The sequence below is a fragment of the Perca fluviatilis genome, chromosome 3, assembly GCF_010015445.1.
Source record: "Perca fluviatilis chromosome 3, GENO_Pfluv_1.0, whole genome shotgun sequence".
In the NCBI taxonomy this organism is placed as follows: domain Eukaryota; kingdom Metazoa; phylum Chordata; class Actinopteri; order Perciformes; family Percidae; genus Perca; species Perca fluviatilis.
In genome coordinates this window covers 7,895,675-8,184,032 of record NC_053114.1, presented here as the reverse complement: position 1 = coordinate 8,184,032, position 288,358 = coordinate 7,895,675, and the positions used below count along the sequence as shown (strand labels likewise).

Here is a 288,358-nt window from a genome sequence, read left to right as displayed (position 1 = left end):
CAGCCCTGAGCCATAACCTTAAACAAACCTTCACCAAAGGAATGTTCACACGTTTCTGCATTGGCAGAACAGCCAATAGGAACACACTTTCTCTATCTCTCTCTCTCTCTCTGAAATGACCTGTGATTGGCCAAAGTCTCCCGGCTAGATTTACTTATGCCTGAAAACAGAGCCAAGGAGGAGATGCAGACGTGTAGGTTTTTTCTCAGACCACTTAACAGTCCTTCCACAAAAAATGAGTTTTTTTGTGATTGTCGCGGGCAAAAACCCTTGATTATGCGGCACATTTTCTTAAAAAATGCAATGAAATTGCGTGAACTTGCAAAAATTGCAGTTTGATGAAAAAGACAAAAAAAGTGATTCCCCCCAACACCCTGCTTTTCGATGATGTTCACGTCGCGTAATTACGTCACTTCATAACGTTCCCATGGCAACAGGGGAAAATGGCTGCTCTTGTGTGAAGTAAATGCAACATTTTTCAACTTTCTGCTAAGATATATGGGACTTTTTTGCAACGAAAATGCGGGGATTATGAAATAATGCAAGCCACGCATATTTTGCGGAAAATGCGGCCCCCGCATAAATATGCAGACTTTGGCTGATTATGCATTGAATTATGCGATCGCATAATCACGTTTTTCTGGAGGGACTGACTTAAATTACAATATGCTAAGAGATTATTATGCATTTTTTGCCCAATGATGCCAAAAGTAAACTGCCTACTGCAGCTTTAACCCGTTATATGTTCCACTCTCTTCACCAGCTAGTCTGTAACTGTGTCTGCCCGCTGTTTGGTGCTGAGCAGGTAGTGTAGAGCGGGGGTATCAGAGCTTTGTCATTGAAAACAGCTGCCAGCTGCTGCTGGAAACACGGTTGATTAGAGCGGGGAGACCGAACCAAAACAGTAAAGCTGAGGGCAGTAAAACTAACATAATGAGCTGAAAGACACTTGAAAGCCGCGTAGAGCTAAGAGGAGCAGCAGAGTGGGTGATTCGCTGTTGGTTTGTCACAGGCGCGGAGCGAGGGGGTGGCTTCTGGTGCTCCAGCCCCAAAGGTTTTCTCAAAAGTCCCGAATCTTTTTAGGGTTAGGGTTTAAAATGACTTTTTGTCATTTCCCCTCAGTCTCTCAAATCAAAGGAGCAAAAGTTTTATAACTGGGGAAATACAGCCATTCATTCTGTGAACCCTACTAAAAATAGGTTTCATGAGTAGTAATTCTGTTTACACCAAATTCCTACCCTACCTATGTTATGTAAAAAAAAAATCCTTAACTTTTGTTGTGTTCTGGTTTCAGAATGATGAAGACAGTTGGAGAACAACTAAATATAAAATAGGATGTCGGCTCTACAGAATGATTGTTTTCCTGGGCCACTATCATGTTTTTCCCAAATGATGTACATATTTCTAAGCATTCTGTTATCAAATGGCTTGATAAATAGTGCATATAGCTGCGTAAATGAAGCATGCCCCCGGACCCCTACTAGGTTTGGACTGAGCACCGAATGTTTACAACCTTTGTCACCCCTTTCACATTACACAGTCATTTGAGACAAAAAGCACAAAAACTCAAAAAAACACAAACATTTCACCATTTTAGGATTTGCTTTTTCAACGTCACAAAATGATGGCAGCAAAAAGTGTGAGTGGGTGGTTAAAGTAGGTCTCTGAAATAATCCCTCAGAAATGTTGGGCCTTTAAACGGTTCGAGCGGTCCGGCTCCACATATAATGCACAGGGCCTCCCTCTTCAACACAATACTGTACCTGCTGACGTCGAGCGAGAGAGAGAGAAACCCTGTGGCCCTGAGCACAGAAACAAAACATCTCAGAGCACACACACTCGGAAAGAAACACACAACGATAATTACCGATCCAAAGACTTACGACGCCTACTTAATTGCGCTCCCTGCTTAAAAATCCCAGGGCAAGAGGAGACAAAAGGAGTGCATATGAAAAATGCATCAGGGAGACCCTCTTATCTTTCATTAGGATTGCTTTGTCTTGCTCTGCGAGCCACCCCTGTTATTACGTTTCCTCTCCTCGACACAGCCACACGCTAATGACTCATTCTGCTCTTTCATAAAGTACGCTCTGAAACAACAGACAGACATCCTACACACATAAAATACCGTTGTGTGTAATCATGAGATGATGTCGCTGAATCATTTCTGGAGCTTATCAGTGAGAAAGAGATGTTTCGCACAGAAAACAACACACTAGCCAGTATCGGCTGAGATTTTAGAGACACTGTGACAAAAGCCATTATAATATAGGCTAGGATGTAAACATGTACTGTCTGCCATGCATTGTTTACATGTAGTTTAAAAAAACCCGATTATATTCGGGTTAAGGCAATACCTCAGTTTGTCAAACGCAATGTAAACAGCTTACCCCGGAGTTCAGACCTAGATTACTCATTTAGTAACCAGGGTATTCGTGCATGCAGGGTGTGATTAGGTGTGGGGATGCATGGGATTTCCCCCTTTCTGGTTTACATATCCCTGCCTCTGTTGAATTATTTGTATCCCCGGTGGGGACAAAATGTATCCTCCCCCTCAAAGTGATCAATGCTACTTCCCCGATAGACCATTACCTACCTTAAATAGAAGTATTTTAAATTAAGTAAAGTGCTGTTAGTTATCACATAGTGCCAAAGAACAATAAAATCTGTGCGGCAGTTGCTGGTTGTATTTAGCCGCTACAGAGCTCCGGGACGCCGGCTACCAGCGGCAGTTGTTTAGCCGCCAATAGGTGACTGTGAGCCGGCTACAGGCACCACCAGATGACGGTTCTTTGAGGGGCCATGGTAGTGGAGTTTAGCCCGAAAAAGTGAGCGTAAGGTGGCAATGACAGTTACATTTAGGCACCAAAAAATCAGATTTGGATTAAAGTGGCCATATTATGCTCATTTTCAGGTTCATAATTGTAATTTGAGATTGTATCAGAATAGGTTTACATGGTTTAATTTTCAAAAAACACCATGGGCCCTATTTTAACGATCTGAAACGCAAGTATGAAACGCAAAATGCAAGTAGCTTTGTGGGCGGATCTTGGGCGCTGTTGCTATTTTACCGGCGGGATAAATGACACTTGCGCCCGACGCAAATCTAAAATGGGTTGATCTGAAGTAGCTAGGTGTGGTTTGGGCGTAACGTGCAATAAACCAATCAGAGCGTCATCTCACATTCCCTTTAAGAGCAGGGCGCTTATTCCATGGCGGATTGCTATTATGACGGCGGATTTGCCTGGCGCACGCCAGCGGGAGCTGCCGATGCGAGATGCGGCAAAGTAATAAATGCCCGTCTTGGCCGAGTGGCAATGTTGCTGCGGCCACTCGGGCGCATCTCCTCAAGTCTGGAGAGGATTGCTGCAGCCATGGAGCGTGGGCCTCCAAACGCACCACCTGCTCCTGTTGTGCCCCTTCCTCTTCCCCCCCACTCCATCTCCGTCCACCCGCTCCATCAGGAGCACATCGCGCATTACTCCCGGACCAGATCCCGCCGTAGTTCAACATCACGTCTCCTTAAGTCCTCTAATATTTCCTCATTTATGTCATCAACACATCCATGATTCATGGAAATCAAGTCACAAAGAATGCTGCGACGTTTTGAAGACTGTACTGTAGCTTCCTGACCTATCCAAACACCTGAAGCGCATTTTCAGTAATATTTTCCTTTGTAATTATGTATGGTTTGCAAAAATGGGAACTGCTGCATCCATTTAGATGAGAGAAGTGTATGCGCGTTGTGCACACGCTACATTATGGCCAAGCATGCGCCCCTAAAATAGCATCTGAATAACGCTACTGACTTTAGACTAGCGCCACTCGACTTTAGACCAGGTTTTTCCTGGTCAATGGCGGAATTGTTTTCTGAAACTGCAGAATAGCACAAAGTAACGTTTGCGCCGGAACACGCCTCCTCTTTTCGCTGAACCGCCCCCAGGAGCGCAAATACATTCCCTAATTTACCGACGTGCGTCTGTGGAGGGAAAAGTCCGCTGTGCGTCGGGTGCAAAATAGGAATGATACATGCGTCGGTGTACAAAGGCAATTGCGCCGAGTGCAAGATAGGGCCCCATATGTTTGTTGTACTGCACATTGCTGCAACTCCTCTTTTCACCCTGCGAAGTGAACTCTGCTCTTCGGCTTAAAAGCGCTGCGTTTCATGTTGACACCACGTTGTGCTATTGCATTTTGAGATTATTTTCCATTCAATATTGAAGTTCATAAATAAGTGTTTTGGCATGGCACTATATCCATGGTATTGGAAGGGGGATTTCATTATTGCAGGTTTTGTTTTGTTGTGCATGATCAATCAACATCCCCCCCCCCTCTGCTTTTTTCACAAATCGCACCCTGCATGCATGTATACACCTTCACCGGAGTATGATCGGTTTAAGCATCTGTGTCATGGTTGTGGTTTTAATTGTAGTTTTTCCTGCTTTATTGTGTTAAATGTTTCCTCTTTCCTTGTTGTTTACTGTCTCCTGTATTCTCTGTTGTATTCCCTTTTTCATCCATGTGTTTGTTCAGTTTCCTGTTTTACTTTGTAGTGTCTGTTTCTCTCTAGCTGTGTCTCATTCCGCCTACTTCCATCAGTACACTGCTAATGTGCACTGACCACTTACTGCCGTAGTGCCCACTTTCGATGGTCAGTATTGTCCCAAAATGAACACTTATGTTAAAACACTTAACAGAAATTACAAGCGGGATGAACGTGACAAACGCAACACATGTGAACGCGATTTTCCAGCCCACTTTCCTGTATGCAAACGAGCAGCGGCAGAGGAAGATAGATTCAGACACGTTATGGCCTATTTCTCGCTTAAAATATTTTCAGAAACACGTTTCAGTGAACTATTTTCGTAAAATACAAGTGTTTGAAGTGTGCAAGTAGGCGAGTTTTGAGACACAGCGTGTTGTGTCTTGTTTTCTTCTTCATCTGTGTATTTTATCGGCGGTTTGCATCCATTGCGTTGCGCTACCGCCAACTACTGGTGTCACATTTCACCTACAGTTGCCAGCTAGTTACTCTACAACTCAGCTACCTGTGTCTTGTTTTACTGCCTGCCTTGTGTTTTCCGGCCTTGGTGATCGTCTGCCCTGCCCTGATGTGTTCCACCTGTTCATCAGCCCTCATGTCACTGTCACCTGTCCCTCGTTTTACCCTTGTTACCTTGTGTATTTAGTCTTTGTGCTTTCTATGTCTTTTGTTGGTTCATTGTCTTCCCTCCCTGTCATTCCCTGCGTTGTTTCTTCCTGGTGGATTTTTCCCCTTTCCTGTCTTCTGGTTTTTTCTAGTGGTTTTTTGATTTTGGTTTATCTTAGTTGTCTCTGCCTGCCTGCTTTCCTCAGGACACCTTAAGTTTTAAGTCTTTTGTTAATGAAATCCTCTACTCTGCTTGCATGCTCCGCAGGTTATAACTGCCCCTCCCCACTCCGCTGGAGTGGTTTTTGACTGGGAAATAATTATACAACAAAACAGCGTTGCTCGGATCAGCGGTAGCCTACTCTCCATCCGTTTTACTCCCCGTCGAGGCAGCGGCAAACACCGGAAGATGAGTAGACATATTGTCCACCTCCGGGGCTGTCAACGCTATGTCTCGGCCAAGAAGTGGAGGGAATGAGCAGTCTGCTGCTGGCTAACATTAACGTTAGTTAGCTTGAAAATTCCACCATACACGCCTTCATGCGACACTGGTTACAGAAAATTTGCCAAGATGTCAGTCATCTGGCGAGAGCGCTGTGCTTTCCTACGCTGTGACTAGAGTGTGTGAATGAAACATTAATTTGTTTAAATTTTACTCATCTATTGGCTGGCCGGTCGGCTAGTTAGCTAGCTTGCCCCGCTAGAGGGCTCATTGGCTTGTTCTCGTTTTTTTCTCACTAGTTGTATGTTGCAGAGCACCACCTACTGTACCGGAGGTCGAGTTACTTTTGTCATTCTTCACCCTCTTGTATACGGGGAGAACTGGCATAACCTAGTTATTCACTGTTACGTTAAAAAAGGAAATGGGAGAGTGGAAATTGAAATCAAAACAAAAGTAATTTTTTACTTTGACATGAAACTATGTTATTTCACAAACCATAACCAAACAATCTTATCTAAATAATTATCTACCGGAAGCTTACCTTCAGGGTGAATGTAGGCCAAAAACAGAACAGAAAACAACCTTTTTTACCGAGTTCTCTTTAAACCTAATCCAAAAGAAACCAAACAAAAAAAATACAATTTCTGAACCTAACTCCCTAAACTAAAGACAAACAGGTGAAAACATGATCACACAAAATACAGTTTCTAAATATATACAGCAGGTAGAGTAAAGTTAGCAAATAGCCGCCAAGCTAACAGGCTAACACAGAAGTCAAAACAAAGAAACACTTAGCACTCTAGCCATAGCTATAAAACACTAACCACCAAATTGACTACAGAATGTAACTCAGCACAGTAATCCCAAAGCACAGGTTAATAAACGTTTGTAGGAACGAGGAGGAACAAGATGCTGCTAGTCTCACATTGCCAGAGCTTCCTCCATGGAGCTGCAGAGGAAGGTCTGGCTAGTCCACACAGCATTCTGGGATGGGAGAAAAAAGTGCTCTGGTTTATTGGCATTTCTTTAAACCAATCACAATCGTCTTGGGCGGCGCTAAGCTCTAGACTGAGCCGCGGCACCTCTGCAAAATAGCCTCGGGATGGAACTCGTTTTGGTAGAACGTGTGTAGTTTTAGTCATGTAACAGAAAACTCAGATTGGACAGATAGTCTAGCTCTATTTACCCTGCAGAGATCTGAGGAGCAGTTAACCATAGTCCTCATAAATTCACCGGCGTTTAGAATTACAACACAAAGAAAGCGACCGGTAACGAGACATCCGGTCGAGTGACATCTGGCAGAATTTCCGCAATCCCGGAAGTGGAACGTCGTGGATATAATTTATTTTGTAATTATTTCTGAAATATATATACACACACACACATGCTCAGGTCCTTTTAACATGCACAAATGGAGAGATGTCAGAGTGAGTGGTCTGCGACTGCTGGACAGGCACCCTGAGCGGTTGGGGGGGCGGGTTCGGTGACTTGCTCAAGAGCACCTTGGCAGTGCCCAGGAGGTGAACTGGCATCTCTCCAGCTACCAGTCCACAGTCCACACTCCGTACTTCAGTCCGTACGGTTCCTAACCCAACTTCCTACAGACTGAGCTAATGCCACCCCCTGGACTAAACAGCTGCAAACATCAAGCCTCTGTGTGGACACTGGAAATAGGAAGTTATATAGCCAGCCTCCCAATCAGCCAATCTGCAACAGTTTCGTTGGAACAAAGATCTTAAAGGAAAAGAGAGCTCTCACTCTCACATTATTCAGGCCCATACAAATCTATGAAAAGGTACAATTCAGAATACGGCGAGGGCCGTAACATTCACTTAACCGGCTGCTGTGTACGTAAACACACTGACTGTGCGCAGCAGGTGGCGCATTATTTCAAAATGGCTGAAATGGAATTTAGCAGGAAACGCTTTCATGCCACCGAGAACAATATGAGCACATGGTGGCTTCACGCTGCGTAGGTGTCATGATGCGATATGCATACCTCCATTCTTTCTAGCCTGTGAAGCCATGTGGCTGAGTGATAACATTTTACCCAGTGAGATCTGTGTTGAATCTCTCTGACAGCTCCGCCACTGCCTGCAGGTTGCCTGTTCTGGGGAATGAAAGAGGGGCTGCATCCTCCTCATGAGATCTCTCGTTCAGCAACCCGAGCCAATTTACTGACTAATCTGTGCCACTGTAGGCCCTTTGCTGTCTTTGCGTGGCGTTAGAGAGAGGGCTTTGTCTGGGAAATGCCTGCTGTATTTGAACCCTGTGCGCTGTTGCGTTGGCTTCCTCTGAATTTCTGCCAGCGGCCAAACATTGGTAATGCAAAGTGTCCTCAGCCATGCTTGTAGAAACATTAGAAAAATCTCTTCTGCAGTGGATTCAGGAAAAGAAAAATAATCTCTCTCTCTCTCTCTCTCTCTCTCTGTATCATCATGTTTTTTTTATGCTCCTATTTATTTTTGTACAAGCAAAAAATCCTGTCAGGATTTAATTCATGTCTTACGTGAACTGGTTTGAACTAAAAATACAATATTCACACCCACTTCACGCTGTGTTTGGCCAACTGTGCACAGGTGAGAAAGTAAGCAGGGTTTGAACTATTTTACACTAGTAAAAATAAGCAACTGTGGCTCAAAAGGTAGAGCAGTTTGTCCACTCATCACAGGGTTGGAAGTTCAATCCTCAGCTCCTCCTGCACACGTGTCCAACTGACCACTGAACCCCAAATTGCTCCTGATAGTCAGGCCAGCACCTAGCATGGCAACACTGAGGTCCCCAGGGACCCGAACCCACAAAAATGTTGTTCTTACTGTTCTTGTGTTCATAAGGCAGAAAATTAGCATTTACTGTCAATGTACGTGTCCCCACCAGGGCTGGACTGGGACAAAAAATTGGCCCTGGCATTTTTGGCCCAGGCGGCCCACACCCACCGTGATTGGTCAGACACATTCCCTGCAGACAGTCCTCTTAAAATATGCGTGCATTCTATGATATAAGTTACCTAGTGTTCTGCGTTCATGTGATCGTTTTGGATCCTTCAAGAGGGGTCTCAAGACTTATCTGTTGCTCTTACATTTAAATAATGATTTCATTCTTAGAGTTATGATTTGTATATTTATGGTATTTTTATTTTTATTATTGATATTTTATATTGTATTGACATTATTGTTATTATTACTATTTTGCTTAATATTGGCTTAGTAACTTTAAAACAGTTTACTGTTAATTTTTAACTAATTTACAGATTCATATTTTGTCGCTTCGACACAAGTATCGGTCGCTAAATGCAATAACCATAACTAACCCCTCAAAAGCTACAATAAAGCTGAGAGTAGTATATGCCCTGGAAAAAAGCACCAATACAAGAGAAGCTAATTAAGCCATTCAAGGAACAATGATGCCCGATTTTATAGATCACACAGACCTTTAGCTACCCAACAGGCTAACCGCTAGCATTTTCAATGTAAGCTTAAGCAGTTAGGTTACCTGACAGCCGTAACTTCTAACTTAGTTACAGCCAAACGGATTGTTATCGTTATACGTGCGCGCGTACACACACACACACACACAAACACACACACACACACACACACACACACACACACACACACACACACACACACACACACACACACAACACATTGTCCTCACTCGCTCCCATGGGCCGCACGCCTACTCTCCTCCACCTCGGCTTCTGGTAATGCTGATGTTGAAGCAGCTACAGCCCCACAACGCTCCAAATATTGGCACATTTTGAGGAATCCGCTCTAGATTCTTAATATTTTTCTCCTGTAATTTCTCTGCACCTCCCTTGGCGTTGTTGGTGGTCGTTTGTCCATTTTAACATGAATGCTAAACTTCCAGCATAACTATTACAGCTCGTGTCTCAGGGCCGGGAGGCGCGCCATAGTGGGATTCGCAGAATTTGCGGCCCGGGGTTCCTTGATTTGATTGGGTCAAGCCAGTGCCAATAAAGAAAATTAACCAATGGGCCGCTGTGAGTTCTTTATGGGCCGGCCCGGCCAAAAAAATAAAAAATGCCTATTTATATCGGCGATTCGGCCCAAAAGTGCTTCGGCCCACCGGGAAAATGCCCGGTATGCCAGATGGCCAGTCCAGCCCTGGTCCCCACGTATCCCTACGTGTAGCTAGCTGTCTGGATTTACCCTGCAGAGATCTGAGGAGCAGTTAACCATAGTCCTCATAAATCCACCGGAGTTTAGAACGCCAACACAAAGAAAGCGTAAGGTGATGGACATCCGGCCGAAAAGTGTTACATCCGGTGGAATTTCCTGCGCGGAAACAATCGCGAAAGTGGAACGTCATGGATATAGACTTCATTGCGGTGAACTATTTTCATAAAATAAGCTTAAGTTTGCAAACGAGTCGCCACGTTGGTCGGGTTTGAAATCGGAGCAGACAGCCCACGAGTGAATCGTTCGTCCAATCAGCTGCAGCCATCGCGGTTGCGACAGGGGGCGGAGCCAGTTTTCTTTGCTTCAGTCAGTGGTCATTGAAGAGAAATTGATAACAGATAGTGGCGAGCCCATCAAATGTCCAATGCTGGGAAGCGGGGCGACCAACAAGGACCGCAACCTGTGGGCGGGCCAGTGGTTGGACAGTACTTCCCCCTCGTTTTGAATTGGACTTTTTATGCTGGACTTTTTTATTTAGCATCCTGCTTTTTAAATCTAACTTTAATGGTACCTTCTTAGTGTAAATAAACATTTCAACTGCTCTTGGTTTATTGTCTTGGCGACTCTCGCTGCTCTTCCCCGATTTTAAAGAACCTGAACACTATTTAAAGCTATAGTGCGTAGTTTTGGTCTCCCCCATGAGGAATTCTAAGTAATAACAACAAAACTGTCGAAGCATCCACATAATACAAACCTTCCGTGATCTGGCACCACCCCCACCCCTCCTCCACACAGTTGCTAGTAGCCAAGGAGGACACGTAGGATTAAAAAAACATGATGGACTCTTCAGAAGAGGTAATTATCCTCACTCGATTTTCTGCGCATGAAAGTCGCCGGACGACACAATCTTCTGAACATAGCCATACTGAGAAATACAGAGAGAATGTTGTGGAGTTGTTAGTCTTAATTAGCTTTGATAAACTCATTTGGCAATGGCTTGAAAGTAACGGACGTTAATTAATATCAAAACGTTACGCACTAAAGCTTTACAGGGCTCCAGACTGCGACCAAATGGTCGCAAATTTGGCCAAATTTGTCCCCTTCAGTTTTATACATTAAACGTGGAAATTTCGGTACCTGAGAGCTCGTAAGCGCAAGCTTATCTGTCCTCTCTGCATATGGCAGAGAGTGGAGCTCCGACACACACACACGCAGAGGTCCGGATGAAGCAAACTACTCTGCAGTTTTGTTGAAGTCACAGTTAGTCATGGAAATGCCAAAGTGGTTACAGTTTTTCAAAACTTCACACAGACAGCGTTTGCATATGATTAACGGCGAGGCGAAAGCAGTCGCGGTGCTGTTGACGTACACTTCCTGACAAGCAGGGACAACGGTGGTTTATCTGCCCTGGGGACTGACTGAAAGACTGAGGCTGTAAGGCAAGGCAGCTTGATTTCTACAGCACCTTCAGGCAACAAGGCAATTCAAAGTGCTTTACATGAAACAGTAAAGAGCAATTAAAAACGGTCATGATGAAAATAAATAATATACAAATACAAGAATAAAAGAATAAAAAACACAAGTTACAGTGAGTAAGAAATTAATAATTATTCAACTCAAGCTTGTAGGGATGGGTTTGGGAGGAGAGAGGGAGGGGTTTAGTAGCCTAAACAATGCATTTTTAATTTTAAGTTGAATTCATTGTAACTGGAGACTGGAGACTAGATCTAGTAGGCCTATATTTTTTAAATTTGTACTGTCATGACAGCGACAGTTTACCTTTTATGTTGCATCTTCAAAATTGCACAATAACGTGAAACTAAATTTGAAACAGCACATTGTGATTTCTAATTGTTTATTAGTAATATATTGGAAATTAGTAGAAATGTGAATATTTGGTTAGCATGTTAATTTACGGTGTGTGCCCTTAAATTTTCTGGTTGCGCACCTAACATTTTCAGTTGGGGGCCACTGTGCCCCTAGTGAAAAAAGGAGCCCTGCTTTAACCTAGGTGGCGTTGTTGGTTGTTTTTTTTTTCTTCATATTTATTCCTTTGGATTTTAACTTGTTAAATTATTTGTAGAAGGATAAAGAAGTTTTTAAAAGTCCTTAAAATCTTTCCTGCTCTGTTCTCCGCGACTTTCCCAAACACCCAGTCAGCAGTGAGCGCAGCTCTATTCGCATTGTGTCTTAAAGGGCCATTATGATTACAGAATGATGAAGACACTGACTTTTCTTCCCAAATATCATGTTTTTCCAAAGTGATGTACAGATTTCTAGGCATTCTATTATCTCAAGTGGCTTGACAAATGTAGTGCATATAGCTGCTGTAAATGGAAAGAAATCTCTCCTTCATACAAACAGATAACCTATAAACTGTAAAGCACCAGGTCAATAGCTTGTCACGTTACCAGAGATCACGTTTAATTCTCCTGTAAATCACTTTGTTTTATTTTAGAGGGACTAACATGGCGACAAAACCTTTCTGCTACCTAACCAGGGAGTACGGCCTCAGTATAATGACAGGCTGGAGACGTAGCCTTTGGGTTTACACCGTACATATTAAAGTGCTGAAAGGACTGTGCAAGCATCTGCCACTGAACAAGCCGCAACTTATGTTCCACTGCGAATTTATGAACCATGTAGTGGCCAACCATCTCGGTCTTGAAAGAACTAACAGAGGCTGCCTGCAGGCACACATCGCTTTGGCATGCAAAGGATGTTTTGGAAATGACGACGAAATGAAGCGTCTAAAAATATGTCTGCCTCTATCTGCCCTGTGAGGGCAACAAGATATCTGTTTCAGAGGAAATACAGAGGACAAATTAACAGACTGAGCTGCAGAAAAGAAAGTGAAGGCAAGAAGGACAAATGAAGGAGAGACATGCATATCAGTTTTTTTACAGAACTAAATATTTAAGTATGAAAGTTTATTCCTGATCTTTGGAACACTAGGTTGACAAAAAAATAAGGGACATTCTGAAACGCTTAACGTGAAAAAGCTTAACGTGATTTAATGTAATGTGATGTATATCATTTTTTTAACAATCCGTGAACAGGGGAATAGTTATTGTTTGGTTTCAGACTATAACTATTTAACTGTGTGTAAAGTGTAATTCATGAGCTTCACCTGATTTGAGAGTCAGGCTAGCTGTTCCCCCCTGCTTTTAGGGAGTCGGACAACGATCTAGAGATTTTCCGCAGGGTCGTTCCGATGGTGGGATTGTCAATGAAACAGCCCATTTGTGTGAAGTCCTGTTGTGTTATTTAACCCCCTAATGCACAGCATTAGACTTTATATTTCACAACTACTGTTTTCCATCAGATCGTTTATAGATCTTGACGTTTTCCGACTGCACTGCACGGAGAAAGAGCCGAGCGAGACAGATCGACTGTTGCTTTGAAACAAACTCCAGTTTGTGTTTGTTTCGCGTTTTAAAACTGACTTGTGGCAGTGATAGAGGCAGTGATGTTTCCTGTTTTTCTGTACGGGACTCTCACACCGCCTCAAAACACTCTGATAAGTCTGATCCACTCTTACATGATGGCCACCGCAGCGTAACGCAGAGTTGTGTTTCTCCAAAAGTTGAGTCGGTCTCAATTTTTCGCTGTAGGCCCACTGCGTTTTTAGCCTAAACACACTACCCCCGTTCAAAATAAATGGAAAGACCTTTTGCCGCACCGTCTGACTGTGAATGCCCACTTAGTCTTTTATTCTAGCTACCCATGATGCAGCCTGCCCCTTACATGAGGACACCATGAAGCTGTTATGAAGCTCCTCTTCAGGCATTCTAAATATGTGTTCAAAACTGGAGACTCAAAGCCAGGTTAGAAGAATAGAAATGGCTGTGCCCCAAAAGACTGTTCCACTCCATCAGTCTAATTTCACCTAATCTAATTCCATCCATCAGAGGTGTGAACGCAGCAGCAGAGGGACAGACTGGATCTTTTTATATTCCGCTTTCTGCCATGTTGTGAGTCAGTGTTGACTGGCCAGACGGAAGAGAAATGAACCGCTTGCCGTTCGCACATTTGCATAAATCCCTTCTACCAGGATGGAGTCCAGCTCACATCTTGCAAGCGTGGGCAACAATCTTCCTTTACTCAGCCACAACACAAGCAACATTTGGTGGGAAGTGCAAATCACTGTGGCATTTAAGCGTATATGAGGAGGGGTAAATATAGAAGTAATAAATAGAAAAAGCACACAGCCTGTAATGGCTTGCTTCCATTTGGTGGCTCTCAGAGGAGTGCACCTTTCTTCCCACATATAGAGAGTATAATCAGAGTTGGTGTATACATGTGTGAGTGTAGGTTTATGCCTTTTTATAGAGCTCAACAATGTGGTTCCGGAAGTAAAAATCCCATTCATTTTCTTCATAAGGATGTTAAATTATTAGCCATAATGTCTAAACCATTCAAGGTAGACTTAACAGGAGGCTTTATGCCCCCTAAGCTTGTACGAAATCATTGAATTGTTTTAGGAAAACAAGTTTTATTTGCGATGTCATGGAGAAGTACCAACCTGACTCCGCCAGATAGATTGCTTCGCATTTGCTCGGCATAGCCATCTGGGAACTTTCCGTTGGAGAACTTTTGGGAAGGGGCGAAAATACTGGTTAGCTGATTGGATAAAACATCTGTCTATCACCACCTATGTTGGTGATAGACGGGCCAAATCAACCAATCAGATCAAACTCTTGCCGGGAGAAGAGCAAAAACATCTTTTCCTCCGAGAAAATCTTCCAGTGCCGTTTTTTGCTCTTCTTTCAATGAAGGAATACTTTCTAATTTGGATAAAACTTGCGCGATCGCTACGCTCATCTCATCCGTGGAAGCTGCCATGTTGTTTAGACTGAACAGTCGCTTCTCGTTCTCGTTTCGTCACACCTAAACCGAGAGATCAGGACGGTCTCACGAGGCTAGAGAAGTACTACACTACCACCAATCCTAAGCGTAACAGTGACGTCTCTGATTGGTGGAGCTCGCTGTTACCATGGAAATGTTTACCGCACCCGCGATTCCACGAACAGCTATAGCCAGTCTACGATCGTTTTTGTACACAGTCTTGTAGCTCTGTCTTATTTTCTGTTTTCAAAATGTTATTTTGCGACGAATCAAGCTGGTTGGCCCGGTTCTAGGTTTTATACTCTTATATATGCATTTCATGGAGATATTCAATGGGAAAAATCCCTTCCGGAACCAGAGCCGTTTAAAAATTGGGCGCTCACAGTTGTTGAGAGCTCTATTCACAGGAAAAACCACAAGGAACAGTGTCCGCCATGAGCTTTAGGCCCCGTCCACACGTACCAAAACGATCTTTTTTACCCGTCTTCCCTGGATTCGTTTCAAGAAAAGTTGCGTCCAAACAAATCCACTTGTAAATGACTCAACACGCTACTTCATATTCCAGGCCTATAGGCGGCGCTGTTTCTGCTACAGAAATTCACCAAAAACGGAGAAGAACAGCATAGTCACTTCCACTTCCCATCATAACATGACTAGATTATAACGTTCTCTTAATACATCCGTGGACTATAATACCTTTCACCACTGCTCATTTTATAAAGGCTGCCGCAAGAAAACGTCTTTGTTTACATTGTATAATGTGCTGTTGGATTGCTTTTTATTTTGCATGATTGTAGCGGTAGTAGCGAAGCTAACGTGCATTAACGTTAGCTAGCTCTAACATCGGCAGTCAAACAAACATCAATGATCCATGAATGATGTCTTTTTAATAATCTATACGTTTCTTTTCGCAGTAGCCTTTCTACGATAAGCCGTGGTAAAAGTTACTATAATCCGTTCACAAGGATTTTATAAGCAGACAGATTAGCTAGCTAGTTGATAAATTGTCTACTTCCACTTTATAAACAGATAGCCATAGCCGCTAACGTTAACTTTACTCGCGCTGGAGTGGTCAGCTACTTTAGCGATGTTTAACGTTAGCTACATAACGTAGTGCAATATATCTTGTGTAGAATCCAGAGGGAAGGGTCAGGGAGCAGAGACACAGTATTTAGATGAAGTGAGCTGGTTTGACCATGGAGATGGGATGTGCTCGCTTAGCTTCAACGCGGTTGTGGCGCTCAGTTGTGTGGGAGAGGGTGAAAAAGAGGTGTGTGGCGATGACATCATCGATACGGATCCGTATTCACCATCCATACGAAGCCAAACGAGAGCCGTTTTCGGATTTTTTCACCCTGAGACCTGGTTTCAAAAAAGTGCGTTTTCAGGCAGTGCGTTTGCAGGATTCGTCTGGACGGTCGGCCCAAACGATGCAAAACATGTGCGTTTGCACAAAAAAACGTTTCCGTGTGGATGGCCCCTTAGACTGCAGGACGCGTAGGCAAACAGGGAGGTGAGAGGTGAAAGTGGCAGGGAGGCAGAGGTCGCAGCTGTGTGTGTGTGTGTGTGTGTTCTTGTTTAACTATATTTGTGGGGTCCAAAAACTGGGAATACAGTATTGTAGGGTCCCGACAGCTTTGTGGGGCCAAAATGCTGGACCCCACAACTTTAAAGGGCTGTTTGGGTTAAGACTTGGTTGTAGGATTAGGGGTAGAATTAGGTTATGGTTAGGCATTTAGTTGTGATGGTTAAGGTTAGGGTAAGGGGCTAAAGAATGCATTATGTCAATGACGGGTCCCCACAAAGATAGTGCCACTCACTGTGTGTGTGTGTGGTAGAGACAGAGGGCAGACGTTGGCCTGGTATGTCTCCGCTGATACACTCTCCGTCTGGCATAATAAAGACCATGTGGAGTCAGACAAACTGTGACCGCTGTGCTCTGCGAAGGATAAAAATCCATTATGCACATAAAGGTACACACACACACACAAACACACACACACACACACTCCCATACAAACACACGTATAGACAGAGAGAAGAGAGACATAGTGAGAAAGAAACAGAGAGAGAGAGAGAGAGAGAGAGAGAGAGAGAGAGAAGAAGAGATGTGCCTCAAAACCCTGCTTATTTATAATGCATATGCCGAGCTTAGGCTTTGAACAACAAACCCAGTTCCCTTCCTCCTCCCCCTCTTCTCAACCCTCCCTCGGCAGAGGAGGGGAAAACCCACAGGCTGCTCTGCTTCCTACAGGCAGGGACACGCTGGAGGAGAAGGTCAGAACAGCTAAAACACCTTTTTACTTTGTACAAAAAAAAACATCCTTTAGTACAGACAGACATCATTACCCAACCAGGCAAGGCAAGGCAAGGCAGCTTTATTTGTATAGCACATTTCAGCAACAGGGCAATTCAAAGTGCTTTACATAAAACATTAAAGAGCAGTTAAAAACAATTAAAAACAATTTAAAAACAATTTAAAAACATTAATAAACAAATTAAAAACATTAAAAGACAAGAATAAAATTGATAGTGCAGTATAAGAATAAAAGTTACAGTGCAGTATAAGAAATTAAAGTTAATAGATTATTTAAAGAAAAGCAACATCAAAAAGATAGGTCTTTAGCTTAGATTTAAAAGAACTGAGAGTTGCAGCAGACCTACAGTTTTCTGGGAGTTTGTTCCAAATATGTGGAGCATAAAAACTGAACGCTGCTTCCCCTGTTTAGTTCTGACTCTGGGGACGGGCAAGTAGACCTGTCCCAAACGACCTGAGAGGTCTGGGTGGGTCATAATGTAGTAGCAGATCAGAAATGTATTTTGGCCCTAAACCGTTTAGTGATTTATAAACCAGTAAAAGTATTTTGAAATCAATTCTTTGAGGCACTGGAAGCCAGTGTAGAGACTTCAGTACTGGAGTGATGTGAGCGTTCTGAATCAGCTGCAGCTGTCTGATTGATTTTTTGGGGAGACCTGTAAAGACACCGTTACAGTAGTCAAGTCTACTGAAGACAAAAGCATGGACAAGTTTTTCCAGATCCTGCTGAGACATAAGTCCTTTAACCCTTGATATATTTTTAAGGTGATAATAGGCTGATTTTTTAATTATGTTAATGTGGCTTTTAAAATTCAGGTCTGAGTCCATGACTACACCAAGATTTCTGGCTTTGTCTGTTGTTTTTAACATTGTCGTTTGAAGCTGAGCGCTGACTTTCAATCGTTCCTCTTTTGCTCCAAAAACAACCACCTCCGTTTTTTCTTCATTTAATTTAAGAAAGTTCTGGCACATCCAATCATTAATCTGTTCAATGCACATATTTAATTGTTGTATTGGGCAATAGTTCAGTAGTAATTTTGGCAATAAGGTTATGTAAATTTGGGTGTCATCCGCATAACTATGGTAACTTATTTTGTTGTTTTCCATAATCTGAGCCAGTGGAAGCATGTAGATGTTGAACAGAAGAGGCCCCAGAACTGAGCCTTGGGGAACTCCGCACGTCATATTTGTATGCTCAGATGTATAATTACCTATAGACACAAAGTAGTCCCTATTCTTTAAATAGGATTCAAACCACTTTAGTACTGAGCCAGAAAGACCAACCCAGTTTTCCAATCGGTCAAGCAATATGTCATGGTCTACCGTATCAAATGCAGCACTGAGATCAAGTAATACTAAGACTGAAATTTTGCCACTATCTGTGTTTAAGTGGATGTCATTAAAGACTTTAACAAGAGCCGTCTCAGTGCTGTGGTGTGGTCGAAAACCTGACTGGAAGGCATCAAAACTGTTGTTTAGCGATAAGAAAAGGTTGAAAAAACACTTTTTCTATGATTTTACTTAAAAATGGAAGGTTTGATATTGGCCTTTAGTTGCTCATTAGTGTCGTGTCTAGATTGTTCTTTTTTAGGAGTGGCTTGATGACTGCAGTTTTCAGGGCCTGTGGGAAGATACCTGAGAGCAGAGATGTGTTTACAATCTGTAGAAGATCAGAAGCCAAACAATTCAAAACATTTTTGAAAACACCCGTTGGTAGAATATCAAGGCAACAGGAGGAGGTTTTCAGATGTTGTATAATGTCCTCCAGGTTTTTAAGGTTGATCGTATGAAATTGTGTCATGTTGGAATTTGTTTTGCGTGCACACTGTAACAACACATATCCTGTACTTTATATGGAAGCACTGACTGTTTGTCTAATTTTCTGAATTTTGTCTGTGAAGAAGGAGGCAAAGTCATTGCAAGCCTTGGTAGACAACAGTTCAGATGCTACTGGTACTGGAGGGTTAGTTAATCTATCAACAGTAGCAAACAAAGCACGTGAATTATTATTGTTTCTGTCAGAGAAGAAGGACCGCCTTGCATTTCTTAGTTCCAGATTATAAATGCGAAGTCTCTCTTTATAAGTGTTATAATGGACCTGGAGATTAGATTTTCGCCAACTGCCTTCAGCTTTTCGACACTCTTTTTTCTGTTCTCACAACTATAAAATTTCTCCATGGAGATCTTTTCTTACCAGAGACAGCTTTGACCTTAGTGGGAGCAATAGCATCAATAACATTCGTAATTTTACAGTTGAAATTATCTACAAGCTCAGTGACTGAGGCCCCAGTGAGGGTGGGTATAGAGGAGAAAAGCTGAATGAATGATTCACTGGTGTTTTCAGTGATATACCGTTTTTCTGATTAACTTTGTTTGAACACTTTTGGGCACAGAGATAGTGCCATTAAAGAAAACACAGGAATGATCAGAGAGAGCAACATCAGTCACCACAACCTTGGAAATGTTCAGACCCTTGGAGATAATCAAGTCCAGAGTGTGCCCCTTATTGTGCGTGGGCTGTGTCACATGCTGAGTCAGTCTATAGCTCTCAAAAACACAACGCAGTTCTTTGGTCCCTCGGTCCTGGGGGTTGTCAACATGAACGTTAAAATCACCAGCAATAATTACACGGTCAAAGTTAATACAGATTATAGACAGCAGTTCAGTAAAGTCGTCAAAGAAGGATGCACAGTATTTAGGTGGCCTGTAGATATTTAGAAGCAGAGCTTGAGGGGAGGATCTTAGCTGAAGAGCCAAATATTCAAAAGAAGCAAAATTTTCGTAAGATAATTGCGTACATTGGAATGAGTCATTAAACAAAATGGCGACTCCACCTCCTTTCTTATTTACTCTATTCTCACTCATAAAACTAAAGTTAGGGGGGGCTGACTCAATGAGAACAGCAGCACTGTTATTATGATCCAACCAGGTTTCAGTTAAAAACATAAAATCAAGGTTTTGCTTGATAATAAAATCATTGATTAAAAATGATTTTCCCACCAAAGACCTAACGTTTAGTAGGGCTAGTGTTAGTGCGTTTTCATTTTTTGGGACAGACTGTGGCTGATGAGGAATGGATGCTAAATTTGCAAAGTTTGCAGTTACGTGCTTATTCGCCATTCTTTTTCTATTACCTATCACAACATAAATTGTGGAAGAATCTAATACGCAGGGCCCAGGCTTGTCTTGGAAAGAGTCATGAGTGCTACTAGGCATGCAGCCTGGACCCGGCCCATATCAGTTAATGCTTGCTGCATTTTGCACACAAGTATCCTTATCAGTTTGGGGAGAAGGAGTTAACTGCCGTCCTTGAGGGGGCAGAGGTGCCTGGCATGAAGCGGGAGATTGATTTATTTGACCTAAAGTTAAAACCAAATCAATTCGACGTTCGGTCATATGCAGAGCAATGTGTGAATGGAACTTACTCCCAAATAATTATTATAATATACAAAAAAAAAGGTCACTTAAAGTGCCCATATTATGAAAATATCACTTTTTCTGGGGTTTGTCTCCTGTGCTTCCACACGCATACAGACTTGGAGGAAAAAAAAACATCCATGCTGTTTTGAGTGAGATATGGGTTTCTGAATGTATCCTGCCTTCAGTCTCCGGGTGAGCTGGTCAAAATCGGCAGGGCCGTCTATGTCATCGGCCGAAACATTTGGTGTGTGCTAACCACTTTAGCTAATACCACATCAGCTAGCTGTTTCTCCAGCTTTGGTCAGTACAAGGCAGGATTAGTCGGGAGACTTCTTCTAAAGGAGGGCGCACTTCCAACTTTGCGTAGAATACCTGCAGACGAGGGACATGTAATAGTTCTATAGGGTTGTAGCAGTGTTTTGCCATTGAGAACGAGTTGGCTAACCGCTAGCAGCGCTAGCTTCTAGCTAGTAGTCCTTACCAAGCTACTGCGCATGTGCGACTCCAAACAAAGATGGGATAGAAGTGTGACGCCTCACTCTTTAGCTAAAAGAGAGAGGTCAACACACAGGGTCAAAAGAGGAGCTGTATAGCACAGTGCAGTACAACAAAAATATGGTGTTTTTTTGAAAATTAAACCATGTAAACCTATTTTGGTACAACCTAAAAATACAATTATGAACCTGAAAATGAGCATAATATGAGCACTTTAAAGAACATTGCCTTCACAGAAACTTCAATATCTAACATTAATTAAAGCTGCGAGCAGCGATGGACGGGCCCTCGCGCCTCTGTGTGCGTCGGGGTTACCGTTACAAAATGGCCGCCCCGCCACGGCCACGCCCTATGACGAAAAGTTTTTCTTTTAACAACTTTTCATCTTTAACATCTTAAGATGGCACAGACAGAGTTTGAAGTTGATCGGATGAAATCTCTAGGAGGAGTTCGTTAAAGTACGACGTGGAAATGGCCAAAATTGCACTAATTTCGAACTTTGAAATCAAAATGGTGGACTTCCTGTTGGGTTTAGGGTATGGCTCTAATGACGTTTTTTGTACATCTTGACATGATACATATGTGTACCAAGTTTCGTGAGTCTACGTTAAACGCACTGCAGGGGCTCAATTTTCTTAACTTTCTAGGGGGCACTAGCGAGCCATTTTTGTGCGCCTATTCCCGAAACCCTTAAAATACGTAAATTTTCACCAGACTTGATGCGACCGCCAAATTTGGTGAGTTTTTGAATATATTAAGCCCCTCAAAAAGCCAATTCATTTGATAAAAAATAATAGAAGAAAGAAAGAAAGAAAGAAAGAAAGAAAGAAAGAAAGAAAGAAAGAAAGAATAATAATAATTCCTTCAGTTTCAATAGGGCCTTCGCCGCTGTCAGCGCTCGGGCTCTAATAATTCCTTCAGTTTCAATAGGGCCTTCGCCGCTGTCGGCGCTCGGGCCCTAATTATTTGTAGTGAGTTTTGATTAATTAAGTAAATAGATTAAGAGAATTTTGTAAATATATGAGTTTTATTTTGTGACACGTTTTGCAAGAGAAATTAACACTCGCGAAAAATAATTACGTTTGAGCAAAAAAAAAAACTATTCCGTGCTCAATAAATGTATTTGCATGTTTGCTATTATCCATATTAACGTGCAATAATAACCCCTCTCATGCAGTTTACTCATGTGCCCTCTCAAACACTCTTTCTCTGCACGCAGGTAGACGCTGCTGCGCTCCGGTAGACGCTGCTTTGCTCCGGTCATGTGTCCCTCACTCTCAACCTCTTCACTCTGTGCGCGCTCAACTCTTGACACACTCGCTCAAATTTTCACAGCGTTACAAGTGTGCCACAAAACCAACCAATTGGAGAATTAAAGGTCAATTCTGATTGGCTGTTTGTCTCCAATTAGATCGCAAGTAGCAGGAAACACATATCTAAGGGGGAACAGTCTTTGATACAACACCTGCAGTGATTCCCCAGCAAGGGTTATTTCTGCTGTTGCCAGGGGGTGCTTGAAAAGATTGTGGGGCAGCTTAACTAATCAAAATAATAATTGAAATTATGATTTATTTAAAACAATATATCAGCTAAAACGGCTCAACACAGATGTTTAAACATATAGCGAAGTAATGAATGGTAGAAATAAATAGCTAAAAGTAGGCCTACTGACTAAACAGTTCAAATGATTAGCTAAAAGTAATGGATGACTGTTGAAACATTAAGCCACACCTCAAGTAGTAAGCCTAGCTAGTGGAATTTCTGACCAAACCACTTACTGTTCAATTGCATGAAAATGTAAGACTATTCACTTTAATAGGCTATAATAAATGATGTGAACACATTGAGAATTGGTAGGGCGGGTTATGTGAGTTAATATGACAGGGCTGTGGGGGAACCTCAGACCAGAAAGGTTGGAAAGCACTGATCTACAGTATTTTATATTATTGACCTACTGGTATATTACAGACATGCCTTAATAGTTGTGTTAATCATAGTACCGTTGTGTTGTTTGAATTACAATAACATATCTCCTTGTGTGACTAACGTCATCCTTCTCAAGCAATTTAAGGTTAGCCCAGCATGGATAAAGTCTATGCATCTAACATGTCATCCAAACACACCTAAAATGTCACAATACAGCCACATGTAAGACGTTTGTAATACTGGTTACATAGTTATTGTGTTTTATTAACCCTAATTCTGTTCATCGAGGCTATATATTATTGGCTTGCAAAGTAGCTATCCTTTTGCTAATGCTAATTTATGTCAAGCAGTTGCTGATTAATGTTACTGCCAAGATATGGTTTCATTTTTAAATACATTTAAAACTAAATAAGGATATACTAACATTACCATTACTCCAGTGAAACCATATCTTGGCAGTAGTTGGCTAACGTTTTTACTTTTTGAGCTAAATTAGCGTTAGCAACGGAAAGCTCTTTCGCAAGCTAATATCTCAACAGAATAAAGGTTAATAAAACACGGTAATGTAACCAAAGTATTAAAAACTACTACATACTACTACTTACATGTTGCTATAATGTGACATGTACAGTGCCTTGCGAAAGTATTCGGCCCCCTTGAACTTTTCGACCTTTTGCCACATTTCAGGCTTCAAAACAAAGATATAAAACTGTAATTTTTTGTGAAGAATCAACAACAAGTGGGACACAATCATGAAGTGGAATGAAATTTATTGGATATTTCAAACCTTTTTAACAAATAAAAAAACTGAAAAATTGGGCGTGCAAAATTATTCAGCCCCCTTAAGTTAATACTTTGTAGCGCCACCTTGGGCTGCGATTACAGCTGTAAGTCGCTTGGGGTATGTCTCTATCAGTTTTGCACATCGAGAGACTGAAATTTTTGCCCATTCCTCCTTGCAAAACAGCTCGAGCTCAGTGAGGTTGGATGGAGAGCGTTTGTGAACAGCAGTTTTCAGTTCTTTCCACAGATTCTCGATTGGATTCAGGTCTGAACTTTGACTTGGCCATTCTAACACCTGGATATGTTTATTTGTGAACCAGTCCATTGTAGATCTTGCTTTATGTTTTGGATCATTGTCTTGTTGGAAGACAAATCTCTGTCCCAGTCTCAGGTCTTTTGCAGACTCCATCAGGTTTTCTTCCAGAATGGTCCTGTATTTGGCTCCATCCATCTTCCCATCAATTTTAACCATCTTCCCTGTCCCTGCTGAAGAAAAGCAGGCCCAAACCATGATGCTGCCACCACCATGTTTGACAGTGGGGATGGTGTGTTCAGGGTGATGAGCTGTGTTGCTTTTACGCCAAACATAACGTTTTGCATTGTTGCCAAAAAGTTTGATTTTGGTTTCATCTGACCAGAGCACCTTCTTCCACATGTTTGGTGTGTCTCCCAGGTGGCTTGTGACAAACTTTAAACAACACTTTTTATGGATATCTTTAACAAATGGCTTTCTTCTTGCCACTCTTCCATAAAGTGGAGATTTGTGCAGTATACGACTGATTGTTGTCCTATGGACAGAGTCTCCCACCTCAGCTGTAGATCTCTGCAGTTCATCCAGAGTGATCATGGGCCTCTTGGCTGCATCTCTGATCAGTCTTCTCCTTGTATGAGCTGAAAGTTTAGAGGGACGGCCGGGTCTTCGTAGATTTGCAATGGTCTGATACTCCTTCCATTTCAATATTATCGCTTGCACAGTGCTCCTTGGGATGTTTAAAGCTTGGGAAATCTTTTCGTATCCAAATCCGGCTTTAAACTTCTCCGCACCAGTATCTCGGACCTGCCTGGTGTGTTCCTTGTTCTTCATGATGCTCTCTGCGCTTTAAACAGACATCTGAGACTATCACAGAGCAGGTGCATTTATACGGAGACTTGATTACACACAGGTGGATTCTATTTATCATCATTAGTCATTTAGGTCAACATTGGATCATTCAGAGATCCTCACTGAACTTCTGGAGAGAGTTTGCTGCACCGAAAGTAAAGGGGCTGAATAATTTTGCAGGCCAATTTTTCAGTTTTTATTTGTTAAAAAGTTTGAAATATCCAATAAATTTCGTTCCACTTCATGATTGTGTCCCACTTGTTGTTGATTCTTCACAAAAATTACAGTTTTATATCTTTATGTTTGAAGCCTGAAATGTGGCAAAAGGTCGAAAAGTTCAAGGGGCCGAATACTTTCGCAAGGCACTGTAGGTAGGCCTAATGTTGTTCAGTCTCGCATTGCGAGACCTAACTTAGCTACAGTGCTGCAAGGCCTGTTCAGATGACGTGTCGGCTGCATAGACCGGGTGTTATGCTCCGCTGCTGTGTGCTAAATTAGCTAGATTGCTTGTGAAGGATGAGCCAAACTAACATTAGTCACACAAGGAGATATGAGTCAAACAAAACAACGGCATTATAATACATGCAGATATTAAGACATTTCTGTGATATAAGTCAATACAAATTACTGACCGAAATGTATTTTAATCCAGTAACGTTAGTCGTACATCTCCACTGTAGTCAGTATATGCTGTACCAACAGGTGTTGACTGCAAAAGACTGTTCCTCTTAGATTTGTGTTTCCTGCTACTTGCGATCTAATTGGAGACGAACAGCCAATCAGAATTGACCTTTTAATTCTCCGATTGGTTGGTTTTATGGCACACTTGTAACTCTGTGAAAATGTAAGCGTGTGTTAAGAGTTGAGCGCTCACAAAGTGAAGAGGTTGACAGCGCGGGAGACATGACCGGAGCGCAGAATTTTTGAGAGGGCACATAAGTAAACTGCGTGAGAGGGGTTATTATTGCACGTTAATATGGATAATAGCAAAATATTTTTTTGCACGTGTTAATTTCTGTTCAAAAGGTTATGTAATGTGCTTGCAAAATTTAAGGAATGAGGCACATATATAACGCCATACAATGTGAAGTAATGTCTGATGTGTGTGTTTTGTGTTTAATGTGATGTTGTAAATTGTATTGTCACAAAATACTGCAGGACCCCAGGGAGAATAGCTTCTAGCTTATGCTGAAGCTAATGAGGATCCAAATTAAGCAAACAAAACCATGATGGGGTTTCGAAATCAGCTCATAAAGACCACACTGACTGGCTAAAATCAGATTCACAATGTAAGGATTAGAGTGAAATATATGCCAAACCATTTACTGGTCTAATCTTTGCTGCAAGTAAGCGGCCTAGCATCATCTGACATCTGGGTTTTTAACATATCATTCCAATCTGTAATAGTAACATCACACTCGCAGAGATCTGGGAATATGGGTTGGGTAAGCTTATTTATGAAGACATTACACACATTACAATTACTATAAGGTTAGGAGTTAATATTCTATCATCACACCACAAAATCCTTGTGCTTGTTCTTGTGCTGCATGTCAGTTAAACGTACGTCCCGACCCAGAGCGTCATAAGTGATGCCAAGAGTCCTGACCTAGCACGTTTAGATATGAAGCTAAAGGAGACTTTTAGCGTTAATAACAAAACGCCAAAGTCACATGACCAAACGTCCGTATTTGATGCAATGGGAGGGAGAATGTGTTGGATATACTCTATGCTGAATGTGTGACAGCTGCTCGTTAAGAAAGAGTGTGTTGAAATGGGTGAATCACGTCAAGTACTGGCTAGACTGCAGAGTGGTGACAAGCAGGGAGCACAGCATGAATAAAATATTGGCATTCACTCTGCAAAGGCATGGCTTTATACCCTCCCCTGTTGCGTGCATGGTTGTCCAAATGGAGGTCCATTAGCTACATGAGATTTAGGTCAACGCGTGGAAGGTGCCAGACAGGCTCTGTTGTTCCTATGCTGTTAACACAGACTGGCACAGCAGACATGTTCGTCTGCAGCCACATGCTCAGCCAGACTGAGCTTTTTAAAAGAGACAAGAGTTGTCATCTCGCCCTGTTGAAGTCTATCCAGCTGATGGCTCAAAGATCAAGCCTGCCGTTCTCTTTCTACCCATGCATAGAGTAGAAACCCTTAGGGCAGGGGTCTTCAACGTTTTTTAAGCCAAGGACCCCTTAACTGAAAAAGAGACAGATACAACATATATTGTAATTTCAAATATTATATACTACAAACTGGACCAGCTGGAGAATGGGGGGAAACAGCAGCCGAATAAGAGAAATTAGACAGGATTCTGTATGTTCAACAACTGGTGATTTCTTGGGGGAGCTACATGCACTCCCATCTTTATAAATGTGTCACTCCTCACTGACGCTGAAAGATGTGTCTGACATCCATTCAAGGGGCACCCATTCAAGGGGCCCTATTTTAACGATCTAAGCGCACGTTGTGAATCACCTGGCACAGGTGCATTTAGGGTGTGTCCAAATCCACTTTTGCTAGTTTGACAGCGGAAAAAAGGTTTGTGTGCCAGGTGCATGGTTCAAAAAGGTTGTACTTAGTGTCTTCGTTAATTCATAGGTTTGTTTTGGGCGTAACATGCAATAAACCAATCAGTGTCAAAGAGTGTCATCTCCCATTCCCTTTAAAAGCCAGTTGCGTTTGTACCTTGGCGCATTGCTATTATGATGGCGGATTTGCACCGTAATATTTTTATTTGTAATCTTTTGCATGTTTGTGTGCTGCTGCGTGTCCCTGTGTGTGTGTGTGTGTGTGTGTGTGTGTGTGTGTGTGTGTGACAAGCATAGTGTGTGCACGCTGTGCACGAGCCTAGGCACATTTTAATAATGTTCTGTTAAAATAACAATGAAATTGTTGAGACCAGGTTTTTGTTGGTCAATGGCACGATCACTTCCTGCTGCCTCAAGATAGCAATACGCCAAAAATGCACCTGAACACACCTCCCTGTAAGACCAGTGCCCAGGGGCGCGAAGATGGGCGCAGGTGCATTTGCTATTTAAACGAGGTGGGTGCTGGACGGTCTTAAAATAGCAAAGACCCTTGAGCCGGGTTTGTGCCATGCTGCGCCGGGTGCAAGATGGGGCCCATTTTGTTCAAACTCAAAATATGAATATTTTTCTTTTTTTTTTTAAGATAATTTTTTGGGCATTTTAGGTCGGAGTCGAACCCGGACCCGCTGCGTCGAGGAGTAAACCTCTACATATGGGCGCCCACTCTACCAACTGACCTATCTGGGCATCCCCAAAATATGAATATTTTTCTTATGTTGGTCTAGTGAACTATGATACACTGTAAGAAAATAATCCATAGAAAAACGGATAATGTCCTGGAAGAAAATTACCGGTACCTTTTCTATTAAGTTTACGGACATTTCTGTTAATCAAAAGAAATCTAAATACAGTAAAACACCTGTGAAAAATCATTACAGAAAATTCCTTCTCAAACACAGAATATTAGCACGTATTACTACAGACTTTTTCTAACAGTTTAGGCACCTATACAGATCACGCACATCTGTGTGGAACATCTCTACATAAAGGCACAGTCAAAGCCTTATAAATACAAACAAAATGATCACGTTTACCTTTATTAAACTGGCAGGGTGGTAATATTATTTCACAGAGTACCGCTATAGATATGCATATAGTTTCCAATATAATGTGTTCGATTTAATGTAAATATCATTTTAGGGGGAAATTAAATGTAAAAACTTTGGGTGTCCGTACAACTATAAAAAAATGTTGCATCTCAATTTGTGGAGTGGAATTGTTGAACAGTCTGCATGTTATAAACTAAAGTGATGTCCAAACATTATCCAGTTTTAAAAAATGATAAACATATGATCCTCACTAAATACAGGCATGTGCGTATATGTATGTATTTATGTATGTATGATATGTGTATATATGCACATATGCTTATGTATTGCTCTGGCTTAAAGTCAATTAAGACTATGTATGTAGCTGTTTAAATGATGTACTGTATTTAACTGTAATCACAATCCTCACAATCACAATCGTCTTGGGCGGCGTGCGTACGCAGCGACGGTGGCTCTGCAAAATAGTCTCTGGAAGGAAGTTTTTTTGGTGGAACAGTTGCACCCCGCAAAAGAAAACTCCACATAACAATATAAAATGAAGCATGTGTACACAATACAGTAACGTGAGCTATTTAAATTAGCTGGATACATGGTTAAATCATCATTTGCTCTTACCAGTGTATCACCATGTGTACTTCGTCCACAGCAATCCCACCAATCCAACCATAGGCGTAATTTACGGGGGGCGTGTGTAAGGGGGTTACAACCTGCCCTTTTTATCAAAACTGGGCTTTTTCCGAAGTTTTTGTTCCTTTTCGTTGTTTTTGCTGCTTTTTTCAGAGTTCTTTCCAAGTTTTTTTTGGACACATTTTTCAATTTACTTTTTTCAAGTCTGAGGCGCTTTTTTCGTCTTGACGGTTTTGTCTTTTTTTTTTTTTGATTTTTTTTAATGTTTTTGTCACTCTTTTTAAATAAAAGTAGAAATGTCCCTGTTATGGTTGGGGTCGGCTGGCTGTGAGTCTTTGTTTTTGTTTCCTAGTTCTATTTGATTTCCACTGTCAGTTTCCTCTGTTGGCCTGCCTTTTTCTGTCTCCTGTGTTTTTCCCCTCCTCCCGCCTTCTCCTGCCAGCTGACTGCACACACCTGCTCATCATTCCGCAATCACCTCTCCCTACCGTACACACCTGCCAGCTATCTACAATCAAGCCCAGTATATAAACCCCGGACCCACTCGTCATCTCCGCTTGATCGTTGCTTCAGCCACCTGGGTGAAATGCTGTACAAGCTCTCACTAACTAACTATTTTTTTGTACTTACCTGTCCTTGCCTGTGCTAACCCTGTCTGTGTTTCCTCCTGCAGTTATCTCCTCCATCTCGCTCCGCTACCTCCAGTCAGCTGGCTTCACCATTCGGTCCCCTCCTCACGGCTCCCTGTTCCGCCCTGCCTCCGCTCCTGTGTTCATCCACTCCTCCCTTGACTTCCCGGACTCCAGTGCCTCCTCCTCGGCTCCCCTGGCCCCGGTTTCCCCGCGCTCCCCCAGATCCTTCCCCATCCTACCTCCAGCCCCAGAAAGCCCTCACTGCTGCCCTCAGCATCCGCCTCCCCACTCCCATCCAGTTTCTGTTGTTCAATAAATCAGTGTTTTTTCAAGACTTGATCTTAGGTCCGTTCTGTCTCCTCATAACAGTCCCTGAACCTCCCTAGATAGTTGGAGATCTCAACACCCCCCCCCCCATGTTGAACCCGAAGTTATGCCCTTGCACCAATCGGTCCCAAAACATCCCAGTTAGAGAGTAAATGTAGCAAACATATTCTTTGTAAATCTTTACAATCATTCCCCGAAAGAACCAAGCAAGCCTGCCTTGCATGATCCAAATTTTCTTCAAAAGTTGCCATTTTCAGCATGTAGCTTGCTAGCTTGAAGTTTTTGGTTGTTTCCCGAAGCGTACAGAGATTGAGAACAGCAACACTGTCCTATCCTGGAAATGTCATAACATTGATTCCAGACTAAAACAAACAGCTATTATAATGGATACATTTGAGCATTTCATGTAACAGTCAGGTAACTTGCCATATGTTTTCTACATGGTCGTATACTTTGTAGATTTGATGCAGGTAATGCCTACCAGACACTAGAAGACTTTGAACAGTCTGACACCATCTCACATCTAACGTTAAAGACTGTCATAATCTGTAAAGACTGGGGATCTTGCAGGGTCACACATTACAGGTCTACAACTAGATTTGTTTTGAAAAATGTAACCTAGCTAGCTACCGCTAGCGTTACCTGGTAACTTAAGGTAAGTTTTGCTGATTTTCTGTTCTGCCGTACATGCAGATGAATGTCTCCAGTACCCGGAGGTCTGCGTTAATCCGCCTGTAAAACTCCTGTTGGATGACTCTCTTCAGAAGGGTTGAAAATTGGCAACTTTCCCTTTTTAGAGTTTAGCACAGCGCAGCCGTTTGCTGCTTCCTGTTGTTTGGTGCTGAAGGGAGCGCACCCATTGGTTGTTAACAATGTTCACATGATTTAACTTCACTACCAAGACTTAAAACTTAGAAAAATATCAAACACGTATGATTTTGTCTGAACGTCCAGACAGGAAAAAGACTGACTGGGTCTGAGTTTTATGACCACCTTACACCAAACGATTGAGACAACGGGAGCGCCCCAACTCTAGCAAGACTCATGATTTGTTTACAATATAGTAAAGTCTGCAACAGGGAATTGCTTGAAAAGTCGTTTGGTGTAAGATTGGCATAATTCTCATTACAGCAGTGCAACGTTTCTGCAAAATCTGTAGTGGATATCTTAAAATGTATCATAGTAAAAATACTTTTGTCAAACAAATGATTAAATGAATCTACTGATTGGCACATGGTACACAAACAGCTACATACTGACAGTAATGTGAGTCAGGCCTACACTGTATATCATTACTTCTTCCGTTGGCAGGGAAGCACAGGCCTTCTTTTAGTGAATCTCTTCCCAGGGAAGCAGAATGTGAACTCCATGTGTTGTGCATTTGGCTAAAAACACTTGTCAGCTCTTTTCTGCAGTGGTAAGATTGCTTCCTAATAATATGGTTTATGGGGCCAGCTTCTTTGGGCCTGCGTTGGATTTTTCCATTTTAAACTTATCATTAGAGCCTGCTCTCTCTCCCCCCTCTCTCTCTCTCCACATTTACTATCTTGCAGCAAAGCATGTGTTTGAACGTCAGTGTTTCCAACAGGACCGCATGACATGAGGCTGCACTTTAGCACACAGGGAAGGAGCTGGGGGAGGGAGGAACAAGCTGAGAGGAGGAACTGCTCTGTTATGATGGCTCCTTTTCACACACACACACACACACACACACACACACACACACACACACACACACACACACACACACACACACACACACACACACACACACACACTTTTAGGTTTTGACACATCCAGCAGATAGCAGTTAAAATTAAATTAGGGTGTGTAGTAGAGCTTGGCCATATGGAGAAAATCTAATTTCTCTATTTTTGACCAAATACCTCGATAACGATATTGCGGCGGTATTGTAGGGTTGACTAATAGAGCTTTCACAAAATATTTACACATGAGATTTGTGATAAATAATCATCAGTAATGTGGATATAATGACTAAGTGGTTAAAGGTAAATAATAGAACAGCTAGAACAGTCTGGTAAGTTCAGAAAATTACATAACTTTTCTGTAATGCAGCCTTTAAAACCAGGAAAGGACTTGTGTCATATTGCGATATCCAAAATCTAAGACGATATCTAGCCTCATGGATATAAGATTGATATAAACTTAGCACAAAAAGTAAGGAAATTTGTGATTATTTCTCTGTGGTAACAATGCTTTTTGGCAATAAATCTTATACGGTTGGAAAGCCTGTTTAGTTCCCTTTCAAATGGTGCCCCATTTGTAAGGAACATGCATTTGTGGGATGAGCAGCAGCGCTGAGTATGTGGGTTGCGCCCATGAAAAATTTGACAAATCTCTGCCAATGCCAAACAGCTTATTCTGCCATTGACTCATTTGGTGTTTGGTGGATTGGATGATTGAAGTTTGAAGATACAAGACATATTGGCAATTTAACAATTCATTCATTTCACAAACAGAAGCCTCAGTAGCGTGTAGTAGAACCATACACAGCCACAACAGGCTGGCACCTCCTCCTCATACTGGTCACCAACCTGGTCACACACTGCTGTGGGATGGCATCCCATTCTTCAACCAGCATTTGTCACAAGTCAGCCAACGTGGTTGTGTTGGTCACTCTGGCACGAACAGCACGCTCAAGCTGATCCCAGAAGTGTTCAATGGGGTTGAGGTCAAGACTGCTGGCAGGCCATTCCATCCTCTCCACTCCCACATTCTGGAGGTAGTCTCTGATAAACCACGCCCTGTGGGGGCGAGCGTTGTCATCTTAGAGGATAGAGTTCGGTCCCAGACTGTGGAGATATGGGATTACCACTGGTTGCAGAATCTCATCTCTACAGCTCTCTGCATTGATATAGCCTTCAATGATGACAAGCCTCGTTTTTCCAGTGAGGGAGATGCCGCCCCACACCATCACACTGCCTCCACCAAAAGGTGTTACTCTATTGCTGCAGCAATCAGCATAGCATTCTCCGCGTCACCAAACGAGTCAATGACAGAATAAGCTGTTTGGCATTGCCAGAGAAGATTTGGCAAATTTTTCGTGGGCGCAACCCACATACTCAGCGCTGCTGCTCATCCCTCAAATGCAGGGAACTAAACAGGCTTTCCAACAGGATAATATTTATTGCCAAAAAGCATTGTTACCACAGAGAAATAATCTACCAAACACAAATTTCCTTATTTGTTAAGTTTATTAGAAGTTGGGTCCAGACTATTTTAATGATAGCTAGACAGATTATTTTAAGAGGATGGAAGAATGAAGGGGTGTCGTCAATCCAGGAGTGGGCTTGTGAGATGGGTGGCAGCGTTCGAAAATATGTCATATAAACGCCAGATTGCCAGATTGGATGTCTTTACTAGAAAATGGGGAAAGTATCTGAACTATCTGAGGGCTGCTAAGAAGCTTTGTGCTGGGGAGAGACGTGTATGATGGGCTTATGGTGTTGTCATTTAAACATATGTTTATTTGGTTTATGGTTTTATTTTGTTACTATTTTGTTAAATGGTCTTGAATATTGTAGTTACTGTGTCAACTTTTCTTGATATTTGTCTGACTCTAGTGGGTGGTGATGACAAACAGGAATTGTATGTTTGGTGTCTTGTTAAAAACATTGAGACACTGATACAGATATAGAGTGTGTATAAACTGTGTTGCTTTTCACCTGGATTATGTGTTTAATTTCTCCGTATTTGTCTCATATAGTTTGCTCTTCGCTCTGCTGCCAGTAGACTTGTGGTGATTGGTCATATACTGCAAACCCCGCCGCTTTTATGTGAAGGCTAGATTGGGAAACCCTGGGTTGATTTACCGAGTTGATAACCACAGTCGCGTGACCGTTTAGTGTAACTATGTTATGGTTATTAAAGCCACGTAACATAAATATATCCTGGGTATGTTAACCAGGCCTAAGGTAGTCTTCTTCTCTTACACTTTAAACTTGATGCAGCAGATTTTATACTAAGAGCTGCATTTCGGTCTGAAACTGTCCCACAACGTTTTTGGCCAAATCAAAGTGAAATTAATTTTATTGATGAATTATTATCTGTGATGAATACCAATAGACTAAACCATTTTCAAATTGGTGTTCCATTAGCTGCAATATACCAGCAGTGTCAAATGGACTTCAGCAAATCAGGGCCAAGCATTAAAACATAATCCAAAGGGCCATTGCCATTCAAATAACCTGGGGCCTTTGCCTGTTTGACAATACAGCCTTGCCAAAATAAATTTCTTTTGAAATGCTTTTTCATAACTACATGTCTAAAAATACACGTTTAATTAAACAAATACTTTATCCACTGTTTAATCTATAAAATTAAGTGATTGAAACATGCTCATCACAAATTCCCGGGGTCTAAAGGGACGTCCTATATTGTCTAGCTTTCCTACAACAGACACTTTACAGATTAGATCAGAGTAGATCTAGACCACACTCTATAACAGGGGTATTTAATGTTTTTTTAAGCCAATGACCCCTTTCCTGAAAGAGAGAGGGAACAGGGACCCCCTACTACATCCCAAAGAATTGTATTAAATTATATAAAATTGAGTTTCATGTTAAACTGGGCCTACAATAACATGTAGGGCGGTCTAAAGCCTTGATACATACCTTTTAGTGCATGGAATACTAAGCTATTAAAATAATAACTGATTTTAGAAATCATCTTTTAATGTTAAACATATATGTAGCACAGTGGATCCTTAGGATTAACTATCTGTGGATGGATACCTTAGTGACTATATAGGCCAGTAAACCCATCATCAATGTTTTTTTCATAAATAGCTGATTTATATGTGCTAAGAATATGTCGGATTCATGTTAAGACCTTTTAATTTTCTTGGAAACTTTCCAAAAACAATAATTTGGAGGCCCCCCTGCATTGACTCTGAGGACCTCCTAGGAGTCCCGGACCCCCTGTGAAGATCTCTGCTCTATAACTTACAGAGATCCAAGCATTTGGTGCAACAGCGGCACGGAAAAACTTCCTTTTAACCTTGTGCTGTCTTCCTGTCGACCATGAATTTATTGTCCTTCGAGGTCAAAATTGAAAATGAACCTTTTTTTTTGCCGCTTTTTCCAATGCTTTTGACGCTTCTTGTCACATTTTCAACGCTTTTTAAAAACACAATCATGGTCAATAAACCTAATTTAATTGACATTATACCTAATTTTGGAGTTAAAAAAAGCAGAAATGATAACTTATCTTTACTAATAGTTAAAATTCAGAGGATGTTAATGGGATCACAGACTGGTAAATGTCAAAGTTTAGTCAGGATACTGTTTTGAATCTGTTTTAAAAAAAAAAAAAAATTTAAATGCTATACAATTGAATAAAACACCCAAAGTTCAGTGAAAGTAATCATTGATTTTACCTGCAAAGCACATCCATGCATCCAGGTTATTTTTGGGGCAATTTCGTTGAAAGAAATCTATATTTGTAACCTTTGATGTAAATTTACAGCTAAATCTCACAGTATCTTACTGTTATACAGGATCCATCCATCCATCCATCCATCTTCGTCCGCTTATCCGGTGTCGGGTCGCGGGGGGAGCAGCTCCAGCAGGTTATACAGGATCATACTGTAAATTGCAATGCATTCTGGGAGAAAATAATATGACAGCACTATCTGCGAATGTTACAGATTACAGGTATGTACTGTTAATACCAGTGCATCTTGGGAAAATAAAGGAAAAGGCAGGAATTACACTGCAGCCAGTATATTACTCTAAATTCAAATAATACAGTAAGAAACTGTCTAATTACAGTAAAATACCTTAAACTTTAAAAACAGTATGCTTACTGTAAATAAACAGTAGTTCACTGGCAATGCTGCTGACAGAATATTACTGTAGATTTACGGTGAAAAACCTGTCAAATCTGACCCAAAGACAACACTAGGGTTAACAGGCAGAAACCTCAGACAAACCCTGAACTCCTAGTGGGCGGCCATCTGCCCCTAAAACCCAGACCCATCACTACCCAGAAGCCTCAGCTTATGGTCTTCGTAGCAAGCTGTTTAAGAATAGGTCACCCCGCACTTCTAATTAGTGATAAGGCAGACCAAGTCCCCCTCTGTCTGACCGGCACAGCCTACACTCAGTAATTACGCCAGTGTGATAATCCTGCCGCCTCCGAGCTGCCATTAGGAAGGAGAGAGGGGTCAAATGTTCAGAAAACTATTAGACTTTAATAATCACTCTGTGTGATCCTCGAAAAGCTCCATTCACTTAATTTAGCTTATTAAGTAAACTCTCAGACACCGTTTTTTTTTCCACACATTTGTATTTGTGATACTTTCCCAAGTATGTATAGTGTACTTGTCTGTATATTGTTGTCTATTTATCTGCATGTGAAAAATGAACATTTGATCGCAATAAAAAACAATCACTCTGTGTGATCTCAGTCCCAGCAGAACAAAACACAACAGCTGTGTTGGAAACACTCATTCACTCACTCACTATTATGTAGGGAATAGTGAGTGCTTATTAACCCTTTTGCAGTCTTCCCATCAACCTTGAACAAAATCTCTTTTTTTCGACGCCTTTTTTTTCAGTTTGTTTTTGCTTTTTCCAATTCCATTCCCAATGCGTATTCCAAATGTATAACACTATTCATTATATAAAACAAGTTCTCATAAAATGTAACTGTCAATAATAAGGTTGGTTTGGTCAGCAATACTACTACTAGCCTACTACTACTTAGAGCGAAGCTGAATATTTCAACCATTTATCCACTAACGTTTCTTTTAGCTTACTATTTCAAATATGTATCCAGTACATTACTTATAACTATTCAGCCATTACTTTTAACTATCTGTTTAAACTCCTGTGCTTGCTTGCTAACTAGTTTTCTCTTACCTAATTGCAACAGCAGTACAGCTCCACAATCTTTCCACGTACCCCCTGGCAACAGCAGAAGTACCCTCTGGGGTACACATACCCCTGGTTGGAAATCACTGATATAGGGAACGACCAAACCAGATTTCGGACACCATCACTGAAAACATTGTTGCATCAGTAGATGCGACGGTTATTTGTGCGACAGAGGCGGGTGCGCCCAGCATCATGTAAACAAACCAAAACAAAAATACTACAAAATGGCGAACAGACTATATAGGGAACAGTTTCTGTGATAGGGAACGGTTTCCAACACAGCTAACGGGTCGGGAATAATAAGAATAATTAATAAACAATAAATGGGTCAGGAAGAACACAAGAAGCAGACGCCTAGTCAATGTACCAGTTTTTATTGGACTTATATAGAAATACTTAAAAAAAACATGAAGTAGCACCATTACTTAAGTCTTACTTTTTATCATGTATAACTTCAAATGTCACAAAAATAAAACTCTTGATACATTTTTCAAATCTTGTCTCAGCAAATATAATATTAGTATTTGACCATGAGGTTAAAGGCCCTTTATCATAAAATAAAATATACTTTGTTCTTAAACTTTGCTCAATAAAGTACATTTACGCTCAAGTAACTTCACCTACATATACATAAACAAGTGGTAAACAAATGTATTAAAATAGAAATACTAAAACTATAGTGGTGCAACAGAAGCCTGTAATTCCCACTGGAATCTAATTCATACAAATTTTTAGAAAGCATAAACGGTTTCTTTGTGTTCAACTTACTAAGTTTTGTACATTTCAATGTTTCATAATAATATAGAATAAAATATGCTTTATATTACTGAATAAAAAATATGCTGGGTGAAGCAGATTTTAAAAGACTTTCTTGTTATGTTTTTTGCTGAACCTATAAAAAAAAAAAAAAACTCCATCCCAACAGAATACTGTCAAATGCAATACACAATTTTGTGGACTCGGATTTCCCATCCCACAGTCGTGCGATATTAAAATAATACAGTGATCAATGCCATAAGGCCATACTTAAAAAATAAACAAGATTTCAACCCAGCTACAAAAAGTTCACTGAACTTAAATTAAAATATCTGTAAACATCTTGGCGATAAGAAATATAATCTTTCAAGTCAAAAAAAGAATAAAATACTTCGATCTGTATTAATGTCATTTAACCAACGTGTGGAAATTGATTCTATACATGTAGGATATGTACCCTGTCGCTCAAGCTGCAGTATCTCTGGAAGTCAGCCGTCCTGTTGGGGCTGGAGCCCTCCGTGTTCCCCAGCCATGCCATGGCCCCCCCCCTCACTACATTCAAATCGGCAAAACTGGGAGGGCTCCGCCAGCTAACAGTCTACGGTTTGACTCAAGTACCTCCGTCCTGACCCCACTGTGTCTCTCCACTTCATAAATATAGGGTACAATGTACTAGAACTACTGATTACTATGCTGTAATATTTAAAACATGCACTTAAGATGTTGAAAATATTTCCCCACGCTACAGTATATTATTAACAACTACAAAAACGGGGGGTGTCTCTGTCCCTTCATCTGGATACTGCAGCCTCTGACATACATATGCATATATACCTATGTACACTTTTCCAAAAAAACGGATGTTTGGCTGATCCCATTAAAGCAGTACGAAGAGTCTTTTGTTTGTTCTCGCCGGTGACGAGACATAGTCAAAAGAGTCACGCTTCTTATGAAAATATACGTATAGCCTGAGTGACGCCGGCGTGGCAGACGGGGCATTTGGGTTCGCTCCTCTCGCAGATGCGGTTGGCACACTCCATGCAGAAGAGGTTGTGCCCGCAGGGGACCAGCGCAGCGATGACCTCGCTCTCGAAGCACACCGAGCAGTCGCGGCTGCCCTTGCGGCTGGTGCCGGAGGAGGTGGAGGAGGAGGAGGACGACGACGACGACGAGGCCGAGGAGTCGCACGGAACCCCGGGGAGGTGGGGCCCCGGCAGAGAAGAGTAGCCGGGGAAACTGAGCGGGCCGCCGCCCGGGTCGCTGCGCACCCTCCGGGCCAACGGGTGCTCGCCGTGACCGGCGCTGTGGCCGTGGAGCGGTGGCGAGAGCCTGGGCTGCGGGGTGCAACCGTTACCCCGCCTGTGACTAGCCGCTATCCCGTTGGCGTTGGTGGGGAATATGGCTGAGGTGGAGCTGGGGGTGGGGGAGCTGCCTCCGGTGGAGGAGGGTGTCATGCGACTGTCGTACTGGGACCACAGGAGGCCTGGCGGTGGCGGCGGCGTGGGGTTGAACCCCGGCGAGGAGTCAAAAGTCAGATCAGCGCAGTCGGGCGATATGGTCTCACTCCCGTACACAAAGCCGTTGATGTTGTTGTTATTGTTGTTGCCGTTGTTGTTGTTGTTGGCGGCGGTGTAGCTGAGCGCCGGGCTGGGGGGGCTGTAGTCGGCCATTCGCGAGCCGTTGTTGCCGAAGTAGGAGTCCGTGGAGGCGCTTCCCAGGGACGAGGACGAGTCGTTGCGGTAGTTGGAGAAGGGCTTGCGCGCCGAGCTGGGGGTCATCCCGGCGCCGGGTTTGGACCACAGGATGGCATGGCCATGCAGATCTAAACCCACGTCCGTCCCGTTGGCGTGGAAGTCGTTCTCGTCCTGAAGCTCGATGAGGCCCCCCGTCCTCATGGCAATGTGGGCCTCGATCTCTTCGCGTGCCCGGTCCACGTTCTCCGGCATCCCCGTCACCTCGAACACCGGCTCCTTGTCTCGGCTGGGCGTCACGATGTAGGTATGGGTCTGCTGCTGGATGCGCTTGATGGTGGCGCCCTTGGGGCCTACAACCAGCCCCACCACGCGGTACGGCACCCTCACCTGGATGGTGGTCTGTCCGGGCAGGTTCGGGGGTCCAGGGACCGGGGTGCCGCTCCCATTCAGGCTGGTGTTTTTGTTCCTGGAGGCCCGGATCATGGAGAAGTGCTCGGCGGCAGAGATGATCTCCCTCCTGGCCATGGCCACGTCTTCCCTCCGGCCCGTCACCACAAACACCGGCTCCTCGCCTCGAACCGGCGTCTTGATGTAGGTGTTGGTCTTCGCTCTCAGCGCTTTGATCTTGCAACCTGAGGCAGGGAGACAAAAAAAAAAAGGGGGCGAAAGGTGAGGCCAGGTTCCAAAGTAACAACAGCTCAAATAATAATATATTTCATGCGTTAAATCATTTCTTATGGACTAGTCCAAACAGCTGCTGAATGTTTATTATGGTTTCTTTCAAAAGGCCAGCGGGCCTCAGAAATCGGGTGAAACCACCCCTCTTTTTGGAGAAGAACAAATTCAAAACACATGCTGCACCACCACAAACATACAGCGGGACAAAAATAACTCTCAAAGAAAGCTCACTCCTGGGTCTGGGATGATCCCTGTTCCTTTACTACAATATAGTCGGCCATCTACAACAGCTGTTGTTAGACTCTTGGTCCTTATTTTATACTAATAGCATTATGGAAAGAGGGGAGAGCTACTTAATCACTTCACAGCCTGGCACCGCTGCAGAAAGTTGCATTCCAATACCCTCAAACAGCACATACACACATCTCTTTATGATCAAACTGGGACCGGCTGAGGAAACAGCCTTAGAAGAATGACATAATTAGCAGAGCAAAGCCCGCTGAGTGGGACAGGGTGATGTAACCAGGAATGAAGGGGAGAGTAAGCACACCTAAACTCAGTCTTCACAGACAATTTAAACCGTTGACATAAATTCATAATGAGTTACTATCAAATGAATGTAGGTTAAATGAGGATAGGGTCTCTTTTATGGAGGCTCCCTGCCTTAAAATAATCCCAGAGGTCACAGTTAATCCACGATTTAATTTCCATTTTGTAACCTGATATAACCTGACAAAAGGGGGTTATCTGGTGTAAATAGATCTACTTGAAAACATGTCCCACTAGGGGTGTAACGATACGGTGCCATGTATCGATTCAAAGATCCACGAACCAATATTAATGATGCAAAGTGAAAATATCGATTCAATATCGTCTGTGAGGTAACCCTTGATTTTAGATTCCCACATTATATTTTGTCTTTTCATTCAAAATAATAGGTTGTTTTTTTTAATTTAAATGCCTAGAAGAGCTCGGTTATAAAACTGACTGACATTTTAGTTACTTTTTTGAGTTGATATAAATGGAACTGTGTTAAATAGGCATATGACATTGTCTCATATCGATAGCAGACCCCTGAATAGAATCAAAATCGTAAAAGACTTTAATCAGTAAATATATCAGTGTCCAAAGAATCAATATAATATTGTATCGCGATAGAACTTGTGATTTACACCTAGGACTGGGATATATGAATACTATATCAACATTGATATATGGGGCTAGATATTATTTTAGATTTTGGATATTGTGATAGGACACAAGTGTTGGACACGTGTCTTTTCCTGGTTTCAAAGGCTGCATTACAGTAAAGTGATGTCATTTTCTGAACCAACCAGACTGGTTTTATCATTTGCCTTTACCCACTTAAGTCATTGTATCCACATTATTGGTGAATATTTACCAAAACTGTCATTGTGTTTTAATAGTTTGTGAAAGCACCAATAGTCAACCCTACAATATCAATGTCGATGTTTGGTCAAAAACATATCGTCATATTTCATTTTCTCCATATGGCCCAGCTCTATTTACACCCATATGACCCACTGTAGTCGTTTTAAAGTGGAGGGTGGGGGTATGTGGTTCCTTTGTTTTTCTGGGAACAACAACAACAGCAGCAGCAGTGTTGCAGGGAGGGGGAAAAGATTCCGCATATATGTAACCAAGTACCGCCCAACTGTGTGTTAGCTGGGTCTGTGTGTGCAGCTATGGGCGTCCTCTGCCTGTGGTAAGGTAACATCGTGACTGTTGTCCTAATTTGATCCTGTAACGTTACAGCTCATTATCTTGAACGTTAAATGAAACCGGGGAACGATTTGCAAGCCGTGTATGAACAAAGACAGACACATCTGGAGTTATTAAGAGCCAGTGTTCCCTGCAAGCTCAGAGTTTGGTGACTTAAAACGTTACATGTCCTAATTTACCAAATCACGTTAATGATTAAAATAGCATGTCAAGTCAGCGGCCATTGCTGCACTTTAGCCTACCTAGACGTTTTGGAAGTGTCTGTAATGTTATTTAGATGCAAGGAGTTTACTTAGCTAGCCTACGTGCCGTTCTCTTTTCCCAAAACTAAACTACATTCATTTTTTTATATATATTTTAAATGTGTACCTTTACATACCTACAAAAGTATACACATCAGAAAATGACTTTATTTTATCGGTTGTTTCGGCGCACTCAATTCGGCATATACAGACACATCTAAAAAGGCTTTTATTTTACTTAAATGTCAACTTTTTGAATTGGTTTATACTACTCGCTGTCGCCCACAACGGTGTATTTATGGAGGAGGAACAATGTGCAACTAACTGGCGAGACACTAATAAAAGTTAGCGTTTTATTGAACTGTTTACTGCCTGTTGGATTATAGAGATGCCGAATTGACTAGTATAGCTTCACATTTAGATAATAGATATTACAAGGCAGGTTAAGTGCTTGTGCACGGAAGCAATGCTGTGTTAAAATAAGACGTATGCAGTATTCCGGCGTGTATTGGCATTCTTGTCCTCCCACACAGGATAATAGCTCGGGACGTGCTCATACCTGAGTTTGGGTGCATGGCCGTGTAGCTCACGTTACTACTGAGCTGCGAAACATGACAAATATAAAGCTTAACTGACTAGAAACAGAGAAACACACACCCTGTCTGCCTACAATCTCAGCCACATGCTCGGAGCTGGGAACCGGTACGCATTCGGTCATGTTGACGCTCTTTTTCCGGGGCTCCTGGTTGTCGTACAGGGAGTTCTCGTCGTTGTCCAAGCCGAGCAAGGAGAGCTGGTCCAGGGCGATCTGCAGGGCTCTCTGGTCGTCCAGTCCATCTCCCTGGACGCTGCTGTCGGCGAAGAGCGAGCTGGGCATCTTTGCGACTTTGCAGCGTTGCGGGATCGGATAAAAGGCAAACGGAAGGAGGGTAAAGAAGGAGTGAACGGGGGAGAACGACAGGAGAGGGGAGGAGGAGGGGAGAGGAACCGGACCCGGTTCTCAAAGACAACTGGTCAGTGGAAATCAGTGCGGCTGCGGGAGGAAAGAAAAACAGTGCAAGGAGCTACAAAAAAACATCCACACCCTTTGTTTTCCCGATAAAAAAAAAATTGGAAGTCCTGGTCCTAGCCGACCCGGGCTGTGCTGTTGCACGAAAAAAAAAACAGGGACAAATAAGCGTATTTATTCCAGAGCCGGCAGTGAAGATAGTAATAATATTCCTTCCTGACAAAGGGCCCCTCCCCGGCTGGCTTCCCTCAAGTCCTCTGTTGCTTCTGTCTGAGTCCTTGCAGAACCAGACAGAGAGATGTGCGGGTGACGTCACCGCCTGGGCAGGGGCGATGCGGTGCCGCGAGGTCATTTGCATATCCGAGAGCTGATTGGCTGCACGGGCGATGAGTGGGCGAGGTTAAGTCTAAAGGCACGCCCGCTTCTTTGTTCTCTGTCTCTCTCTTTGTCTCTCACTCCTTGTCTGTTTGCTCTAAAATCAGGCAGTTCTATAAGATGTTTAATGCAATGAAATATACAGTAGGCCTTCGTACAGTTAGAAGTTACAACAATGGACATAAACACTAATATAAACTCGATAAAAAGATATATTTATGGATTATATCTGTAAATCAGTTTTTCCCCCAGGGTAGGCCTAAATCATCTCGCCTGTTTTTCACTCTGGAGTAGAGAACTTTCACAAACATCTCATGATGAAGAGTTTAAGATAGGCTACCTCCTCTCTTATTAATATCACACAACCGTGACCACCCTTCTTTTTTTTTTGCCAAAGAACGTTTGCTGATTTGCAGTTACAGACAACAATAAACAACAGTTGATGCTGAATATAAGGGACATTTAACCTGTCAGAAAAGTGTACAGATGGGGGACAAACATTTCACATTAACCCTAATGTTGTGTTTGGGGCCCTTGTGACCTGGGCCCCAAACCTAAACCTAAACCACTCAAAACACATAGTGTACATCACTTTATTTTATCAGCTTGAGACCATGTGACTTTTCTTTAGTTTATGAAAACTACTTTTAAACATATTTGAACTGATGATATGTTTCAGAAGTGCGCTACAGACTGGCCAGTGCAACCAACCCCAAATATCTAATAATAATTTTCTTTACATAATTAAAGGTACACACTGTTGCAGAAAAATTCACCAGAATGCAGGAAAAGAAGTGTTTGATATGCATGAAATTTCAATTTAGCTAAAAAGTCGAGATCACAGCAGTGGGACCACAAACATATGAGGATGTAAAGTCCTGATAGTATTATAATATGCAGTTACCTTTTTTAACCTTTTAGAGAGGAAACTAGATTAATGACACTGCACTGACTAAGAAAAGTCAGTACACACTCTTGTTATGTAGTTTTTTTCAGTAATCATTCATTTGAAAAATAAATGTAAATAAAAACTCTTAAGCATAATGTCTCATACTACAATACATATGAGTATGTTAAACAGAACATAAAGGCTATGAAAGACTATATTAGCTCATGAGAAAATGTAAGTGGACAACATTTTTAAGAATACCAGGAATAAAAGCATAAACGTAAAGAATCAACTAACAGATTTAATTCATTTGCGCCAATCACTCTTTATTTATTTTGAAAACGTTTACTGTTTTTATAAAATGGAGAAATGTATTGTATCTCCTTGATAATTGAGCAAGCTCCATCTGCTGAAGAAGACCATGAGATGCAGTGGAAAGCTCTGGGAAAGTAAGTAAGTGAATCTTGAGTTAGGATCATTTTTGAAAATGACATGTATAGTTATTCACATTAGGACTTGCAGCTATGGCACCATAGTTATTCCAAATTTAGATTTTGAGTGTTTCAGACAAACTACAAGCTATAAATAAACCATATTAAAAGCCATTGAATTCTCTGAAAAATGGAGTGACACAAAGCAGAAAAACTATTAGCTCATGAAAAGTTTATGTTTTGGAGATACAGGCTTTTCAAATGATGATATGGTTATTTTTTAAATTCCCCATGAACTCAAATACTCTTGTGTGTGAGCAGTAGTGTTATCATGTTATTTTATCTTGGTAAGGGAGTCCTATTGGAATAAGAAAAATGTTTGAAAAAAGCCTTTAAATAGCTGTGTGCTGGGGAAAAGGGTGTACTATGTGCTTATGGTGTTATTACATATACATAAAGTATGTTTATTTGGTATGCAGTTTAGTGTCTATTTGGTAACTATTTTATTATATTGTCTTGAATGTTATGGTTGTTAGGTCATCTTTTCTTAATTGTTTTCTTAGTGAGTGGTGATCGTGAAATGTTGTAAAAAAACTAAAATTAAAATAAGTGTTAATCATTAAAAAAAAAAGAAACAGGCCTTTAATACACCTCAGATCCAGCAGTGCAGTGCTGATGACAATAGCTACAGGCCGTTTGCATATGATTTCGGCTTTTTTCTCACTAATGTGTGGCATTATGAAGCCTACACGTTAAGGACATTGCAGGGTGATGAGTTGGTGGCTTTTGTGGATGGCCATAGACCGAGAGAGGCGGGAGGATGGTGGGCCGAGGGGGGTGGGTGTGGGGCTAGGGCGGTTGGCCAACACAAAGGGGATTTCAAGCCGATTCAAAACCGTTGAGACCAGAAGCACTTTGCTTTCACACCTCACTCCTGGAGCACAATGCCAATGCTAATGAGGAGCTGCTCCGGGACTGGAGGAGGTGATGGGATGGGACCCTCTTCTTAATATTTGACACCTCGGCTCCCCCTCCCCCACCCCTCTCCCCACTACCACCCCCTCCCAATCCCTAGCAGTCTTTAATCTATTCAGTTCTATTTAGGCAAAATGTTTCTCATACTTTTTTTTTTTAATCTTGGACTTATAGATAGACGAACACTTTTGACACACATTTGATAGGATTTTGACTCATATTGTACTTTGTATATTATTTTATCGTCATTCCCAAAGAGATGTCTTGAAATTTGTTGGGGGAAAATGGCCTATAGAAACATATTGCCTGATCATTCCAAATGTTATTTCCTAAGATGAAGGTTCCAAGCCTTCTCCACACTGCTAGAAATAACTTGCGACCCCTTATGGGGGTCCCAACCACTGATTCAAAAGATAATTACCCAGTGATATACAGTATCATTTGTTTTCCATATAAAAAGTTACCTTACAACTCCACATGCTAATATGTAGGAGGTGAATTTAATCACAAAATTTGTTAACAAAAATATCTCACTTCAATGTCCATGGTTGTTCTGGAGCGTTCCATATCACATATTCTTCATCAGCAGATGAAATCATAAAAGCGGAGATAGAATAAAAAATATTTTTAAACGCAAGAATTTGATGTAGAGTATGACCTCCTACAGTAACATTTACAGCACTAATCATTGATTTCATCCAGATAGCATGCTGTTATATAACGGCAATTATATGAGAATGACCGTTCCATTTTCTTGTAAAGCTTTTTCAGTTGACATTGGAGGCACTCGAGGCTCTAGCTAGCTACAGAAACATGAACTTGAATTAGCCGCAGCGGTGAGCTATGGTTAGCAGAATGCTAAACTACCGGCTGGTCTACTGAATTTACGTTTCTTTTCACACCAGTAGGCGGTGCCACAGCTTCGGGCCTCTGCTCCTTGTAGCAGGCTGCTACCATCCAAACCAGGATTTTTTCTCAGACCGCTTGAATTAGAATATGCTGAAAGATTATTATGGAAGTTTTGCCCAACAACACAAAGAAATTTCATTTCAACAAGTTTTATTTGGTAGCTTTTGACCATATGGTTGAAGGAATTAACTTCAAGTATAAATTGCTTCCATTTTGTTGGGGAACCCCCTGGAACCAGCTGAGAACCACTGAAAGTTCATTTGTTTTCAGAGCAGAGTGCTATAGGCTACAAAGTGGGAATTGACTTGCCTTCACAGCTATCACAATATTATTTTTAACATCTGGTATTACTCAGCATTAGCACACACACAAATATAGTAGAAAATAATGTTTTTTTTTTTAAAGATTGTTTAGTTATCTTATGTGACTAAATCTCTCAAAACCATCATTCTATCTCAGCACCAAATCTGATATCCATCACATTTCCATCTCTCTACAGTTTGTTTGTGTCCACCGTGCTGGTGTAAAATTTTCCCTAAGCTTTGAGGTCCTGACAAAATAAAGTGCTACTGAATTAAATTAAGAGCCTGGTGTTGTCGGGGCGTTGCACAGGCCCACAGTGTGTCCACTGCTCTTTCTTAAGCCCAGACAGACGCTGATTGCAGCGCCATGGCTGATACTTGTTGTTTGGTATTAGGCGTTAGCCAGCTGCTTAGAGGCGATTACCCGTATGCCTTTTAATAAGAGGAAGAAAAGCTTATTCTGCTCCTACTGAGAGAGCGACCGAGACAGACAGGGCTTAGTGATCGTTCTGCCAGTCACTGTGCTGTAGCTGCAGGGCTGACACAGACACACTGGGCCATGCTGAACTGCAGGTCACAAGATACAGAGTAGCCTGTCTGCACGCTCCTCCGTCACACCCTGACCTCATATACATACACACACATGCATACTCCATAGGCAGAGGTGGAACGTAACAAATTGACAGTTACTTGCATTACTGTAATTGAGTAGTTTTCTTCTGTACTTCTACTTTTTAAAATAGTTTTTAAAAGATTTACTTTTACTTAAGTATGTTTTATTTGATACCTTGCTACATTTTTTTTGTGATTAAATCTTTTTTTTAACAACATACAAAAAAAAACAACTTGCAACATGAACTAACTAACTACGCTAAAATCACAAGCTATAAGCGAAATCCTGTTAAATTCTGCTGAAGTTGAACTCAAAGGAAATAAAGTGAACCCCTGGCCATATTTGAGCGACCACTTTGGCTTCAGGTGCAAGAAAGGCAACAGCTTTATTATGCAGTGTAAGCTGTGTTTGTGCAGAGAGACCCAAACTATTAATCAACATCAAACCTGCACAAGCATGTAGAGGTAACGTTAAGTTAAATAATACTTGTACCCTTGCATCCGTAGTTAAAAAGAAGTTCCCCCCCACCCCGCTGGTAAAGCTTTAGTGTGTGAATTATTTTTACAATAATGAACGTCCATTACATTCAAGCCATTGCCAGATGAGTTGATGCAAAGCTAGTCTATATCCTCGACGTTCCACTTCCGGGATTGCTCCGTTGCAGACGGAAATTCCGCCAGATTTCACTTATTTAGGCCAGATATCCGTTGCCTTGGGCTTCCTTTGTGTTGGCATTTTAAACTCTAGTGGATATACGAGGACTATGGTTAACCTTTTCTCAGATATCTGCAGGGTAAATCCAGACAGCTAGCTAGACTACCTGTCTGAGTTTTATGTTGCACAACTAAAACAACTTTTGAACGTTCACATGTTCCACCAAAAAAAGTTCCTTCCCGAGGCTGTTTTGCAGCAGCGCCATTGCTCCGTACGGCGCTTAGCACTGCCCAAGACGATTGTGATTGGTTGAAAGAAATGCCAATAAAACAGAGCACGTTTTTCTCCCATCCCGGAATGTTGAGTGGACTAGCCAGACCCTCCTTTGCAGCGCTGTGGTGGAGGAAGGTCTGGCAAAGCGAGACTAATGCAAAGATAATTAAGACTATCAGCTCCATTAAGTCTCTGTATTTGTCTCGCTGTGTTTAGAAATTGTTGGTCTTTCGCGCAGAAACTCCAGCGAAGATAATGAAGAGTTCATCATGTTTTTTTAATCCTCCGTGTCCTCCTTGGCTACTAGTAATTGCGTGGAGAAAGGGTGGGGGTGGTGCGGGATCACCGAAGGCTTGTGTCATGTGGCTGCACCAACAGAATTGTTGTCATTACTTATAATTCCTCATGGGGACGACAAACTACGTACTATAGCTTTAAAAAAGTAACTTTTACTCTGAGTAAATTTTAAATGAGCTACTTTTTACTTTTACTTGAGAAGATTTTTATACTGTTAATTTGACTTGATCATAAGTAAAAGTTCATCAAAGTAATAGTACTTTAACTTAAGTCAAATATTTTTGTACCTCTGTCTACAGGTTTCCTGCTGCATCTTTTCAGCAGATCACAGTACTGTTTGTGGCGGGTTCAACTACAGTATTCAATCAAAAGCTACTCCCTAGCACTTCAAATATACTCCTTCATGTCATTTTTGGCTGTGATGGATACCTTGAAGCTGCACTAATTGATATTTTGATGTTATTAATGGATTAGATATTTGTGCTTATTACCCTCTTGTAGCTGATTTTTCAAGTTGCTGCCAGCAAAACACCTCTCATTAACCTGGTTTCCAACAGTTAAAGTTTTGATGACACGCTACCTGCTCAGCACCAAACAGTAGACAGAGAAAGTTAGCTACTAGCTGGTAAACATAGTAGCACATTTAGCAGCTAAAGAGACACATTTTATTCTCAGGAGTTGGTGGAGACCAAAACCGAGTGAATATTTAACTTTCATTCACCATTTGGACACAAAAACGACTCTAAATAATTCTGCTGGATGTGTAGACAGACAATGGTTTGCTAACACAAAGCTTTATAAAGTGATTATATGTCAGATGTCATGTTTTAAGCCTGTTCTGCTGCCACACAATGGCCAAAAATCAACTGTTTTCAATCAAAAATCAACTTGTTTCAAGAATTATTTAAATGTCAAGTTTTTCTTGATTCTACTGTAGTGCAGCCAGTGTTGTGCCTGAACGCGTTCATTGAACGATAGTTCATGAACTCGTTCATATTTTGTGCGAACGTGAACTGAACGTACTGTCTGATGAACGTTACTGTGAACTCGCACGCTCTCTCAGTTTAACTTCGTTCAATAGGGTGCCAGATTTCGATAGAGCCTTCCAGGCGAAAACCCGGCTAAAACACACCGTAAACAGGCCTTAATATGTAGCGGAAAAAACACCCAATCTAGCAACACCAGCCACCATTGTTGCACCGCCACGAGTTTTATGACAAGGTCGGTGAGGATGCGAAAAATCTTACATTTCTGTGCAAACTTTGCCCGCCGGCTTTCAAAAAGAAAATCCGCACTTCAGTCACATCCACAGCAAACCTGAAACGGGATTTCTACTAACTTATTGAAATATACAGTATATTCCAACATGTTCAAATATGCTTACTTTCATGGTACCATAAAAATGGTTTTACGATTCAAATTTTACAGAAATTACTTGAAAAGATGGAACGTTTACTCAATGAATGGGTGCCAATAGCTGTCGTTACAATCAGGCATTCAGCATATTGGTTTTCCTTTGGTTTACAATGTTGAGCAGCCCTGGATGCATCAGGGTTCCTATAGGCTGCTATCATTTGAAACTTTTCAATACTAGTGCTGATACAAGTAATCAAAGGTTACTAACAAGGTTACCTATCTTACCAGATATCTTACCATTGAACTGAATATAAAAGACATCACTTAAAAAATTATATCTGATATCGCGATGATGATAAAAAAAAATATATATCATATGTATGTATATATATATATATATATATATATATATATATATATATTGTGCAACCCTAGTTTATCATGAAGCTGAAATAAAATAATTTCCCTGCTATTTTTGACAGAGTAGAAAAGCCTCAAGCACAATCCTACCACAGGACATTAAAAAACGCAGAGTGCGATTAGCCAGGGATGGATGCGTGGGATTTCCCCCTTTCTGGTCTACATATCCCTGCCTCTGCTGAATAATTTTTATCCCCACTGGGGACAACATGTATCCCCCTCCCCCTCAAAGTGATCAATGCTACGTCACCAATAGACCATATATTATATACCTAAAATAGAAGTATTTTAAATTGGGGTGGCCTCTAGCTCACCCAGTAAGAGCGTTCGCCCCATGTTGGCTGAATCCTGCAGCAGCACAGGGTTCGAATACGACCTCATCCCCCAGCTCTCTCCCCCTTTCATGTCTATCCACTTACAAATAAAGAGAAAAGCCCCAAAATAATCTTTAAAGGAAGTATTTTAAACTAAGTAAATTGCTGTAACATAAACACATAGTGCCATAGAATGATAAACTCAGAGCAGCAGTTCCTGGTTGTATTTAGTCGCTACTGAGCTCTGGGACGCCGGCTACCAGCGCAAGTCGTTTAGCCGCCAATAGGTGACTGTGAGCCGGAGGCACCGCCAGATGACGGTACTTTCAGAGGCCATTGTAGTGGAGTTTAACCAGAAAAAGTGAGCTTCATGCGGAGAAGACATTTAAGTTTAGGCACCAAAAACGACTAGTTCAGTTTAAGAAAAAGATCGTGGTTTGAATTAAAACACTCCCGAGGAACGAACAAGCGTTTCCTGGGTGAAAGTATTTTGTTGAACTCTGCTCTCCGGCTTGAAAGCGCTGTTTTATGTTGACAACACGTTGTGCTATTTCATTTTGAGATTATTTTCCATTCAATATTGAAGTTCATAAATAAGTGTTTTGGCATGGCTGGCCGAGTGGCACTATATCCATGGTAATGAAAGGGGGATTTCATTCTTGCATGTTGCTTTTTCCACAAATCGCACCCTGAAAACACGGCAGTGTCACCCAGCTAAGGAAGGTTTCATTGTGTTACAAAATGCATCTCCTGAAGCTGTGGAGTGGAAAAAAAGGCAGGAACCTCCGATATATCAGATGGAGATGGAAGGATGTAGTGTGCTTGGGTGGTTTAGGGACCGGATGGCACGTAGCACACAGGCGCACACACACACACATACATAAGGTGGTTTGTTGCAGGCATTTTTCTTTTGTGGTAGTGCAAAAGGTGAACTATTGGTTTATGGCAGGTTAACAGGACAAAACTGGTGTGTGTGTGTGTGTGTGTGTGTGTGTGTGTGTGTGTAAACCACAGACTTTAACCCGATCCAGACTCAAGGTTAGACAAAGGATAAATGGGACACTTTGGTTTGGGTTGCGGTGCATTTCTACACAGGAAAGCTTCTTTCCTTACAGTTTTTTTTTATACATCACTGTATGCAACCACTGAAGTGAAAGCCTCTTTGTTCTAATCAGGGGAATCATTCGGTGTGTAAGTAGTATTAATCGTCCCGCCACTAATCCACATACCGCGGAAACCAAAACAAACAAAAACCCTTGAAAGAGTTGAGGCTAGGACGACGGGAGCTGTCACTGAGGATGTCTTGAGTAGAATGAAATCGTTTTCAAGTCAAGAACATAATTGGCGCGTGTTATGCATGGCATTCTGGCAAATAACAGATGATAAAGGAAGGACGATTTATTTCCTCTTCTTGTTGACAGCTGGATAGGGAAAGGTAACTGAAGTTGGGTATGTGCTCATCAGTATGCATGTATTCTCTTTGTGTGTGCGTGTGTGTGTGTGTGTGTGTGTGTGTGTGTGTGTGTGTTGTTTTTAATCTACTTCTTGATGTTAAGGCGGGAGAAAGTGAATGGTTTTTATTCCACATACATGCAGCGGGGCAGCCTGCTTTGAAGTGTTGAAGTGTAAAGGTAGGGCTGCACAATATATACCGTTTTTTTATCGTTATCACGACATCAACTGGCGCAATAAACACAGCGGGAGTTTTTTTGTTGTTAGTTGAATGAAAATATCAGCTGAAAACTGCACTTTAACCCTCTGAGGTCTAAGGGCATTCTCACATAGCTTCTTAAATTTACCTTTTTAGGGTATTTGCATATATCTGATCCCCATGTGTTTCATATGAAAACGTTCCAACGTTGATGTTGGCTTTTTGAAATCCCTGAAATCTCTTATGATGTGTTGTACGAGTTGTTTTGGTGCTTGAAATAAGTTTACCAAAGTCTTTTATATATGTTATATATGATTAAAATAGTAAATAACTGTCTGAAATGAAATTTTGTAATATCGCTTTTTGAGTAGAAGTTTGGTCAAACATTCATTTTGGTGAGTCTTTCGTCCTCAGAGGGTAAACTTGTAACTAGCTATGTTTCCATCCACTTGACAATTATCTGAAGTTCGCAAAAAACTGTTTTGTCACATGCTGTTTCAAATCGAATATCGAATAGATTTGAGACATTTTAAGGTGTTTCCATTCATTTAGGCACTGAATCGCACAACATTCAAGCTAACATTTGCGAACAAAGTTTTGCTAGCCCATATGGATTGTGCCGTCTACCTACAAATGATTAATACTGCACATGTTGTAACAGTGCTTATGTGCCAGCTGATAGCGATATATCAAGCTATAAGAAGAAGACGATGACGACTCTATCAACACTGCTATGATGATGCAGATGCACAGAAATGCCAGATGACAACGGAGGCGGCCTGTGGGTTGGGAACGACAAAAGACAATGGTCTCTCGTCTCCTCGTTCGTCCACTTATAGGTTGACACCCACCGGGTCTGCAAAGAAAGCAGAAATACGTCTTATGGCGGTTTGCAACCATAAAATGACCTAAAACGTAATCGCAATTCATTATTTATTCAGGAAATAACGTTTCCATCAGCATTTATCTTATAAGTCGTTTACCGATAGAAAATCCGATGACATCGATGGTACAAACTTTGTGTCCATATTCATGAAATTCAATCATATTTTACTGTTTCCATAACTCATTCTTCATTCAGTATTACTTCATTCGCATAAAAACGTGTGGATGGAAACATGGCTAGTGTCATTCTTTTTTAGTGGTGCCATTCATATTCAATTCAATGTTACATTTGTTCAATAAAGAACGTTGGTAATGATTTCCTTTCATTTGTTTTAAATTCAACACGCAGTTTGTTGTATTTTAGCAGAATACTGAGAGCAGCAGAACTGAGAACACTTTAAAATCTGTTTATTTATCGCACGTAATATCATTATCACGATAGTCAACAACGTTATCGCATATCGCATGTTTTCCTCATATTGTGCTGCCCTATTTGAAGGTTTAGAAATGGTGCAGGCTATGTGCTGGGATCTGCAGGTATGGATGCAGCGCAGTCTGCCTCTCCCTCCCTTTTCTCTTTCTGCCTCGTCCCATTTCCATCTTTTCCCCTTATCACTCTCTCCCCCTTCTGCTTCTTCCATGCGTCCCTCCTTTTTTTGTGACTGTTTTCTCCCTCCTCTCGTCTTCCTCCCATCTCTGTATCTCCTCCCTCCCTCCCCTCTTCGCTCTGACACACTGAACTGAAGTGGCACTGCTTCCCTGCGCTGTGATTGGCTGCCTGCCAGACGCTGGCTGAGCCAAGCAGCACAGCGGCAGGGCAGCTGGAGCCGGCGGCCCACAATGCACCACAGCGCACCGTTCACCCTCCTCCTCCTTCATCCCACCATCCCCTCCTCCTCCTCCTCCTTCCCCTCGACAGCCAGCCACAACCCAGCTCTTTGTCTTTGCCTCCCTCTCCTTCTCTTCTGAGTCTACATCCACTCTGTCTTGGTTTTACAAAACAAATATCTTTTGCAATGTATATGGCGTTTCCGAGCCCCTAAAACGGAGACATTTGGAAACGCTACTGCCCCTATTTTAATTTGAAAACTCCGGGGTTGGTTAGTTGTCTGGACGGGAACCTTTGGAAATGATTATTGGTTAGGTAGGCTTACATACCCTTCAGTAAGGCCGGTTATACACTGGATGCGTCGCGCGAGCATGTCAGCTGTGTGGCGTGTCCGTTTTTATTTCGGCTCCCATGTTAACAGGTTAGAGCTTACACACTGCCTGCGTGACACGCACGTCTCAGGCCGAAAACGCGTGCCTGCTAGTAATAGAACCGACGCCTATTTTTCACGTTGGAAGCATTTCCAGGCAAAATAGAATAGGAAAATATGTGTATATGTCATTTAGACACAAATACATATAATAAATGACATGTTGATGTTTGAAAGTCTAGGTTTTGATATAAATGCAGCTATATAAATGTAATAAAAAAAATCGATTTTCTAATATTGCACCTGTCAATACAGAACGAAATATTCTGTAGCCCATTTTGCCGTCAATACTGCTGACGTTGTCTTTGCTGTAATCAAATCAGTATATATTTATGTTTAACATGGTATTTCATTTTAGCAATGGGAAACATACATGTGTCCAGACAAGGCTAGCAGCAGCAGCACCGTCAGACACGTTTCTGGTGTGTAAAGACATAGAAAAATCCACGCAGCCGCCACGCAGCTGACACGCAACAGAAACGCCACGCTCACGCCATGCAGGCAGTGTGTAACCGGCCTAAGAGTTCCACCTTGTATACGAATGGTCATGTGTAGGGGTGACCCTGAATAGTTGAATGTTTCGATCGAAGGAGCCTGATTCGACTGCAACTGTCTCACAGTCGAATGTTCACATCGCCGTAAAGCCCAGTTCAGACCAAAGATTCTAGATGAGACGAGTGTAAACTTGCAGCTCCTTGCAACGCGCCGGTCTGCAGCGTTCTGAAACCTGCCAGTTCACACTAATGAGACGAGACGAGACGGTGTATGATCTCCATAGCAACGACTCTTTGAACTTCCATTCAAACATCCGACTCTCTCGCTTTTTTTTGTACCTGGATATCATTTGTTGGGTCTAAATATGAATGTGGATAACTTTAGTGATAGTGAGATACTTGCTACAGCTGCATTTGATTCACTGCTATGTGTTAACAACGCTCAGTCACTCTAGGATGCTCGACCACATTCCACATCGGTTTTGTCTCGTCCCAAATCTTTGAAGCTTTAAATAAATCTTTTTAAAGTGGGTAAATAATCCAACCTCCACGTGACGTGGTTACGTGATTTATGTTTCACTTTCCATGATCCGTGACCAGACGGTCGCCCCCACCCACATGATTCAACGATCGACGATAGACAAGACTTGACAATTCCGATTCGACTATGAAAAGTCTTAGTTGGGGACACCCCTAGTCATGTGGTATGTGTTGTCAGACATGTAAATATGGATGGAGATTGAAAGAAAGGCCGTTTAATAATGAAAATGTAATAGCAGTGTTGTAGTCAAGACCATCTAAACCAAGACCAAGTCAACACCAAGACCAGAGTGTGACCAAGTCAAGACCAAGCAGCCCGTTCTCATGGCAGTTCGTGATATAGTCACGTTATTGAATCTATTGAGCCGTGGACAGGACACGATAATGTCGTTTTTTTCATGTGGTGATTATGGTAAGCATATTTCATGATCACAGAACGATGACGGTAGCGAGTAGTATTAATAAGGCGAAAGTCCGCACAGGGAGGTTGGTCGGAGTGGTGGATGGGTGAAACAACACAGGACTTTCACCCCGGAGACCGGGTATCGCGTCCCGCGTGTTGCAGTTCCTTTTCTCGTTAATATCTTCCTAACCACAACCGTCCCGCTGTTGTCGCCGTGTCCCGCGTGTGACGGTTCCTTTTCCCGTTCTTCTTTTCCTAACCACAACCGTCCAGTTGTTGTGGCGTTTCATTTCCCCGTTGTTGTGTGCCCCTGCGCCCAGGGATCGTGTCCTGCGAGTGGCGGCCCCCTGTTGTTGTGGCCGGCGTGTGGCATTTAGTTTCCCTATTGTTGTGTGCCCCTGCGCCTGGGGATGCTCCCGGGGATCGCGTCCCACATGTGGCGGTCCGTCCTATTGTTGTGGCCGGCATGTGGCGCCTCATTTCCCCGTTGTTGCGTCCCCCAGAGCAGGATTGAAAATCGTGACCTGTACACATTCAAAATTTGTGACGTGTACACAAAATAAACGTCAAAATCGTGACCTGTAAACGTATCAATAAATCTAAATAACGTGACTATTTCACGACCTGGCGTGAGACCGGGTTGGAACAGAACCAGAGTGTATGGAGACCAAGACAAGACCAAGACCAGACCAGTGCCAGACAGCCAGAACTTCTTCTCCTCTCTTCCGCATTCACGTTCTTGGTAGTGCATGTTAAAGGGCCGGGGAGAAGGAATGAACAGTATAGCAAATTCCGAATTAGAAATTAGTCAAGTTATTTGTTGCATTTGAAGCAGGAAGTTTTACATCCAATCACAGTAAGGATGTTAAGACATACATCAGACAATGCACAGGCAATTTAGTGAAATCCCTGCGGTTGTGGTCTTGACCGGTCTTCAAATAAAATCCTATCTATCCTAGCCCATTATCCGAGACCGAGACAAGACCGAGTAAAAATGCGATTCATTTCGAGACAAGACTGAGACGTTTAAAAAAATTTGAGACCCAGACCGATCTCGAGTATTACAACACTGTGTACTAGTGTGAATGTAGCCTGATATTCAGTCAATTGCTGACCAGCTCAAGGTGTCATGCGAATATAGACCGTCCAAATAAAGTCCAAATCCAAATAAATGATCAGAGACGAGGTTGGTTTGGGCAACTTAAAATAATTTATTGTAAACCCAAAAAAATACAATGTTAATTTAAAATATAACTATAATCAATAAGCTTAAAAACAAAACCAACACAACACAAACAAATCAACCAAAAATACAAAACACAGTAGAAAAGGGTAATTTAATTCAGATAAAGACTATTAAAGTGAAACTGTTTGAGTGGTCAAAATGCTTATTGTGGGTGGATCATATAACCAAAGAAACAAAAACTACAAATAAACACAACATGCAAAATATTGAAAGAAATCAACCCAAATCACATTAAAGCTCATTAAAACCATGCAATGTTACTGATAAAATGAACCAGTTATACGTCACCACCTCTACAAATAACTTGAGCAACCACTAAATTCTCAGGCCAGAGTAAAAGTCACTCCTAATAGACAATAGCCAAACTAAATGAACCCCCCTCAATACAAACATAAAACCCGCTCATAAAAAGATACAGAAAAGTTAAGATTAGAAAGATACAGGTAAGCTAAGTAAATAAACTCGAACTAGGCAAAACAGCAGCGGCGCTGCACTCTGCATGGACAGAGAAAAAAACAAGAAGTCAATGTCTATCCTGGCATAGCAAAAACACACAATAAGAGTGACCAACAGTAAAAGTACCTTGCTATCTCCTCCAGCAAACCACGGAGCATAAATCAGAACAGCACACGAGGCACATCAGGCCGTGACAACAGCAGACAAAAGGGGAAAGTCGGAGCGTACCGGACGGGCATTTATTTCCGTGCGTCTCACGTGATATCTCACGTGACATGTCTCACGTGACAGGCACTTAACCTACCGGTTACATTACCATAACCATAGAGGTAGCAGGTCAGTTAATACTTATATGAATAATTTTTATAATGGTCATATCCAGGGTGTTGATTTGTGAAAAAAGCAGATGGGCGGGGGGATGTTTTTGGATCATGCACAACAATACAAAACATCCAAGAATTAAATCCCCCTTCCAATACCATGGATATAGTGCCACTCGGCCAGCCATGCCAAGAGACTTATTTATGCACTTCAATATCCAATGGAAAATAATCTCAACATGAAATAGCACAACGTGGTGTCAACATAAAACACAGCGCGGAAAGCAGAGTTCACTTCAGGGTGAAAACACAATACTTTCACCCAGGAAACGCTTGTTGGTTCCTCGGGAGTGTTTTATCCAAACCAGGATCTTTTTCCTAAACTCAACGAGTCGTTTTGGTGACTAAACTTAACTGTCAGCGCCTCATGATGCTAACTTTTTCTGGCTAAACTCCACTACCACTGCCCCTGAAAGGACCGTCATCTGGCACAGTCACCTATTGGCAGCTAAACAACTGGCGCTGGTAGCCGGTGTCCTGGATACGGTGGCCGGGAAGTGCAATGCAACATTACAAAGAATGAAACACTTTTACATTTTGGAAAACAAATTTACATTTTGGAAAACAAAATAACATTTTAGAAAACAAATTTACATTTTGGAAAACAAAATAACATTTTAGAAAACAAATTTACATTTTGGAAAACAAAATAACATTTTAGAAAACAAATTTACATTTTGGAAAACAAAATGACATTTTCGAAAACAAATTTACATTTTGGAAAACAAAATAACATTTTAGAAAACAAATTTACTTTTTGGAAAACAAAATAACATTTTTAGAAAAACAAATTTACATTTTCGAAAAACAATTTTGAAACAATTTTAGAAAACAAATTTACATTTTGTAAAACAAAATAACATTTTAGAAAAAAAATTTGAACATTTTAGAAAACAATTAAATTTGGAAAAATTTAAAAAAATTTACATTTTAGAAAACAAATTAACAAGATGCAAAACACTTTTACCAGTCCCGAAACAAATTTACAAATGACAGATTCTTCACGGAAAGGGAATGTACCACATACCGGAAGTGATGAGGTGTTGTATACATGTCGCCTTGACTACGGCAGTTATGGATCGAATGCACTCCCTTATATACTGTCTATGGGCCGTCCTTAATGCATCAGCGACAATGTAGGCAAAGGTCTAACGGAAATAAAATCACTATAAATCGTCAAAATCTCATGCGATGTTCTAGTTTTTTAAAACAAAAGACAAAGAGACTAATTAATGTGTTAATACAAAGAATATTTATTATAATCAGTTCACAGATGAGTACAAACGGAAACTTCACCCCTTCTGAACTAAGAGGTTCTGCTTCAAAGTGAAGTTTAAACACTAATGATTCATTTATTTCTGCATGTATTTATTTATTTAACGAGACTTTGACGCGTGTTTCGTCGTTCACAGTCCGAGTCCCGCCAGACTCCCTTTAGGAAACCTGTGATTTAAACTTCAGCAGGCTGTGACAGTCCGCTCCGTTCAGTCCTGGATCTGATTCTCCCGGCTCCCCTTCCCTCCAGCGGGCCCAGCAATACGGCCTGGGTCTCCAGCTGCGTGGTGTCGGTTTTGGCTCCCAGGAATGGGCAGTGAGCTCCAGGTCCTGCAGCTGCAGACGGACTCAGCTGCCCCCTGCTGTAGCTTCGATCCGGCCGCGGCTGTCGACACGTTCCCTGTTTTTCCAATGTTTCCGTCAGGTCCGCGTCATATAAAAACTCCAAACACCGCACACACGTAAAGTCACCATAAACTTCATTCACGCCATATACCCCCCACAACAACACAAATTGATCCGCGCTCACCAACAACACCTCATCACTTCCGGTATGTGGTACATTCCCCTTCCGTGAAGAATCTGTCATTTGTAAATTTGTTTCGGGACTGGTAAAAGTGTTTTGCATCTTGTTAATTTGTTTTCTAAAATGTAAATTTGTTTCGAAAATGTAAATTTGTTTTCTAAAATGTTATTTTGTTTTCCAAAATGTAAATTTGTTTTCTAAAATGTAAATTTGTTTTCGAAAATGTTATTTTGTTTTCCAAAATGTAAATTTGTTTTCTAAAATGTTATTTTTTTTTCCAAAATGTAAATTTGTTTTCTAAAATGTTATTTTGTTTTCCAAAATGTAAATTTGTTTTCCAAAATGTAAATTTGTTTTCCAAAATGTAAATTTGTTTTCTAAAATGTTATTTTGTTTTCCAAAATGTAAATTTGTTTTCCAAAATGTAAATTTGTTTTCCAAAATGTAAATTTGTTTTCCAAAATGTAAATTTGTCTCGAGCTTTGTAAAAGTGTTTCATTCTTTGTAATGTTGCATTGCACTTCCCGGCCACCGTACCTGGAGCTCTGTAGCAGCTAAATACAACCAGCAACTGCTGCTCTGATTTCAGCACAGGAAGGGATACCAGAAAGGGGGAAATCCCACGCATCCCCCATGGAAAATCGTACCCTGGTCATATGGATCGTTCTTGAACGACGGACGCTGACAAACAAGCTATTTTCACATTGAAGTGTGAGGATGTGAGAATCATGAAGAGAGAAACACAGCTGCTTTTCTTAGTTCCTGGAAAGTTAAATGTGATGTACGTATACAAGGTTTTCCCTCAAGCAGCAGCAAAATGTCCCAGAAAGAAGCACTCATTTCCACTTTTCCAGAGTCTAGTTCCCTTCTACCAGACCCCTGAACCCCCCCTCCTCCAGACTGCTTGCCCTTCACTAGGCAGCCCAGCGGGAGACCCCTTCCCTCTTCCTTCACCAATTCCTCTGCCAAATGAACACACAGGGCCGGTGTATAAACAGTGACGGGCTGAGGAGGAGAAAAAGCACTCCCTCACATCTCCTCCTGGCTCAGCAGAATGTACTGGCCTACACTTATGAATGGAGAGGAGAGAAAAAGGGAGAAAAAAACCCATCCACACTTCAAAAAGATGGCTGGCCCTTTAGGATGTGATTTCTATACATTGTTTTCAGTGTTTCTATCAAGGCGGGCCGAGGGCTGAAGCAGGAAAAAAGTATTCTGGACCCAAAATGCACGACACTACAGTGCAGATGCAGGTGTAGAATTTATTTTAACAGCAAAAATCCAGGTTTATGTTAATCCTGAAATGCAAAAATCTAGCCTGGGAAAACCCTGACGAACGTCCGGCAAATTTGAGATTTGCTCTGCAAGTCAGTCTGGCCAAGAGCCCATTCAAGCCCATTTCCAATTTTTTCCAAATCGAGGCACCAATCACAACCGTTGAGGCGGGCTTTACACAATGACGTTAGCGCTACGATAGTTGTTTACATTCAACATGACAGCCACCGAAGCGCAGCAACCCGTTGATGTCGCTGCTACGTCACCCAGATCGTTGGTCTGATTGGTTGAAGGACTATCCAGTTGCATCCAAAGGCATTTGAGCGGCGTCCGTACGGAAATGGGCTGTGAATGAACGTTCCCCAGAACCACTCTCAGTTACAACTGACAAGGGTCTGGTGTCAACCAGGCTAGCAACAATCCAAACAGAGGTAGACAATCCAAAATTATAACACAACTCAAAAAGTGGCAAGAAAATCCCAAACGACTGAACAAATACGGGGAACAATCGGGAAACACTTGACAATTTATTCCTATTTTACGCAACTTTTGTGAACCATTTTTAAGCCAAAGACCCCCTTACCTGAAAGAGACATGTAGCATGGACCCCCTACTACATATATTGTATAAAATGAAGTTGCATATTAAACTAGGCCTACAATAATTTGTAGGGCGTCCTAAAGCCTTTATACATACATTTTTTGCAAAGAATACATTATTAAATAGCCTAATAATTGCTGGCATGATTTTATAAATCATGTTTTAATGTTAAAACATACATGTGGCACACATCTGTTAATGGCCTAATGGTCCATGAGCCAGGGGGGTTGATCGGTATCATCGGGGGGACAAAGGCTCATAGTGATTTTTGGCAAGGTATACACCCGTAGTGCTAGAAAAATCACGATAGCAGTGCAGTGGTGGTAGCGAATCACTTTTTTTCAGCTCATGAAGTTACTAACCCCTAAGATAAATTCCGTTTTTGAAATCTGGTGTATATCTGGTTTAGGCTCATGGTAGGGATATTGTCAATATTCTATAATATGGTGCTTGGTATCGTTGGAAAGGGGAGCTTTTAGGCTTTCATTTAAGCCCAGTACTGAATCTGTCTGTCAATCACAGAGGTCACATGACTTCTTTAAACCAGAAATAACACACATTTTCTCCCAATTTCCGCCCAAACCGTGTGCTTTCTTTTATCCCTGGGGCATGACGGAACACCAGGGACACAAAACTCAACAACTTCAATACTCAAGGCACTCTGATGATTCAGAAAATGTACAATATACCCATACTATTTATATGTGAGAGCCTTAAATTAGACTTATGCAGCCGGCACAAGTCTTCAAAATAGAATTTAGCCAATAGAATGGACAAATAGAATACCCTATTAGTCCAGGGCCAAATGGCCTCTTTATTCATGTACAGTTGTAATAAAAAGTAATTGTTTCAATAGTGTTGTCAACATAACACTTGTAAGTGGTTTAACAAAATGCTTCTATCATGTATTTTAATATTCAGCCACTTTAAGTTAGAGTGTCAGAAAGTAGCTCATGCACGTAATGATGGATTTTGACAGTTTGACAAGGTTTTGTCAGTTTTGTGAAAAGATGATAGGTTCAGTTGACTGGTTATAACAACACTACCAACTATGCCATCTTCAATCAACTTCCAGTGAGTTCCAGGGGTATTAAATGTAAGTGCAAAATATTTTTCTTGTGCTTGTGAATTGATGGGGAATAGACAGAGGGACATTATACCTATAGTAGGGGTGGGCGATATATATCGTCTACGATAATATTGTCGTTGTTGTGTTAACGATGTGCAAATTGACATTATCGAGTATTTAAATTACTTAGAAAATAACACTTCAAAACACGCATTGGAACGCTACACATTCACTAATGTCAACAAAGATGGCGGCACACGATTGTGCAGTGGCTGCTAGCTCTCCTGTCGGTGTATTTTTATACAAGTACTGCCACACTGACATAATCAATAGGACTACGATACAACACAGCCGTTACAGGAGCCTACCAGGCGGCTCATAACGTCCCGGAGGACCTAGCCAGACCGGACGCTCCGTGGATTGTTGTTGGCATCTAGCACGCTGAGCTAGCTACCGGCAGGATCGAGACAAGAACTCCGGCAAGACCAGAGGAGGAAGACTGCATTTTTGTGCAGAATGAATGGAGTACTGACCGCAGGGTCGTTGCCCAGCACTGCTCACCTGACCTGGAAGCCCTGTTGGTAATATACAGGCCATTTTATTTACCACGAAAACAGCACACCGCCGTCTACACAGCCCCCGATGCAAACGTTAGCACAAATTTGGCTCACCGCTAACCATAGTGAACAAACTGCAGCGCGATCACCTGGAGGGGATACATATTGTAGCAGGGGACTTTAACAAGGTGACCTTAAAGTCTGTACTCCCCAGCTTTTTCCAGCATGTAGATTGTGTTACTAGAGGGAAGAACACACTAGACCATGTATACTCTAACAATCAAGATGCCCAGCACTGCTCACCTGACCTGGAAGCCCTGTTGGTAATATACAGGCCATTTTATTTACTGAACCAGCATGGCTACCACAGCATCCTGCAGCGACTTACCATCCCATCCGGTTTGCGTTTAGTTGGACCATCATTTATTTTTCAACAGGACAATGACCCCAAACTCACCTCCAGGCTGTGTAAGGGCTATTTGACCAAGAAGGAGAGTGATGGAGTGCTGCGCCAGATGACCTGGCCTCCACAGTCACCAGACCTGAACCCAATCAAGATGGTTTGGGGTGAGCTGGACCGCAGAGTGAAGGCAAAAGGGCCAACAAGTGCTAAGCATCTCTGGGAACTCCTTCAAGACTGTTGGAAAACCATTTCAGGTGACTACCTCTTGAAGCTCATCAAGAGAATTCCAAGAGTGTGCAAAGCAGTTATCAGAGCAAAGGGTGGCTACTTTGAAGAAACTAGAATATAAGACATGTTTTCAGTTATTTCACACTTTTTTGTTAAGTACATAATTCCACATGTGTTCATTCATAGTTTTGATGCCTTCAATGAGAATCTACAATGTAAATAGTCATGAAAATAAAGGAAACACATTGAATGAGAAGGTATGTCCAAACTTTTGGCCTGTACTGCACATTACTGGCAGAGATTTTTATGTTAGTCTAGGAGATCATGTGTCTGTAAAAAATGACTTTCCTTTTGGTGTGGCCCAGGGGAGCTGTCTTGGTCCTCGGCTCTTTTCCATATATATGCTTCCGTTAGGAAACATCATAAGTCAGCATAATGTAAACTTCCACAGCTATGCAGATGATACCCAATTATATATTTCTGTGGAGCCAACTAACCCAGATGGCCTTTGCTCCCTTATCACATACTTAACCTCCATTAATCAGTAGATGAGCAACACATTTTTAAAGCTAAATGATGACAAAACAGAAGTACTTTTGGTTGGACCAAAATCAAAGCAATACACCATTCTTAGTAATCTTGGGAACCTGGCACACCAGGTCAAACCAAAAGTAACACCAAGAAGAGAGAGCACATCACTCCTGTGTTAGCTGAACTGCACTTGCTCCCTGTTTCCTATAGAATTGATTTTGCTTATAAAGCTCTGGATGGCATAGCACCTTCATATATCTCTGAGATTTTAGTATCTTATCAACCACAAAGGAAACTTAGATCTTCCAATGCTAATCTTTTAATTGTACCCAAAGCAAAGTGCTCCACAAGCAAAGTGGAGAAGCTGCTTTTATCCACTATGCACCAAAGCTATGGAACACCCTGCCTCTGTACATCAGACAGGCGAGTTCAGTGAATATCTTTAAAAAAGACCTGAAAACATACCTGTATATGAGAGCTTTTAGTTAACTAATTTTATCTTGACTACTTTTTTTCGGATTATTATTATTATTATTTTTATTTATTTTTTTCTCTATTATTGTGTTAAATGTCAAAAGCACTTTGAGCTGCATTTTGTGTATGAAAGGTGCTATACAAATAAAGCTTATTATTATCCTACCTACTTCCGCTCCATTTTCATTTTCCTTCAGTACGTGGTCTGGGTTTGCGGTATATTTGCGGGTTTTCTCTGGCCAATCTTTACCGGTCCAATCAGCGAACAGATCGTGCACTAGTTTGAGTTGGCGGAGAAAGATGCGAGCGAAGCCATTTGGTCCGTTGTGGCAACGCTGCTGAAAATCCAGAAGTTAAAGCTCGAGCAAGAAAAATCTTTGCTGATTTTGTTGGTGACCATGATGTTGTGGCCCTCCTCCCTACAGTGTTCGGGAAAAGTTTGATTTTCCAGCTCGCTCCATTAGTGGTGAAGGAGTTGGCTAAGGCAAACGCTAGAGATGCTAAGCCGACGTCACGACCAAAAGTTAGCGATTGGTTATGGCAGATCCAGAGTGGCTCTGGGCAGATCCAATAGTTTTAAATTTATTTTAAATTAGTTAAATTTACCCGCCTTCAAGGAAGTTAAAAGTTGTCAATGGAGAGTGGCCAGACTCTCTGTACAAATGAAATGTACGAGTCTGGTAGGACCAGTTTGAAAAACAAAAACTTGAACTACAAAAAAAACTAAAATTATACTAAATGCATAATAAGATTAATGTAGTGTAAAATAAATTCACTGTACAGTTTCCTAAAAAATTCCAACAATGGAAACAAATAATGGAACAATATTAATGGAACGAACACAATGTTTTACACAATGTAAAAATGTCTGTGAGGTTCATTGGCAAGTATCTGAAATCTCAATTTCATGCTCCCTATAGTTACCTATTGTAGTTGTCTACTGTATGGGGAGTAGTGGATCTGTCAGAGTGATTTTGGACACAGCTCATGAGAGTGAAAGTCACTGAGCCATATGGGGTTCTTGTGAAGTGCATCTGTTCTGTGTATCTGTGCACAATTGCTGGAAATGTGCTGGAAAAGGACTGATGCTGCATTCACACAGTTCTCGTCAACTCGTTCAAGGATAGTTAGCTTTTTTTCCAAGTCTGTCATAAAACACATGCTCACATGAACATTTTGCAGAGGCAAGTAGAGTAATACAGCAACACAAGGAAAAATCATCTCATATTTATTCCAGCAGCATTTGCACTTTGCACCATTAGACTATTGTCCTACTCCTACTGTTTACAAACTATATTGTGTCATTTATTTATATATATATATATATATATATATATATATATATATATATATATATATATATATATATATATATATATTTGTGTGTGTGTGTGTGTGTGTGTGTGTGTGTGTGTGTGTGTGTGTGTGTAGACCAATATGCCATAGAACAATAAAATCAGAGTGGCAGTTTCTAGTTGTATTTAGCCGCTACAGAGCTCTGGGACGTCGGCTACCAGAGGCAGTTGTTCAGCCGCCAATAGGTGACTGTGAGCCAGCTACAGGCACCGCCAGATGACACTCCTTTCTGGGGCCATAGTGGTAGTGGAGTTTAGCCAGGAAAGTGAGCATCATGCATCTAAATGCTGCACAAGTGACACATGTTGATTGAGAGATACTCCCATTGATAAGTAATTATCTATAGTCCCACACCTGGGAACACAGAATGGGAGGAGCGAAATGTATTTAAGCCCGGTTGTGTTTGTTGTTTGAGATACTCTTGGTGAAGGTCCGGAGGTATGGAAACGTTGCTTTTTTCTGTAAATAAAAGGTGATGCTATAGCAAGAGCAGATTGCGGGATTTGTTCCTTTTTTCCAAGTTTATGTAACTTATTCATGAAATGTAAGTCGTTTTTAATCATGGAATTAATGTGTTTCATGAAATTACTGTTTTTTCAAATTTGTTTGTATTCTTTTTGTGTTGTTGTACACAGTGTTTTAGTCTGGAACAAAGGATTGTATATCCTCTCCCAGAAAATTTCAATAAATTACTGGCATGGGTCCCGTCCTGATCCTAACCCTCCCCTCCGCAGCCACAGTGCTGCAGGCGTTCCTATATAAACATTAGATCATGGTTTCTGGCTGGCTCTGGGTGGGGCTGCCTGCCCAGCTGCATGCAGAGATGAAGGGATGGATGCAGGGGTGGAGGGGTGGATGGATGATCGCTAGGGGCATGCTGGCTGGCAGCAATGGAACATTACAGACGCGAAGACGGAGAAATGGGCTTTGAGTGATGTTTTCATGGCGGAAATCAGATCCTAATGGAGTGGAGAATGGCACCAGTGGGCGAGATCCAGCAGAGCTCAGAGGCCGCGCTAATGCACCGAGCCTCCATTAGCGCGATTGAGATAACATGCAGTCAGCTGCTGTGCTCTACAGAGAAACCTTAAATCACATTGGAAAGATGACTTTTGATCATGTTTGAACCTATGCGCTGCATGGCTGCATTATAGGCGAGGTAGTAAAAAAATATGCAGTACATAGTATAATTATAATAATAAGGGAAGGCAAGTAAAGGCAAGGCAGTTTATTTGTACAGCACATTTCAGCAACAGGCCAATTCAAAGTGCTTTACGTAAAACATTAAAGAGCAGTTAAAAGCGGTTATTTATTCTTTCCCACCCACACAAGGAAAATAATCAATATACTGTACACACTTCACACAATAGACACAAAAGTTGCAGTGCAGTATAAGAAATGAACAATCATATTATTAGCATCAAAATTAGGCTGATGCTACACTGGATTGCTGCTTTGAATATGTAAGAAGTAGGTGAAATAGTAGGAATAGTTAAAACAGTGAGAATGGGTTGTCATTGAATAGTTGAATAATACCCAGAATGTTTGAACTAATACTAACTATAATATTATATGAATGAAAAGCAACGGTTGTGGACATACAAGGTTTTTGCCCCAACAGCCTACTTAATGGAGCTCCACAACTAGTGAAGCTTTTGGAACTTGGCTCTCTCCCCCGGAGTCCCACCGTACTTCTGCGTGTACAGGGGGAAATGTATGGTACTGGCAAAGCTCTATGTTCTGGAGTTATATAGTTGGAATAGATGCTATGTCAAATATATCTGAGTGGTTGACTGCCTCCTCATTGCATACATATTGTTGGAGAAAAAACGTCTCAGACTTTAGAAAGTTCCCTTTACTTTCTTTTCACTCTATTGTTTCTGGAAAGACCGTTCAGGAAAGAATGTTTTTATTTCACTGTGAGCACAACTAATAAAATCCATTGTATTGCAGCTGAGGCAACACATTTCAGAGACAGATACCTCATAAGCGAGGGAAATAAAACTGCATGGTAAAGGAAAAATGTATTTTTTTTGGTGATTTGGGTAAAGCTTTGCTTTTAAGGAGCTAGTCTCGCACACTGTCTCACGATGATGTGAACAGTCTTTCAGAGGGACTGACAGATACAAAATACAGCTGGAAACAGTTGAATTTATTGGTATGAAAATGGTTCAATTCAAACCTTATGGACACAGGTTTTTTGTATCAGCCACAAGTGACTTTCAAAGATTGAAAAATCTCTAACTGTGATGCTTCATGAGAAACATGCTACCAAATAATTTACAACATTGTTTTAACCAGGAAAGCTCCCTGTCAGCTCTAAATCTTCCTGCTCGGGCCAGTATACTGACTGGTTGCATCTACTAGCCAGCCTAGTGGAAGGGAGGGGGGTTCTTCTTCTTCAAAAAGTGGACCTTTTTGCAGTTGTTCCCTCATTTTGTATTTATTTATAAGGTTCAAATACTTCATTTTGGTGATTTTTAATGCACTAAATTGTGCTGGATTAGCTTGTCTCACATAGACAGACACACACACACACACACACACACACACACAGACAGACACACAAAAGACTAGTTCACAAAAAAAAACACTTAAATTATGGACCTTTGGCAGTGACTGGGGGGGGCTTTGGAACCCCCCCCTGTCTACGGGCCTGACTAGCCTTCCACCTGAGCTAACTGTGGGGACCCTTGGGTGCAGAGCATGAAGAGGTCTCCACCCTGAACTCAGCAGCAGCCGGCCCCTGAACTCAGACAAGCACCTAATTTACTGCCATGTTTTGCTGGTGCTGAGAGTGTTTTTTTCTCTTCCTTTTAATGGGAAGCTGACTGTAGCAGGTTTGGCAGCATGAATCCAGTCTTTGTCCCAATGACTGCGCCTGGTAGCTACTTTGAACTGCTTTGTGTGTGTGTGTGTGTGCGTGCGTGTCACTGGGTCCACCAGTGCTAGTTGGCTTACTCTGAAATGTGTATTCTGGGTCAATTCCAAATCGAAATGTAGTCCTATACCTCTCACTGCCTTTTGAAGATTTGGACTAATCAATCACAGTCCCTGACTGAGAGTGTTGAGGCAGCTGTGGCTCAGCGGTAGAGCGGTTGTCTGCCAATTGGAAGGTTGATGGTTTGATCCCTGGATCCCTGCCCCTGCAGTCCCATGTCGAAGTGTCCTTAAGTGAGACACTGAACCGTGAATGGCTCCCTCACGCACCTTCAGAGTGTAAATGTGTGTGAGTGTTTATTTGATGAGCAGAGGTGGCACCTTGTATAGTGATTCGTTTGTGTTCTATTGAAAAGCGATTTGAGTAGTTAAGACTAGAAAAGCTAGTGTGTGAATAGTTAACTATTCCCTATTGGTAAAAAAAAAAAACTTTGGAAGGGCAACATTTGGATAATTGAAGAATGGAAAGTCTCAGAATATGTTGAGTGACTTTTTCAGTAGTACAGCTGAAACAGTTTGAGACGATATGTAAAAATGTATTTGCCAAAATAAAAAAAATAAAAAAGACTAGAAAAGCGCTATATAAAAACAGTCCATTTACTGACAGGTGACCAGAGCTGGAAACGGGTAAGAACCTTATTTTACTGAAATCAGATGTACTCTCTTTATTTTTTTTATTTTTTATTTTTTAACTTTTTTTTCACCTCTATTTATTTTAAATTTTCACACCAAATGAGGCCATGGCGAACGAAACATTGTCAAAACAGTATGTCAATTCCCCTACCCACCCGCAAACCCACCCAGTTCAGGTTCAAAACAGATGGGGACAGACAACACAGACCCATGCACACAGAGAAACATACACCAGTAAGGACATACAACATCCAAGAGATAAAATAAAAAAGATAAACAAATTTAAAAATAAATAAAAAAAGGGGTGTCAAGTGGAGCAGTCCAGAAGGAGCTCAGTCCTCCACGTCATAGGGATTCACTGAGGGAGTCAAAGAGTTCTAGGAAAGGGTTCCATGTCTGTAGGAATGTCGAGATAGAGCCTTTCAGTGAAGATCTGAGCTTCTCAAGCTTCAAGTTGTCAAGCACCTCTTCAATTCAACGATCGTGTGTAGGGGGTCGGGATAGCCTCCAGTTGAACAAGATCAGTCTCCGAGCTAGCAGAGATGTAAAACGCCAGGGCCTGCCTCAGTGCAACAGGGAGGTCAGCGTCAGGGGAAATGCCAAAAATGGCTGACAAAGGCACATATGGAGGAAGAGTGAACCATAGCCAGAGCAAGGTTCCATTGTTGGTCTGTAATAGTCATGTTCAGATCACTCTCCCGCGCAGCTTTTGTCAAAGTATGAGTGTTCGAAGAGGCCAAGCTTAGTGACTCGTACAGTACAGAAACACATTTTTTGGGGGGTTTGGAAAAAGGGGGAATGTCTTCTTAACAAAGTCTCTAATCTGGAAAAAGCGAAAGAGGTGTGACTTTGGCAAACCATAAAGGGAAGAGAGCTCTGTGAAGGACGCAAATATGCTATCCTTGTATAGGTCCTTGACACTGGCATGGGACGATTACTGTGCCAGGCCCTAAAAGCCAGGTCTGAACTTGAAGGTGTAAAGACATGCTTTTTAAGCAGTGGGGTCCAGTGGGGCCCTGTAAGATGGTTTGAATTCTACTAGTCTATATCCTTGACGTTCCACTTCCGGGATAGCTCTGGTGCTGCAGGAAATTCCTCTTTCTTTATGTTGGAATTTTAAACTGCTTTACGAGGACTATGATTATCTGCTCATCAGATCTCTGCAGGGTAAATCCAGACAGCTAGCTAGAACATCTGTCCAATCGGAGATTTCTCTCGCACGACTATTTTGCGCTTAGCGCCAGCCATGACGATTGTGATTGGTTTAAAAAAATGCCAATAAACCATTTTTCCTCCCATGCTAGAATGCTATGTGGACTAGCCAGACCCTCCTCCGCTCCACAGCGTGTGGATGGTCTGGCAAAGTGAGACTAGACTTCTACTAATCTGGCCTCCGGAGTGAGAATAAACAAATTATAAAATTATCCCCCCCAGATGACACACTAGCAAGCCGGCATGGGGGTAAAAGAGAGCAGATTTGTGTTCAATGGGAACTGGGGAGTGTCCTGAAAAGGAAAGGTGAAATGACAAAACAATACTGAATCATTTCCAAGCTTGGTGTTGCATATCATTGCTGGGCAGAGAGACAGATGGGTGAGCTGTGAGTCTTGTTTCCATTGACTCCAGGCTGCATTGATTGGCTGTTTGGCAGAGATCCAGGGCAGGGCGAGTCTCCTGGCCTCTCAGCTCTCCCAGGAAGGCACTACAGCAGCGGGGCTCGCTGCAGCTCAATGCTGGCTCTGTTCTCTCCATGTGGGTCAGGTCACCATCTGATGACCTAGCAGTGGATGGCCGATACTCTTGTTCCTCTCCCTGTCTCCCCACTGTCTGGAATCCTGAGTGTATATATATAAAGAAATGGAAGCCTGTTAAAGTTTACATTACTCCACTTCAGGGGCTCCAGCCCTGAATGTTTTCTCAAAAGCCCCGAATCTTTTAGGTGTCTGGTTTCAGAATGCTGAAGAGAATGATGAATGATTGGAGAACAATTAGATACAAAACACGATGTCTATGATTATTTTTTTTCCGAACGATGTACAGATTTCTAGGCATTCTATTATTAAATGGCTTGAAAAATAGTGTGTATAGCTGCCGTTAATGGGACATGCCTCTGCCTCATGCCTCTAGGTTTGGGCTGAGCCCCAAATGTTTACATCTGGCTCTGCCCCTGCTCCACCTGTTTAAGAGGATTGGCATACAAAGAGCTGAAAACTGCAGAAAAAAAGAAGCTGTGGAAATGTTTTCAGTTTATAAGTGCCTGAAATACAATCAATGTGAAGTAGTATATTCCAATCTCAGCACTAGCCCACACAAGCCCTTCAAACTGGAATAATGACCTCATCTCCATCCGATCAGGTAATGGCGAACATAATGGCAAGAAGGTAAAATGATCTGTGCAATTTTCTGTCCTTTGGATACATGCAGATAAATGATGATGAATGATGGCGGGTGGCAGCAGCTGCTCCTTGGGCTACAGTTCTTACACCCTGTGTGATTGACTAAGTGGTCCTGTTGTTTCAGTTTACGAGAGGGTAGTCTATATCGACAACGTTTCATTTCCGGGATTGCTACGGTGCCGCCGGAGGTTCCGCTGGATGGCCCTCATTTCGGCCAGATGTCCGTCACCTTCGTCTTCCTTTGTGTTGGCGCTCTAAACTCTGGTGGATTTATGAGGACTATGGTTATCTGCTCCTCAGATCTCTGCAGGGTAAATCCAGACAGCAAGCTAGACTATCTGTCCAGTCTGAGTTTTCTGTTGCACAACTAAAACATGTTCCACCAAAACAAGTTCCTTCCCGAAGCTATTTTGCAGCGGCACCGTGGCTCCGTCTGGAGCTTAGCACCGCCCAAGACGATTGTGATTGGTTTAAAGAAATGCCAATAAACCAGAGCACGTTTTTCTCCCATACCGGATTGCTGTGTGGACTAGCCAGACCTTCCTCCGCAGTGCTCTGGAGGAAGGTCTGGCAATGCCAGACTATCGAGAGGGAGAAAAGAAAATGAGTAGCCATTTAGTGATAATGCTGAGCCAGAGACCAAGGGTCTAGCATTTTCACACCTGTAGTTAATTTGCTCTGGTCCAAATCATAGCCTGTATTTAAAGATGGACGACGCGTCTACACTTCTTCCCACTGTACAAAAGTGAAGCCAAAATCTCCCAGATACGAGCACTGCCATCTTGTGATTTTGGAGTCTGCGCTGTAGTGATTGGGCGGTGGAGCCGTGTTATCGAAGTCCCGCCCATACACCCACCCGACCAATCGTGAATCAATCACAGCTGTCAATCATGATCTTTCACCCTGTTTTTATAGCATCAAATAAATTAACAGCAGACCCTCAGAAATATTGCTGTATGTAGCCAGTTTAGCTCAGTTGGTAGAGCAGGTGCACATTTATCTCTGTTGCTCCTCAACGCAGCGGCTGCAGGTTCGACTCTGACCTGTAGCCCTTTGCTGCATGTCATTCCCCCTCTATCTCCCCATTCATCTGTCCTGTGAAAATAAAGGCCAAAAATTATAAAAGAAATATTGCTGTAGTCAATATTGATTGTGTTCTTTTTTTTAGAGGTGTGTGTGTGTGTGTGTGTGTGTGTGTGTGTGTGTGTGTGTGTGTGTGTGTGTGTGTGTGTGTGTGTGCCATATTCACTATAATGTGGATACATTCAAAAATGCCATTCAGTCAGATAGGCTTCCCATCTGCACTAGTGTTCTCAGATTGCTATTAAAGCCCCTTTCAGACCTTGCACACCTTCTAACCTGCCAGGCTCATGCCTGAATACGCACCCTGGTCACTTTTTACGTAAAGTCACAATGAAAATATTACATGGTCGGACCTATAATAATAATGATTTATACTTATTTATCTCGCAAGGGAAATTACAATGTTTTCACTCTGTCGTTAGAATACACATTACACACAGGCCTGAAAAACACACATGCTCAGTACCTCTACATACACTAATGGAGAGATGTCAGAGTGGGGAGGCTGCAGCTGTCCATGGACTGGCGCCCTGAGCGGTTGGGGGTTCGGTGCCTTGTTCAAGAGCACCTCGGAAGTGCCCAAGAGGTGAATTGGCACCAGCTACTAGTCCACCACCATACTTTGGTCCGTATGGGGACTAAGTGACTAATGTGAACAAAAATCTTTGAAATTGGTCCAGTATTGAGCGAGAATGCTAACCAGCAGCCGCGAACCAAGCTGCAATGTAACCCTATAAGGCAAATGTACATTGTCAATATCAATCCACTAAAAGTTTTTGCCACTGAAAGGCTCAGATTATTATTCTAAGTGTCTGACAACATTATGGAAAAGATCTCTACAGAGATAGACCTTTATGTTAAAGAGTAAGATCCTTTTTGTTTAACCAGAAAAACTCAGAAATCGCCATTGACAAACCAACCAGACTCTATTTAAATAAACAATACATTTAGCGTGTATAGATCCACAAAGTGGCAGTTGGTCAAGGCCACTCCACCTTGCCCCCCTCTCTCCTCCTCAATAGCATTTAAAGCTACAGACACAGAAATGGCACGGCCTAAGTAAAGCTCATTGTAGGACTGACTCTAGTGGCTGTAATTCTGCACCAAGGCAGAATTTCGGGAAAGAGACTTTATTATACATTAAAACATAGGAAAATAGGGTCCAAGTTGAAAAAAACCGAAGTTACCCTTTAACCTGCCAGACTCATGTCTGAATAAGCACCCTGGTCACTTTTACGTAAAAGTCACAATGTCAATCTTACCTGGTCGGACCTGTACCATTTTCCGTATCACTTTCAGGATGATACAGGCTGAAGCCAGACTGAGCTCACAGTGCCTCAGGATGCTGATCTGACGTCATCTCAGCTTATTCACCTTCCCTGCTTTTAGGTTTGGGGGGTTTGAGAGTGCACAGGCTGACTTGGGATCGGAGCCTCAGGGCACCTTGTGAGGCACCAAGTATTTCCACAGTCTGCTCTTAGCAGCAGCGCCGCTGGAGGTTGAGTCATGAGGATGAGAGACTGATATTCACCACCAAAACACACCCACACAAAGAGCACAAATCTAGTGGGCTAAAGCTCAGCACATACTGTATGTGTGCGAACGCATGCAAATATTTGAAATAAATACATACATTTTAAATAAACAATGGAAATAGACACACAAAAAAAGAAAACAAAAAAAAAAAAAAAAATTAACCAAAAAACTTTAACTAAAAACTTGGGGCACATTTTCCAACATAAATCCATCCCATGATTTCATGAGCAATACCTTCCACAGATGGTTTCCTAATTGGCTGTTATTGTAACCTCAATGAAGAATTGTGCTTCCATTCAACATACACACATACATCATTTCTCATTGACAGACAGTGAGCATATGCAAATAAAATGGGCTAAGATATCAAATGCATTATTCAAATGACAGTTTGTTAAGCACTTGAGAGCAATATGATTTCAGAACAAATGAATCGGAAGCTCAAGGGTTCTCTGGATAATTTCTAGCTCTTTAAAATGCAAATACTGCTTCCACTTTGCATGCTAAAAAAGATAATACTTATGCAATGGTCATTTCAACACATTCTTTTCACTCTACAAAGAAGGCCAACACCCGCACAAATGTAGCTGTGTGGGCGGATAGAGAGCTTGGGAGAGATTAAGCCATTTGAGAAGACACATATAGAGCCTATCAAAATCACAACAAGCAGGCAGCCGAAGGGATCAGGCTTTGTACAGTAAGGATTCGTTAAGACAGCGAAAACAGCGATCCGGTGATCCGATGACTATCATCTTTTCTGCCATGGCGAGGCTGCTTCATGTCTGTTCGTTGTCCCCGTTTTATTTGCTGTCATAGGCGAGCAGCGTGCCGCACTTAATGCAATCGACAAAGCCAACACATATGTTGTCACTGCCCACGACTTGTTTAAAATGGTTGCATACCTCCGACTGTCCTCCAAACGTGCTCAAAGGTAGGCTAATTCTCCTGTTTTTTCTTTACATCTTCAAGCGCCATGTTGCACTTAACTACACCATACAGCCCAGCAGGCCCCGTGTGATGTGTGCGAGTGGAGGAGACGCTGCGTGTGATTATGGCATAGCTTTCTCCCCACCCAATTAGGCTAATAAAGTAAGGTTTAAAAAAACACAAATGCTTGATCAAGGGCCCGGCCCGAGGATAGTGGTGGGAAATGACGGCCGATCTGGCTCGGGATCGGGCAGAGAATCTAACCTCTAGTTCCGTTGCGCTACTTGCGTTGGGCCAGTGTAGAGCTTGTTGCTGTGCTGTGTGTTGTTCATTCATTCAGCGGACCATCCGAACCTCCCCGATAGAGGCAGTGATGTTTCCCGTTTCCTTTTTCCTGTACCTCATGCCTCAAAACACTTATATGATTGGCCACTGCAGCATGACGTGGGGTTGCGTTTCTCCAGAACTTAAGTCGGTCTTAACTTTTCGCCACAGGCCCGCTGCGTTTTTTTGCGTGTCCCCCTGTTCGGCGACCCCAGCCACCCCCCTGCCATAGCCTAAACGCACTACCCCAATTCAAAATGAATGGAAAGACCTGCGTTTTGTGTGAAAAATGAAAATTTTTTCATGCCCAGCTCCCACTTCTAGGTCGTGTTTTTAGTTTTCTTTCACATTCATCTTACTTTGCTCACTTCCTCTTTTATTTTGATACTCACTGTGTGTTTGTGTTGCAGGTCACTTTCCTTCCAGTCTTTGTCTGCCTTCTGTCTTGTGTAATCACCTTCCCAGCCCTAATGTCCTGCACCTTGTCTCCATTGTCTCCTCTCCTCCCTCATGTGTATATATTCACTCCCATGCTCTTTGTTCTCTGCCAGTTCATCTATACCTTTGAGTTTAGCATTCCGGCTTTTTTCCCCGTGAGCTTGTAAGTGTTTTGATCTTCCGCCTGTTTGTTGACCTAAGTCTGAGTTTAGCGTTTTTAGATACTTTCGCCAGATTACTTTTTGTCTACTGCCTGCCAGTGTTTTTGGAGTGTTTTTGTACCAGTGTGTACAATAAATCCATTTTGTTTGCCTGTAATTGCATGTCTGAGTCCTGCAGTTCCCTGTTTGCCCCGCCTGACATTTTTTTCAAATCAAGCAATTAACCAGGGTGGCCAGCAGACCCATTTATTCAACTCTATAAGGCATTTGCGTTGGCTCAGAGGCAGCTCAGTCACACCACCACCTTTCTGAGCTCGGTGCACGCCAAACAAGGTGATTGCAGGAGCTTGCAGGTGTTTTGAAATGAGTGTGCGGCATGCGCCACACCACCTGATAGCTAAATCAAGTGTAACGGATGGTTTCAGAATGTAATTTGTAGGGGAAAGGCAGTGAAAGCGGGAGTGGGATGGGTCAGCAGGCTGACACCACTTAACACACACAAACCCTGAAACAGAATAATAAGCATGTGCTCAACTTGTTTGTCCATTTATATTAGACTACAGGTCATGGGTGAATACTGAGACTGGGTAGAATAATAAAAAAATGACCAATTAAAATTATTCTAAATAAATGAACTACTTTATATACATATAGTATCCAAATGTGCACACACCTGGCACAAAGTCGGTATACAAGCTTGTTTTGTAAAAGCAATTAAACGTAGTATTCTGTATTTTTCATTAACACTTTAGCAGCAGTTGTACACACTGGTGATGGTGCGATTGAAGCAGGCTGTTTTACATTTGTAGAAATGCGAGTGATCATCTTGTCTAGGGTCAAACATTAACACAACTTGGTGGGAAAACGTGACGACAAATCAGAAACACATTCTCTTCTCACTGACTTTCCTTCCAGTCAGTCACTTAGTCTGCTTCACTTCCGCTTTGTAAGCGCGTGACGCAGGTAAGCCACAACCATCTCAGCCTGCCGGCCAATAGGACAATTATGACGTGACAATAGATCAGAGTTGGTTTAACATAAAAAAATTGAGGGGAGGAAAATATTAGTTTTTCTGGAAGGATCTGATGTGTCTGGTCAACTACAAATATGGGGAGGACTCTCTTCCGCCTCGGCAATTACACGCCTGGTGATGGAGAGGCTGGGATTTCAGTACTTTAGTTTATTCTAGGATCCCCATTAGCTGTGCCCAGGCAGCTACTCTTCCTGGGCTCCACATTTAAAAACAAACATTGAACATTAGATTCAACGTATATGACAAACATAAGACATATATTAGAGAATGAATAAAGAAAATATAAAATCCAGAATTGATGATCTAGTCTCTGAAACTAGAAGACCTAAGGAATCAATTGGTACCAACTATGTCATGCTAGGGGGTTAAAAAACGGCTACATTTTGGCAAGGGAGAAACTGGCATGGCCATTTTTAAAAGGAGTCCCTTGGACTCTCACCTCCAGATATCTGAATGAAATGTCACTCAAAACTCACTGGCCCTCATTTACGCAACGAACATACGACAGTAAAAAAACCCGGTGTACGGTCATTTCCACGCAAAGCTCTGCATTTATCAATATGGACATGAGCCCTCAAATCTCATGTCAAGTTTGAACTAGTGTACGCAAGTTTTCGAGTCAGTGTGGACTTGCCGTGCAGTATTCAGAGTCCCAATTAACAGGAGAAGGAGCAAGTCATCAGTTGTCACTTATCGGAAATAGCAGATCAGGCTCTTTTAATAGACCTCTATGGGCCGGTACAACAGTGCATACGTACGCACACGGTGGAGGGCTGCATTGGATTGATTAAGAGCAGATGGCTCTGTCTTGCATCAGCGGGGGGGACCCTACTTATAGGCTAAACGCCAGAAAAAGTCTGCAACATTGTTTTAGCCTGTGGGGTTCTGCACATCGCGCAGGAAAACAGGGTGCCGTCAATGTAGTGATGGAGCCAGATGACCAGATGCCCAGAGAGCAGTGTCCAGCACAGTACACAGCACTATACGAAGGAAACAGGATATTATTCCTCGCTGTTAAAAGGTATAGTGTTATGTTTGGCAATTATATTCAACACAGGAAACATGACGATGCACACATTTTTTTATTTATTCTTGCGGTTTTCGTTTCTCTTTTAAAGTGTCGTTGATGGCCACAAGTGAACGATTTATTTCTGCCATTGACCAACATATTTAGGCTTGTTTTTCCAGCACCTCTGCTGTCAGGAGACAGCTGCATAAACTCCGCGACTGTGCGTTTATTTAAATATAGGTACACCTATATGCCTAAGAGATTGCAATATAAGCCTGTATATTACTATTAGGACTATAGCATACATATAAGTATGTATAAATTAAATAAACCTCAGCTGGAGTCCGATTTACTATGGCAACACTGACGGCATCAGTGATCTCTTTTCCACCTCTGAAAAGTTCCGCTTCTTAGCCGGATTACGTCTCGCCATGTCGTAAATTGTAGGGGTAAGGCCTGAAAACAGAGCATATATAGGAGGTGTGATATTTAAATTACGATCGTTTCCAGCCGCTGCACTTATCAATGTACAACCATTCTTACGCTCTGATTGGTGTGATACGAACGTTTCATGAATCACACGTGAAGCTTGTCGTAAGGTGATTTCTGCGCTCATATCTGCACTGGTTTCTACGGTAGGTTGATAAATGAGGGCCAATGACTGTAGAGCTGCACTTTGTGTGTTCATGTTAAGTACATTAATGTAACTGCCTTGGTGTCAATTCTTAATGTAAACATTGGTACTTTTAATAATGCACCCAGTTAGAGGGAACATTGTACAATTGTAGAATATCTTTCAGAAGCAGAATTGTTTTTGCAACTGAAATATCCCAAATCAACATTGAATCGGAAATCGAATCAAATCGGGACCTTGTGAATTTGGATCTGAATCGATTAATTCTTAACTTAGTACCCAGAAGAAAAAAAAAATGCATAGCATTCTGCAAATATGTTCCAAGGTGTTTTTTAATTTGCTTTTTAAACATTGATCTCTGTGTTATTTTAGTCAAAAACACTGGTAAAGGGCCGGCCTATAGCTCACCTGGTAGAGCGTGCGCCCCATGTAGACTCAGTCCTTGCCAGCGGCCCGGGTTTGAATCTGACCCAAGGCCTTTTGCTGCATGTCATCCCCCTCTATCTCCCCCTGTTTCCCTGTTTAAAGGAAGAAAAAAAAGAGAAGAAAAACAGTGGTAAAGAATTCCATGTTTTCATTGCTCTACTGTGCGTTTTAGAAAATTAGTGATTCCCGGGCGGTTTGTTTTGTGGTTATTGAGGCCAAGTCTTCACCAAAATCAGAGAGTCTGCCTCTGGATATTGTTACTAATAAAAAACATTAACCATCCCTCACCTCTGAATAGTTGTAAAGTGTTTGCAGAGATCTCCACAGAGAGTAGTGTATTGACAGGAGTCAGTGCAAACCCTTCACAGATCCTCGCTGCAGGGACTCTCCACACAACAACACACACACACACACACACACACACACACACACACACACACACACACACACACACTCACTCCGGATGCTCGAGCTGACACTTTACTCCAAATCAAATCTAATTTGCAGTTTTTGCTACAGTCGTGAGCAAATGGCAGAGCAACGTCTCTGTAATGATACAGACAGAGCGGATGGAGAAGCAGTGGGAGGAAATGCTGCTGGAACTAGAAATAAAAATCTGAGGGGCAGCAAACTTACACTATGTGAAGGCATCATGCTTTATTTAGTTGCAAATTTTCTCTTCTGTCTTCTGTTAAACACATGGCAGACAGACATGAATCAAATTTACGTTTAAAGAAAAATCTGACATTTTGGTTAAATAGGCTTATTTACTTTCTTTCAGAACATGTAAAATGAGAAGATATCAATCCCATGTCTGTGTGGAGTCAGGAAACGATAAACATAGTTGAGATTGGAAAAATACACCTTTCAAAACATAAAAAAATCTTATGTTGTTGTTCAATCTACTCCTGCTGCATTGAAAAATCCTTATTCTATAATTGTGTAAAAACATTTTTATTTAATTTAATTTCAAAAGTAAAAAAAAAAAAAAGTTTCACTTAGAACGGCAACACAAATACGGCAACACGGCTGAATTTCCGGCAGCACCTGAGCAATCCCGGAAGTGGGACGTCGTGGATATAGACAGTAGTGATTGGATGGTGGAGCCGCGGTATTAAAGTTCCCCCCATTTCCTTGTTCGATTTCCGTGAAATGATCACGAACTGTTAACACTGCATTACGTGGTGGGTAATGTGTGAAAATTCTGTGTGGCCACCACGGAAAACAATGCCAATGTAAAGTCAATGAGAAGATGACGTAGCATTAAGAGCGACTATGGTGCGAGTAGTATGAAAGGTCGAAAATCTGCATAGGGAGGTTGGTTGGGGTGGTGGATAGTTCAAACAACACAGGACTTTCACACAGGAGACCAGGGATCGTGTCATGTTTCCGAAACCCAATCGTTTCTTTTTTCTTTTACTAAACCCAACCGTCCCGTTCTTCTTTTCCTAAACCCAACCGTTCCGTTCTTGTCCCGCATGTCATGGAAACGTAAGACCACCTACGACCTTTTCCTTAACTTGAGTGGCCGTGTTCATTTCACGGAATTCTTCCGAGGGCCCATGATGGAATTTTCGGCAATCGTGTTCATTTCACGGAATTCTTCCGTGGGCCCATCACGGAATATTCCGTGATTCCGTGAAACTGCCACAGATTTTCAGTTAAGGGGCAGTGTTCATTTCACGGAATTCTGTGAGATCAGTTTGGCATGTTTCATGCTTCAGTTTTCTGTTTTACCTTGTAGTGTCTGTTTGTCCTGTGTCATGTCCATAGACATTAAAATAAATGGACCAACAGACCCCGTTGCTCTGGAAGGAGACCAGTGAAGGCTATTAGAAGCATTTTTCCGGTGGTGGCTGAGCATTACTGCGCATCCTCCAACTGAGCTTGAAGACGTAGATGTGACGTGAGCAACCTGTCTGAAAGTTGGAAGTCTTCTGGTAGCTGTGCCAAGAGAAATCTCAATCATTCCCAATCTTGCAGAGACGGAGAGCGTAGGTTTATGTAATGAGATAGCATAGGCACAGGCTAATTATTGCCAACTAAATTGCTAGTTCACATTAGTAATTAAACTTAAACAGCTAATGTAAGTCGAAACTGCCTGTGAGCTTCTCCTGTACTATATTGTAATTCCTCTACTATGCGACAGTAAGTCGCATGGTTATGACACAATCGTTAGCCTATTTTTATAATAACGTCTGCTACAGAGCCATAACATGAGATACAAGGTAATGGAGCCTTTTGTACATTGTCGTGTTTCTTTAGAAATAAACAATGGACAAATAGAGTCTTTAAACGCTTCAGATGTAAAGTTATTTGCTGTCAAAGTGACGTCAAAATGAATGGCAGTCAATGGAATGCTATTGGCGGTTGATGGTTTGTTAGCATCAAAATGGCGCCATAGGAGGTACGTGTTATGGAGAGAGACTTACCCCCTTGGTCATGTCTTGTTTTACTTCCTGCTGTGTGTGTTTTCCCGCCTCTGTGATTGTCTGCCCCGCCCTGATGTGTTCCACCTGTTCATCAGTCCTTATGTCACCTATCTCTCGTTACTACCCTTGTTACCTCGTGTATTTAGTCTGTGCTTTCTTTGTCTGTTGGCGGATCACTGACTACGTTTACATTCACATAATATTCAGGTTTTTGCCCTTATTCCGAAAAAAACGATGTTCCGACTAAGCTGTTTACATGGCTATGAAAGTGAATATTCCACTAATATTACCGTTTACATGTAGCCGTGCAAAATATGATTTTGTCTCGTTGGACCGTGCAAACCAGTGTCCCTCTTTTATTCCTTCAACCAGCTTCTTGAAAAGGTCAGCATAGCGATGTCTATGCATATCTAAAAACCTGTTGATATCCACATTTTGGATAATGTTTAAAAGTAGCTGTGTTTCTCCTTCTTATCGGGTCTTCAGCCCTTCAAACTGTTGGCTGGTTGGTTTGTGTACAGCAACCATAGCAACGCACAGAGCTGACCATACACCAAAACCCCATTCAGTACATACTGTATAGTAATCAGTAGTGATGTCCAAATTAAGCTTCATGAACCATTTTCTTTATTTTCTGAGCCCACTAGATGGCGCTCTCTGTTCAACAAAGGGTTGAAAGTACACTGAATTATCATTCCTTTAAACCAAGAGCAGCATCTACTGGGATCAACAAATGCAACTCATGGTTCATGAAGCTTCATTTGGACATCACTAGTATTTAGATTTTTTGGTTGGGGTATAGCTGTTATTGTGACTAATGGTGAGTAGATGGTTTTCAGTGGCAGCTACATAACAGCCATGAGGTAGGAACCCACCAACAGCCGACACCTTAAATGAGACAAGGTGCTGCAGCCAAAACAACTGTAATGTTTGATAAAAACAGGGCAAAAAGGAGGGGAAGGCAGTTCCTTTTAATGTCTGCATGTGATGTGAATTCACAGTTTGGATCAAGCCAGGCTTCACTGAGCCTGAATGTCACACAGCAAGACACACACACACACACACACACACACACACACACACACACACACACACACACACACACACACACACACACACACACACACACACACACACACACACACACACACACACACACACAACCCCCCCCCCACACCCCCCCACACCCCACACACACAGGGAACTAGTGAGGAGGTATGGGGAATCCTGCAAGCGGTGCTTAACTGACTGGCTCTGGCTGGATTCATGTTGGTGTATGGCACAAGGACTGAGTCTACTTGACTTGACTGAGAACATTTCTACTGTATGAAAGTCCTGCGGATTCTGTGTCTTCAGCAGTTTGTGTATACAGTAAAAAAGGAGGAAAAACCTTCACAGAACTGCATGCATGGACACACACGCACACACACACACACACACACACACACACACACACACACACACACACACAGTATCTTTTAGCAGAGGTCACAACTCTATTCTCTGCAAATGATAGGACAACTCATTTTACAGTCCATTACCTCGGAGAACTGGACTTGTGCTGCAGCTCATCTGGCTCTCATCGTGTCGGCTGCCACACAATGGAAAATGTTACCCACTAGCTGAGGTTGTTTTTGCATTTTCCTTATTGTTTTGTGTGGGAACGCAACCCATGTGAAACACTTTCTTCTCTATATCAAGGTGATGAGAGAGCAGCAGTGTTTCACGGTGCAGAAACAGTGTCAGGAGGGCGGCTTCAGTGGAAACTGATCCATGTTCAGTTCAGGCTGTTTGGAAAGACAGCAGCCCGCCGGCAGGCTGGGGTCTTCAGAGAGCGTGGGCAAGTTGGCCTAGCAGAGTTTGGCACAGTCAGTGCCAGTTCAGTCCTGACAGAGTATTTGAGAATGTGTGTGTGTGTGTGTGTGTGTAAGTGTGTGTGTGTGTGTGTGTGTGTGTGTGTGTGTGTGTGTGTGTGTGTGTGTGTGTGTGTGTGTGTTCTCCACTGAGAATGTACTGCAAAATACAGAAAGTCTCTCTCACACACCTACACATTACCTTTTGAACCTTGTGGATTTGTTTGTAAGGGAATCTGCAGGTTTCAGAAATGTTTCTGGATATTAATGCTACCTGGAATCTAAGTCAGCAAAAGCTGCTGTAGTATCTGAAGATTTACAACTTTGCTCTCTGTTAGAGGCTTATATGGGCTTTGTTCTATTCTCACCCTTACCCCCCACATCACTACGTCTTATGTTACTCCATGCCAGAATACAGTGCCTTGCGAAAGTATTCGGCCCCCTTGAACTTTTCGACCTTTTGCCACATTTCAGGCCTCAAACATAAAGATATAAAACTGTAATTTTTTGTGAAGAATCAACAACAAGTGGGACACAATCATGAAGTGGAACGAAATTTATTGGATATTTCAAACCTTTTAAACAAATAAAAAACTGAAATATTGGGCGTGCAAAATTATTCAGCCCCCTTAAGTTAATACTTTGTAGCACCACCTTTGCTGGCGATTACAGCTGTAAGTCGCGGCGGGTATGTCTCTATCAGTTTTGCACATCGGAGACTGACATTTTTGCCCATTCCTCCTTGCAAAACAGCTCGAGCTCAGTGAGGTTGGATGGAGAGCGTTTGTGAACAGCATTTTTCAGTTCTTTCCACAGATTCTCGATTGGATTCAGGTCTGGACTTTGACTTGGCCATTCTAACACCTGGATATGTTTATTTGTGAACCATTCCATTGTAGATTTTGCTTTATGTTTTGGATCATTGTCTTGTTGGAAGACAAATCTCCGTCCCAGTCTCAGGTCTTTTGCAGACTCCATCAGGTTTTCTTCCAGAATGGTCCTGTATTTGGCTCCATCCATCTTCCCATCAATTTTAACCATCTTCCCTGTCCCTGCTGAAGAAAAGCAGGCCCAAACCATGATGCTGCCACCACCATGTTTGACAGTGGGGATGGTGTGTTAAGGGTGATGAGCTGTGTTGCTTTTACGCCAAACATAACGTTTTGCATTGTTGCCAAAAAGTTCGATTTTGGTTTCATCTGACCACAGCACCTTCTTCCACATGTTTGGTGTGTCTCCCAGGTGGCTTTTGGCAAACTTTGAACGACACTTTTTATGGATATCTTTAAGAAATGGCTTTCTTCTTGCCACTCTTCCATAAAGGCCAGATTTGTGCAGTATACGACTGATTGTTGTCCTATGGACAGAGTCTCCCGCCTCAGCTGTAGATCTCTGCAGTTCATCCAGAGTGATCATGGGCCTCTTGGCTGCATCTCTGATCAGTCTTCTCATTGTATGAGCTGAAAGTTTAGAGGGACGGCCGGGTCTTCGTAGATTTGTAGTGGTCTGATACCTCCTTCCATTTCAATATTTTATCGCTTGCACAGTGCTCCTTGGGATGTTTAAAGCTTGGGAAATCTTTTTGTATCCAATCCGGCTGTGTACTTAAACTCCACAACAGTATCTCGGACCTGCCTGGTGTGTTCCTTGTTCTTCATGATGCTCTCTGCGCTTTACACGGACCTCTGAGACTATCACAGAGCAGGTGCATTTATACGGAGACTTGATTACACACAGCTGGATTCTATTTATCATCATTAGTCATTTAGGTCAACATTGGATCATTCAGAGATCCTCACTGAACTTCTGGAGAGAGTTTGCTGCACTGAAAGTAAAGGGGCTGAATAATTTTGCACGCCCACTTTTTCAGTTTTTTATTTGTTAAAAAAGTTTGAAATAGCCAATGAATTTCGTTCCACTTCATAATTGGGACCCACTTGTTGTTGATTCTTCACAAAAAATTACAGTTTTATATCTTTATGTTTGAGGCCTGAAATGTGGCAAAAGGTCGAAACGTTCAAGGGGGCCGAATACTTTTGCAAGGCACTGTATATATACAGTGTTTCAACAGCAGAAACTTAGAGTGACTATTTTGAGAATTGGGAAACTGTCCTCTCCAGATCTTCTGCAGGGTCTGTAATTGATGCTGAATTCTTTGATGTAATAAACTTTTACAATCAAGAACCGTGTCAGCGGAGTTCCTCTTCCATACATCATCACAGCATCGCTACTAAAGATACCACACTGCCACAACCAAATTGTTTCTGAAAAGTGTTTTTGCACTGCTATAAAGAAATTAAATGTTTTAAAAACTGAATTTACTGTGAGACGATGTCACTTTGTTTCGCTGCTAGAGCAGTGTTCGAATTACGTTGGAGCCACAGGGAGCCGAGCTCCCATAGAGTGAGGACTGGCTCCCATGAAATCACCAAAGTTCGAATTACGTGGGAGCCAGAGGGAGCCGAGCTCCCATAGAGTGAGGACTGGCTCCCATGAAATCACCAAAGTCAAAAATCTGAGGGGGTCTCTCATATCTGAAGGTGTCTGCCATATGTGGCATTGTAATTTAATCTTAATCAACGCTCATTATCCATTCCTGTGCGATCTCTTACCATTAAAGACGTTACATTAAAATATAGGCTACTACGGACGACCTGAGCCTACCCTACGCTCATGAACGCAGCATGACTGCACTTCACCACCACACCAAATGTGGCAGTGCTGCGGTGCAAATTCAACTCATGTTTAGTAGGCTACATGTTAACTCAAAGATTCGCAGATGGAGGCCATTATCGGCGCACAAAGTCCTTGAAATCCATTCTGCAGTAAGCATCATATAGCCATGGCAAAAAGAAAACAAGGCAGTTTAATTAATTTTGGTTTTACTAAGAAATTGTGTAGCGATGACGTTAATAGCACGACTAAGCCCTGTTGGCACATTTGCCACCGGGGTGACAACGCAAGAAGAAGCTGAAGAAATAATGTCCTCTGGCTGAAGATGATCCTAACCCCTCTTGCTCCTCTCTCTCCCGTTAAATTGGAACAGCCAGCAGTGGAGAGACTGAAAGAGCCACTATACGTGGCTGTTTGCTAAGGATGGAAGCTTGGGGTGCATCGCTTAGGTCTAATTGAACGGAGGAATTATGGTATTCTTCGGTAGCCTGAGTAACTTTAACCGTTGTTCATGTGAAATCTCAAAGACAGCCTGATGCTTTGTTTATAGACTATTTGTGGCTGGCTGTTTGCTGTTTGACCTATCTACAGTATTCCTGTCGATAAAGTATAATAGGGTAAATCCTGTAGTGCATACACTTGTAGCTGTTATGTATTTAACAAGTACAATACATTAAAAAAGTGGGCTCCCCCGAAGGCCACGGTATAGTTCGAACACTGCCAAGTATGACCAGTAGCTCATGGTGGCTCAACGTTTGATAGATATTGCTGTGTGACTAGTCTCGCTTTACCAGACCTACCTCCACAGCGCTGTGGAGTAAGGTCTGGTCTACAGCACACATACATTCTGAGACAGGAGAAAAAAAACGCTCTGGGTTGTTTGGTGATTGCTTTAAACCAATCCCAATCGTCTTGGGCGGTGCTAAGCTCCGGACGCAGCGACGGTGGCTCTGCAAAATAGTCCCAGGAAAAAGTTTTGGTGGAACATTTGCACCCTGCTAAAGAAAACGCTAGATACAATATTAAATGAAGTTAACTGTTCATATCATCAATCAATGCAGTAACATTAGCTATTTAAATTAGCTGGATACATGGCTCTTACCAGTGTATCTCCTTGTGTACTTCCTCCGCAGCAATCCCAAAACGTCCCAAGTAAAGTCTTTACAATCATTCCCTGAAAGAACCAAGCATGCCTGCATTGTTGCACCATCCAAGTTTTCTTAAAAACTTTGCTTGTAGTTTCTTGTTGTTTCCCCGAAGCGTACGGAGTTGGACAACGGCAACACACAGAGAGCGAAAGGTAGGGGACATCCGGCGGAACATTATCCTGGAAATTAACTATCGTTGATCCAGACTACTGTGTGACTAGCCAATTTGCTGAGGAAATTAATTTTTTTATTTGATTATTTATGCCTGTGCTTTTCCTATTCTGACATGTCAAAATGTGTAATTACCTATGACGACGTATTTTAATTTTAAAATTTTAGTTCAGTGTGTTCCCATTCTGTAATGTCCATGTGTGACCACTGTTAAAACTGTGGCCACTTTGGCTACATTACTTTAGCCAAAGTGACCACAGTTGCATACAGTAGTCTATCTGCAACTACTCGACTGTCCTCTACTGTCAAGCTGGTAACCCACAAAGGGCTTGGGCTTTTTCGAAATTGTGTTCATTAAAGGCCACTAAAAACAGAAATATTAAATAATTAAAGGGTAACTACAGTTTTTTTAACCTGGACCCTATTTTCTTATATTTTTGTGTATAAGTGAGTGATTGGAACAACAATCTTTGAAATTGGCCCAGTATTAAGCGTGAACGCTGTAACCAGCAGTCACAGACAGGGCTGCAATGTAACCTTATGGAGCAAATGTGCATAAACAATTTGGTCCACTAAAAGTGCTTTATTTTGCCACAGACAGGCTCAGATTATTATTCTTAGTGTCTGACAACATTATGGAAAGGATCCATATAGAGATAGGCATTTTTAAAACCGCTTTAAGACCTTTCTGTTTAACCAGAAACAGCTCTGAGGTCGCTAGCACTAAACCCACCAGACTCCATTTAAAAAATGAATACTTTTGGGCTGCCGGGTAGCTCAGTTGGTAGATGTATGTTGAGGTTCATTCCTCGTAAAAGAGGAAAAGACGACCCAAAACGGCTTTTCATAGTTTTATTTTGTTTCTGTCGACTTTGAATGAAGTGTCTGGTGTCTGGTGGCTTTAGTGAACACAATTTTACGGATATTTTTATGTTAAAAAAAAGGATCTTCTCTAACACAAAGGTTGACGTCATTAAAAGGATCTTCTCTAACAGAAAGGTTGACGTCATTAGAAATCATTTACATAATGTTGTCAGACACTTAGAATATTAATCAAGTATATAATTAGTCAGTGGCAAAACAAGCACATGAACGTAAACACAAGCTGCACAATTGCCCTATTAACTTACATTGTTGCTTGTTTAGCTGACTGCCGACTGCAGCGGTCTTGCTTAATACTGGACCAAGTCAAAGATTGTTGTTCCCATCAGTCACTTAGACACAAAAACATAGGAAAATACCCCTCCCCCCCCACAATTTGATGTCAGCTTTGACACTTCAGTTGAAGCCTTAATTAGTGGCCATCAGATGAGCAACAGATGCTCGCCACAATTCTTCCTATTGGATCACCTAATACATCAATCATCAATCATACTATTTATTAGATAGAATTAGAATATAGATATAATTAGAGAATATGTAACTGTGCTGCCTATTTTATACCGTCTGAAAATGCCCAATGGTTAAATGAAGTTAATTTGCAACTCTCATTGAATCCCTTTTTGCTTACGTATTGTACGTCTCTCCTAACAGTGAGCATGATGGTTCCCGAAGCTTAACCATGGGATTATTATTATAACTATGACGACGAAGGTCCCCTAACCTTAATGTCCCCTTGCACTCAAATGTGTTTTTCTTCTTGTTCCTTCACTTGGATGATTTAGTTTCACTGAGAGTCATTATACGAAAACGTGCCATTTCCCACTTTTAATGTTTGATTTTCAAAGTACTGTTTTGAAAATCTTTAAGCCCCTTTTTGGATGAAGTAGATCCTTACCTCTCAGGAAAATGTGCCGTGCCATCTCAGGCTATCTCATTTTAATTTTTTTTCATATAACCAACGTAAATGTGTGTGTTTGGTCAACCCTGTTACCGACATTAACTTTTTGAAAAGGTTTTAAATACCATCCATCCATCCATCCATCCATCCATCCATCCATCTTCGTCCGCTTATCCGGTGTCGGGTCGCGGGGGGAGCAGCTCCAGCAGGGGACCCCAAACTTCCCTTTCCCGAGCAACATTAACCAGCTCCGACTGGGGGATCCCGAGGCGTTCCCAGGCCAGGTTGGAGATATAATCCCTCCACCTAGTCCTGGGTCTTCCCCGAGGCCTCCTCCCAGCTGGACGTGCCTGGAACACCTCCCTAGGGAGGCGCCCAGGGGGCATCCTCACCAGATGCCCGAACCACCTCAACTGGCCCTTTTCGGACGCAAGGAGCAGCGGCTCTACTCGAGCTCCTCACGGATGACTGAGCTTCTCACCCTGTCTCTAAGGGAGACGCCAGCCACCCTCCTGAGGAAACCCATTTCGGCCGCTTGCACCCTGGATCTCGTTCTTTCGGTCATGACCCAGCCTTCATGACCATAGGTGAGGGTAGGAACGAAAACTGACCGGTAGATCGAGAGCTTTGCCTTCTGGGTTCTCTCTTTCGTCCACAACGGTGCGATAGATGGAATGTAATACCGCACCCGGCTAGCCCGATTCTCCGACCAATCTCCCGCTCCATTGTCCCCTCACTCGCGAACAAAACCCCAAGGTACTTGAACTCCTTCACTTGGGGTAAGGACTCATTCCCTACCTGGAGTAGGCACTCCATCGGTTTCCTGCTGAGAACCATGGCCTCCGATTTAGAGGTGCTGATCCTCATCCCAACCGCTTCACACTCGGCTGCGAACCGATCCAGTGAGTGCTGAAGGTCGCAGGCCGATGATGCCATCAGGACCACATCATCTGCAAAAAGCAGCGATGAGATCCCCAGCCCACCGAACTGCAACCCCTCCCCACCCCGACTACGCCTCGATATCCTGTCCATAAATATTACAAACAGGATTGGTGACAAAGCGCGCGCCCTGGCGGAGGCCAACCCTCACCTGAAACGAAGGTACGACTTACTCCGAGAACCCGGACACAGCTCTCACTTTGGTCGTACAAGAGATTGGATGGCCCTGAGTAGAGACCCCTCACCCCATACTCCGCCAGCACCTCCCACAGTATCTCCGGGGGACCCGGTCATACGCCTTCTCCAAATCCACAAAACACATGTAGACCGGTTGGGCATACTCCCAGGCCCCGTCCCAGGATCCTTGCAGAGTGAAGAGCTGGTCCGTTGTTCCACGACCAGGACGGAATCCGCATTGTTCCTCCTCAACCTGAGGTTCGACTATCGGCGGAACCCTCCTTTCCAGCACCTTGGAGTAGACTTTACCAGGGAGGCTGAGAAGTGTGATACCCCTGTAATTGGCACACACCCTCTGGTCCCCCTTTTTAAAAAGGGGAACCACCACCCCAGTCTGCCACTCCTTTGGCACTGTTCCAGACTTCCACGCAATGTTGAAGAGACGTGTCAACCAGGACAGCCCCTCCACACCCAGAGCCTTGAGCATTTCTGGACGGATCTCATCAATCCCCGGGGCTTTGCCACTGTGGAGTTGTTTGACTACATCAGTGACTCCCGGAAATCGGACGCCAATCCCCCGTCCATCCTCCAGCTCTGCCTCTAACATAGAGGGGTTTAGTCGGATTCAGGAGTTCCTCAAAATGCTCCTTCCACCGCCCTATTACCTCCTCAGTTGAGGTCAACAGTGTCCCATCCTTACTGTACACAGCTTGGATGGTTCCCCGCTTCCCCCTCCTGAGGTGGCGAACAGTTTTCCAGAAGCACTTTGGTGCCGACTGAAAGTCCTTCTCCATGTCTTCTCCAAACTTCTCCCACACCCGCTGCTTTGCCTCTTTCACGGCAGAGGCTGCAGCCCTTCGGGCCCTTCGGCCCCGTAACTGCCTCCGAGTCCTCTGGGATAACATATCCCGGAAAGACTCCTTCTTCAGTCGGACGGCTTCCCTGACCACCGGTGTCCACCACGGTGTTCGTGGGTTACCGCCCTTGAGGCACCTAAGACCCTAAGACCACGCCTCGCCGCGCAGCTTCAGCAATGGAAACTTTGAACATTGTCCACTCTGGTTCAATGCCCCCAGCCTCCACAGGGATGCACGAAAAGCACCACCCGGAGGTGCGAGTTGAAAGTCCGTTGGACAGGGGCCTCCTCCAGACGTTCCCAATTTACCCGCACTACACGTTTGGGCTTACCAGGTCTGTCCAGAGTCTTCCCCCACCCCCTGACCCAACTCACCACCAGATGGTGATCGGTTGACAGCTCTGCCCCTCTCTTCACCCGAGTGTCCAAAACATACGGCCTCAGATCAGATGAAACGATTATAAAATCGATCATTGACCTTCGGCCTAGGGTGATATGGTACCAGGTACACTTATGAGCATCCCTATGTTCGAACATGGTGTTCGTTATAGACAATCCATGACTAGCACAGAAGTCCAACAACAAACAACCACTCTGGTTTAGATCAGGGAGGCCGTTCCTCCCAATCACGCCTCTCCAGGTGTCTCCATCATTGCCCACGTGTGCGTTGAAGTCCCCCAGCAGAACAATGGAGTCCCCCACTGGCGCCCCATGCAGGACTCCACTCAAGGTCTTTAAATACATAGAACAAAACTGATATACTGTGAAAGATAACCCGTCCCCCCTTTTTACATTAAAAGTGTTTGTGAATTGAGAATATTGAAAGTTTTATTTTTTTTTAGTGGATGAATACGTTTATTTCCAAATGACACTCTCCCAGCATCTTCTGAAATTTATGGAAACAAAAATAAAACACCTCAATTCAACTTTGAGTGGATTATTTAATGGATTATTTATTTGAAATAGCTGTGATAAAACCTCTTCTGAAAAAACCCACCCTCGATCCTGAGGTCTTAGCAAACTATAGACATATATCTAATCTTCCATTTCTCTCCAAGATCCTTGAGAAGGTAGTCGCTAACCAACTATGTGATTTTCTACATAGCAATAGTTTATTTGATGACTTTCAATCAGGATTTAGAAAGAATTAGAGACGGCACTGGTGAATATTACTAACGACCTTCTAACTGCTGCAGACAAAGGACTTGTCTCCATTCTTGTTTTACTAGATCTTAGTGCTGCATTCGACACTATTGACCATACAATCCTGTTACAGATTGGAGATTGGAACATTTAGTTGGCATTAAAGGAATCGCTCTAAACTGGTTTAAGTCCTATTTCTCTGATCGATCTCAATTTGTTAATGTTAATGATTAATCCTCCAAGTACGCTAAAGTTAGCCATGCCGTTCCACAAGGCTCAGTGCTTGGACCAATTCTGTTCTCCTTATATATGCTCCCTCTTGGTAATATTATTAGGAAACACTCAATTAACTTTCACTGTTATGCGGATGACACCCAATTATACTTGTCAATCAAACCAGACGAAACCAGTCAGTTAGCTAAACTTCAAGCGTGCATTAAAGATATACAATCCTGGATGACCTACAATTTTCTGATGTTAAACTCTAACAAAACTGAAGTTATTGTGCTGGGCCCTAAACACCTCCGAACCTCATTATCTAAAGACTTAGCTACTGTGGATGGTATTGCCCTGGCCTCCAGCACTACTGTCAGAAATCTAGGGGTTATTTTTGATCAGGATATATCCTTTAATGCCCATCTAAAACAAACCTCAAGAACAGCCTTTTTTCATCTTCGTAACATTGCCAAAATTAGGAATATCCTGTCTCAAAACAATGCTGAAAAGCTAGTCCATGCATTCATTACTTCCAGGTTGGACTATTGTAATTCCCTACTGTCAGGTTGCTCAAATAAGTCTCTTAAGACTCTCCAGCTAATCCAGAATGCTGCAGCGCGTGTCCTCACAAGAACTAAGAAAAGAGATCATATTTCTCCTGTATTAGCTTCTCTGCATTAGCTTCCTGTAAAATCCAGGATTGAATTTAAAATCCTTCTCCTGACCTACAAAGCTCTAAATGGTCAAGCACCATCATATTTAGAAGAGCTCCTTATACCTTATTGTCCCACTAGAGCACTGCGCTCCCAGAATGCAGAGTTACTTGTGGTACCTAGAGTCTCTAAAAGTAGAATGGGAGCCAGAGCCTACAGTTATCAAGCTCCCCTCCTATGGAACCAGCTCCCAATCTGGGTTCGGGGGGCAGAAACTGTCACCTCATTCAAGAATGAACTTAAAACTCTCCTATTTGATAAAGCTTATAGTTAGGGAGTGAGGAGTTGCAGTGTCCACCTAACTGGCCCACCTGCTTCTCTTCATAATTGTTGGATTAATAATATATAACAAAAGTAGAGGGAGGCAGGCCAGCAAAGCCCGATCCGGCAGGGGAGAGTTCAAAGCCCGAACAGGCTACCTCTCATTATGACCTGTCTCTCTTAGTTACGCTGTTAACAGTTCTAGACTGCCGGGGGACTTCCTTCCTTTGACACACTGAGTTGCTCTCTCCTCTCCCTTTCTATTACCATTTGTGTGCATCCCGTCCCAGAAATGCTTGTTACTAATCCTAGCTTCTGGGGAGTTTATTCCCCGGAGTCCTTATGTTTTTCCCCCCAGCATACAGTATTTCCTTGGAGAACGTTGGCACCAAGATCCTGGTTGCAGCTGTCGTCGTGGTCCTGCTGCACTCCCTGCTGAGCTCAGCGGTGCCCTGCAATGTCATGCTGCGTCCTGCTGAACCCTGCTGCTTCCTTCTACGTCCATCCATGCTCTGCTAGGCCACGCTACATCCTGTAACGCCCTGCAGCGCCCTGATATGACATGAACTACTACGACTACCATTTGAAGTCACTGTTCCATTATTAATTTGACTATTATCGCCACTGTTCATCATATCCCCAACCGGCCCGTCAGACACCGCCTACCAAGAGCCTGGGTCTGTCCGAGGTTTCTTCCCAAGAGGGAGTTTTTCCTCGCCACTGTCGCACTGCTTGCTCTTGAGGGAATTACTGTAATTGCTGGAATTGTTGGGGCTTTGTAAATTTTAGAGTGTGGTCTAGACCTACTCTATCTATAAGTGTCTCGAGATAACTCTTGTTATGATTTGATACTATAAATAAAATTGAATTGAATTATTAGCCTCTCTTACTAAACATTTAAAATTAGTTGATTACATTTTTATTTTTATTTTTTAAATGATATTAGAATATTATAAAAGTAACAGGGTTGACAACAGTTACCGTATTGGTTATACTGCTTGTTTGAGTTACAGTTATAGGTGTAATGGAGTCTTAATTGGACATTCATAAACCTTTAATTCAACATGACTAATCAGCATATTTTGGAGACAGCTCTATTGAGATATTTTAGCATAAAAATCATGAAAAATTATGATTCTACGGATGTAAATGTAAACCAATTGTTTTATTAAAACATTAACATTACATTGCAATTAAATGACCAATTCAACATGTTTGGCCTTAACAGAATAAGCAAAAGCCACTAACGATCACTTACTAAAGGCCACTATAAAAAAGTATAAAAAACAAAATGCAGATCATATAATGATTATGTAGGCATTTGGTGAGTGTGTTGTAACATGGAGGAAGTAAACTGGTGAAAAATCTTTTTAAGATTTTAGTTTAAAGATTAGATACATATCGACATTTCAGAGTGGCCATTTTCTTGCTTCTATCCTGAAGGTGAATGGTGATGCAGCAATTACTTTTGTTAACCATTCTCGCCCAGCAGACAGTCGTTAGTCCTCAACTACGTCCACAACAACGTTTTAAGTACTGGCGCTCAGAACCGGAGCAAAAGGACTTGGTAAAGGAAAAGCTAACTGTTGAACATGTTTGGCCTTAACAGAATAAATGATCATTAATCATCACTTAATGTAACATTCCTGTCTGCCTACCCAACAAGTTTTGACCAGATGTCTTTCCGTATTTCTACGTGCCGTGCTGTCACATTAAGAGGGGCAGGAATCATTCTTAAAATGTCATCAAGTATGTACCAGATGCATTCCTCACGGGCTGGCCAGAAATATCTATTCGGGCCAACACAGTGCATGCACTTCACTTGGGCATTGGGCATCACTTTGTTTCTCAGCTGCAGAAAGAGGCATCCTAACAAAATCAAATCAAATAAAAATACATAAAACACTTTAACAGCAACCTTGTTAATTTATTGACTTCTTGTAATAAAAATAATAATGACTTTTGGTTTATAAAGCACATTTATAAAACCCAATGCACTTGTGTGTATCAGTAGAGATCAGTAACCTCAACACATTTTAGCCTACCTATCAGTAGAATAAATAAAAAAACATGATTTTTAGGGATGAAAACTGTAAAAACATGTATATTATGTAAATACTATTAGTAAGAAAAGTACGTCTGTGAAAATTCTCAGTCATCCAGGTCATAGTTATTTGGCTGGTTATTTTGGTTGGCTCAGGGTTGACAACCCCGCATAGGTTAAATACCTGGCACTCCCCATCAGTCATTTAGAACTGAAGAAACCCCTTGGATGAGAGGCAAAGCATCTTCAAATATGGAAGTACCAAGTCCAGTTGCCCTTGATTGAACCCTTCTTGGGTATAAAACATGGGTAAGACACACAAAAGCATACTTTCGTCAACCCTGTTACCCTGGAATGGTAACAGGGTTGACAGTAACAGGGTTGACAGTAACAGGGTTGACGAAAAATGTTATTGGCGGCCATTACTAGCCATGAGTTATAGGTAATGACACCACATTATGTGCCTTAATGAGAGGCTTAAATGTTGTTATATATGTACATTTTTAAATATGTACAAATAACTTTTTAACATATGCTTTTCTGGTAACAGGACTGACACAATGAGCGTCCTGTCTTTCAGACATTAGATAAACTCAAAGAAAATTCATTAAAAGAAGAGAACACTTACTTGTCTTCTACCATCAACTTCATGAAAGGCAGATGATGTCACTTACTGGAACTGATGCAACTTTTGGAACAGTCCATTATCTTTAAAGGGGTGTTTTAATAAAAAGTAACAGGCTTGACGAGAATTGTGTTTTTTTTTCTAAGAATAAAATCCATTCATGACTAATGACCTGACACTTAAGACTTTATACAAGTAGATTTTTTTTATGATAGTTTGACTTTTTTGGCCTCGATAGCAAGTAGAAGTAGAAAAATCATACTGAGGCAGAGGCCATTTTCAACATTTCTGCAAGATGCTTTGCACAAAAATGTGATTAAAATCCTTTTAAAACAAAAGAAACAGAAATTAATTTATTCTGATATATTGAGACATATTATGGAAACTAAATTATAAACTATTTTATTTGTTTTGTGGTTTATTAAGATTTACAGAGCTTTTTTTTCTTCTGAGGGACACAAAATGGCACGTTTTCATATATTGATGTAGAGTCAGAATGTTTTTATATTCATCTGCTGAAGAAGTCTGTGCTCGTCTTCCTTCTCTGTTTAACAAGTGTGTTTGTATACGATAATTTTGTGACATCACAACTAGTTTGGAAGCCAATCATGGTGTAATACACAACTTACACAACTGTGATTTGGACACTTGAAGTCTCCAGTGCAGTGTGAGATTCAAGTAAACTTCAAGCCAAACTTTTTTTTTTACACAATTATAGAATCAGGATTTTTCAATGCAGCAGGAGTAGCTTGAACAACAACACAACAGAATATTTGAAAAAGAAAATGATAACTTACTACGTCTTTTAAATTAATTCCTAACAGTTGCCATTTAGGATGTGGGCATTGCTGTCCTAAACCCACGCTCATATTAGGCTTTGTCAAACGTGGGCGCTTAAAACATGGAAACCAGACCAGTTCTCACAAGCATAGAACTACACACACACACACACACACACACACACACACACACACACACACACACACAATCTCTCTCTCTTAACACTGGCCTATTGGCCTGGCACAAGCTGGCACACCGGCCGGATAATTGGCCTCTAAACACACTCCACTCCTTTACAGCCCCAACAAATAGAGAGAATGAATGAAGGCAGAGTCAGCTGGCACATGAATAGAGAGCCAGCCAAAGATTTCCCTAGCAGACAATGCAGCGTGACAAAGCGTTCACTAACCACATCACTGTCCTGGCATCAATATGAGTCTGTGTGTGTGTGTGTGTGTGTGTGTGTGTGTGTGTGTGTGTGTGTGTGTGTGTGTGTGTGTGTGTGTCAGTGCCCTGTGTTGTCTTGCCAGATGGACAGCAGAGTGTAAGGGATCGTGTGTGTTGTGTCTATAAGGACTTGCCACAGAGCTCCTTTAGGGCATTTCTCCGGGAGCGAAAAATCAACTCAGCTCTGCAGAACACATTAGCAGAGTATTGTGTCAGCACAAAGAGAGGGAGAGAAAGAGAGAGAAAGATGTAGAGGAGTAGAAACCTCTGGCTGCCTGTTGAATGAGGAAAGATATAGACAATAGGGTCATTCCCCGTGGCAGCAGACAAAACAAGCCTTATAGAGAGCAGGAGGAGGAGGAGGGAAACATAATCTGTTACTCCACTGAGTGTGAAGCTTTCAGGGGCTTCACACACAAACATTCCTCCTAGACCAATATATTGATTTGCCAGTATTGACATCTTATTAAAAACCTGGAACTGGATGAGTTGTGCTGACAGTCTGTAAAACCTGCAGTAAAATGAGCCTCGCCCAGTGTAAGAACTGCTTATGCTCCATGGTTTTAAAAGGACAGTTCACCCCCAAATCAAAAATACACATTAATACCTGCCAAAGTTAGGCTGTAAAAAAGAGGAAGATTTTCTAGGGGATTGGTAAGAATGGCTTACTCGCAACGTCTCCGCCCCCATATACCCCTACACCACAAATTAATACAGTAAATACAACGATGTACACTAAATTACTTTTAATGAGCCTTAAATCCAAGCAATCCAAAATGTACAAAAAATGCAAATGTACAAGTCTTGGTTCTCCCTGATGTGTATTTGCGAGCAATTGCAGAGTAAGGAAACATATCTACACACTTTTACCGAACTCATCGCAAAATGAAAAAGAAATGTTGTTCTTCATGACTACAATGGCCATTTTTACCTCTGCCTTTGTGACTTCATCAGCTTCTGACATTCCTCTCACATGGAATGGGCCAATGTTAGCAGTTCCCCTCTGTGACTCCACAGTCTGTTTATGTTATGCTGTTATGCTACAATTAGCATGTTTGCTAATGTCATTTTTCCCACCGTGTTCTACACTAAAGTATGCCCGGCCAAACGCATTGTGTTTGCGGACGTGGCTAACGGCTACAAACGGGAAGGTCTCGCACCAAGGGGACAGGCATTTTGAAGCACACTTCTTTTTAGGAGCCGTTTCACTCATTTTCAGTTCAGTTGATTCTGACTCAAACAGGAGCCTTGAAACCACGGCACGTCGGGTTACGTTGTTTGGGTTGGGTTGCCAGGTAGTACCACAACATATCCTACAGTCTGGACATATCACAGAAACCATGAAACACCCATTTGTGTCATCACTATGATATTGGGAGATTAGTGGGACAAATGACCAATCGGGAGCTGGGCAGGATAAAGGGTTAAAAGTAGGGAGACTTGAGAAATCGGGTTGGTTGTTGTTGGCCAACACATTCTCCCTCCAATCGCGTCGAAAAGCTTTGCTTTGTCAGGTGCCTTTGGCGTTTGTTATTGACGCAAAAAGTCTCCTTTAGCGTCATATTTAAACACGCTTGGTCGGGACTCTTTTAGAAGCTCTGGACTCTGGCTCTCGGGACTATTGCCGTGACTTTGGCGCTCTGGGTCAGGACAGCTAGTCTTAGAAAAAGATGGTGGGTGGGGTTACAACATGTACGTTTCAGTGACACGGACAAGAACAGGACACGAACAGGACATGTACCCTGGGTAAAAGTTGTTTGACACATCCACCACCCCAAACTGCTTTCTTACGCAGATTTTCAGTCTTTCATACTACTCGCTGCCGTTGTCACTCTTAAAACTACGTCATTTTACAGCTGTTGCCATTCCCGGTGCGTTCCAAAGGTTGATTTTTGCGATGGTATCCGACGCTGAGAACCACTGACCAAGCGTCAGTATTTTATGAGTTGGGAGTGAGAATGGATTGTGTTGGCAGGTATGCATATCCCCCTATTATCTGTAATGCTATTTATCAGTCTAGGTTGTTTTGGTGTGAGTTGCCCAGTGTTGGAGATATCGGCTGTAGAGAACAAGGACGCTTCCTTCTGCGCAGTGATATGGTTGGTGGCGCAGAAGGAAGCGTACTGCATTGGTAGCTCATGGGGATTAGTTTATATAGGATGACCAAACGTCCTCTTTTGCCCGGACATGTCCACTTTTTACCTACTGTCCGGGGCGTCCGGGGGGGTTTTATAAATTCATGAAAATGTCCGGTTTTCACTGTTTTTCATGGGCCTATTAAGCGTGTACTTAAATTGACTGGCGCTTTGCACAGTGTACTACGGTACTTTGTTGTGTGGCGTAATTCCCGAGTGGCTGCTTTGTGGGTGGCTCTGCGACGCGCACATACACAGGGACCAGAGCAGACAGCGGAGCAGCATTACACACAAAATGCTGCAGCGTTTCCTGCTAAAGTTTTCCCACCGTGGTCAGAAAACACAGAGGAGACACTTTGTTTCTCTTACTATGACTCTAGAGTCGTACTCGCTCGCCGTCACTCTCCCTTAATTCTTCCTCGCTCTATCACCCACTCCCCACACACACAGACATGCCGGCTCGACACACACACCAGCGCATAAGTATTAACATCAGGCTACGGCGAAAGCTCTGCGTGGAGCAACCATAACAACCATAAAACAAGACTTAGTGCAGCTTAACAGTTGAACTGCAAAAAAAAAAAAATGTCCCACGTACCGTCCCGGTAGGGACCGGACTAGTGGGAGGCAGAGTGCACCGTATGCAAAGCTGGCATATATGTTTTAGTGTCTTTATTATTTATCTTATTACATTGAAAAGGTATTAAGACATATTTTGTTGTAGCTGGATTTTCTAACACAGAAGAGGTCATATTTAGAACATTATTTCATATTATTTATTTATTTTAAAAGAGAGATATTATTTTGTTACAGGTTGTTACAGATTTTATTTTATTACAGAAGTTATTTTTGCACCATCGAGGCATAATAAAGCATGTTCATTAACCATTAATTAAGCCTGTCTGAATTTTTGTCTCGAGGCCGGGCCAAGTGTCCTCTTTTTTGGAAATCAAAATATGGTCACCCTAGTTTATAGCTAACAGAAACTGCTAGCTCACCTGAGCTAGCTAACATTACAGCTCAGCTGAAGAGAATGCCATTAATGGTTACATCTCATGCTGTCACGAGCACTATCTTCCATGAGTATGCTTCTTTCTGGGGTGGTGGATGGGTCAAACACAGGACTTTCACCCTGTCGCTTTCTTGTTGCAACCGTCCCTTTCTTCTTTTCCTAAACTCAACCATCCTGTTGTTGTCCCGTGTCCCGTTATTGTTTTCCTAAACTCAACCATCCGTTATTGTTTTCCTAAACCCAACCATCCCTTTGTCCTGCCACCACCTTTTCCTTAACTTAAGGGGCCGAGTTAATTTCACGGAATTCTTCCGTGGGCCTATCACGGAATTTTTGGCGATTCCATTAAACTGTCACAGATTTTGAGTTAAGGGGCTGTGTTCACTTCACGAAATTCTGTGAGATCAGGTTGACCCTGCCACATGTAGCTACATGCTAATGTTAGAGAAACCTGTTCTTGGTTGCATATGTTAATTTCTTCCCAATTTCGGATCACATTCCTGCTGGAACATGCCCGTTTGTATAGCTTTTGGTTAGGAAACCTTTATCGGTGATGTTTGGTGGTAGAAAGTGCTGCCATATTCCATTGCAATCCACTGCTCGCTACATGTAGCTACATGCTAACGCCAGGGAAAGCTGTAATCCGAGGTGCTGATGTTGTTAATTTCTCCCCAATTTCGGATCACATTCCTGCTGGAACATGTCTGGTTGTATAGTATTTGGTTTAGAACTCCTGCATTATACTCTGTTGTCTGTACAGAGACAGCAGAGCACAGATATGGAAACTCCGGAGCAGTGTTGTCAACTCTTTTCCAATCAAAGTAGCAAGCACTATACTGTAGCTCTAGTCTGGATCAACGGAAGTACATTTCCAGGATAACTGCAGGAGGATGAGGGACAAGATCACCGCCATTTCCTACATAGTATTGCATTCATAAGCCGTAATGTCTGGAAACTCGACAGGGAATACTAAAAATTGTTAGACATGAATTTCATAAAAACGTGTCAAATTTGTCCATTAGTACTGAATGGTTGCTGATTTCAGACTGGAAGAAAGTTTTAGCTAGTAGCAGAGGGAACATTGCCACTACGTCATCGGATCACCCAGAACTCCAGCCTCTGGAACCAGCAGACAGTAGCTGGTGGTATAGTGTAACACATGACAAACTATGCAACACAACAGGATTTGTTGTGAGATGAATTGGACATTTGGAATCGCTGTTGGAAGAGACAGTGAGACAGCGATTATGTGTGTCTTGTTAACAGTCTACAATCCCATTGCTGCAATAAAATATATATATATCCATCCATCCATCTTCGTCCGCTTATCCGGTGTTGGGTCGCAGGGGGAGCAGCTCCAGCAGGTAAATATATATATACATACATATATACAGTATATATATATATATATATATATAAATTAGTTAATTACATCCATCCATCCATCTTCTTCCGCTTATCCGGTGTCGGGTCGCGGGGTGGAGCAGCTCCAGCAGGGGACCCCAAACTTCCCTTTCCCGAGCCACATTAACTAGCTCTGGCTGGGGGATCCCAAGGCGTTCCCAGGCCAGGTTGGAGATATAATCCTTACCAGATGCAAGTTAATTAGTTAATTAGTTAATATAAATTAGCGCCACTAGCAGTGGCAGGAAATATTACCCACGGGAACGTTTTCCATCTTCATATCTAAACCAGAAAAGGTAACGGCCATGCTTTGACAAGCGTCATTAACGTTTTTAAAATGGTCACAGTCTGGTTAAGGTTAGGCACCAAAACTACTAAGTTAAGTTTCAAAAAAGATTGTGGTTTGGGTTAAAATCAGACGTTACTTCACTTCTGGTTACGTGTGTGATGCAGAATGTGATCAAGCTTTTGTTTTTAAGAAAAACTCACATCACAAACTCATCCTATTTTAAAATGGAACACGAACCCCAGTCTCCTGGGTGAAAGTCACCCATCATAATTAATACGCCCACTAGAGGGCGCCGCCACTATAAACCTAAATATGAGTCGTAATTGCTGCTTGAACATACGACTTATGCCGACCTTACACCAAACGACTTTTCAAGTGATTCCACTGTTCGTCACTGCAGACTAATTTCCCATATCGGAATGAAATCATGAGTCTTGCTAGAGTTGGGGCACTCCCATCGTCTTAATCTTTTGGTGTAAGGTGGTCATAAAACTCAGACCCAGTCAGTCTTTTTCCCATTTTGACGCTCGACAAAATCAAACATGTTTGATATTATCCTAAGTTTTAAGTCGTGGTAGTGAAGTTAAATCATGTTAACATTGTCAATAACCAATGGGTGCGCACCGTGCGCTCCCTCCAGCACCAAACAGGAAGCAGCAAACGGCTAGAGCCAGTGTTGTTTATGGTTGCCATGGCACCACGCTACGTTAAACACTAAAGAAGGAAAGTTGCCGATTTTCAACCCTTCTGAAGCGTGTCATCCAGTGGGAGTTTTACAGGCGGATAAACGCAGACCTCCAGTTACTGGAGACATTCATCTGCATGTACGGCAGAACAGAAAATCTGCAAGTTAAGTTACCAGCTAATGCTAGCGGTAGCTAGCTAGCTTGGTTACATTTTTCAAAACAAATCTAGTTGTAGTCCCGTAATGTGTGACCCTGCAAGATCTCCAGTCTTTACATATTATGACAGTCTTTAACGTTAGATGTGAGATGATTGTCTTTAGATGTGAAATGTTGTCAGACTTTAGTCTTTTCAAAGTCTGTACAAAGTCTTCTATTGTCTGGTAGGCATAATGTGAGCGTTTTTCGGATCAGGACAGTCTTTGCTATCTAACTAAGCAGAACTTGAAATCCCAGTTACTATACACCTAGAGGTCAGTGAGCAAATATGTTTCTTGTAATTAGTTACTGTGTAATTTAACTGACCCCTATAATGTCTTTTAAGTCTCAAATATTCACAAATGCAAACACAGTGCCTGGCCTCCTTAGCTCAATAAGAGCCGGCGTGGTTTGTGCAGGAGGGAGGGAGATGAATGAGGTAATGGCCCAGCTCGGCTCGCAGGAAACAAAGGCAATTAATCTGAGAGCGGTAGCCTCCAGCCGGGCCTCCCCTTACCTCACCTCTTGGAAGACGTGAGAGACAGACAGCAGCCTGCTACTGCACACTCAACACAATGCCTGCTCCGCTGTGTTTTCCACACATCTCACACATCTCTATACAACCTGCTGGGGTAAAGACAGGAAGAGTTCTTTTTTTTTACTGTCCATGCTGATGCTGCAAAAACAAAGAACTCCCAAGAACCGTCTGTCTCCTACAGGGGAATGAGAAAATGATTTTCTCTCTGTGCATAGCAGTATTTTGATTCAGAGCACAGTCAGATGTGGGGCAGTATCCCAGAGAGGAGACCAGACCTGCAATCTCCCTTATCACTTTTAAAATCTGCTTTTTCACAATACAAACTTCCATCATGCATGGTGCAGGGATACACACACCATAGTCACAAACAGTCCAATCCAGAAACTGACCAGTATTTAACATGAACTGTGTGGAAGAAGTATTCAGGTCCCTTACTTGAGTAAAAGTACTTATTCCAGTCTCCAAGTCAAAGTCCTATATTGAAAATGTTACTTGAGTAAAAGTCAAAGTATCATCAGGAAAATGTACCTGAAGTATTAAAAGTAAAAGTAGCCCATGCAGAAAATGCACCACGCTTCACTTTGTAGAGTACTAACAAACCCAAAAGGTAAATATGACATGCTTAATGCTTAATATACTGTTTAAGGAATGTGTATGTGTATGTGTGTGTGTTTTTGTATATGATAGGGAGAAACATTAGGAACCACTCAGTCAGATCACAGCTCAGGCTACATCCCTTCCTGTTGTTGCCTTTTTCACACACACACACACACACACACACACACACACACACACACACACACACACACACACACACACACACACACACACACACATTGACAGGAATCTTACTCTGTGTGACCCCTGACTGGTCCCATAGTTCCTCCACCCGCCCCAAGACACCTGGACTGAACTGTGACGCACAATGCCTTCCTCAATCAGCAACACACTCCTTTGTGTGTGTGTGTGTGTGTGTGTGTGTGTGTGTGTGTGTGTGTGTCTTTTGTACTCTCATGTTACCTCTCTGCACACATACATCCGCACACTGATACTGATCTTGATCTTTGCTTTCTTTACTCAGACTGGAATTGGGGGTTGGAGTGTGTGATGACAAGGGAGGAGAGGAGAGGACAGAGGGATTAGAGGAAGGAAAGAAGGAAGAGTGTGTTTATACTGATCAATAGCAGCGTGGTGCCCTCAGGACCTGTTTGACTGAGAGGAGAGAAGGGAACATGTAGAAAATTATTTTTGTTCACTAGTCATGAGGAGTACCACACAGCCTGCTGAAACAGTTGCTATGTCTTCTGCATTCTGTGTGTCTGTGTGTGTGTGTGTGTGTTTGTGTGTTGTAGTTGTAGTGTACCCTGGGTGCGATGGGTGACGCACAGTGGTGGAATGTAACTGCCGGTGCCAGTGGGGGTATGATGAACAGTGGCAATTATAGTCACAATAAAGATAATGGAACTATGACTATAAATAGTAGTTGTTGTAGTAGTTCATGGCGTAGCAGGGCACTGCAGGGTGTAGCAGGACATAGCATGACGTAGCCAGGCGTAGCAGGGCACTGCAGGGCGTAGCAAGCAAGGTTATAATCGTTTTATATATATATATATATATATATATATATATATATATATATATATATATACAAAAACGAACGAAATAACGAAAACTAGGTGGGAAAAAACATTGTCGTTAACTGAAAAACTGACATTACAAAAAAACGATAACTAAACTAAAACTGTAATGTCTGTTTTCAAAACTAACTAAAATTAAATTAAATTATCGAGTGTGTCCTTAGTTTTCGTCTTTGTCAATGTATTTCACAGAGCAAATAATGTTATATCTTTCAGAGTTGACATTTCCGACCATAGACCTGTTTTATTCAGTCTATGCCGAGACATATAGTTTCCGACTGGGAACTCAGAAATTTCCGACATTCCACGTCAAATTGAACACAACATGTCTGTGCCCGGGCCCCTCGCCCATGCATGCCCCTCGCCTGGCATCATGGTGGTACCAAACCTCAGAAGAACGCGGCAGAGTCCTATTTGATTATGACTGTGTCAGATAAAAGCAAGTGCCTCGCAGTGGAAAGTGGTAAAATAAGTGGACAATTTATTAAAGGGAAAAATCCCACGAATTTGAAAGTACATTTGAGAAGCGCGCACAAGGAGGCTAACCTAGCTTACCTTAACAAGCAGTGACAGGGCAAGGAGAACGCAAAGCCCCCTTTCCCCGAAACAGAAGCTGACCCCGATAATGTTACGGCATGGATGTATGGCCAGGCAGCATGACGGCGACAACCTTAGGACAGAGAACACTACAGGCAGGCTTTCACCGGCGACCCGATAGCTGCTGGTTAGTAAATACGCATGAACACCAAAAGTGGGAGGAAGCGTGGGTTAATATTTGTATTGATACTGGGATGTCTACACAACTGTGTGAAACGATTGACTTCAAAAAGTTTGCAACTTTACTCGAACTAAAGTTCAAAACACCTGTTCATGTATGTCTTCTTTAGTCTGTTGGCTATTTAGTTTTTTTCCAGGCACAGTTACTAACACATTTTGCACTTACTGCGGCGTCTTGTGTAGACTGTTTACACCTTTGTGCTCATCATCATACAGTACAGGCCAAAAGTTTGGACACACCTTTTCATTCAATGTGTTTCTTTATTTTCATGACTATTTACATTGTAGATTCTCACTGAAGGCATCAAAACAATGAATGAACACATATGGAATTATGTACTTAACAAAAAAGTGTGAAATAACTGAAAACATGTCTTATATTTTAGATTCCTCAAAGTAGCCACCCTTTGCTTTTTTGATAGTGCTGCAAACCCTTGGTGTTTCTCAATGAGCTTCATGAGGTAGTCACCTGAAATGGTTTTCACTTCACAGGTGTGCTTTGTCAGTGTTAATTTGTGGAATTTTTTCCCTTATTAATAAAAAGCAAAGGGTGGCTACTTTGAAGAATCTAAAATATAAGACATGTTTTCAGTTATTTCACACTTTTTTGTTAAGTACATAATTCCATATTCATAGTCTCAGTGTGTCAAAGGAAGTCCCCCGGCAGTCTAAAACTATAAGGCCGGTTACACACTGGAAGCGTCGCGCGAGCATGTCAGCTGTGTGGCGTGTCCGTTTATATTTCGGCTCCCATGTTAACAGGTTAGAGCTTACACACTGCCGGCGTGAGACGCGCGTCTCAGGGACGGCTCGAGACGCGCCTGAGACGCGTGCCTGCTAGAAATAGAACCGACGCCTATTTTTCACGCGAGACGCGAGCATGTTGGAAGCGTTTCCAGGCAAAATAGAATAGGAAAATGTTTATATGTCATTTAGACACAAATACATATTAATAAATGACATATTGATGTTTGAAAGTCTAGGTTTTGACATCAATGTAGATATAAATGTTAATACAAAATTTCAGAGAAAAGATTTTCAAATATTGCACCTGTCATACAGAACGAAATATTCTGTAACATATTTTGCAGTCAATACTGCCGACGTTGTCTTGCTTTAATCAAATCAGTAGGCTATATATAAATGGTAGGATAGGCTACGATAACAACGTAGTGTGTGTTCTGAGTGACGGTCCAACATCAGATAGGCTATATAGGCTCTTTACAGCTACACAGAGTTGTTCAGACAGCCCACTTACCCATTTGTCAGAGTTTGAATCTGTCGGCACTATGTCCCGAGATCAGCCCTCCCTGTACCTAGCAGCAGGAGCAGCGCCGCGTCAGACACGCTTCTGGTATGTAGGACACAGAAAAATCCACGCAGCTGACACGCAGCTGAGACGCAACAGAAACGCCACGCTCACGAGACGCGTGCAGAGAAGCAGAGATAGGGAGGGGGTGCGCCATGACTGTGGCTACACACCCTCCCCCACCGGTCCACGTGAACGCTGCAACTCCTCACTCCCTAATTATAAGCTTTATCAAAGAGGAGAGTTTTAAATTTACTCTTAAACGGTGTCTGCCCCCTGAACCCAGAAGAGCTGGTTCCACAGGAGAGGAGCCTGGTAGCTGAAGGCTCTGGCTCCCATTCTACTTTTAGAGACTCTAGAAACCACAAGTAACTCTGCATTCTGGGAGCACAGTGCTCTAGTGGGACAATAAGGTACTATGAGCTCTTCTAGATATGATGGTGCTTGACCATTTAGAGCTTTGTAGGTCAGGAGAAGGATTTAAAATTAAATCCTGGATTTTACAGGAAGCCAATGTAGTGAAGCTAATACAGGAGAAATATGGTCTCTTTTCTTAGTTCTTGTCAGAACACGCGCTGCAGCATTCTGGATCAGCTGGAGAGTCTTAAGGGACTTATTTGAGCAACCTGATAGTAAGGAATAACAAAAGTCCAGCCTGGAAGTAACGAATGCATGTACTAGTTTTTCAGCATCGTTTTGAGATAGGATATTCCTAATTTTGGCAATGTTACGAAGGTGAAAAAAAGGCTGTTCTTGAGGTTTGTTTTAAGTGGGCTAAAGGATATATCCTGATCAAAAATAACTCCTAGATTTCTGACAGTAGGGCTGGAGGCCAGGGCAATGCCATCCAGAGTAGCTATATCTTTATTTGTTTAGAGCCCAGCACAATAACCTCGGTTTTGTTAGAGTTTAATATCAGAAAATTGTAGGTCATCCAGGATTTTATGTCTTTAATGCATGAAGTTTAGCTAACTGACTGGTTTCGTCTGGCTTGATTGATAGGTATAATTGGGTGTCATCTCCATAATAGTGAAAGTTAATTGAGTGTTTCCTAATAATATTACTAGAGGAAGCATATATAAAGTTAATAGATGGAATGGAATGCCATGGCTAACTTTAGCGTGCCTGGAGGATTCATCGTTAACATAAACAAATTGAGATTGATCAGAGAAATAGGACTTTAACCAGCTTTGTGCAATTCCTTTAATGCCAACTAAATGTTCCAGTCTCTGTAACAGGATGGTATGGTCAATAGTGTCAAATGCAGCACTAAGATCTAGTAAGACAAGAATGGAGACAAGTCCTTTGTCTGCAGCAGTTAGAAGGTCGTTAGTAATTTTCACCAGTGCCGTCTCTGTGCTATGATGCTTTCTAAATCCTGACTGAAAATCCTCAAATAAACTATTGCTATGTAGAAAGTCACATAACTGATTAGCGACGACCTTCTTAAGGATCTGGGAGAGAAAGAGAAGATTAAATATAGGTCAAAATTGGTCTTTTTCAGAAGAGGTTTTTTCACAGCTACTTTAAATGACTGCGGTACATGTATACTGTTAATAAAGACATATTGATCATATCTAGTAATGAAGTGTTAACCATGGGTAATGCTTCTTTAAGTAGCCTAGTTGGGATGGGGTCTAAGAGACAGGTAGAAGGCTTAGCTGAAGAGACCTTTAACATTAATTGTTGAAGGGCTATAGGATAAAAGCAGTCTAAGTATATGTCAGGTCTTGTCGTTCTTTCTAGCCGTCCTGCGTTTAAAGGTGAACCGTTAGAGGTTGAGGGCAAGAGGTGATGAATTTTATCTTTAATTGTTGTCTAATTTTATCATTAAAGAAGCTCATAAAGTTGTCACCACTCAGAGCTATAGGAATAGATGGCTCAGTAGAGCTGTGACTCTCTGTCAGCCTGGCTACAGTGCAGAAAAGAAATTTTGGATTTGTTCTTATTTTCTTCTATTAGTGATGAGTAATAGGCTGATCTGGCATTTCTGAGGGCCTTCCCATTTGTTGTTGTTTACCGAGCTCCAGGTCCATATTCTGAATGTTTATCTGAATTCTTTGAGTTTTTATCATGTGTAGTCCTTAAATCAGACAAAGTACTTATTGTAGGTGATTTTAATATCCATGTGGACGTTGACAGCAATAGCCTTAGTATTGCTTTCAACTCGCTACTAGATTCAATTGGTTTCAGTCAGAGTGTGCATAAGGCCACTCACTGTTTTAACCACACCCTTGACCTTGTGCTGGCATCAAAATTGAAGATTTAATAGTATTTCCGCAGAATCCTTTATTATCAGACCATTCTTTAATAAATTCTTACTAACCAACTATACGAAATTAGATAAAAGCTTCTACACTAGATGCATATCTGACAGTGCTATAGTTCAATTTAAGGAAGATATTCCAACAGCATTTAATTCTATGTTGTGCCTTAATATAACAGAGGACGCTTATGTTAACTTTAGTCCCTCCCAAATTGATAATTTTGTAGACGGTGTTAGGGCCTCACTATGGATGACTTTATACTATGTTGCTCCTCTCAAAAAGAAGATGATGAAGCAAAGGAAACTAGCACCTTGGTATACCAAATAAATATAATTTAGTTTAAGATTTATTAACAGGCTTGAATCAAAGATGGCTGCAACTCCCCTTAATTTGAGTATTAATCTGACAGTTTTTTAGTTACTAGTTACTTTACACATTAAGATTTTTGCACACGAAACACATGTAATTTATAAAATTTGATGTTTTATTATAAATGAAATTAGCCAACAATAACGGCCTACAAGTCCAGCTGAAATGATTAGACCATTAAACACACAACTGTTTGGATCCTTTACAGTTTCTAAAATGGGAGGATTTTTCTGCATTGAGTACTTTTAGTACATGCTAGATCACCTCCAGCGTGTTAGCAGCGTGAATTTTGGATATGAGATTGCTTCACAAAAAAGCCAATACTGACAAGGCGATAAATCAGTCTAACACTAACAAGTACGTGCACGGGGAGGGACAGAGCGAAATAAAGGAGAGGTGAGTCGGAGGATGAGAGTGAAGTGTGAAATTAAAAAAAATAGATTCATGGAAAGTGTGAGGTGTGAGGAGAGCTGGAGGAGGATGTGACAACATGATCCTGTGCTGAGGTCAGTGTAGCTCTGAGAACCATGAGTCATTATTTCTGTTTGTACATGCAAACCACTTCAGGATAAAAAAAAAACCCACCCTAAACATTTCGATATGCATAAGTCAGGTTGACTTTATTTCATTGCTGTAATGTGTAAGTGCCCCAGGCTGTTAGCAGAGAGCTCACCGCTGTGGCCTCCCATCCCTGATAATTAAAACACTTGTCATTTCCCAATTTTCACCATATTTGTATTTTCCAGATAAAAAAATGTCTGCGAAATTAAATTCCAAAGAAACAAGCTCTTCAATTATGCATGGCTGTAAGTGAGTCGGCGGTGCGAGACGAGCCGGTGCTTTTGGTTGCATTAGCCGAGGTCTCACAGGAGGAGCTCGCCAGCCATTAGCAGGCAGCACCGGCAGCACGGCCCTGACAGCGGGATAAGGCTATTTGCAGGCTTTTTGAGAGCGTGACACGTGAACACATTAGACCGTGATGTGGTGTTTGATTGCATTAGTGCAGATACTAAGCAGTGAAGACGCACACAGTGGCACACTATGAAAACCATTGCCCTCCCCTGGCTGATCAGCACATACTGTATTCTGTTGCTACAGTATCGGTCCCAAAATAGACTTATTTGGGTATTAACATGGTTTAAAAACGCACATGAAGTTCTCATTCTCTATTGTCATCATTGGGTTTTTCTGTTCATTTGACTACGCAATTGCGTAGTCAAATGATTTCATGAATTCATGGACAAAATAAAAAAAGACATCCTCTATGCAGTGTTTTCCCTCGGTTTGCTGAAGACTAAAGCCCTATTCGCACGGGATAAGTATTACCTGGGGACCTCTTGTAGTTTATAAATTACCCCCACACGTCTGTATTTCGTCTGGCGCATTCACACGGGATAACTGATATCTGTATTTTACTCAAATTTACAGACATTATCCCCCGGATATGATGTCAAAACCTTTCATTTATAATTGACAACGCAGCCAGTTAGACCCCAAATCACAGAGATGCCGATTCGCACGGGACTAATATTATCACAGGACCTCTGTTTTCGGCGAAATATGGTAGGTCATTTGCGGGGGAATTATTACTTTACAAATTACAGACATGACCGATTCGCACGGGATTAAGATCACAGACAACCTCCGCGATTATTACAAATGACTGGAGGTCACCAGGTAATACTTATCCCGTGCGAATAGGGCTTTAGGTGCACTTATTTGTCTGGGGGTTTAGGGGTCCTCCCTTGAGAAAATGTTACGTTATTCAATAAAAATATTTTAATTTGTCATAATTTTGGACCATTATTACTACCATACCTGTGTCTAAAATGTTGGAAAAGCTAAAACAGATAATAAATAAATAAAACAATCAAAAGCCTTGAATACAAAACTTGCTAAATAAGTCCACCAGAGACCAACTACAACCATTAGTTCTGAGAAAAGTCATTAGGTTAGTTTTGATGCTCACACTGACTACATTTACACGCACATAATATTCCAGTTTTTGCCCTTACTCCAACTAAGACAATATTCCGACTAAGCTGTTTACATGGCTAATGAAAGTGAATATTCCACTAATATTCCCGTTTACATTTAGCCGTGCAAAATAGGATTTTGTTCAAAGTTTACCACCGGTGGTGACTGGTTTATTGGAGCGCGCGAACACAGCATCCCTCTTTTATTCCTTTAACCAGTTTCTTGAAAAGGTCGACGTTGCGATGGTTGTGCATATCCAAAAACCTGTTGATATCCAAGTCTTTGATCATGTTTAAAAGTAGCTGTGTTTGTCTTTCTTATCGGGTCTGCAGGCGTTATTATAGATCCCACGTAACTTCTAGGCAAGTCCCACACTACAAAGCAGCCCGATTGGTTGGGGTTAGGCGTTGACCTCGAGTGGTTAAGATTAGGATAGCCGATTGGTCAGGGGATAGGACCTTAACAAATCGGGTTACGTTACCTAGCATGGACGCCTGGCCAATGGTAGTGTGTGAATGCTATTGAAGGGCGGGCCTTGCCTTGAAGTTGCGTGGGTTCCATAATAACGCGGTCTGCAGCGGCTGGTTGCTTTGTGTACAGCAACCATAGTAATGCACAGAGCTGACCATAAGCCGTAAACAGGCAAGAGGCCGTAAACTGGGATTAAACTGCGGTTAAAAACCCTGATTAAGGCGCATATTCCGAATGCGCTGTATACATGTCTAAAGAATGCCTCTAAAACCCAAATAATACCGGAATATCTCACATCTTAATCAGGAAATGCTATATTTGGAAAAAGGCCTTGTTCGAAATAGTTTAATTTAGTATATTAGTTGAACATGTCGTGGACAGTCCCCCTTAATTCACTGTACAGTAAAAGGAGCAGCTTTAGCCTCTAGAGCTAATTTCCAGCTGTATGCCCCGGCCAGCTGACAATAGGCATCCTAAAATACAATGGTTAACATACACTCACCTAAAGGATTATTAGGAACACTCTACTAATACCGTGTTCGACCCCATTTTGCCTTCAGAACTGCCTTAATTCTTTGTGGCATTGATTCAACAAGGTGCTGGAAGCATTCTTTAGAAATGTGCCCATATAGATAGGATAGCATCTTACATTTGATGGAGATTTGTGGGATGCACATCCAGGGCACGAAGCTCCCGTTCCACCACATCCCAAAGATGTTCCATTGGGTAAACCCTAGAAATGGTTGTGCATGAAAATCCCAGTAACTGAGCAGATTGTGAAATACTCAAACCAGCCCATCTGGCACCAACAACCATGTCACGCTCAAAGTTGCTTAGATCACCTTTTGTTCCCATTCTGACATTCAGTTTGGAGTTAGGAGATTGTCTAGACCTGGACTACACCCATAAATGCATTGAAGCAGCTGCCATGTGATTGGTTGATTAGATAATTGCATTAACGAGAAATCTTGCAAGTGTTCCTAATAATCCTTTAGGTGAGTGTAAATACTGCTGAATTAGGGTACTGGTCCAATTACGGCATTGATTTGATGTTTTTGTCAATTAAATGTATTTAAAATGTTCTTAAGGTTGTTGAATGTAAAACGTAATATTTAATATTGTAATATGTAATTCAGATAGACAATGGTGATTAAAGCAATCTCGTACAATAATAAATCTGTTAAGCAATGATGAATAATGTCCACAACCAATTCCAACACAATTGTTTATTGAACTTGATCATTTACCATCCAGTGTAACACCACATTATGTAATGAAATGTCAAAATGTAATAAGTTTACTTCATTATGTAATAATCTGCGGCATTTTGTAATAAATAGTACATAATGCATGTAAGTAAAGATAAGACGAGCATTTCAAATATTTGATGTAAAATAGGCTATATTTATTACTTTTTGGTGTTTTTCTTCATATGCCTTTCAAAGCCAGTAGAGAAAAAAAATACATTTTGGTTGGTTGTTACATAATGCAGATTTAACATATTGCGGGTGTTATTACATAATGAAGTGAAATTTTAATACATTTTTACATTTTATTACATAATTTGTTATTACATAATGCGTTGTTACAATGCCATTTGATTGGTCAGTATTTACTGCCCATGCGATCTTATATTAGCCTTAAAAACTAAGGAAAACAATCAGATTTCTAAAAAAGATAACTTTGGGATACAGAATTTATTCTTTAATATTTATCATTCACCCAAATCAACCAAGACTCCCAAATATGTGTTTTCGCAAAAATGTATTCTGTCACACAAGAAATCATCCCTGACTGTTCAATGAACAGCAGGACTGTGAAGGAGGTATCTTTGAAATGAGAGACTTCTACATTCGGACTGGCCGTCTGTCCCTTTGTCATGTGATGGAAGAGCCCGGTCCGTGGTGAACAGGAAGTGTCCATGGTGAACAGGAAGTGTCTGCAGTCTCCCTGCTGGAGCTTTCTTCTATCTGGTTTTCTTCTCTACTTGTTCTTGCCGAGTGTTCTCTGCTTCTCTGCGTGCTCGACTATCTTCTCCTCCACGTAGAGGCCTTTGCGGCGGCGGACAGCGTTCATGTATTTCAGGGCCTGGTTTGCAGAGTCGGCTTTCTCCCCGAAGTGCAGGTATTCTTCCTCTGTGGTGGGAACCCAGCATGGGTCGCTGCTGATCACCTGGGGCACAGAGAGGAGCACAGGCATGGAAATGGGATGGTCAGTGATAGTATGAGACAACATTCCACATCCTGAGACAGAGCGCATCAGGTCACACTCTGAAAGCCACTCTTCATTGACTTGTATTGACTTGAAGGGTTCCACCTCGACAATTCCGTCTGCTAGCAAACATAAGTTTTTATAAGCTGCCGACCCGAAAGCTTTTTTTGCCGAGCTTTTTGTAAACAGACGTGAGGAATCATCAGGGAGGATAGAGGACTGTGGGATCCTGACACTAAGCTAACAAAATGTCTGACGTTACAGTTTGCAGCATGCATTTTCTTACCAAATCAAATTTTTAAGTTTAAGCCTAACTATAGGTCTGTAAGTTAAGCTAACACACGTAATGTCAGACATAACGTTACGCACGCACACACACGTGGATGGGTGAAGTCCAGACAAACACTCATAATGCTGTAAAGTGATGCGTGACACGCACCCACCACGTGCAAACACACACACACACACACACACACACACACACACACACACACACACACACACACACACACACACACACACACACACACACACACAAACAGACAGAACAATTACAGTAGCAGCACAGGCAGCAGGGTCCTGCACCTGGCTCTGGTTACACTGGGACAGATGGCAGAGTGCGACCTCCAACAACAGGCGGATTACAGTAGACAACACGCACGCACTCACACGCACGCACGCACGCGCTCACACAGGGATCCAGTGAGGGGTGAGGAGGGATGGGGAATCCTGCAGTGGTGCTTAACTGACTGGTTCTGGCTGGATTCATGTTAGTGTATGGCTGGCAACCTTAAAGCAGTTCTGCTGCTGAGTTAGAGTGAAGGAGTAAGAAATACATGCAGCAACCAGTTCCAAAAAGAGGCCTGGAGCACAGAAATGTGCTGTGGCAGTTACCGCGAGTAAAAGTCAGCTCGGTTAAAGAAAAAAAGATGTTATTTTACAATTTTACAATGTATCTTATTGACATAATTTTGGCCAACAAACCTCTATAGGCTGTGGATGCAGTATAACACTGTAGTTATTAAGGTTGGGGTTCTTAATCAATTGAGGTACCAATAATCAGTTGTTTTTTTTTATTAGTGTTTTTAGCCATTTTAAAGCCTTGATTAGAGAGACTCAGTAAAGAGACGACAGGAAATGAGGGGAAAGAGCAATGGGGTTACGACATGCAGTTAAAGCTTTAGTGCGTAACTTTTTGATATTAATGAACGTCCGTTACATTCAAGCCATTGCCAAATGAGTTGCTACAAAGCTAATTAAGACTATCAGCTCCACACAACTCTCTCTGTATTTCTCAGTATGACTATGTTCAGAAAATTGTGTCGTCAGTCGACTTTCCCGCGCCGAAACTCGAGTGAAGATAATTACCTCTTCTGAAGAGTCCATCATGTTTTTTTAATCATCCTCCTTAATTTGCTGATGATGTCTGTGAGGTGCGGCTGAAAATCTTACTATTAATGCCTACCAGACAGTAGAAGACTCTGAACAGACTTTGAAAAGACTAAAGTCTGACACTATCTCACATCTAACGTTAAAGACTGTTGTAATATGTAAAGACTGGAGATCTTACAGGGTCACACATTGCAAGACCACAACTAGATTTGTTTTGAAAAATGTAACCAAGCTAGCTAGCTACTGCTAGCTGGTAATTTGAGGGAAAGTCTGACGATTTCTGTTCTGCCGTACATGCAGATGAACGTCTCCAGTACCCGGAGCTCTGCATTTATCCGCCAGTAGAACTTCTGTTGGATGACGGCCTTCAGAAGGGTTGAATTGTTTACCCGGACACAGAAATCTGCTAACATGGCGGCGGCTAACATGTCTACTGACGCTAGCGCGGACCTAAACACAGAAAACGTTATAGCCAAGGTCTTGGAAAAGCAACAAAATGTGCTTGAATCAGTGGTCGCAGTGAAGGAAGCGCTAGCAGAAATTGACACCTCGGTGCAACACATCAGGACAGAGCTTGAGAGGCAGGGAGCTACAATACGTTACCGTTACCAGTTTTTTGGCCCGCACATGCATTCGCCAGTGTGTTAATAATCACTTCATTGCTGAAAATTGCTGACACTAGATTTCTTGCTGATTCGCTCATAGTGTCACAATTCGGTTAGGATTAATCACAACGAAAACACAAGATGGCGGCAGACAATGACGTCAGATTCGAATTAAACTTTCATTCAATGTATTCAGACATTCATTCAATATCTCCAGACTTTCATTCAATATATTCAGACTTTCATTCCATATATTCAAACTTTCATTCCATATATTCAAACTTTCATTCCATATATTCAGATATATATATATATATGGAATATGGAATATATTATATATAATATGGAATATATATATATATGGAATATGGAATATATTATATATAATATGGAATATATATATATATATATATATTCCATCTATTCTATATATATATATATATATATATATATATACACTACTGGTCAAAAGTTTTAGAACACCCCAATTTTTTTTTTTTTTTTTTTTTTATTGAAATTTTAGCAGTTCAAGTCCAATGAATCAATGAATAGCTTGAAATGGTACATAGGTAAGTGGTGAACTGCCTGAGGTTAGTTCCAACTTGTCTGGATTACTTACAACCCCCTCTGTTTGTATAAAAGTATTGTTGTAACACACTGTGGTACCATACCCTCGTGGGCATTATTTGAACAGTATTGTACTGCAGAAAGTAGTGTGTTGCTATAAAAATTGTGGGAAAAAGGCAATTAACAATGGAAGAGAGACAGACCATCATAACACTTAAGAATGTTGGTCTTTCCTACAGAGAAATTGCGAAGAAAGTCAAGGTGTCAGTGAGTACAGTATTCTTCACCATCAAAAGGCACTTAGAAACTGGGGGAAACTCTGACAGGAAGAGGTCTGGCAGACCCAAAGCGACAACAGAAACAGAAGACAAGTTTCTGACTCACAGGACAACAGCTTCAAGCACAGCTTAATAGTGGTCGTGATAAGCAAGTCTCAGTTTCAACTGTAAAGAGAAGACTTCGAGCTGCAGGTTTGACAGGTCGAGTTGCAGCAAGAAAGCCATTGCTAAGACGTCAGAATAAGAAAAAGAGGCTTGCCTGGGCCAAGAAACATCGTCAATGGACTACTGAAGACTGGAAGAAGGTGCTATGGACTGATGAATCAAAATTTGAAATCTTCGGTTCATCACGCAGGATTTTTGTATGCCGTCGAGTAGGTGAAAGGATGGTTCCCTAGTGTGTGACATCAACTGTCAAACATGGAGGAGGAAGCGTGATGGTCTGGGGCTGTTTTGCTGGATCCAGGGTCGGTGATTTGTACAGAGTGAAAGGCACCCTCAACCAAAACGGCTACCACAGCATTTTGCAGCGCCATGCAGTACCCTCTGGTATGTGCCTAGTTGGTCAGGGGTTTCATCCTACAGCAAGATAATGACCCAAAACATAAGTCCAAGCTATGCCAGAACTACCTTAGCAAAAAAGAACAAGATGGTAAGCTTAAAAACATGGAGTGGCCAGCACAGTCACCAGACTTAAACCCCATTGAGCTGGTTTGGGATGAACTGGACAGAAAAGTGAAAGCAAAGCAACCTACAAGTGCCATACATTTATGGGAACTTCTGAAACAGAGTTGGGAAGAACTTTCTGAAGAATATTTGATTTCCATTGTAGAAAGAGTGCCACGAGTGTGTTCAGCTGTTATATCTGCCAAACTTTGATGAGTCAAAAATTTAGAATACATTTTGGTTTATAAATTGATTCCATGATTTCTTTTTTAACTTAAATTGTTCATTTGTTCTATTCTTTAATTTCAGAGTACAATAAGACCTTGAACTGCATGAATTTCAATAAAAACCTGAAAAAATTGGGGTGTTCTAAAACTTTTGACCAGTAGTGTATATAAAAACATCTACATACAGTATAATTATACATTAGGAATAAGATGATTTTAAAAACAAACCTGCAGCACTATGATCATATAAAATGCTTATTTGAAGAGCCTGACCAATGAGTTTTTGAGATTGATATCGATATTATTCAAGATTTCTTACATGAACACATGATTTACACATTGTTACAAACACAAGTTCAGTGACCTATCAGATGGATTATACATACAGATATAGCTGTGATAAGCTAATATCTGGGCAAAATATGAGCCATGCTGGTATATGGCTCAGGCTCTGTGTATTAACAGGCCTACAAAATTCAACAATACTTCTTACACACAAGCATCTCTTCATACACACAAACATACAGTAGTTATACTGTCAGACAGATGCTTTGGCTGATCAATACAACACTTATTCACACAATTCTTCAGTCTGTAGCTGAACAAAAGCTCCTTTCTGATGGAAATCTAATGTAAACGTCCCCACAGGAGCCACTAACCCTCCAGTTACACAACAATACAACGCTCAAAATCTGCTCTCTCTGCCTCTATGCTCATTCATATGTTAATCCAATATCCTGGCCATATTAAATCGCTGTCAGGAAGACTGTTGACATCTGCACTAAGCAGCAGGCGAGTCCTGAAGCTGAGTGGGTCAGGGGACAGTGGGGGGCTCAGGGGCAAGTCTTTGTGAGGACGCATGAGCACACAAATCAGACAGACAACTTTTAATGAGGCAAAGACAATGGCTGCAAAACAATGTGCTGGGGGGAGGGGGGGAGGGGGGCAGCATGTGTGATGCAAGGTGCTGCGAGATGGCGGGGGTTCAAATGATGACAAGAAGGTCATGGTACCCATGAAAAGGATCTATAGCTTACTACAGCCTCTCTGGCAACTACAGTTCACTCAGTATCTAAACACTTATAATCTCAATATGGCCAGAGGAAATAATTAAAGCTATGCCATTTTCAGCTTTTTGGTCCAAATACTTTTTGTCTGTCACGTGAAATCAAGTTACCCTATTCACATTAAGACTGTTATTTTTAACATACTTTATTAAATCAACTTTTGTTTTTGTAACAACCCAACTAGGGCTGCACGATATGAGGAAATAATGTTGCGATTGCGTTATGATTCACGGTATTGGAGGGAATGATGATTAGTGATTAGTGATCTCTTTTTCATTAAATTCTTTCTTTTAAATTAAAAACATTTAAATGATTTTTGCGAGGATTTGTACCAAACAAAGATTGTTTTCGGACAACTCTGCAGCACCGCAATACTTCATTCAGAGTGGTTTGATTTGGTAGATTTTGCCTTAAACAAATATTGCGCCCACCCCAGCAATTTGGAAATTGCACTAGTCCATATTGAGATTTCTAAAAAAGCGTGATTAATTGTGCAGCCCTACCCAACTCCCTATGGACTGAGCTACTGCCACCCCCAATTTATTGCAGTGAGTGTAACTCAAGGAACAGAGCTGGATTACTGTTAATATTTGGAGATGCTGTTTGCATGGGTACAGCAGTTTGGATTCTTTCAGTGCTCTGATACCTGACACACAAACTCTCACAGTGAGAGAAAGCCCTCATCAAACACTCTCATCTTCTATCTGTGCACACATGGAATCAGCAAATGTAAAATCAGCTGACAAGGCAACCTTACATTTAGATATCTAATAATGTGCCCCCTTTTCCTTTAATTCATTTATAATTTATTATGATATGATCATAATAATTATTAGTATTTTGTCATCATTATCTTCATCCTTTATATTTGTGTTGTTCCTTTCTGATGTGTCCGTATTTATTAGTAATTTTTTTATTTATTTTGTTGCATAGTGTTAGGGCTCCTTTATGTAAATATATATTTTATACATTTATGTCTGCACTGCAACACTGGGCCCAATAAAATCGACAAAAGAGATGTGCCATGCGGGCCACCGTACTCTGGCCGTGGGCTGCCGCTGCACACAGCGGTGTTCCTGTGTCGGGCGGCGGCACAGTGTCACAGTACTCCAGCCACCACAATGTAAAATGTTACAATATAAAAGGCATGCCACTCGTGGTGGCTAGTGAGAGTGACTGTGTTACCCGCCATTGCCGAAATCTACCCGAATTTGGTGGGTTGGCGGGTGCTAATGTCAAGCCCTCGTTGCGTTACTTTGAAAGTGAAGTTTATGTGAACCATACAATATATTAATGTGATTCTGGGACTCACACTAACTAATACAAGTTATTTATTAGGGTGTATGTAATGTACGTAAACAAGCTGATGTGACAGCCAGAAAGCAGTCATTTACACTGATAGATGTTCAACGCCAGGGTTTATAGTTTCTATGGTAACCAAAGCCATACATCAAACCTGACTATGATGTTAATGAAGCAGGTGGCAGTCAGTCTGACAGTAAACTGTCATGGTAGTTTTCTCACTTTAACCACCATCGTCAGCACAGCACAAGCAGAGTTTAAAATGTGACACATTTAAATCACAGTGAGGAGATTTGGACACGTGGCTGACATTCATCTATCTCTTTACAGACAACATGACCCATTACCCCAAATGACACTGTCCATATGGCCTGCAGGACGCTGAGACGTGTGTGTGTGTGTGTGTGTGTGTGTGTGTGTGTGTGTGTGTGTGAGCGTGCTGCGGCTCAAGCAGCCAAGCGGCAGGTATAACGGTCTTGCGCACGCTGTCTGTCACAGCTTTGATCCCAACTCCCCTGAGGGAACCATCTCGTCAACCAGACGACCTCAGTGACCTACAGCCCCACATAACGAGTGAGTGTGTGCGCGCACATGTGTGTATATGTATAATGGCTAATAGAGAAAATAGGCATCATGCCGACGGGGGAGCTCCAGGCAGCCCATAACGGCTAGTGTAGAAAATAGATTAGATAGGAGCTTTGCGCCGCTGTCTCAACAGCCCAACTGGGTAACATTATATGTCATATATCATATCATACGTAGGGTTGGGTACCGTTTGGATTTTTACGATTCTGATGCCCAACCGGTACTTTTAAAACAATTCCGTTTCCTAACCGATTCCTAAACTGATTCTTGAAAAACTGAAAAATTACATCAAAGAAAGGCTCTTTTAATAGTTTTTTTTAAATTGAAAATTATTTAAATTTTACAATATATTAATGTTTTAAAGTACTTAAATATATAATAAGCAAACCTACAACACACAACTACAATAATTTAACAAATAACTAAATAAATGTTGAGTTGGTATGCTAACTAAACCAGCTTCAAACTGTAGCAGTTCTTTGCAGAAAAATTACCATATTTGGCTTCTCTGGCATGATACGACACCTCTCCTGACTTATGGCATGTCCTGCCCAGGAGAAAACTCTCTCAGACAGTGTCCAATAGGCTTGTACACACTGGTATGAGTTTGAAAGGGCAGACAATTTGGGGAGGCTGTCCCGCTTCCCCCACCACCAGACTACAGGGTCTTGTCCTGAACGATAGACTAGCAGAGCAAGCAATATGTTTACTAGCGATCATGTGCAGTGAATGTAAATGTAGCCTAGATTTACGGTAGCTAGCTAATGGTAAACTACAGAGAAAGTGTGATATTTTTATGTCCGTTTCGGAGCGTGTACAAAAAGCCGTCTATCAGCAGTGATTGTAGAATGCATGTCGGAGAACAGGCGTGGACATGCGCTTCACACCGCGAGCGGGCACGTGCGCCACTCAGCGGAAAAGGGAGAAAGAAAAAAGACTCTGCCGCTGTCTGGAGCGACAGAGGGAAAATATTTCAGTCGGAACCGAAATGAGGAACCAAAATTTGCATTGTAATCCGGTCTGAATACTACCGTTTGCGTAGGAACCAGTTCCATAGTGGAAGCGGGTTTCGGTACCCAACCCTAATCATACGCGCGTTGGACAGTTTACGCCTTACCGTCGTCCAATAATACCTGACAGTGGACACCCCGAAGGGCATTAGCCCGCTTATACCATGGTCACTTGCCAATTTTTTTTTTTTCAAACATTAATTCATACTTTTATATGTTTTACAATCGAAATCTAAAGTTGTTCCAAACAATAACTGTGTTTCCCTGGCTACGCCTGAGGGTTTGACTAAGACCTGGAACAATCATTCCCATCCCATAAGATTCTTATGCAATGCAAATGTTGTTCACTGCTCCATGGAATAAAACGGACCTTAGATACGACTTGCCACCCTTAGCAACCGGAGATATTTATAATCAGCTCAGCTCGTAGAACCCTTCAGCTCAGCTACGACTCAGAAAGCTAACGCTATGCTAGCAAGATCCAAAGTCAATAACATTGTGTACAGTTGGCAATCAGTACAAATTATTTGACAGGATGTTTAACATCAAGACAAGCTAGCTATCAGCCATGTCATTGTCCCCAAAACAATATAATATAAACGACTTTTACGAACAATTGTATCCACGATGTGTAACGTTACTGTCGGCCGCAGCCTGAAGTAGCGACCTGAACAGTGAACTGGATGTGAGATAACGTTATTCGCTGTGAAACAAAGTCAGTTTACAGCTGTAGTGTAACTTACTTCTTGCAGCTTGTGTGTTAGCGCCATCATGTGGTGTTCAGAGGACGAGGCACTGAAGCGCAATACAGTGTTGGAAATGACGGATTCACATTTCCTTTTTGTTTGAATGTAGCGCATTAATTTAGTCAGTTTCACTGGAACTCCTTAAAACATTTTTATGGACACCCTGCAGCCAATCAGAATTGAGTATTCACCCAGACCATGGTATAAATCATATCTATGTACAGTTTATGGTTAAAATTATAATGGTCTCATGACAGCCAATGTAAAGACCAGCCAGTTAATGACAATTTAATGTAATGGTAACACAGAAAGCTAAATAGTTTCTTAAAGTTCGATATCACATATTTATTTGTGCAGTCATTTTTGAGATTGTTTTTATTTATTTTTATTTGTGCTGTAATCAGGGCGTCATTGGAAAAGAGCTTGCTCTCAATGGCCCTCCCTGAATAAATCAATTTTATAATAATTTTCATGAAAGGTTATGTTGTCTTTGTTAATGTCAAGTTGTCATAACACAAACATCTCAAAGATCGTCAACTTAGCATGAAAAGTGTCATCATTTACCAAATGACACTTAATGACAACAGTCATGAACATTCACAAAGACTTCCTGATGTTCATGACAGTGTCATGTCTTGGTTATGACAGTGTCATGTCTTGTTATGACAATGTCATGTCATGGTTATGACAGCGTCATGTCATTATGACAGCGTCATGTTATGACAGCGTCATGTTATGACAGCGTCATGTTATGACAGCGTCATGTTATGGTTATGACAGTGTCACATCAGTCTTATGCACTCCCCTTCTAATAAAGTGTCACCATAGATAATATTCACCTCCCAGTGGCTGAAGACCAGCTGTGGACTGGCCAATCCGCTGGTCCTCTTGCGGATCTCATCGGCAAATCCAAAGCTCTCGGCCACAGGCAGAACAGCCTTGATGATGAACATGTCCGTCCCTTCCTTCATCTCTTCATGGAGGACACGACCCTCTCGCTTCCCCAGTACGCCATATACTCGGCCTGGTATAGAAAGAGACGCAGGGTCAGGACACACCTGATATACACAGCAAAACACATATCCCCTCATGTAGCTTAGAATATAGCCAGAAACAAGTTTCATCTTTTTAGAAGTAGATTCTATCAACCTGGACACTGACTGAGTTGGAGAAATGTCTAATTAATAATAATGAAATCAATGCACTCAGTAGTCTCTGGGGATTTTTACTAGAGATGCATTAAGTAAGGGTTTATGCCCAACAAGGCGTCCATCATCAGGAATTAATGAACCATTAATTTATTTTTATTTTAATGCATTTTGCATTTAAAACAATAACTCTGTTTCCCTGGTAACACCTGAGGGTTTGACTAGTCTATTTCCACGACGTTCCACTTCATGTGATTGGTTTAGAGAAATGCCAATAAACCAGTGCATGTTTGTCTTCCCTCCCAGAATGCAGTTTGGACTAGCCAGACCCTCCTCCGCAGCGCTGTGGAGGTAGGGTCTGGCAATGCAAGACTAGGTTTGACCAATACCTTGACTAATCATTCCCATCGTATAAGTTTCTTATGCAATGCAAACGTTGTTCACTGCTTCAAGGAATAGGACGGACCTTAGATACGACTTTCCAAGCTTAGCAACGGGAGATATTTCTAGTCCGTTTTGCTCAGACAGCTACGAGCCAGAAAGCTAACGTTAGCAAGATCAAGTCAATAACATTGTTACGGGTGACAATCAGTAAATTTAATCTAACAGTGTGTTTAACAACAAGTCAAGCTAGCTATCCAGCCATCCCATGGTCCCCAAAACAAACAAAAAGATTTTCACGAACAAATGATCCTCCACGTGTACTGTCGGCCGCAGCCTGAAGTAGCGACCTGAAAAGTGAATGGGATTGAGAGATGATCGCTGTGAAACAAAGTCAGTTCAGAGCGGCAGTGTAACTCACTTTTTTTAGCTTGTGTGTTAGTGCCATCCTGTGGTGTTCAGAGGACGATGCTCTAAAGGACTACACTCAGTGTTGGCAATAACAGATTTACATTTTATTTTTTGTTTAATGTAGCGCATTGATTTAGAACGGTAGTTCACCAGTTTCACCAGAACTCGTTAGTAGGTGTCCTATATAACTTTTTAATGGACACCCTGCAGCCAATTTCACCCAGACCCTGGTATAATACTGTTTATAGACTCAAATCTGAGGATTTTCCCCCCAAATTAAAACTTGTTCCCAAAAGCCTCCTGTAACACATCAGAAAGAAAGAGTTGCTTATCAGTTACTGACATGAGGGATTTAAATCTAAAGGATCATAGCTGAATGGACCATTTCAAAATTAGGAATTTCCAATAAACCCAAACTAATGGTACAAATCTCATTAAAGAAGCTAATCTTATTGTACAGAGGTAAGAATCAGCATCAGCAGAGGTATCGGCCAGGTGGAGCTTAAAGTCAGGATATTTTGGGATATTTTTCAGTTAACGCCTCACTTAATCGGCCTGCTCTGATTCGGCTGACAAAGCATTTCTTTGTGTAATGAGCTGCTGTGGCTACTTACAAGCCTGGAGATATTGTTTACCAACACGTTAAACGGCATTTCATGCCTCATTTTTATCTTAATGACTTTCAGAGAACAAGAATTTAGGGAGAGTTGTGGAGTGACAGTCAATACTGAGCTCTGCAGGCTTGTTGTTCTAATTCTGACATTTACAGGACATCTTGTTCTTAAAATTGAGGGATGTGTGTGCTTTATTGAGAGTAATGACATTTGGTGGGATTCTTTCATCAGGTATGTAGGAAGGTCCTAACTCTGCCTCTTGGGGTGCCTGGTGGTTAGGATTGCGCATTGCAAACCGGTTCAAAAATTATGATTCCAAAGGAATTTCTTTTTTTATTAGAATCGTTTGGTAAATTTGGTTTCAAATCCAATCATCAGTTCCATATTCAGTCTTGGTTTCTGTAGCGACCTCCATACTTTCAGGCGCTTGCTATGTTGCAGCCAAGGAGCACTGGAAGCGGTGGCTTTAAAACTGTAAAATCCCCATTGAACCAAAATAAAATTTTCCACCCGTCAAAGAATCTCAATCAAGGATGGATAAGAATTGAAAGGAAGAATCGGAATTGGAATCAGAATTGTTCAAATGAAAACGATGCCTAACCCTACTTGTGGTTAAAATGCATTCCATGTAACTGCAAATGTACTCAGTTCAATTCAAGCTGCCTGTCAAAGAGCTACATATGAGTTCTTCCTCTTCGAAGGAAAGTAAAGAGGGTCTATACAACAGCATCTCTTTAGGAGAGTGTGACTGCTACAATGTGCACGACGAGGGTCACTGAAGCGACATGGTTAGCTGAAGTAGCAAGCTTCTCCACTGGTTCGGACCTTTAGGTAAATTACACATTCTCCGAACAGGAATCCCTACTGGCAAAAAATGCAAGCTTTACATTTGAAATCTTCATGACATACAGTGTTCGGTGTTATGTGCCATGGATATATGGAGCCGGGGTGGAGACCGTTCTGGTCTGTCACCACAAACACAATCCCATTCAATTCCACTGTTTTGGTTACCTTGCACAGCAGCTGGAATCTCGCAATATCACGAAATCAAGCGGGAATCGCAGGATCACATATCACACGAAAATCCATCTCGTCAAGCTTTAGGTAAAAGCGTTTGCGTCTGAAATGCAGCTGAACGAACAAATCACCCGGATATTGCACTGGGTCACAGCACCTCCGGGACGCAGCGCAGATGCCCGTTGGAAAATAGAGGTCAGTGTCCAGTGAGGAGCTTCTAGCAGTTACAGCTGTGATTTAGCTGTGTGTGGCGGCCACGGCAGTTCGTTCAAAACAACAATGGCGGATGTGATAGACAGACAGTTTATCCAACCACCTGGTATATACTGTATGTGTGTGTATGTATATATATATGCCCTTTTCCAAACAGTTTTCAATGACAGCTTTCCAGATGGTTCTGTGTTAACGAACCATCTGGCTCATCAGGTTAGTATTTTGGTGTGGAGGCATACGAGACAGATATCTCAAAACTTGGACAAATAAAACCCTAACTATTTAAATGAATAAATACCAGGGAAGATACAATATCATTCATAATTACTATTTAATATAGTAATTATCTGTAATTATAATTACTGTGTGGCAGAAATTGGTTGACAGTGCAGTCTTACCCAGCACCTCAGCAGTGGCCATTATCTCGCAGGTATACATGGCAGCCATGAGCCTCTGGGGCTGAGCCTGGAAGGCGTGGCGGCAGGCCTCCTTCATGGCGGCAATCAGCTGACCGGAGACCGGCCCGTAGCAGTCTGCAGAGGCCGCCTGCGGCCTGCGCCTGGCCTGGCACGGCCCCGCTGTCCATGTCTCACTGCTTCCTTCCACTCTGCTGTCTGTTAAAGCCCCATGGGATATGGAGTCCTCCTCCAAGGAGTCCTGATGCTGTGGCACGGCTGCAGAAGACTGGATGTCCCACCTCTCCACAGCGAAGCACACTCCCATCAGGGGCTCCTCACACATGGGCCCTGACAGAGTTGCCAGCTGGAAGCCGCTGACGATGCTGTTGTCCAAGTCTCGCATACCGGCGGCCTGAGCTCCGGCCTCGCCAGCTTGGTCTCCCCTGCCCAGACACTGCCACAGCGAGGGCCGCTGGTAGCCCTCCACAAGGTTCAGCAGGATGTTGGGACCATATCTGAAAAAAACAGCAACATGGTCAATCATAGTAATGTAAGGTAATACAAATCATTCATTTGTGTTCATAGAAGCCCCATGCAGTACAGCTTCACTCTGGAGGACTTTCTTAGGACAACAAATCATTTAAGCCAACACTAGTGCTTATTTACTACAATGTAGAATGTAGAAATACTACACTTCTACATTTACTTATCAGCTGCAATAATTGAGATATTTTGGCCAATTAAACCAAGATTATTATAGTTTTGAATTAATTAATTAATACATAATTAATTCATTTTATTTTTGAATTATATTTTAGTTAAGTTCAAGTTTTAGTTAGTTTTCAAAGTGTGTCTGCTAGTTTTAGTTTAGTTTCAGTTTTTCAGAAAGGTTTAGTTTTGGTTTTTATACATTTCATTTTAGTTTGTTTTTGTCAGGGCCAGGTATTTTTAAGCTTTTAGTCAATTAGTTTTAGTTTACTAAAAATATTTTTCACTGGTTATTTTCGTTTTAGTTCACTACAGCCTGGATACCAGCCAAACTTAGCCCCGCTCACAACATTTGAGGTCGGGAAGTTCGGTCTGGACTTGATCCGTTGTGGAGCAACTATGCTCGAACCAGAGCTGTTCGGACCAATCAAATTGTACGATGATGGACAGATGATCAACAGTAACGTAATCAACCACGTCACCAAAGAGCACTTGGGTTGAATTTGTTTACAACTAAGATGGTTGCTGCTGGAGAACTGAGATGTGTAGATTCCGCCATCGCGTCTGTTATAGAAGATATCGACAGCGCATTCATTTTAAAAGAGGAACAGAGAACCGCGATCACGTATGTATACACATTGCCACACCCGTCCGCACGACACGGAAACTGCCGCCTCTGGCTTTGCTAGGTCGAAGCCTGCCTTTGACTTGTAGCTTCTGTGACGTCTGTTTCAAGTTGCTCTGATTGGTTGTAGGTCTATCCAATTGAGTGCAGAGGCATTTTCTTTCCTGGTTCGGTTGAAACACGCTCCATAATCACAGCCCAATAGAGCAGTATCAGACTAAGATTCTGACTAGAATCTGAGTATGACGATGTCAGGCTATATAATAACCCTGCGGCAGCAAATTTATTTTGCATCCAGGAGCATCTAGGCACTCTCCGTTGGCTTGCGAGCTGGAAAAACCAAACTCTGGTCAGGCCAATCACATCGTGTATAGAGTCGGTGGGCGGGCTTATCGCTGCTGCTGGGAACAGCAGTCTTCTGGAAGACTTGGAGTTAGGCTTTTCTTTGAGAAAAGAACGGCACTGAAATCATTCTTAAAAAAGGAAGATGTGTTCAGAGTTTTGCTGACCGGATATGGCAAAAGTTTAATCTATCAACTAGCTTTGCTACCTTCTTTGTTGCTCTGCCTGGTTGTAGCACTAACCTATTACGTGCAGAGGGAATTTGAGAGACAACCATTTATCCCGCCCCTCGCATTGACCTCTGTCAATGGTGAGTTTCCAGACCCAACATCTTGATGTGGGTCTGGCTTGTCAGGCTACATGAGTTTATTTATCAAAGTTCATCTTTTAAACGAAGTATGAAATTCCATCTTTCTATTTTGTGTGTTTCAATGCTGAGCTGCGAGGGAGGTTAGTAACTCAAAGAGGAAAATTTGATAGCTACTAAACCTGAATAACTCTAGCCTTAAGCCTAATAAAAGCTTCAGCTAAATGTTGGTATGTTTTTTGTCACAGAACGAGGACTTTGTCGCCCATCACTGGAAGAGCATATTAAGTTAGCAATAACAGCAAACTGCATCAACCGCAATTAAAACAGCAGTAGAAGAGAAAATAGGGAGACTTTTAAGTAAAATAGAATGAAATACGTTAATAAAGAAAAAATTAGGATTAACGACCTGTCTCAAATACAGGCCTGGTTCCTGGTTCTTTAGTTGAGGTAAATAAAGACCAGAATTCCTTTAGGACAAGGACTGCTCTCTTCTTCCTGGTCTTATCATCATCAACATAAATATATGTTCCATGTGAGCCCAAACTGAATACTTTTTGCCTCCCCTGATCCCCATGTCCCGTGACTCTGCTTTAAATGTATAAATGATATAAATTTGAATAAAATCCGTGTCAGACCTGCGAGGGCCAAAGGCCCAGATATGCTCCACAGCGTTCCTCCACTTCCTCCCCTGCAGCAGGCTCTCCAGCTGGGCCTTGAGTCCAGCGATGGCCTCCAGGGTCCTGGGGCTGACGTCCAGACTCTTCCCCTCCCTCAGGGACATGTTCACCTGCTCTAGAGTCCGAATCAGCTCCGTGCTGCTCTCCAACAGACAGGTCACCTCTGAAAAAAAACAAATCATTATTGACATTGTTTCATGGAAGAGTGAAATTATGACAGTTTGTTTATAGTTTCATTCATTGCAGAAAATCTGTTTTTACAAATCACATCTAGTATTTGAGCGGTTTTATTTCAGTGCTCCTTAATCTGCTTTCCCTGACACAGCCTGCTAGTTTTCCTACATACCTACGTATGCATATGGGGTATGACTTTGGGACCTAATTATTAAAAAATGCAGCAGTAATAAAACTTGAAAATCATCACAGAGGTGCTGATAACAATTTGATAAGATTTATTTTATACAGAACTTTCCAAAACCGCCTATGTAGAAATAAATGGGATATTGATATGGGAGGGTGTGTAGCCGCAGACACAGCACCCCCTCCTCTCTGCTTCTCTTCATAGTTGTCGGATTCATCTACCAACCCTTTGTAAGCTGGCTCAGGTTTGCCTTGGACCAGCTCATAATTATGCTGTTGTAGTTTTAGACTGCCGGGGGACTTCCTTTGACACACTGTGCTCCTCTCTCTTTCCATCTGAGGGCATTCATGTCCCAGTAATTCTTTTTACTAACTTAGCTCTGGGGAGATTTTCTTGGGGTTTGGGGTGGCACCTGGTCCTGCTTGATGCCCTGCTACGCCCTGCACTGCAACTACTATTTATAGTCATAGTTCCATTATCTTAATTCATATCTCAAATTCATCATACCAACTGCTATAATTATTATGAATCATATTTCTCTATATCTGTCTTCCCAACTGGTGGCGGCAGATGGCCACCCACCAATAGCGTGGTTCTGTTAGAGGTTTCTACCTGTAAAAAGGAAGTTTCATTTCGCCACTGTCACACCAAATGCTATCTCTTGGGGGGAATTGTTGGGTCTTTGTAAATTATATTGTGGTCTAGACCAGGGGTTTTCAAATTGGGTGAATGTGAGCCTCCCCTTAGAGTAGGTAAGGACAGCTGAGCCCCCCCTTCCCCAAAATCCCATCCGCCTGCCCTAACCCACACACGCCTCTGCAGTAAATGCCATCTTTTGTGTTCCAGGCTCATTAAATGTAAATATTTTTTAATATTGTATTTGAAATATATCTCTTATGAGATTTTGAAGAACAATTTGAAGACATTTTATTTTGCCACAACACCTATTTCTACCTTTTTCTGAATCAATATGCTGTAAATATCTTTATGTAAAGGGAAACGGATTACAATCCAAATATAAAAACATAATGGACTATAGTGAAGTAAGGCTCTCAGGCTTTCTGTATTGCATTCATCTATTTATTCTAGATCTGCTTTTGTAATTATATCTGAGTCAGCACAGTCAGCTTAGGCATAATTTACTCTTACCTTCTATTTTTTTCATCTTTTGTTGAGGAAGTAACCTCAATTATACATATATACATATACATATATTATTCATTGTAATTTATTAATAAAACCCTGGACTGTAATATTTCAGATGTTTGAGCAAGATTTCTGCTCATGTCAAAAACTTTGTGCACATTCAAAATATAACTCATCCCATCTGTGTTCTCTGAGGTTTGGAGGAGTCATGATATTTTGTGAATAATAAAGTTATAATAGGCTATTACAAGAGTAAAGTCACTATATTTCAGAAAATAATCTACCTGCACCATAGCCTGCTGTGCAATACGTGATTGCTCTGCTGATACGGTAGATCTCAGACCTTCTGACACACACAGAGCCCCGTTTGGGTCTCTGGTCTCTGAATGAGACAAAGTTTAGGGAAGTGGCTGAATGCTCCTCTACTTCGGAGGAGGAAAACCGAAACTACGACAGAAATACACAGAGCTCAAACGCGACACATGTCCACAGCAGACCGCGTCCTTTATAAACCTGAAGCTGCACAGCTTTTTACAGCAAGAGTGGACACTAAACAACGTCTAGTTTTATATTTGTCAGTCACTTTTCAAAATACATTCAGGGCTGAAGCCCTGGCAAAATCAGATGACGCCATGTCTGTCAGTGGGAACAATGAGGCCGCACTTTTGATGCGCAGAGGTGTTCAATGTGGGGCTGCACTGCAGAGAGAAATAAATGTAAGTCGTCCTCCACCTGCAGCCTTGATCTGTATTTGTTTTTAATCAGGGTCAGTGCAGAAAACCCACACTCACACAAGTAGGTGGAGGTGGAAGGGGATTAGGACTTTCATAGCTTTAGTGGAGATCTGGGGCAACTCGCTCTCCACATAACCATAAACGCGTGATCGGCATTTCTCCCAGTCTCTGTCACACTAACTGAAACCTAACTTTAACTCAGGATCATATTTCCTACGTTTTTTTGCTGGGTTCCGTCTCCTCCATTAATGCTAACTTCTGTTGACTTGGGACAAGGAAACAATGCATTTTAAAGCTAATACACGCACGCACAATTACCGATAAATACAGAGTTATTTTTTCTTCGCATGTCGCGCCTCCCCTAGAGTAAATTATGCCTAAGCTGACTCAGATATAATTACAAAAGCAGATCTAGAATAAATAGATGAATGCAATACAGAAAGCCTGAGAGCCTTACTTCACTATAGTCCATTATGTTTTTATATTTGGATTGTAATCTGTTTCCCTTTACATAAAGATATTTACAGCATATTGATTCAGAAAAAGGTAGAAATAGGTGTTGTGGAAATAAAATGTCTTCAAATACAATTTTAAAAATAATTACATTTAATGAGCCTGGAACACAAAAGGTGGTGCCTCCCCTGTGGCTCTTTGGAGCCCCACCAGGGGCCAGTGTCCTGAGCTAACTCCTGTTAAATAACAATAAATATAATTTAATTGAATAGTCTCATTTCACGATATTAATATAATAACGATATATTGTCCAGCACTAACACAACATATAAGCAAGTTTCTTTAGTGTATACTGAGAGCTTCAGCTTGCTTGGTGTGTCCAGGTCTTACCCTGTGGCAGGGGGATGGCCCGAACGCTGACAGTGGCCAGTCTGTTGGGAGTTGTGAGGGTGACCAGTCCACTGTGGTCCACATGGAGGGTGTCAGACGGACGACCCTGAGAGGCCTCTTCTTTCACCTAGCAACACATTCACACACACACACACACACACACACACACACACACACACACACACACACACACACACACACACACACACACGCGCACACACACGCACACACACACACTCTGGTAATGTAAAACATGTCACTTCAACACACAACTGTAAAACAGAAAACATTTGGTAACACTTTATTTGATGGGTGTGCATAAGACTGACATGACACCATCATAACTATGATATGACACCTATCATGAACATTAAGAGCATTTTTGAACGTGCATGACTGTCATTAAGTGTCATTTGATAAATTACAACACTTTTAATACAAAGTTGGCATTGTTTAAGATGTTTGTGTTATGACAACTTGACATTAAGCAGGAAAATATAGCCCGTCATAAATATGCATCATAGCAGGCGTAATGATCAGACTTTATAAAACTATTTAGCTTTATGTGTTGACATCCCATTAAACTGTTATGAAGTAGTTGGTTTTTACATTGGCTGTCATGTCATAGTTACGACGGCACAAGTCAGTCACACCCCGTCAAATAAAGTGTTAGCGAAGCTTTTTATGAACTGGTTATTTATTGATGTGGACTACAGTTCAGTAAATGCGGTGGACTGACCTGGTGAATGATGGCTACTTTGTGCTGCTTCCCAAGGTCTTCGTTCACCATGTCCACTTTCGGGGGACGTACCACTGTTTCTCTGAATGGAATGATGGGCTTGGACGCGCTAATCTCTATTTTAGCAAACCTTTAAAAAGACAAGTAAAAATCTTGTTAATGATACTAACGAGATAATTTGGTCTCCAAAGTCCGCCATCAGCTTCATGCCAGTTTGATATATGACTAAATACATAACCTGAGAACTGAGAGTTAAATACATTTTTAAATGGAAACAAGACTCAGAGTAAGAGCTAATATGGTGATGTTAAGCGGGTAATGCAGAGCTGGAACAATCAATTGGTAAGGAATACAAAAAAGAAGCTATTTTATTTTGCCTCCCGCCTGTGAGGATTTGATGCTTTTCTTTGTCATATATGAAAGTAACATTAATATCTTCTGGTTTTTGGAGTGTTGGTCAGATAAAAAGCAATTAATCCTTTGAACCAGAAAATAAATATGCATTCATCATTTGCTGCAGCCCTAAGGTAACATTTGCTAACTAGCTCTAAACAAAAACTACAGCTGAGGCTGATGGGAATGCCATTAGTTTTAACAGAAATTTTGACCTGAAGATGAAAGTAAATGTTATTAATCAGTTCATCCAGAGGGTAAAATAATCTGACATCTCACATCTGAATCTAATTTCCCGGCAATGCACCCAATATTTCACACAAAACAACAAACGTAACCTCAAAGTGGCGCTAGATGAAAAGTCAGGGAATCACCAAAGTCAGCAGAATGTGTTCCTTGGGACCACCAATGTCTATAAAAAATTCAGTGGGGATCCATCCAGTAGTTGTGGAGATATTTCAGTTTGGACCAAAGTGATGCATCGACTGACTGGCAATACCATCCCTAAAACCACGCCGCTGGCATGGCTAAAAACAGAACATACAAACCCACCACTATCATACTACCACTATCACACTAAATTAAAGTACTAACTACGAAAAGCCATCAAGCAAGCAGGAGAGCAAGTCAGCAAGAAAACAACACGAAACGTCTGACATAAACTTGTTCCATCACCAATAACAAAATGCTCCTATTCTTCTTCTAAGTAATTTCCCCATGTATTTTTTTGTAAGTTACTGATTGAACAACAATCTTGGAAATTGGTCCAGTATTAAGCAAGACGGTTGCAGTCAATATTGGGCTATTGGGCAAATGTGCACCTTTAATTTCGTCCACTAAAAGAGCTGTTTTTGCCACTGACAGACTCAGATTATTAAGTGATTATTAAATATTAAGTGTCTTGGCTACATTATAGAAAGGATCCCTACAGAGATAGACCTTTTTCTTCAAAAGAAAGATCTGTTTTGTTTTCGATGAAACAAGAAACGTCTGACTTGACTTGATCCATCATCAATAAAAATATTCTCTTATTCCCCTTTCATGTACTTGTCTGCAAACTACAGCTGACACTGCAGTGAAAGATACTGCTGGCTTTGGAAATAAGACGAGATAATGGATAAACTACACAACAACGTCAAAGAAATCTGAATGAGGACGTTCCTGGCACACGTCTTTTGAAATCAAGTTTATATCTCAATTACTGTCACAGTTATGAGTAAAAGAATAAACTGTAATTGTCCACACCAACTCCAAAATGAAACCAACTGGTCCTTGCCTAAAGACTTTTGGTCTGTGTACTAAAACATTCACATAAGCTTGTCAACTGTTTCTGAGATATCCTGCTGACAGAAAAGAGGGGGCCAACACAAAACCGCCTTCACACAGGGAATGGATTTCAAATTTATGAGAGAACTTGCCTCTTAACTCAAATAAAAAAAAAAGACATTATGTGCTGAAAGCCGTATTCAGCCAAACTGAATATATTTTGCCACCTCTGATTCATGTCCTTGCTGTGTCTCTGCTTTTAAATCTATCCTGGAGGAGGCACGGCTTATAAACAGCACAGAGCGAGGTTGGATATAATCCATGAGAGACGCTGTAAATATTAATATGAACAATAACACATTGAAGTAGAGGGCTTCAGACCTCTGCCACTGAATCTCGGTCCCTTCACAGACACATGGAATGACATCAGCTGATAGCTAAGTGTTTTTTTAAACATGGACAGATGTTGAGCTGAAATGATTAGCCGATCGAAAACAAAAAGATTGCTTCATTTCTCAAGCAGAAATGCCAAAAATTGTCTTACTTCAGGTACTCAAATGTGACAGTTTGCTGCTTTTCCTGGTCTTACATTAAAATGAAATGAATATTGTGGGGTTTAGACAGTACATTTTTCTAGGTTTTCTAATTTAGTTATAGACCAAATGATTAATCAAGAAAATAATGGGTAGATTAATCCATTATGAAAATAATTGTTAGTTGCAGTCAGGTGGGGGGACCCTAAGATCCCCCCGGATCTTCGGTCCAAATTCCATTCTCAAATGTAACACTTTAAAGTTTCTTACTACTTTAAAGTTAGTTCACCTGTTACTCTCATTATTTCCTTCTTCCAAAACAGCCAAGAGATGAGTTTTCATTAAAAACTAAATTATGCCTGGTGTGATAACTGTATGCTAAATTAATCAGAGCACACAGGGCCATAGGACCTGCTGCTGACAAGCATTTAAAAGGCTATTTTTTAAATGGAGTGCGACACAGTTAGTCCACATAAAACACACAGCTTCACTTCAGGTTAACTTCACGGAGAACAATGAGTGGAAAATGCATTACTGATGTTTTTTAACTGACTATTCTCTGTCTAGTTTAGCCAAAAACACAGAATCTGCAGCGCGTTACCGTGTCGTTCACTACTGAGCCTGTTTGTATCCGGTAGGCTACCGGCAACGTGATCTTCACCTGTCCAACTGACTTTAAAAGATAGTACGCGACTGTCCTGATTTTATTACAGACATGTAAAATCACAGCAGACAGTTGCCTTGTACATGGACTCAGGGTGGTGCGCTGCTGAGAGTGAATAGAGGAAACACTGGAATGGATATTTGGTGTTATTCTAAATGAACGGGAAACACTGATGTATAAAACTGCCAATTAGACTAATTTACCTGTTAATCGAAGGTACTGGTATGTCGTTCTGGATCATTCTGGGTCATTTTAACACCTAGATGCAGCTGTAGACAAACGTGTCTACTTTCAATAGTGTGCTCTATTAGAAGACTATTTCAGGCCATTCAGGCAGGGTGATACTTTAACCTGCATGGTTACTTAACATGCAGGTGAAAGCGCTGTTCTATAAATCAAGAATTTTACCGCTGTTTTATGTCCTTGAAAAATGTTTTCCTACGAATCCCAGATACTACAGGATCAGTGGTGCAATCAGCATAATAATAACAGAATGTGTTCCCCTAACAGCTTTTTAAAATCTCATTGACATGAACTTGTCCAAAAAGAAAATACAAACAAAACAACTACACTGTTTGCAGTCAGTGTGACTTAAGTTAATAGTGCCAATACAAAAAAAGCATGTTGGCTTTGAAGACGACATGGAACATCCGCACTGATTAGGCTGTCTGTCTGTATTATAGGCTTTACTGAGCGACAACACAGGTGCTCCTTGGCCAGGGGTCACTGCGTCATTCCTAAAAACATGACTGTGTCTATCTCTGTGTTAGGTGGTGCAGGCACAGGGCTGAGACACATGCACATACTTGCTTGTCTTATCTAGCAAGCGGCAGAAATCCAGGTAATCCACTTCTTCCCTGTCTCTGCTGCTGATATATTCTCTCACTCTGTTAATGATGATCCGCAATAAGTCACACTCTTAGGTTCCATGGTTGCCTGTGAAAAGCAAGACTAGCCTCACTAACATTGTAAACATCTGCTCTAAGATCACTGAACTTCAGTTACCAGACCTGAACTCCTTCTGGAAGAAACTGGTAGTCCAGAAAGCCATGTTCTTTCTTGTAGATTATCTTTAATGCCCTCAGGGCAGCAGCGAAACAAGCTGCAATGTAACACTATTGGGCAATTGTGCACTTTTAATTTCGTCCACTAAAAGTTCTGTTTTTGCCACTGACAGGCTCAGATTATTATTCTAAGTGTCTGACAACAAAGATTCCCTACGTAGATAGACCTTTTTTTTTTTTTTTTTTTTTAAAGAGTAAGATCCTTTTTGTTTAACATGAAACAGCCCTGAAATCGTTATCGCCAAACCCACCAGACTCCATTTAAATGAAGACAAATTTCATTATCGTAAAATACACTTAATTTAAAGTCGACAGAAACAAAATAAAACTATTAAAAGCCATCTTGGTTCGTCTTTCCACTGTTCCAACAATCACAACCCTGGTTTGGTTGAAACAAAGCCTTAATTATCCCATTTACATGTGGAAATATGCTGGCTCTATACATGCTAACAGTACTGTTTATTAAAATGGAGTCTGGTGAGTTTGGCGATGGTGATTTCAAAACTGTTTCTGGTTAAACAAAAAGCATCTTATTATCAATACCGAACTAATTTCAGGTATTCTTTATTGTAAATTACGTTACTGATTTAACAAACTCAGGGCCCTCCCCTGACTAAACTGGGGATAGGTGGGCTACATGTGTATATCTGTGTGTGTGTGTGTGTGTGTGTGTGTGTGTGTGTGTGGGGGGTTGGTATTGAAGCACTTTATGCTACATTTCCATGTATAAAAAGTGCTGTATAAATAAAGATTGATTGATAAATAGGCAACTGTCTGCTAGCAACTTTAGCATCAGTTAAAGCTGCCTCCAAGAGGCCAAAAGAAAAGATTCAGTTAATGCGGCTTTATTTAACACTGTGCTCCTTAAAGATGCAGTAGGTAAGTCTTATAAAACTAACTTTCTGTCATATTTGCTGAAACTGAACCTGTGTTCCAGTAGAACTACATGAATTATGTAATATAAAAAAAAATCCAGCTCCTCTGGCACCACCTACAGCCTGTAGTGCGATTGACAAAATTCCACCATTCCCGGTTGATTTTCTCCAATCAGGGCCACAGGGGGGGGGGTCTATCTGCCTGTCAATCACTGCTCAGGCACGTACACGCATATATAGCGTTCTCCCCTCCCCCTTCCCCGCGCACAAGCTGCAGAAAGATTTCCCAAAACTCTGGTAAATATATTGGAGGGAATTTTCAGAGGTGGCGTGAGCTCCGGGATTTTAAAGATCTGAAGAACGATGCAGACGTAGCCACATTTCTTCTCGACAGGTAACATAATTACCATGAATGATTTATCTTTCACTTGGTTATTAGTAGTCAAAAGTCCACAAAGCTACATGGTGAGCATGATAGTAACGTTTGCACAGTGGTCGGTCTGATATGATGCTGAAATGGCTAACGTTAGCTTGCTAGTTAGCATCGTTTTACTGTTGGTGAGTAAAGTTAACATTGTGTTGGTGTTTAGTTATTGAAAATGTTGTCTGACATGACGTTAGTTCTGTCACACTCCCTTGTGTGGGAGGGGCTTAGGAGACGGTTTGGGCTGCAGCAGAAAGGGGGGAGGGACTGAGAAGTTGAAGATGTTCAAATTTGTTGGCAAAGTCCTGGATCTTCACAGTCTTACCTACACCAGCTTTAACTGTGATACTGAGGATGAAAGGACCCAATCTACAGGATAAGTAGGGGTAAAGGTACGGTGTTTTTAAAGGCACATTGGTCTGCATTGGTGGCTAATATATTAAAGCCTGAAATGAGACAATTCAAATATTGTTGTTCTGACTATGACATTTCAGCCGATTACTCCATCTAATAATGTGGAGCCTTTTTTTGAAATAGTGACTCCAGCTGAAATATCGTTCTGAGTAGTATCAGTTCTATATAAGTAGCTTCCAAAACTGGGGAATGATAGAAACTACTGGATCTCATCCTGATGTCAGCAAGAACAAATAAACAGCAGTCTTCATTTTAACAACAAACACATTGACAGAGGAGGTTAGGAAGAGAGGTAAGCAGACCGTTTTTTTTTTTTTGGGGGGGGCACAACTGTGACCAAGCCTTCCCAAATATGTTAAAAATGTTATATTTCTGGATGGACTGAACCCCAAAAGTTTGTGGTGGGTTATACATCCATGGTGAAAAGGCAGACATTAAATCGTTATCAGATCACTCAAACAAAGATTGATTTTAATTGGAGAATCTATTATTGTAACCCAGCCCTGGACGGAATTATCAATCTAGTGCACTACTGAACACTGTTTACCATGTCAGCCTTTGTCATATTTGGCACCTGGCCCAGATCTGACCACAAAGAGAGAGACAGAGAGAGGGCGAGAGAGAGATAATCCTCTCAGAGTGCTGTGATGTCACAGTCTCGTGCTGACTCGAGTGGCTGAGCAGCGCTGACCTCATTCTAAACATGACATGACACACTGCAGGTCAGGCTGCTCGCCAGCCATGTCACAGAGGGCTCAGGCTGCCATGGGCCAGACCAACCAGTCACCTGAAGAGCCAACTAGCCAGCCAACCAAGCTAGCCAATCAGCTAGTTTATGAGACAGTCAACTAGCTAAGAAAACATTTAACAGGCCATCATGTCACATCACCGGCCAACAAAGCAAACAACGAGCCAATGATGAGTCATGCAGCAAGCCGTCCACCTATCCAATCAGGAAGCCACCCTAGGAGCTTAGTAGCCAGTCAGCAGGCCAGCCCTTGACCTCCTTTGCCATCTCTGTCCCGAGCTGTCTGTCCTGGCTCTAAACATAGCAGCAGCATTACACATGGCCTCCTTTCTTCAGCTGGAATCCCACAAATATAGTGCAGAGTGGAATCCTCATCCACCAACATGACTGACAGAGGCTTACTCCCAAATCAGACAGCAAAAAGAATCAATTCACTTAAAGGAACACGCCGACTTATTGGGACTTTAGCTTATTCTCCATATACCCCAGAGTTAGATAAGTCCATACATACCCTTCTCATCTCTGGGTGCGGGTTGTAACTCTGTCTGACGCCCCCACCGCTAGCCTCGCTTAGCCCAGATCCTGGAGGTAACCGGCTCCAACTAGCCTACTGCTCCCAATAAGTGACAGAATAACGCCAACATTTTCCTATTTACATGTTGTGATTTGTATAGTCACAGCGTGTACAAATAACAACGTCACATGAGACACAGCCATATTCTAACCGTATACATACTGGGAACTATATTCTCAGAAAGGCGAAGCACTGCTACTCTCTGCTCCTCACCACGGGGCTTCTCAGGTGCTTTGAGCAAATCACTCCGCCCAAGTAGCAGAAGTTTCATCAGCTTTCATTTTAAATGTTACTGTAGATTTTGATTTCAGTATGAGAGCACAATCTGAGTGTTACAGTTGACTTTATATAAGTGTTTTTATCTGTGTGTGCAGAAGCAGACTAACACCAGCCGTTTGTAGAGAGATGGGTCTGACCTGTCTACTGGAGCTTCTCTGTCTCATTCCTTCTTCTGTCACTCATTCTCCTCTACTCTTTTGAACTTTAAAGTGTTTCTTTGAGTCTGACTTTCCCTCTTTGAAATGTGTTGGATTTCCACCCAGTGAAATAAGTTCTTGTGTCTTTTTTTCACGGCTGATGCCAAACTGCTCACAGATACAAGGCTTTAGTAATAGCTAAGTGTAAAAAGAACACCATCCAACAGACAGCAAGTGCTGTGTCAGGGTTCTTGAGCTATATCTGTGTGTGTGTGTGTGTGTGTGTGTGTGTTTTTGTTTGTTTATGTGTGACGCAGCAGACACGTACGCAGTGGGGGAAGAAGTATTCAGATCCTTTACTATATATACCACACTGTAGAAATACTCTGTTACAAGTAAAGGTCCTGCATTGAAAATATTACTTAAGTAAAAGTACCTGAGTATCATCAGGAATATGTACTTAAAGTTTTAAAGTAAAAGTACTCAATGCAGAAAAATCCTCACATTTTAGAAACTGGAAAGGATCCAAACAGTTGTGTGTTTAATGGTCTAATCATTTCAGCTGGACTTGTAGTCCGTTATGTTGTTGGCTAGCTTCATTGATAATAAAACATTGTATTGTATAAACTACATGTGTTTTGTGTGCAAAAATCTTAATGTGTTAAGTAACTAGTAACTAAAGCTGTCAGATTAATGTGGTGGAGTAAAAAAGTACACTATTTCTCTCTGAAATGTAGCGGAGTAGAGGCAGAAAGTGACATGAAAAGAATGCTGTCTTGAGTGGATAAAGCTAATTAATCCAGACTCCCAGGGCTGATCTGGCTGGTAAATTGGCTAGCTTGCCATTTGCAAATTACTTCAACAGCTAATGTTACGAAGCAACCAACAACGTCAGATCCATGCAGCACAGTTACATCTAGCTGGCTAACCTAAGCTTGCTTGGTCGCTAATGTTATCGCTAGCAAAATACTGTCTGAGTGGATATGTTATTGATTGATTGATTGATTTATTAGACAGTAACAGAAATAAATGCATAACAAAATGCCAACACAGTGACATTGTACATTTATCAGAACTGTCGAGGATGACACAAGAAAGTTACAAACTTATTTCCATTGTGGTCCTCGTAGTCTGACAAAGATGTCCAGGCAAGCTACAGATGACTAAAAGGTACCTTATGTACACTCAACCACATCCAAATACAAAATAAATACAAATATATACACTGTAATAATAAATATTCTTTTAAGACTACATAAAAGATTGAATCTAATTAGCATTTAACAACCATTCACCACATGCTCGATTAAAACAACGATCTGACTGGCTTAACTTAATCCCAACTGGGAGTTTGTTCCATTCCATTGCCGCCATGTACAAAAAAGTATTTCGCCCAGAACAGGTCTTAAATCTACACGGAACTATGTCTGTGGCACTACCTCTCGTTGAGTACCTATGAGAATTTCTAATAAGCTTAAAATAATCTTTAAAATACTTTGGCTCATTCTTATACAAAATCTTTCTTGTTAATCTTAGTTTCAACTGTCTCACCCTGTTTTCAACTGTTAGTTAGCTAGCTTGCCAAATTACTTCAACAGCTAACATGATCCATGATACTAGTTTATGTATTATGACAAACAGTGTTGAACGGAACAAAGCAAAGGTGTATAACCATCTGCTATTTAATAGCCAAGAGCCATGCAAGGCAGGGTTGACCAGCTGGCTCTGGTGTGACAGCGCGGCATGGATCTGCTGTTGGTTGCTTTGTGGCGTTGAAAACAAGGGTTTTATGAAAGTTAAACTTAGAACATTTTAGGGTATCATTACTTTTAACTAAACATTTTTTATCTTTTCTTGTTTATTTATCTTTGCGGCTTGGCTTACGACCAAGTGATTGTGTTCAAACCCAATCCATCTAAACCAGAGGTGTCAAACTCTATTTCACCAATGGCCACACTGGAAAATGAGAATCACATCAAGGGCCAGACATGTTATAGTTTATTGACATGCTTTTATTTCATTAAAAAAGTAAAAAATTATTGCATGCCTCATGTACCCTTCTCTCACATAGAGTTTGGTCCACATAAAGCCTGAAAAATGTACCATTAGCCATCATATAATTTAGTAAAATCAATGCATTCTGATTACATTTTTAAAAGCAACATTTTTTTTTCCTAAGCAGTTCAAAGAAAAGACTCAATTAAAGTACAAGTACCTCAACATTTGTACTTATGTACAGTACTGGAGTAAATGTACTTAGTTACATTCCACCACTACATTTCCGCTTGTCTGCCTCTTTATATTTTTCCATCAACACAGGTACGTGCATTCGCTTATGACTCTGCAAACATAACTCAGGTTGATGTAAGTCATCTTTGCCTCAGTTATAAGACTGATAATAAATTAACTTTTTACTGTGCCCTAAAAATAATATTCATCCATACTGGACAGTCTTATAAAACTAGTCAGTACAGACAAATGTTGTCGGCCTGACGACAGATCAGATCAGATCAGAAAACAGTCATATATGTGTGTTTCTGGTGGGCAATTTCAATGCAATGTTTTCTGTCATAGAATGAGGAGGACTTATTAATATTTACTCAAATAGGAATAAGTCAACCAAATGTTCTTTGGACTAATTCTGTAGCATATGTAAATGTGTTAGGTTACAAAACTGTAAATGGAGTAACGTTGTAATAATAAAAATTCTATTTATTTCAATTGCAATGCATTAAAAACAGTAATCATACAGGTTAAAACAGTGAAACATGACACACGATAGCCGGCCAGAATGTTCTGTAATTGGTCCAATAGTCTGAACCATCCAAAAAAATGTTTTTAGAACAGAAACAAACCAAACCATGGTTCAGTTTGATGCAGACCGAGAGCACCACTTTTGGTTTGACCAAGGGTTTCACATCTGTAATTTTGGTTTGGATCGTATTGAAAAGTCCAAGTCAAGTCTGGACTCGTCTCACTTTGCCAGAGCTTCCTGCACAGCGCTTCGGAGGAGGGTCTGGTTAGTCTACACAGCATCCCGGGATGGGAATGAAGCGGTCCACACTTCCTGTCTCCTAAAGGGGTGTGGCCTCGTTTGAAACTGTAGTGAACGTCGTGTGGATGGATAAAAAGTTATATTTGTAAAATGTATTAATATGTTCTTTTGCTAACGTTAGATATTTACAGAGCTAAAAGACATATTTAGCATCACAGAGATTAGTTTTGTTTGGGCGTTCACGAACGTTAGCTGACGTTAGCTTCTCTGTGTTGCGAGATCTTGTGAGAGTTTGGTCCTGAGAAAATGTTTATTCTCCCCTGATGGGTCTGTCTGAAAAATGCCACTTTAGTGTCAGAATGTTCTGGAGATGTGTGGCCTGTGAGAAATTGGTCCAATATACACCATACACTATGGGATGAAAGGATCGCTCATAATCTGTGTTCACGGGCGCCGGGATAGCTCAGTTGGTAGAGTGGGCGCCCATATACAGAGGTTTACTCCTCGATGCAGTGGTCCCGGGTTCGACTCCGACCTGCAGCCCTTTGCTGTATGTCATTCCCCCCCTCTCTACCCTTTCATGTCTTCAGCTGTCCTGTCAAAATAAAGGCTGAAAAATAAAATCGGTGTTCACGTTCACTCCTCCCATTGGAATCAATACACCCAGACCTGCTGCTAGTCTCTTAAAGAGGCGTGGCAGTGGCGGAGCCCACGGGCCACAGGCAGGAAACTATTCCAAGTTGGGGTGTCTCGGTTCTAAACCGTCTCTGCTTTGGTTAACTGCTCCTCAGATCTCTGTTGGGTGAATCCAGACAGCTAGCTAGACTATCTGTCCAATCTGAGTTTTCTGTTGCACGACTTAAACAACTTTTGAACACATGTTCCACCAAAAGAAGTTCCTTCCCACGGCTATTTTGCTAAGTGCCATTGCTCCGTATAGCGCTTTGCACTGCCCAAGACAATTGTCATTGGTTTAAACTAATGCCAATAAACCAGAGCACGTTTGTCTCCCATCCCAGAATGATGTGTGGACTAGCCAGACCCTCCTCCGCAGCGCTGTGAAGGAAGGTCTGGCAATGAGAGACTCCTCGCTTACCAAATTGCCAGTGTGATGGTGTGGAGAAGGTGCTTTTAAAGGGGATGAAAGATGCAGATATACGCCACCAGCTGCTAATGCACCTCTCTTTGATGTATGGTAATATGTTCTTCCATATGCAGGTGCACTCTGTGTGCGCTGCACACCTCTTGCCACAAAAGCACCAGGACTGCTCTTTGAGCTCTCTGCTTTGAATCACCCTGTTTCACCCAGTAAATTATCTTAAAAACAGCCTATTTGTGAAAAAACATGAATGATAGGCTTACTGGCCTATAGGTAAGGTAGTCACTAACGTAGCCATACACAGATACAGTTAATCCTAAGGATTCACTGTGTGCTACATGTATGTTTAACAGTAAAACATGATTTATTAAATCATGCCAACAATTATTATTGTAATAGCTTAGGATTCTATGCATTAAAAAGGTATGTATAAAGGCTTTAGGCCGCCCTACACATTATTGTAGGCCCGGTTTAATATAAACTTAATTTTTTACAATATATGTAGTAGGGGAACCCTGCTCCATCTCTCTTTCAGTTAAGGGGTGTTTGGCTTAAAAAAATGTTGAAGACCCCTGCCCTAATATAAGGGGTGCTCCCTGATGTTGTTTGCTCTTTTTCAGGTTGTGGTTGGCGACTAGCGGGGCCTTGGGCCTTTGGTTGTTGGATTAATTGATCATCATGGATTGTAATTGGTGGATCGCTGTTAGGGCTGCACGATATGAGGAAAATATTTATTCTATATCATGGCAAAATATTAAAATAAAAAAAATTAAAATGATTTTTGCAGAACTGTACAAAATGGATCCATACAAAACAAAGATTTTTTTCTTTAGTTTGTAGGATATTTGTAGGCTGGGAAGTCTCTGCAGCACCACAATACTTCACTCAGAATTGACAGGATTGACACATATTTTGCCTTTAACAAATATTGCGCCCCCGCTGTGATTTGGATATTGCACTAGACCATAATGCGATTTCGATAAAATTGTGATTAATTGTGCAGCCCTATTAGCTGTGCGTGCAGATCCTGCATGTCACTGACTAGCAACAAACTCTGTGTATCCAAAAACACTTAAATCAGTGTGAATTACGTTATATCAGACACAGACTTCTGTTGTCCTCTAGTGTTATGTTTCCAGCTCCGCGGCTCCAAACTGTAACCTTAGGTGGGACTAGGGGTGTTGAAATTAATCATTGCGTCGACGCATTGCAATGCAGACCTGGACGATTCTGCATCGATGCAATGACAGACCATAATCGATTATTGCCTAATGATGTAACTTGTTGATTTTGCGGTCGCTGCTTTTTTGGTTTTTGCCTTTTGTCTGTTGTCTGCAGTGTTCAGACTCTGCTACATTCAGGAAGTGTCTTTTTTAGGAGCAGATACAATAAAAAGGGAAGTTCATATGTATTGAATTTGTTGATGAAAACCATGTGTAGCAATATATAATAATATTGAGGAGGTGACACATCGTGATGCATCGGGATATTGAATCGATTACAATCGTAGACAGGATAATAGTAATCCAATCGTGAGACCAGTGAAGATTCACACCCCTAGTTGGGACAGACATCCTGCGATGTGTCGCAGGATGTCGATGCTGAAACAATATCTAACACCTAGCCCTACACACCATGTTGTAAAAACCCAGGGCTCAGACCAGATCTGATATCATTCCTTAAAAAGCCACAGGACGCAAGGACCATCTAGGGCTGCACAATATATTGTTTTTTATCGTCATCGCAATATCAACTTGCGCAAAAAACATATCGCGAAAGGCTGCGACATATCGCAATTGACACTCAGAGATTTTAGTTAGTTGAAAGAAAATATCAGTAGAAACTGCAATTTAAAATGTAACTGTCATTCTCTTTTTAGTGGTGCTTTTTATATTCAATTCAGTGTTCAATTTGTTCAATAAAAGAATGTTTTAAATTATTTCCTTTCACTTGTTTTATATTATTGTATTTCAGCAAAATATTGAAAGCAGCAGAAAGGCAGAACTGAGTGGACTTTAATATCTGATTATTTATCGCAAGTAATATTGTTATCAGCAACATTATCCCATATCGAATATTGTCCTAATATCGTGCATCTCTAGCGTCATCATCAGTGAACGCTCTAACAGCATGAGGGTTCCTGCAGGGACAGGAGTCAGGCCTGCCTGGTAGAGTGGCCAGATGGAAGCGCCTCCTGAGTTAAAGTCTTATCAGAGGCCACCCCCGAGTTCGCTAATTTGATTGATAAAAAAAACAATCCGCTCTGTAGCCTAAAGGCCAGGCACTAGGTCTGGTGAAAACAGGGCATCACTCATCACATCTGAGGTTTCTGCCTTTTAAAAAGGAAGTTTTTTCCTCACCACTGTCGCACTAAATGCTTGCTCTTTGGGGGAAATAGTTGGGTCTTTGTAAATTATAGAGTGTGGTATAGACGTACTCTATCTGTAAAGTGTCCTGAGATAACTTCTGTTACGATATGACACTATAAATAATACTGAATTGAATCACTGTAGTGATGACATCGGTGTGATGGAGCAGGGTGAGGCAGGATCTGGGAGACAGGCCAATGACTGGAGCCAAACAGAGAGAGAGAGATCCTCGAAAAAAAACTGATCCATTTTGATCATTCACTTGCAGTTCATGTGTCTTTCTGTGTCTCTGCTCACTTACAGATCTGTTTGGGTTGAATCAATCGCCACTGTCTCTTCGTTGCATTTAGAAGTGGACATTTTGTGCTTCTGGTCAATAGGCACATTCAATCCAATCATTCAGGCTAAAGGATAATGTCAGGTCTGAGGTTTGGGAAGAGGTTATTACTACTAAAAGTGGCAATGGATGCCAGTCCAGGATATTTTATAGACATTTGCCTTAAAATACAATTCTAAGAACAAGTGATTTGAATGATCTACAGTACATTCTGTAATATTACATCTCTGAAATTGATAAAAATACATTTGACCAGCCTAGCATTGAAATGACCCATAAAGCTGTAACTAATGCTTAAAATAATTAGTTTATGATTGATAAGTGGTTCATAAAGCATCAAGTATTCATGCATTGATTTTATTAATTAATAATTTAGTCTGGCTTGGTTCTTTCAGGGAAGGATTGTGAAGATTTATAAAGAATATGTTTACAGAATTTACTCTCTAACCGGGATGTTTTGGGACCGATTGGTGGGATTGCTGTGGACGAAGTACACACGGAGATACACTGGTTAGAGCAAATGAGGTTAACCATGAATCTAGCTAATGCAAATAGCTCACATTACTGTATTGTGTGAACAGTTAACTTCATTTTATATTGTATGCAGCGTTTTCCTTGGCGGGGTGCAAATGTTCCACCAAAATAGTACTCAAGACTATTTTGCAGAGCCACCGTCGCTGCGTCCGGAGCTTTTCGCCACCCAAGACGATTGTGATTGGTTTAAAGAAATGCAAACAACCCTGAGCGTTTTTATTTTTCTCCTATCCAGGAATGTATCTGTGGTGAAGCCAGACCTTACTTCATAGCGCTGTGTAGATTTGAGAATAAGAGAATTTGGCCCCATTAAATATTATATTGGTGATCTACCTTATAATGACTTTATAACAATAAAAATGACGAGGGGGGATACAGTTAGAAAAAATGTTTTATGATAATAAAGAGGCATTGTTTACTTTATAGGCTGTGCATTTGTGTTATTACATTATCTGGGTCACATAAAAGTGATATATTACCAAAAGATGTATCCTGGAATTCATTCAAAACTTTAATTTGTTTAAAAAAGTAATAAATAAATACTTTTTTTAAATTATATTGAAATTTTTAATTATATTGATAATCACAATTATTTCTGGGTCAATTAATTATACAGCAAAATTTGGAGTTGTTACAGCTCTACTCAGCAGTCACATTAGGACACACTTTCCATTGTAAAAATTCTCAAAAAGAAACTCCCAGTCTGTCACTTAGCCTGCGGCGTCCAGACAGAGAGGCAGCAGTCAATATGGAATGATAGCCAGATAATGATGCGGCTGGAATTGGAAACAGATCAGGTTCTCTCTCAGATCTGCATCACTCAGTATATGAACACACACTGTATTCAACCTGTACTACATGTACACAGTCACTACACAGGAGGAGCCCAGGATAAAGACAATCACAGAGAGACAATCAATCAGACTGAGACAGAAAAAGACCCACAGAGTATGCAGAATGCAAATGGAATAGAAGGAAGGCAGACAAGCACAGTTATAAGTACTGATTCACTAAGTGCAAAGGCGAAAACCGCGGGGGGAAAGGACCTACCCCATCTGAGGGTTGTCCCCCCCCCCCCTAAAAAATATCATTAAAACCCAGTGGTGGAATGTAACTAAGTACATTTACTCAAGTACTGTACCTAAGTACACATTTTAAGTACTTTACTCACTTTCTACTTCTACTCCACTACATTCATCTGACAGCTTTAGTTACTAGTTACTTTACACATTAAGATTTTTGCACACAAAACCAGAGGTGGGGACCTTGAGTCGCACAACTTGACTCGCCAATTTTAGGACTTGAGACTTGCTTGACGTACATTGATAAATGACTCGACTTTGACTTGGTATTCAAGACTTGAGACTTGACTTTGACTTGAGACAGATAACTTAAAAAGTACTTGACTTAGTCAATGTATTAGCCAGACCTTATTCTTTTTTTCAAGGTATTGAGAAGTCTTCGTGCTATACGCGCCACCCTGCCAAGTTGCAAGGCAACCTTCCAGAGCGTGGCAGACCAGCAGAGGCAAACGTAGGAGGCAGCTGTCATCGAAGGGATTATGCCCAAAATAGTAAAATTTGGTTTAAAGAGTTTGTAGTCTATATTTATTGTAAAACACAGCTGTGTGCAAGGATTGCAACTCCAAAAGTACAGACACGAGAACCACAACATCCAACTGTATCCGCCGCAACACAAACAAAGGGAACGTTACGTGAATGTGTCTTTTAGCTAATGTTAACTGCATATTTTTTGCATGACTTGACTTGTGACTTATAGCAGGGACTCAACTTGATTCTCACCACAGTGACTTGAGACTTGCTTGTGACTTGCACATGTGTGACTTACTCCCACCCCTACACAAAACACATGTAGTTTATAAAAGTTGATGTTTTCTTATAAATGAAACTAGCAAACAATATAACGGCCTACAAGTCCAGATGAAATGATTAGACCATTAAACACAACTGTTTGGATCCTTTCCAGAGGATTTTTCTGCATCGAGTACTTTTACTTTTTTTTTTTTGTTTTACTCAGATTTTATTGATTTTTAGTATAAACAATAAAGAACAAAGAACACAGCACAGCGTCAGTGGGGTACATGTTCTTAGTATTAATACTCAAGTGTCTCTGACATCAAAGTTTTTGGTGGTGACTCTGTATTGTGATTGGTATTCTGTCCATTTTTCACATTTCTTATCATATTTTGCTTGCTGAAGTCAAGTCTCAATATTATGGGTTCTTTCCAAGAGGGGGGAATCTTACCTTTTTTTAAGGTTTCATTGTATGCCGCAAATAACATTGGACCCAGTTCCTTTTTAAACATTTTATACCACTCAGCCGGGAAGCCGTCGCTCCCCGGGGTTTTATTTGTTTTTAACTTATTAATGGCTTCTTCCAATTCCTTTGCTGTAATACATGAATTTATAAATTTGTTTTGTTTCTCTCCTATTGTTGTTAGATCTAATGAACTTAAAAAGTTTTTTATTATTTCCTCATCTGCTGAGTCCGGCAGCTTTTTGTAATACTTTTCAAATACTTTCTCTATTTCTCCTGGCTCAAATTCTAGTGAATTGGTTGTGGGATCTCTGATTTTATGGATTGTATTCATGAGTTGCTGTTTCCTTATTCGCCTAGCTAGTAATTTTGTTGCTTTGGAGCCTGATTCGTAGTAAGTCTGCCTTAGGCCCTGTTTACACGATGACGCTCTCGGGTGAAAACGCAAAAATATTTTATCGGATGTGCCTTTCGTTTATACGGCGACGGCGTTTTTGGGGCTTAAAAACGCAAAAAAGTGAAACCACCCTCCAGAGTGGAAATCTTAAAAACGCTCCACCGTCGCGTTACCGTCTAAAGGGTAAAAACGCAAAAGTCTGAAGACAGAGGTGTGGAGAGAGACGAGAAAAAGGCGTCTGTTGTTACGGAGTAGGCTACAGAAATTATAGGATCATGTTAGAATTTCAATGTAATGGCTCAATATTTAAATTATTTCGACAATGTGGATAAGGTTGTTATAGTTCGATGATGATATGTAGGCTATTCATTTGAGCCAGAGCAGGCGACAAGATGAAGAGAAAGAGAGAGAGAGAGAGAGAGAGAGCGAGTGGCAGCGGCCAGCGGGCAGAGGAGGGTCCGCTTCAGCCTCCTCTGCCTGCTGCCTCCCGCTCTCAAGCAGCGGCTGAAGGGCCGCTAGGCTCAGGGTATTGGTAGTGCTCCCGTGGGTGCTGTGCTGTGGCTTATCACGGTCAACTGTGCCGGTCATCATCAGACAAACATGCAACTCCACCTCCTCGTCTTTCCAGGCAAGCTTTTGTTGTTCGCTTCGGCGTGTTTTGGTTTCGCGCTACTAAGGAGAGAAGTAGAAGGAAGGTTCTACGCAGGTGGGTGCCTTGGTGGTGTTGTGTGGAGTTCATACTACATCGAATTTCACACACTTTTGCGTCACCATATGCACGCAGATTTCCCCCCCATAACGCTCGTCTAAACGCAGAATAAAAAGTGATAACGCAACGCCACTTTTGCGTTTTCTCTTCAGATCGTTTCCGTGTAAACATAGCCTTAGTAGTCTAGATTTCTTTTCCACTTCGTCTCCTAGTATCTCATTCACTTTTGTCTTCACTTCCTTGATTTGTTGAACCATACCTCCATCTATTGAGTCTTTATGTTGTTGCTCTACTTTTTTAAGTTCTTCAATCTTCTTCTGATATAGTTTCAATCTATTTTTCTTGTTGTATGCTGCTCGAGATATTAGTTTTCCCCGCATAACCGCTTTCATGGCATCCCAAAGTGTAGTAAAATCTACCTCCCCATTGTCGTTCTCTTTCCTGTATGTATTTATTTCTGTTTTGATCTCCTCAACAAATCCTGGATTATTTAGTAGACCAACATTCATTCTCCATGCAGTATTCCTTTTCCTGCTGTTCATATTAAGCGTCAGGTGGAGAATACAATGATCTGACATGTCCGCTACGCCAATCTTGCACTCTTCTATTCTAAATCTATCCGCTATATTCATGAAAAAATAATCTATCCTTGTATAGACTGAGTGAGAAGCTGAGTAGAACGTGAAGTCCCTCTCGAATGGATGTAGTTCCCTCCAAACATCTGAAAATCCTAGCTCTGTTAATACAGTGTTTAAGTATCTGGACACTTGAATTTTGCTACTTTTCTTTGTACTAGTTGTGTCCAAATCCTGATTCAGTGTGATGTTAAAGTCCCCTCCACATATCAGTATCCCTTCTATTTCTTGAACAACAACTTCAAATAAATTCTTGAAAAAACTCTTATCACTGTCCGGGTGTGCATGGAGTGTAACTAATTGATTTTCAATTTTCCCTTTAATCAAAATGTATCTTCCCTCTCTATCTTTCACTTCCTTCAAAGTCTCAAATTTTACTGCATTTCGCAGATCATTACCCCTCTTTTCCTCCCTTCTTTGTATGAACTATAGTATGTATTTTTAAATCCCAATTTTTTATATTTTTCGTGCTCCTGGTCCGTTAGATGTGTTTCTTGTAGAAAGCTAACCTGTGACCCCCTCTTTTTTCAGCTTTGCTATGACCTTTCCTTCTTTTCATTGGGTTATTTAAGACACCACTTTAAGTTGGCTATGTTGCATCTCCTCCCTTCTTTAGGTTTTCCCTTTCTCTCCCACTGACGCTTGCAATTCTAACAACAATATGAACTCGAACTTCAAAACAATGCTTCAGATAACAACGGGTCTCTATAATCATGCCCGTGCCCTTGTTGGAAGGAAAGGGGAAGGTCCCCCAGTAATGGTGGGGCCCCTCACTAGAGGTGAACAGAGGTCCTGTATAGAGTCCCCCTTGCCTTCTATTAGTGTCCAACATGTCTCTGCATTCCCACTCTACCAGTCTGAATAGAACATATGAAAAGCCTAATAGTGGGAGACAAGCTAAAGCCTAGTATACAAACTCTACATTTGACACCAAGTAAATGGGTAAGCAAATATTATCTCCTGGGGTATTGCAGTGACTTAGTCTTTTTTTCCATCCTTTATCCCCCAACCCTGATATCGTCTTAAGGTTACCTTACCACAAAGCCATTCTCTGTATTTATGAAAAACAGAATGAAAATAATGTCTTTTCCCTACCCCTTTCTGTCTCTTATACGTCTGTGCCATTAACATGTCGTACTAAACAGTTAGTATATGATCGTGATTCATACTTATTTTAGGATGAAACCTTATTCACGTCTGCATCACCCAATTGAATCAGACGTTATCTCCATCTTTGGCTCTCCGGAACTCCTGCAGCCTTCCTCTCGCGCGTTGAGTTAATTCACCATGCGCCTATGGTCCTCCGACGTGTTGCCACTGCGATGCCACCTGTATCCGCTCCTCCATCGTGCGCCCCTCGTCATCTTCCCTCATCTGAACATCCATTCCCCTTTTCCTCATCTCTTTAGCTGCCTCTTGCGCGCTGTTGTAGAGCCGATGTCCGTCAGACCAGTTGATTCTGATCCTGGTCAGGGGTGTTTGGAACCGGATGCCTTTAGCCTTGAGGGTCTTTTTGATCTCCATATAGGCTCTGCACTTCTGTACCACCTCGGCCCCGTAGTCATTGTCAAAGAACAGGGGTGTGTTGCCAAGCTTAACCTGTTTTTGCCAGGCTTTCCTTAATATCATCTCCTTGGTGTCAAATTGGAGAAAGTTTATGATTATAGACCGTGGAGTCTCACCGGGACCGGGTCTCCTCGCTACCGCTCGATGTGCCCGTTGAATTAGCAGGTTGGTCCCCACTGGTAGAGTTAGCTCTCTCTGTATCAGCTCCTTGACAAAACGGAAGACCGAGTCCCCCTCCGAGCCCTCCGGGACTCCAAATTTCCGCACATTGTTCCTCCTGGACCTTCCCTCAAGGTCGGTTAACTTTTCCTGCAGTTTTCTCTGTTCACGAAGGGTTGTCAACAGAGCGTCTTTAGCTTCCATGTTGAATGACTCGAGCTCCTCGATGCGTGTTTTTGCCTCATTGAGACTTTTCTTCTGGTCCTGTAGCTCGTCACTGTTTGCCTTAAGTTTGTTGTTGACGTCTTCTTTAAAATTGGCAAACTCCTGTTTAAAGCTCGTGTCGAGGGCCGTTATGTCATTTTTCATTTCTTCTTTGAGTTCACGGATTTCTTTAGTGATGTCCGTCAAATATTTGTACAATGCTGGCGTATCGTCTTTGGCTAATGCTCCGCCGCCATTCCCCCCTGCTTCACCGCTTGCCTCCATCATGAAACTCTGCTTCTTTTCCTGTGTTTTCGGATTTTTTCGGCTTTTCTGATGGGTTCCCCCACTCATCCCTCGTAATATCTATTTGAATTCGGTTTATCGTTAATTGGGGGGTTTATTTGTCTTTGACTGGTAGGAGCTACAGACTACGCCGCCATTCCTCTCATCGCTCCACCGGCGAGTACTTTTACTTTTAATACTTTAAGTACATTTCCCTGATGATACTTACATACTTTTACTTAAGTTATATTTTCAATGCAGGACTTTTACTTGTAACAGAGTATTTTTCCAGTATGGTATTCGTACATTTACTTAAGTAAAGTATCTGAATACTTCTTCCACCACTGTTAAAAACCATGCAGTGTATTGTAAATAATAACTAAGAAAACTTGTCAACTACAAACACAAGTCCTGTGGGAGAAAACAAAGTTCAAATCGCTTTGGTAGTTGTCAGCTTTTTCTTCAGAAAGAAACTTTGGGAAGGATAATGGCACAGTCCTCCATGCTGTACTAATAACGTAGTGAGGCTTTCCTCTGTGTACACATAGCTTACACAAGTACAATTCTGGCTGTATTATTTGTAGAGAGGTTCTGATACCAGTATCAGAAAAGCCTCAGATTTGGCCTAAAATGCTGGTATCGGAAAGTACTGGAGTTTATGCACTGAACCGATACCACGTAATTTAGCCCCGAAGGAAATCTACTTTAAAGTAGTTTATTTATGTTCTTTTTCCGTTATGACTCACTGTCAAACTGGATAATAAAAGAAAGTTTTGTGGCATTTATTGTTTGCGTTTGTTCATGTTTCACAAAAAAATGTAACCCGAACCAGGCCGACAACAAAGACAGAAATCAGATCACATCCATACCGGGATAGTAGTATACAGCTGTCAAAACATAATAAAATATATGACACACAGGCATCAAATCAGTACTCGGTTTCCACCGATAAGCAAGTTCAGGTATCAGAATCGGCAAGCAAAAATTTGGTCTAATCATTTGTGTCCCCTTCAAGAATTGCACGGGGATCTTTATGCTTATTCATATTACTCGCTACCATTGTCTCTCTTATTACTATGTCATCTTAGAGCTGCTGCTCTGCCCAGTGCATCCAATACAGACGTTAAAGGGGGATTTTTGCATCGGTATCTGACGCTAAGAGACACTGACCAAGTGTCAGTATTTGACAAGTTGGGAGGGAGAATGGGTTGTTCACACACATACTCACCGCTTTCTGAGGTCGTCCAGGCAGCGTTGGAGATGAACCTCGCCAGCCGTGACCAGAACGTGTTCTCCCGTTTCCTGGATCAGAACCTCAGCACAGGGATCCGCCTGGTTCAACAGACGCATCCCACGCACCAGCTTGGGCATCTCGCCTAGCACACAAAACACATGAGGAGGGAACCCATTTATTGATTTGTCTGTATTAGAGGTAAATTGGTCATAACATCTATGTACAGTGTGAGGAAAATGGTAGCAGTGAATGTACAGTGGATGGTGGCTCCTAATCATGTTGTAAAGTGTTCAGGAAATTGTTTTTATTATTATTTTGGCTTCATAGAAGAGTGACAGAAAAATACATCCAACGTGACTAAGGGTCCTATTGGCACAATCACCATCAGCTGCACTTTTGGATGGATCAAACGGTGTGGGGACTAAGAAATACACTCTCAGCCAGTCACATCTCATAGTTCTGAAACAGCTGAGCCAATCACAGTAAAAGATGACAATATTAATTCAAAATAATGGACTATTCTCTCATATTGTAATCTGGAAGGTGCAGAGCCTTGTGACGTGAACACACTGCACCACAGATCTGCAGAGGCCGCTGGTGTGGGACTTTAAAGGGTAACTAAGTTTTTTTTTTTTCAACCTGGACCATATTTTAAGTGACTGATGGGAACAACAATCTTCTTCACAGTTCATTAATACGGTGATGATAAAAATAAATAGTATAAATAATTCTGGTGAAGGCGTTTAGGTGTATGTGATCAACCCAACGCTATTTGATTCTAATATGTATCCAAACGTGAATGGTTAGATCATCACTGTCCTGCTGCCCCAAAATACTCACTGAAGCACTAAACGTGGATTAATCCGCAGCTGAAAATAGTCCCTAACAAATGCACTATTTCCTCCTGTTTTATTAATATCTGCTGGGGAGGCACCAAATTATTATGAAGTTTTTGAAAGTTTCCAGGAAAATTAAAATGTCTTAACATGAACCCAACATATTATTAGCAAATATAAATCAGCCTATTTATGGAAAAAAAACTTACAGGCTTACAGGCCTATATAGTCACTAAGGTAGCCATCCACAGATACAGTTAATCCTAAGGATTCACTGTGCTACATGTGTGTTTAAAAATAAAACATTTATAAAATCATGCCAACAATTCATATTTTAATAGCTTAGTATTCTATGTAAAAAAAAAAAAAAAAAAAGCATGTATAAAGCCTTTAGGCCGCCCTTCATGTTATTGTAGGCCCCAGGTTAATCTGCAACTTAATTTTATACTATTTAATAACATTTTTGGGATGTAATAAGAGGTCCCTGTTCGGTCTCTCTTTCAGTAAAGAGGTCCTTGGCTCCTCTCCAGGAACCATCACTTTATCATGGTGGAGAGGTTTGTGTCCCTATGAACCTGAGGGCTGTGTTGTCTGGAGCTTGGTGCTCCTGTTAGATGAGGAAGACGTAGAGTTACCCTGCCCGGAGGAAGCCCGGGGCCCCCGTCTGGAGCAAGGCCCAGGTGGAGGGCTCGTCAGCGAGCGCCTGGTGGTCGGGTTTTCCACGGAGCCCGGCCGGGCACAGCCCGAAGAAGCAACATGGTCCCTCCCTCTCCATCCCATGGGCCCACCATCTCTGGGAGGAACCGCTGGGGTCAGGTGCGCTGCCACACGGGTGGCAGTGAAGGTCAGGGGCCTCAAGCGGACCAGACCAGGGCAGCAGAGGCTGGCTCTGGGGACGTGGAATGTCACCTCTCTGGGGGGGAATGAGCCGGAACTTGTGCAGGAGGTGGAGTGCTACCAATTAGATCTGGTGGGGCTTACCTCTACGCACAGTCTCGGTTCTGGAACCATAGTCCCCGGCTGAGTGCCGCTACGTTGGAGTTACCCCGGTGGAGAGGGTTGCCTCCCTACGCCTGCGGGTTGTGGGGGGGGGGGGACTCTGACTGTTGTTTGTGCATTATGCACCAAACAAAAGCTCAGAGTATTTGGCCTTCTTGGAGACCTTGAATGGAGTCCTGCATGGGGCTCCAGTGGGGGACTCCATAGTTCTGCTGGGGGACTTCAATGCGCACATGGGCAATGATGGAGACACATGGAGAGGCTTGATTGGGAGGAACGGCCTCCCTGATCTAAACCCGGGGATTGATAGATCCGTCCAAAAATGATGAAAGCTCTGGGTGTGGAGGGGCTGTCTTGGATGACACGCCTCTTCAACATTGCGTGGAAGTCTGGGACAGTGCCAAACGAGTTGCAGACCGGGTTGGTGGTTCCCCTGTTCAAAAAGGGGGACCAGAGGGTGTGTGCCAATTACAGGGGTATCACACTTCTCAACCTCCCTGGTAAAGTCTACTCCAAGGTGCTGGAAAGGAGGGTTCGGCCGATAGTCGAACCTCAGGTTGAAGAGGAACAATGCGGTTTCCGTCCTGGTCGTGAAGGTAAATATGGTGCAAAAGGTGAGAGCTTGTAGAATACAATGTGAGAACTTGCAGAACAAAAAATCTGTATGTTAAAAGTTGCACTTGTAAAAAATAATCACACACATGTGATCTGAATTTGAAGTCACACAAAGAAAAAAATCTGAACTTGTAAATTGATATTTGCACTATTCTGAATGTGAAGTCACAGAAAAAATATTCACAAATGTGTAGATTGATATTTTCATGAACACAATGACAGCTGCAAACTTATAGTGCAATATTTACTTGTATACTTTTTTTTTAATTCAAGTTAATTTTCCATCACAACCACAACTCAGTGATTAAAGTCTCTCAAATCTGTCACTGCAACTTCACATATGTGCTCTCTCGCATCACAAAGTGGCAAATCTGCACGCCTCGACTTTTGCAACACTTGTTGCGATACATTTGGTGCAATAATTTGTACCTGGAGCTCTGAGCCAACAGAACGGGGAAAGCAGGGTTTCTATCACCAGATGAGGGACAACTCAGTCCGGCTTATTTATGTAGCATGGACGCTTGCTGGAATAGCAAGCTAGCGTTAGCTAACTAACCAACCAGCCTGCTTCTAAATAAATACCTTTAATTATCTTAACACTTTTCAACAGTCAAACTGAAACACTGGCGGTGAGCTCCAGGTCCTGCAGCCGCAGACGGATCGTTTGGGGATCGGCCAGCGTAGCAACATTGCTATTGCCAGAAAGCTTCTCTACCAACCTCGACCTGCAGTCGGAGCTCCAGCGGGACACGGAGAGCCCCACACCCGGTAGCAGCAAGATCCAGGGTACAAGCGGCCAAAATGGGTTTCCGCAGGAGGGCGGCTGGCGTCTCCCTTAGAGATGAGAAGCTCAGTCATCCGTGAGGAGCTTGGAGTAGAGCCGCTGCTCCTTTGCGTCGAAAGGAGCCAGTTGAGGTGGTTCGGACATCTGGTAAGGATGCCCCCTGAGCGCCTCCCTAGGGAGGTGTTCCAGGCACGTCCAGCTAGGAGGAGGCCTCGGGGAAGACCCAGGACTAGGTTGAGGGATTATATCTCCAACCTGGCCTGGGAACACCCCCCGGATCCCCCAGTCGGAGCTAGTTAATGTGGCTCGGGAAAGGGAAGTTTGGGGTCCCCTGCTGGAGCTGCTGACCGCATGATCTGACCCCGGATAAGCGGACGAAGATGGATGGATGGATGGATGGGTCCTTGGCTTAAAAATCGTTGGAGACCCATGCTTTACATTGTATCACCACTGGAGTTCTGGCCCTGTGAGCCAGTCTTTCTAAATGCTTGGCCCATACTTCAGGGTCAGATTTAATTTGCATGAGTTTATGCTAAAATAATATTTAAAAAAGTCATCATCATCAGATCATCATCACTGAATTCGACCAACGTCCACACTCACTGAGCTGCTGTCTACAGACTTGATATTTTACATTTGTACTCTTTCCTACTTTGTACTGCAGCACAACAATTTCCCTCAGGATACATAGTTATTTACTGTATGTGGTAAAGTAAAACAGACTTAAGCGTGCTGAAACATTTCCTTACCACAGGAGACCATAACACTGTGAAAGGTACTTACCTCCTCAAATACATGTCATTATTAGTGTGGTGTTTGCTATCTGTAAATGTTCCTGATTCAAAAAACAAAAATTCTAAAACCAAAAATACCCCCCCAAAAAAGTGTGCGTGTGCCTTGTAAGACCTACTTGGGTGTTTGGGTTCTATGGCAACCCGTAAAATGGGTGTGGCCTCAAAGTTGAGTGGGATGAAGGGCGGGCAGGCGGGGGAGCTGGACAGTGTGGCCGACTTCAACACGCACTCCTCCAGACCTCTGATACCTGACAGGACAGGACGGGAGCAGAACATCAACATAATTCCACACTTTACTGTACAATTAAGTGTCTCAGAAAGAATGGTGACTTTCAGTCGAATATTATATTTTATATATATATATTTTAAACAAATTAAAGTTGGTTTGAATGAATCCCAGGATACATTATCACGGGTTGTTAGTTGTTGGCGAGAGATTCGTGAAATAAAAGGCAGCAAGACAGATGGCGAGCCGAGCTGGCCATGATTATAGCTGTAACAATTCCAAATTTTGCTGTACAATTAATTGTCTCAGAAATAATTGCAATTAACAATATAATTGTCTCTTTCAGTAAAAAAAAAAAAAAATGATGTATTACTTTTTTAAACAACTTTTTGTTAATTTTTGTTTCATTCAAAACAACGATTTCAAATCCCAGAATACATTATTTTGGTTATATATCAGTGTCATGTGACCCAGATAATGTAATAACACAAACAAAGCCTATGAAGTAAACAACGCCTCTTTATTGTCATTTTTGTTGCTATGAACGAATATTTGGTCCAGTGCCAACAACTAACAATTGAAATTAAAATAAAAATATATAGTCCAACCAATAATTACTTTTTCAAACTAAATTACATATGCCTTAAGACCTTAGCTAATGTTAGCAATTAATTGCGGTTAAACAAAGAAACCGCAATTATGTAAAACAATTATGTATTCATTGTTATAGGCCTAACAGAGAGCGATATGCAGCATTGCAGTGGGGTTAGGGTTTTCCAGTGATACATGAAGAGAAAAGAGCTAAACCAATGGAAGAGTTCAGGTATGTTTTGGTGCCACCATCATAGGGTAAAACCAGCACTTGGATTAGTAAGAGTCAAAAGTGCCCCCCCCCCCCCAGTGTTATGTGGCTAAGGGCATTCAAAAGAATGAAACAAAATCAAATATATAACAGATACAGACAGAGTTTACCAGAACATCCTGAGATTTAGATTTAGAGATTTAAAGGCATGACTAAGGCTTCTGTTCACAGATTCCTCTCCGGTCTTTAAAAACCACCCAACACCACACTGGTGCAAGCTAAATCTGAACGTTGTAGGCAAAGCCCTGGATTCGTTTATTTACAGATCTCAGTGCATTTCGGCTTTTCTTTTCCCAGCTCCGTACAAGAAGAGCAGTGGAAGGACATTCACTGCTGTTTTAATTGTCTCCCTCTCATACAGGAAACACATGCCAGTTAAGAGCATAATTGGATGCGTTACAAGATGTGTCAGTGATCTGTGTACAGGAGTAACATTCACTAACATTAAAAACCACAAACTTTCCTTCAGCTTGACAAAACAAACACACAAAAGACTTATGTATTGACATTTGCAAATTAGCTAAGACAAAAAAAAAACTACTTAGTTATGCTGACTTGAATCAGACTTTTAGTGAGTCACAAAAAAATATGTCTGAAGACTTGGCTTGGATTCTTCTGAAGGTTGGCTCACCTGAGACCTGAGACTGATGAAGAGGCAAGCACCAACTCTCAGGTTTCAAATACTGCGTCATTTGACTCATTAACATGCAGAGACTAAAAGACTTGTATGTATGTTCATAACTATAGAAATAAAATGATCCATAACACATTTTAGTTCAATGTTACAAACTGGCATTCATTGTTTGAGTTTGTTCATGTTTCACAAAAAGTTTAACCTGAGCCAGACCGTAAAACAAAGATAGATGAGATCACATCCATACAGGGATAGTAGTATAGAGCTGTTAAAACATAATAAAATATATGACACACTGGTATCGGATCAGTACTCGGTATCGACCGATACGCAAGTTCAGTTATCGGAATCGGTATGGGGAGGCAAAAAATGGTATTAGACCATCTCTAGTTGCTATGGAGATGATACACCGTCTTGTCTCATTGGTGTGAACTGGCAGGTTTCAGAACGCTGCAGACCGGCGCGTTGCTAGTAGCAACGCGCACGTTTACACTAGTCTCGTTCAGAATCTTTGGTCGGAACTGGGCTTTATGCCTCTCTGAAGATTTGACTGTGAGACTGGCAGTCGATTCAAGCTTCTTCGTTTGAAGCATCGACTAGTCAACTATTCGGGGTCACCTCTAGTATTTTGACTCATCCCTTTTTTTTATGAACCCTTAACTTGCAAGCAATTTCCTCGATTGACCTGAGACTTGTATCGACCGACTGGAGACTTGAGCTGGACTTGTCTCCAATGACTTCAGACTGCTCTTGGACCTAGTCTCTAATGACTCGAGGTTTAATAGGGCTGCATAATGAAAGTCCAATATTCAAATCATCTGTTTAACAGAAAGTTGTACACTTGTATGAACAGAGTGAATACATTTTTACAACCTTAATACCAGGATTGGGCATCGAGGACCAGTTCCAACTTGGAATGGTTTCAAAAACTATGATTCCAAAGGGTCAGATTCCAAGATTTTATTTGATTTTTTTTACTAGAATTGTTTTGAAAATGTGGTTTCGAATCCAATCATCGGTTCCATATTTAACACGAGCAAGTCTTGGTTTCCGTGGTGGCTGCTTTACTTCCAGGCGCTTGTGTGGCTTTATTTTACGTTGAAAAAGCCTCGAAAAAACTGTAAATCACCATTGAATCTAAATAAAAATATCCTCATATCTGTGAAATAAGCATATGACCCATTTCAACCCACCCCTCAAAGAATCGGAATCCAGAATCGATAAGATCCAGAATCAAAGGAAGAATAAAAATTGGAATCAGAATTGTTAAAATCAAAACGATTCCCAACCCTACTTAATACAAATCCATTCCAACTTATTTCACAGTGATATGTTGAAGTTAATGTTCTGCAGTGTGGGTGGGTATCAGAGCCATGTCCTATACTTATTACACTATGTGTGTAGAGCTCTCAGGTTTATAATGCTGTATATTTATAGCACTTTTAGAGAACAGACTTTCCTACTGATTCTGAAGGGCCTCAGGCTCTTCCACTCGCAGGTAATGAAGTAATCATTGGAGCTGTTGGTGGTGTACACCAGGTCAGACAGTAAACACCACTCATTCAGACACAAGTAATAAAGAAGTCCATGCCATTTCTGCACATGTGACATGAGTGTGGGAGGCTGGCGGTGCACTCCTCTTTGTGCTCTACGATTCATTGTTAGAGCTGAAGTGCTGCTACCGCTCTGTTCTGTGGACTTGTCAGGGCATGGCAGCACTGAATAAATGAGACAGGCTTTATATAAAGGAAAGAGCGCACAGGAGATATCCAAACGTATGGAACAGAAAGCATAAATGTTCATGCTCATGTTGTAAATTGTATGTTTTGTGTGTTGTGTAAAAAAATTTCAATTTCAATCCATTTCAATTAATGGAACTATTCATAGGTTTATGCAGACAAACTTTTAAAATCTGTCGGTGAAAAAAAGAACAAAAGATACAATAGAAATCAGAAATTGGGACATTGCACACTGACAATAAAAGAAGAAGAGGCTCACACTACACACTACAGATAAAATCTACAGCGCCTCTGCTGGTGTGATTTGCCTTTCTTTCATGGGCATGTGGGCTTCAATATATTGGTAAAACAAGCACAACGGTTTCTTTAATGGTACAACAAAATCATGTTACACTCTTTAACTCAAGATAATTCTGACTTTCTTTTCACTTTAAATTCCACAACTCGTTCTCGTTCTCCCTCTCTCACTTGTTTTTACCCAGCTTACCTTTCTCTCAGCTCTACTGATCACTCCCTTCCTTTGCTTCCTTTGACTGAAATTCTTTCTGATGTGATCAAAACAAATAGAGTTAATCAACACACAAGGGGCTGGTCATTATTCAACACCCAACCTCCAAATCCACTGGGTTAAAATCCTTTAAGATTTCTTACACCATCTTTGTTTCACAGATACTAAACATATTAGGGATTGACCAATACTGAGTTTTCAAGGCCAATACCGATTATTGAAATGTTCTGGTGTATTGATGATGACTGGTTGTTTAGATTTAACATATATATAAATTGGCGACTTGTTGGGTTTTTGTAAATTATAGTGTGGTATAGACCTAATCCATCTGTAAAGTGTCTTGAGATAACTCTTGTTATGATTTGATACTATAAATTAAATTGAGGTGGTTCGGGCATCTGGTAAGGATGCCCCTGTCCGCCTCCCTAAGGAGGTTTTCCAGGCACGTCCAGCTGGGAGGAGGCCTCGGGGAAGACCCAGGACTAGGTGGAGGGATTATATCTCCAACCTGGCCTGGGAACGCCTCGGGATCCCCCAGTCAGACCTGGTTAATGTGGCTCAGGAAAGGGAAGTTTGGGGTCCCCTGCTGGAGCTGCTCCCCCCGCGACCCGACACCGGATAAGCAGACGAAGATGGATGGATGGACTATAAATTACGTTGAAAAATTGAATTGACTTTTGTTTCTAAAGCATTGCAAAAAAGACAAGAGGGTTTATTTGTTTAATTTATGTTGATATTTTGGTATCTAGTCCCTTGCTATAAGTAATGGTGTCTTATAAGCCCGTTTGGGCTGGGCATACTTTTTGTGTGCATGACACAATAATAAAATTATTTATTCATCTTAGTAGTTAAAGGTGCAAATATGTAATACTGACAGCTAGTGTTTAATATAGTTACTGCAGTACAAATTCAAAATACTGGAGAGAGTCGTCTCCCCCACCCCCTCCTCCCCAGACTCGAAGTTCACGGAGGTTGCCAGGCTGAGACCACAGTGTCCACAACAATGTTGCTAGATGCTTGTCTCACATAGCCAGACATTACTTCACAGCGGAGTAGCTAACGTTAGATGCTGGCTATATTGACATAAATATATCATATGTCATAAAAGCCAATAAAAGCCCAGAAGAGCTCTGTATCCAACTGACAAGCACACTTTTGCGGCTTAGAATTACGGTAGGAACTGCTAAAAACACAACAACCTTGCCATCCTCTCCACTTGACTGAACACACTTCCTCGGCTTAGAATTACTGCAATAATCGCTAAACATACTGCAAACTCACAGTCCTCTCTTCCCCATTTACAGCCCCGCTCTCTTGGCTTAAAGGGGCGCTATGCAGTTTTGGCCATCGCTTTTTGCTCGCAGGTTTCTCCATAGAGCTCCCCCTACAGCTTCGGAATAGATATTTGGCAGCTCCTATGTTTACTTGTGTGACTCCTCGCTCGGTCAGTCTGCCGTTTCCTCTTTCTCTGTTCCTCCGACAATGCTTTCCTAGCTTTCTGCTTCTTTTTTTGCCTGCTCAGCCATGACGATAGTGTGAAAAACTTCATCGCTACCTTGTTAGCTGAATGGGCGTATGTGTGCAGTGTCGTGAAGCAATTTGTTACATCGCGAGACCTGATATCACGCGATACTTCCTGTCGCTGAGGCCGGCGACTTGCCGGCCAAAAGTTGCAAGGGTGGTTTTTCCACTCACAGGCGCAAGGGGGGAGCGAGAAGACCACCATTCAACTCGAAAAAAGGAATATAACCATTCCAATGACTCAGAAGCTGTTCAGTTAAGGTAAATTAAGCTACAAAAACTGCATAGTTCCCTTTAAAATAACTCACCGTTGTCGGCTCCGGCCGCTGAACAGGCTACATGTTCTAAACAGCCGTGGCCCACTTGCCTGGTCCTCCGGTAACGTTAGCTAGCAATTAGCAGGGTTAATATGTCGGCGTTAGCCAGGACCACTTGGCTCGGGATCACTTTACTGGCTATGTCTCAATTGTTTTTGCAAATAACCAACTCGGGTACTCTAGCTATATAAATCAATGTATATAAATAATATAAATATATATATAAAATGCCCGTCCCTTGAAGCCATGATATATTAGCCTGAAGCTAATGCTTACCTGTTCAGTATGAAAATTAGCCAACTCTGCGTACTTTCAGGCTCTACGTTGTCTCCATCTTTCAAATACATCTCCAATATTTACCCGGGGTTTGTTACGTCTTTGGTCACGGAACTGTAAGAAACATGCAGTTTTTTTTAGGTCAGGTAGAATCTATCTCCGTTGATCCTGTTCGTTTGTTTGCTGCTTTCATAGCTGTACTATTGTTACAGATGTAGCGCGCTGGGTTTACGTTTTTAATAGGTATATGTGGCAACCCGGCCTGGCTGTCAAACTGGGCAGTTGATACCAACACACAGGCCAAAACATAAACAGAAATTCCGTCACGGAACGGAAAATTCAAAATGAGAAAATACTGGCATTAGCATTGTTGTCAGAAAAGATTACTTAGCATGTTTCCTTAATATCTGATGACACATTGGGGTCATTTGGGGATTTATTACAGTAAATATATTACATATTGGACCTTTAGTGAAACCGATTTGGAACTGTTTAGAACCAATATGCATTAACAGTGAAAATGAAAGTCAAAATTAAGATTTTGGAATGTTACAAACCCAAACACAAAACTTTGTTTAAATGCTTTAAGCAATTATTTAATAAATTACAAACCTTCAACATAATACCCAGAAAAAGATAGTCAGATAGTGTTGTGGGCATGACATTAAGTCAGACTAGGTGGTGAGTGTAACCGAAGCAGAGGGACAGACACAGAGCTGTAGCCGAGCCAAAGTAGAACACTTTTTAATTCATTAACTTTATCGGTTATCAGGCAAATAAAACGCTGATGCAGAAAATCTGCAAACCAAAAAAAAAAAAAACAGGCCAGATAATCGATCTATCCCTACAACACACTTTATCTTGTCTTTTTCAGTATCTTATCTTGCGTAGGTGTGGTGCATAGCCTTGGTTTGTGGCTCTGTGTGCGGAGCATGAACACACAGACCCACGCGGCTGAGAGCTGGCTGACTGCTGGAGCAGATGCAGGACATGTTGGCCGCCTCCCGTGTAACTTGACACGAAAATTACCCTAAGGTGACTCAATCCCTATAGGCCTTCCGAGCTAACAAAGAACAATAAAACTGAAAAGGGGGGGGGGGTGATGAACCCAGAGAACCCCGACCAGCCCACAGCACCGGCTGCAGACACACAACAGACACGATTTAAAAATGAAATGCTTAGCGGCAGAGCTGCAGCTTGGATGACTCCCAGCAGGTCCTAACAAAGCATCACCTGAATGTGCTTCATTGGAAAAAGCAGTACACACACACACACACACACACACACACACACACACACACACACACACACACACACACACACACACACACACACACACACACACACACACAACAACACCTACACTCTCACTCACTCCAACACACACTTTGATCTGGCTGACTTGGAGAGAGGCATGGCGAGAGGCAGAAGTCCTGCACTTATATTTCTAACAATTACGAATTGGAAACAACTGATTTTTTCAGGGATCGCAACTGTATGAAGATCAGCATCGCTGTCTGAAGGCTAAATCTCAAGTCACAAAACACACCGGGACATTCACAAATGTTTTCTCTTTTTTCTATTAAATGGTAACTACCATTTTTTTCAACCTGGACCCAATTTTCCTAAGTTTTTGTGTCTAAGTGACTGATGGGAATGACAATCTTTGACATCGGTCTAGTATTAAGGCGAGATCGCTGCAGTCGGCAGCGACGAAACAAGCTACAATGTAAGTTAATAGAGCAATTGTCCAGATTCTATTTACCTTAACAAAAATGCTTGTTTTGCCACTGACCGACTTCAGATTAATATTCTAAGTGTCTGACAACATTACGGAAAGGATTTCTAAGGAGGTTGACCTTTCTGTTAAAGACTAAGTTCCTTTTGAAACATAAAAACATCCGCGAAATTGTGTATGTAAATAAACAGTAATTTTAGCATTGTAAAATACACTTCATTCAAAATAGACAGAAACAAAATAAAACTTTGAAAAGCTTAATATTGGACTAATTTCAAAAATTGTTGTTCCAATCAGTCACTAACACACAAAAACATAAGGAAATAGGTTGAAAAAATTCAAAATTACCCTTTAAATGTGTTCTTTAAAACAGAATGAGGCAAACAATTAAGAAAGTCCCAAATTTGATTCACGAAACAATCGCCTAAAAAACGTTCTCAAACATGGGAACATCTTGGTGAATAAGATAAGTGGACGCTGGATGTTCCGGGCTAAATGTCATTAGCATAAGGAATCTTTTACAGTATATACAGTAGAGTAAGAGCAGCGATCCTTAGTGCCTACCTGTGCTGGGAAAAAAAAACTGCTATTTCACTAGTAATTCAATAAATTTGGTTTATTGTCCAGCTCTACTGTATTATCTGCTTAATACACTGTGTGGTCCTGTTGATAGATTGTGCAGTGGCAGTTACAATTTGGCACCATATACTGTAACATGACTCGACACTGTGTTTCTGGCATCGCTATTGAAATAATGCAGCAGAGAGAACATTTCATTCATTTAACAGAAAACAGCATCCTTCCTGCCTATTACCACCTGGACACACACACACACACACAACACACACACACACACACACACACACACACACACACACACACACACACACGAACAGGCCTGGTTATGTCCGACTGCAGAGCTCAGGATGACTCAAGCCTGAAGACATTTCCTCTAACCACAACTACAGTCGGCTGTGACTCTGGTTATATAAAGATGATATCCCTCCCCCCACCCCCCTTCAACCTCCATTAAAACTGGCTCTTGACAAACAAAAAGGAATGAGGGAGCGGCGAGGTAATGAAAAATGGAGAGGAGGTATGAAGTGAGGGAAAATGAGAAAAACAGGGAGATACGAGAAACTGGTCTCGGGTAGTTTTTTCGCTGGAAGTGTATATGGACAACAAACGATTTGAGAGCGCACAGGCAGGGATTTGTAAGAGCAGAATTAGATTTGTGCATGAGGGAGAAGAGAATCGTGAGTGTAACATGACTTGAGCAGCAAAAGGAATTGTGTAACTACATTTGGGCCGGCAATAGATATTCTCACGCTGGTGAAAAATCAAAGCTGCTATTTGGCAGTCTGAATTCCCTGAGTTCAAACTCAAACGGAGAGCAGAGCATCACCTGTTCAATCGGACCTGGTTCTCCTGTTAGACCCATCCTACGCAGAGCCCACAAACAGCAGGATTTGGTGTCTGTGTTATCTTAAAAATCAAACTGCATTGACAAGTTAGTTTTTTTAGCCATCATCATAAATTACTAAGCTATATCGACGACGTTTCATTTCCATGATTGCTGCAATGCTCCCGGAAATTCAAGTATTTCCCCGTAATGGCTGCGGGAGATCGTTGTTTACACAAACCTAAAATTAATCAGTCATCCGTGAGGAGCTCGGAGTAGAGCCGCTGCTCCTTCGCGTCGAAAGGAGCCAGTTGAGGTGGTTCGGGCATCTGGTAAGGATGCCCCCTGGGCGCCTCCCTAGGGAGGTGTTCCAGGCACGTCCAGCTAGGAGGTGGTCTCGGAGAAGACCCAGGACTAGGTGGAGGGATTATTTCTCCAACCTGGCCTGGGAACGCCTCGCGATCCCCCAGTCAGAGTTGGTTAATGTTGCTCGGGAAAGGAAGTTTGGGGTCCCCTGCTGGAGCTGCTCCCCCGGCGACCCGACACCGGATAAGCGGAAGAAGATGGATGGATGTATTAATTGATCTAAGATAAAACAGTTAAATCATTCTTTTGTTTTGCAGCAGAAAGCTAAGGCTTTTGTCCCTACCGTCAATTTTTTGTGCGCTCGTGATGACGTCATCACGTTACGTGGCGACCGGTGCAAAACTACAGGCAGACCATTTCTATTGCAGATGAAACTCTCAAAACGCCTTTACACACTGCTCATACAAATGAGCATATCTCAAAATGTAGTTCCAATAACTTCTTGAGTGTTAAGTAGGGATGGGCATCGTTTGGATTTTAACAATTCTGATTCCAATTCCGATTCTTCCTTTTTCCGATGGAATCGTAATTTTTGAAACGATTCCGATTAGGAATCGGTTCTCGATGCCCAACCCTAGTGTTAAGAAATATTTTTTCCATGTTTCTACATTTCGAAATCTTTTGGATCAATGTGTTTTGTGTTTATTGAGTAAAACTTGATGAAGACACATGTCCGATTTTTTTACTTCTTTCTTTATGACACAATTTTAATACTTTCATTAATGATTATGCTTCATTGACTTTACATAACCTTTTAGCTTAGGTTGTGCTGATTTTAGGGATATGAAGCATTTGAAGATACTCAAGAAATGACATCACAATAAGCAGAAATATCAATGTACAGTAGGTGCTGGTGGACCATTTCTATCGCAGAGTTCAAAGGGTTAAAAGTACTCACTAGACTTCCGTTATGGCGGCGAGCTGAGTGAACGCTGAGTAACCTGCTCTGCTACCCTGTTGGCTAAATCCTAATTAAATAAGTAAGTACTCACTAGTAGGGCTGAACAATTTGGGGGAAAAAATCTAATTGAAATTTTTCTGCCAGATATTGCGAATACAATTCGATTTGCATTTTTTATTTATTTTTTTAAGTTTAGCTAATGTTCAACATTCACTGTGTAACAGATAAAACATGTCACAGAGCATTATAACATGAGACACCATCAAAACTGATGTATATTCTTATGCAAGGATAAGAACAGAGATATTAATCACCAGCAATAAGTGTTTTTCTTTTAATAAGCATGAGAAAATAACCACAAACACAGAGCATTTATTAGAAAAGCTAAAGTTATAATAATAAAAACTATAGTACGAAAAATATCAGTAGTTTCCTGTAAACTGAAATTACTGATCTGCCTCAGTTCAAGAGCAGCATCTACATATTGCACCTTCTACCATCATGTTAAATAAAGTTATAAAAAATCCACTGAAAATAGGACATTTCTGTTAACTGTGATATGTAACATTATGCCAGCATTTATCTTACAAAAAACAGTAAATATAATAATAAAAAGAGGAATAAAAAATGTTAAACCAAGTGTTACACCAAACATTCAACTAAATATTTCACATTTGATTAATCACGGTCTCCACGATTAGCGATCGCATTCTTTCAAATCAGGATTTCAATTTGAAATCGATTCCTCGTTCAGCCCTACTCACTAGCTATAAATCATATTATTAGAAACTCAGATCAATTATGGAAACATTTTGGGGAGGAGAGTGAAGGGTTATGCTCTCCATAGTACCCAGGCCCAGCTGTATGAATGATGGGGAGTACTGTTCCAGAGATGATCCGTCTACGCTGTTTCTACTCTATCTGTTTGATCCGTCATTAATGACTGGCAGAGATTCAGGCTGGGACGGGGACAGATGAGGAAAAGGGGACATGGTGCCTCATGCATGTGCATAATAAATAGAGGAAGTGTGACTGTCATTCTCAGGAAGCATCGCAGAGCCGGACATATGGCATGAATTAGGCTCGACTTTTTGTCACCTTATGAAGAAAAAACTATTTGGAGAAGCAGTGTAGCGATGGAAAAACAGCAGATTGAAAAGCAATAAAATACAACGTGGGGCTGGAAATGGTTCAATGTTCTGTGTGGATCGTGTTTTATTAAGGACAAGGCCAGAGCCTCGGAAATCTGCTCTCTTTTAACATCCTATGGAATTTCCCCTCGCACTGGAAAGTCCCACTTAAGCTTCAGAGAGCCAAGTGTGTGTGTGTGTGTGTGTGTGTGTGTGTGTGTGTGTGTGTGTGTGTGTGTGTGTGTGTGTGTGAGCATACTGTGAATGCATTAGGAGCAGTGGGGGAGCTGCACTACTGGCCAACTAACACAAATTATTATATTATATTACTACTGCTCGGAGATATGGCTGAAAACAATATCACAATACATATTCAATACATTGTGTGACAAGTCCATTCATTCTCCAATAAAAAAAATTTTTTTTAAAAAGAGACCACTTATGCCATATCATAAAAACCTATTGTGGACGAAACACAGTTTAAAAAAAAAGAAGTCATAATTGGAACTTAAAAACTGTGCTGTATTACACTGTTTCTACAAGCATTCAGTTAGTGGCATCCTAAAGTTCCTCTCCTTACACCAGTCAGTCTAATTCTGCTGTGGAGACCAAAAAAGGCGTTTCATTGAGACAAACATACAGCTATAATTATTGTTAATATTTTGTAGAGTACATTATTAGCCCTGTGGAGGCCTGTAACAATTCCTAATGTTGTACAATTAATTGTCTCAGAAATGTTTGCAATTAACAATATAATTGTCTCTTTCAGTCAAATTTAAAAATATTTATTTATGTATTACTTTTTCAAACAAATTAAAGTTTTGAATGATCCCAGGATACATCTTTTGCTTATATCAGTGTCATGTGACCCAGAAAATGTAATAACACAAATACCCAGCCTATGAAGTAAACAATGCCTCGTTATTATCATAAAACATGTTTTCTAACTGTCCCCCCATGGTCATTTTTGTTACTATGAACGTGTTTAGGTTCAAGTGCCAACAACTAACAATTTAAATAATAATAAAAAGATATAGTCCTAGCAATATACACTTTGATAATTACAATTTTGGAATAGCCAAACAAAATCAACAATTAGTCATACACCTTCTATATATTAGGACCTTAGCTAATGCTAGCAATTAATTGTGGTTAAACAAAGAAACCACGATTATGTAAAATAATTGACAATTAGACAATTATGTGATAATTGTTATTATTGAAAAATAATAATTATAATAAGCTACTATATGTCATGCTATTTGGTAGTTTTTGATTGCCAAATGGAAACAAGCATGTGTACTGTGGAGTCAAATTAAAAAAAAAGATATTTCCCTCAGGAGTTGTTAAAGACCAAAGCAGAGCTAAAGGGGAGTGAATACGGGACTTACATTCATCAGGGGAAACAAAACACGACTCCAAATGAATTAATGTTGCTCTGTAACTGCTGGATGTGGAACAAGTTCACCATATGAACTTAAAGGTGATGATATGTCAATGTTCTATACAAATATATGTATATCTGTGGGTAAACTTGCTATGTTTTTTTGTTACTTGTTACTGCATAGTTTTTGCGTCCATGAACCACATCTAGCAACATCACACTGCCGGTCGGACTGACTGCTAATTTGGGTGCTGTCATTTTCTTCAGTTTGTGGCCCAACAGGTAAATAAGCTCTCCAAGCTAACGTTAGTCAAAGTATTGACATATGAAAGTATCAAACATGCATTTTAGATGGAGGAGATGAGAGTATATGCAGTTGTTCCTCGCCCCCCTTTGCTCAGAGCCATTCAATTGTATGTACCGGGACGCAGGAGGTTTCTACCCGGGAAGTTATCGTAAACAAACATTGTGATTGCGTCTATAGTAATATAGTCTTGCATTGACAGACCTTCCTCCACAGCGCTGCAGAGGAGGGTCTGCCTAGTCCACACAGCATTCAGGGATGGGAGGAAAAACCTACTCTGGTTTATTGGCATTGATTTAAACCAATCACAAATGTCTTGGGCGGAGCTTAGCGTCGGACGGCGCCACGGTGCCTCTGCAAAATAGCCTTGGGAAGGAACTTGTTTTGGTGGAACATGTACGTTCAAAAGTTGTTTTAGTCGTGCAACAGAAAACTCTGATTGGACAGATAGTCTAGCTAGCTGTCTGGATTTACCCTGCAGAGATCTGAGGAGCAGTTAACCATAGTCCTCATAAATCCACCGGAGTTTAGAACGCAACAAAGAAAGGGGAAGGTAACGGACATCTGGCCGAAATGAATGACATCCGGCGGAACCTCCCGCGGCACCTGAACAATCCGGGAAATGAAACGTCGCCGATATAGACTATTAGTAATATTCTGACGGTAAAGCAACAAAAACAAAAACCTCTAAAACAAAATTCAGTCTTGATTTGCCAATACTACAACCACACACCTCAGCTGTGTCTCTCTTTGTGTCTGCATGTGGACTGTAGTTTGGTAAAAGTGTTGTGTGAGCGACGTGCTTGCACTCTGACAAGCTCCCCTGTGACTCTGTCCGTCTCAACACCTTTCTCATGACTCAGCCGAGGCCAGCTGAGTGAGATGGTAAGGGGGCTGGTAGCCTGACATACGTCAGCAGAGCATGATGTATGTGTGGGCGAAGAACAAAACAGCCCATACATTCACACCACAGTCACCATAGCTGTTTACAAGCTGGGGGGGTCTGATGCATGAGGTCTGTAATTTACCTTGCACTCTGACACACGGGTCTCCAGTAAACTAGCTGTTCTTCAAGCTGCCATTGTCGCACAGAAGCCACAACCTCTCCTCCTCAGAGCACGACCCCAAGAGGCTGTGTGTGTGTGTGTGTGTGTGTGTGTGTGTGTGTGTGTGTGTGTGTGTGTGTGTGTGTGTGTGTGTGCGTTCCTCCTCATTTAATTCAGTCTTGCCTTAAGTTTGGTCAATCACGAGTAGGGCTGTGTTAAAAAAAATGTGATTCTCCTATTAAAATCGATCTTTGTTTGGGTGATCTGAAATATCAATTCATAAAATCCCCAAATTGATTTTATTATTGCGTTAATTATGTTAGTATACTGTTAGTTCTGTTAAGTAAAAAGTGCTTTTAACAAACTCTTGGTGGTGAAGTCTTAATGTAAACACTAAGCTGGTGCATTATAAAAATATCTGAGGGTTGCGTGGTTTGTGTGTGTGTGTGTGTGTGTGCGTGCGTATTTAGCGGGGGCCCTTTTTTCTATTTCATTAATCTGCATACTCGATACAAAGACAAAAATCATTTTCATCTCAATTCCAGGTGTAAATTCATAAACTGGGGAATGCAGCCACTGAACCAACACACAGGTGGTCAGTGGTAGAGTAGTGATTTGGAAGTACTTTGTGGTCAGGTGCCCGTCAGTACAATCTTAGTCTCGCATTATGGCTATATATTTAGAATTCTGCCGTTTGTTTTGCCTTTTGTAGCCATCACCGTTGTAGGAGGGTTTTGACCGTGTTCTTTGCTTTTCATTGTTCAGTGAAGAGAAACAGCTGGTAAGCCCACTAGCGTGCAATTCTGGGAAGCGTGGTGATCCCATCTGTGAAAAGAACGTGTATATGGACACGTACTATCAGTGTTAAAAAACAAATATTGGCTGATGTATTGAAGGAGTTTTTAAACTCCTAAATGTGCCGTTGTATCTGTTGTGTCAAGCTTCAACCGTTGTAGCCAACTTATTCTGCTGACCAGAATAAGTAGGCCATAATACTTCCAGTTAGACATCTAGACAAGTAAAAGTCCTGCATTGAAAATGTTACTTAAGAAAAAGTCTGCAAGTATCATCAGGAAAATGTGCTTAAAGTATTAAAAAAAGTTAAATCCTCCCATTTTAGAAACTGTAAAGGATCCAAAGAGTTGTGTGTTTAATGGTCTAATCATTTCAGCTGGACTTGTAGGCCATTTTATTGTTGGCTAGTTTAATTTACAATAAAACATCAGATTTTATAAACTTTTATGTGCAAAAATCTTAATGTGTAAAGTAACTAGTAATGTGAATGTAGTGGAGTAAAAAGTACAATATATCTCTCTGAAATGTAGCAGAGTAGAAGTAGAAATTGGCATGAAAAGAACAGACTCAAGTAAAGTACAAGTACCTCAACATTTGGACAGTATAGTACTGGAGTAAATTTTCATAGTAACATTCCACCACTGTATAAAACATTGAAAGTCTGTATTTAAATATGTTCTTGACATCAAAGAGCATATTTGCTTATCAGCACAATGGAAATTCATTACCGTACTTCTGCCGTTTTCATCCTTCATGCTTTTTGATCCTGGGCCTACGCTTTTAATGTGAAGGGCTCAAACTCTCACACTTAACACTGGCCGTAAAAATCACATTTCACATCTTAATCCTTGGCCTGGATCTGTTTACATAGGCAGTAGGAGTTGGCTCTGGACACATGAGCTGTGATGGGGGTCGGCTGCTATCTAGACCTGGGTCTGATGGTGCAATCACAATGGTGGATGGCACAGGGCCAGCCTGTGTTTCAGTGTGTACTGAAGCCAGGGACAGTCTGACAATGTGTGTGCAATGCCAATGTGTTTAATATACATCCTTTTAATCATTACACAGCTGTGGGTGCTTCATTCCACTGGATCCAGTTTCACTTTACAACAGTATTTACAATCCGGCGCTGAAAAGCCGCACAGACTAGCGTGCTGAAACACGCTGGGATGAGCCTTTAAACTACAGTAGTTACTAGCCAACACGGTTTAGGCTAAACGTGCAGTTTTTTCCCCTAGGTATGTGGAAGACATAGGTGCACATATTTGATGGGGGTTTAGGTGTCCTCGCTCAAGAAAAGGTTACGTTTTTTCAATTAAAAAAATGCACTTTCACGTCATTTGTGACCATTATTGTTACTATATCTGTGTCTTAAACATTTGAAAAGGTAGAAAAGATAATTAAAGCCCAAACTTGCTTAAGACGTCCACTGGGGACCAGCTACAATCATCAGATTGAGTCATTTAATAAAGTTATTTAGTTAGTTTTGATGCTCACAGTGGTTTTACGTTTATTTGGCTTGGGTGCTGCCCATAGTGGCTTGGGTGCTGTGCCTAAAGGCCAATTTATGCTCCTGCGTTAAATCGACGCCATGGGTACATACGTAGAGATACAGACCCTATGCCGAACCCTACGGCGTAGCCTGACGTTCACCTCTCAAAAAACGTAACTACACGTCGCGGCGACGCAGACCACAAAAAACTGTGAATGATCAGATTAGCCCACTATAAATACCCACAAAATAGCCACAGCTAATTTGAGCGTGCATAACGTACCCGACATTTTACTGCAGTATACCACAATGCAATGCGGCCAGAGAGGAGAAGAAGTAGAAGCACACGCAAAAACTGAACAACCTTTTACTATCCTCTTGAGTGCTCGCTTTGTTTCAGGAGCATATTAGAAGTAATTTTTGTTTGGGTTTGTTTACATTATGCCACCATCACACAAATAACCAGTGCATCTACTGACGCAACTATGTTTTCAGTGTAGTGTCCGAAATCTGGTTTCGTCGTTCCCTATATAGTTCTACCTTAAACGGCAAGTCAATCCGGACTCGGCCCATTCCTTGTGTATGGAATACAATACCTTATGAAGTGTAACATTTTCTATTCTGAAATACATTTTCTATTGACCAATACATTGTTAGTAATCTTGATTATTCACGAAAAAACCCCGCACACACAAAAACGCCGAAAAAGGAGACAAAAACATCAAGGGAGGGAACAAAAATGTTGAAAAAAGCGACAAAACCATTATTAAAAAAAAGGGGACAAAAACGTCAACAGGCGACAAAGACGACGCAAAAAGCGCCGCAAATAGCAGATAAAAAAACAAAACGTTGAAAAAAAGGCAGCAAATGCCAGAAAAGAATATCGAAGCGACAGAAACTTCCCTTTTACTACATGAAGCTAAGAATACTGCTGTACTTTTACTGCATGGAGCTAAAACAAAACTGACCGATTGTTTTTTTTTGTTATTGCCAATTGTTCCAGACCTTTGACCTGGAATAGAAAAATCTGATGCGGACTTTTTGAGTGATGCGTTTGAGAACCCCTGATATAGGGAATAGTGAGTGAGTGAATGGTTTCCAACACAGCTACTCACTTACTCACTCACTCACTCATTCATTCACTGACTCGCTGGCTTTGCTGCAGTCCAGACAAAAGCTTTTCCTTACATCTCCGAGTCAACACGCTGCTAACTGCTTTAACATGTGTGGGTCTACACAAGGAGATGGAGAGCTGATGCGGCTGCTGGAGAACCTTTCTGTTTTCCTTATGAGCGATACAGTACATGGAGCCAGCGTCATTAATCTCAGCGCTAGTGAAATGCATGGATTTTCCACTTCAGCACAACTAACAGACCCTCGCTGATTTCTTTAGTATTATACCTAGAGGAATGAGGGCCGGGGCTATTTTAAGGCTAAGAACAACAACAACAACAAAAAAATCCACTCCACAGAGATCTCAGCCTTCTCTCATTTTACAGCCAGACTACATATTTTCTTTTTCAGTCCTGGCAAGATACACGTATGACTCACAAAATGTATTCTTAAAAACGAGGCTGAAATGTCAGGGTTGCTGCTGGCTTCATAAAGTCAAACCTTATATTTTTTAATAGTGCTGAAATCAAATTTTATAGGATCTCTTCACTCAAATCACAAAAGATATATATTCTCACTAGTCTCTCGTCATATCTAGCCATGTTTTATGTGCAGAGGTTTTGAGATATCCAAAGCTAAGACTACTGCCAGCACGAAAATACAGTACTATACTGCCACCGTCCATACAAAGCGCAGTAGTTGTTTTTATGGCGCTGGAGAACTTTAATAAAAGATATAATATGTAGGCTAACTTTTGTCGGCTGGTGTTTGCAAACGAGCCAGAGAGAGAGAGCGAGAGAGAGAGAATGAAAGAGAGAGAGAAAGAGTTGGTCGAGCGAGCTAGAGAGTGAATGAAGAGAGGGAGCGCAGAACAAAGCAGTGAATCCGAGAAATTAAACGTTATTTTCTGATTGTGTCACAGCAGTTACGTTGTAAAGCAAAAAATAAACACACCCACACCTCCGCCGGAGCAGCATCCCTTCTTGTCTGCTGCTGGTATTATTTCACTGGGCAGTTATTCAACAGTAGTGTTAATTTCGTCAGACGAGATGAGACTAAATATGTTCGTCAACAACCTTTTTTTCCCATGTCTAAGACGAGACGATGACGAGACTGCACTACTGTCCAAAAACGCTGACTAAGACTAAATTAACATGCATTATTGTTGACAAAAAAAGACGAGACTAAAATGTTGTGAATAAAATAAAAACTAAGATAAAATCTCTCTTCATCTGACTGCTTGCTGTCATTGTTGCTGCTGTTGTGCTCATTTGCGTATCGTTGGCCAGCTGATGACAAACCAGATTGTCTTTAATTCGGGATCGATTTGTTGTTTCTCAATGATCGGCTCGACAGAGAGAGTTTGATTGGGCCATTGATGGTTGGCGTGCTCTCTCAATTATTCTTTGTGTGATACTGTATAGTGAGTGGTGCATGTGTGACAGTGTTGAACTACACATTCTCGCTTTGTTTACATATGAACGCATTGTGCATCAGTTTCATGCTTTCTTTGCGTTTCAGGGCCTTTCTTTTGACTTAAACTAGACAAAAATGACGAGACTTTTAGTCGACTAAAACTCGACTAACAAAAAAAGATATGTGAATGACTAAATATGACTAAAACTAACAAGGACATTTGGCACAATACTAAAACTAAATAAAAAATAGGTGAGAAAATTAACACTATGCAACAGACTACGACTCACAGCGCTGCAGATTATTTTCGCTTCAAAAACCACTCCAGGCGAGTGGGGAAGGGCAGTTGAAGAATGCACAGACGCTAAACCCGATCTTACTCCAGTTAAGGTGTATAAAATGCAGGGATACCCCGGTTACTGAAGGAGTTCTCTAGGTCTGTTAACCGGGTTATTAGAACTTCCATTTTAACCAGGGTAAGGTGTTTACATGGCGTTTGAGAAATTGGGGTATTGCCTTAACCCGAATATTATAATTTTTTTAAACTGCATGTAAATGCACTGATTGTCCAGACTGTGAAACTAGTGTAGGCAGTTCTTACACTACATTTCTCATGTTTGGTGATGATTCCATCACCAATCAAGTCAAGACAATTCTCTCAAAATATGTGCCAGACATACAGAGGAATCAAAAAATAAACAAAATATATACAATAAATAAACTTGTCTTGCAAAAGTGAGGCAAAACAAAACTAAAGAAATTTTAAACGTGCAATATAAAGGCAAAATATAAAGGGCAGAGCTGTGCTCCAGATAGTTCTGTAAAACACTGGTCCCTGCGCAATGGAACTGAATCTGTCTGTTACATCCACTCTCAGCCTTTGTTCCTCGGCTCTCTCTTTGTCTGGAGAGTTAGAGCTATAGATGAGTTAAGCAGCCATCCACGGTCACGTAAGGCTTGTATCGTGTGGACGCGCCGGCAGTTTTGTTGTCATTATTTAGAATTCCACATGGGGGCGGCAGAAACTACGCACTATAGCTTTAAACATTACGGCAGGAGTCTTCAGCGTTTTTTGAGGCCAAGGACCCCTTCGTTGAAAAAAAGACAGAGTAGGGACCCCCTACTAAATATACTGTACACAATTGAGTTGCATATTAAACTGGGCCATATGGATCAAAATGTTAATATATTATATATACATTATGTTTTAATGTTAAACACACATGTGGAGGGCACAGTGAATCCTTAAGCTTAACTGAATAGCTACCATAGTGGCTACCTTACCTATAGTAAGCTTATCTTCAATGTGTAAATTAAATGGGTTTTTTTTCCCCCACAAAAAGGCCAATTTATCTTCGCTATTAATATGTTGAATTCATATTAATGTATATTTTTAGATGTATTTAAATTTTTGAATTACATAATTTGGCGGCCCCCCCTGCACTAAACTCTGAGAACCCCCACGCAATCCTGTTGAAGATCGCTGCATTACGGCACAAATACTGTTTTTTATTTTTCCTACTCCATGAGCCCCGTCTCTCTGTGTAACATAGAGTTTTTCCTGCGTACCTCTCTGATGTGTAACACTAAACAGCCAATCAAAACACTATCAGATCTTGGTAGAAACATGCTGCGTGCTTATTGGCTCACTGATGTGGATGAGATTTACTCCTTAGGTATTCAAATTTGGTATTGAATGATGAGGAATTTTTCAATATTCAATTCTTCAGAGGCAATTCGATCAGTGCCTAAAAGGTATTGAATTCGGTATCCAGCCCTACTGCTGCACACATGTGAAACAATGGAGGTTAGTGTCCAAACCCTGGGAGGCAGCCATGCTCTCACACACACACACACACACACACACACACACACACACACACACACACACACACACACACACACACACACACACACACACACACACACACACAGTCTGCTGGGTGTCTATTTAGGCCAGTGACTTTCTAACTTTACACTGCTCAGAGCTGACCCAGCTACAACCTGCTTCTCTACTGATCAGCGTATGGTTCACTGAGGACAACTTTGTGACAGACAAATTAAACATATTGTCAGTTTGGCGTTTGGATTTGGCGATAAAATAAATAAGTATTTGTCTGTCCAGGCACGGTTAAACCGATGGTCTTCATTGTCAATTGTGCGCTTCAAGATTGGAGATGGAGATTGGATGAGATTGAAGACAGTTATATCGGAGGACTACTTCTGCCGTTACAACTACATTTTCAAAACAACGTGCTGGATTCTGGATTGAATGTTGCTAGCCTATGTTGCACTCAGAATGTTGCCCTCACGACCTATTACTGTGGGAATTTCTGTAGGAAAAATCAACAGGTTTTTTTGGGGGGGTTTTTCGTCTATTTTACTGGTAGGGATCGTTGGGACACGCCTGGGCCAGTCGGGGGTGGCTTCTGGGAAGCTTTTGGCCAGCAGGCCGCCATTTGAATGGGCCTGATGTATGACATGGAAACCAGACGTGTAATCAGACATGTATAAAGTACTAGAGACCCAGACTGGAGTAAAAGTACAAGTGCTCTATCAAAAAAGTGACTTGAGTAGAAGTTGAAGTGCTCTTTAAGCACCATACTTAAGTAGAAGTACTAAAGTATTCAAAATTTTTTGTACTGAAAGTAAAAGTACAAGTATTGTGTTATGTAGTTATTAAAGAAAGCAGTCAAAAGTTTGAATGTCATATTGTTTAGATTATTTCAAATGTTTAGCATAAAGGACACTCACAATTCCTTTGGCTGTAGCAGCAGTACAAGGACAGGAATGTACAACACCGGGTAACTAGTTAGCTAGCACTTACTGATAGCTCAAGCTGGTGTGCCATTTGTGTATTATATTTGTATGTTTCTTCAAATTCTACGGTGAATTTTTGAAGGACATTATTTTGGCAGAGTAGCACTTCATTCTATATGAATTGTCTTTCACTCTGACAGATGAAAACATGGACTCTAAGTGGGGCCAGGGGTGGTCTCCTTCCTCACCCTCACCGCCACGATCACTCGGAGTTGAAGGTGGTGTTTCTGGTAGGCCTGCACGATATTGGAAAAAACTCACATTGCGATATTTTTTTTTTCCTGCGATATATATTGCGATATGAAAAAAAGACAAATTTTTACAAGAGGACATAAATAGCCCTATTTAGAAATACTAAATAATTCTCAACTACTGGGGTGATTTTGTAGGGGAGTGCATCTAAAAAAAAAAAAAAATAAAAAAAAATTTTCTTATTAATAAATAAAAAATTTGTTAAATAGAATAGAAATTCTTTACTTATTAAACAGTACAAAGCAAGTAAGCCTTAAAGCGTGATTACTCTTCTGAAGTGATTTTGGAGAGGGAAATTAGGAAGAAATACACTGGTTGACTTACATGACACCATTGTATTCATATAATATCAATCCAGGCTAAAGTGAATGATATTAATAATGCATGCATGTTGCTTCCTCTAAATTTCAGGTTGTGGTCGACTAGCGGGGCCTGCTTTGGTTGTTTGATAAATTGATTAAAATTGATCATGATTGTTTGTTTGCTGTGCATGCAGAGCCTTAAATTACGTTATATCAGAAACAGACTGCTGTTGTAGATTAGTGTTAAGTTTCCAGCGTCGTTGCCCCGAACCATAACGTTAGTTGGGACAGACCATAGACAGTATATAATGGACCAATAGACCCCGTTGCTCTGGACGGAGACCAGTGAAGGCTATTAGAAGCACTTTTCCGGTGATACCTTGCTTTACTGCGCAGCCTCCAACTGACGGAGACAATGTAAATGTGACGTGAGCAACGTGTCGGAAAGTTGTAAGTCTTCTGGTAGCTGTGCCAAGAGAAATCTCAATCATTCCCAATCTTACAGAGACGGAGAGTGTAGGTATATGTAAGGAGATAACATAAGCACAGGCTAATTATTGTTAACTAACATGCTAGTTAACATTAGCAATTAAACCTAAACAGCTAATGTAAGTCGAAACTGCCTGCAAGCTTCTCCTGTACTATACGGTAATCCCTCTACTGTGCGACAGTAAGTCACTTGGTTATGACACAATCGTTAGCCTCTTTTTACAAAAACGTTTTCTACGGAGCCATAACGTGAGCTACAAGGTAATGGAGCCTTTTATACATTGTCGTGTTTCTTTAGAACTAAACAATGGACAAATAGAGTCTTTAAACGCTTCAGATGTAAAGTTATATATATATATATTAGGCGATACCTTTGAAGCAACAAAATGGCGCCATCGGAGGTTCGAGTTCTGAAGCGAAGCTTACCCCCTTGGGACAGACGCCTTTAGGATAACTATGCTATCTCTCTAACGTTACCTCACATGACCACCTGTCTTAAAGGGGAAGGGTCGGCCGGTAACAATCATGTAAAAGGAGAACAGTGAAAGTTTACTTTTCTATCAAGCAGCAAAAAAGTGTTAGCGTCAACATCGCAACGTCCTGTGATGTGACTAATCGCTAGGGTTGGGCATCGAGAACCGATTCATAATCGGAATAGTTTCAAAAATTACGATTCCATCGGAACCATTTCTTTATTGGAATCGTTTGGAGGATTTGGTTTCAAATCTGATCATAGGTTGCAAATTTAATATGCGCAAGTTTTGGTTTCCGTAGTAGCCAGGCACTTGTTGTGTTGCAGCCGTGCAGCACAGTAAGTGGAGCTCTAGTGTGGCTTTATTTTGCATTGTAAAAGCTGTAAAACTGCAACCCACCTATGAATCAAAATAAAACTTTCCTCTTATTTGTGAAATAAGCATCTAACCCATTTCAACTCCACCACTCAAAGAATCGGAATCGAGAATCGATAAGAACCGGAATCAAAAGGAAGAATCGGAATTGGAATCAAAATCGTAAAAATCCAAACGATGAAACAAAATATCGTGCAGCCCTAGTTTCTGGTTCTTCCATCTCGAAACAAACTAACAAAGCTCAAGTGTTCTCAATGCAGGCAGGCAGCCAGCAGAGCAAAATGCAGAACTGGAGCACGCGCGGTCTTCTTATAAGACAGCTTGATCACTTGATTCGCTCAGTGATGAGCCAGCTTCATCAAACCTGGTGACAGAGCCATCTACCGCTCTGGCAGTGATAATGTGGGTTTGGAATGATTCATAACATTTTTACAATTGTAACTGTTGGGATTGTAACCCTGTGACTGCTGCATAATGTGTATTAGCTGCTCCAGGGCTTCTATCAGAGAGCACGAGTCACCAGGTGGAGTTCAACTTTTTTTTTGGTAGTAAGATGGTGCATTACAGGCAGTCACAAGCTGTACATTTCTGCATATATGAAGGAAGTTTCTGAAATAAACCCAAAAAAGGTACATTTATGTCACAGCTGTTGTGACTACTATTATCTGATATAACAGTGGTTTATTAGTCTCTTATTAACAAATACTGAAATAAAATGTACAATTATCACACTGTGCAAGTAAAATGAACATCCTCTCCAGCACAGTAACGATTAAAGCCCTAAAAAACGTATCACATACTAGCTAGTAACGTGTGATGTACAGGAAAGTTAGCAAGCTAGCAACATACAGATAAACTAGCAGCTTCACATCACAGGGTAAAACGGTTAACATCAGGACTCACTGCAGACTGAAACAACTCAGGAATAGCTTAATCTGCTGCAACAATGGCTAAATAGGAGAGTACAAACTTACATCGTCTCTGACTTCTGAACAGGCAACCGTAATGAAAAGAAACACGAGGCGATCTCTGGGATTTCTTACTTAACGTATGTAATTAGCGTACGTAACTAACGTAGCCGTAACTACACACACTGTAACCTACACAGTCTCCGTAGCGTGAGGAATTCACAACAGTAACGAGTAACGATGCAGCACATAAAAAATGTATCCGAGTAAAAGTATGAAACTCATCGAAAATATATACTGAAGTAAAAGTGGAAGTAGGAGAAATAAATAATACTCCAGTAGAGTACAGATACAGCCTTTTAGTACTTAAGTACAGTAGTAAAGTAGTTGTACTCCATTGCTATACATCTCTGTGTATAATATAACAGCCAATCACAGACATTATTAGATCTTAGTAGAAGCATGCTGCATGCTTATTGGCTCACTGACCCTGATGAGATATACTCCTTAGGTATTGAAATTGGGTACTGAATGACGAGGCATTTTTTGATACACGATACTATAGAGGCAATTCGGTTGGTGATACCCAGCCCTAGGAGTGTGTGATAGAGTGAGTGAGAAAGTGACGGCGATTAGCTTCAGAGCGAGTAGCAACTCTAGAGTCATAGTGAGAGAAACAAAGTGTCTCCCCTGTGCTTTCTGACCACGGTGGGGAAAATGTAACGGGAAAAGTTAACCGTCTCCTTGATTTCATGTTGTTTATGGAGAAGGAGAACCAGGAAATGAGCAGCGGGAAATGTTACGTGTAGTTAAATTTTTTGAGAGGTGCACGGCGTAGGGTCCGTGTCTCCATGAACCAACGTACATATACACAGCATCGATTTTTACGCAGGACCATAAATTGGCCTTAACTGTAGGAATCACACGGGAAGAGGTAACCTGTTGCTAATTTAGTATGTTCTGAAACTCTGCAAGTGAAGAAAATGATGTGTGTAAAGGTTTGAAATGAAGGGGAATCCCTGTCTGTTCTTTTCCTTTTCCTCATCCATGTCTTTCTTTCTAGCTTCAACATCTTTTGCTCAAACGAACTAACAGACTTGTTAATGTGAGCTTCAAAGACCTGACACTGTGTTTCAGGGAGAAAAAGCAGAGAAGAAAAATCTAGAGCAGCCAGGATGAGAGTGACCTAGACAGAGATAGGAGAGAGAGAGAGAGAGAGAGAGAGAGAGAGAGAGACACAGGGAGGAAAAGTGCAGTGGAGGAGAAAAGAGGAGAGGAGAGGAGAGGAGTTGGTCAATCCATTTCCGAGGGGAGAGCGGAGGACTGATGAGGTGGAGAATGTTTGGTAGCTGTGGCATCCCAGTGGGGCTCGCCCGGGACTGGAAACTGTGTCAAGGACAATGGAGGAAGAGACGGATGAGTCAGGGGCATCAGCAAACTCTTGCTGCTGCTGCTAATGCACACAAGTAGGCTCAGTTCAATCTCTGTTCACATCAAAGTCAACTCATTCCACATTTTTGACAAACATATTGATCCACAGCAACATTTCACTCAACTAAGACGAGACAACATTACGCATTATGACGCATTATGCCCTTCCAAAGAAAAAACAGACTTAACTAGTGCCTACCAGACACTAGAGACTTTGAACAGACTTTGAAAAGACTAAAGTCTGACAAAATCTCACATCTAAAGACAATCATCTCACATCTAACGTTAAAGACTGTCATAATATGTAAAGACTGGAGATCTTGCAGCGTCACACATTGCAAGACTACAACTAGATTTGTTTTGAAAAATGTAACCAACCTACCGCTAGCGTTAGCTGGTAACTTAAGGGAGCGTTTGCTGACTTTTTGCTCTGACGTACATGCAGATGACTATACCTGGAGGTCTGCGTTTATCCAAAGGTAAATCTCCTGTTGGATGACTCTCTTCAGAAGGGCTGAAAATCTGCAACTTTCCCTCTTCAGCTGCCATAGAAACCATAAACAACACTGGCTCTAGCCGTTTGCTGCTTCCTGTTTGGTGCTGGAGGGAGCGCACCCATTGGTTGTTGACAATGTTCACATGATTTCACTTCACTACCAAGACTTAAAACTTATGATAATATCAAACACGTATGATTTTGTAGGAACGTCCAGACGGGAAAAAGACTGGGACTGAGTCTTATCACCACCGATATGGGAAATTAGTCCAACAGTGGAATCGCTTGAAATGTCGTTTGGTGTAAGGTCGGCATTACATGAATGTTGTCTCACATTCTTAACATGCCTTGAATCTTTGTATCTCTCTGCCCTGACATTTGTAAAGCCGTTTGTTATAATTGCATCACCCACATTTTTTCCATTAAAAGGACTAAGTGTGGGGTTTACATTCTGAGCCTCGCATTAGTGTTCCTTCATGTGCAAATCAGTCTGTGTCTGCACAAGTTAAAATCATCCAGGAAATATCCTAGTTATCCTAATTATTCTTACAACTGACTGTTGGACCAACAGGGCTACGAGGACACAATTAACTGTGTAAAAACTTGAAAGAAAAAAAAAAACTATTGAATCAAGTGGTCAATTAAGATGGTTATGTCAACCAAATGACATAACCATATGCCTACATTTGAGTGTCATTGATAGCATTATTTTTAGAGTGCACTGCTCTATTATTGAGGCCTAAGTATAGATTTATAAATAGAAAAACAAAGATGAAGAATGAATGAAGAAGTATTACATTATAACAAGGTTTGTATTTTTGAATGCCTATCATAATAATAATACTCAGGCCAAAATGTTTATTGTAATAGTACGTGTCCATTGTCAGCGTCATTTCAACGCTTCCCATTCATTTCTGTGGGAGCGGCCGTGCAATGCATTCTGGTAGCGTCGCAGGGACTTTGGAGTAGCGGGGCGTCGAGTCGCCCGCTCCTCATTTGCATAAAAGTTGAATCCAGCCAACTTCATGCAAATGAGCAGTGGCTGGCTCGGCTCGCCGCCTCTCAAAAGCCGTCAAAAAACATTTAAACTGACCTTTGTTGATCTGAAATGAAGACAGATTCAGCAACTGCATAGCCTATTTCTCGCTTAATGTGTTTTCAGAAACACGTTTCGCTGAACTATTTTCGTAAAATACGAGATCATATTCCGAACGAGCCACCATTTGGTTGGTTTAGAAATTCGGGAGCAACCAGCCCCACGTGACGCGTTCCTCCAATCAGCTGCAGCTATCACGGTTGTAGGAGGGTTTAGACTGTTTTCTTTTCTTGTCATTGGTCAGTGAAGAGAAACTGGTGGCAAGCTCACTAGCATGCAATGCTGGGAAGCGGGGCGATCCCATCCGTGAAAACAACGCATATATGGACATGTACCATAAGGGTTAATGGTGGAATCATTCCTCCCATCTATACTGCTGTGAAGCAAGCCTTTACTAGCACAGCTCCATTACACATGAGCAATGTAAATGTAAATATTGTCTTGAGAGTTGAAGGAGAGACAAGGAAGACTGAATGACTTAAAGACAGTTACAGGAAGACAGTCTGAGGTCTCTAGGACAGAGACAAGGCTTGACTTTTTAAATAAAATTGATGTGGAAAAAGCTACTAACAACTCCAGTTTAAAGCATTTTAAGGCAGAATCAAAGCGAGTTCTAGCATGTGTGTGGACATCTGAGACTCAAGGCCCAGAATGTTGGTTAAACCACTAATGGAAAATAAGGGGCTGAGGATGAGAACGCTTCATTTAGCTGGAGAAAGCTTTCAGCCGTCCAAAGTTTTTAAAAAGGTGAAAACAGTATACCTTCCAACAGCGTCATCAACCGCTCCTGAAAGCACAACCAGGCCAGGACATGCAACAGCTCGGACTAAAGATGCAGGACACGTGCTAAGATGAGCACTGACAGGATAACCTTTTAATATTCATGAATAACACTTGCCTACCAAAACAATTATGACCCTCTGTCGCCATATGGTGACTTACATCCGAAACATTCTGATTTCTAAAACACAGTGCAACATAAGTAGAGGCAGAACCTAGAACGTACAGGGTTTTAAGTTTAGCTCATGGGAAGCTTTAGGTTACTGGTTGTTAAGTTTCTGTTAAAAAAAGTTAACAGTCTTAAAGGGTAACTACCGTTTTTTTAACCTGGACTATTTTCCTATGTTTTTGTGTCTAAGTGACTGATGGGAACAACATCTTTGACATTGGTCCAGCACAAAGCAAGATCACTGCAGTCGGCAGCGGCGAAACTACAATGTAAGTTAATAGGGCAATTATCCAGCTTGTATTTCCCTTCACAAAAGTGCTCGTTTTGCCACTGACAGGCTCAGATTATTATTCTAAGTGTCTGACAACATTATGGAAAGGATCCCTTCAGAGATAGATCTTTAAAACCTTTTTGAGACCTTTCTGTTTAACCAGAAACAGCTCTGAAGTCGCTAAGCTAAACCCAACAGACTCCATTTAAAAAAGCAATACTTTTATTGTGTATAGAGCCAACAAATTTTCACATGTAAATCCGTAAACTATGCATTTACTTCAACCAAAACTAGAGAGGTGATGGTTGCAAAAGTGGAAAGACGACCCAAAACTGCTTTCCATGGTTTTATTTTGTGTATTTTACGTTGCTAAAATGACTGCTTATTTACATTGAGTCTGGTGGCTATAGCGAACGCAATTCTGCGGATGTTTTTATGTTTAAAAAAAAAAAGGTCTTATGCAGTCATTAAATGGTTTGTTGATTTTCCTGTGAGATGATTATTGTCCAAGATTTATGCTAAACTGATGCAAATATCCATAGGAGAACTCCCAATAGTAAAGAAATGGGAACGAGAGCTATGCCCTGAGGGGAACACAATTCATTGGGAGACAGTTTGGGACAACATTTTCCACTGTTCCAAGAACCCAAATCACCAGTATATCTACTTCAACATATGCCATAGGACATATTGGACTCCTCAGAAGAGATACGTCTCTAAAGTCATTCCAGTTCCCTATTGTACATTCTGTCAACCTGAACAAACTGGAACTTTCCTGCACATGGTCTGGGAGTGTGAACAGGTGCATGAATTCTGGCACAAAAAAACATCAATAATATCTGATGTGATAGGATATCTAATCCCTACTGCCATGATTGTTTTGTTAATTAATGATGACTCTAAATTACAACTGCTTGAGAGACAGAGGAAGATTGGCTAGCTGGCTCAACTGCAACCAAGAAAATGATAGCTCAACGTTGGCTCCCCCCCACCCACTCGCTTTGTATAAAACATTGGTTAGCGTATTTCCTAGACATAGTTATGTTTGAGCTCTCTACAGCAAGGCCAAACCATCAACAATCAGCCTATATTTTTGTTCTTGTTCAATTTGTGTTCATCTGTTCTATGCACCACTTGACATTACCTGTCACGTATTCTGTATGATAAATGGTGCTAAAAAATAATAAAAAATGTATCCCAAAAAACAGAAAGGTCAACTTACTTTCCATAATGTTGTCAGACACTTAATATTAATATAATATTAATCTGAGCCTGTCAGTGGCAAAACAAGCACTTTTGTGAACTAACTTGCTCCTTTTGGAGATTTTGGCCACTTGACAGTTCATCCTTGATTCCATTCAAAAATGTCCGTCAAGCTCAACTTGTAAGCCAACATGGAAGGGTGCTAAAAGTGCCCAGAAAGATAGAAAGCTTGAACATCTACAGCTTCACAACAACCAAGTAAACTCCACCTGTTGATGAAGACCCTGTGACACGGTGGAAAACTGTCCAGTGAGTGGACCTGGAGTCTTTTGCTTTTTTCGCACAGGTTAAACACAACCAATAATACAATTTGTTGAAATTTAAATGTTTTTTCATTTTTGCCAGAGCGTAGCAGTTTCCCACTACTACCAGTCTTTATTCTAAGCAAGGTTAAACACATCTTTTTTTTTTAAGACTATTTTTGGGTAATTGTATGCCTTTATTGACAGGACAGCTGAAGAAATGAAAGGTGAGAGAGAGGGGGAATGACATACAGCAAAAGGCCGCAGGTCAGAGTCGAACCCGGGCCTGCTGTGTCAAGGAGTAAACTATATATGGGCACACGCTCTACCAACTGAGCTATCCAGGCGCCTGCCTAAACACATCTATTAGATCGTGCCTGGGTAGCTCACCTGGTAGAGCGTCCTCAGTCCTCGCGGCCGTTGGTTCAAATCTGACCTGTGTCCCTTTGCTGCATGCCTCCCCCCTCTCTCCCCTTTCATGTCTGACCTCCTGTCCTATCAAGTAAAGGCTTAAAAAAGAATCTAAAAAAACAACTTTATTTTGTATCTTTGCTCTACTGTAGATGAACAAAGATGAAATTCATTTTGATCTTCTAGTCTGATTGTGTGTTTGTCAGAGAAATCACTGGTCCAATGGTTTCTAGCATTACTTAGAAACGTATGACAGCACAGAGATGAGATTGATAGAAATCATCTGACCAGAAGTGAAACAGCAAAACAACTCCAACATGTTGGATTTTGACTTTAAGCTTTTATGCAACCAGGCTAAAAAAATCTCCAAGAAGAAACACTAACTTTAATTGCTACACTATCCAGACAGAAGGTTAAAAAGCTGACGTTCTACTGTCTAAAGTGGAGCTCTAGAAGAACAGTGTCATTATTCCTGATCTGAGATGAACCCAGCTGGCCTCTGCCAGCATCCCTGTGGTTGACATCAGTAAAATCATTCAGTTGGTGTGTTCTGCTAAAGATCTGGGTCGCTAGTCACCGCTGGCACGCAGATACAGGCCTAATGCAAAACAAATGTTTTCACAAAGTCGCCCAGTGTTGAATCAGCATCATTCATTTTACCCAGACTCCTTTTTTCCCCCCTCCCAGAGGACTGATTTGGATGACTCGGGCTGTGGCTGAGTCTCTTCAGACAGCTGCTTCACATTAGCCCCTGATGATGAGAATTTGATGTTGCCCACGTCTTTAACCCCTGTGACAAACCACTGGCCTTACTGAGCTCAGCATCAAACAGCATGGAGCCGGCTGTGTACTCTCCCTCAGCTGCAATCACAGATAAATCCCAACGCTGGCTGGCTGTGTGTATGGTACTAATCAAAAACACGGCAGAGAATTAAACAAAGGGCTTTTGTGAAGGTAGTCACAGACTTTCCACGGCTTCATGCATGCCACTCTGCCTTTTAAGGGGAAATATTACACCAAATTGTTCAACAGCCAATTTATCAAGGATTTTCTTTTTGTATCAGCAAAGACGCAAACAAGGTAGAGATACTGAAAGATAAGTCGAGAGAAAAAACAGTTCACTTCAACACACATCTGGTCTACAAGCTCTTACATGTTAGAGGAGGTTCTCACGGCTCTGCTGCCCTCTGTAGTGCAGTTTACTATGAATGTATTCTACACATGCAAATGGTCAAAAGTATGTGAAACTTGAACATCACACCCATATGGGGTTGAGATAAACATGTCATTCCAAAACCATGGCCTATCTTTTTTTTTTCTTTTAAGCCTCCGCTCCTCTGGCTTCAGTCTCTCCACCAGATGTTGAACCAGCTGCAGGGGTTTGCTCCCATTCAGCCACCAGAGCTTCAGTGAGGACTGATACTGATGTAAGGATGTCTGGTCTGGCTGCCAAAGGTGTTGCAGAACTAAAGTTCAGCTTTATACTAGGCCTGTAACAATCATTTACATAATTGTCTAATCACAATTAACATTTCTTTGTTTAATCACAATTAATTGCTAACAACAGGTCCTAAGGGGTATGCAGTGTTTTCCCTAGGTTTGTGGAAGACTTAGGTATATGTATTTTATCTCTTTCTGGTCCTTTGTCTTTTCTTTGGGGTTGTTTTGGGTCTGTGTGGTCATTTGGTGTCTCTTTGTAGTCCGTTTTGTTTTTTTACATCATTTTGGACCGTTATTACCATATCTGTGTCTGAATCGTTGGAAAAGCTAACGCAGAAAATACATAAATAACTCTCAAAAGGCTTCAAGACAAAACTTGCTAAACAGTCCAACTGCAATCATTAGTCTGAGTCTTTTAATTACATTCATTCGGTTCAATGTTATGACAGGGAAAACCCTGGGTACGACTGTTGATGGTAATTTTCAGTTTTATGTTAATTTAAGAAAAATATACAATGTTTTATGATAGTAAAGTGGCATGGTTTAGTTCATAGGCTGTGTACTTGTGTTATTACATTATCTGGGTCACATGACAGGGAGATATTACAAAACGTATTCTGGAATTCATTCAAAACTTAAATTTTTTTTGCAAAAGCAATATATAAATATTTTTAAATTTGACTGAAGGAGACAATTACATTGTTAATCGCAATTATTTCTGAGACAATTAATTGTACAGTAACACTTTGAAAAAAGTTCAAAATGAAAAATCTTCATGAAAATGAGATTAAACTAAATAAAAAAATAACCTCCGATAACAAAAACTATGACTTGAGTAAGAACTATGCATGCGGGACTGTCCTGATCAGAAAAACGCTCACATAGGTCGTTTCTTCAAGAAGCAATTAGGACCCATATTTAGGTTTCTAGTGGCAGCGCCTTCTAGTGGCCATGGCAGTTATGACGGGAGCAAAGCAGGAAGTAAGGTGAGGAAGTATAAGAGCGCCAACTTTCGTGCGAGGAGGAAGGTTGGGGTGGTGGATGGTTCAAACGAAAACAGGACTTTCACCCAGGAAAATAACAGTAAACTAAGTTTTCTATACATTTACGAAGTAAACGAAACAAAGAGAGCTACGTCACATTCAGCATCTCGTGCGTAACCGGTAAGTTACATCTGATTTTAACACAAACTATGATATTTTTCTAAACTTAACTAAGTAGTTTTTGTGTCTAAACTAGGGCTGTCAAACGATAATTTTTTTTTATCGCAATTAATCGCTAAATTTCTATAGTTAATCGCGATTAATCACGTTTTATCACATGATTAAAATTCTATTATTTTGCATTTCATAACTGTTTTTAAGTTCTTATTAACAATGGAAAGCAATTCTTAACAGTGTATATTGATTGGTAATCAAATGAATGCAAAGAAAGTGACTTTATGAACTTGATTTTAAGATTTGTATTGTTTGTTATTTATTTATTTACTGTAAACAAAAGAAAAATGGGTGAATCTAGTAACACATTTGAATCTAGAGTCAATATTAGGGTTGGGTATTGTTTGGTTTGGATACCGGTGCTAAAGCGGTACTTTTAAAACGGTACCGATGCCTTAAGGCGAGACACGGCAGGCAAAAACATCGGGTTTTTTTCACTGGTCAATTTTGAGATTTTGGGCTATTTGTCTTTAATAACATGTATTCTTTCAGACTTGTTGTGAAAAAAAGTCAAAAATACACATTTAGGTCTTTATTTTACTACACTTTGTCTGTTTGCGTCGGTAGATTTCTCCTAAATTCAACAAAAGTTGGCATTCTAAATAATCCCGCTGCTCCGCGATCGCTGTCTGCACCCTGTCATCTCATATACCGTTGGAAAGCTCTCTCTCTCCTCTACAATGCTGTCGGATCCAAATATGGTCATTTCCTTTTCATCAGCATCCAATCGTGAAAGTAAAAGGGAGATTTAACTCTAAATACGCAATCTCATTGGCTGATGCCAATTTCTGACAACGTGATTCGTTCAGAATCGTCACGTGACGTGCTCTGACATTTCCGCGGTAGTTCAGAATGTCAAAAGAAGTGCGTCGAAAACGGTCGAAAATCATCTCAGAGAAGACGAAAACAGTTGTTATTAGCAAGAAGACACAGGGGATTACACACTAAAACAGCAGATGATGTCGTTCAGAAATCAGACTGACTCTCTCTCTCTCTCTCTCAAGCAGTTTACAGAAATTCATAGCCTACATGTCATATATTAAATATGTAGGTGTCACATATATACTATTCTAATATAATTACTATAAAATACTAAACAAATCTGTAATTTTGGGATCCTAAGTGGTTGTGAGTCCCTCAGGCTGTGGCAGGCAGTTCCATGTCTAGCTGTCAGTGGAGCTGCTGTCGCTTCTCCTAGGAGAACTACCAGCTTCTTTACTGCTGTTAACTTTGGGAAGTTTTATTTTTTGGGCTATTTTTCCAAGGTGTAAATCTCTTAGTGAAGATACGTTTTCCCAGTGCATCTCTGTCTGACCCAGTTGGTGGTCACTGAGCCTGTCTCTCTCTCTGACCTGTCTGTCTGACCCAGTTGGTGGTCACTGAGCCTGTATTTAGTCAGGATCTGTCTCTTCTTCATATCTCTGACAGTGTGAAGATAATGTGTCTAATAAAAATGTAGTCTACTTTGTTTGCTTTCTCCAATGTTCTAAATATTGGTCTTTTTAATGATTCATAAGAAGCTCATCCCTGTGTATCACCGGATGTCCAGTGACAGTGCAGCATGGAGGCACTCAGAATGCTAACGCATGCCTCAACTAGGTTATATGGGCCCAGTGTCCAAAAACTGCAGCCATGAAGACTATTTCTACATTCAATTAGGGTGCCTTTGCTATGCTGGCTGTGATGGAGAAATTGTGGCTTCAGAGCACAGACCGTTAATGCAATGAAGGATGACGACATGGTTAGGATCTCAAAAGCCAAAAGTGTCCATTCCACCAGTGGAAAGTGGAGCCGTAAAAGTGTAAGCACAGCCAAAATAGTGAAAAGACACCAGCAGGAGATGGAGGAGGGCCCTACATATGGCACTGGCATGGATATGTAGACTGTAAACTAACTTGGGGGAACTAGGATGTGTAATGATTGTTTTCTGTCAGTTTGAAGTTTGTGATGTAATGGTCTTCATTTGAAGGCCATGTTGATGTGTTGTTTTGGATGTTATGATCAGTGATGGATAAAGCAATAATGTGTTTTGGATGTTAAACAGTGTGATACATGGATCTTACTTGGACCTGAAGGGATATTTGTCTGTAATTCATGGCTTTCAATAGAAATTAGTGGAATTTTGCTATAAAAATCTTTAAAGCCCGTTTTCTCAAAATGACTTTTCTCTCATACTCCAAGTACGAAATCTCCACTTCAGTAGCACCTTTATACACCAAAACGTCCAGTCTTGTACCTAGTTATATTATGAAGACAATTACAGAGGGATTTGTAAATATATTATTCCTAGCCTGATTTATTTAACATTTTATTCCAAAAAACATGGCGAAAATCGATTTTTTTAAGGCTATTGACAGTATATTCTGATTTACAGGATAACAAAAGTAGATATCCATGAATCCCTCTGTAATTTTTTTCCCATCTAATATGTGAACACAATGAAAAAATAATTTTGAACCTGGCTTTATCCAATACTATATATTGGATAAAGCCAGGTATATATATATATATATATATATATTATATTATATATTATATATATTTAAAATTAGTTGGATAATGCCTAATTTGCATATTTAAACATAAAATTACAGAAAACTTGTAATACATTTTTTTCTCAACTTAATGTAAGTAATCAACTCAGGGAGAGTTTCATGGTGATATCTGCTAGTTAAAAAATGTACCCTATTCACCTGTAGTGTCTAGCCTTAACGGTGCCTGAACCGATACTTTTTCAGAAAGTAAAAAAAAAGAAGGGTACTAAACAACAGTTGGCGACAATAAAGAACGGCTTGTTTATTGCTAAGGCCATATGGTCAAAATTAAATGATTTAATAATAATGTAATAACTATAACAACTTATTTCACTAGTAAATAGCTGTTGAACAACAAAAACAACCACTAGATGGAAAAAGGGCATTTAACAATAACTTTGAATGCACCACGAGGCTGTAGGTTACCAGTTTCATTGAACGCACCATCTGTGTTTTTCCAACAATGGCAGCTGCAGATTGTTACTTCCCGGTGTCGGAATCCTCTACAGTGAAATACAGACAAACTTTACACCATTTAGCGTTAGCTGTCAGCATTGTAACCGTGTTTAATCCAGCTACTAGCTAGCGCTAGGCTAACGTTAGCTTCTGTCGAGTGTAGTGTTGTTTACTAGCGTCACGTGCAGCTTTGTTTCTGTTGACTGTAACGTCTGTTTCAGAGCATCAGAGAGAAGAGCAGGCATATCAGTGGCATCAGAATGAGGCACTGAAATCCATGTTGCTATTCCTGCAGCAGCAGGATGTGTTACGAGGCAAAGGGTCAAAATAGTAACCTGTTAGGCACGACGTGAAGCCGAGTGAAGTGAAAATAAATTAAATGGCGGTATGCAATTAATGCGATTAAAAAACATGTACGCGTTATGCTCAGCCCTTAATCGCATCGCGATTAAAGCGTTAATGCTGACAGCCCTAGTCTAAACCTAACCAAACTGTGACCATTTCACAACGTTAACCTCCTCTGGTTTAGATACAAGGATGGAAAACGCTCTGTGGGTCGTAGCAGAGGGGAGGAATAAACAACTGATATCGCTGTATGGTTTGGAGGACTTGCTGATGCATGCATGACAAATATAAGACAAACATTTGACTGAAATGTCTTTGGTTTCTGTTGACTAGAATTATACTACAACTACCAATAATCAAGTAACTAAAATGCTACTACTACTACTACTACTACTACTGGGGGCATTTTAGGCCTTTATTTATACAGGACAGCTGAAGACAGGAAAGGGGAGAGAGAGGGGGAATGACATGCAGCATGCATGTCATTGCTGCGTCGAGGAGTAAACCTCTGTATATGGGCGCCTGCTCTACCAGGTGAGCTACCCAGGCACCCAACTAACATGCATTATCATCAAAACCATTCCCTTCACTGGAACTAAACGGCCGAGCCCCAACTATACTACTGTCAACACAGAAAGTTTCCAACAGGAAAAAGAACAACCTCTATAGTGATTCTGCTACGTCCCTACGCACTGTTAGGAGACTCCCAGTGATCATCTAAGACAGGATGAATCAGACAACAACACGCTGGGATCCTTTATGAGAAATCAACATGAATATGTGAGCTGGAGGCATCTCAGCATGAAGACGATGACGTAATGTAGTTAAGCTTTTAGACAGAGATGGAGAGAGAGAGAGAGAGAGAGAGAGACAAAGAGAGAGACAAAGAGAGAGATCCTTGGTGTGTTGAGAGAGCAGGGTCACTCTGGCAATAACTAATACCAGCTATGGAAAATAAGAGTCGTGACTAATACTAATAAGATAACTTTGATATGCTTTGGTATTATTTCTGCATGCATATTAATTTTGAATATTCATTTTAAACTCTACTCCAAGTTCCTGAGGGTCAATAAAAGTTTATTTTTCACGAGAACTACCTACGTTTTCTGATGATCTATTAAGTTTTTTAAATTTCACAAGGTTTATGCCTGCAGAGCTTGTATGTGTTCATTTGATCCGAAAAAACAGGGAATAAAAACCTTAAAGAAACACGGCTCACTGAAACTCTACTCCCAAAGACAGCATGAGTCAGATTCTTTTCCAATTAAAAGCCTGTGTATATTGGATAATTGTGATCGAGGAGGAACCTGTGGAATGAATATTAAGTTTTAAACCCACGCGACTGCTGCAAAACCAAACTCTGGGATGCACAGCCATCTTTAAACGTGCTCTTAGCGATGTCACGCGTTTTTTAGGCTACAACATTTTTTGTCACATACATCAAACATTTCCTCACTATCTGCTAGCTGCCTGTCTCCTGAACACGCTGTAAAAAACGCAGTCTCTGTAAGCAGACCAGGCTCCACAAACCTGCCAACCTGCACCACGAAACATAACAAACAGTGTTCCAGCCGACAAGAAGGATTTGGGGGTGGGGGTTGGGGGGTTAGTGCGCGTGCACACGAAGGGGGACAACGAGCCTAGCCTCCGTTTTGTTTGACAATACTTTGAACGTCAACAAGAAGTGACGTCACCCAACATCGCTTAGAGCACCTTTAAGGAAAGAGTGGGACTTTTTATTAGCAGCTATCTACCATTTACAACTTTCACCATCTGAGTTTAAAATGTGCTAATTAGTCCAAAACACACACAACTAACAACTATATATATATATATATATATATATATATATATATATATATATATATATATATATATATATATAGTTGTAGTATACAGTTCTTTCAGAAAATTCTATATTGAGATCCATTCTGTAACACATAACAGTACTTACAGTATAAGGCACAAGTTACTTTCTTTGGTCAGGTGCCCTCACCTGGAGGTAATACCCTCTCTGACAGACAGAGAGCATGATGGGAGACCTTCATTTTCCTAGGCTGTTTCCTCCTTCAGCTGGAAGGAAACAGGGGAGGGAAGGCAGCATATTACAGCACACACACAGTAGGCTTTCCTTTGTCTGTGTGTGTGTGTGTGTGTGTGTGTGTGTCTGCCCTTGCATCTTTTCTTTTATTCATTAAAAACAGCCACAGCAGAGGGGGTCTCACTCCCAAGATACACACACACACACACACACACACACACCCCGCCCGCACGCCACACACACACAACCACACACACACACACACACACACACACACACACACACACACACACACACACACACACACAAAGACAAACAGCGCTTTGTCATACATTCCGTGCAGCATGCAGTCATGTGGTTAACTAGAAAATTATGTTTCCCACATCAAACGCTGCTTTGTGTGTGTATATTTGTGGAAGAAAGTTGTGTGTGCAGTTCTCTCCCTCTCCAATGACTTGCTCCGGCCGTCAAATAATAAGGGGGGGTCTAATAATGGGGGTCTAATCAAGGCCAAACCTGGTGGGGTTTACACACTGGTGCTCCACTGGCAACTTCCTCCCTGCCCGCACTCCTCTAACAGGACAGGACTGATGGCTCCCACATGGCCCAGGCACACAGACACAGACAGTGTATGCTCTGGGATGTGCACAGGGCACAAACTGTTTGCACACTGCCTCCTGCCACTGGTTCAACTTTCTGCTAAGTCATCAAGCTTCCTAGTGGAATGCACTGGGGAAACAAGCTGACTATAGTCTTACTTCCTCATTAGTAACCATCACAGTTACTAACCACACTCAGAAAATCAAGAGAAACTCCTCCCTCGGGCATTTTTTTTTAACTGTACCAATCTGTGAACACCAACCCGCAGCAACCAGCGAGCGCTGCACAGAGTCAGAGTATATGTAGGAGAAGAGAGTGGTAACAATAGTAAAGTCAGGGTCTTCAAATTACAAAAATGCCATGTGAGAGGGGACTGAAGTTTATGCTAAGTATATGATAACTGATGGCTATTTTCCATTCTCACCTAAGAATCTGCAACCACGGCAAGAGATCTGTCAGGCTGCACTGGGACCTTTAGCTAAATGCTAACATGCTAACAATGTTAACAAGCTGATTAGCAATTCTTTTCATTGGGGGCAGCAATAGCTTTGGGGGTGGCAGTAACTCAGTCCGTAGGGACTGGGCTTGGGAACTGAAGGATCGCCGGTTCAAGTCCCCATACCAAAGTAACTGGACTGGTAGCTGGAGAGGTGCCAGTTCACCTCCTGGGCACTACTGAGGGGCCCTTGAGCAAGGCACCAAACCCCCAACTGCCGCCTGTTCATGGGCAGCCCCCTCACTCTGACATCTCTTCATTAGTGCATGTTTAAGGTCCTGTTTGTGCATGTGTGTGTAAAGTGTAACACCAACAGAGTTTAAACCTGGAAAAACCTATACGAGCCAAAGCTTCTGGTGCTTGTGAACAGCAAAACAAACATTTTACTGAGGGGTTCCATGTTTTTTCACCTTGGTAGCTCAAAAGCTCAAGAGGTAAGAATTGACACATCGGTACTCCACATCACCAACCCATACACTGTAAAAATGGTGGATGTAGCATCAGTGATGTAGCCAAGGATCTGTGATGTCAAGCCCCGAGTTTGGCGATGTGAATGTCCCCATGTTTTTTGACGAGGGTGGAGCTGGGGAGAATGATGCAGCATAGCTAGTGTCGTTTATGGTTGCAATGGCGCTAAGCTAACATTAAGAGGGAAAGTTGCCAATTTTCAACATTCTGAAGCGAGTCATTCAGTGGAAATTTAGCAGCGGGTAAACACAGACCTCGGGGTACTGGCGCTGTTCATCTGCATGTAGGGCAGAACAAAAAATAGTAGATTTTCCCTTAAGTTACTAGCTAACGCTAGCAGTAGCTAGCTAGCTAGCTTGTTTGGCAGAACAAGACATTTTAGGCGACCTAAATGTTCCAATTAACAATGAAGTGAAAACACTCAGTGGGAGGTTCAAAGGTTAAGACAAAAACCCGGACAACACCCAAAAACAAGTTGAGGTCTATTTTAATGTCCACAGTGTTAGCATGGTTAGCATTGCTAAGCTTCTGACCTGATTGACAGGTCCTAAAGCATCCCCTGCTTTATCATCTATTTTTAAATAAATGGGACCATCATTTACTAAATGAACATCATGCTGTATTGAAGAAGACTTGAAACTAGCGATTGAGACTATGAACTCATGAAAATGTTTACTGAGGTAATAAATCAAGTGAGAAGTAGTCTCATTTTCTCATAGACTTCTATAGAAACAGACTTCTTTTTGGAGCCAGTGGAGTCGTCCCCTGCTGGAGGTTAGATAGAATGCAGCTTTAAGGCACTAACTATTGGCTTCACTTTTTAGACCCGGAAGCTTTGTCCATTATTTATACAGTCTAAGCTCCAACCATAATCAAATACAGGATTATTATACCCATAGCATTGACTAGCAAATGTGTGTACTTAAAAGGGTACTTAAAAGAGTCACAAAGTCTGACCATCTCTGTGCAACCAGCCAGAGAACTCTGGTCTCCAGGCTCTGGACTGTGAAGGCCACTCCCAACATCCATTTAAGGCCCATTTGTGCACCGAGAGTGCAAACTAAATGAGGAGCAGAGGGATCTGTGATGCTCACTCAAGGGCGGACTGTCTTATTGACAACCTGTTCTTACTGTGCATTCTGCCCCACTGCCGACTGATGACTGCACATCAATAGCCTAATGCACGGCTCCTTCATAATGCATCACAGTCCCAATGGACAATATCACACACTTTCATTCAGGGTTCGCAGCACTCTGCTCAAAGTGCCCAGGAACATTAATGAGAGGTCACATCAATACTGCACAAAGTAACAATCACCACATTATTTCTACTGTATATGCTATACAAGCATACAGAAATGCTATAGTACACCTGGATGTGTTCAGACGGTAAGCCATCGCACCTCCTCTACATTAAAAGCTGGCTACGTTCAATCTGCAGGCAAAAGTGACCCAAATCCATGTTTTAGTGGAAATTAAAAAAAAATTCCCCATAGACTTTACATGGCGAAAGACATGTCTAAATATCAGCGAATAAATGTTTTTGAGGTACATCAACTTACAAGTCTGGACACTTGAAAAAGAGAAAAGCGTGGTCGGTGAACTATAAAGCCAGCAGACAGAGCCGTCTACAGGGACCGCTAAATCATATCTAGATCGAACATTGAAATGGTGTGTGTGATTTTCAGACAGCAGAAGTTCTCTACTGTCTCGGAATAATCTTTTAGTGGATCAACATATCTGACGAAACTTATGTACTCGCACGACTCTTGCACTTTCTTTTGGGGTTGTACCCACATTGTTGAATGCACTTATTGGAAGTTGCTTTGGATGAAAGCGCCAGATTAATAAATTTAATGTCATGTGTACTGTATAATCATTTAGTCTGAACACGTGTTCAGCTGAATCAAGGGAATAAGGTGTGGGGGAGAAGAGGCACGAGCTCTCAGAGAGTGTGCTTAATCGAGGAAGTAACTGGGTTCCAGCCAACATTTAGGCCACTTTTTGGTTTAAAAGTGCGGTATGGAGAACAGAAACACGTCTGATGGTGGTGGTACTACAAATGGACACAGTATACACAGCAATAGCAAGTCCATTCAACAACAAGTCGTATAGTATACAAATGGTTCCCCAGGCTGAGTAGTTCTTCCGAACTTAACTGTTCTTTATGTATTCATTTGTGGAAGTTAAATCGTTGTCACCATAGCCTGTATTTAAAGATGGACGACGCGTCACCACCTCCTCCAGCTGTACAAAAGTGAAGCCAAAAATCGAATTGCGATTTACCTGCCAGAGTTTTTTTTGTGCTACATATTGCACATCCTACGATCATGGTTAATAAAGTAGGAAAAATAAATGAAAGATCCACTGAAAATAGGATATTTCTGTAAACAACCTGTGATACGTAAATGTAATTATTCCAGCATTTAACTTATGAATGAAAAATAGATTGTAAATATCATAATAAAAAGAGGAAACAAAAAATGTTAAATCAAATCTTACACCAAATATTAAACAAAATATTCATATTCATTCATGTGATTAATCGCGGTCTTCACGATTAGCTAATTGTATTCTTTCAAATCGTGATTTCGATTTGAAAAGGACAAATCGTTCAGCGCTAAATAGAATCCCATCTTATCTGAAAAATGAACACTTGAACAAACATCAGGGTGATCATAACTACCTAAAAATGACAGAAACCAGCTTTTTCTTCATAGCCCATCAGCTAACATGGAGGGGGCGGGGTTTATGACCTACACTGCAGCAAGCCACCAGGGGGCGATCCAGACGTTTTGGCTTCACTTATAAAGTCTATGCACCAACCCCTGGCTGTGAGTGGGTCTCTAACCGGGTGAGATCACAAACTATGTCCAATAAAGCAAGGAACAGCCACTGGCATGCAACAAGCAGAAGGAAGAGACGGACATATTTACCCAGGACATTCCCCACAGGCACCTCGTCCAGCTCCTCCAGCTCCCGGCCCATCAGCAGGTAGAGGCTGTCCATGGAACAGACGGACAGATGGGGCACGGCAGGCACACGGTCCCAAGCACTGGAACCCTCTGGCAGCTGGCGGAAACCAGAGAGGGAATTAGCATTAGGGGCAAGGAGGCTCCCGCGCATGGTAATGTGTCAACCACTGGTGGGAGAAGTATTCACATCCTTTACTTCAGTAAAAGTACTAATACCAAACCGTGGAAATGTTCTGTTACAAGTAAAAGTTCTGCATTGAAAATAGGGATAGACTGATTATCAGCCGATTATTATCAGCAGATGAATGTAGTGGAGTAAAAAGTACAATATTTCTCTCTGAAATGTAGAAGAGTAGAAGTAGAAAGTGGTATGAAAAGAAACGACTCAAGTAAAGTACAAGTACCTCAACATTTGAACTTAAGTACAGTATTTGAGTAAATGTACTTAGTTACATTCCACCACTGCACCAGTGTATGCATACTGTAGTGGGATACTTTAGATTTTCTATATTCTTGTATGAATCAAGGAATTGAAACCTTCAGTACCAAGTAGCAGTAGAAGTAGCCGTAGAAATAGAAAGTAGGATGAAAAGAAAAGACTCAAGTAAAGTATCTCAACATTTGTACTTGGTTACATTCCACCACTGGTGTCAACTTAATATTTCAATGTCTAAAGGTAGCACATTTACAACAGCTTTGAACATCACGCAGACAGAAGATAAGTGGGCAACCGGTGCTGATAGCTGTGGGGGTTTACCATGCTCAGGCCCCGGGCGGGGTCATACTTTGGTCCCAGCACAAATACTCTCTGTCCTTTCTTGGCCACGCCGCTGTAGACCCGCGCAAACGCGACAAAGGTCTGCTGATCCTCCTCCTCCGGCTGGGAGTCCTTCAGGGTCAGACCCTCCATCTTAGCTGACAGGGACAAACACGACACACACACACACACACACACACACACACACACACACACACACACACACACACACACACACACACACACACACACACACACACACACACACACACAGAAAGTGTTCCTGTGAGACTCAATCACAGGGAACTGTCTTCCTTACACATACTCTGACATTGGATGCTGTATCTAGATTTCTTTTTATGGTCTTTATTAAAGTCTGAAATAGCAGACTGATCTCATAAAGTGGCGTATGTATGACACGCCAATTCGTATGCGTTTTTTGCGTGTTATCAAGACGCATAATCGCTTTCTAGCGTGTTTATCAACGCCTTTCGGCCACCATTGACCTACATTAAGTGTGAATTTCCGCCGTAGTGAGCCTTTTCCTAAACCCAACCTTTTTTTCTTTTACACGCGTGTGACGTTGTTCTCGCGATCGTACAGCACGTTCTCGCGATAAGACGTGTGTATGTTTACATCCACTGTATACAGCGTAGACATACACGTGGAAAGCTCAAAATGCGTATAGATAACACGCCATTTGGCTTTAGGAAAGTGGCGTGTATGTTTACACAAAGTCAAAATGCCATGTTGGAAATAGGGCTGGGCAATATATGGATATTATATCGACATCGATATATGGGGCTAGATATCGTCGTAGATTTTGGATATCGTGATATGACACAAGTGTTGTCTTTTCCTGGTTTTAAAGGCTGCATTACAGTAGAGTGATGTCATTTTACCAGACTGTTCTAGCTGTTCTGTTATTTCCCTTTACCCACTTAGTCATTATATCACATTATTGGTGATTATTTAAAAAAAGGATGGGATGGGGTGACAGGTTCTGGGATTACATCAACGTTGACAAAAAGGCTAATTCAAGTTTATGTATTTATGTGTTTATATATATATATATATATATATATATATATATATATATATATATATATATATATATATATATATATATATATATATATATACTGTATATATTTTTTTATCTCCCTTCAGTGGGACCCTGTAATCCTGCTATACTTCTGTAGCATGTTTATACTATTTATCTGTTTATGTTCATTGGACTAAAAAAGATGAAGTCCGCTTTCATGAAAAACTTGAATTCAAAAAAAAAAAAAAAGCACCAATAGTCAACCCTACAATATCGCCGCACTATTGATATTGATGTATTAGGTAAAATATATTGTGATATTTGAATTTCTCCATATTGCCAGCCAGTTAGCTGCATCCAAACAACAATAAACATTTGTTCTTTACCTACAGGTAATTATTAGTGATGATTTATTCACAATGTATTAAAATGCCATTTTTCAGTAAAAAACCCCATGGTTTAAATGCTGCTAATATTTGACCCTTTTGAGCATTCAATCCACCCTTTCCCCTTAGCTCTCTCTGTCAAATGTAATGATGACAAAATAAGCGCAAACTCAATCAGAAATATTTGTACAAGTCTTTTGTCAAAGTGTGGTGCATTTAGAGAAGTAAAAAGATGGATGAAAAGGGAGAGCTAGCAATGAGTCAGGGAGCAGATAGTGGAGCGTACCTGAGTCACATCCTGCAGGTTGGCCTTCCTGTGAGCGGCTCTCTGCTACCGTCTGATCAGCTGCCATCCTGTCAGCATGTCTCTGCCGAGCCAGCTCCCTGCGCTGGGCTATCTCCTCCTGGGTCAACGGCCTGAACACACACACACACACACACACACACACACACACACACACACACACACACACACACACACACACACACACACACACACACACACACACACACACACACACACACACACACACACACACAACACAACACACACATGCAGGGGGGGGGGCACTAAATTATTCATTGATTATTTTCCATAAAGTTGACAGAAAGAAATGTCTGAAAATATACATTTACATGAATCCAACATATTATTAGCAAAATAAGATTGTGAAAACAAATAACACAACAGAGAGGATAAGGCTTACTGGTAAGGTAAGGTAGCCATCCACAGGTACAGTAAAGCTTAAGGATTCATATAATAAATATATATGAATATGTAAATTATTTTAATACCTTAGTATTGTATGCACCATAAAAAGGTATGTGTAAAGACCTTAGGCTGCCCTACATGTTATTGTAGGCCCAGTTTATTATGAAACTATTTTTTACAATATAAGTAGGGGGATCGCTGCAACCTCTGACAAAAGTAGTCATACAGTCTGTCATTGTGTTACTTATTGATGAAATTAAAGAAAAAAATGAATGATCCCCCCTCTTTTCCTGGTGACCCCCTGAAGAACCCCTGGGGGTCCCCATGCCCTAGAGCAGGCTGTAGGGTGAAACCACAGAAAGAGTTTGAAAAAGTGAAGGCTGTGGTTGCAGTGATTATCTGATTAGTATGTGTGGCTTCAGGTATCGGTGAGAAAAATTTAAATACAATCCAGGAAGTCCACTTTGAGCAATGGATCCCCGAGTATGAAGCCTTATCCGATGCAGGACACTGCTGCACGTTCTGCCGGAGCCCTCTGCATTTCAGGTGGCTCCGATTTTTTGTGCTAAATCCAGGCTGTGCAGTATCACAAAGCTGACTCCCTTTAAACTACGCTGCAGAGCAGATCTGCTAAGGAGCAAGTTCAGATCAAGACATGTAAACAACCTACCTTCTAACACTTTGGAAAAAAAAAAAAAACTCATTCTTTATTTGAGTCGTTAACGATGAACAAAATCAGTTGGTTACCAGGTTTGTGATCACCAGGTTTTGGCTTATTTAAGGCGGATGACTCAACCTGACTACGCTCAACTCACTTTGTGATAAAGGCTACTCAACACATGAATTTTCTTCTCTTTTAATTAGAGATGCACCGATTACAACTTTCTAGGCCAATTCTAATTTCCAATTTTCATTGAGCTGGGCCAGCCGATACAGATTTTTAGCCGATTCCAATTTCATTTTTTCTAACCACTTTACAGCACACGCAAATATTTATTTTCTATATTTTCTTTAATAGAACATTTTGCACAGAACATAGAAACTTTTTGAACAGATAATGGATCACTATAAAACAGAACTATATAAATTACTCCGGGGCCACTAGTGTGGGAAATTCACACACATCTGAAGTGCAATGTTAGAACCATTTCCTTCTTTTCACATCCAATATCCATCTAAAAAAAATGTAATTTTGGTTGTTGGTGTCGTCCCTCCACGCCCTACTTTTTCCTTGCAGGTGTTGCATATTGCAAAACTTTTTATCTTCTGCACACACACTGAAGAATTTCCAAACAGCTGACATGTTGCAGGTTAATTCACAAGGTTACCTACATGTGCGAGAATAGCACGGACACACGCTTCACACCGCGAGCGGGTACGCGCGACACATGGCGGAAAAGTTGCGAGAAAGAGACTGTGCGGTCGCATCCGTGTGCATCCTTGAGATCTGTAACTTTGATAACTTATGTTGTCAGATAATTGTAGCACTGACCTGCATGAAATCGGCATATGTCAGACTGACCTGCCGGTCGCCGGTCATGGCCGAGCAAGTGAAAGCCGGCCAATTCCAGTCACCGGCCGGTCTATAGGTGGAAGCTCTACTTTTAATGTCTCTCTGCCAATCAGAAGACTAGCCGTTCATTAAATAACCTACGATATCAATTACCCGTCACAAAGTTTGTGTTTTAAAAAAGTTTACCAAGTAGAATTCTAAATTCCACTGTATGACCGAACTGATATAGGACCATATATAAACACATTTGACATGCATTGCCAAAGTGTCACTGTACTGGACAATAGAGTTGTTCCGATACAATACAGGTATTGGAAAAGCCTCCGATACTGCCAAACATGCTAGTATGCTGGCACCGATCCGACACCACGAACAAAAATCTTCTCCCTAAAGTATTTTTTTAATGTTCTTATTCCGTCATGACAGTCTGTCAAAGTAGATAATAAAAGAAAGTTCTTTGGCATTCATTCTCTGTAACTTGAGCCAGACCAAACGAACAATGATAGCAATTATTTTACATCCATAGAGTGTTAGTACAGCTGTTAAAAAATTATAATCTATACAGCATATGTTGGGAAACAATCTGCTCATGTTTTGTGGTTCGTATCCTATCATCTACTGGCTGGACGTCTGTGAGTTGATTCTGAAAGCAGTTACGAGATCTTGGAGAACAAAGCGGAAGCAGGATTCAGTTCATTCATTCATATATATATATATATATATATATTTTTTTTTTTAAACATACATTTTCTAACAATCCTTGGATTTCACTTGGAATAGTAGAAAGTAAAGGAGGATTGGTTCATGGTTGGTTCACCCAGATCAATCTTCAAAAAGCAAAACAGTGTTACACTTTATGATGCAAATGTATGACACCAATTGAAACAGATGAGAGAGGCTTTGTGCAGAGTAGTCTACATATCCCTGCCACTGCTGAATTATTTTGATCCCCGGTGGGGACAAAATGTACCCCCCCCCCCCTCAAAGTGATCATCTACTTCACCAATAGACCATAGATTATATACCTAAAATAGAAGTATTTTAAACTAAGTAAAACACTGTAATGTGAACACATAGTGCCATAGAACGATAAAATCAGAGCGGCAGTTGCTGGTTGTATTTAGCCGCTACAGAGCTCCGGGACGTCGGCTACCAGCGGGAGTTGTTTAGCCGCCAATAGGTGACTGTGAACCGGCTACAGGCACTGCCAGATGACAGTACTTTCAGGGGGCCGTGGTAGTGGAGTTTAGCCAGAAAAGGTGAGTGTCATGCGGAGAGGACAGTTAAGTTTAAGGCACCACAACGACTAGTGAAGTTTAAGAAAAGATTGTGGTTTGGATTAAAACACTCCCGAGGAAAGAACGTTTCCTGGTGAAAGTATTTGGTTTTTGCGCTTTCAAGCTCTCCGGCTTGAAAGCGCTGTGTTTTATGTTGACACCATGTTGTGCTATTTCATTTTGAGATTATTTTTCCATCGAACACTGAAGTGCATAAATAATGTTTTGGCATGGCTAGCCGAGTGGCACTATATCCATGGTATTGGAAGGGGGATTTAATAATAATAATAATAATAATAATAATAATAATAATAATAATAATAATTTAATAATTAATTGTTGTGCATGATCAAAAAACATCCCCTTCCTATGCTTTTTCCACAAATCCCACCCTGACATCATATATATATATATATATATATATATATATATATATATATATATATATATATATATATATATATATATATATATATATATACATACATACATACATACATACATACATACATACAAACAATGGGAGTGTGGGACTTCTGTCAACACCTGAAACATTCTGCTGCCCCTGACCACAAACCAGTTCTAAAACATGGACTCTGTTCAGTAAACATTCTTGAAGTGGCAAACTTTAAATTTCCCAGATAGGTAGCTCAGGAGTGAGCTGTAACAACAGAACACAATTATCCCAGCATTAGATTTGACCTCTGTGTTTCTGCGTATGCAGTGTGGTCTGTGTGTGCATGTGCAGTGTGGTCGGAGTGTGTGTGTGTGTGTGTGTGTGTGTACCCTCTTCAAAAAGACCACCGTGACTATAGCAACACAGCTGCTCACAATAGGACTGAGTGACGGCATGCAACACAGAGTTCAGCGCCATGATGACAAACCACTTAAAACAGCCCATAATTTGCCCCTGACAACAGCAGCAGCCCTGCTGAATCACTGAGACTGATTGCACCTCTCTTTTGCATAAATTTGATATAAATGGAGGCCACAGCTTGAGTTCAGGATTCCGACAGCAAACCACCAAAGAGCAAACGGCGCTGGATGACGGCCTAGCCTCACAGCTTCAAACTGCACCAGTCAGCTCACTCAATAAAGCTCTCTTCACTCCCATGATGTCCTCCCAAACCAGAAAGGCAAACAAACCAAAAGCAGTTGTTAAAGTGAAGTTTATCAATGTATTCATTTGAGCCGAACATCTGTATTAAACACATTGCTGTGTGGTACACACAGGGCTCCAATGCTTTCCCTCAGACTTAAGCTAAGTGCTTTATTTTAATGTGGCAACGTTTCATGTCTGTTTCTTATGACTGTTTAAAAGCCGTTCTAGTTATTGCTAATTGGGAATTAGCAATAACTATAAATGCTGTACATTGGACATTTTGTTGCACAAATGTCTATGTCTTAGCATTTGTCCCTATTCAAATAAACATGAAATGAAAAAAAAAGTTGCTGCTTTTTCCCCTCAAGTGGTGAAACCAGTCACTCATTGGTAATAATGGGAACGCCAGACAGGACTTGGTTTCTGGCCTCGCCTGCTGCGGTTATGAAGTAATGGCTTCCAAACACTGAAGCCGGACGATCGCAGTGACAGGCAGACCTTTTAACATTGTGAAAAGGGAGGAGAAAAAAATGTGTGCTGGAAAATGAACCGATATATTGATATTAAAGCTGTCTGCTAAACACACTTCATGGCTTTTTACCACCGAAGGATTTTGATTGAAGATGATTTCCATTCTGGCTCGAGCAGATGAAAATGTAACTGAGCAGTGACCGATAATATTCTTTCTGACATTGGCATGTATGCCACATGTTGAGAAACAGTAAGATGAAGGCAAAATGTATAAAGCTCTGAGCCAGCTTATTAGCTGTCATGAAGGATTTAGTCTGGCATTGCCAGACCTTTTCTTCACAGGGTCTGGCTAGTCCACACAGCATTCTGTGATCGTCCACACAGCCAGCTAGATTATCTGTGAATGAGTTTTCTGTTGCATGACTAAAACAACTTTTGAATGTACACATGTTCCTTCCCGAGGCTATTTTGCAGAGGTACCGTGGCTCCGTCCGGCGCTTAGCACCGCCCAAGACGATTGTGATTGGTTTAAAGAAATGCCAATAAACCACAGCACGTTTTTCTCTCATCCCAGAAGGCTGTGTGGACTAGCCAGACACTCCTCCGCAGCGCTGTGGAGGAGGGTCTGGCAATGTAAATACCCTGCAGAAATCTGAGGAGCAGTTAACCATAGTCCTCATAAATCCACCGGAGTTAAGAATGCCAACACAAAGGAAGTGGGAAGGTGACGGACATCCGGCCTAAAATGAGTGGATATAGACTATGAAGGAAAAGACTGTTCTTAAAAATTTCACTTAATGAGGTTTTTTAACATTAATATAAGTTCCCCCAGCCTGCTTATGGTCCCCCAGTGGCTAGAAATGGCGATAGGTGTAAACCGAGCCCTGGGTATCCTGCTCTGCCTTTGAGAAAATGAAAGCTCAGATTGGCCGATCTGGAATCTTGCTCCTTATGAGGTCATAAGGAGTAAGGTTACCTCCCCTTTCTCTGCTTTGCCCATCCAGAGAATTTGGCCCACCCATGAGAGAGAGACATCGTGGCTTTCAAACGAGCAAAGTGGCAGTTGGTCAAGGCCACACGTCATCTTGGGCTTTGGGAAACACTGATCGGCATTTTTCACAATATTCTGACATTTTAGAGGCCTAATCCATTAATCGCAAAAATAGTGGCATACAGTATGTGGACAAACTACTACTGTGTGTGTGTGTGTGTGTGTGTGTGTGTGTGTGTGTGTGTGTGTGTGTGTGTGTGTGTGTGTGTGTGTGTGTGTGTGTGTGTGTGTGTGTGTGTGTGTGAGATGCAGGTAGTGGTCAAAAAAGAATGGAAGCTCATGCAGGCTCATTAGCCCAGATTTTGGGCAGGTTTTTTCCTTTCTGGCTTACAGTCTGAGATGACCTTTACTTCCTTTTAATACAATGCCTTTCTTGCCACTCGCTCTCTGACACTCTCTCTCTCTCACATATCTGTATCTCCTCCTCCCCATCCTCTAGCCCGTCTCTGACAGCCTGTCTATATCTCTTCTCCTCTGCGTGCCGCTCTGTTTCCCTGCGAGTGCATTGGCAGAGTCTGCCATTAGGATCCAGTCCTGTGACAGGAGGGAGCGGGGGCAGAGACGCTGCCAGTCAGAGGGCTTAAGGCAGATCTTTCTACTCTGCATCAGATATGCTGTATGCTCACTGTGTATTTCTGGGTTTCAGCACAAATGTTTAAGGGTTTGTTTTGTTTCATAAAAAATGCCTCCCCTCTGGGAGAAAAAAAAATGTCTGACCCCTAGATAAAACACCACTGCAATGTCTAAACTCACAAATCAGCGCTTTCAGGTCAGATAAGGCCTCCATATGTCCTTAAAGTACTATATATTAACCCTATTTTATGTTCACAACCTTCTGAAACCAAACCTTCACAAACACAAGAGCAGAAATGCAAAAAGTTAGTTAGTTTCCAGATCTCAGCAAATGACTAGTTGTAATAAACCTAAAGCTTTATTGCGTAACTTTTTAATTTGAATGAACGTCCATTACATTAAAGCCATTGCCAAATGAGTTGCTACAAAGCTAATTAAGACTATGAGCTCCACACAACTCTCTCTGTATTTCTCAGTTTGACTATGTTCAGAAGATTGTGTCGCCTGGCGATAATTACCTCTTCTGAAGAGTCCATCATGTTTTTTTAATCCTCCTTGTCCTCCTTGGCTACTAGCAACTGCGTGGAGGAGGGGTGGGGGTGGTGTGCGGTCACGGAAGGCTTGTATCATGTGGACGCGCCGACAGTTTTGTTGTCATTACTTAGAATTCCTCTTGGGGGAGACAGAAACTATTCACTATAGCTTTAAGGCATGTTGCTGGGTTCCTTGTGTCAAACTGGTAATGCTGGAACAATTATTAGTGGAGGGCCGTAGTAATGGTTGTCATAGGAGTTCACTACGCTGCAGTGGAGCGGTTTACAACTCCGGCACAATTTAGCTAATGCAAATCACTCTATAGTGCACAATGAGGCGGAGCAAAGACAATGAGCTCTCTCCGGCCTATTAACAGCTCACACACGTCCTCCACTGGACAGACCATTACACCAATACTGGGAGCAACACTTGTTAATGGCTTCCCCAAATCAATCCCAGTCTCCTGTAAGCATCTGCTTTTAATGAGGAATGGCAACAGGCAACTGTTTGCTTTAACATGTCATCCCGGCCTTTTAAGCGCGAGGGCGGTTTTGCTGTTCTTCTGGTTGGGAGGAAGTGGTGGGCCTCGTCCCCGGGCTTCACAAAGGGCTTGAAGACAGAATCTGTGAAGCCGGGCTTAGATTAACGGTCCAGACACTGAAGAAAGCAGCACTGTGATGTTTGAGTGGAGACAGATCCCAAAGCCAGAGAAAGGCAGGGTAGGCCAATTCCATCCATCACTGACTGTGGAGGAGTTGGGGGAAGGGGGGGGGTTGTGGTCTACCCTCCGTTCACCTCCAAGAAGGACGGAAAGATCAGAGAGGGCTAACAGCTGGAGCCCCTCAGGGAGAAAGAACCAAAAAACCTCCTAGAGTAAAGAAGAAACTAAAGGGAAAGGTGCACCGGTGATAGAGATCCCAATACTGAGAACAGATGGCAGGCTAAAAATACATATTGAATACCATGAGAGACAGGTCATGACTAGGCATGTCAAAACTTAAGATTTTAAGACTGATTAATTTATGAGGACAATGCACATTAATCAACATTTCTGTAAATGTGCCAGTGTGTTAGCCTTATGACTAATATTTAACTGTAGTCCTAGTTACCTAGCACGTATGTCTTTATGGCGGGAGGAAACCGGGGCACCCGGAGGAAACCCACGCTAACTCCACACAGACCGGGGATCCTTCCACACAAGTTTCTTACGGTGATCTTAGCAATCCCATGATTGACACATTTTATTTCTTCAGGTTTATTGTTAATATACATTGAAGATTAATGAAATAAATAAGTTATAAATAAGATCTGTGGGTCAGTGAACTTTGTATCAAATGTACATTTGTCATTGTTGTTCACCCAAAGAAATCATCTCTCCATCGTGATAGCCAACTTTGCCAGACAAGGTGGCTCAGTATCAACATCCCCTACAGCACCCATCCTTGTTAATGAGGAACCACTTGAGTTTGTGGAAGATTTCACCTATCTGGGCAGTCTCATCAGTAAGGACAGTGGGGCATCTAAAGATATTAAAGCAAGGCTGGGAAAGGCTCAGGGTGCCTTCTCCTAACTCCGTCCCATCTGGAGATCAAAACAATAAAGCCTTAAAACGAAGATGAATATGCCAGATATTTTGGCTTAATAAGATCTCCAACAATGAACTGTACAAGACATAAGTCGCCTTAAAGCGTAACTCTCTCCAAAATGCAACCTAGGGTCTTTTTGTGAATATATACCCGAGTCAAACTTTCGTTTAAAAGCATAATTAGGACGGAAACGCCACTTTTAAGATTTATTGTATTCTCGTTTTCGGTCCAATGGCCTTCTGAATGGGAGTGCTAGGGGTACTACTATGATAGCATCAAAAGCACTATTTTTAAAACACTAAGAAGGCTCGACTTAAGTTACACTTTAAGATGGACACCACCTGGCAAAAGAAAACCTGGGAGGCCCAAAATCACCTGGCGCAGAACTGTGACACAAGAGCTGGAACAGATGAACCGGTCATGGGGAGAGGCCCAACAGCTGCCAGGGACCGAATGCAATGGAGAGAGTTCAATGAAGCCGTATGTCCCATAGGGAATGAAGAGGAGTAAGTAAGTAAGTAATTGTGATATCCAGCTATGCTGATTGGTTTTATTTGCCCATTTTTGTCTCTGAGATTTCTGCTTCCACAGTGCAAATGGTGGTAAATGGATTTTTATGGGGGTTTTTTATGCTTACAGCATTGACAAATAAAAAACAGTAACAAGAAAATGTGTCGCTATTGCTCTGAATAATCCACAGACCACAGTGAGCAGTTTTAATAGGAACTATTTCCACCTATGCGTGCATTCTCCTCAATATACTGCAGTGCTGTCGTCCTTAAAGCGTAACTCTCGCCAAAATGCAACCTAGAGTCTTTTTGTGAATGTACCCGAGTCCAACTTTTTAAAGCATAATTAGGAAGGAAACGCCACTTTTAAGATTCACCGTATTTTCGTTTTTCGGTCAAATGGCCTTTTGAATGGGAGTGATAGGGGCACTTTTATGCTACCCTCAAAATAGGTATTTTTAAAACACTAAGAAGGCTCGACACAACATGAAACTTTGCTCGAAGTAGTACATTGTTAAAAAAGAAAGGTTTTGAACAACTCACCGTAGCTCTTGTTGTTTCCAGCCGCAGCCATTTTATCAGTCAAAAACAGTCGATTTCCGAATGCAACGTAACAGGGAGGAGAGTAAAGATGGAAAGCTCCTAAAGCTTAGTTCCATATAAATGCACAGATAATTCGTTGTTTTGTCGTTAGTGAAAAACAATATTGACCTTGTAGTTGAAAAAGGAGCCTCATATAAGAATGACATTTCCTCCGTTCATTCGCATTCGGAATAGCGGCCGGAAAGAACAAGAGCTACGGTGAGTTGTTCAAAACCTTTCTTTTTAGTAAACTCTGGGTACACAAACAATGTTGTCAATGCTTTCGTTAAGTTGTAGAGCCCCTGGTGATACTTCGAGCAAAGTTTCATGTTGTGACGAGCATTCTTAGTGTTTTAAAAATACCTATTTTGAGGCTAGCGTAAAAGTGCCCCTAGCACTCCCATTCAAAAGGCCATTTGAACGAAAAACGAAAATACGGTAAATCTTAAAAGTGGCGCTTCCGTCCTAAATATGCTTTTAAACGAAAGTTTGACTCGGGTACATTCACAAAAAGACCCTAGGTTGCATTTTGGCGAGAGTTACGCTTCAAGAATTGTGCCGTGGACAATTCTACTGCAAGCACAAGGGAAGGTAGAGCCACACCCAACCTGGATTTTTCAGGCCAATACCGAGATCAATGTTGGAGAGTTCATAAAATCTGATAACAACAGCATTATATTTTAATCTGTTAAATTATTAACGGTGATTAACTGATAATCAATTAATCAATTAGTTGAGAATAATTCTTGTCTTTGGGAACACATATCTGTGCCGTTTCCATTTGCTGATGAAGGCTGCTCCAGATGAAGGCTGAAAGCTCCAGGAATAGCGGAGTAAATGGACCTCACATTTAGAATGATTACCATAGAACCGTAGCACCACGACTGTGCGCAAACGGAATTTCAGAAGTTTGTTGGTCAGCATGCAAAGGTGCAAAGACAAGCACAAAAACCAAATAGAAGCCCCGCACACTGGCTGCGTCACTTAGCGTTGCACACACCGAATCCACCATACAGACAGAAAAAAATATATAGTAGTGACTTTCGGGGCGCCCTGGTAGCTCACCTGGTAGAGCGTGCGCCCCATGTAAAGAGGCTGAGTCCTTACCGCAGCGGCACGGGGTTCTCCAACAGAAAACGCTGTTCACAAACTGCTCCAAACAGCTCTATTGTAGTCCAGCCTTTACTTCCATGACAAATGTGTGTCACTTTGTAAGACATGTTATACTGCTTGCCTAGCTGCTAGCATAGCACGCCCTCATACTCTGCTTCTGACTGAGTAGTAGTCCTTACCTAGGTACTGCGCATGTGAGACTCCCAACAAAGATGGAATAGAAGTATGATGTCTCACTCTGTAGCTAAAACAGAGAGCTCAACACACAGGGTGAAAAGAGGAGCTTCAGCAATGTGCAGTACAACAAAAATATGGTGTTTTTTGAAAATTAAAACATGTAAACCTATTGTGACATAACCTCTAAATTAAATTATGAATGTGAAAATTAGCATAATATGAGCACTTTAAGTTACTGCCTGTGTATATCTAAAAAAAAAAAATGGGTGTCGGTAACTTTAAATAACGTTCTCTGTGTACTACAGTCAGAGCAGTGATTTGACACTAAACAGCAAAAAGAATGTTAGCACCAAGAATCATTAGTGGTGCTGTACAGTATGTGGTATTTATCAGCTTGTTCCTAAGACGTTCTGTGTGACTTCAGGCCCAGTGTGGGCCAATTCCGCTCCCTCCTTTACATCCAATAAAGAGCAGACATATGAGGCAGCACTACAGCACCATCTACTGACTACGCTGTCCGTACACACACACACACACACACACACACACACACACACACACACACACACACACACACACACACACACACACACACACAGACACACAGACACACACACAGACACACACACACACACAGTTACCTCTGTCTGTTCTGAGGAAAGGCCTTGGTATCAACAGCAAACATCTTGGACACAAAGATGATGAGCGGATCGTTTTCCCCACTGGAACACTGGAGGAACGCTGGAGAGCAACCGAGGGGAGGAAAAGTAGTCAAACACATCTGAAATCCTTACACAGGAGGCAGATGAGCGCCAAAGTCTTTGTTAAAACCAAGGTGAAGTCCCAGCTGTTTGCCAAAAACAATGAATCATGTCAACATGAAATCATTGCACCATCACAAGTTGGAATTGAACTTTCAAACGTAAACTTTTCAGACAGCCAATTTATTAGGCTTACCTGTGTATATGTATCTAAGACTTTGTTTTATTTGCATATTCACTTGGGGAAATAGGTTTGTTTCACAGTAGTGTTCATTCAGTTTAGAGTGAGTATCTGATTTTGCTAAATTAGCAAACAGTATTTGGTCATTTAGTCCAACTAACAATGACATTAAAAAGTTGAGCAAATAATGTTTAGTCATTTCAGGTACAGGGTATTATTTTTGTGAAATGTAGTTTAAATTCATCCCAGTTTATGTACTTATTAAACAGCATTTGGATCAAGTGCCAGGTCAGATATGTCAACTAAATTCCATTGCACCTTTTTTACCTCTCAATCTACACGGGTCAAACATTGGCAATAGGGGTGTGTATCTCTGCATTTCAATCTGTAATTAGATACACAGTCCCACATCTCTACAAAAACTAAAACAATAGAGATGCATTTGTAACGATAGGATACACTGTGATTCAAAGCTAATTTGATTCAGCCGCAATTAGGATTTGTGACTACAACAAATCAAATATTTGCTAAACTTTTATTTCAAACACTGAGTCAGAAATTTACAAAGAGAGTTATATCTCCTGCATCAACAATAGGAAACATGAGCAGTGACACACTTTTTGACCTGTCCCTAAAGGCTCAGACACTACGGTTGGGTACCGTTCACATTTTATTGATACCGGTACCTGAAATGCGGTTCCGGTTACAACGGTACCTTTTTCCGGTACTTTCCCTAGTAATAACAAAAAAATTATTATATAAAGATTTTACAATCAAAACTAAATAAACAAAACTAAATATAAAACCCTCCCTCTCTCCTCCCAAACCCATCCCTACAATCTATTAAATCAAATAATTATTAATTTCTTAAACAGAACTGTAACTTTTATTCTTGTATTTGTCTCTTATTCTATTTTAGCCTGTTTTATTTTGATGACCGTTTTTAACTGCTCTTTAATGTTTTCTGTATTTTTAAAAAAAAAATGTAAGTGTTTTAAATTGCCTTGTTGCTGAAAAATGCTATAGAAATAAAGTTACCTTGCCTTGCAACCTCAGCCTGTCAATCACCAGGGCATAGAAACCACAGTAATGCCTGCTTTAGAGCTTAGTTCGGGCCCAAAAAATCAAGCCCGACCCTACCCGAGCAGGTGCACGTTGTGTCCGAGCCCAGCCTGGCCCGACACATTAACCCCGATTTAAACCCAACATTTTTTTTAATACGTGGGCCGTTATAACTGACGTTCTCAACTACAATTCTGAGTTGTTTAAACTGCAGAAATCTGTTTGGAAGGGGTATGCTTGGAGAAGTATCAACAGAGGACAATGAAGGCTGACTATCATCTTTTCTGCCATGGTGAGCCTGCTTAATGTGTCTGTTCATCGTCTAAGTCCCCATTTTTTTGCTGTCATAGGCGAGCAGCGTGCCAGCAACAGGACTGCGACCGCTTTCGCTTCGCCATTAATATCGTATTGCAGCGAACGGAGTCTGCGGGAAGATTTGAAAACTGTAACCACACTTAAAAACGCTTCATGGCGTTGCCGTGACTCACTGTGACTTTAACAAAACTGCAGAGACGACGTAGTTTGCTCGTGTTTTCTCCGTCTGCACATTTGAACCTAAAACAACCTGTAAACCTTGTGTGTGTGTGTGTGTGTGTGTGTGTGTGTGTGTGTGTGTGTGTGTGTGTGTGTGTGTGTGTGTGTGTGTGTGTGTGTATCTACCTCTCTTCAGCTCTTGCGTCTGTTCGGGCAGTGAGTCGAACCGCCGCGGCCCGACACTCATCAGTTTCTCCACCCTCTCTGCCGTCATGTCTATGGGACTGGGAAGTTTCTCACACACCATCGCTACAGACTGTGTTAAGAAAAACTCGACAACAAATGCACAACATCCCCCCAAAAAAATGCTCACCTGAGGCAGTCAAACAAACATAGGAAGGGAAAGATGTTTAGCTGATAAGAGATAGAGGCCAAAAGGCAAAAGGATACAGAGGACAGCCTGGGCCAGAGGTAACCACTGGCTGCAGATGGCAGAAAGAAGAACTTTGGGGTCCGAGTGACGAGAGTCCCTGGCCAACACCTTCACCCCGAGCGATGCTATCACCTTCTCCACCTTCTCCTTGTCTCTACAGTCACAGAAACAGGATAGATAGACTTTACAGACGGACGGCGGGGCATGGATAGCAACACACTCTGCTACAAGATAAGATGATATATACTACAGTATATCTTCATGTTCAAACATCCCATTACAACATAGAATTCATTCAACTAACAAAGCAATAGTATTGACGGGCTCTCCTAAATGTGATACAGAAATGGGCAAATTTACATCTGTTTTTGAAATGTGTAAAGATACAAAAGGTTTTGGAGATATGTGAAGGGTGAAGTGGTTACCTCGGTTGGTTATGATTTTGGAATGGTCACCCCTTCAGCACATTTTAGCAGCTAAAGTGGGGAGTAGCAAAGAATGCCTACAGCGAGACTATTGTCAGGCTACATTTACATTTTGGTTTTTAAGCGGGGTTTTGAGCCAAAAGCGATCTCCGTGCACACAAGGGTTTTTAGCTCCAGAAGGCCAGAACACGGCCATAACCGCATATCTCATCAACATTCTCGTATACTGGGCATAAACAGGAAGCAGCATGTACCGTCTACCTTTGCTGGTAGTTGCCATGGTAACGTTAGTAGCTTTATGCTGCGTTCCAGACACAGTTTTTAACGCGTAAGTTACGATTTCAAGTCACGACTCACGAGTTGGTAGCGTTCCAGGCAAAGTCACCACAAACCCTTCTACCTAGCGGCTACCTAACGTTGACGTTATCTATCTAGGTTACTTTACGTTGCCTATTTATGTCTATTCATTTCTACTTATCACTGTTAATAAACGGCGTCTGTACAGCATCAACGGGGTCGCCATTGTTGTTTGTGTGTGTGTGACGTCAAAAACTGTAACTGGGAGTACAACGACCTGGTACGAGTTCACGGGTAGTATGTTACGGGTTTGACTGCCGTTCCAGGGCACTTTCACTGGTAGAAGGTTGTGAAAACACGAGTTACGGGTTGCCTGGAACGCAGCATTAGTCTCAAAGAACAATAATCATGACCGATAAGAGCCAATCAGACGGAGAAACCGTGTCGGTGTTGCCAAATAACATTCTCAGTAGCCTAGGTAACCCGTTTCAGACGGAGACAGGCAGACACACAAACAAAAAAACACAGACACACGCAAAACGGCTGAGCGGAGACACGGGAGAGTGGAGAGGATCGCAAATCGAGAAGAGGAAAGAAAACACTGAGAAACATCGAGAGACACTAGTTAGCTTGGAAACGGCCTAAGTGGAATAACGGAGCTGAAGAGGTGTAGCTACACTACGGCACTCTTCCTGTCTAACAGCAGTGGTTTAGAACAAACGTTGTGCTAGTGCTAGCGCCACGTTACATCCCGCAACGCCCTGCTGTGATGTTCATACGCACAGAGTAGTCAGGATCCGGTATAGGAGACTGCACTACTCAGTATGACACGATGTGCCCTGCTATGACATGAACTTCCACGATGACCTTCGAAGTCACTGTCCCATCATCTTTAATGTGACTATTATTTGCCACTGTTCATCACACCCCCAACCGGCCCCGTCAGACACCGCCTACCAAGAGTCTGGGTCTGCCGAGGTTTTTTCAAAAACGGGAGTTTTTCCTTGCCACTGTCGCAATAGCCACTGCTAATGCTTGCTCTTGAGGGAATTACTGTAATTGTTGGGGTTTTGGAATTTATAGAGTGTGGTCTAGACCTACTCTATCTGTAAAGTGTCTTGAAATAACTCTGTTATGATTTGATACTATAAATAAAATTGAATTGAAAATTTAATTGAATAGTGTGGCTGGCTAAAGTTGGAGCTAACTGACTAGCTAAAGTTGGAGCTAATGCTGCGTTCCAGACACAGTTTTTAGCCCGTAAGTTACAACTTCAAGTCACGATTCACGACTTGGTAGCGTTCCAGACAAAGTCATCACAAACCCTTCTAGCTAGCATTAGATAGTGGCTACCTAACGTTGACGTTAGCTATCTAGGTTACTTTACGTTGCCTATTTATGTCTATTTATTTCTACTTATCACTGTTAATAAACGGCGTCTGTACAGCATCAAATTGTTGTTTATGTGTGTGTGACGTCAAAAACTGTAACTGGGAGTACAACAATCTGGTACGAGTTTACGAGTAGTAAGTTACGGGTTTGACTGCCGTTCCAGGGTTCTTTCACGAGTAGAAGGTTGTGAAAACACGAGTTACGGGTTGCCTGGAACGCAGCATAACAGCGGAGAGTTGCTGGTTCGGAGGACGCTGATTTTGGACCGGAGAGGACTTTGCCGTAGCTGGTGACTGGTTTTCGTTCTCGTGTTTGAGCTGTGTTTCTTGGAATAACAGCTAAGTGTAAGTTGGATTTCTGTGTGTTTGCTTCACTGAAGATAACGTCCTTCTGGCTGCTGCACGTCCACATTTCTCTCGGCTTGTGTGGGTGTGTGTGGGTAGGTAGGTGTGTGTTAACACAGTGGTTTAACAGGGTTTGAGTAAGTTTTACATTGAAATGCTGTAAGGAGGAATCATTTTGCGTAGCTGGAGTGTTTTAAGTGGAAACTGATGACACGGGTAAAGGGGTAGTTGTGTGTAATATCATTTGAAGAAATATTGCAGTTAGCATATTTGAAGGGTGCGATTTGTGTTATGTTTTTTTTTGTTATTCAATCTAACGGCTAAATGTTATTTATACATTTAAGTTATTGTTTAGTAAACAGTACCTTTTTTGTTAAAGAGTTGTCTGGGGTCAGTTATTCCAATACAGCACAATAGATTTGCTGGTTAAAAGTAGGGTGGTATATGACTAATCCAAAATAGGTAAACCTTCGTGGTAGCTACTTTAAAGAAATGAACCCAAACACTTCATCATTCCAGTCTGAAGTTACTTATTGCAGCTTGGGCATTGCACTTTACAATGCAAGTTTGTCAAGTCAAATATCCTATATGGCTTTAATAGAAAAATGTATTTTGAAGCATCGTGATGCATCGTAATGCATCAAGATATCGAATGGAATTGAAGACCTGATAATCGTAATCGAAAGATCAGTGAAGAATCACACCTCTATTCAGAAGTGTTTCCAAATGTCTCTGGTTTAGGGGCTCGGAAAACGCCAGAGGAGGGGGAATGAGAGGTGTAAATGTAGCAAAAGATATTTGTTTTAAACCAAAACGTAGCAATGTAAATGTAGCCTCAATTTTGGGATCGCTAAAAACAGCCCTGCACTGGACGATTAATATAAGGAAGTATTATAAACGTTAAACTGACTTACACCCTTATGACAATGTCGAGGGATTCATCAAGATATGGCGACCAGTTCTGGACGCAGTGGAGCCCGCGGGACTTAAATTGGTCTTACCCACTTAACAAGATGGGAACTGAATATAGCATGTTCGAGCAATTTGGATGCAATTATTTCCACACGGTGGTGTGTGTGTGTGTTTTGTAGATTGTTTTATCATTATTTTTGTGTGTCTTTGGCCACGTCCACACGTACCAAAACAATCTTTTTTTTTACCCGTCTTCCCTGGATTCGTTTGAAGAATACTTGCGTCCAAACGAATCCACTTGTAAATGACTCAACAAGCTACTTCATATTCCAGGCCTATAGGCGGCGCTGTTTCTGCTACAGAAATTCACCAAAAAACGGGGAAGACGAGCATAGTCACTTCCACTTCCCATCATAACATGACTAGTTAGATTATAACGTTCTCTTAATACATCCGTCGACTATAATAACTTTCACCACTGCTCATTTTATAAAGGCCGCCACAAGAAAACATGTCTTTGTTTACATTGTATAATGTGCTGTTGGATTGCTTTTTATTTTGCATGATTGCATCGGCAGTCAAACAAACATCAATGATCCATGAATGATGTCTTTTTAATAATCTATACGTTTTTCTTGCAGTAGCCTTTCTACAATAAGCCGTGGTAAAAGTTACTATAATCCGTTCAAGGAGTTGATAAGCAGACAGATTAGCTAGCTAGTTGATAAGTTGTCTACTTCCACTTTATAAACAGATAGCCATAGCAGCTAACGTTAACGTTACTTTGCTGCTGGAGCGGTCAGCTACTTTAGCTATGTTTAACGTTAGCTACATAACGTTAGCAATATATCTTGTGTAGAATCCAGAGGGAAGGGTCAGCGAGCAGAGACAAAGTATTTAGATGAAGTGAGCTGGTTTGACCATGGAGATGGGATATGCTCGCTTAGCTTCACCGCAGTTGTGTGCGTCAGCGGCCGTGGGTGTAAAAGAGGGGTGTGGCGATGAGATCATCAATACGGATTTGTATTCACCATCCAGACGAAGCCAAATGAGAGCCGTTTTCGGATTTTTTCACCCTGAGACCAGGTTTCAAAAAAGCGCGTTTTCAGGCAGTGCGTTTACAGGCCCAAACAATGCAAAACGTGCATTTGCACAAAAAAAAACGTTTCCGTGTGGATGGCCCCTCAGTCTTACTCGGTTTTGATGTATGTATAGTGAGAACCCTGCTGTGTTTTTTCTTTTCTTTTCTTAGACGTGTTCAGTTCATGGAGAAAAAAAAGAGAAGAAAGCTATAGTGTTTGTGATTTTTAAAATGTAACAAAGTGTTTCAGGGTAGTATGTCACCCACCTCCTAGTGACAACGGCATCATATAAACTCCAAATGTTATCCAGCACGAGCTGCACAAACAGCTGCTTCTTTCCTTTGGCCTGCAGCAAACATGGGAGACAAAGACATCACACCAGAATCAATGCAAGCTCAAATCACCAGCGATACAAGCTTCCAAAAATGATGGACGCGCGGTTATTCTCCGGAATATAGAATATAGTTTTGTAACAACGAATGCCAGGGAACCAAATACTAAAAGCATAAGAGCTGAAGAGGGAGATAGAAGACATTTATGTTTCTCTGCACCAACCCATGCACACACTAGGGCTGCACAATTAATCTCAATTTTATCAAAATGGCAATATGGACTAGTGCAATATCCAAATCGCGGGGGCACAATATATGTTAAAGGCAAAGTATGTATGCGTCAAACCATTGTGAAGGAAGAATTGTGGTGCTGCAGAGACTGTGCAGAAAATCACATTTTAATTTCTTTCAATTTTCAAGGAGAATAATCATACAAAAATGATAATTCCCTCTAATATTGTGAATCATAACACAATCGAATTATCAGTCAAAATAATCACAATTAGATATTTTCCTCATATCTTGCATTAGGGATTTCTGTTTTATTTGGCAGTTTGCAGATAATCTGTAACAGCATTTTATTTTCCTGATAACCGATAAAGTTAATTAATCAAAAAGTGTTCTACTTTGGCTCGGCTACAGCTCTGTGTCTATCCCTCTGCTTCGGTTTCACTCACCACTGAGTCTGACTAAATGTCCCACTCACAACAATATCTGACTGACTGACTGACTGACTGACTGACTGACTATCTTTTATTGGGTATTATGTTAAGTTTCTCATTTTTTAAATAATTGCTAAAATCATTTAAACTAAGTTTTGTGTTGAGTTTGTAACATTCTTAATTTTGAACTCAAGATTTCCATTTTTACTGTAAATACATATCAGTTCCAAATATCGGTTATCAGTTTCATTAATTACTAATAATGGGTATCGGTATCAGCCTTGTGTGTTTAATGGTCTAATCATTTCAGCTGCACTTGTAGGCCGTTATATTGTTGGCTAGTTTCATTTATAATACAACATCAGATTTTATAAACTACAGGTGTTTTGTGTGCAGAAACCTTAATGTGTTAAGTAACTAGTAACTAAAGCTGTCAGATGAATGTGGAGTAAAAAGTACAATATTTCTCTCTGAAATGTAGCGGAGTAGAAGTAGAAAGTGGCATGAAAAGGAAAGACTCAAGTAAAGTACCTCAACATTTCTACTTAAGTACAGTACTGGAGTAAATGTACTTAGTTACATTGCACCACTAATCATGGGTGATCCAATAATAGGGGTGGGAATCTCTAGGCACCTGCAGTGCTACGATGCGATGGTAAAACAATTAGCGATGCATCACATTTTTCTATTTCTATACATGATTTATTGTTTTCTCACTGTGTGTCTACTTTACGGTGGTCGGGAAGTGCAAAGCAAACTCAAGACAAATTTACATTTTGGAAAACATTTTTACCTACCATAAAACACAATTACATGTGCAAAACACTTTTACCAAGGACAAAACAAATTACCATTTTAGAAAACAAAATAACATTTTAGAAAACAAATTAACAAGACGCAAAACACTTTTACCAGTCCCGAAACAAATTTACAAATGACAGATTCTTCACGGAAAGGGAATGTACCACATACCGGAAGTGACACGGAAGTGATGAGGTGTTGTTGGTGAGCGCGGTCAATTGGTGTCGTCTTTTTTCGTCAACAATAACGCATGTTAATTTTCTCTTAGTCAGCGTTTTTGGACATTGCCGCAGTCTCGTCATCGTCTCTTCTTAGTCAAAAAAAGGTCGTTGACGAACATATTTAGTCTCGTCTGACGAAATTAACACTACTAACACTACTACTAAAACATAACATTAGGGTTGGGTTTAATTCGAGTCTCACATTTAGCACATCAAGATGAGCTCCGGACTTTCTGTTCAAAACGAGTACAGAGCGGGTTCAGCTCTTCTCTGGTGCCCCATGTTAGCTCTATTGAGTGGGCGGCAGTGTGTAAGTGTGCAGGCAGGACTACAGGAGGCCAAAGCAGGCTCCATTAGCATCTCACAGAACTACACTCTACATTCAGTTCAGTTGGAAATGACACGCAGTTAGGACTGAACATTAGAGGCAGAGGCCCCACACTGAGTGGGGAGTGGGAGCACAGAGACAGAAGTAGAAATACAGATCAGAGGGTTAGATCAGCAATCAGCCAGCCAGTGTCATACACCTGCTGGTTTATCATTGTGTCGTAGCCCTCAGAATCTTAATCCAATCGTGAGGTGATTGGCACCACCAGTAAAAAGAGCACAGCACCGGTACTGATGATGTGAACACCTACAACTGTCAGTCATACAAGGGTTATGTAAAAACCATCATGTATGCAGTGATATGACACCTCTGGACTAAAATAGGGGGACCCTGGCAAAGCTAGTTGAAATCAGTGTAGGGCTGAAGGATTAGTTGTTTTCCAATCAAAATCGCGATTTGAAAGAATGCGATTGGCTAATCGTCAAGACTGCGATTAATCGAATGTGAATTATTTATTTGAATGTTTGGTGTAACATGTGATTTAGCATTTTTTTATTCCTCTTTTCGTTATTATATTTACTGTTTTTTCATAAGCTTAATGCTGGAATAATGTTACATATTCCAGATTCCATACAGATTGTTTACAGAAATGTCCTAGTTTCAGGGGATTTTTACTTTATATTTTATCCCTTTATTTAACATGATCGTAGAAGGTGCAATATGCAGCAAAAAAAAAAACAACAACCCGCAAATCAAATTGCAATATCTGGCAGAAAAATCACACTTGGATTTTTTTCCCAAATCGTTCAGCCCTAAATCAGTGTTCACCAAACAGAAAACTGGCAAGGCAGAGAAGAGTCATGTGATTAGCTTCGGAACGAGTAGTGACTTCGGAGGTGGAGACGAAGTCTCGCCTGTGCTTTCTGACCACAGTGGGAGATCCGTAGCAAGGAAAAGTTAGCCCTCTCCTTGATTTCATGTTGTTGATGGAGAAGGAGAACACGGAAATGAGTCGGGGGAAATGCAACGCTATCAAGCCACGGCCGAGCACCCTAATTAATAACAATCACACTAATTAATAACTGTCATAATCCACAATCCGTTGTTAATTAGTAACAATATTAGTATTAATGGTAATACTATTTTCTGATTCTCCCCTAAATGCAAAAGGTTTACCAAGTTAACTAGTAAGGACAATGGACCTGATGCGTCAAACATCATCTTGACATATAGGGCCCTATTTTAACGCTCTAAGCGCACAGCGTTAAGCGCCTGGCGGAGGTGTGTTTAGGGCGTGTACGAATCACACTTTTGCATGGTTCAAAAGGGTTGTACTTTGCGTCTTAATTAATCATAGGCATGTTTTGGGCGTAACATGCAATAAAACAATGTGTCATCTCCCGTTCCCTTTAAAAGCCAGGCGCGTTTGTACCTTGGCGCATTGCTATTATGATGGCGGATTTGATGAGCAGGAAGGAGAGATTTTAAGAAGAAGAAACGGATCTGCATGTGCGCGAAGTGAAAGCGCGCTAGCAGATCATATCATAATACTATTTCACATTGCAATATTTTTATTTGTAATCTTTTGCATGTTTGTGTGCTCCTGCGCTTCCCCGTGTATGTGTGTGTGTGTGTGTGTGTGTGTGTGTGTGTGTAACAAGCATGGTGTGTGCGCACTGTGCACGAGCCTAGGCGCATTTTACTAATACACTTTTAAAATAACAATGAAATGCTACGCTATTGACTTTAGACCAGGCTTTTGTTGGTCAATGGTCAATCAGTCTTAAACTAGCAAAGACACTTGCGTCGGGCTTATGCGCTGCGCCAAGTGCAACATAGGGCCCCTAAAGTTGCACTGTAGTGCTTATGAATTCAACCGTATATTTGTGATAGACCATATTACTCAAGCTAAACATAATTCTTGAATCACAGTCACACTGTAATATCTCCTTTTTCTCACAAAGAAACAAACCCAGATTTTATGTCCCCAAAGAACTAAAAATTGCTTCTGCGAGAAATCTCTGTAATTTACACTAAACAGGTCAACGTACGAGTGAGATGGGATACTTGCTCTAAGAAAAAGCGAAGAAAAAACAGGGAACATAACACAAATGAGCTGCTGACTAGCCAGCCAGAGTAATTTAAAAAAAAAAAAAAAAAAAACGCTGTTATTTTTTTTATAGTTATCAATCCAGCTGTCACCCAAGGGTAAATATTATTCATGTTTGATTGTTAATCTGTATCCATTTTTAGTGAACAAAATAAATGCATATATTCACAAATGTTCCGCCTTTATTTTTACAGGACAGCTAGGTGAGAAAGGGGGAAGATGTGCAGGAAATTGTCACAGGTCGGATTCGAACCCTGGACCCCTGCGTCGAGGCATAAACCCCTCAGTATATGTGCGCCTGCTCTACCACTAACCCAACCACAAATTATGATGTTTTATGAAGAAAAACAAACAGTAAGCTCTGAACAAAGAATGAGTGATGTTGCATTTCCCCTTGCAATGAAGCAACAGCATACGTCTCAATTCACCAGCCAGGCAGTAGCAGTAACAGTTGCAGGATTCAGTACCCTTCAGATTTCTTTTTTCAATCTTTCTTTGGCAGTTACAGAATGTGTCAAGAAAGGAACATAAAGGAAAGAGAAAATGCATGTTTAAAAAAAGACCTACACTCATGACTCAAGGTTACATTACCTGAGCTCCTTTCATGATCTTCTTTGCTTTAGCGTTGAGGTAGAAATCTCCCCACAGGGTTTTGAGCAGCACCTCTGCCTTGATACCCATTTTTTGGCTGTAGATGTGGGCAAACTGCTGGATGCTAGGAAACACACAAAAAAAAATCTAACTCTTAGTCCTCCGTTTACATTTTTTATGCAGGTTATCACAGACAACAGAAAGGCATTGATCTTTATTGCAAGCTATGCTGCAATTTTAATCGGGCTTATTAGCAGCTTTGAATAAAGTGGAGCTTTGATGAGAGATTTTAACAGGATCAGGGTGAACATGTGAAACTGCCAGTACAGCATGGGGACTTTATGCCACTGTGGAGTGGAACACATGGTGTGAAGTGATGTAATGAAATGTAAGGAGAAAGTATTTTACTTTGAAATTCCTCAACTGGAGAAAAGTATGAGGTCTTTTTAGGTAACAAACAGCTTGGTTTTGCTCTGGTCTCTGATGCTTCTGGAATCATGTTGAGGCTCATTTAGTGTCAAATACTGTATATTATATCTAAGTGGACAGCACCATCTAGTGGACATGTAAAAAATGTTTCAGGTGTGTCAAAACGGAATGTCATTTTATTCGATTTTAAATAAATAAATACATAAATAAACAGGCATATTTATTTATTCATGTATTTATTTGATATTGAATGAAATGGCATTCCATATTTTTAAAGACACTGAATGAATAAACAATGACATGGATTTTGGGGTATCGATTAAGTTACTGGGTTACTGGGACCTACAGAATAGGTCAAACCCATGAGCCACATTATCTTTCCAGTTTATGATACGTTACAAAGATATTTGAAATATTCGAAATTAACACAAACTACTTGCCGAATACTGAATACTAAAATAGTCATACATTGTGCCATCAGCAGCCTCCAGTGAAACTGCCTTCTGGGGTTTTAAAGCCAATCACTACATATGAGGACAAGTGCTTTCACTTAAGCTAGGTTTATGGTTGCAGCGGTGTTCCCGGCACGAGGTGCGCGAGCCATACAATGAGGTCACCGCGAGCTGTCTTTTCCCGGGCGAGGGCTCCTCTACTTGTCGCGGCGCGTGGTCGTGCACCTCTGAATTTTTGTAACTCAGCGCACGCTGCGCTTTCAGTTTCAGGCTCGCCTCTACAAACATCTGTGTGATTCTCCATGTACAGGCCACAGAGGGTCAATCAGCCTTAAATGTGTGGTCAGAGAGAGACACCACACTGGCAAAAGAAGAGGCATTTTGCTGGAGAGTGTGGAAAAACATGAGAGATCGTTTTGTCACGGCTAAAAAAAATAAAAAAAACGGCTTCATGTAAAGACTGTTCTTAACAGTGTTACAGGCAGACACTAGTGTCCATGTAAGGGTTAATGCCCAACGAGGTGTCCATTATTTTTAGTGATTGCCAACTGTACACAATGTTATTGACTTTGGATCTTGCTAGCATAGCGTTAGCTTTCTGGCTCGTAGCTAAACTGAAGGGTTCTATCAGCTGAGCGGACTATATAAATATCTCCGGTTGCTAAGGGAGGCAAGTCGTATCTAAGGTTCTTCCTAATTCCTGGTGGAGAGAACAACGTTTGCATTGCATAAGAACCTGATGGATGGGAATGATTGTTCCAGGTATTAGTCAAACCGTCAGGCGTAACCAGGGAAACGGAGTCATTGTTTAGATAAACTTTAGATTTCGATTGTAAAACTAATTAAAATATGAACTAATGTTTTAGAAATATGTTATTTGGCAAGTGACCATGGTATAAGCGGGTTAATGCGCGTCGGACGGTTCACGCCTCGCCGTCGTCCATTAATACCTGACAATGGACACCTCGTCGGGCATTAACCTTTACATAAAGGACAGTCAGGTTAATGATTAGAGTAGATAAACGTGAGGTTTGGCGGTACGTGGGTGTTTAACATGGATGCGTTTACTACTGTTGCCAGGCAGCCGGCTTCCCTTTACTTCCGGTCTCCTCTTCTCTACTACTTCTTGCCTATTCACAGATAATTTTGTTTGTACGCCCTCTGGCGTTTCAGAGAATACTGTAAAAAAACAACGTGTTGAGCATAAATGTCTCCGTGCATGCGCGTAGCGTGCACGCCGTCTACGGAGGCCCGCACCAGTTCAACTGAAGCTTTAGAGCAGGGGTGTCAAACTCAATTTCACTAAGGGACCGACTTTTTTTTATTTTATTTTTTTTTTTTTACATGCTTTTATTTCATAGAAAAATATCTTGATTGTATTGTATTGATTGTAGCATGTCGCTTTTTTTTTATTTATTTTTTTTACATTTGTCACTTTTTCTTAATTTTTGTATTCAACATTTTTGATGTTTCTTTCTCAGACATTTTTTTTTATTTTATTTTTATAAATTTTAGATTCTTTTTGGGGCATTTTCACCCTTTACTTTTGACAGGACAGCTGAGGACATGAAAGGGGAGAGCGAGGGGGGGAATGACACGCAGCAAAGGGCCACAGGTTGGAACCGAACCCGGGCCGCTGCGTCGAGGAGCAAACCTCTATATACTGTGTGGGCGCCTGCTCTACCAGGTGAGCTAATCCGGGCACCCTTTTATTAGACATTTTTGTTGAAATAAAGCCCTACAAAAGTCAACCAGAAAGTGCCATAGCCATGATAGAATTTAGCAAATCGAGCAAAACAATGATTACATTTTTTTAAAAGCAGGCTACCACACAGCCGACTCACAGCAACCTGTTCCACAGGCTGAATATGAAAACTCTTTATTGTGAACCTAAATTAATTTGCAGGCCAGATCAAAATCTACGAGGGGCCGGGTTCGGCACGCGGGCCTTGAGTCCAACACATGCGTGCTTTAGACCCTCCACACCGCGCACACCCCAAAGTCATGGATGCAGCTAACGACGGAGCCCGCCGTCTCACCTGAAGCCCCAGCCATCGATGGCGCAGGCAAACACCACGTTCCCCTGGTCGGGGGAGAAGTAGAGTTGGGAGTCGTCGGCCTCCTCCAGCCCGGCGCTCCAGTCATAAACCTGATCTCCACTCAGGATCTCGCTTTCTTTCTCCTCCTCCTCCGCCGCCTCCTCCTCCTTCTTCTCTTTCTCCGCCCGCTCCTCCATCACTTTGGATGTGAACAAAGCGCCTGTAACCGCGTTCACCTACGAGGAAGAACACGCACAGCAACAACTTAGTTACAGTGCTCTACAAAACACTTCCAACTTTTTATCCATGTTTTCCACGAGTTAAAGAGCCCCTGTTATGCTTTCTGGGATTTTTCCCATCATTTAGTGCGTTATCATACCTGTCAAGTATCCCGTTTTGGCCGGGAAAGTCCCGTATTTTACCCTTCTTTCCCGCCGTCCTCCCGTATTAGTATTTTCCCGTAAATCTCCCGTATTTTAACCTGCGTTATTAAAAAATAATACCCCGGGTCCGAGCGGAGTAAAAAAAAAAAAAACATTCCCAATCTGAGCTCTGTCACTAGCCTCGCGATAACTGCCACCTGCAGTAGCCTACTACAGATACTGTAGGTGGCAGTTGTCGCGAGTTTAGTGTGTGAGGTCAGATGATGAGTGACAACGCAGGAAAAAAAAACAAAAAAAAAAACAGAGACGGATGATGGACGCTTCGACAGAGACGGTGCGCTGCCAAAACTTATGAAGGCTTTACTATGCATTCCCCATAGCAAGGCAAGTTGAGAAAGGGTGTTTAGCATGGTATGAAAGATTGTTACAGAGAATAGGATGACGTTAGACAACAGAACTGTCTGCGCTCTACTCTTGTGTAAACCACTCTGTAAACCACTCTGGCCCAGCCCACTAATACACTCCTTCCAAAACAATCTTAAAGAATGCAAAGTCTGCAACAAATTTATACAATAACTCACTAAAAGAGTAAAGAAAAGTTATGTGAAATGAAAAGAAAAACTGTAAAAGAAAAGCAATATGAAATGAAAAGAATGTGTGGAATGAAAATAAAATGTAAAGACAAGCAATGTTATAAATTGTAAATGTTTTCAGCATTCTGCATCAAGTGGTGATTTTAGCTTTCTTGTACACCTGTCTTAAAATGTAAGGGATACTGGAGCTTGGTTGGGGTGGTGGGACTGCTTGCGGTGGGCGCCGGAAAATTTCCCTTATTTTCAAATCCAAAACTTGACAGGTATGTGTTATATATATACACTCAGCAAAAAAAGAAACTCCCTCACTTTCAACTGCTTTTATTTTCAGCCAACACGCGTAAAACTTTGTATGAACATACCAAATTCAACTACTAAGAACTAAACTGAACAACGTTTCACAGACATGTGACTAACCGAAATGGAAAAATGTGTCCCTGAACAAAGGATGGTCAAAATCAAAAGTTGCAGAACGTTACAGGGAAGACATCCTCCTCCCTCATGTGGTACCCTTCCTGCAGGCTCATCCTGACATGACCCTCCAGCATGATAACGCCACCGGCCATACCGCTCGTTCTGTACGCGATTTCCTGCAAGACAGGAATGTTGGTGTTCTGCCATGGCCAGCGAAGAGCCCGGATCTCCATCCCATTGAGCACGTCTGGGACCTGTTTGATCGGAGGGTAAGGGCGAGAATCCTATGGCCAATGCAACGGCAGGTGGAAAGTGGGGTAAAAAGAAAAGTAAACCTGGTGCAGTCCATGAGGAGGAGATGCCAGATACTGACTGTGACTTTTGATTTTGACCATCCTTTGTTCAGGGACACATTTTTCCATTTCGGTTAGTCACATGTCTGTCAAACGTTGTTCAGTTTAGTTCTTAGTAGTTGAATTTTTTTATTTATTTATTGATATAAAGATTTTCATTTTCACAGTACATGCATATCGGTTCCAAATATCGCTTATTGGTGTCATTAATTACTAATAATGGGCATCGGTATCGGCCTTGATAAACCAGTATCGGTAGAACACTAGAAAATACACAATGGCTAAAACGATTCAAGACAGCTGAACACAAACAAGTACAATTTCACGGAAGGTTTCTTTGTAGCGCTGTAACACCGCGGGCTGAGGGTGTTCTATATAAAATATCTAGTGAAGATATCCTTAGTGTGGCCTGTGTCAGATGAGACCTCTCACCTGTTCCAGGATCTTCTGCAGGTGGCTGTAAGCTTCCTGAGAGGTGAGCTTCAGCTCCAGGATGAGTCGGTCTATCTTGTTGATGACCAGGACGGGCCTGATGTTCTCCAGCCACGCCTGGCGCAGCACAGCCTGGGTCTGCACACAACGCACACGCGCAATGAGAAAAAGAAATCCCTGTGACCCAGTTTTGCAAGGCCGATGGACAAACATGTAATTTCTATGTGTAATAGCAGTAGTAATTTACACAACACAATCATTTATTTATTTCCTCCAGAAATACTGCTTTTTGGCACTCTTGTAGAAGTGGCTCTCCTTTGAGATGACAATACCAGCATTGGCCCCAAGCCAATTTGAGTTTGAGACTTCTGGTCTAAAAGGTAAATGCACAGGCAACTTGTCATTTTAACACTTTTTAGGGGAAAAAATAATGAGATATAACATTCTAATTAATGAGCTTTGGAGGAGCTGGTAGGTGGATTTTGTTATTGTTGGACAGAGACAGGCTAGACCAGGGGTCACCAACCTTTTCTAAACTGAGAGCTACTTCATGGGTACTGAGTCATACGAAGGGCTACCAGTTTGATACTCTTCTGAAATAACAAATGTGCTCAGTTTGCCTTTAGTTATATATGTTTATTAATGATAGTTATATATGATTATAAATGATTAATGATGCTCATCTATGTGAAGACACTGATCATGTTAATGATTTCTCACAATAATTATCAACAATAATTAAACAAGGTGGGAAACAGATAATATCGATATTCAGTGTTCATTTTTAGAACAGGCCTGAGGGCTACTCATGTGGTCCTTGGGGGCTACCTGGTGTGCTAGATGTTTGAGTATGTTTACATGCACACTAATAATCCACTATTATTCCGAATATGACAATATTCCAAATAGGGATGCAACGATTATAGAATTTGTTGGTACGATTATTGTACCAACAAATTCTAATAGCTCTAATTATATGTGTGCCTGCTCTACCCACTGAACGAACCCGGCCTTTTGAAACGGGAATAACACAATAACTGTTTTTAAACTGATTACATGATCAACCTTTTCATTTAAATTCATCTGAAAAGATTAGAGACTAGAGGTGAATAAGTCACGCCACAAACTAAAGGCCAAGTTGGCAACAACAGTGCTGTCCTTTGGGCCCTGAAAAAGCTAGAAACGGCCCTGCTAGCTGGTGTTTCTAAAAGTTGGAGGAGCTGCTAGACAAGATGCACCTGTCACAGGGAGATGCGCAGCATGTCGCCAAGGAATAAATGCGATGTAGAGATCTCTTTGCAGCCTTATATCCCATAGGGGATGAAGAGGAGTAAGTAACGTTAAATGGTAACGTTAAGTGGTAACGTGAGTGATGGATCCCAGGTAACTTACAGGCAAGTCCCGCCCTACGAAGCAGCTCGATTGGTTGGGGTTAGGCATTGACCTCGAGTGGTTGAGGTTAGGATAGCCGATTGGTCAGGGGATAGGACCTGAACAAATCAGGTTACGTTACCTTGCATAACCACGGACCAATAGTAGCGTGTGGATGCTAGTTGTGTGGGTTCCAGAGTTTTGCCTCTTAACATTACGTTATCTTAAATGCACTAAATGCAAACGTCGGCGCCTGACTCGTTAGCTGTTAACTGTAACGTTATCATTAACATTAAACAGCCCAACGTTAGGTAACTGGTAATGTTAACAAGCTAACAAACACTTAACAACAACATTAGTAAACAACTTGGGTTAAATTCACTGTTGTTGCAGCAGCAGCTGTCGTGAGGTCAGCTCTGCTCTGTGTTTTCCAGGTGTTTGCTAACTTTATGCAACGATAAAAACTTGCAGCAGTAAGTTATCCCACCACAGGGAGCCGTACATCACTCTGACAGTCAATTCTCGCGGTGACCGGACCGGCATCTGATATGCCGTGTGTGTGTGTGTCTGCACAAATGTTTATGTTGTCAAGGAGGTTTAACTACACATAACATGCAGTCAGTTAACACTCGGTGTAGCGGAGCCTTTACGATTAATTAACATGACGTTTAAAGGGCAGTTAAAGGTGCACTATGAGTTCCTGCATGGTTTCAGTGCGATTTAATTTTTGTCTCTAATCGTAGGCATCTCTCCTGGATCCGCTAGCTGCCTGCCCCCCTGAACACACTGTGAAAAAGCCCGGTCTGAGGAGACAACACAGGGGTCGTAAACAAGCACTAGGGGCACAGGATGTGCACCAAAATACAACAAACCACGTTCCAGCCAATCACCGACAAAATGGTTGGGGAGAAGGGTGCTTTTAGAGCAGCAGCCTTAATTTCAGTGAAAAAGACGCACTAACCCCCACCCCCAACCATCTTGTCGGTGATTGGCTGGAACATGGTTTGTATTCAGGGGGCAGGCAGCTAGTGGATCAAGGAGAGATGCCTACAATTTGAGACAAAAATGAAAGCGCGCTATAACCATGCAGGAACTCATAGTGCACCTTTAATAGTGACATTGGTTAACTGCTGCATCCCCAATTCCAAATATGATTCAGGTCATGTAAACAGCATAGTCCGAATAACACCTTTTTTCAAACTTAGCATTTTCCGATTAAAACGTGATATGTCGCTATCATTTGGGTTTTAGAAGCATTCTTTGGACATGTAAACAGCGCATTTAGAATCTGCGTCTTAACCGGGGTTAACGGCCAGTTCAGTTTACAGCTTATGGTCAACTCTGTGCGTCACTATGGTCACTGTACACAAACCAACCAGCCAACAGTTCAAGTGAGTCCGGCTGCGGTAGAGATGCATGGCCAAAAGAAAAGAAGCAGAAGCATAGCTACTTTTAAACATTATCAAAGACTTGGATATCAACAGGTTTTTGGATATGCACAAACATCGCAACGCCAACCTTTTCAAGAAGCTGGTTGAAGGAATGAAAGAGGGACACTGTGTTCGCATGCTCCAACAAGTCCACCACCAAGGATAACTTCCTATTTTAAACCGCTGCATGTAAACGGTAATATTAGTGGAATATTCACTTTCATTAGCCATGTAAACAGCTTAGTCAGAATATCGCCTTTTTTGGAATAAGGGCAAAAAAGGAATATTATGTGCATGTAAACGTAGTCAGTGTTAAGCTGTAAAATGAGACCGTCTGTGACCAAGTCGAGCCAAAGCCATGCACCGTCCACTGGCCCAACTTTCTCGGCTCGGATTGGTTGTTTTCCTCATGCCATAAGGAGCACCAGGAAAAGGCAGAGGAGCTGATTAACAGTCAGCACCCTAACCTCACAGTTAGTGTTTCATTTCAAATATCAAATCCAATCAAATATACTGGAGAACAGACACAAAAATAAGTCTGACTACTAAGAGAGGGCAGACTTGGTGTGTTCACAGGAAAGACTGTGGATCTGTAGTAAATACTAGTAAAAACTAACATACAGCATGAGACATTAAAGGGATACGCCACCGTTTGTTGAAATAGGGCTTATCACGGTCTCCCCTAGCTGTAGATAGGTGGGCCAACGTATTTTTTGTGCATCCATCGTTTTAGTCCGGTGCAACACCGGCAGCGCCGCCGCTAGTTAGCTTAGCGTAGTGAATGGAATCCTGTGTTGCCGGTTAGCATGTTGTGAGTAAAAGTGAGCCAACAAAAGACAAAAAAAACAACCTAATTACTTGCACTGAGACAAAAAATGCATTGGCCCACCTATCTACAGCCAGGGTAGACCGTGATAAGCCCTATTTCAACAAACGGTGGCGTATTCCTTTAAGTCAACGGTGATGTTTACCTGAGGACACACTCCCTCCACAGCATCAACAACTATAATGGCCCCGTCACACAGGCGGACAGCAGTGGAAACCTCTGAGGAGAAGTCAATGTGACCAGGAGAGTCGATCAGATTTAGTAGGTAGTCCTGATCTCCTGAGGGGACAAAAGGCACACAGACACTATTCAGAGTCTTCTCCTCCAAATCTCCATGCTTAATCAGCAGAGTATTTATCAGCTTTTAATGTAAAGCAGGGTTTTCCCCACCATTATAAGGTGCAGCACCCGAGCCGTTTTTGTCAACACCTAAGCCGAATGACTGTGAAATGCTGAAAAAAAAAAAAAGCACCACAAACAGAAAAAAAGGATCAACCTAACTAGAGATGCACCAATTACAATTTTCTAGGCCGATTCGGATTTCCGATTTTTCATTGAGTTTGACCTGACGATACCGATTTTAGCCGATTCCGATTTAATTTTTTCTAACCACTTTACAGCACCCACAAATATTAATTTTCTATATTTTCTTTAATAGAACATTTTACATTTTGCCCAGAACATTGAACATTTTTTGAACAGATAATCGATCGTTAGATCGTTAAATAGAACTATATAAATTACTCCTGTGGAAAAAAAAAAAAAATAAAAAATTTTTTTTTTTTTAATAAAAAAAAATATTTAATATATTTGACCAATAACTTCTAACACTATTAAAAGAGGTAATGGCAATAACAACAAACAAAATTTTATTATTGTATTTGTATTATACTTGTTATTTTTTTACTTATTTAGTTGTTATTTTCTATCTCTTTTTAAAGTGCTCTTGAATGTTACCCAACTCTACTCAGATCTGATGATTGTAGTTGGACTTTTTTTAGTAAGTTTTGTCTTTAAGCTTTTTAAGTGGTATTTATTATTATTTGGCTTTTGCAAAGTTTTTGACATGTTTTTTTCCGATCATCATCGTGTCTTAAATAACGTTATTGTTCTTCTCCCCCCCTTCCCACGTCAGAGAATGCTTGTTGATTTGAATGTGCTGGTGGCCAAGGGCCTTGCTCAAGGGAACCTCAGTGGTGGTAATGAGGGAGGGACAAGCGCTGCTCTTTCACTTTTCCCCACCCAGATTTTATCCTGTCGGTCCAGGGATTGAACCGACGACCTCCCGGTCACAAGCTCGCTTCTCTAACCTTTAGGCCACCACTGCCCTAGATGATGAAGACGGCTGCATATTAAAGCAAAGGAGTCCTGGAAGAAGGGGGTTTTCTTGGGTGGCAATTAGGTGTGGGGAAATTTTTTTTTAAATCGTACGTATTGAAGATTTCTGACTAGAATTAATATTTGTTATTTATTTTTTTCGACGTGTCGACGCAAAAATATGAAGTCTACATCATTTTGATGTTGATGCGTCGACGCGTCGCTACAGGCCTACTAAATTCACCATGAAACAATTGAATGCACGGTTTTTGTCTTCTTTATGGCATAATTCTCTTGGTCCTGTAGATAGCTGGACAAAATGAAGATGACTTGCAATCATGTCCAGTTATTCCACTTAAGTAACAACAGAGGCTGATGGCAAAACCTTGCTTACCATTTCTGTAATGCAGGGAGATGGCACTGGACTTCATGGTGATTCCTCTGATCTGTTCATCCTCCCGGCTGTCCAGATACCTCAGCTGGTACATTAACACACCACAAATAAGCACAAATAATGACAACCAAACAGCATAAAGAAGACCTCTGTAGCAAATAAAGCCACTTACCTTCCCAGCCAGCCGACTTGATATGATACCATTACTTGCCACCAAGCAGTCAGCCAGAGTAGTTTTGCCTGCAAAGATGCAAAGAACATTACATTTTTTCGACAAGAATAACCTTTGATTGAGCTTAAAATCTGAAGACGCACTGCTTTTGTATTTTTTTTATATATCATTTTAAGTTGAATATCTTAGAATTGACTGTATTTGTTTTGTAATACATTGACATTTTATATACAAAATATCAACAAACTGAAAATACAATTTATAATTAAAGCAACGCTAGAGAACTTTTCCCACTTCCGTCCCCCTACAGGTTGTCTCATTGGAACTACAGCTCGCGCTACCCGATCTGGCAAACTTGCATAATGTTATGTAATGGACAATTCTGCTTCCAACCTGTAGGGGGACCGAAGCGGGAAAAGTTCTCTAGTGTTGGTTTAATAAAAATAGTTTTTGGAGATAATTATGCTGTGATAATTGTATTCATATATCAAATCTCTCAAAATGTTAAATGTATTTCTATAACAATAAGTAAAAATGCTGTTTTTGTCATAAAGTGTAGTTAGTTAACACTCAGTGGTTGCTACTGTATGATTTGGCAACTGACAATTGAAGTTATTAAAGTGGACATTTATGTAAATATGTGTTACTTTCTATTCTAAGTACTGAGCCCATCAACAGGTAAATACCAAGTCAAGAACATATTAAAAGGAATATGGCTTTGCCATGTACTATGGATCGACCGATACTGTTTTTTCCGGGCCAATACCGATACTAATTATTATTAGTTTATGAAACCGACAACCGATATTTGGAACCGATACAGTATGCATTTACAGTAAAAATTAAAAACTTTCAGTCAAAATTAACATTTTGGAATGGTACAAACTCCAACACATAAGTTTGTTTAAATGCTTTAAGCAATTATTTCATAAAAATTAAACTTTAAACATACACATTAAGAAAATAAAGAATAAATAAAAACAAAAATAGCTTCCTGAAGTTTAAACAGGAGTTGGAGAGTGCTTACAGAGCTGTAGCGCACTTTATAGTTAATTAACACGATTGGTTATTATAGCAACACCAAATTGCCAAATATCGGCCACAATAATCGGGCAGGCCGATAATTGGTCGTCGACCCCCACCATGTACAGTAAATAACTGAGCAAACATCAGGGCTCGCTGTTGCTAATACAGACACTGAACTCACCATGGTCAACATGTGCCAGAATGCAAAGGTTTCTAATGTTGGCAGGGTTTCTCTGCAGTGCAATGATCTTATCCAGGCTGGTGTGTCCCATGGTGAACACCTAAAACAAATGGCAACACGAAACGTACAGGCTGGTAGCGTAAGCTGCTAATTTCTTACTAACATAGCAGGGTTAAATTACGGTGATAGGACAGCAACACAGTAACGTTAACGTTGCATCAAGCTATGTTACAGTGCAGGCTTACTGGCTATAAAGTTGGCTAGCGTTGGCAGCGCGGTGTGGTTGTATCAAAGGGTTTCAACAGTGTGTGGTTTTAAAACGTGGACTTTGTTAACGTGAGTACAATGAACACGAAGGGTGAAACTAGACTGGACGTTAACTAGGTACTGACACTGGGGTTTCTCTCTGTGAATTGTGACAGGTGATATCTGCTAACACTGTGGCTAACCTAAACCAAACTTCTCCCAGAAAGAAGAATAAGACCTAACCTGGCTTCTAGAGTCTACACACAATACCACTGTCACGCGCTACGCTGCCGTGTCGAGTAAAATACATCAGTATTGTGAGAATAAGCACATATTTTAAAGACATGTGGACATTTTCAACTCACGCTGTTTTCCCGGAAGTTGATGAGCCAAATTAGCCACGCCCACTAGCTAACATAGGTGCTGTATTCAGAGAACATGGTAAAAACGAGATCTATCCTACGAGTTCATTTTGTAGCCAAAAGCAGTTTAAATAGCCTGTAGCCTACTTGCCAGTTACAGTGTTATTTGGTTTTTAGTTAAATACTGCTAGAAAACAACAATATTTCGATTCACTACCAAAAATCGTCTGATACTTTCCAATTTTAACAAAGTATGCATTCCCTAACAAAGGCTCTTTTCTTTTGATTTTTTTTTTTACATGTCAGTGAATGCAACACATCGCTCAATGCTGTGACGCTCTGTGGTTGCTAGGTTACCAGATGGAAGAACATATTTGGGAAAAATTGTGGTAAATTCATAAGTCTAGATAGAACCCTTTGCTGCACCCGACCAGAACCCGAAAAATCTAAAAATGATATAGAAAGTGGCATAACATTTGAAGTAAATAACATACAGAGACAAATGAACACATTTTCCCATACAATTCTGACCCCAGGAATTTAATGGAATGGTTATTTTTGACATTATTGACCCTATTTCTGGACAGAAATAGCAAAAAATGGCCAAAGATGTGTAGAGGATCAACTATTTCTTCGTTTTCTCAAGCGCATAGGGTAATTTTTTTTCACAACTTGTTATTTCTTTATCATTCAAGTGTCTATTTTAAGATTAAATTGGGTGCCAAGCTGAAATAATGTCCAAAATGCTTTATTTTTAAGCCTTTGCACCAAACCCGAAAAATCTATATATGATATAAAGTGGCATAACTTTTGATGCAAATAACTAACAAATGGACATATTTTTCTATACAATTATGACCCCAGGAATGTAATGGAATGGTTATTTTTGACATTTATAACATTTACTCTGTTTTTTTAATTTATGGCCAAAAATCTATAAATAATAAAAGTTGACCTAAACTACTCATCTTCCTCATCATCACTGAAGAGATCTTCTAAGTCTATTTCTTCCAGCACTTCATCCTCATCATCATGTTCATACTCTCCATCCTCTTCATCCACAGTTGTTGTTGTTGTTGTTGGAATCTTGTCAAGAGCTGCCTGCTCTTCTGACTCTGCTCTCTGAGCCAGTACCTCAACAAGAGAAGGAGGGAGGATGGATCCAATTGTCCAAACAGGTTCCAACTCCTCCTCCTCTCCTGTCTTCTCCCAGCCCATGCCTGGATCCAGGGCTGGACTGGCCATCTGGCATACTGGGCATTTTCCAAGTGGGCCGAATCGCCGATAAATAGGTCTTTTTTTTTTGTTCCTGCTGTGCTTTCACTCAGTCTTTGCAGAAAAAACAATAGGACACCCATTTTGCTCCTAACTGCTTGGTTTTTACCTAGGGACAGTCAATAAATTACGTTCTGAACTTCATTTATTTCCAATAGCTTGTATATTAGATGTTCTAAACACCCCAGACCAATGCAGAACTGTTCTGCTATGTGGTACAAATGAGACACACCTCACTATAAATTAATATTTTGCCCCTACTATTTTATTAATATTTTTTTAATAATCCCATTAATGTCCTATGAAAAACAGCGTTTTGCTCAATAGCGTCCAAGTTATGGGACCCAAACACCCCAGAAAAATGCAGAACTGTTCTTCAATGTGGTATTATGGGACCCAAACCAATGCAGAGCTGTTCTGCGATGTGGTACTAATGAGACACACCTCACTACAAATTAATATTTTGCATCTCCTTTTTTATGATTTTTTTTAAAGAATCGCATTCATTTCCTATGGAAAACGACGTTTTGCTAAATAGCGTCCAAGTTATGGGACCCAAACACCCCAGACCAATGCAGAGCTGTTCTGCTATGTGGTACTAATAAGACACACCTCACTATAAATTAATATTTTGCACCTACCATTTCCAGGGTTCCTACACATTTCTCATTTCAAAATTCCATACTTTTTCCATACTCTATTATTTTTAACCTATTGGACATCAGCGCACATTTTTTGTAGATGTAAACATCCTACTGTTAAGGACACATAAGGTAGGCCTAATCTAAAGCATTCCAGTTAGAATTGTATCGAGCTGGTCATCATTAAAGGAGAATTCCGGCCAATTTTTACGTTAATCTTGATCGCTATAGCTATGCGAGTGCTTTCGATAGAAAAAAACCCGATCTGGATTGGTCCTAGCAAACTAGAGTTGCTGCAGCTACGTGTACAAGCGTCCACTAAGCTAAAATGGCAGTTGTTGGGGCAAGTTTTAGAGTGCCTTTGTGCCTCTTAACAGACACAAATTGCAATTAATATATCTTTGCCACATGAACAGAGCCCTAACGTGACAACAAGATGCGTTTTCAACTCAGACATTGTTTAAATTCACCTACTCTGTCTTGATCCTGCCGGTGGGTAGCTTGGCCTTTTAGCTGCTAGCTGCTAGCTGCCGTCCGTGATAACTCCCGCAGCCGACAAAAATCCTCCAAGCGCCCGGTAGTCTGGTGGATGTCATCCAGAGGACAGATCATGCCTTTGCGGCAAAAAACTTTAGTTTATTTACCCCTCAAAAATAGGTAATTGAGCACTGTAGTGGTTATGACCATATCAGTGACTATGTATCTATATGGAAACAGGATAAATGATGTCTGTGGCATGCACAGTAATAGCGTTACTGAAGCCTAGCTGTAGCCTCGCGCTGTCTCCTGGGAATTCAGTTGTAGCATGAAAAGGTAAACAGTAGTGTGCAGATCGAAGCGTAGTGTGTGAAGAGTGAAGAGCAGAGTTGTTCACAAGGGGCGTAGCGTAGTAACGTAACTATGGCAAATATAGCAGATATACAACACACTGAAGAGCCTTTTGAGTTTGATGGTCGTCCTTATTTATTCGAACCCGAGTATACAGACGAAGAACTACCCTCACAAGAGTTGGAAAGAACAAGACAGACAGAGAGGGGCAACAGGCAGATGAACTTGCTGCTCCAAGTGCAAGCTAAAGCTAGCCTTCAGTAACGTTATTACTGTTCAAGCCACAGAAATCATTTATCCCGTTTCCGTGTAGATCACACGTGTCAAACTCAAGGCCCGCGGGCCAAATCCGGCCCCTTGCTGATTATGATCCGGCCCACATATCAATTTAGGTTCACAATAGATTTTGGCCCACCTAGTTGTGCGCCAAAACCAAAAACAGGGGAATGTGTTTTTTTTAACTGTAGTTACGCGACACTTCATGTCACAAATCCCTTCATATTTAGGCAGAAACGTTGTAAAAAAAAAAAGGTACCAAGTCGTGAGTCGTGACTTGAAGTCACAGCACCAGTTCTCACACAAATTCACCCAGACAGCTGCCGTTTATATCAGAGTCATTTGACTTTTTGACCAAAGGTGCACATTGCAACAGGAGAAAAAGATACTGGTCCAGCAGAATAAAAAGTTTGAAAACATGGAATTCAAATCCAGAGAGATTGAACCGCAAATTAATTTCTATCTCAGTTCACTTGAAGAACAAGTGCGGTGTGAACTGAAGGACAGCGAGGCGAGGCTCACCCAATGTGAATCTGAGGGAAGAGTTCACCTGATAATCCGAGAGGATTTGCTGGCCAATCTCCTCGATCAGCTCCAACAACAGAGAGAGGGCAGCACTTTGAGCCATGACAAAAAGCTGATGCAGAGGGAGATGTGTGACTTGAAAGTTCAGCTGGCTGAACGTGTCCCCTCCCCACCCAGGGAAACAGAGTATGTGAAATCCCAGCTGGGAAAAATCAGCAACAGGCTGTGAAAAGCCCAAAAACATCTCGACCTGCAGTACTTTATTACTGAAGACCTGAAAGTCGAATTGGAGCAGATGAAGAGTGAGAAAGAGCTGATGCAGAGGGAGATGTGTGACTTGAAAGTTCAGCTGGCTGAACGTGTCCCCTCCCCACCCAGGGAAACAGATAATCTGAAATCCCAGCTGGGAAAAATCTCCAACAGGCTGCAAAATGCCCAAAAAGATCTCAACCTGCAGTACTTCATTACTGAATACCTGAAAATTGAATTGGAGCAGATGAAGAGTGAGAAAGAGGCCCTTAAAAATAAAGTGGAGACTCAGAAGATGGACTTTCGTAAAGAGAGACAGATGCTCGCGGTAGGTAAGACCACCAATGTGAGGTTGGAAAGCTATCTGGAAATTGAGAGGGCTCAAGCTCAAGAGCTGAAGGATAAACGGAGCAAGATGGAGGAAACTCTCCGAAATCAAGATGAGGAGGCAAAGGAGGTACTGGAAAGATCCCAGGCTTCCCATAGAGCCCAGCTGGAAGAGGCTCTGGCTGAACGTGTCCACTCCCCACCCAGGGAAACAGAGTATCTGAAATCCCAGCTGGGAAAAATCTCCAACAGGCTGCGAAAAGCCCAAAAAGATCTCAACCTGCAGTACTTCATTACTGAAGACCTGAAAGTCGAATTGGAGCAGATGAAGAGTGAGAAAGAGGCCCTTAAAAATAAAGTGGAGACTCAGAAGATGGACTTTCGTAAGGAAAGACAGATGCTCGCAGTAGCTAAGACCAATGTGGAGTTAGAGTTGGAGAGCTATCTGGAGATGGAGAGGGCTCAAGCTCACGAGCTAAAGGATAAACTGAGCAAGACGGAGGAAGCTCTCCTAAAACAGGAAGAGGAAAAGACAATACTGGAAAGATCCCAGGCTTCCCAGAGAGCCCAGCTGGAGAACATCCTGGCTGCTCTGAAGAAGGCTGAGCAGCAGCTGGAGAGTCAGCTCCAGGAGTGGAAGGAGGACAAGTTATCCCTCCTTCAGGCCACAGAAAGCCTGAAGCTGAATCAGCAGGAAAAGGAGCAGGAGTGGGAAAGGACGGAGAGCACCATGAGGTCCCAGCTGGTAGATCTTCAGAGCCAGATAATGGAAAAGCAGAAGAAGAAGAATAAGAAGTGGTATAGAAAGCTTTTCCCTGGGTGAGGAAAAGAACATGCATTTCTACTTGTATAATGTGTGTTTGTGTGTGTGTGTGTGTGTGTGTGTGTTTGTGTGGGGGGGGTCTCAGTGTGTGTGTGTGTGTGTGTTTGTGTGTGCGTCTGTGTGTGTGTGTGTGTTTGTGTGTGTGTGGGGGGGTCAGTGTGTGTGTCTGTGTGTGTTTGTGTGTTTATGTGTGTGTGTGTCTGTGTGTGTTTGTATGTGTGTGTGTGTGAGTCTCTGTGTGTGTGTGTGTGTGTGTGTGTGTGTGTGTGTGTGTTTGCACGCAGTGCATTTGATGCGTCAGTGCAGTAGTGTTGGAGTAGTAGTGCTTGTAGTTGCATGCTGCTTCTGCTTGCCACTGTCTGCTTTCAGCTACTGCCACCGGATAGCCCTTTGTTTTCAGGGGTGAAACAGGAGTACTCGTACACGCCTCCCCATGTCACACATGGTAACTGGTCCCTTGTGGCTCCAGGCTAAGTTGTACGGGATCTCGGAGCAGCAGTGGGCCCCAGAGACGTGGCATTCAGGCCCATCGATGAGTGGAAACGCCCTGATGCCCGTCAACCAATGTCCCAGTTATGGGTAAATAGCCCCAGCTATGGGTAAATAGTGAAGACCCCAACGGCAGCTCAGTTGCAATATGGTGGTGTGAGAACCACCACAACAGCTATGAAGGGCGGAAGAAGGCAACCCCACAGCCACGTGGGTTAACTCGGGAGGGTACAGTGGCTAGGGGGGCAAACCCCGAAGACAAACCTGCACCTGGGGACAGACACAGGTGGAGTCCAAATGCCTGGACCATCGGCAGCCCCTTGCAACTCCTGCCAGACAAAGGTTGTCATGGGTTCCCTCATGCCACTGGAGGTCCATCTGGTAGGAGAGAAGATGGTGGGAGGTCTGCCCCCCCAAAAAAAGTCCTGTGGCAATGTGAGGAAACTGAAACTAGTCCTCAAAACTATATAATAACTACTGCATACACACAAACAGTAGCTACACAAATAATCCAATCCAATGCCAGGGCCCATTTTTTGTCCCAGTCCAGCCCTGCCTGGATCATATGGTTTGGGGCTCTCGATAATTGCCTCATCTGCTCTCTTATAGCAGGCAACTCTGTAGTTGGCTCTCTGTACATGTGGGATGACACAGACTTTGGGGGGTGGCAGGCGTTCCAGGTCTACTTTTGACTTTGAGTCCAGGACTTTGTCAGCACCGACTATTTTTCTCAACATCTTGGCACGTACTGCGTCAACTGATGTCATCCATACTTGGCCATATATGATGCATGTGTAGCTGAATACTACATAATGTAACAATTAATACATAAGACAACAACTGCATGACTTCAAATGTTTAAGAGCCCAAATATGGTCTGCAATTGTACATGTGTGAAGTTGATAATATTCACAATTCCAGAGCCATTTGGTCTACCTATCATTGTAGAGCCTAAATATTGATTACAAAGCATTGTGTATAGGGTGACTGCTTGAGATTTCTGTCAACTTACCTTTCCATTTGTTGATGTTAGGTCATGGGATTTCCTGTTAACACACACACCACTGCTTTCATTCTCAATCCAGGATGCTGCCTCATTGCTCCCCCAGACCTTGAGAAGCAGGTCACATAGCTGCTTCTTGTTCAGCTCATTACCAAGGAATGGCTTAAAGTCATAGGGCTTCCAGGTATTTGGACCATCAATTATATACTTCTCAGTAAAGCCACGCCTGAGCCTCTCCTGGGCTTTGATGGAATCTGGCTGGTAGCAATCTGTGGAGAACACAAAATTAGGTCCAGGAGCTGCATGCAAATCTCTCCACAGGTTGGTGGGAGGTTGGACATCATGTGGAAGGGGGCATTACCATCCTGTATGTAGAGGGGTAAGGCACTTCTTCATCCCTGTCCTTCAGCAGATGGTGAAGGATGGTGGCCTTATTTGTTTTTCGCAAAATAGCCATCAGGAGAGCCAAGGGCATGAGGAACAGGCGAGAGGGGATACCGCATGAGTTCCCCAATGTTGATGGGCATCTCCATAATCTGTGACTAGCTGATAGGCGAGTTACTCTTCCTGGTACACCAAAATGCCACCGCAGTCTTTGAAAACTCCCTTCCACTCTCACTAATGGCACCAGGGCCTTCCCTCGATGCACTGTCTGCCCTCATTTCTGTGACTGTTGAGTCCTCCATGTCACTGCTTGAGCTTATTCACGTCTATGTACCAGACCCACAACTTCCACCAGCTGCACCAGCCTCAGTCCCAGAGATGACAACCCCTCAACCCTTGTCTGTCCAGGAGCTTGTCCCAAGCTGTGAGGCCACAGCAACATCAACTCCTGCTCCTCTTCCAGAGCCCATCAGTAGACCACCATTGAGGGCCCCATGTGGAATCAAGAGTCAGCGGCAATGCTCTGCCAAATTTTCAGAGGACCACCGAAGGAAGATATAGCGGGATTTCTGGGACCTTATATACGAAGAAAAGAGAGCTTTTGTATTTCACTGTGTCAGCCAGATCACAAGGGCAAAGGTCTGTGCAAACCCAAGTAGGCGAAGCAGGTCTTTCATCTATAGGCTGAACAGGCGGAAACCCACAGCAAGTATGCAAACTCTTCTTCCTTTCTACACTAGGCAATCATCCAACAAATGATAGCATAGTCCTGTCAGTGATGGGCAAAGAACTAACATCAGACCTAGCTCCACCTGCTGACCAGAGAGGTAAACATGAGCCTGCAAACAAGCTCGACCTGGAACCCTTGTATGCTCATATTGAGTCTTTTAATCCAGCCACTACACGAGGGAGCATGCACCCTGCTGCCGGTATCTCGACAGTGACATCAGCATCAAGCTGATGTTTGTTGACTACTTGGAGAAAGGCCACCAGTGCGGCTATGACACCTATCGAAAAGCAGTAAGCTCTAAGAACATCAGTTTTGCCAAACTTGGAGAGGAGGAGTGCGAAAGCTGTTTGGTGCAAGACCAGCACACAAAGGAAATGCACCAGAAGGAAGCCCCAGAAAACTGTCTGCAGTGACAAGTGGAAAAACCATAAGGCCAAAGCTGTTGAAACCAGACTGCACTACCGTGCCAATGCAGATTGAGACTGGCCTGATAGTACGTCAGTCAGAAGTGTAGACCTGCAGAAAGGAACTTGGATTTGTTCTTAGCTAAGAACAAAATCTACGAACACTCAATAGCACTCTTACACACATTTGAGTGATGACAATTTGCTCCAAATAATTGGATACTGCATTTTATTTAATTCTACGGTCGCTTACAATGATAGTATTGTAATGTATTTCTGATCATTTGTTGAAGAAAAAAATCATAGTATGCAAAAAACACTAACACTGCAATTTACATCAGCAATTAAACTGATTAAATCCTGCGTTATTTGGTGATTGATCACACTATTTATAGGGCCAAAATGCAGTAGTGGAATAAAACAAAGTACAAATTCTTCGTTACTACTTAAGTACATTTTTCACATATCGTTAGCCTACTTTACTTAAGTAGACTCAATAGTGCATAGCCTACTTTTGACTTTTACTTTGTTACATTTTGCAGCAATTATCTATACTTTCTACTCCAGTACATTTCTACAACGTTCCGTTACATTTTCTGATCAGTTTCCCCCCCCCTGCCAAAACGTCTCACCAGTGAAGTTTGGTTTCCATAGATACTGTATATATGGGGCACCGCCGATCCAAGCCGGCTCTGGTGCTCCAGAGCCCGGGCGCAGCGCCTCTGACCCTCGGTAATACAGCCTCCGGTAAAAGTGAAAATGAAAATGTTTGTTTTTTATTATTCCTATTTTTTAAATCATAGTTGCCATCTATTTCTCTTCACAGCGTCGTTTACTCCTCCACCAGGCAGCGTAAGACGCGTTCATATCTTATTTATTTGGCTCAACCTCTTCACATCTCCTCCCCATTTTCCCTGCTTCACACACTTTATTTGCTTGGTTAAAGAAAATAAAACCTTCTTAAAATACATCCATGAATAAAACCAACCACATTCCGATTCTAATTTTTAAGTATGAACTATGAACTGAACTAGTTCATGTAGAAAGTGAACTTTCCCAACACTGGGTGCTGCTAGCCTACACTGTAACCCAAAGCAAGGGTCTTCATCACAGGCGGCAGAACCAGGGGATCTCGGCGTTGATAAACCAAATCAAATTGTCCTGAAAACCTTTCCTGCACGCTTGTTCTCAGGCAAAAAAAGAACTTTCAACAGCGCCTGGTATGGTAGCAGAAGTTGGATGGAATACTCCATCCAGGCAGACGCTGCATTCTGCTACCCATGCAGAAATTTCCGAGCACCCTCCTCTGCTGTAGACTCGACCTTTACGCTAAGTGAATTTTGCGATTGGAAGCATGTATTCGAGACTGGGAAAGGACTCAACAAACATGCATCATCAAAAGAACACCAGCTCTGTGAAGCTATGTGGAGAGATAAGGAGAGACGTGTTCAGACGGGTGCAGAAATGGCTACGTTGGTAAATACAGAACAAGTCTGTTATACGTGTAGAATTGTATGAATTGATTCAATGCTCATTTGGAAGATAATTAGGATAATGTTAGATGATGAGATTTATTTATTTTGTGCCCCCAAAATAAACAATGGCATGCCCTCTGTCAGTACCCTATCCGTTCTGCGCATGCGCAAAATGTTCGCGCATGCGCTGTTGTACGAAGATTTACGACACTGCACGATCTGTTCCACGCTTCCGGTCGACAGCCTCCACAGGCAAGCTAACGTTAGTTTAGCTAACAGCTAATTCGGCTAACCGCTAGCTGAGACAGCATGTAAACTTTAAAAGACCCTCAAAATAAAACTTGAAAATAAACGTTAACATATATAACAGCTGTTACGTCAGTTCTACTTTACTTGTGCTCACTTAAAATACAATCACTCAATACTTGTCTTTATTGTTATTACTGTAAAGTCTTGATTTAGCTGTAGCCTGCTTTTCCCATTAAGTTTGACTTAACGTTATTTTAGACTGAATCTAGCTGTCAGCTAGTGGTTAGCCGAATTAGCTGTTAGCTAAACAAACGTTAGCTTCCCGGTGGAGGCTAGCGTGGAACAGATCGTGCAGTGTCGTAAAACAGTATTATCATGCACATGCGCAGAACGGATCGTGCAGGCAGCATGGATCGGGTACCGACACCCTCCATGAATTTGTGTCTGGGGCCGGGTCTGTAGGCTATAGAGCTATCAACATCTTTTCCTGAAAAACAATATCATAATCTGTTTAATATTTCTTCACAGTCAATCAGTGCACATCTGGCGGTGTTGGTGCATAATTGTAATCGCCAGAACACAACAAAAGCAGCATTCATTGACACAGTTGCAATGACTCCAAGACTCAAGGTCTCTGTTGATATCATGAATCTCATGGATGTACTCTTATGAACACTTTAGATTACTTAAAAATGACCATGATATAAAGAATTACATTTTTGGAATAACTTAAAATACAAGTATTAGTATTAGTGTTAACATAGTGTCTTAAACAACTTTTAATTCAGAAAGGTTAACACCTCAAACAGGTGAATTCTGAGTAATTTAAAATTTTTCATGCGCGAGTGAGATGTTTATATTGGCTTGTGACACTGTTTGATTGGTTAGATGCTCCAGATATATCTTACAAGAAGGAATCAGACCATGGTGAAAGGTAATTCTTTTATATAAGGTGATTTTTTTTATTGTTTTTTTTATACATTTGTATTTTTATTTTTACTCTGTTGCTGTGATTGCTGTCTGTATTTTGGTTTTTGCTTCTATTGTTTTTCAGGGTTTGTCTACGTTTATGCATGTCTTGGTTAAAATGAAACTCAATAAACACATTGTTAACATTTTTTTTTAGAAAGGTTAACACCCCTAATCAGCTGATAAGAGAGCAGTAGAGAGTAATATAGACAGAGAAATAAGAATGAATGGCTGCAATCCTGCATGAAGTTGCACTAATCTTCATTCAACAATTTTTTGTTTAATTTTAGATGACACCCCTGGAGTACGACATTGTTGTGGGTATTATAAATGGCCATCACCACTGGACACTAGAGGTAAAATGATTCTTAACATCATAAATCTGCGAAAAATTTCATGTCGAGAAAAACGTATTGCATAATTTGTCATCCTCTTGGCAAGCTTCTGTCATGAATAACAATGCGAGGCCCTTTTCACATTTTATCAAATATTAGTTCTTGTTAGCTGAGCGGAGATGTCTCTCCCTCAGTTTCTGTAGGTTCCTATCTTGGTCGTATGCTCTACCGTGGTAGAGGCTTGTTCTCCATTGGTCACGATTCCGTGACAGTGTTGTCCATCGCTCAGGTTTTATGTCAAAGTCTATGAGATCTCTCTTTAACACGTCCTTGAAGCGCAGTTTAAGTCTGCCCATATGCCGAGTTCCCTCCTCCAATACTCCATGTAATACTGAGTGGGGAATGCAAGATCGTGGCATTCTGTTGATATTGCCTGCCCATCTCAGATGATTGAATTTCAGCCTTGTAGACAGGGGTTCAGAATTTATGACAGTAAACAGTTCTTCATTCGTCATCTTGTCCTCCCAGGTCTTTCCAATAATAAACTGCAAGTTTCTTGTGTGGAAAGCATTGATTCTACTCTCTTGGGAGCGATATGTAGGCCAGGTTTCAGATCCATATAGTAGTATGCTCAGTACACATGCTTCGTACACTCTAACTTTAGTTTGCACAGATAGATGTATATTGCTCCAGACTCGTTTGGTTAGATGACCAAAAGTAGAGGCTGCTTTTCCTAAGCGAGTGGATATTTCCAGATCTAGTGTGGTGTTGCGCGTCATAGTGGATCCCAGATAGGTAAACTTTTCCACATCCTCAAGAGTGATATCATTTATTGTGAATAAGTGAAAGTCAACAGCCTGTGACATGGTGACAGTTTTCTTCAGGCTGATGGTAAGCCCGAACTGGTCACATGATTTAGCAAAGCTGTCAAGTAGGGTCTGGAGCTGTTCTGGAGATGATGCACAGAGAGCAGCATCGTCAGCATAGAGTAGTTCTCGGATAACAAACTGCTGTGTTTTGGTTTTCGCCTTCAAGCGAGCCAAGTTAAAAAAGTTTCCATCATCTCGGGATAGTAATGAGACTCCTGTGGTGTCATGTATATCTTTGTAGGCTTTCTGGAATACATATGAAAAGTATATGCCGAAGAGTGTAGGCGCCAGTACGCACCCTTGCTTTACTCCTCTTGATTGAGAAACTCTCAGAAAGCTCGCCATCAAATTGTATTCTACCACGCATTCCATCATGGAATGATTGGATCAGTGACAGCAGAGTAGGGGGACAGCCGGCTTTCTGGAGCACTAGGAATAGTGAGTCTCTGTCGACATAATCAAAAGCCTTCGTGAGATCTACAAAAGCCATATAGAGTGGTTGTCGCTGTTCTCGTGATTTCTCTTGCAGTTGTCTAACAGCAAATATCATGTCAGTGGTGGAGCGCTGTGGTCTGAATCCACATTGTGACTCTGGGTATACCTCCTCTGCAATCTCCTGAAGACGTTTGAGCAGGATTCTAGCAAGTACCTTTCCAGTGACACTTAGTAGGGAGATGCCACGGTAGTTATTACAGTCTCCTCGATCACCCTTGTTCTTATACAGGGTGGTGATTTTAGCATTTTAAAATCTTGCGGTACCTGTTTGGCTGCCCAGCATTTCAGGATGAGATTGTGTATATGGTTGGCAAGTGGCAGTAACCCTGCCTGCAAGAGCTCACTTGGGATTTCATCTGCACCAGCAGCTTTTCCTTTGCTCATATTTGAGATTGTAGTTATCACTTCAGTTATGTCAGGTTCAGTATCGAGATGGCTATGACACCGAGAGGCAGGGAGACTTGAAAGAGTCCAATGGCAGGTGTTCCCCTCGGTTCCATAAAGTTCACTGTAATGTTCGATCCATCTCTCTAGTTTTCCAGCTTTATCGTCGATGGTGCTTCCATCTTTGTTCTTTAACACTCCACAGGTCTGGGCTGTGGGTCCTGTTTCAGCTTTAATTGACCTCTCGCCGGCCCCTCCCCAAAAACGGCCATTGTCCAATCACACATCATAGCAACCGTTACTATGTGAGCAGGTCCGACAAACAAGCAAGATGGTGAAGCGGTGCGCCCACGGCGTTTGTAAATCGGACACTAGATACCCCGAGAGATTGTCTGGAGGATTCATTTGCATTAACGTGTGTACTATTTGGCAGTCTGAAAACTGTTATTAAAGGCTGTAGAAAGAATGCGGAATGAAAAGAGATCATGCGGTCAACAGTGTTGCCGTAGTAAATCGGACTCCAGCTGAAGTTTATAGCCAAAACCGTGTGGACAAATGTGTTGAACATTACGAAGCATAAATACGTCTGCTCAAAGGTAAGGCTAACAGCTAACTAGTTACCGTGTTGTCTAGATCTACTAACTAGAGGCAAGAACACAAATTGGACCAAAGTTAACCTACTCTCTAAGCTAAGTTTAACGAGCCCTTTAGCTTTAGCCAACATTAGTTAACATGTTAGCTAATGCTAGCTACATTAGCTGCTGTTGTGTTGGGTCTTTGAGCTCCCCAACTTTATTTTTCGTCAGTTTACAACAAAGTAAAACATTTGAATATATCCCTCCACTGCATACTGTAACCCCTTTTGCCTCGATCTGGAGGATATCGCGGAGGTATTGCTCCATAAAAGGTCACTGACACGCACGGGTATACCTCCTCCCGTCATGGCAATCTGTCGCGCTGGTCGTGTTTGACCATTTGTTTGTCGGACGTAGCAACAGTAACTAAGGGGGGCGGGGCTTGGCGAAAGGCTAATTGCAGCAAACATTTCCCTGATGTCCCTGGCAGTTTCTATACGAGAGCAGAGAGAGTTCCAGTACTTCTGGACACACAGACGTACAGTGGCTTGAGCTGTGGATCTGGCTGAGCGATAGTTGTCTTGTGCCTGTCTAGTTGGTCTTGACCTAAGTCTTACCAATGCATCCCTCTTGTTCTCAAGCACAGGTTGAATAATGTGCAAGGATGATTTGTACCAGTCAGGATCTTGCTTCTTCCTTTTTCCATAAGTCTGTAATGCTGCATCATAGATTGTGCTCTTCAATACGTTCCAGAGCGTGTCCGGGTCGGAGGTTGAATCAGCTTCAGTGTTTCATCTAGTTTCTGGCAAAATTTCTTGTTTAGATCAGGTATCATTGTTTTGCTGACAAATTTTCTTTGACTGTCTAACTTGGTGTTGATATGGTCTCGGTTGAAGCAGCATTACTGACACAACCATGCTGTGATCCGTGTCTTTGACTTAGAACGAGGGTGACACCAAGTCATTTTCCTGTGTCTGAGGGAAATAAGGTGATACACAGGTTGTTTCTGCAGCAAAGCTCTAACAGTCGTTGGCCATTCTCATTCATGTGCCCCACACCAAACCTCCCAATACAAGCAGGCCAGCTTTGGTAATCATCACCAACACGAGCATTCATGTCTCCCAGGAGGACCAAACGCTCAGAGCTGGTGGAGGTCTTCATTGTATCTTCAAGTATAAGCTATGCTAGGTACAATTGCCTCAATGGGATCCCAGCTCCATTGTTGATGTATGGCCGTTGACTCAAAGAGTTCTTCCGACCTTAAAGGCAAGTTTTATTTTTAGTCTTGCCAGGGTGAACACCCACCCTCCTCATTCCCTGTACAGGGATATGAGGGCTCCAGATTAGTCGCCGGAGTACTCGACCATGAGACAGGTAGTACTGGGCTACATGATACCAGTAACAGGTTTTTCCAACCTGACCTGACCCTTAATAATTTTTTATAGTTCACATGAAAGACTGGAGACATAACTTATTTTTTAACACCGCAGACAATGGAGATGCCGCATGTGACAGGAGTGACTTTCCAGCAATTAATTTAATCCTTTTTTGAGTTTAACAGCAGAACAATGGGAATCTTTGAAAACTGGCTTCCCTGATGTAGCCACTGACAATTTGAAAGCTAATCTGATTCAAAAGCCTGTTTATCTACAATTAGGAGCCTAGAAGTGGATTTCACTGAGATCCTAGCTTTGTCAAATCTGTTAAACCCAAGGGGGTAAGCTTCGCTTCAGAACTCGAGCCATCTATGGCGCCATTTTGTTGCTCCCTGGCCATCACCTCCTGTTAGCATTCCGCTGACTGCCATTTTTTTTTTACGTCACTTGACTGCGAATAACTTTACATCTGAAGCGTTTAAAGACTATTTGTCCGTTGTTTATTTCTAAAGAAACACGACAATGTATAAAAGGCTCCATTACCTTGTACCTCACGTTATGGCTCCGTAGCAGACGTTTTTGTAAAAATAGGCTAACGATTGTGTCACATAGTAGAGGAATTACCGTATAGTACAGGATAAGCTTACAGGCAGTTTGGCTTATATGAGCTGTTTAGGATTAATTACTAATGTTAACTAGCATTTTCGTTAGCAATAATTAGCCTGTGCCTATGTTATCTCCTTACATATACCTACACTCTCTGTCTCTGTAAGATTGGGAATGATTGAGATTTCTCTTGGCGCAGCTACCAGAATACTTCCAACTTTCAGACACGTTGCTCACGTCACATTCTCTCAGTTGGAGGCTGCGCAGTAAAGCTGGCCATCACCGGAAAAGTGCTTCTAATAGCCTTCACTGGTCTCCGTCCACAGCAACGGGGTCTGTTGGTCCATTATATACTGTCTATGGTTAAACCTTTGTTCCTGGAGTTAAGGATGAAAACCAATGTAGCAGTAGGCCTGTGGAGAGTTTGAAGTCCAGTGTTGTGTCAAAGGATGCAGAGCCTCGACCAGGTAGTCAGAGAAAAAAATCATAAGAGCACCCAGGAAGAGGGAACACCACGGACAGAGGAGATGCCGGATGTGACAGGAGTAACTGTTCGCCAAATGATTGAATCCTCTTTTGACATCTTAACAGCAGAACAATGGTATTTTTTTTTAAAACAGGCTTCCCTCATGCCGCCAATGACATTATGACAGCTGATATTATTTCGGACATTACGGCTTGAACTGAAAGAAAAGAACAGCAAGAAGTTATATTGCGACATCGGTATGGAAAGTGATTTATGATCGGAAAGTCGTAGCTTTTTGGTCGATATTTGCCATGCCTTAATTTAATATATGTCAGAGTCATTTTATAGGGAGCACTTCTCTGAACTACCACTAACTGTCCCTCAGTTAACAGTAGAGACATGGGCAAGTACAGTATTAACATTAGGGGAGTTACAATGCATTTGCCACGAACAATTTCACCTAAGGCCTAAGAGAAGACTCTGAAAGAAGGCTTGGGGGCCAAAGAAAATCCTTCCTATGAAAGGAAATAGGAGGCTATTAATCCAGCTGGTGTTAGAAGGTAAGCTAAGTGTTCTATGATATTCCTGTATTGATAATTTTGTGAATGCTGATTCAACAGCATTTTGGACAGTGAGGACGGAGATTGGAAAAAGAAGCAGGACATTTTTATTTGTTGTTTTATGACAGAAGGATTAGCGACTAAATTTACAGCCCGGTCTCTCATAGCAGTTCGTGATATGGTCACGTTATTGAATCTATTGATTCGTGGACAGGACACGATAATGTCGTTTTTTTCGTGTGGTGATTACGAATTTTAAAGTAATGTATTTCAATGGGAAGCATATTTTGTGATCACAGAACGATGACGGTAGCGAGTAGTATTGATAATGCGAAAGTCCGCGCAGGGAAGTTGGTCAGGGTGGTGGATGGGTCAAACAACACAGGACTTTCACCCCGGAGACTGGGGATCACGTCCAACGTGTTGCAGTTGGTCTCACTGAATTCCGTAAAATGGGCATGGACTGGTAACAGCTCATTCCGTGGTGGTGGTACGGAATGTGTGAAAATTCCGTGTGGCCACCACGGAAAACAATACCAATGTAAAGTCAATGACAAGATGACGTAGCACGGTAGTGAGTAGTATGTAAGGCCGGAATTCCGCGCAAGGAGGTTAGTTGGGGTGGCGGATGGGTAAAACACAGGACTTTCACCCAAGAGAGCGGAGTTCGTGTTCCGCGTGTGGCGTGCGTTTGTCAGTTGTGTTTTTTTTTTTTTTTTAAGCATGTCCCGCGTATGGCACGGAACCATAAGCCCACCCACGACCTTTTCCTGAACCCAACAGTCCCGTTCTTGTCGCGTGTCACTGAACTGTAAGCCCACCCACGACCTTTTCCTGAACCCAACCGCTCCGTTGTTCTCGCGTGTCACGTAAGCCCGTGTTTCTTTTTCGGCGATCCGTGTTCATTTCACGGAATTCTTCCGTGGCAGTTTCACGGATTTTGTTGCAATTCCGTGAAACTGCCACGGATTTTGAGTTAAGGGCCCGTGTTCATTTCACGGAATTCTGTGAGATCAAGTTGTGCGGTTCCTTTCAGCATTATTCTCTTCCTAACCACAACCGTCCCGCTGTTGTCGGCGTGTCCCGCGTGTGACGGTTCCTTTCCCCGTTCTTCTTTTCCTAACCACAACCGTCCCGTTGTTGTAGCGTTTCATTTCCCCGTTGTTGTATGCCTCTGCGCCCGGGGATCGCGTCCCACATGTGGTGGTCCGTCCTGTTGTTGTGCCTGGCGTGTGGTGCCTTATTTCCACGTTGCGTCCCCCAGAGCAGGTTCGAAAATCGTGACCTGTACACGTAATATACGTCAAAATCGTGACCTGTATACGAATCAATAAATCAAAATAACGTGACTATTTCACGACCTGGCGTGAGACCGGGTTGTAATTTATGAAGATATACCTTTTATATTTTACATATTTTTTTAAGGTAAGTCAATATCAAAGGCATCTAGTTATTATCTAACATATAAATAAGTAAAAAGAATGTCGTAAATGCTAACATTGTAGTTTGCTAGCTAGCTAATATAACGTTTAACATTAGCAGACGTTAACATTACCTTAGCTCTATTTTAACATTCATGGCACTGTCACCTTATGCTTTTGGAGTAGCTAGTGTGATTTTGTGGTAGCCAAAGTGTGTCTTTACATTACGGATAGGCCGCTAATTTAGTTGGTAATTTGTCAGTGAGTTTTTTTTTATATTGACCGAGAAGCTAGATTAACGTAAACATTACTAGCCGCTATGCTACTGCGATTCGGGGTTTCCGAAGCAGTTCTCCACAGGCGAATTCCACCCGTTAGAATTTAAACCGTTAATGTTACGGATTTTCTGAAGCTGTTCTCAATGGGCGGAATCCATCCGTTAAAATTTTGTGTTTGAGCCGGTAAAGGCTGTAGGTTTAAAATGAATTAATAGAGCAATAGTCTGGCTGATACATTCAGAGAACAACTTAAGCAAAATAAAAGTTGAACTATACTATATTTTTGGCTTGTTTAGTAACGTCAGAATGAAATCACACATAAAACCGTTAAATAAAACTTAGCGTCACAGAACATAACCAGGCATAACATCAACTTTGCGTTTGGCATAACGAAATTCTTTTGTATTCACAATAATAGGCTAACGTTAACGTTTTTTATCAGTAGACGAGGAGATCGGTTTATAACGCATCATCAGCTTTTGATCTTGGCGCTAACGTAACGTTATTGTTTTAATAAGCACATAATCTGCAGGAGGACATCTATTGACACTAGGGTTCTATAACTAGATTGTACATAACTTAATCAATAATTTGATTTTGATTGTATGTGTTGGAGTTAAACTGAATTGGTAAGTGCGGTTACTGTTTTCTGTGTAAGTGAATTAGCTAAGTAACATCGGGATAGTGCAGAGCTTTGTGTCTGGGCCCTATATCACCCCCTCGGGGTTCTAATTCGCAAGACTGACTAGCCCGCTCAGCACTCATACAGAGGTTATCTGCATGTGTCCTGGTTGGGACCGTTAATTTTTCCGCTGATGAGCACGGCTCTCCAGTGGAAACCAGGTCGCTCTGGAGAGCTAACCATGGAGCGCTGCTAGCGACCCCAGTAGCTTAGACCCTCTCTGTATATCTAATTCGCCACTCAGTAACGTTATGAGAACAAATATTATTTTAGGTAATTTTTAAGGATTGTGCTTAGATAAGATATTGGTGCAAACACATTTACATTGGTTAAGTTTATTAAACTGATTATTTAGGTCCCTTATGTTGTAAGGTACAAGTAAAGACAGCAACGTTAATGTCAATATTTTGGCCAAATACTGATTTACTTTCTTTCGTTTTTTATGTGAACCCCAGAGAGACTAGCAACCACTTTGTGAAAGCTAATGGAGATCCAAATGAAAACTGCTAAACCTGCTGATAAAGGATTATTCTGATTAGACATGTTGTTCTTGTCTGGAAAATGTTCCCGCTAGGAAGTGTTAAAGTGCAGCAGAGTTGAATATCTTGAACATTTAACATTGTCGCTGACTGTTCATTATCTCCTTCTATGTCTCTCCCTCTTTCTGTATCACATCCTTTGTTGCAGCACTTTCTCAGCAGCATTTTCTGAATACCAGAGGTGCTTCAGTTTACAGTCGGACTACTGGAAGGTGAGTTTGCTGGCGATCCACTACTCTTTCTGACTTTTTAAACTGCTGTTCGAGTAGTCTGCTGTTTGTTCCACATGGTCATTATTCGAACACATAGTGAGAAGTAAAGGCTAGGTTAGCAATATCTAGCTTTGGTTAGCGGGTAGCTCCTGTTAACTCCAAATATAGATCACCTCAAGCGGAACACACTGCCTCAGAGAGGGTGAAACACAAGACTCTGATAAATGACCTTCGGGGCGCTTTCACAGCGGCGTAAAATACAAGGCGATTAAAAATGTATAACCTACTTAAATAGTATCTATAAGAGATGTAGAAGTAAAATATGTTTGTGCAAGTTGCGCTGTAGTGTAGGATTTTGATGTATAGTCTTTTATTTAACACTCAGCAGCTGACAGCCAGGAACTAGTGGCGCCGAAGGCCGACTGTGGCGTCGGCCCGCATTGGCCAAGTATAGGGTGACCAGAATTCCGGGAGAAACCGGGACACTTTGCGCATGACCGTAGTGCTTGTGCATGCGCACACGCTTTTTAACGTGAACATGTGCCAGCCCAGGTCAGACATAGACAGTAACTTTATTATTTTTATTGTAGGCTCCTCATCTAATATCAGTGTGAGATTTATGTTGAGAATTTTCTAAAAAAGATTTTTTGAAGTGTTAATTATTCCAAAAACACCAAAAGAATTAAGAGCATTAAGCACTTCATTTCCTGCATTCTGGTGAATTTGTATGCACCTATTTCTACCTTTTTCTGAATCAATGTACGCTGCAAATATCTTTATGTAAAGAGAAACATAGATTACAATCAAAATTAAAAAAATATAAAAACATAATGGAATATATTGAAGTAAGGCTCTCAGGCATTCTGTATTGCTTTCAACTATTTATTCTCCTTGGATGGACTTTTCTAATTTACTCCTCCCTCCTGTTTGGCGTCTTTTGTTGTTAATGTATTAAACCCCTGGACTGTAATATTTCAGATGTGTTTGAGCAATGTCCAAAACTTTGTGCACATTCAAAATACAGTATATCTGTGTTCTCTGTGATTTGGAGGAGTCGTGATTTACAGCACAGTCGTAACACACGTAGCTGCCCGTTCTAAAAATAAACCGGACAAAGTTACATTCGGGGCTACACTCAAAACATTCAGGGCTGAATACCCGGCAAAATCGGCTCAAGCCACTCCTGGTGTAAACCGGGACATTTTAGCATCCCGACAGGCTTTTTTCGGGACTCGGGACCAGCAATTCAAAATCGGGACTGTCCCGGTCACACCGGGACGTCTGGTTACCCTAGCCAAGTACCACGTACTTTCTGTGCCTGCGTGAGGGGAAATAATTATCCATACATGCAGGCAGTGGTAATCTATTCGTCATTCAAAAAGGAAACCGGATAAAAACATTGCTATGATGTCCCTCTCTTGGCAAAGAAGTGGTATTGGAGGGACCGTGCGGTCGCCAGCTTGCTAATTCAACGCACCCAACATGCCTTCATCCTACACTGGTTACAGAAAATTAACTAAACAAAATTGTCACCTACCTGGCATTAGCAATGTGCTTTGTAATGATGTTCCATGTGGAAATAGAATTTCCCTAAAATAAATAAATGTGGAAATAAATTAACGTGCAATTTATACACATATGCGTATTTCTTTTAATAGATGGCCTATCTTCAAAAATGGAGGAGACAAAATGCTGAATTGCATGCGGTGGCTTTGTCGAGCAGTGACTTCTTTTACTGCTGGAGCTGGCCTGAGTGCAACCAGCAACATCATTCAGACAGAAGATGTGGATGATGCACATGGATTGTGGATTGAGAATATTGCGTTTGACCAGGCTTGCCAGCAGTGTGACAACTGAAAGTGATGGTACAGAAAGTGGTTCCTTCTCCGGCGAATCAAGTGATCTACAAAGCGATTTGACTAAATGGGCTGTTACAAATAAAGCAACACGCATATCTGTTGACGAGCTCCTCTCTGTGTTGCGAAAACATGGAAATTGGCTCCCTAAAGATGCGAAAACACTATTAGGAACTCCTCACCAAGTCGAACGTGTGAACTATGTGGTGGCCAATATTTGTATTTTGGTCTGGAGTCTGGCATTTCAAAAATATGTGCACCGTATCCAGATGGTTTCTCCCAAGAAAATAATGTACTTTTAAATTTTAACATTGATGGTTTGCCATTGTTCATCAAATCATCAAATGTCCAGATCTGGCCAATTATTTGCTTTAGTTGTTAATGTTGCTTGTAGCCATATTTTGATGCATTGCAAAACCCAATTCTTTGAATGATTTCATGTCTGACTTTCTTGAGAACTTAATACACTCAATGCCTTTGTTTGTGATGCTCCAGCGAGAGCCTATTTAAAATGCATTAAGGGACACAGTGCATACTACAGTTGCAAGTGATGCACTATTGAAGGGCGCTATGTGACCCACAGGGTTGTGTTCAATTACCAATCACAAGAGAAGATTTACTCAAGAACAGAAGAGGAATTCAGCAGGCAGTCCTACTCTTCACACCAACTTAGATGCTCCTCTCAGGTTGATGCTGGCTTGCAGTGCATACAACTTTGCATTAGACTACATGCATCTGGTCTGCCTAGGAGTGGATAGATGCATCAAAGTGGGTCCAAGAGAGTGTAAATTATCTCAGAGAGAAATTGGTGAAACAAATTTGTGTTTATTTTAGAATGGCACTTCAAAATGTGATTTCCGAACGCCCACACATCTCTTATTCCTGGCCTCCTCCACTCCATGTCACTGTGGTGGCGATGAGGGATGAGAGGCGGGTAGTGTCGTGGGGTTTCGACGAGGAGAGTGGGGATGCCAAGGCCTTAGTTACAAAAGAGAACAGGCTTGTCATCCTAAGTGACGGGTGCAGCTTGTCCAAAGTGACCCTATTTGAGGTGTTCGCTGGAAGGGTCAACCAATGCGGAGCCTATATACTGCGTGGGTACTCCCTGCGCGGTGATGGCCTACCATTCATCATAAATATCACTAAAGACACACAGTTCTTTAGATCTGCCCCGGTCGAGGTGAGTGAAGAGCTGCGCGCGAGCGCAGACAAACTTCTGTGCACCGCCTCAACAGCAACCGCCATCAAAGATGGAAAGACTACGAAGGGGTTCCTCACTTTACAGGGAGAGGTGGTGGAGGTCAGTTTTGAAAAAGATAATATTCATATTGTGGGCTTGTTAGTATAACATGCCTAGTGACACTGATACATTGTATTGCTCTTAGATCTCTGCAGTTAAAAAGGTGAAGGTTGGAAAGGACACGGTACCCTTGAAGACCGTGGTGCTGGAGCAGGTAAGTTATACATTGCTTTAAAGGGGTGATAGAATGCAAAACTGATTTTACCTTGTCATAGTTGAATAATGACAGTTTAGTGGGTAACTAGGACATACATAGAACCTCTAAATCCCATTGACACCTCTTTTCTCTGCAAATCTCACTATTTGAAACTGCCTCTGAAAACGGGCGAATCTCAACAAGCCTCATAGTTGACGTCAACTATTGCGGCTCCTCCTCATTTGGCTCTAGTCTCTCTCTTTGTCACGCCCCAACATTTACATAGGCTACACAACTGACCTGAGATCAGTTAGTCTTCTGAATCTAGGTCGTGCAGATCTCAGAAATTGTATACATTGTTCATATGCTATTTTACCATTAAATTCACTTCTGAGACTTTTTTATGCGATAAATCAACTATGTAGAGGACAAATATGGGCCGTTTTACGAAAATTGATGTATAATTGCAAATTTTGTCCGACTGTGTGTCGGAATTCAGAGGCTGGTGCTGCCTGTGTAGCTGCCTCGCCGCCTGGCCTGCCTTCCTTCACAGACCCCGGTCTGCTGTGCACACCTTCTCATTCAATGTGTTTCTTTATTTTCATGACTATTTACATTGTAGATTCTCACTGAAGGCATCAAAACTATGAATGAACACATATGGAATTATGTACTTAACAAACAAGTGTGAAATAACTGAAAACATGTCTTATATTTTAGATTCTTCAAAGTAGCCACCCTTTGCTTTTTTGATAACTCTGCAAACCCTTGGTGTTCTCTCAATGAGCTTCATGAGGTAGTCACCTGAAATGGTTTTCACTTCACAGGTGTGCTTTGTCAGGGTAAATTAGTGGAATTTTTTCCCTTATTAATAAAAAAGCAAAGGGTGGCTTCTTTGAAGAATCTAAAATATAAGACTTTTTTTCAGTTATTTCACACTTTTTTGTTAAGTACATAATTCCATATGTGTTCATTCATAGTTTTGATGCCTTCAGTGAGAATCTACAATGTAAATAGTCATGAAAATAAAAGGAAACGCATTTGAATGAGAAGGTGTGTCCAAACTTTTGGCCTGTACTGTATGTTACTGACATTGTGTTGTGACTTAACGTTAACATTACGAAGTGAAGTTGTGTATTTCTATGTAAGGTAACACGTAATGTTTTCTTGTTGCATTCGGTTATAGTATCAAATATACTCCAGGGACAGGTTGTAGTGAGAGGTAGATGCTTCAGGTCAAGCGTGAGAAGCCTCACAAACTGGAGATCCATATATGATGGCATCCGGAAGCAAATTAAGCCAGGTGCAGCCCCAGCCTCTCATGGCTGTTGTATTGGATGGGGTTTCTGAGATGGAGCTGACGCCATCTAAATTTGTGTCTGTCCCTCGTGGATCCCCCATGTCCTATCACTGTCCACCCAAGAAGTCCAGTGACCTCACCCTAAACCACATGGCTCCAGAATTTCCGTCCCCCTCTGATGCAGCAGACTTTTCCCAGGTTGCATTTCATCCCGACCCTACATCAGTCAATGCATCTTCAGTCTCTTGAAGTGTCACCGCAGCTGTCCAGCAAGGTAGCAAAAGAAACTCAGCAGCAGTCCAAATGTCCTGCACACAGCTACGGTGGTTTTTGGGATGCTTGTTGTAGTAGGGCGTGTTGTGCGGAGCAGCAGTCTGCAGCTATTCAGATGATCAGAGGCTCCACAAAGCAAACAGCTGCAACGAAGCGTGGTCTGCTGGTAGAGCCTGAAGTGCTGAACTGATGCGAATTAATGTGCTACCTACAGAATTCGTCATTCACCCTGATGCACCACCACATCTCGGGGCCAGTCCAGACGGTCGGGTGTATGACCCTTCAGAGTCACCACCTTTTGGCCTGGTTGAGGTGAAGAGCAGAACAAGAAATGATCCATCTCAGGTTGCTCACCTCAAGGTGCAGGAAGGCCACGCCCGTGTCTAAGGCGTTCACATAAGTACTACTGGCAGGTTTAGGGCCAACTGGCAATCACAGGACTGGCATGGTGTGACTTTGTTACCGATACCCTATCAAATTTAACTGTGGAAAGAAGTTGGCGTGATGACTCATTCATAGCGGAAATGAAAGAGAAATTAGATATATATTATTATAGCACACATACATGAATGCATACCTTGAATTCCACTAATCTTGTTTTTACCAATCACTTTTGCCTTCTGTCTTACTGTTGATGAACTGTAATATTATTTTTTATTGTAAATGTTTTGTTATTTATTGAATCAGTTGTTATTAATCAGTTGATGTTACACATACCAAAAAATTTAAATTAAATCATTTTGACCAAAATTGTTTTAATTGTTCATCTAATGTTTTAGTGAAATCAAAGTCACATTTCAACAGAAAAATATTAAGAATATAACCGTTATATTTAATTTGATGTTTAAGAATATGTGGGAACACTAAATTATTTACATATTATTTACACATCATTTACATACAAAACATTAATTGATCTTTACTCTTCAAAACACAGCAGTTAAGCCAGATCTGATTCTGAGTCCCAGATGTGAAAGGACTGTACCCTACCGATCACTCTCTCCACTATAATTCTGAGGCGGGCAATGGCTTGGGTTTGTTCCGTTTCCTCCTTGCTGAATTGAGCTCAACGCTTAAAAGGTGGAATGATAAGCTTAGCTCCAACGTCAGCAAGGAGGTCTTGAATGAGAAACCCTTTGTCCGCCATGATATTGTCTCCTGGCTCCAGCAAGGTAAGGGCTCCACTGATCCTGGTGATCTCCTTATCTGAGATGCACCCAGTGTACAAGGGTGAGATGAATGTCCCCCAAATCATTGGCAGCAACTCCAATCAGCCCTTTCAATGTCGTCCTGTTTTTGTAGTTTGAAAATGTTTCTGTAAGTTCAGGGATCCAGGGCAATTTCTGTGCAGTCCAGTATCACTCTGACATTGGGAGAATACCTCTGGAATGTAAGGGGCATAGTGGACTTAACCTTTTCCCTGCTTATCCAGATTGAAGTGAGCCCAGCATCATAAAAAGATAATTGGCCCAGGTGATGGTAACCCTGCTGACCCTGGCAATGCTCATATTAAACATGTCAGCAATGAGCGGCTCCTTCATGCCAACAGCAACCCCCATGGAGTACATCAAGAACTCATCTATTATAGTGATGACGAACTGACCGAAGAGCCGGTTATTAACCCGATTCGTGTCACTGAGCCGGGAGAATCGAGTGCCATATGTCAATGAACCGACTCACTCCTGTTTTTTTACCTCATTAGCGCCTCCACTGGAGTGGTGGTAGAATCAATCAGGAAATGGGCTACCTCGAGCAGCACGATTCATTGGACCAAAAGAGTTGTTAAGAGAGTAGAGACCGTGCACCCGGCTACTGCCGAGAGTCTGCACTGCCGAGAGTCGAGACCGAATGTAACCGTTAACAACCGCTCGAGTATATAAGCAAACGGTTTGTCTAACGGTTCTCGGCAAGTTTGAGTTATTAACCAAGCCTTGTTTCTGATGCATCTTAGGTGATTGTGTTCGGAAATTCACAAATTATTGATTGGGAAGTGCATCACATACAAATACACACGTTATCTTAGTTATGTTAAGTTAAATGTTAGAGAAGTGAATGTTACAGGCTGTCACGAGCAGACCGGGCGGGCACCCGGCTACTGCCGAGACCGGGAGTCGAGACCGAATGTAACCGTTAACAACCGCTCGAGTATATAAGCAAACGGTTTGTCTAACGGTTCTCGGCAAGTTTGAGTTATTAACCAAGCCTTGTTTCTGATGCATCTCAGGTGATTGTGTTCGGAAATTCACACATTATTGATTGGGAAGTGCATCACATACAAATACACGTTATCTTAGTTATGTTAAGTTAAATGTTAGAGAAGTGAATGTTACAGGCTGTCACGAGCAGACCGGGCGGGCACCCGGCTACTGCCGAGACCGGGAGTCGAGACCGAATGTAACCGTTAGCAACCGCTCGAGTAGGCTATATAAGCAAACGGTTTGTCTAACGGTTCTCGGCAAGTTTGAGTTATTAACCAAGCCTTGTTTCTGATGCATCTTAGGTGATTGTGTTCGGAAATTCACACATTATTGATTGGGAAGTGCATCATATACAAATACACATGTTATCTTAGTTATGTTAAGTTAAATGTTAGAGAAGTGAATGTTACAGGCTGTCACAAGCAGACCGGGCGGGCACCCGGCTACTGCCGAGACCGGGAGTAGCCGGATGCCTCAGCCGCAGGCACGTGAACCGTTGACCGAATCTATAGACTCGGTTCGCCAACCAACAACCATCCGGTTGAACCGACTCGCGTAAAAGAGACGGTTGTCACATCACTAATCTATTACGAAAACATGGAAAGTTATGAAATTTGAAAAATGCAAAAAGACCCAGAAAGGTTTGGAATCATTGACATCTCTAATATGGGAGAAGCAGTGCTAACTAACCATGCTAAAGGCGCCAAGCACTAGGCAGTTGTGGCACAGAGTGAAGGCTCGAGCATGACCATCACTAGCTTCTTCTCTCCTCCATCGACATCGACCAACGTTACACCGATTGCAGGTTCTTCTACCACGAGTCAGACTCAAGGCACAAGACAAGGGACTATCTCCAATGTTACTAGACAAGACGCATTAAGGGCTGAGGTATTGTGGGCGTTAAAAGTCGCAAACTCCCACTATTCTTTTAAATCGTGCGAGGATGTTAGTGTCAGGGACCAAGCAGTAAGACAATTTGGAAAAACAGGAGTTTGTTTGAAAAAGTGGGTTTTTATTTACCCAATATTTTATTGGGTAAATTTTATTCCCACAATATAAGACCAAGAACTTAATACATAAACTTCTAAAAAAGGTCAACTCAACATAACTTAAACCAAAAATAACTACAACAAAAAATAAATGTGTAAAACAAGAAAACTGCCCTCCCTGAATGAGACAAAAGGAAACATATATACTAACTGGGCCAAACCAAATAACACACAGGGAAAAACCAAACTAATACAAATAAACCCAACCTAAACCTAAATCCCCCCTCCAGCATGGCATCTGATGGTACGGCCCAATTGGCAGGCCATAGTATGTAACAGTCCTTCACCCGTGGCCTTGCCTTTTCTGCATCAATGAGGACCTCACCGCCAGCATGGTAACAAAGACAAACAAAGTAATGATGAATATAACAAAAACCTTAAAATGTAGAAAAGAGTGTATTTTGTTTAAACCATATAAAGCTAAAGGAAATAAATGTGGATTATGAATTAACCAAACAATGTAATGCGTTTGTTTTAATAGTGAAATTGTTTGGAGTGTGACTGACTGCACAATGAATTAATGTGTAGTAAAAAGCATGGGGTGAAGTTGTGTACCATATTACCATTGCTGGCAGTTTAACCTGTGTGGCTTAGGCCATCACAGTCAGCATCATGTTTCCTGACAGTCAGTTGGGTGTCAGCCAAATGTGCGTGTGGGGAACCCATGTGTGCATACTTATGTAATTTTGGATTGGCTCCTTATTTTAAGCCGCTCGGTTTGAAGACCATCGCTACACAGAGGTCGTATATCCTTTTATTTGACGAGAGCCTGAATCATTACCTACAGACTGAACAGTTGTTAAACCTCTGAGGGTAAACTTTAACACAGATTTGTATTCTTATTGTATATTGTCGACTGACATTTTCAGGAATACATAGTAATGGAAATTTGCCAAAAAGTCATGGAAAAGTATTGGTTAAAATGTGTACGAACCGTGTGGTGGGCTGGGATCTTGGCAGCCTTCCTCACCTGCCCTCTTTGTTTTGGTCCAGTACACCAGTCTAAGGGCAGATGGTGCAATCTACTCCCAAAAAATAGTAAAAACCCTCTCTGATGGAAATCTGGTGTAGAAAGAATTTGGTCGTCCGATGAACAGTATCGGCTAAATAGAGTAGGGGGTGGTAGGTCTGCGTTTTGCAACATAGCTTCTAAGTCATGGATGTAATCAAAAGCCTCATCCAGAGCACCTGTAAAGATAAAGAAATTAAAAACCAGTCTTAACATATTTATGCTACCTTTCAACACAACACAGAACAGTAATCATGTCATGTCAACTCTTTCATGACATCACTGCAGAAAGAATGCCCCCTACAGCTAGACAGCATGATTGACACAGAAGGGAGCGGGAGACACAAAAACACTCACGCGCTCAGCCCGGGAAAACGGGGAACACTGGGGACAGTCTAACAGGCCTCGGCGCTACAAGTCAGCAACTTTGAAATGTTGCGAGCATCTTGCTACAGTAACGTTACATTTGAAATTCGTCAACAGACTACAGAGTTACAGATGTAGGCTAACGTTTAGTTAGTTAGTTAGCTTGTTATAGACATATGAAGTTGTTAAGTTAGAAATGCATTTATCCATTTACGGTACACATAGCAACTCCACAAAATTGTAAGAAACACATTCAATCTCTTCAGTTGGAATGCCAAAGAGAAAATGAATAGAACTGCACTGAATGAGATGAGTCTACAAAACAATGATAAAAAGGTTAAAGGTCCAATATATAATATATTTACTGTAATAAATCTGAAAATGACCCCAATGTGTCATCAGATATTAAGGAAACATGCTAAGTTGAAATACTTTCTTTTCTATATTTCCTTTTGAAATTTCCGTTCCGTGACGGAATTTCTGTTGGTGTTTAGGCCTGTGTGTTATCAACTGCCCAGTTTGACAGCCAGGCCGGGTTGCCAGATATACCTGTAAAAACGTAAACTCAGCGCGTTACAGCTGTAAGGTTAATACAGCCATTAAAGCAGCAAACAAACAAACCGGATCAACGGAGATAGATTCTACCCAACCTTAAAAAAAAACGGCATGTTTCTAACAGTTCCGTGACCAGAGACGTAACAAACCCCAGGTAAATATTGGAGATGTATTTGAAAGATGGAGACAGTTTAGAGTCCAAAAAGACACTGATTTGGCTAATTTCCTCCTGAACAGGTAAGCATTAGCTTCAGGCTAATTTATCACAGCTAACGTTACAAGGGACGGGCATTTTATGTCATGTCAACATTTGTGTACTCCCATTGAATTATATAGCTATAGTACCCGAGTTGATTACTCGCAAAAACAATTGAGACACAGCCAGTGAAGTGATCCAAACTAGTCCTGGCTAAACACCGCCATGCTAACCCTGCTAACTGCTAACGTTACCGGAGGACCAGGCAAGTGGGTCATGGCTGTTTTTATTATGTGTAGCCTGTTCAGTGGCCGTAGCCGACAATGGTGAGTTATTTTAAGCCAAGAGAGGGGGGCTGTAAATCAGTAAGAGGAGACTATGAGTTTGCAGTGTTTAGCGATTGTTGCCGTAATTCTAAGCCAATAAAGTGTGTTCAGTCCGGTGAAGAGGACAGCAAGCTTGTTGTGTTTTTAGCGGTTCCTACCGTAATTCTAAGCCTAGGAAGTGCGTCTGTCTGTTGGGTGGAGAGGACAGCGAGGTTGTTGCGTTTTTAGTGGTTCTTACTGTAATTCTAAGCCGAAAAAGTGTGTCTGGCAGTTGGGTATAGAGCGCCGCGTGAGCACGGGCTTTTATGACTGTCGATATAGTCAGTATCTAACGTTAGCTACTCTGCTGTGCTGATAAGTAATGTCTGGCTATGTGAGACAAGCGTCTAGCAACATAGTTGTGGATGCTGTGGTCTCAGCCTGGCAACCTCCATCTCCCTCCCGGGGCGGGGGAGACGACTCTCCAGTATTTTGAATTTGTACTGCAGTAATTATTTTAAACACTAGCTGTCAGTATTACATATTGCACCTTTAATATCCTCACTGGTTTACAAACATAATCACTACTAATGACATTGTTTCATTTTGTAGCTCCCTATCTCAAATGTAACTCCACCCTGTGGCCGGGTTAGCTCAGTTGGTAGAGCAGGCGCACATATATAGAAGTTTACTCCTAGACACTCAACTCTGACCTGCGGCCCTTTGCTGCACGTCATTCCCCGTCTCTCTCCCCCTTTCATGGCTTTATCTGTCCTGTGGAATTAAAGGCCTAAAATGCCCCAAAAAATAATCTTTATAAATGCGAGTCCACCCTAACATTATTTCAGCAGTACATGCTGGCTTTAAGATGAGAATTCATTTTGGCATTGATTCAACCACTGTTTCAAAGCTTTTCAAACACTGTATTGACGTAATGTAGTGCAGATTCAGATAATTCTATGGCCTGATAGGGAATCATTAAGAAAATCTCTTCCATATGCATTTAGGAACAGTAACTTTGAAAAGACTGTTGGCATTATTGTTTCGAAAGATTTATGGAAAAACCAAGTAACTTACTAGCCAGTGCTCAGTGTTACTCAACATACAAGTCTCACAATACAATGAAATATTTAATTGCCATCTGCCCACAAGGCTCAATTTCTTTAATTTCCAATGGATGGGGAGGCCGCACAAGTGATAAGTTCATCACAGAGCAAAGTCATTTTTTAACCCATTTGCACCCAGGGGACCTAGTTTTGGCAGACAGAGGTTTCAATATCAGAGAGTCCGTCCATAGTCACTAAGCGGAGTTAAAGATTCCAGCATTCACTCGTGGTAAGAAACAGATCCTGTTGACTTAGAGAGCACCAGATGCTTAGCATCTCTTCGGATACACATTAAATGGCTCATTGGAGTTCTCCGTCAAAAATACACTTTTTTTTTGCAAAGCACTATCCCAATAGGTATTACTGACATTGCTAGAGAAAATTATGTAACATACTTAGACAAAATAGTTAAAGTATGTTGTGCTCTTACAAATGTCTCTGAATCTGTTGTACCCTTTCAGTAATGCCAAAAAGATGTTATTTAGACAGATGTAAAATTACATTTAACAACCTTACTTTATTGAAATGTCTTGTGACAATTTCCTTTTGATGAAATGCTGATGTGTACATGCTGCGTATAGCCTAATACCGTGGACTGTTGGTGCAGTGTTGGTGAAAGACAAAACTAGAAGGAATGTAAAATGCCTAAACCAAGCAGGATTCATCGTTCTAGGGCGATAATGACTATTGGGCAATAATGACAACAAATAAGTATTACAGTAGTTATATTTATTTAATAGCATTTTTTTTTTTTAATCATATCACCCCATGATTTCTTTTCTTCTGCTGTTACTTGTCCCACTTGTCTTGGTCCCATGGCACGGAAAACGGAAAGTTCCCAGATGGATATGCCGAGCAAATGCGAAGCAATCCATCTGGCGGAGTCAGGTTAGCATGTCATAGGACCTTTAATAAAGATTGTGGGCCAACTCCTTTTCTAATCCTCTCAAAACTATTTTTTTTTTTGTGAATTGATCACTTTTCTGCAGCTAAGACATATCCACTGTTTAGGAAGTTTGGTGAAAGTTTTGAACTGAACAAAAACCTCACACAGACCAACATATTCCCTACTTCTGGCTCATGGCAGTAGCACCACTGTTGACTATGATTTTGAAATATTGTTGCTAGTTTTGGAGCAGACAAATACTTGGCAATTAGCTCTGGAATTATACATTTCTTCTTCTCTTTCAGTCCAAAGTCAGTCACAATAAGGTTTTTCAGTAACAAATAACCGCATTTGTACTTGATAATAAAATGCATGGTCCCTCTTCAGCCTGATGCATCCTTGCTCATCTTTTTCAAGGCAAACGTCTGCAAGAGAGTTAACTGCCTCATTTACAGAGAGGTCCTTGGCACAAAATAGGCACTTTATCTCTCTTACACCTGAACCACAGCAGCTGCAGGAAACATATCCATCAGGTGAGGCTCCGATAAATGGATGTGAGGGTGAAATCCTGAATCCAGCAGTTTCTACCAAGACATGAGTGTGAGAAGCGATGCTGCATTTCATAGTATCTTCTTGCCATGTCCTCATGCTTAAATCCCCATCTGGAAAACAAATACAAACAGTTTAGATAGTTTAGATTAGAACTCTAATGACTAGTATGCATTAATATTAACAATCTTAGAGACCAAAGGCTATTAAATGATAAATGTTATTAGGCAAAGTGGAATTCATGGTTTAAATGGCGGTCAAGTCACGTTAAGCCCGAAGCTCTATTAGTTTTGTGTGTTTATATGAACTCAGAAAACTTGAATGGTAGAGCATAAGATGTTCAGAGTGAATATGAGGTATTTATTTGCTCTTGCCCGGTTTCCTGCTTACTGTTTCAGAGAAAGGCTGGGAGCTCTGCCAGCTAAGTTCCTGTGTGTTGTAAACATCAGGCCAGCTGACAGTCTTGCCTGGGCCCGGGACGAGATCTTAGATGGGCCCCCCCCTCGCGGCCAGATCTCTCCTTTTCCCTTGCTCTTCCTTTCCTCACATCTCTCACTGAAATTAAGTGTGTAATCAGTCTCTGATCCATCCTGCTCAGACTCTCCGACAGGGCAGCGGGCCCCTCCCGCATCACTCTCTCTCTATCTCTCTCTTCTCTCTCACGGGTAGCCTGACTCTGTCCCTCCGTTGCGGGGCAGCGGGCCCCTCCTGCATCACTCTCTCTGTCACCTGACTGCATCTGGATCTCTCTCTGTCTCATCCTTACTGATGGAGCTACCAAACTCAACTGTTTCTGTCAAAGGTAACGTGTTGTGTCAGGCTTTTATACAAGCTAATGGACGTTAACATTAGAGCTGGCCTGTTAGGTTACGTTACAAGGCTCGTAAACGTTGGCTGCGCTGTTTCTTACCTTGCTCTACGTTGACAGTTCCAGCTTCACCGTCACCACCTTTTTTTTAATATTTGTTTAGAAAATCTCTAAGGCCTCTATTTTCTTCTTCTCTTTTTTTTCCTTTTCCGAGCTCAGGACTTGTGCTGACCGGACATTTTGAGCGTACTGAACTTCAAATCAAGTGACAATATCAAATTTTGATCAGTGGCCAAACCATTTTTATGTTGGGGGTGGGGGACAATTAGGAAGAAAACAAATAAAACGCTTTTATTTAATTCAAATATTATGCTACATATTTTTTTCCACAAATAGGCCTATTTAAAAAAAAGATTTTTAATTCTTCCATAATTTAATGACGGCCCAGTTCTGGGCCCCCCCCCCCCCTACTGTGGGCCCGGGACAACAGACCCGTTTGTCCCCCCCTATCGGCGGGCGTGGTAAACATACATGAGTGTGAGAAATAGTTTAGTTTATAGGCATGCTAGCGGCATTGCTCTGGGGATAGCAGTGCACCACTTTGGTCCTGAAGTGAAATATTTGAACAACTATTTGAAGAATTGCCATGACATTTGGTACACGCTTTTTATATCCTCCTCAAGATGATTTGTAATAACTTGGTGACTTAACTTTTCAACTAGAGCCATCATCAGGTCAAAAATGTGTCCAATACTTTGCTTTATGATAAAATAAATGCAAAACTGAACATCAACATGTTAGCATTGCCACATGCTAACATGCTAGGTAAGTACAAGTTCACGGAGCTGCTTAGAAAGTTCATTCTTGAATTTGGGAATAATCTAAATATTCGCTCAAAATGTGTTTGACAAAGTTCAGTGTTTTGCAGTTGTATCTCACAGTCCTAATCAGCCAGTTGGAGTTTGCTCAGTTGTCGTTCACTGGTCTTAGTAAGTGAGCCAACTTCAATTTGCTATTAAAGACTGAGATTTTTTATTTTAGGTAAACACTTTTTTTCTGCAGATGATCTTTGGCATGTCTTTTTGATCCGACAGTTTTACAGTTGAGAATGAAAGGAAGAGAGAAAGGATTGGTTAAAACATTTCCTGGTTGGCCGTTTCAGTTTTTACCTCAAACCGTACCTGTACCTTTGTTTCCACCAACGTAATCAACATTACTACAGTTGTACTAAGCAGGCCTCAGGTGTTACTGTAAATCTTTGTGTGTCTGACTGTTGAATGTTGACTCTAACCCTTTCTGAATGATTAATTAGTTCATTCCTAATTTGTGTGGGAGGAGGCTGTAGCATATGGAGGAAATATTTATTCATAATTCAAATTGAACAGTCCAAAGAGAAAACAAAGCGAGATCAAATTAAAAATATATATTTTTTTTTAAATTTAACATTGGCTTATAATTTAAATTTAATATTTGGCTTTTGAATGTCCGCGCTATTCTCCAACATGTAGCCTACTCACAACTATCACTCCTGATTGACGGCCTTTTGTACAGCCCGTGTAGGCTACTTTTTCAGACTTCCAGCTAACTAACTAAATAGATGGAAAGTATAAAAAAGCAATCGATTCTATAATCTAGATAGGGAGTTTGCCGTGGTAGCAGCAGCAAACAACTGGGAACTTTTTACAATTTTCATCTGCTATTCCACCACTAAATTCACTATTGAGACTTTTTTATGTGATAAATTAACTGTGTAGTTTGAATATGGGCAGTTTTACAAACGTTCATGGCCAACTGCACATTTTCTCCGATGTTGCCAGAAGCTTCAGTCTGACGGGACAGCCAGCTGGTGGCAGCCGGGAGCGCCTCCCTGCTGGCCGGCCAGTGATGCTCACAGACACCGCTGTTCGCTGGAAGTCTGAAAAAGTAGCCTACACGGGCTGTACAAAAGGCCGTCAAGCAGGAGTGATTGTTGTGAGTAGCCTACATGTTGGAGAATAGCGCGGACACGCACCTCACACCGCGGGCACCACCCGGAGAAAAAAGAGAGAAATAAAAAGGTCGCAGTTCGGACGATGACTATCCAGTTGAGAGTGTGTGTGTGTGTGTGTGTGTGTGTGTGTGTGTGTGTGTGTGTGTGTGTGTGCGCGCGCGCGCTCGAGATCTGGCCACACACAAACACGTAAGCAGAGCTACCCACACCCATGTTTCTACTGTTGCTTAATTAAATAAAACATCAAAAGAGAGACCAAAGTGAGAGCTGTGTCCGGGTTCTCGGCAGTAAGTCGGACTTGTTTCAGGTGAGGGTTGGCCTCAGGAATGAGGGAATGAGTCCTTACCCCAAGTGAAGGAGTTAAAGTACCTTGGGGTTTTGTTTGAGAGTGAGGGGACAATGGAGCGGGAGATTGGTCGGAGAATCGGCGCAGCGGGTGCGGTATTACATTCCATCTATCGCACCGTTGTGACGAAAAGAGAGCTGAGCCAGAAGGCAAAGCTCTCGATCTACCGGTCAGTTTTTGTTCCTACCTTCACCTATGGTCAGGAAGGCTGGGTCATGACCGAAAGAACGAGATCCAGGGTACAAGCGGCCGAAATGGGTTTCCTCAGGAGGGTGGCTGGCGTCTCCCTTAGAGATAGGGTGAGAAGCTCAGTCATCCATGAGGAGCTCGGAGTAGAGCCGCTGCTCCGCTGCCGTCGAAAGAGCCAGTTGAGGTGGTTCGGGCATCTGGTAAGGATGCCCCCGGCCGCTCCCTAGGGAGGTGTTCCAGGCGGTCCAGCTGGGAGGAGGCCTCGGGAAGACCCAGGACTAGGTGGAGGGATTATATCTCCAACCTGGCCTGGGAACGCCTCGGGATCCCCCAGTCGGAGCTCGTTAATGTTGCTCGGGAAAGGGAAGTTTGGGGTCCCCTGCTGGAGCTGCTCCCCCCACGACCCGACACCGGATAAGCGGACGAAGATGGATGGATGGATGGATCAAAAGAGAGAAGTTGTCTGAGTCGTGTTTTAAACAGACATACCTGGGGCGAAGTTGGGAACCAGAATCAGCTTTAAATACAGTCCTAATCTAGTCCTCACTAACACGGGCCCAGTTATGTAACTACATGAAAACTTCACTGTTGTTGCATGAAATGTCGTTTGTGTTTAGCCTACATCATCATTTTCTATCATGTGAAACAAGAGGCCAAGCCAGCCTGGTTGTGAAGCTGCAGACAGATGCTCCTCAGCAGTCTGCTCCCCCTGCTGCTCATAAGGTGCCTCTGCACCCCTTTCGTTTCAGACCCTCCCACCAGCCTTTGGGCCAAGCCTACTCATTTACAGTGACATGTGTCAAGTCCAAACGAAAAGGCAATGTTAAATGGAAATTCAAAAGCCAAATATTAAATCCAAATGAAAATCCAATGTTAAATTTGAAATTCAAAAGCCAAATATTAAATGAAAATTAAAAGCCAATGTTAAATTGAAATTCAAAAGCCAAATATTAAATTCAAAAGCCAAAGCCAAATGGAAAATTAAAAAAAAAATTTTTAATTTGATATTGCTTTGTTTTCTCTTTGGACTTTCAATTTCTCTTTGGACTTTCAATTTGAATTATGAATAAATATTTCCTCCATAGTAGCAAGGTCACCCAGATGCCATGAATCAACACTGAAGCTTGAGGCTGGCACTTGGTTCTCTCTACTCTAATGTGTCATTATAATCCAGTTAATCAGTCGGGATATCTAATCTGCATCACACAGATGGTCCTTCTCACTGGAAGTAGCATTGACTAGCGTGTGTGTGTGTGTGTGTGTGTGTGTGTTCCTATGTTTTTTCTATGAGGACCAAATGTTCTCACAGAGAGCCTCTAACGTGAGGACGGTTTGCTTGACCTCTCTTCTTTAAGAGAAGGAACACTTAGACACTAATAATGAAGCTGTTCTGTTTGTGGTTGTCAGGGTGGTTTTTCCACAGAAGTAAGAGCTGCTTCCATTATCGGTAATATTACTCCCATCATCAACTTGCCCCCATATGCACATGCCCAAATCAAACCACTTTGCTTACAAATATAATGTCGGTGGCCCTGCTGTTCAGAAAGTGTTTCTTGTAGGTGTTTGAATCACACCTGGTCGTCTTGAGACTGTCGGCCCCCAGCTCTCAGATTAGCAGAGTTTTAGTCAGTATCACTACAAACAGTCTAAACCGAGCCGTCTGTTGGGCTGTGGCTCTCTGTGGATCTGTCTGTTCATGTTAAAACAAAGTCATCAGTCACTTTAGACTACAGGCTTTTAGCTGATGCTCTTATCCAAAGTGATAAAATGCTCTTGAACACTGAGTGCAACAACAGGATAATCAGTCTGATTTGTAAAAGTTCTGTGTGACGGTGCAGTGAGTGACTTTAAATCTAAATATTTGTGCTTTTGGTTGATATACATATTTAGCGACTAAAACATGCTGGTGAATTGGTTTGTCGGGGCATGTTTTGTTTTCTGTACTTGGTTTCACATGCGAGTGCGGCAGTGGAAAGTTAAAGTTCAGAGGCAGAGCAGCCTGACGATTTTCCTGGGAATCGACAAAGACAATAAACAGCAGTGAGGTTCTTCGGAAAGACAGACATGTAGTAAATAATGTGTTCGGTAGGCCTGGCAAACTCGATTCCTTTTAAGGATTCGGGTTATTCTGAGTCACTCACTAAACTGAACCGGGTTGTGCGAGTCACTTGAGTCAGTATTGCTAAATCGCCAAGGAAACTAAGTTCTGTGGATTCACTCGGTGCAGACTCACTATTTCAGATGTGGTATTTTTGAGTCTGCCATGTTACTGGCTTTACTATGACAGCAAAGTTTTCGGCAGTGTTTCCCTTAGATGAAAGTGGAGTAACAAAGTGTAGTAACAAGCATTTATTTTAAAGTGGCACACATGAAAAAAGAAACAACATTTAGCCACGCATAGGCAATGTCATAATAATACATGGAAAAAAATGCAAAATGTGCAAATAAAGAGAAGACCAAGAATACAAAAAATGCAAAATGTGCAAATTACTAGAACTATTTACATTATAGGTAGTGCTTCATTATTATTATATCGTCATGTCTGTGTGCCTGTGTGCCTAAGCTATTGGACACCTTAATATCCTTCGGGATAAATAAAGTATCTATCAATATGTTGGCATTTAAAAATGACAACTGGCTCACTTTCATAGTGCTGAGGCTGCACCTCCTCTGGGGAAAGGATTTGCCCTGTTTTAGAAAAGACCCTCTCTGAGGGCACAGAGGTAATAATGCAATAATGCAGAGTCTAGTCTGCATGACTCTGCTCATGTTTTTATAAACCATTGCCCTGGCTTTCCACCATTGCAATGGGTCAGATGTGCGGGATAAGTTGTTCAGACAAAAATCCCTTGACCTCAAGCATGGCCCCAGTTAGAGGGTTCTGATTGTCTGGGCGTAAACTGGACACCCTCTCTTCAAAGTCAGCCCAAACTTGAGGCACTGACTGATGTTCAGGGCTTGCAGCAGCAGCATCAGCTGTGCCATCGTCACTCTCCTCCTCTGTGGCTGTTGTTGGTGTCGCCGCCTTAGCTGTTGCCCCCACCACTCCCCCTCTCTCTCTCTATAATGATGTGATCTATGTGATAAGTAATATCAAGGGGATAGAGACAGACTACAAACTCCCCGGAGACAGATGGCTAGGCGTTCTGCCGGACAAATACATCTCCGAAGCCGGGTGTTGATTCCCTTGATCCGTGGACCAACACAGTGGAGGATTTCTTCAAATTGACACCCTGAAATCCTCCCTGAAATCCTCAGGGGCATGTGAATGAGCGGGGTGAGGGAAAACGGCCACAATATTTAATTATACATTTTAATTGCATTAACTGCCCTAATAACGTTAGAAAATCATGAAAATAAAAAAATTACATGACAACTTATAGTTATAAAATCTTTATTTATTTTATTAAAACTTAAGAATTCAGGTTTGTTCATCAGTACCATAGCAACGCTAACTTCCGCTGGAATTGTCGGATAGGAACCGTCCGTAGCCTTTCGCAAGAGTTAAATTTTTTTAACGCATCCGGATGACCAACTGACATGATTTTTTTCGCACCGCACTCGTTCGGACCCGGTTCGGACCCATTCGCATGCGGTCTGCGAATCTCCATAGGAAATGAATGACTTCTGGTCGTTTCGAAGCCGTATCGGAGCTGATTTCAACTGCCAGTGTGAAGGCGGCGTAAAGGACCTTGCACACTGCTCCAACAAACGGCAACAAACTCCAACATTCTAAAGTTGGCAGCTGTTGGCAATGGGCTATATGCACACGGAGGTGATGACGTACTTCTGCTAAAATTTCAGCCTGCTAAGCCATTTCCGGTAGCACTGAGGCGATTGTTTACAAAGCGATATAACGATAGCAACAACAATATGACTGGTAAGAAAACGTTCAAATTTCAGCGAACCAATAACAGTACAGCCGAGCATTGCTGTGTGTCTCTGTGTCAAGCTTCGAGCAAGTACAACAGTTTACTTAGTTTTCATACATTTCCATCTGACGCGGAAATCAGGCGAAAATGGCTTGTCACTATCCGGAGGGACGAATTCACAGTTACTCCCCATACTCAAGTATGTAGCCGGCATTTAAGTAAGGAGGATGTTTGTGAGCCAGTGTCAGAGACAGGGAGGCGGCTATTAAACAAGGGAGCTGTTCCAGCATTATTTGAGTGGAACAATTTCACCCTTCCTACTTCACGACCGGGGGTATGGGAGAGGAGAGAGCGTCCGCCGCAGGTGTTGGAGGATGACAGCGACGCAGTGTGCGAGAAAGCTTATATCCCTATGGACCACGACTACGCTTCGGCTCCAGATCCTGCAGTTGTTGATTTAGCCCTTGATGACAACATGTCTCTCAGAGATGAGATTCTCAAGCTGAGGGAACATGTTGACAATGAATCAGCGCTTTGGAATTCATCGTTTTGCTGCCTCAGACAAGGACATACATTTTTTCACAAGGTAAGATGTCCAGATTGTTCTGTAGTACTTTGCAACAGATATAGTTGTGTGTGTGTGTGTGTGTGTGTGTGTGTGTGTGTGTGTGTGTGTGTGTGTGTGTGCGTGTGTGTGAGAGAGAGAGAGAGATGAAGGCTAACAGAGTTGTATATTTGAAATGCTTCCTAGTAGTTTTATAGCATACACTGATACAAGATTTAAATGCTAATATCTGAATTGTTTTTATTTAGATTTGCATCCTATGACGTGCTGATGAGATTCTGGGCCTTAATAGAGCCATCACTGCCATATATGGTCAGTGTGACACAAGCACAGAGAGGCACCTTTACAGAGCCAAGTTCCATTGTAGTAAGTAGTTATTTACATGGACCATACAATACAACTTAAAGGGATAGTTCACTTCAAAATGAAAATTGTCATCCTATACTCACCCTCAAGTTGTTTCAAACCTGTATGAATTTATTTCTTCTGCTGAAGACAGGAAGATATTTTGAAAAAAGAAAGAAATTCAGTGAGTATATGATTTTCATTTTGAAGTGAACTATCCCTTTAACAAAGATCAGGGCTAATAGAGGTTGAGAGAAACATAATGCAATTGTATTTCTTTTAAACAGACTCGTTCCCTGCAGCCCATTGATGAGATGTTCATGTTTCTCAACTACCTGGCACTGGGTTCAAAACAGCGTGACCTTGCTGACCGGTCGGATCATTACAACGTGGAGTAACTTTCTGTACACTGTGCTAGGGTCTGTGAGGATCTGGATACCAGAGGAGAAAATAAGGGCACAGCTGAGTTTAAGGACTGTGCAGACACTACAGTCATCCTGGACTGCACAGAGCTGAGGTGCCAGTGCCCTTCATCACTTCTTCTCCAAAGTGAAATGTTCTCAGCATACAAGTCCCACTGTACTCTCAAAGGGCTGCTTGGAGTGGCTCCTCATGGGGCGGTCACATTTATCTCTCCACTGTACGCTGGTTCCATCAGTGACAAACAGATCATGCAAGTCTGGAATTCTCTCCCTTTTGAGACCTGGGATGGCCATCATGGTCGACCGAGGTTTTCTTGTTGATGACCTTGTGCCTTGCAAGATTTATAGGCCAGCATTTCTCTATGGAAGATCGCAGATGTCTGCCTGTGAGGTCAGGGAGACCCAAGCAATTGCACGCCTCAGGGTGCATGTTGAGCGCCTCATACATCTGGCCCTGGATCTGCCAAAAGCAGGAATGAGATTTCCTTAATGTGCGTGTGCCCTCACTGATCTTAATATATGGGCAGTCAACATAGCTTGCTACATTGGGGCATTTAATTTCAACAAGGCCAAACACTGTCTGCCCCTTTGGATCGTACACAATGCCATCAGGTGATGACCCCATCCAGGGTGCGTCAGGGTGGATAAGGAAGCCACAAGGATAGTGGTTAACCTCCCTTACTCTGCAGTATTCCTCTACTGCAGCAGGTTCCATGTCAAGTCCCCTCCTCATGTCTGCAGTCTGATGGCTAGGTCTCAGAAGTCTTTTGGCAAGATTTTCAGCAGAGCTCTGTGCCCTGGTGTGACAGACCTCTCTGAACTTGGAGGAGGTGATGCGGGGCAGCCTTAGTTGGTGCCACTCAATGCAGGAACTCGGCTCTTGTGTGCTGTTGGCAATTTTGTGTGCGGTCTCTAATGTTGTTGCAGGGACATCATGTGGTGCTGCTGATGTTCAGTGCAGACAAAAGAGCAGGTAGAGGGTCCCAGCCTGTAACCCTGAAGTGGCAGCTGTGGGGGAGAAGGAGCATCTGTGTGGGGACAGGTTTTTGGAACCTCTTTTTGCTGGCATATGATAGGATAACACACTTCCTTCTTGCACTTTTCCAAATGCAGAGTCAACCAGAGGAACATTAATGTCCATAGGCATAGTTATCATCATTGGAGCCACATCACTTGGAACATCATGGTAGACTTCATCCACCCTGAGTGTGGAAAGTTCAGGCAGAGCTGAACTGACGCCCTTATACAAGTTGCTCCTATGGAAAAGACAAAATAATGTATGTTTTTTTTTTTTAAATGAGCCATAAAGTAAGTTACATATAAGTTGAACGAACAAAATAACAAAAAAAATTGTTTTGCTTTCTTGCTTAAACAACTGACATTATAAATACTAACAATGGATGTTAACATACAATGTATCATATGATGAGATTACTACTTTATCTGAGGACTCACTGTTTACTACAGAAAATGTCTTTAATGATAATAACAACAATACTAACCTGATGCCTTCCATCAGTTTTCTTTCCTTGGGTCTGGCTGAAAGAATCACCATGTCATTAACCAGACCAGGTTTAACACCCTGCATTTGAACAAAAAAAAAAAGGTTATCAATAAAAACAAACATCCATAAATAGAATCAAAGTACCCCATTAGAAACATTAGTTACCATCGATCTTGGCTTATGCCACTTCTGTTCAGTCTCTGTGCAGCTGTGTGTTGGGGGAACAGAGGTGATGCTTAGCTGGCAATAATGTGCAGTCTGGTACAACAGTGCTGCCACATGATTACACAAAGCTGTACTGGCCACACAGGACTGGCAGCTTTGTAGCTGCACAGGACGGGCATCCCCAAGCACAATCTGAAAATACACAAATCTGTTATAATAGAATAAAAGTGAAGTTTTTTAAAAGGAGAATACATGAGCACAGTGAGAATGTTTGACAAAACAAACAAATATGAACCATCGACCTATAAAGATGACATGGAAAAAAATCAATGCAGTGACAAAACAGAACTCAGTTTCTGTGAATCCCAGTGATTAGCGTACATATTTAAATATCGATAAATATTACAACACACCAGTATTATTTATGGTATGGTAAATGAAATATGTCTTTAAAATAACCTTTAGCAGGATTAGATGCAATGATTCACAGAAACTTTGATCTGCCGAACGTAACCGGTCTCATGAACCATGAACCAGTCTGCGCTGAACCTGCAGGATAACTTTCTCTTACGCTTAAGCTGCGAGGCTTTTGGCTTTTCCTCATTGATCTGAAGCACTCAGCCCTAATGGTTACCTCTCCTGTCCTTGAATCCTTGTTTGAAGCTGACATTGACAAAGGCATTAGGAAAATTGGATGTTATTGACACATAATAGTAGACAGACCGACACATAGTCTACGTTGCACCTGCTGCACTAGCACTAGATAGCATGCATGCTAAGGGCATGTAAACACAAATACGTCCAGATCTTACCTTCAAAATTGTGGATGTAGCTCGAAACATACAACTTGAAGCCCTTTTCCTTCTTGGTTGTCGATGTATGACACAATGTTTGTATAATTCGACTCATGTCGTTGACCCTAACCCTAGGGACATCTTGAAGCGACCGAATGAAAAATGCCATAGTTGTTATTGACGCTACGTGCGCGCAGTCGACGCCGGAAGTGATCTAGCTGAGAGAGTGTGCATATAGCCCATTGTCAGTTGGTAGTCTTTAGAATCTTCATAAAACCAACTGCTAGTCCACAGTGCCCAGAAAGTAACAGACAAGACTGACTTTTGTCACCTAGTCCTACCTTTTCTTATTTGAGTTTTGGTTTAATATAACATGGATGAAGTGGAGACCTTGTTGAATGTGGCCAAAGTAGTTATGGTCTATCTGGCCTGTAAAGCTGCTAGCTGTGTACAGGAGAGAGGGCAATCAAAACAAACCAGGAGGAGACTGTGGTGTAAACCTACGACATAAAAAATTGCGACATGCAAAACAGGGTGTCTATCCTAACTTGTGTCAAGAACTTCGCTCAGAAGATACTCCAGCTTTTGTGAATTTTGCCCGTTTTGCTCCTCAAGATTTTGAGGAATTACTCACTATGGTTACACGCTGGCGAGGTGCTACAATCATCAATGTCTTCTCTTAATTTGTAAGACATTTTAGATTATCATAGATTATTGCTTAACCAGTGTTGTTTTACAGGTGAAACCTTCCAGAGCCTCTCTTACCAATTTCGAAATGGTTTCTTAACAATCCGTGCTATTATTCCTGAAACCTGTGTTGCTATTCATCAAGTTCTCTGTGAAAAGTATCTTAAGGTGTACATTTTTAATATTACCATTATCTCATATAGGCTGGGTCTAAGTAGGCAGTACTGCTTTCAATCACAAAATTGACTTGTCTTGTTCAAAGTCTTCAATAACAAATGGTCTGGCAAACCTACATTAAAAACCAACCTGGTCGCAAATCACGATCTCACCAATTCTGATGTTCTCAATTAATGATCACCATTTCACCTTGTTTCTCGAACACTCCAAACAGAAATAGTGAATGCATAGTTGTTTGTATCTCAGAGTCTAATACTGTCTTTTGTCCTCTATCTTCCATGCTGACCTACTTGAGGAGCCATCCTCGTGCTGGTCCGCAGGAGCCGCTGATTGTCAAGCAGGCGGGGAAACCAATGTCCAGAGCCTGGTTTGCATCTCATCTATGCCTCTGCAATTCTGCGGACTGTCTCCGGACCGTTATACAGCTCATTCCCTGCACATAGGGGCCGCAACTACTGCAGCGGCATCCGCTCCAGTTTCAACCCTAAAAGCTATGGAGCAATGGACTTTTGCTGCATATGAACGTAACCTTCGACCTGACATTCGCTCTATTCTTGATGTTCAGAAAGCTATGGCTCTGCCCACTGATCGGTTTAGACCAATAATCAAATCAGCACTTTGTGCCTCATCTGCTTACATTTTATTATGTGAAGCAATCTAAATAAGGACATTCATCAAATCTAGATATGCTTAAAGGCTACTTAATTTCATCCTCTTGTTTAATTTTCATCACAAGTGGATTGCCTGGTCTGTTTGAGGGGAATAGTTTAGCTCTCCCAGTCTTAAACTGAGTGAGCTTCCCCTAATACTGCTGCTGCTGTTCACTGCTCTTTCATGGTGCTCATGAAAGGTCAGGGGACTCCTCTGTGTTGTTCTTGACTTTAATGGACCTGACAGAACTATTTCATTCCATTGTACTCGTGGCCCTAGTTGACAGCAACTACAAATTCCTATACATTGACATTGGATGCAATGGCAGGGTGTCAGATGGAGGTGTATTCAGGGGATGTACACTTCAGGAATCATAGGAGTGGCAAACAGCCAACATCCCCTTACCTTCTCCCCTGCCTGGATCACAAAGCAAGGTACCAATCTACATGGTGGCAGATGGGGCATTCCCCCTTAAACCATACAACATGAAACCCTATGCAAGGAGAGGCCTTACCGATGGACAAAGGGTCTTCAATTATCGGCTTTCCAGTGCAAGACGAGTCGTTGAAAATGCCTTTGGCATACTGGCCAACCGGTGGCATGTGTTGTTCACTACCATCAATCAGTTTCAGTTCCAGACACAATCCCAGTTCCCTAGAGTCAGGACCATCTCTACTTCAGGCTGCTCTACCTGGGTCTACAAATCCCACTCAGCAGGCTCAGATGACCAGGGAGCTCCTAACAGAGTGTTTCAACTCTGAGAACAGAGATGTTGTGTAATGGAATTGTTTGTGAATGCATTGATAGGCCATAGAATATAGAAATAAACTGTTACATTTAGAGACAAGTTTGACTTTGACTGCCTTTTCCTCATATGGATCTCAAGAGGGGTGTGATAAAGC

At 41.6% G+C, this 288,358-nt stretch overlaps 2 protein-coding genes and 1 long non-coding RNA gene across 6 annotated transcripts; 1 reads left to right on the top strand and 2 right to left on the bottom strand.

The window, feature by feature from the left end:
- Nucleotides 1-37,105: 37,105 nt before the first annotated feature.
- On the bottom strand, nt 37,106-43,149 carry mex3b (mex-3 RNA binding family member B). Its single transcript, XM_039794990.1, has 2 exons — nt 42,523-43,149; nt 37,106-39,834 (listed from the first exon to the last, which is right to left on the bottom strand). The coding sequence occupies exons 1-2, from the start codon at nt 42,740-42,742 to the stop codon at nt 38,456-38,458; spliced, it is 1,599 nt and encodes a 532-aa protein (XP_039650924.1). The 5' UTR covers nt 42,743-43,149; the 3' UTR covers nt 37,106-38,455.
- A 71,216-nt stretch (nt 43,150-114,365) lies between these two features.
- On the bottom strand, nt 114,366-244,821 carry efl1 (elongation factor like GTPase 1). 4 transcript variants are annotated; one of them, XM_039794987.1, is made up of 23 exons: nt 244,803-244,821; nt 241,805-241,904; nt 240,598-240,665; nt 240,426-240,510; nt 238,860-238,993; nt 235,088-235,225; nt 232,913-233,148; nt 229,993-230,116; nt 225,214-225,293; nt 220,513-220,649; nt 220,249-220,371; nt 218,226-218,325; nt 206,671-206,801; nt 204,954-205,111; nt 204,158-204,293; nt 160,793-160,924; nt 156,643-156,790; nt 134,478-134,607; nt 133,739-133,865; nt 130,613-130,817; nt 127,993-128,507; nt 124,650-124,834; nt 114,366-115,326 (listed from the first exon to the last, which is right to left on the bottom strand). In XM_039794987.1, exons 2-23 carry the CDS (start codon nt 241,893-241,895, stop codon nt 115,138-115,140), a joined length of 3,372 nt encoding a protein of 1,123 aa, XP_039650921.1. In that variant the 5' UTR covers nt 241,896-241,904; nt 244,803-244,821; the 3' UTR covers nt 114,366-115,137. The 4 variants fall into 4 exon arrangements, with proteins under 4 accessions (XP_039650921.1, XP_039650919.1, XP_039650918.1 ...); XM_039794985.1 differs by lacking the exon at nt 244,803-244,821 and adding an exon at nt 242,416-242,473; XM_039794984.1 differs by lacking the exon at nt 244,803-244,821 and adding an exon at nt 242,050-242,396.
- Nucleotides 244,822-281,815: 36,994 nt separating this feature from the next.
- On the top strand, nt 281,816-283,544 carry LOC120555852. The gene is made up of 3 exons (XR_005638766.1): nt 281,816-282,732; nt 282,960-283,077; nt 283,344-283,544. It is a non-coding gene; the product is annotated as an uncharacterized LOC120555852 (long non-coding RNA).
- Nucleotides 283,545-288,358: the final 4,814 nt, after the last annotated feature.

Excerpts from the sequence above, each read along its gene's own strand:
- efl1 (XM_039794987.1), bottom strand. The coding sequence starts at position 241,895 with ATGGGACACACCAGCCTGGATAAGATCATTGCACTGCAGAGAAACCCT. Across the intron at positions 230,117-232,912 it reads ATCGATGGCTGGGGCTTCAG|CATCCAGCAGTTTGCCCACA; the intron begins GTGAGACGGCGG and ends TGTGTTTCCTAG. Across the intron at positions 128,508-130,612 it reads TGGGCCTTTGGCCCTCGCAG|ATATGGTCCCAACATCCTGC; the intron begins GTCTGACACGGA and ends TGTTTTTTTCAG.
- mex3b (XM_039794990.1), bottom strand. The coding sequence starts at position 42,742 with ATGCCCAGCTCGCTCTTCGCCGACAGCAGCGTCCAGGGAGATGGACTG. Across the intron at positions 39,835-42,522 it reads TGAGATTGTAGGCAGACAGG|GTTGCAAGATCAAAGCGCTG; the intron begins GTGTGTGTTTCT and ends TCCCTGCCTCAG.